General features: G+C 40.4%; 3 protein-coding genes and 1 long non-coding RNA gene across 15 annotated transcripts in view; all 4 read left to right on the top strand.

The window, feature by feature from the left end:
* The window catches only part of gapvd1 (GTPase activating protein and VPS9 domains 1), a 27,461-nt gene extending 2,393 nt beyond the window's left edge, over positions 1 to 25,068 (top strand). Inside the window, exons 2-29 of one of the 6 annotated variants that reach the window (XM_068703129.1) lie at positions 3,719 to 3,922; positions 4,619 to 4,886; positions 4,995 to 5,567; positions 5,662 to 5,745; positions 5,839 to 5,973; positions 6,850 to 7,042; positions 7,627 to 7,707; positions 9,166 to 9,320; positions 9,665 to 9,794; positions 9,894 to 10,019; positions 10,134 to 10,307; positions 12,897 to 13,034; positions 14,257 to 14,391; positions 15,005 to 15,124; positions 15,480 to 15,557; positions 16,342 to 16,532; positions 16,856 to 16,943; positions 17,755 to 17,787; positions 18,490 to 18,561; positions 18,669 to 18,797; positions 18,901 to 19,027; positions 19,139 to 19,251; positions 19,968 to 20,127; positions 20,280 to 20,467; positions 20,777 to 20,990; positions 21,304 to 21,376; positions 21,486 to 21,683; positions 21,990 to 25,068. In XM_068703129.1, coding sequence (XP_068559230.1) covers positions 3,738 to 3,922; positions 4,619 to 4,886; positions 4,995 to 5,567; positions 5,662 to 5,745; positions 5,839 to 5,973; positions 6,850 to 7,042; positions 7,627 to 7,707; positions 9,166 to 9,320; positions 9,665 to 9,794; positions 9,894 to 10,019; positions 10,134 to 10,307; positions 12,897 to 13,034; positions 14,257 to 14,391; positions 15,005 to 15,124; positions 15,480 to 15,557; positions 16,342 to 16,532; positions 16,856 to 16,943; positions 17,755 to 17,787; positions 18,490 to 18,561; positions 18,669 to 18,797; positions 18,901 to 19,027; positions 19,139 to 19,251; positions 19,968 to 20,127; positions 20,280 to 20,467; positions 20,777 to 20,990; positions 21,304 to 21,376; positions 21,486 to 21,683; positions 21,990 to 22,130 — 4,302 coding nt within the window. In that variant the 5' untranslated portion in view covers positions 3,719 to 3,737 and the 3' untranslated portion in view covers positions 22,131 to 25,068. Of the gene's footprint in view, positions 1 to 3,718; positions 3,923 to 4,618; positions 4,887 to 4,994; positions 5,568 to 5,661; positions 5,746 to 5,838; positions 5,974 to 6,849; positions 7,043 to 7,626; positions 7,708 to 9,162; positions 9,321 to 9,664; positions 9,795 to 9,893; positions 10,020 to 10,133; positions 10,308 to 12,896; positions 13,035 to 14,256; positions 14,392 to 15,004; positions 15,125 to 15,479; positions 15,558 to 16,341; positions 16,689 to 16,855; positions 16,944 to 17,754; positions 17,788 to 18,489; positions 18,562 to 18,668; positions 18,798 to 18,900; positions 19,028 to 19,138; positions 19,252 to 19,967; positions 20,128 to 20,279; positions 20,468 to 20,776; positions 20,991 to 21,303; positions 21,377 to 21,485; positions 21,684 to 21,989 lie in introns of all 6 variants that reach the window. The other 5 variants (XM_068703124.1, XM_068703127.1, XM_068703126.1 and 2 more) reach the window with 5 other exon arrangements.
* Positions 25,069 to 102,201: 77,133 nt separating this feature from the next.
* Positions 102,202 to 158,984, top strand: pbx3b (pre-B-cell leukemia homeobox 3b). Of its 6 annotated transcripts, XM_068703909.1 has the most exons (11): positions 102,202 to 103,612; positions 104,214 to 104,287; positions 146,585 to 146,826; positions 147,795 to 147,985; positions 149,092 to 149,227; positions 150,029 to 150,058; positions 153,862 to 154,027; positions 154,625 to 154,702; positions 155,169 to 155,281; positions 156,099 to 156,188; positions 157,772 to 158,984. In XM_068703909.1, exons 1-11 carry the CDS (start codon positions 103,365 to 103,367, stop codon positions 157,862 to 157,864), a joined length of 1,461 nt encoding a protein of 486 aa, XP_068560010.1. In that variant the 5' UTR covers positions 102,202 to 103,364; the 3' UTR covers positions 157,865 to 158,984. The 6 variants fall into 6 exon arrangements, with proteins under 6 accessions (XP_068560010.1, XP_068560012.1, XP_068560013.1 ...); XM_068703911.1 differs by lacking the exon at positions 150,029 to 150,058; XM_068703912.1 differs by lacking the exon at positions 155,169 to 155,281 and having other exon boundaries at positions 157,772 to 157,861.
* Positions 158,985 to 171,470: 12,486 nt separating this feature from the next.
* Positions 171,471 to 238,651, top strand: LOC137867339 (uncharacterized). 2 transcript variants are annotated; one of them, XR_011102167.1, is made up of 4 exons: positions 171,471 to 171,818; positions 172,526 to 172,652; positions 234,833 to 234,924; positions 236,762 to 238,651. It is a non-coding gene; the product is annotated as an uncharacterized lncRNA (long non-coding RNA). The 2 variants fall into 2 exon arrangements; XR_011102168.1 differs by lacking the exons at positions 234,833 to 234,924; positions 236,762 to 238,651 and adding an exon at positions 195,451 to 195,745.
* Positions 238,652 to 254,021: 15,370 nt separating this feature from the next.
* Positions 254,022 to 285,730, top strand: mvb12bb (multivesicular body subunit 12Bb). Its single transcript, XM_068703610.1, has 10 exons — positions 254,022 to 254,072; positions 255,826 to 255,925; positions 260,627 to 260,722; positions 262,520 to 262,610; positions 263,616 to 263,745; positions 263,876 to 263,986; positions 270,132 to 270,193; positions 281,031 to 281,086; positions 281,532 to 281,591; positions 285,356 to 285,730. Exons 2-10 carry the CDS (start codon positions 255,833 to 255,835, stop codon positions 285,395 to 285,397), a joined length of 741 nt encoding a protein of 246 aa, XP_068559711.1. The 5' UTR covers positions 254,022 to 254,072; positions 255,826 to 255,832; the 3' UTR covers positions 285,398 to 285,730.
* The last annotated feature ends 2,628 nt before the right edge of the window (positions 285,731 to 288,358 follow it).

The raw sequence follows: 288,358 nt of genomic DNA, 5'->3' as shown, positions 1-288,358 counted from the left end.
CAGTGATAGAATAGTGCTTGCTTGCCCAGTACCCAAACTAGTGGTGCAACAGATCATAAAACTCTCGTTTCGGATCGTATCAGTATTCGCAGCTACAGATCCCTTTTAGTTATTTGATCATAGCAGCTGGTCTACAAGGCTTTTTTTTTTTTGTGCCACTATCCCAAAAGTAATTTCAACCTTTTTGAAGTCAATGTAAACCATCAAAAATTCTAAATCCTATCCTTTGACTTTGTTATAGCAATTTATAGGTTTTTTTTCATAAAAACACACAATTCCAATGATGAGGAAATAAAAGTTTGTATTTTTATTGACATTAGTAGTTTTAATGATGTACTACAAGCTGCTTAGAGCTAGTGTAAACGGGTCATATTTGCTGTTTTAATGTTTGTTTATTTATGTTGTGAAAACATCTTCAAACAACTGGATTTATTCAAGTTTCTCACCAATATTACATTTTACGAGATTACATTTGAACACATAACGTTATAATTTACTTTGGCCCAACACTAATTTTCACTAAACGGAGCCTGAACGCATCATAATGTACGTTAGCGATGCTGCCACAGTCCTGTCAACTTAAACACTAATTGGTTGTTTACAATTAAACATTTTTAGAGATCGCTGACTAGAAAAGCATGAATGCCGATTTCCTGATTGCATATCTTACTAAATATTGGCGGATAACGATCGGCAGTAATAGTGGTTAGCGTTAAACTGTGTAATTAATCCGTGGTTCACATGTGTGCCGAACTGTGAGGGGGGGGGATCCGTATGGATCACGGATCGACAACGGTCCGTTACACCACTAACTCGAACCGAATGATGGGAAAGGTCACTCCTAAATCTCATGTACTTGGTGTTCAGTATCTGCTTGCTGAGCGGTGTAAGACATTATCTCAAAGGGAAGTGTGAAGAGGATGTTTGCTCAGAAACATGAACACCTTTTGTAGAATATGAAACCTTTTGAATATCTATAAAAAGCACTTTGTGTGTGTGTGTGTGTGTGTGTGTGTGTGTGTGTGTGTGTGTGTGGGATGAGTGGGCTGTTTTCCAAACACCTTTGCTCAGGTGCTGTGATATTAAGTGATTTTCACTTCAAAAAGTAGTGTTGTTATCTTGCTTTCACAATTTTAGAATTATTTAGAATTTTGAAACTTTGTCATCAGATAACTCAAGCGGTTGGCCTTGCCTTGGTATTTTAAATCATCTATTTTTTTCTCTTATGACTTGTTTTAATTTGAGTGCTGGTGTAATGGATGACGACTGGTCCTCTTGTCACAATGTTAACAGTATTCAGTGACTGTACTGCCACGACTACACTCAGCTTTCCCTCACAGTCTGTTGTTGGGTTTCTCTTCTGCTTTAGAGTTCCTCAGTGAGCTCCATGACTGACTCACCAGGTGGCTTTATGCAATGTATTGTATTGGAGCGGACTGGCACAGGAGGCCATGACAAATGGCAGTTAACCGCACTGCTAGCCACTCAATAGCGTAGTTGTTTTTTCACTTCCTTCCAAGTATGTGAGGAATGTGCTTATTTAAGAACATGACTGAATACGTGGAAGTGCACCCTGAGTGTACTCATCAACCAGTTACCTGTCAATGGAAACAAAATAAAACATAGGAAGATGTACCTTTGTTATTTGCCCTCCAGATCTATTAATCTAGAAAGGCCCTCAATTTAGATTACTTTACAATAACTTATAGCCCCCACTAAGTAGTTGGTTTTAACTATAGAAACTGTTGATTAATCGTTTCAGTCATTTTTTAAGCAAAAATGCCAAAATGTTACTGTTAAGTGCCTCTCAAATTTGCTGGTTCTCTTTCTGTGGTTATTCATCTTTTTGGGTTTCGGACTGTTGGTCGGAACACAAAGCACTTTGAAGACTTTGATCTTGGGAGAAATGTGATGGGCATTTCTTTTTTTACAAATTTCTGACATTTAGACAACAATTAGTCGATTAATGATGAAAATGATCTATTCGATAATGAAATTAATTATTAGTTGCAGCCCAAATTAAAACCTAACTCATGTTGCCAGCACTCACTACATAACCTCATGACCTTAAAAGAAGCTGTTCTACAAATGTCCAGATTGGGAAACATCTAATAGTTATTATGAAAGCTTTACTTTCACCCTGTTAAATAAACAATACAAAAACAATAATTGGCAAAGTGGAATGGCGGCAACCTCCAGTTTTGTCCAGTTCTGCTAATCTGAATTCAAATCACATTAGTTATTGATTTCTTTTCAACTATTTGTTTGTTCTTAAAATCTTGTAAAATAATACAAGTCACAGGTGCCTTCAAAAGCAAACTAAAATAATTCAATTTATAATTATGTGAAATGATGTTTGATGAAAAACTGTTATTAGCAAATATTTCATATTATTTCCTGATAAATGACTTAGTGACTAATTGCTTGTGAGGTTATTATTTTGTTGATTTATTGCAGCACCCAGGAGGCTATATTGTTTCTCATGTGATAACGATCAGTTGTGTTTTGTGTTCTTTACAGAAATATTAAAATCTATCACAGTAATCAGAGATAAGTAATAACTGTGTATTCTTGGTTTACCCAGGAGTTCAATGTGGAGGCTATCATTATGTATTTAAATCTGTATAACCAATTTGATTGGTCAGACACATCAACTCTAGCGCTGTGGTTGTCTGTTAGCTTGTGAACAATGACACTGCCTTGCAGTCATTCCCACTCTTGAGGCACTTTTCTCCAGTCTCGTCTCATTCTCCTCCCAGAACCATAACTCCACTGTTAAATCTGTCTTTGCTGTGTTTGCAACCAGCCACAAAGAGGCTTTTGTGAGTATGATTCACCAAGAAATCATTCAAATTTCATGCCCTGAGCTTGGTTTGTATGTCTTGGCGGTGTATATCTGGAAAAAGGGAGAGGGATTTGCATATTCTGCTGTTTGGCGTCTCCTGAAGCTTGTGAAAAGCGTGCTTTTGTTGTTGTCGTTGGGCCGGTTTGTGAAGCACATGGAATGCAAATGATCACTTCACTTGCGTGACGTGAGCATCATGTGTGAGCTGGCGTTCAGTCAGCCTTTACAGAAAAGGGAACCACTTCCTGCTTCTCCTCTAAATACATTTACTTTTAAATGCAGCATAGTTCAAATAGAGAATACTGGTACTGTTTGAGAGGTTAGGCAAGTTAAAGTACTAAAGTAGCCTAAATGTCAACAAGTGCAGAACGCTAAGTTTCTAGGGTTCATTGGAGTGCTTGGTAACAGACAAATACACATGCTGGACAGTCCCACAACATCGTTACAAGTCAATGCCAGAAAGTGGGAGACGGATAAAAAAAGGATGGTCAAGTTTGAAGAAGAGGCTGTGATAGCCTTTCAAGACTTCTTCAAATGTCTTGTTTTGTCTGACCAACCATCCAAAACCCAAATATATTTAATCTACAATGATAATAACAGGAAAGGAAATAATCCACTCATTGAAGAAGCTGGAACTAGAGCTTGTTTGGTGTGGACAACGGTGTTCACACACTTTATAATACTGCTATAATAATACTTTATAATACTGCTATAATACTGCTATCATCACATGTAAACTTCCGAAGCGGACATGTCTTTTCTTGCTAATGTGATTTTTGTCCAACATTTGAGAAAAGGTTATTTGAGCTTTTGATCAGTTTCAGTACCACATATTCACCTATTTGACCTTTTTTTTTCTTTTCTTTTTTTCAGGTCATTTACCTCTCTGAAGATGGTGAAGCCAGACATCCACACTCTGGCCCACCACCTGAAGCAGGAGCGGCTGTACGTGGCATCGGAGAAGCAGCTGATCCAGAGGCTCAACAGTGATGTACTGAAGACAGCTGAGAGACTGTACCGGGCCGCATGGATCGCCAAGCAGCAGAGGATCAACCTCGATCGGCTCATTCTCACCAGGTCAGACCTGCCATCATGATTCAGATTGCAGCCAATCACCCTCTCGAATGATGCGCTGCAGTCTGCCCTTGTCCTTGGCTGTGGCTGCAGCGTACCATACGGTGATGGAGGAGCAGAGGATGGACTCAATGATGGCTGTGTAGAAGTGCACCATCATTGACTTTGGCAGGTTGAATTTCCTCAGCTGCCTCAGGAAGTACATCCTCTGCTGAGCACTTCTTTGTGATGGAGCTGATGTTAAGCTCCCACGTGAGGTCCTCAGTTATGGTTGAGCACAGGAAGCGGATGGAATCCACTGCATCGACGGGGGAGTCACACAGGGTGATAGGGGCTGGTGTAAGAACGATGTTGATACTGTATGCTGTTCTTGTGTGTGCTTGGCCCCGTCACAACAGTTTAGATCAGCTGTGAGTTGGAGCCTGCAGACGCAGATCAAGTGAGACCTTGATCTTTGAGCATACAATCTAATGCTTCTACTTGATCGTCTAAAGGTTGATATGTGTCAGTCAGAACAAAGTTGGATGATATGTCGTCTACCACGTGGAAAAGCTGGGATAAACTCTTTTTTTACTCGCCATGGCTGTAAATTGAGAGAGATCTAGTTGTCTTAGTGAGAGGGAACTCTGATCATGTTTGTTGGTACACAGGGTTTTATATGTTGGACATTAGTAATAATGAAACAACTATGTTCTACAGTGCGGAGGCCTCTCCGGCTGAATGCTGCCAACATGCCAAAATGCTGGAAGACACACAGTTTATTGATGGCTACAAGACTCTGGGCTTCCAGGAGACGATCTATGGCGAGTTCGTGGCCAGGTTAAGGGAGAACCCGAGACTGGTGGCTTCCTGTCTGGTGGCAGGAGAGAGGCTGAACCAGGAGCACACCCAGGGGGTCACCTATACAGTCTTCACCTCACTTTATGGCAACTGTATTATGCAGGAGGATGAGAGCTACCTGCTACAGGTACCCATACCTGTCTTTAGTGTTACACATTTGTGAAACAATTTTAAAGCTTCAAAGTAATATGACATGTTTTTCTCTGGTGCACCGGTCTTTCCTGCCAACTCCCAGGTGTTGAGGTATCTGGTTGAGTTTGAGCTGAAGGAGAGTGACAACCCTCGCCGTCTTCTGCGACGGGGAACCTGTGCCTTCAGCATCCTTTTCAAGCTCTTCTCCGAGGGCCTGTACTCGGCCAAGCTCTTCCTCACCGCCACCCTCCACGAACCCATTATGCAGCTGCTGGTGGAAGATGAAGACCACCTGGAGATTGACCCAGCCAAGGTGACGGAGCGCCTCACTCCGGCCCAGCAGGAGCGCTTCGGAGAGAAGGGCTCCGAGGACTACAAACAGAGGGTGCAGGCAGCTGTGGAGGCCAATGAAGCCAAGCTGGTAGCTCTGGTCAACAAGTTTATCGGCTACCTGAAGCAGAACACCTACTGCTTTCCCCACAGCCTGCGCTGGATTGTGTCGCAGATGTACAAGACTTTGTCATGCGTGGAGCGTCTCGAGGTGGGCGAGGTGCGCACCATGTGTACAGACCTGCTGCTGACCTGCTTCATCTGCCCGGCTATAGTTAACCCAGAGCAGTACGGTATCATCTCAGACGCCCCCATCAATGAAGTGGCCCGCTTCAACCTAATGCAGGTTAGTGGCGCAGCAAATAATCCTGTTAACACATCAAACACGTGGGAGGCATTCTACAGTAAAAAGTGAAGTTGGATATTTTGTCATTACACAGGTGGGACAGCTTTTGCAGCAGTTGGCCATGACCGATGATGATGCAGACCCGAGGCGGAAAAGCAGTTTGTCCAAATTTGATAAGGTTTGTGAACCATAGTAATGGTTCGTTAATTCCAGCCCAAACGCAACACATTTCTCCTTGTACTAATTTATGCCTCTTCGTCTCTGTCTGCAGAGTTGTGTAGCTGCCTTTCTGGATGTGGTGATCGGAGGACGAGCAGTCGAGACCCCACCCATGTCCTCGATGAACCTTCTTGAAGGCCTCAGTAGGACTGCGGTCTATATTTCACATAATCAGCTGCTCGTGCTGGTAAGCGCTTTTGCAATTGATATCCAAATGTATCCTTAGCTAGCATTTTAAAGTTTGAGTCATTATGTACTGCCACCCTGTTGCAGGGTTGAACTTTAGATCTAGGCATTCTAAGGTTTTTAGGTACTCTCCACAGACGGGCTAATTTGACTTTCTGCATACATTTAAAATTACTTAAAAATGTTCCAATGCAGAGTTCATTTACAGGTGCCAGACAAAATGACAAAAATGCCTCACAATACAAATATGTGCAGTAAACATCCTTCTGGAGATGCTAAGCATGTTTGTCTTTTTGTGAGATGTTGATTCAAGGATTAATTATTCAGGCAAGTTGTTGCGCACGTATATTGTTAGTGCACATGTCTTCCAGTTGGTTTAGTTTATGGTTTCTGTATAACAAATTGCAGCTCTTCTGCATTTGGCATACGCGTCATCGTTATTGACCTATTGTCACAGTACATCATTTAGCACTGTTTACAAGTGAATTACTAGCAGTTCAATCCTAACTATGTAGATCACATTGTAAAAGGGGAGCTACACAAGTGAGTCACTTTCATGTGAATGCCAATAGCGGTAAATCTTTAAAGCTTTAATAGATATGTGAGTGACGCTGATCTTCTAGGTAACGTGTGAAGGCATCCTACATATAGTTAAAACTAGGCTGAATAGTATGTGAATTGCAGATGAGTCGGTAGCAAACAAAGTAGAAATTTGGCTTTGTTATTGAACTCTAATAAAGCTATGGGTATTCCCACGTTTTGTACCAGACACAGTTTGGGTTCACTCAGACTTTTTACACCCTTCTTCAGAATAACTGTTGATTTCTAATGATTTATCGTCATGGTCTCAATAATTAGTTTCTCACTTCCTGGATAGGTGGACTTTGTGCGTAATGTGATGGCAGGGGACCACCTTCGGGAGGAGGAGCACATGGCCCTGGAGACCCTGATTGCCAACGTGCCCCAGTCTCAAACTGTGAAGAGCAACAGTCTGGAGCTCACTCCCTCCAACACCCCCCAGCTCTCCCCAGCTACCACTCCCGCCAACAAGAAGAACAGACTCCCCATAGGTACCTCCACCTCTGTGTCACTGCCACTTGTTAGAATAGATGTATTGATGTGCTCAAAGTGACGCAACCTCTTGTAATTTCCTGATATGAGGATCTAAATTGTATTTTGCTTTATAGGAATATCCCAATTTGAAACTAGAACTAGAAGATGAAAGCATAATATTTTGCCTAATGAGAAGCATAATAAACAAGTAGATTTGAGTGGTGATGACTAGTGAAAGGCCTGTGTTTTATAGGAAGCTAATGAGCTTCTTCTCAGCTTGTTATGAAGATAATTAGCATGGCCTGGATTGAGGCTCAATTACAGAAATGACAACCAATTAAATTACCAAATATAAATGAACTAATTTTAATTGGAATGGATGGAAAAGATGCATAGACTACCTTCATTAGCATTCTCAAGACAAATGATGCTGTAGCAACTCCCCCTTAATTAGAACTGAACCACTAGTGCTTGCTACTCTGAAATATGACGTTTATACACACAATCTTGACTTGTTACTTGTGAGATGTACTCTGTATTCTTTCTTCAACCCCCTACTTTGTCCTCTTCCTTTCCTCCTGTGCTGCCACTGAATGACCAGGACAACACTTAGCCGCTATAACATCCTGGGACCCCACAACCACCGCTCTGTCTGCTCACATTCCATTAGTAACCCCTTTTGGTGGGTAGCCCGTCAGTCGTGTTAGAGTTGGAGAGGACTTAACCCATGTTTTCTCCTTAACTTGAGTGTTAGATAACACTCATGTAGGTCATACTCTTAACAACACAGTAACCTTCCCGTCTCACCACTGTTGCATAGCACTGCTGTCGTCCATGTTCTCTCACCATGCTTGCTTTGCCTCCCACAGTGCTTTTGCTCATTATTAGAGCTACAATGTTTTTCAACTCATTTTGTTTTCTAAGTTTTCCCCTTTTTGCTTCCTCATTCAGCGGATTATGGCTTTTCATTACAAGGTAGAGTGGGAGAAAAAAAATCTATCTTCCACCTTTCCTCCTTTTGGTCTCTGCCTAAGTTGTGGTCAAAATAAAATAGACACTAGTGCAATTACTTCCCACAATAATTGTAGCTCTATGGTGGTGTTCTTAATGGAACATATGGCATCCACTCAGATAAAGTAAGGGTAAAACAAAGTACAGTGATAATATCAAGGATTATATTGGCTCTTTGTGTTTGTAAATTAATTGGAGGACGTATAGTGTTTTCATTTTCAGATCTCTTAAAACTTCTCAACTGAGAAAATGTTATTAAAGAACGTGTGATATAACCAGCATACTTTTCATGTTCCTCAAATAGTCTTTCAGGATGAGTCTAATGTTGTAAACTATCTTGATTGATTTTATGTAATTCTCCTGGGATGATTGGAGGTTTGAGTACCAGAACCCCAGTGAACTTGTGTGGGAACTGGTCCTGTACTTCCGTTCTTTTAAAACTTTTTCAATATATCCGGTGGGTGAAGCTACATAATCAATGCCGTACGGGTACAAAAGCTCCAGAAACACAGGGCTGAAATATGTCAGACTCGTCTTAAGAGTGGTATGAATGTCATGTGCTGCTTAAGTATTTCATTATGTTAGGCCTGTCATTTCAATCCTAAAAAACATTGTGAAAGCAACATTATGTACAGTGTTTTAGAATGTCTATATTCTAGCATTGCGAAAATCATTTTGTTAAAAGTGGCAGATGTAGCATCTTTTGTTTTTTTGATCATGAGCAAAGCTTTCTATGCACTTTTGTTTTGTATCTTAGTATCAGCTTAACCAATGAGCCCTTTAATTAGCCTTTATTATTAACTAACTACTATCTAACATCTAAATACAATACATCAATTTGTCTTTAATGTCACACTAATGTATAGCTACATAGAGAAATAATTGGAAATCAATCAAAAGTTTTTTTTTACATTTTCTTTGTGAAACTGATAAAGTCATTATGACTTATTTGCAAGTCATTCTCATTACTTATGAATTTAGCATTAGTGTGACATACCAGATGAGAGTCTTGGTTCTCTAGTTTCAAGCTTTAGGCTCGAGCTGTTCATTTTCACAAATAATGTTTGGTTGTTTATGGAAATATTACAGTGGTTTCCCTACTAATTCCCCCCAACCCACCAACCAGCAGCTGCCCGTAGCCGCAGCCGTACCAACATCGCCCAAGAGGGGGAGGCAGAGGCCAGCTCCCAGGAGTCCCTACAGGAGCTGATGCCAGAGGAGGTGCTCGTGATTTCACTAGGAACTGGTCCTCAGTCTGTCCCTGGGATGATGTCAGAGAATGAGGTAATGTGACTTGAATTAATGTACTCATTTGCAGGAGAGATGATGATGTGATAAATTCAATACAATATCTTGTCCTGTCACTGAAGGGGAACAAGATTTCTCGGAGTCGTCAACATGCATTTTTGCAGTGCTTTGTGTGTGCTTGCAATGTTATGCAGTTGTCAAGTAACCTTGTATCTCTTGTATAACTAACTCCCTTATCCAACTTTAACTGTCTCCTGCTGTCTTTGAATGAGATAATGTCGCTAGCAAGAATGACTCAAAGCAAGTTAGTAACAAACACAATATATATTTTTATATATATATATATATATATATATAAGTGATTTCTTTTTTTCCTCTAGGTTTTGAACCTGCAGATGGCTGATGGGGCCCAGGGGGAGGGCCATGCTGATGATACTAAGCTGCACGGTAAACCAGACAAAACCCTTCGCTTCTCCCTCTGCAGTGACAACTTGGAAGGCATCTCAGAGGGTCAGTCTGCAGTCTGAAGACACATACAGCTAACAAACAATTATCAGACAAACTATTACCTTGTGTATGTTTTTATTCATGATTTTTTTTTTACCACAGGTCCGTCCAATCGTTCCAACTCTGTGTCCTCTCTGGACCTGGAGGGAGAGTCTGTTTCTGAGCTGGGAGCCGGACCATCAGGGAGCAACGGGGTGGAGGCTCTACAGCTTTTGGAGCATGAACAGGGTCTGTGTATATTTCTTTATGCTGCTAAAAGGCAATGTTGGAAGCAGCACAAGATTACAGAGGGAAGTTCTTCATGAGCAAGCCCTGTCTAACATACGTGCGTGTTCCCTTCAGCCACCACTCAGGACAACCTGGATGACAAACTGCGCAAGTTTGAGATCAGGGACATGATGGGTCTGACAGATGATCGGGACATCTCTGAGACGGTCAGCGAAACCTGGAGCACCGATGTGCTCGGCAGTGACTTTGACCCCAACATGGATGAAGATCGGCTGCAGGAAATAGCAGGTTGGGCTCGGCTTATTTAAGTTACTTTACTTCCTGCATTAGTAAGCACATTGATTGATCTACACAGCCTATGTGATCATTGCCATTTTATGAGATGAATTTGCCACATGTAGGGATCTTCCCTGACTGTTGATTAAGTAGCTTTAGGGAAATGTCATCACCTTGTGGTATGCAGGTGAAATAGCATCGCAAGGCAGGTCATCAATTCACCTCAAGTTCTATGAAGAAATGCACCACATTTTCACACTGCTTTTACATTTTCTCATGATAGTTTTCTTTGATCTAAAAATGCTTTGAATTGTATTTCAGTAGTTGAGGCACATCATAAGTAAATTTGTTACCTACTTGATCTGAAAGAGATGATATAGGCCAGTGTTTCTAGTTGTTTTTCATCCACATGGTTTAATACAATGTTATGTATTTTGTGTTTAGGTAGATGTATGACATTTTTCTTTTTGTTTTCCAAATGCAGTGGAATTTCCTGTCACACTGACAAATCATAACTTTAAACAATGCTTGGAATGAGTAATACAGTTACAGTATATTTCAGTTTTTCATACCTTTTTTAATTAAAGAAAAAAACAACTGAATGGTATATTGATTGAATTATGATAATAACTGAGGATGAAGCAAAAGTTACTAATTTCTACTGCTACTGACTTTTTTTTCTTTTCTTTTTTTTCTCTTCCAATCTTCCAATTGATAAAATAGACTAATGAAGCGGACGCGTAAAGATAGAAAATGGAAAACAAGTTATAGTCTAAGTGTCTCTGAAGTTAGCTTGCATAATCACAGTAGCTAATAAGTACATGCGTAATCATGACATGCTGATCTACTGTATAAGATAAAGATCTTCAGTAGAGAGTTATTCAGATCCTCCTGTCTCCTCTGCCTCAGTCTTGTTCTTCACAGCCTTCCCCCTGCCCATCTCTCTCTCTCCGTCTGTCTCTCTGACATTCACTCAGTCCCTGCAGTCTTATTGACCTTGGTTCCTTCTCATTTGCATCCACCATTTTTCATTCTTGGAATATGGCGTTGGGGGACTTTTCCATCATTAAGTGAATTTACAGCGATTTCCTTATGTGTTTTCTCCAAGGGATTGGGTTATGAGATGCACATTAAATATCCATTAATACCTCATTATCCCACTGATAAGATTACCATGATAATGAGGCAGAAATTCTAATTGTTTCACTTCTTGTTGTGCCACTCATTTAATCATCCACCTGAAAGACAAGTACTCTGCGCCCCTACCTTGAAGACTGTAAACACGGACAGCGGGATAGTGCTCTCCCACCGCCAATGAGAGCCCTGCCCCCGCCAACATCAGAACGTGTGTGTGTGTGTGCGCGTGTGCGTGTGTGTGTGTCTGTGTGTGTGCGCGCCATGAAGTGGAAGCGTGACATACCAGGGGGGTAGCAGCTACCACAGGTCGACTTTTTGGTCTTGAGCCTTGGCCACTGACTCCCACTCACACCTGCTAGCTCCTCCGCATTCTTCCGCCTTGTTAAGCCACGGCTTCCCAAATGGAGATGGAGGGACACTGTGCTGAGGACATTGTGGGAGGGTGGGCTAAGCGGTAATTTGGTTGTGAGTAATGCTAGGCTTAATCAACAGCCCAAAGTCATGGCCCTGGAGGCCGTGGCAGGGTGAGATATTACCATTAACCTCTGACCTTTTGGCACAGTGGTGTATGTGCCTGTGGGTCCCAGCATGAAATGCACGTGACCTCCAACTCTCTCTGTGTCTCTGTATGCAAAGCTCACTGTCTTTGAAGCCCCATCCACACAACATTCAGAGAGGGTTTTCTAGTGTTTTTGCTTATCTCAGGACATTTTACAGTGTTGTTTAAAAGTCAGAGCTGAAGGCAAAACAGTAAAAGTGATGGGACAGGTTTTATTTAAGATGTTACATGTGAAACCAATACATTCGGTACCATACAGTGCTGAAACAAATTACTCGTTAAATACTTGTTAAATTGATAAGTGGATTAAAAGAAACTCCAAAGAAATGTATGGATTAGTCATTTCACTTTCTCTTCTGGTCCATATGTGCGGATTTGCTACATTCCTCTGTTTTTATATAATTGGATATCTTTGAGTTTTGAACAGTTTCAGTCCAAAAAACAATTTGAAGATTTCACTTTGAGTGCTCAGAAGTTGAAAGATTTTTTTTGTACTATTTTTTTAATCATAATTTTATGGACATAATGATTCATTTGTAAATTGAAAAAATGACTGATAAATCAGTTTATGAAAATAATAATTAGTTGCAGCCTTAGTACTATATCAAATATTTAACAATAAGTGTGAACATGCACGCAACTAACAAATGTCTACCTTGTGCCAAAGGCATATTTTCTGTAGTGGTATTCTCAATACGATATATCTGAATAATTTATCAGAACTAATTGCATAATATGAATCAACACCAGTGCCAACACAACCAGTAGAGGCTTAGTGAAGTACAAAAAGGTGCCTTCAAGATGACTTTGTGACTATAGAGGTGACTTCTTACTTTTCTTACTTAAAGCTGGTTCCTGCTGTGGACGAAGATTAACTCTTCGTCTCTTTCTCTCCGTGCTCTCAGGGGCAGCTGCGGAGAACATGCTCGGCAGCCTGCTGTGTCTTCCTGGCTCGGGTTCAGTGCTGCTGGACCCCTACGGCTCCACCATCTCGGAGACCACAAGCGAGGCTTGGAGCGTGGAAGTCCTTCCCAGTGACTCAGGTAGGGAGCCAGGTTTGTTCTGTTCGACTGTTTGCTTTGGTTGTAGTCTGGATTCTTACACTTCATCTCTGTGATGGTCTCAGATGTGTGCTCGCATGCGCGTGTGTTCATGCATGCGTGTTTATGTTTGTTTGATATAGTGGGGGTTGGGACACCAGGTGTGGTTGCACGGCATTCCATACCAAAAATGTGTGAGTGCATCTGTCATCATATTTGTGTGCACTAGCCTGTCTTTCAGGGCAGATCTGCGTGTGCCAGTAAAAGGCAGCTTAGGGTTTCCTTAGAGGGACCACCAGGTGTGTGTGTGCACCTGTGGTGGAGCAGTGGGGAGGAAAGCACAAGGACAGCAGCTGTCCTCAGTCAGTTTACATGGTGTCAGTTTTTCATCTGGCTAGACTTAACATTGAATTTCTCTGTAGCTGGTGTTTATATATTGTTATGACAATAGTCACACAGGTTATCAGTTTACGTCAGTCAGTGCAAATCCAAATGCATATACAATGTTATAAATCATAGATTGTCTGTTCTTTCAATTTGAACCTTTTATTAATGAGAAATTATGTGCTTAAGTCCCCCTTTTAAAAACCTGTGTTTTGTGAAAATCAGTAGAGTGCTTTTATTAACAGCGGTAAGTGTTTCTTTCAAAACCCTGGGCCTTATGTTAATTGAGGTAGTACAGCATTCCAATATGTGCAGAAATGACATGCATGAGTGTCTTGATTGCTTTTTGTTCCGTTTGCTACCCCTGTTCTGCTCGGTAATCGCGCGATCGGAGGCTTGCTTGGAGTAGAACGCTTGTTTCATGGCTAGGCAGCAGAAAACTACACTCTGAAGAGCACTTCACCAGCACATTATTACTAACGAGCATGCAAATGAGTACTGCTGTTAGTATGGAGCCTCTGGGTTCCACCCAACAGCTCCATTGGGTAGCCAAAGAATTGGCCGTACTAGGTTTATGGTTTGGTTTGGCTGTTATAAGACACAGTAATGTATGCTTTGTTTGATTTCATGCATATGTGCACACTTGGTTTCCCAATGATCGTAACAGAGGGGGGGTTTGGAGAGAGAGACAATGACCATCGTCTGTTGCAAACTGCCAAGAGTTTCTTTTAAATTCATCCACACTTCAAGTTAGCAAAGTACGCACTCTTTTCTTAGTCTTTTGTTTTTTAAATAAATATATATAAATGCTTTTTTTCTTTCCTTTTGGGTCCACTTCCAGAAGCCCCAGACCTGAAACAGGAGGAGCGTCTGCAGGAGCTGGAGAGCTGTTCAGGGGTTGGCAGTACCTCCGATGACACAGAGGTCAGAGAAGTCAGCTCGAGACCCAGCACACCAGGCCTCAGTGTTGTCTCAGGTATAAATCTAATGTCCACTCGCCCCCATTTTTACTCCCCCTACAATCAGTTCTTGTTTTGCTTTTGATTTTTAGTCCCTTGTGTTTTTCTTATATTGACTACTGGTTAAATAAACTTTCTCACCCTCCTTGAGTCTGTGGAGAGCAATCATGTTGCTTGGAGGGTTGTTAACCAGTGTAATGGGACTGTGTTTTTTTTCTGGATGGCACTGGTTATTGCTGGTTTGTCTTTTCCGTGGGCTCAGGTGGACGTGCTATGTTGACACGCATGAAGTAGTATCCTAGATTAAGAAGCCAGCGGTGATGTTCGTGGCTCAGCTCACAGGAAAACGTCCCGTGGGATCTGGCCAATGGATAGTCTGCATCTCATGATCACTCTTATCTGTATCTTTCCCCTTACCCATGGGAGCTTACGCTACCAATTTGGAGTTCCCAGTGGATTCCCATCTGAGAGCGAATATCCTGTATAGTAAAGAGAAAAAATGTCCTCTTTTGTTTGAGAAACATTGAACATGCAGGTTCTGTTTTGTTTTTTGACAAGTCAAAGTATTTTACTGTACACAAAACTAACAAAAAAACAACGCTGTTTTTGTGTTGTTTTTTCCTGATGCAGGCATCAGTGCAACCTCGGAAGACATCCCCAATAAGATCGAGGACCTGCGGTCAGAGTGCAGCTCAGACTTTGGAGGGAAGGACTCTGTGACCAGTCCAGATGGGGAGGAGTCAGGCCACGGTAGGAGACTGCCACATCCCCGCTAGGCTAGCTAAGCCATCAGTTCAGTGTCTATCTGATCCAAGCAGCATCAGTCAGAGCTATCAATCCCTGTCACTTGCACAGCTGCCACCAAGCTAAATCACTGGTTCAGTTCTCAGCCACTGTAATTTCTATAAAAGTTAAAGTTAGATCATCTTTGTTAGCCTGACAAAGCATATCTAACTAGATAATAGCCTGGGGAATCACCAGGCTATTATCTTTTTAACTAAATGTTCCAAGAGATTTTTAAAAATAACAGTAATGTGCATTTGTATATCAGTGGTGAATTTAGTAAACGCTCTTAATTGTCTCATATCCTCTTGTGTTTTTACAGGAGCACACCATCCGACATCTCCACCATCACAGACAGATTCCTTACTGGCCATGTTCGATCCACTCTCCTCCGGTGAAGGTAATTTGCACTCCCAGAATGCTCTACAGCCAATCAGAGCTAGAAATGAGTATCATTAAATCCCTGCCCTAATGTCGCGGGCTCACAGAACAGCTTGAGCTCTATGGAATTAACCAAAAGAATGTGACTATGACTAATTGCTGGTCATATTATAAGTGCAAATTAAATGTCATGTAATTTGGCCCATTTAGCATCCCAAATGATTCTCCACAGTCTCTGTTACTGTGCATTTTGTTTGTAGTGCAGGTGGAATTTGTGTGGGAGAGGAATGGTCGTGGCTTTGTGTCTGTGGCAAGGTGAAGGCATGACAGGTTGAGAGACCTCACCCCAGGCTCTTTGGCACTGTCCCCTTGTCCCACTGTGCTCATGGCACGAGGCTGCCATTGGAAGCTTTTCAGGAGAGAGAGTCTACCCTTGGAACAGGTGGCCCACCTATACCTAGGGCTCATCTCCCTCTAACTCTCTTTAGCACTCTCCCCCACTTTTGAGGTGTTTTTTTTCTACTGGTTTTTGAATGTTTAGCCACTATTCTGAAACAAGTGAGTTTCTGTGGTACAGAACAACAATCCTCTCAGTGAACCTACTTGTAGAATTTAATTGGTATATTTAAGGATGTAAAAACAGTTTAACATAAATATCTACTGAGGGAAGTCTTTGTGGAGTTTGTTCTGTGAGCTGGTAAGTAACTTAAAGATTAAAGAGAATACAAATATACAATGTGCACTGGGATATTTCAATATTATCCATTCTCAACCTTTTTTTTCTCTCTATTACCTCACCGCAGGCTCCTCCACTGGAACAATAGTGAGACCCAAAGTGCACTACGCCAGGCCCCCTCACCCTCCCCCTGATCCTCCCATCCCTGAAGCCAGCGCCCTGGGGCAAGAGACACGCCACTCTCTCTTCACGCCTCACTGCCTGGCCCAGGCTGAGCTGGAGCACACCAAACAGCGACACTCCTTCCCGGACAGGCTGGTACGTAGCCGCAGCTCTGACATTGTGTGCCCAGGCCGCCGGCCCACAAGTGACCCTGGCCTTAACCGGCGGGTAGTGGTTGAAGAGCGCGACCCTGCCGGGGCCTTCGCCTTAGGACCGTCCTCGTCCCCCAGCAAGGACTCCCTGAAAGGAGAGGTAACCAGTTACAGAGGCACTCTTAGCTATTGACAGGGACAGTCATGTTTTCACTAATGCTGCTGAGGAACATTCACAGTTTCGTGAAATAGGTTTTGTAAGTGATTGATGTGTGTAATAATGTCCCTGCTATTGTCTAAGTGTATCTTGGTCATTTCTATCCAAAGGTCGAGGACAGGAAAGACAGTGACGACGAGAAGTCTGATCGCAACAGGCCATGGTGGAAGAAGCGTTTTGTGTCAGCCATTCCCAAAGGTAAGGTAACGAAACACTTGTTCATTTTAAGCATGCCCTCTTTTCTACACTTTAAAAGGAACTTTTATACATTTAAAAGCAATCTGTCTGACTGCAGCGCTCCTTTTGTTTTTTTGTTGCGGGGGAAAAAAAGTTCTCTTAATCACAACGGACAGGAAATATCACACTTTAAAGAGCAGCGCAAAAAGCTATTTATAATGTGAGAAAGAGAATGATGATCCATATTGTCCACTCCATTTCTGAGGCTCCAGTTGGAAAATCATGTTTATTGTTGTTTGAAGTTACCTCAGAGACGTGTCCAGTTCTTTTTCTCTCACGTCTCACTGGCTGTAGATTTATATAGACTTTTCAAAGCTAATCAGTCATCTGAGGAGCGTTAGCTGTGTAGATTGTATGGCTATAGCCCTCCCAGCAGTGCTGTCAGCCAGCGGCTAATGGTCATTAGATAGACCTTTCTGTCATCAGCACTGATAGATGACACATCTCTTGTTGCAGTTCTACTCTATAACCGTCCCTCATACATCTGTCTGGGAAATAATGAGCTGTGCCCACACAGAATGGCTGCTTATTACTCTTTGAGATAATGACGTTTCTTAAGTAAACATTAAAATTGATATTCATAAAATGGAGGACCGTGTTCACATGGAAAAGTAAAGAGCCATGGACTCCTAAACCACAAATCTCCAGCCAAACCTCTGTAGAGTCCATTGTGTTGTCCTCTGTTGCTCTGCATGGTGACGCACAGTCAGTTGTCCAGCAGAGCGGCAGCCCGTGTGTGAAAGGCCAACCCTGTCTGTTGTGTTCCTCACAGTGCTGTATTGGACGGCTGAGAGTGATGTCCCAGGTAACGCTTCCACGCTGTCATCATTGAGCTAGCTTTACTGCTGGAGCCAGCGGCTGCGTACCCATGCTGCTTTGTAGATGTCGCCTTAGAGCTGTGATGTGACATGGTTGTAGCCTGAGTTCACACTCCCACACTCCCTCATTCCTGCATTCGTTTTATCACCCCTTTTTCTTTTTTCTCTTTTTGTTTTTGCTAGTATTTTACCATTTTACTGTATGGAGAATACAGAATATCAATACAGATACTCCACCCTGTGCGTGCGTGCGTGCGTGCGTGCGTGCGTGTGTGCGTGTGTGAGTGCGTGTGTGTGATCAAATTGTAGAACCTGTGTCTCTTGTTTGTCCTGTTTGCACCTTAGTGTTAATAGGATAAGCATCAGTGGGTCTATTTACATGTATATCGACTGGACTTTTTATGATGACTTGCATTAGACTTTTGTGATATTCTGCTATGAAACGGTGGTTTAATTTACCATTTCAATATTATTTTGCTTTGATGTTAGTTAAGTTCTCCTCTATACTTTTTCTGGTAATGTATGATACCATACATCCTACATTGAGATTTGTTTTGTCTTAATACAAACCATGAAAAAACGCCAAAGATTGACCAAAGTGGCTGTCAGCAGGCAACTCATGACCAGCTTGTCCTCCGGCGATAGTGAAAGTGGTGTCAACTCACTAATCACATGTCTCTCCTCTACAGCTCCGATAGCTGCATTTCGGAAAAGAGACAAGCATGACAAAGAAGACGTTGTCCCAGAGCGTGTCTCACAAGGTCTGTGCTGGTTTGGTTAATTTACATTCCCTAATTGGGGACAAAATAAAGATATCTATTATGGTGATTTCATTTTAATTCATCTTTTATGTTGGTGGGTTCATCAGATGACCCGTTGCCCAGACAGAGCTCTCAAGCTCAGGCAGCTGAAGACATTCTGGACAAGTACAGGAACATCAAGAGGACCAGCCCGAGTGATGGAGCCACAGGTGGAGCTTCTTATGACGGAACAGGAGGTCAGGAAAGACACTTGTTTTTTTTCCTATATATGTATATTACACACTGTACACTTGCAGAAGATACAGTGAATAAATGGCCTATTTTTGTTCATGTTTACAGATCTTTGTATTGAGGACAGCGTGCATGACTCCCCTAGAGAAGACACTCTTCAGAACATTTCCGCTGATGACCTCCCAGACTCAGCCAGCCAGACAGCACAGCAGCACGACTCCAAGTTCTCTTTCAGGTCAGAAACCCACAAAACCCTATTCATAATCCATTACTCAACAATTACTTTACTTAACAGATATTCTTAGCCATTGCGGTTCAATTTTTTTTTTGTTTTTGTGTCTTTCAGTGATGCAAAGAAGAAGTTGAGGTTGGCATTGTGTTCTGCAGACTCAGTGGCTCTGCCTATCATGGCTCCTGCAACCACACGAAATGGGCTGCCTGACCACATGGACTCTGAAGGTAACCATTCCTCCTGCATCTATGCTAGAGCTATACTGTATGAGTGCTGCTGTAGGGACCACTAACTGGTGATAGCATACAAACTGATCATGAAGCACAATCCATTAAATACATGCTAAGAGTCAGAGTGTATTCATTTAGAGCTGTTAAAGTTAGACTTTAGGTGTCAAACCCCTCCACAGGGAGAAGGGTACAAGCTTTTAATGTTGGCGAGCATCCAACCTGCTGAAAGTGTCCTAAAGCAAGACATCGTGTCTGTACCACTTTCACCTTCTGACCTGCCTTCCAAGATTTGGGGCAAGGTTGAAAAAGAGGGGGATGTTAAAAGAGAAACTCCATATGGTGTCAATAAAATATCACATCATTAAACCATCCTACTTATTAAAATACTTTGCGTAACCACCTACATTAATATTGGTTCAACATGTTATCAGAAAGACACAAGTATGCTGATGCTGCACAAAACAAATGTAGACCTCCTTAAGCTTTCCAGCTTCTGCAGGGCACCACTTTCACATCAGGAGCAGGCACAATCAAGTGACATCCTAGGAAATACTTAACAGTAAAACCATAAGACTCCATCTTTGTGGCCATCAGTCACATTGTCATGTAGAGGCAGCAGGTTGATCAGATTACAGCAGCCAGCCATTCCTTTGTGAGCGGCGAGCAGTGTCGTCTAATGCTGTCTCCCTGTCGTCGTCCTCTCTCTTTCTCAGACAATGAGATCGTCTGCTTCCTGAAGATCCAGCTCGCAGAGGCCATCAACCTTCAGGATAAGAACCAGATGGCCCAGATCCAGGAGACAACGCGCTGTGTTACCCGCTTCGATGCACGTACCTGCAGGAAGCTGCTGGCTGCCATTGCAGAGGATTACAGGTAACTGTGGAGGACTGGAGAGTCACTCGTGGCACCCCATGGGTTTTTCATTTAATGTGTAATTTGCTCAATTCATAATATGATGTTTTACTAAGAAAGAGCTGGCAGTGCAGTGGTAATAATAGTATACAAATGTCTGTGTTTCCTTTTAGAAAGCGGGCACCATACATAGCTTATCTCACCAGGTGTCGTCAGGGCCTGCAGACCTCTCAGGCCCACCTGGAGAGGCTCCTCCAGAGGGTGCTGAGAGACAAGGAGGTGGCTAACCGCTACTTCACCACCGTGTGTGTCCGGCTCCTTCTTGAACACATGGAGTCCAAGATGCTTGACTTCATTAAAGGTATCGCCACATTTTTTAAATTCAGTGTAACTAAGCATGAGCAGATGGGCTTGTTATGAACTTCAGCTGGCAGAGAGTACAGAAAATCCTGACCTTCCTGCCGTCCTATTTTCTGCCATTTCTGGCCTATTGCACATGATTTACAATGCTTTTTTCCAATTCCACTCTTTAAACACAACAATCAAAAACAGGCGGTGGTGACCCTTACAGGATATTTTAATATATAGGCAGTCCGTCCCCAAACTATGAAGTGGTAGATGTGATGTCCTGTGCTGGTGTTACATCTGTTGTTTCTCTGCTCACCTCCAGGGTTCCAGGGGTGCACAGCATCGGATGACAAGACGGCAGCAGTGGAGGATTTTCTGCGCTACTTGTACGGTGCCATGGCCCGTGATGCCATTTGGCAGTATGCTAGCGAGGACCAGCTGCAGGATGCCCAGATGGCTATTGAGCGCAGCGTTATGAACCGCATCTTCAAACTGGCCTTCTACCCCAACCAGGATGGAGATATTCTCAGAGACCAGTGAGTAGCTGCAATGACACCAGTGCCACACTAGGCAGTACTCCAAAAATACTTTTTGTGTTTCAGGTTTTAATTATAATGATAATAATCTGGTCAGGCCTATTTTATTGAGCAACAACATATATTAAGTATGATGCTACAAACCTTGAAAAACCTTAAAAGCTCATTTTAGCTGCTAACATTTACTATCAACTTAGAAAGCTTTGTCTGTGCATTTTTTGCTTAATATTTCGATTGATATGTTGCACTGTTGGATTGGCCAGAATGTGCACTCTCTCTGTTGTCATATACTCACTTGTTTTCTCTCACACAGGCTTTTCCATGAACATATCCAGCGGCTCACAAAAGTTGTGACGGCCAATCATAAAGCTCTTCAAATCCCAGAGGTATTTTCTTGGTGAACACTTCTATTCATGTGTGGAGAAAGAAAAGAAAAAACCTATTAGTCATTGTTTTGGTGTTTTCTTTGTTTTTTTTTTACTTTTGTGATTCCAGGTTTATCTGAAAGAGGCTCCCTGGCCCTCTGCACAGTCTGAGATAAGGACCATCAATGCATACAAGACGCCACGAGACAAAGTCCAGTGTATACTGCGCATGTGTTCCACCATCATGAACCTCCTCAGTCTGGCCAATGAGGACTCCGTCCCTGGAGCGGATGACTTTGTCCCTGTACTTGTCTTTGTCCTCATTAGGGTAAGTCTGCTGTTACTGCTACACACTTTGTTAACAGCACAGTCAGCACTAAGCTGCATCTTTAAACAAACTCTTTCTTTGACCTTCCGTATTGATCACTTATTGAATCAAGACTAAGAATAATCATCAGAAAATGATTTCCCAAATGACTGCATTGTAACTCCAGGCATCATAAAGACTGCTCTCCGCTAACCTGTGTGGATATATTTTACATATTAACATATTTATGATTGCAATCCGTACGGCGTTGCATGAGGTTCTTTCAGCGGCTAATGTGGGCCCATCCCTACATCTCCTCCCCTCCAGGCAAACCCGCCCTGCCTGCTGTCCACTGTTCAGTACATCAATAATTTCTATGCCAGCCGGCTGAGTGGGGAGGAGTGCTATTGGTGGATGCAGTTCACCGCGGCGGTGGAATTCATTAAGACCATCGACGATCGCAAGTGAAGCAGAACAGCCACCTGTATGGGCAGACTGCGGGGGAAGGAGCCGGGAGATTTGGAGACTTCCCAACCAACTGCTCCCTCTGCACAGCTTATAAAACCTGGCCCTCAGCCTGCTCTTTATTTGTATAGCTTGTACATAGCCAGAGACGTTGAAAGAGTACAAAATATATATTACTGTATGTATGTGGACAAATCCAGGTTTTAGCCGTGCTGAAAAAACGGCCTTGGGGAAAAATTGCCAAGATGTTAACTCTGAACCTGATTTGGATTTTTTTTTTCTTTTTGTCTCTTCAATCATGTTTCACGTTTGGGGTCTGTATTAGGAATTTTATAAATATACAATTACCAATATGACATTAAATCAATCTAAAAGATAATCCTATATAAAGGGACCAGACTTCCTTGATGTGATCACTGATCTTTTTATTCCCCCCTGAGTGAGAGGGAAGGGCTTCCAATTAAATTACAATATAATGTTCATTAAAGGCATTGTAACGTGGGGATTTACAGTGCGTGGTAGTTACTGATGGGATTTAGCAACTCATAAAAACTGAAATCAATTCACAATAATCATACTACTCACAAGGTAAGTGTATCAAACAAGTAGGGCAGCTTTTTCAATGAATTGTTTACTTCATCTTACTCCCAAAAAACAAGTGTGTCAGTGACAATTTGGACATAAGGGCCCACATATTTATATGAAATAAAATGTATTTATTTCTCTAATTCTATTTAATGCTTTTGTTTATCTAATTTAAAGAGGAAAAAAAGAAAGAAAATGCATATCATGCCCATTCAAGATGTCTGAGGCAAGTGGTGTAATTATAATAAACTTGCCAGAAAAGCTTGAGTTAGGCAGGCACCTTAGCAATGAGTAGGCTGGGGATTATGATACAGGGTCAACTTATTCAGAGTAGTGGTGGCATTTATGGAAATATTGAAAATTGTGCCTTTTTTGATGTTGGGCGCTCTGTCAGGTAGTTTTATTTTTGACTATTATTTTTTAACCCGGTATAGGCATCACTCTCTCACACACACACACACACACACACACACACACACACACACACACACACACACACACACACACACACACACACACACACACACACACACACACACACACACACACACACAGGCCAACCACGTCTCACTGAGAAACCTTTGTCCAGAGGGCATCTCCACACCACTGATTGTCATGGCTTAGTCCCTTTAATGCAGCTGAATCTGAACAAATATCCCCTTTTGGTATTCTAGAGCCTACCTCAGAGTTGAATCCAATGAGCCTGATTATGACTGTCCTGTATTGGTTGTCAACAGAGTACTGGATCATTTTTGCACTGCTAAGAAATAGTCAAACGGTGAGGGAAAGGGAGGAAAAGTTGGATACTGACCTGCTGTGATGCTTGTTGTGTTCACATCACCCTTAATCAACACAAGCCTTTGTTAGCGAACAAAGACATTTTAGTTTCTCATATAGTATCTGAGATGCCACATGTGATATGGGCATACTAGTAAACTATTGAATATTAGCTCTCTACCTCCTCACAAGTTCAAGAAAGGGACTTGTGCTTATGTGCATTTCTATTTCTTTTCTTTTTTTCGCCCCAATTTGGCGTGCTGTGATATCCCAGTGTCATTGTATATTTTCAAGTATAGTACAAGCATGTCTTTAATTATCCAGAAATTACTAAAACTCCTCTTGAAATCCTCTGCTTCATTTTTGTGGCACAGATGTGCCACATGTATTATAGATTTTGATGATCCTTTACTTTTCACAATAATTGACCTGACAACACAATACATAGTAGGATAGAAGAGCAAATAATCAACACTATTGACTTGTTACTGATTTTCTTTTCTTTTTTTTTCAGTTTATGCTAAAAGTGGTTGGTGTAGTGCGTGAGCGTGGTTTTTATGTAGTGAGTGCGTGTGAGATGATCGTCTGATTGGTTGACCCTCTGCCTCCTCTTGCATGAAGTCATTGAATGGTCTGTACATTCTCAATCATGATGAACAGTAGAATAGAGTTAGCATCTGCCGCAGGCCAGTAATTGAACCTGCAAGAGGATGCAAAGCTTTTCTTTGTGTCTGTGATACTTGCATATCAAAACTCAATTAATTTTGCACAAAACAGATGTTTGCCTGAAAAAAAATTGACAGGGAGCAGTGCATTTTGAAATGTCATTACTTCTGGCCTTTACAGTCATTTAACATTAAGATATTATGATTAGAATAAAGTTTGAGTAGCCGAGTTAAGCACCTGACTGTGAATATTTCAAGCTTCCACATGTATAGGCAACATCACAAATGCATTTTTTTTTTTTTTTTTATATATCTGTCTACAGTACACCAGATTTGTATGTGCAGTATGCTTCCTAGCAGAGTCTCTGTAATCAATTTGATGAGAAAACCATGCACTGGAAAATCAAGTTGCAGGTTGCATCTATACTAATTAGGTTTATGTGATGTCACTTTAATTGGAAATACATACTGCACAAATGTGATGAAATTATTTGGACCTGGCTTACCTTTCAGCGTTTCCTCAGATAGCCGGTCGCAGCATGCTACAGTTGACCCCGGTAAAGAAAATGATCAAAACACCAGATTATAATACACAAATATGCACATGGCTGTGATAGCAACTGTAATTTTTATCTCTGATTGTATGCAAACCACTGGGCAGTAGTGTCAAGTGTACAGACTAAAGGGTTGGTCTGTTCTTCAAAGCTTTTTCTGCTCTGCTCCCTGTGCAATTGAGTTGAAAAGCTGAGCAGAGAGAGAAAAAACAGTTTTACATCTTACATTTAATTTTACATTTAATTGTAAGCTTGCACAATTACGACATGCGGGGAAAGCCGGTTTGTCTTTACTGTGATTAATGCATTATGTAATTCTTTAAAAACAATAAAAGAAGCAGAAGTTTTTTTTTTTCATTTTTTTTTTCGTTTTTTTTTTATGACTCTTGCGATACATTTCCACTGCAGGGGGAGAATGTCGTACCTATTGTACACAACTGTGTTTCATTATTCTGAAGCTTCTTGGGACAGTTGTAGGTATATCTGGCTGACAGTTCACACAATAGAAGAGATGGTAGGGAAATTTATGCGTGGAATATAATTGTAAGTGGGGGCAGTGGAGCAGCATCATCCAATCTAGCAGCCACAAATAGCAACCTCTCAGCAAACATTTCATTACTGCTGACAAGTGTACGGTGGATTGTAATTGGAGATATCCCCTCATCTAAAAGCCCTCTTTACTTCACCGATTGCCTTCTTTAATACTCATCTTTTTTCCATCATAAACTTCTTCGTAGGGTGCTTTGTGTCCCCTGATGATATCTCACAATTGTTAATTTAAATTCAAATTTTGGTGTGTGAAGTTAATTAGTTGCATAAGCCAATGGGCTAGATAGGCCAGATTTGGAGATAGGATCTTTTGACTAGGTGGCACTTAGCTGATTTGAGGAGCCTTGGTTTTGTTTTGTCTTGCGCTGCTCCACATACTACGTTATTAATGGCCGATGCTTTCCTCAGCAGTGAACTAGAGGCAACATGAGGCTGTGCAGACATCACATCGGGTGTAACACTACTTCCAAATTAGACAAGGTATCAGTAAAGTGGATTTTTTTTTTTTTTTTTTTTTTTTTACAGGTGGCAGATGGATCAAGTGGGAAAGACTCATTTTAGTTTTATATTGATGTCATCCTGTTGCTTGAAGACATCAACAGGCCTGAGGTCTCACACAGATGGCTGTGGAATGACGGATGATCAGTCCAGCAGGGCTCGTGCATGACTTCGCACGTCGAAAGGTGCTTTCTGGCTGTAGACTAGAGGAACAGTGGAAGAAGCTCCCACCCCCTACTGTTCAATTACAATGGGAAGTTATTGAACAGTAGATTTTACAGTAGAAGACTAAAATTGGCATTCATACCATTTAATGCATTATGCTATAGTCGTAATCAATTGTAAAATTAGGATGGTAACATATCTCTAAAGATGGGCCTACATTTTAGTGATTTAAAAGTAGAGAGAATAAAATAATGCTCATAAGCATGACTAAAAATACACCATGATATACCACAGACAAGATTATTCTACATGTGACATTGACTGAAATATTATCTAAAGCAGGAATTATATAAATACCATAAGAGCATGCAGCTGCGGGAAGAACGACAAACAACATCAGCACTGTTGTCCTCATTGACTGTACATGCTGCTTATTCACTGTACAAGTGTGTGTTTCTCCCTCGGTGTCCTGCAGATGGCAGACACACCATTCCCGACGACGGTCTACAGATCTGATATGAGAGCGGCTCAGACAAAGAACACCGCGGGGCACGACGGCTTGAAATTTAAAACCAATGGGACTCGCTGTCTGGAACTGGATCTGTATTGTTCATTGTGGATATTTGTCAAATTAAAAATATAGATATTATTATCATTAAGCCTTTTATTTTTTCAGTGGGCCTAGTAGTAGGAGGGACATATAACACACTTAAAGTCAAATACACAGGCATATAAGGCTAATACTTTTTATTACTAAGCTCACAAGAATGGTCTGTTGTTGACTGCGTGGCATTTCACATGATGTGAAAAGTGTCATCACACAAGTGCGAGCCCTCCTCCCAAGCCCTCACGTGCAAATACCGCATGGTACAGTTCCATATGTACATATCTCTTTGGGACTAATCTGTTGTTGGTGGTGGGAAATCTTCACAAAGGACAGAAAAAAACAACACAAGGCAGCAGCACGTCAATTAAATTAATTGTGGGGAGGAGGAGGGGGGTCTAAATGAACAAAAATGTCAACTACACATATGAAAACTTAAATGAAAAAGCCGCAAGGATGCAGGCAGAGAAGGAGATTAAAACTCAAAGGGATACCAAGTATCTGTGCCCTGAGGTGGTGATAATGTAAGAGATGCAAATAGTAAAAGTAAGCGTCATTCTCTGTAATAATTGCAACTTAAACTACAAAGACAAAGGACATTTGTTGTCTTGTAACAAATAACAGAATAGCTCTGGTTCATTAGAAGGTTGCTATAGAGAGCCAATATTAAAACATGGAAATAAGCTACAGTAGGCTAAATGCTAACCCAAACAGTCATGTTATAGCATCATTCCAAAGGACAGATACATAGATTATGGCATCCCTTTGCACTTTTATTGTGGCATCAAGCCTACTGGGTTTAGTCTAAAATAGTAGACATAGTAATAAATGACATTCCCCATCATGTTTTCCTTTACTGCTGACCACAAAGGATATCAATTAAGCAAAGGTGTCAGTTACAATGGTGCTTCTGAGGCTACCACTCCTTCCTTATATTGTGCTTATATCATTAGAAAAAGAACAATTTTCACAGGCACAGCTAATCACCTGTGAGAGAAAGAGTGGGTGGTGACATCAAATTGAACCGTGGAAATAGAACAGGAATTAGATGCACTTAGCCATCACATGTTAATGGCAGCAATCAACGGCCAATTACCCGGCGTTCTTGAGTACCTTGACAAGTGCAGGTGTACCCTACAACTAACACAGGCCTCTTTCACGCATTTCCATAAATTCGACAGCAAACTCCCTCCGTGATTGAGCGTGCATGTTTCATTGAGGTTGCAATTAAGCAATATTGTTAGGGCTGTGTCAGGCGAGGATCGTAAGAAAACAAAATCCCTTAAGGGCAACAATAACATATTTTACCTGGATGCATGTAAATCAATAAAGTTATTTGTTTATATTAAAATGACCTTTGTTATTGCCTTGAGAAATGTTCATATTGCTTACACACATTTGCTGATTTTAACATTTCTAAATCAATGGTTAGACATGTGTTGGCAGGGAGAATTTGGTTGTCCAACAGGACAGTGTAGTTGTGTCACTGCCTGGCACAGCTCTCATTGTGAACATGATCTAGGCTGAAGATCTGCTGCTGATGCTGACGACCTCTGTCACTGGGGTGAATTTTAGGGCTCAGCTCTGACTGATGCCCTGACAAGTCAAGGAAACTCACACACAACACACACACACATTCACTAGATGAACATATCAGCCCTTGCACACACACTGAGGCCAGCGTCCCGATATGACCCTCTTCGATTATTCTGTCCTTAAGCAACAAGTGATGGGCTTCCCCGGATGTCATCTGTGTCGTTGGCCTCTGTTCAGAGGCAGCATTCAGGACCCAGGGAGAGCTGGCTGGCAACATGCCCGATCTACAAGTGAGCTGTCCTATCATTGACATCAAGTAAGACGAAGATGTCATGTCTTCATCTTGTGAGGGTTCAATCCCCTTTTCAGGATGGATCAAGCTCTCTGTCGCTGGAGAGAGAATCATACTTCCCCTTCTGGGAATGTCTTAGAAAATAACCACAGGGATACAGGCATGCTTAATAAAGGCTGCTTTATTGGCAATCATGAAGCAATAAAATGCATCAATATGTGTGTGCACTCTGTGTCCTAAAACACTTGATTTTAAATGTACAAATACATATACCCTTTTCAAAAGTTGAAGTGTATATTGTTTAACAAGCTTTTTCTGTGTCCAGGCATTCAAATGTGTTTTGTATGAGCACTGAACAACCTGGTATTCAGGCTACAGTCCATCTGGTGGACAGTACTGTATGCTGCAGCGGTGGCGAGATCTGGTCTCAGCAGCTGGTAGACAGACTCCACACTGGAGAGGTTAGCAAGACGTAGGACAAAGACAGGTGTGGGGGATTGTCTAATTTAAAAAAATATAAAAACTGAAACCGTTATTTTAAATTGTAATTGGAAACGCTCTGTTGCAGTTGTACAAATTCTCACTATTTTAACATTAATATGTACATTTAATTCATTCCTGTTGTTGTTGGTCAATGGTTTTGGTTAAATAATAGACAGACAATGACTAAAAGCACAGTCTTCTCATGAAGCAAACATATTTTATAATATTTGATATAATACAATATGGCCATTGACAGTCCATTAGCTTTTAAGAATGACCCGTTCTTTTCTTCCTCTTTCTCTCTCCTTTGTTTGCCCTCCAGCTGCTTGACTTGTTCTACTTGACTCCTGAACCATTTTAATATCAGGCTGCCATGGGTTTCCTTCCTGTAAGTCAGCTTCTTTGTATTTCTGTTTCTGCCCTCCCAAAACAAGAGATAAAACTGTTGTTGGTATACTCCGGTGTATATTAATAGAGTTAGTGACCTTGTTAATGGTCCTTTTAAACACCCTGGAGAGTGTGCAAGGAGCACAAATGTTGAGAAAATATTTTTGATTCATATGAATAGGATATTTGAGTAAATATTGAAAAACAACAACAGCTGTGTCCTCCTGCTGCTTATGACAAAATGCAAAAAAATATAAATTTTCTTAAAAAAAGGCATTAATCCATTGATCTTCAAGTCCAAAACACTGTGCTTAAGATGTATTTTTTTATTTCAGCACACTGACTCCCAATTGCAAAGACATACAGTTTAATTTCATTTTACGTTGACATTGAACCATAACAACATTTCTTTATCTATTTCATCTCTGCACAATGTTAGAAAAATCTAAGAATTCAATATATTCAACATGCCAGTTTAGTTTTGTTTAGTGCTAAATGCAACAGCTAATTAACAGTTCATATTAATCACTTTTGAAGCGACATCAATAAAGCAGCCCAACGGAAAAATGGCAATTAAGCATTTATTGGCCAAACGTGATCAGTGTTGTCAGAGGTCATGTGCAGACGTCAATGGCAGCGAGTGTGTGTGCAGGTTTGTTTCAATGCACGTGCCGTCTGTGTGCTTGTACATGTTAAATCTGACCCAACTTTTTCTTTATGACAAATGGACTCTATAAAAGATGCAGCCTGTCTCGCTCCAGCAAACCTCTTAAGCTCTGTCTTTCTGTCACTGGCACTTCATTGCTTACTCACAGAGGAGTCCACATTGCTATATATTAATTAAGGGTTTCAGAAACAATAATGGTTACAATAAAGACAGTCCTCCCTCTTTGTCCTCCGCGTTCTGCCGTCAGACGACATTAGGAGGCATTTGAGAGGAGATAGGGGAGGAGGAGGGGATGGAGGAGAGATAGAGCTCCTTCTCTCCGGAATGTAATCTCCCTGATGTAACATGGTGCAGCCTAAACTGATAAATTGCAGATTAAATGGCGGCCACACTCCACTTCACCCTACAGCCTACACCGCACCCCCTTAGTTCCACACATTTTTGCTATTCACTGCCTTCTTGGCCTGTCAATTCTGCCTAATCGTGAGAGGCACTAAAACACCAGGTCTTGACAGAGCCAGATCAAGAATGATGAACATCTCTCAATGGCAAAAGACTCGTGCTCCTAACTCTACTAGAAGGCTCGCATCACTTATGCAGAAATCAGCGGCGTGCCAGCATCCAGGAATTATGCCTTCTGACAGGAGATGCATGAGGTGCGCATTGTGCGGCTGGAGCAGCCTTGACAAGTTATAGTTAACTGCAGCAATGGCGACCCCGAACACAAAAGGATACGGCAGCTTATTAATGGTGGAGCATCCATGTCAATAATCCCTGCTTTTGGGTTGTGTCCAGAGTCATGCATCTTGCCACTACAAGTGGCACACACACTTGGTTTTACAGCACATATGTAACACACACACACACACACACACACACTTGCATACAGAGCACCCATTTCCACAGTGTGTATTCTCTCGCTCTTATGGGCCAGAAAGCTTTCGTTTCCTATAGAATAAATAGCACAGAAGCTGGAAAAAAATTAAAGTTGAATATAAATATCAATATATTCACCTGTGTATGATTATTTATCTTTAAAAAAAAAAAAAAAAAAAAAAAACTGCCTGGGGAGGGTGTGCCCTACCGACCTAATCTATAAGCATGAATACAAAGAAATAAGTCATTAAATTCTAAACCGCATGTTGCCGATGTCTTCTATGGAAATATTTGTAATGTATATTCTAATTTTTCGGAATAAATTAGGCAGAGATGCATTTCCATGTAAATTTATTCAAGGCAAAAGGAAGAGTAGTGTGGGGGGTGCGGTAAGATCTGCCAGATTATGCATAATTGTAGTATTGTAGCCCTCATTTCTACATCTAGCTCCGTATTGCGTGGTCATTAAATTCAAAAATAATGGCAACCTCACAGCTTCTCTGTCCTAATTGCCCCTTCCATACAATTGCCTTCTCAAGACAATGTGATGAAGTGTGCTGTAGGATGTGTTAATAAGATGGCATTTCTAACTGAGGACATTGCTTTGGAGTTGTACTCTCAGTGTATACCAAGTGGAGTGACTTCACTCACTCACTCACTGTCTTTCTTATTTGCTCACCTTGATGCCTTTGAGGTGGCAAACAACTGAGCTCATAGTAGCCCTGACATATCAGGAGGAAACTGGGATTTCAGCTTGTCTCCACTCATTTCAATATGTGGAGAAATCAAAGAGGGAAACAGGCTCATTAATAAAAAAGACGTGTCTCTAATCCACTCAGTGGTTGGGAGGACATTTTTTTAATGAAATGCAACATGTTATCTAATTGCACGGCTGCATGAGGAGCACAGTATACATTTCAAAGGAAAATATGCATGAATTTCAAATGTAGTATCTCTCAATTGAGACCGGATGCGAGTGAGGGGAAGGGAAGGAGAGATCAATCTCTGTGATGATATGTGAAAAGGGCAAGCTCCTCGCCCAGCATGTACTTTTCCTCATTACCTTTCATTTGGCAACCGAGAATCTTCCACTTGATGCAAAATAAACAACTTGAATGCAGTGTGATGATATCCGACCGTCTTTGGCCGCAGTGGAACCTGCATGTCCTCATCTGTGCATATTTGTAAACACACATTTCAGACTGAAAGCCTTAGTTGCACTTTCATGATAGAAAGTTATTATAACGTGCTTAAAGTGTCCCCCAGTGGACATTTTGTCCATGCTGCCTCTTGGTGGACTCATCACCAGCAGTTCTGTCTATGCCGCACCCCCGCCACCCCCACCCACCCCCCACACACACTACACGCACACGCACACACACACACACACACACACACACACACACACACACACACACACACACACACGCACACACAACACCCCAGAGTGCGCTCCTCGCAGCCTAACCCACCTAAACATCCTCCCTGCTCCCTCTGACGTTTAGCCATGCTTCATCTCCACATCCTTAAAAGCAGAAATTAATGACAAGCACAAAGCTGCTCATTTATAATTGCTTCATTATACTGTTGTGTTCTCCTGACAATAATGGTGTTGCTGGTGTTTTTCTAATTATATGGCATTTTTTTTGCTCGTTATCAAGGACTTCAGGTAATTGTGGAGAAAATAATGACTGCCTGCCTGCCTGCTTCCTCTGTCTCTCATGGATTGCACATCACAAACAGTCTCAGTGCAACCAAGAGCCTTATCAAGGAGGCTGTTGGGTTGCCTTTTAAAGGCGACTCCATTTACACTGTTAGTCATCAGTGGCCCAGTGGCTCAAGCGTCTCTAATGAGCAACTTGTATTCAAGTGTTTAACTCAAGGATTATGACAGATTAAAATTAGCTTCTATTTTTTTAAATTTTATTTAAATCACAGACTTTCTTACTCCACCTCTCTTAAAGTAACAATTGAGAAGATTTTAATGTAAATGTGCAGAATGTAGGATATGGCGTCATCTAACTTCTCTTGTGTACCAAGCGTGTAACAGAACTACAGCGGCTGACTCAAAAATACAAATGCTTGTGCCTGTGTTTAGTTTGTCGGTTCTGGGCTACTGTAGGAACATGGCGGTCGACTCATTAGGTTGATATAAAAGGCTCATTTTAATTATTTATTTGTAATTTATTTATTTACTTTGAGGGGATTATACACTGCAGAAAATATACTTATTAATATAATATTCCATATCTACCAATGGATCCCCCTAAATGCTACACATTATACCATTAAATAAGTCTGTTAGGCCAAATAAGGTTACACAATAGAGATTGAGCCTCGTTTGCTGAGCTCTTGCATTTGCAGTATTACGAACTCTGTGTCATTTCCCAAGAAAAATTACAAGCAGCGAAATTGTCTCTGTGATCCCAAATCACACCTATACAATTACCACTTATTGCCATAGGAGCCACCAAAGAACACAATAGAGATGTTTTGGATTGTAACTTTAAGATTTGAGGTGATTGGAACAACTCAAAAACAAAAAAATATATTATTAAGCCTATAAGGGTAAACCACAAATGAATAATATGGAGGTAAAATATCAAACCCATTGTATAAGTCTCACACAAGATTCTCCAATAAGATTTGCAACAGTGACGATAACATCACTAATAATGCCGTCTGTGTAGTGTGATTTAATTCAACTGTGGGGAGATTAGTGATTTGCATTTAATACTTGTGTGCTCTGCTGTTTCCTTTTCATGCAACATTGCCGGATATGGATGATGACATTATAATAATTAAAGAACATTATGGACAGAGGGCGCTTTGCTATTTGCTACCGTGCGTAATGGTGGCCAACACTGTTATTTCTATTTGAAGAATGCATCCATGTGTGAAATAATAATACTCCCTCAAGGAATACCATTGTCATATTTTATTTGTCAGTATAAAAAGATGAAACAGAAAAACATAATAAAAAATGAACCCTCACTCTTCATTTCCATCCTTCTTCCTTTTGTTTTTTAATTCTGCTGTTGCAGCATCCAGCACATTGCTGAAAACCTCAGAGGCGGACTTAATTAGTTGCTAAGAGAAAGCTGCCAGTGGTGGGGAGCTAAGAGAGTGGGGCAGATTTTAGTTTGCTCTGAACTTTGCTAATTATCAGGTAGGATGTAATTTCCTCTGTTCCCATGAGGCGCCCAGCAGAGAGCTACACCAACTAAAAGGAGAGAAACAAGGCTGAGCACCAGAAAAAATATGAAATATCAACTGTATAAATCCTTTTGTTACCATTTCTTCTTCCACATCGCTAAGTCTTATTTTTTTCCTGACGTTTCTGGAGGTGTGATTATAGTCTAATGCCGTGACACGTCGCGAACAGTACCTGAGAAGGTGTGGGAGAGAATATTTGCACAAAGTAGTGATCATGGGCAGGTGGAAACAGGATGTAGTATGGCTCAGAATAGGGAAGGCAGGCGCGGGGCGTATATCATTTATATCCAGCAATGTCTGAGCAGTGACAGGGACTGTGTTTAGCAGGTTCCTATCCCACATGCATCACATTATGATTCTGAAGTGCCTCAGACGAAAGAGGAGGTTGAATTGCCGTTGACCTGAGTGAGCTAAAATGACATAGATTCAGACAAATAGAGCACTGAGCTAAGCGGGAAAACAAGATGGATGTCTAGTGGCAGCACATCTGCACAGACTCCCTCCCTCTTGCTGTGTGTGTGTGTGTGTGTGTGTGTGTGTGTGTGTGTGTTTGTGTGTGTGTGTGTGTGTGTGTGTGTGTGTGTGTGTGTGTGTGTGTGTGTGTGTGTGTGTGTGTTTGGTGAGCCCAAACTTTTGACATTTTCCCCAGACACACCACATCTAAAGCCGTCTGGATGCACTCTTAATAAGGCTTGCATACATGCATCTTAAAACTCGAGAAATTACGCAATTCCTTGATTTACAAACACACATTTCTTTTAATGTTGCCATGACTCAGAGAAGATCTTTTAACTGCACAGCTTGACATTAAATCTAAGGACTATACAGAGAGATCTCTCTGTGTTCTAAAATGTCAACGTGAAGTTTTCAGAGCGGCTTTTACAAGCTTCCCAGTTTAAATCTTGGCAGACTCTTCTGTGTGTGAGTGTATCACCATGGTTGCGGCGTCTAATATGCACGCCCCAGTGCATTGAGAAAAGAGAGTACTTCTTCCTCACTTGGTTTAATTGTCCCTCAGAGACCTGTGGAATTGGAATCTAAGTGGAATACCAGTCTCTTTCTCTAGCCTCACCCCGCCGACACCACCACCCTCGTTCTCCCCCTCTTGATTTGGCCCTGCCTTTATTTCATCACAGACATCTTCTCAGCTTGGTCCACGTCGTGGTGCTTGAGCGCCACAGCGTTAGGCTTTATTAACCCCCCTAAGCAAGAAGTACCTAAGGGAGGTCAGACACTGGTCGTTAAAAATCTATTGTGACTTGCTGAAAAATGAATAAATGAGCACATTATTTCTCCCCATTCTGCAGCCCCGGTGCGCTGTTTGTCTAATCAAGTGCCGGAGCAGGCAAAGTCAACCAGGGTTGACATGCACATTTTATTTAAGTTTTTGTCTGTCAGAGGAGTTTAAATGTGTAATGAACAAAGGAGTGGTGATTTGAAATATAATCCCATTACACTGATGAAATTACAAAGACGGCGAGAGTTCACAAATCATGCTCATTGTTTTCTATCATGAGCGATGCCCCTGTTGAAGTTGTGGCGCGAGGAGGAAGGGCAGACCGTGAATGAATAGTGACAGCACTGTAAGCGGATTGGGAGTGCAGCACGGCCCAGCCTCGGTGCACCTTCCCGTACTGGGAGATGCTGAATGGCTTTGTTGTTGCCTCTGCTATGGCTCAGGATGAACCCATTAGCACTGGTCCAACACAAAATTAGAGCATCAAAAGAGTTTTGCCTTGGTCAGCGTAGTGTTGGACATATTTAGGAAAGGATTCTTAGGGTCTTTTTCCAAAAAGTTGTGCAAAAATTATTGAAATAGCTTTGACCCAGATCAAGCAAAAAGGGATTTTCAGACAAGAAATTATAGTGTACATTTTTGTTTTAAGCTTATTCGCTTTTTTAGTCACATTTACGAAGCTTCAGCTGCTGTACCACATGTTTTGCAATGAAATCTATCTTTGTTTTTGTGAATAGAAGATAGTGTACTGTATAACTAATTGCTTCCATCTCAACTTACACTTCACGCTACCTTCAAGCAACTTTCACAATGGACAACATCAACAAATCATGACTTAACTGTTCTCTTTTCGAGTCCAGCCTGTTAGATTTTGTCTTAAGGATTAATATATCTAAGTTTGCACAAGCTGCAGACGTCCTTTGATGTCTGCCTTTGATAAGAAGGGTGCTAACAGTTAGGCCCATGGCTTAGAAAAGTAAACTCTAGGAAAAAAAAAATATTAGAGAAACTTTAGTTTTATACAGCTTTAATTGGAAGCCTCATATGCCCCTTAAACAACATCATCTGAAGCTAAAAAAGTACATCTGGCACTAAAATGCTTACCATTTTTAACACTAATGAACTGAGGCGTGCAGTAGAGATCGCCAAACTGCGGGGAGATGTACAGTATATTCTGGAGAATTCCCCTGCTGCACAGGAGCTCATAAAACACATCTGAAGACAGGAACTTGTATCTGGTTATTCGTGTTTAATTGGAGGCGCTGAGTGATGCAAACTAGGTTTTAATGCCCTCCCCTGCTGCCTGACTACAAGTAGCATCAGTGTAGCCACCCCTCCTTTTCCATCTATTCTCGCAGAAATGACCAAACATTCTGCTAACAACGTCTGAAACATACTCTTACAAACTCCTTCCTAAATGTGGCGACACAACATGCAGATATTAGATGCTAAATGCATCTAAATGCCACAGTTTTGTTTTATTTCCTGGCATTAGAAGAAGTGCAGAAGTATTTGTGACAATCCTGCCAAAGATACAGTGTTATGACTCATGTGGGAACTTTATTGAATCACATTTGTTTCAGATTAATTTGGGTGTTTAATTACTGGCCATATTAAAGTGCTTGTTTATAATGTGATACGTATGTCATCAGTCCCCAGGAAGTAGAGTCTTGGCTGCCATCTAAACCTTGTGACGGGTGAAAAAGCAACATGTAAAGTGAGAGAGCTGGGTGTTATGCATGAGATGTATTAAATCTACACCCAATCGAGTTGACAATCACATCATTCAAAACAGAATGACAGGGAGTCTCCGCTAAACCTTCTGACTGTAGGGGCCATTTGATATTAATTTTCTTCAACTGTCGCATGTGTTCTCCAGGGGGCTTTGTTGAATGTCCGTTTTTTGTTAAACGCTTGACACAACGTTCTGTCTCGCGCTGTTACGTTCTTTTCCAGGCTGTGATCTTCTCCATGTACAATATAATAGCTCATCCTGTAAACATGAGAACAGATTGAATAAAGAATACTTTGCTTTCCCTTGGCCCTGGAAAACAGTTCTGTCATGTGCTGTCCACGCTCATCTCAGCTCTGGGCTGGCTTTGGCGCCTTTATTCATTGTGACAGAGGAGAGCTGGGGACTCTTTCTCCTGGCACCCCGGTACGCGCCACACTGACACTCTCCTCTGAAGTGCCACATTAATTCTAATAAAGCGCCGCCTTACCAGGGCCCATGAAGACCAGGGCTGTTGGGGGGGGCAGACGCTTGTATAAATACCAGGCTTAATGAAGGGAGGCAGTGGTGGCGCAGGTGGTGTGGCAGTGCAGGTGGCACCTCTCGCCCCCAGGCTCCTGGGTGAGTCCGCTGCCACTGCCGCTCCAGGGGGCACAGCAGCAGAGATTGCATTTTAATTACCAGGTACACCTTGCCCTCCTGATGGGTCACCGCCTTGGTGGGAGTGAGTGTGCAGATGCTCCTGTTTTCAGACCTGTTTTATCTCTACCTGCGTGTTTACAATCAGATACTCTCCCGAATGTTGTAACGCAATGCTCGAGCGTAAATTGGTATCTTATTGTTCACGCTTGGCCTGTCACCACTCGACATAACTAATTCTGTGTATGGGAGAGACCGGCATCCTCCCTGAATTATGTGCACCTCTCTCCCTGTGGGGAGGTATCCATCCAGGCCCAGTCATTGCTAACCCTCCCCTTGAGAAGCTCTATCCACAGGGAGGTCCACACCTGTTTCCTCCCTCCCCTCCTTCCTCGCTCTGGAAAAAATCATCTCTCCCTTCCTTCCAGTGGTAACTCAAAACTGTTGACATTTCAAATACTTCTTTTGTTGGGGATCGAGTTTTGTGCAAGTGGCGCACCTGGGTGAGAAATGGATCATAGTTTCCCGGCACCCATCCCTTCTGTGCGTTGAGACCCTGTACAGATGGGTGATGTGAGGGCTTGGATTGGGGGAAGGGAGGGTTGTATGTCCAGGACATGTGAAGACACCACCCCACCACCACCACCCCTCCTCTCTCTCTGGGGATGCTTCTGTCAGCACACACCAGCACTCAGCAGCACAGATGTTGTTGCATTGTCTGGAGCACCAAAGCCTGGATCAGCCCAACTGGGAGCTTCTACTCATTAGCTATTGTCTCTATGTGTCTGACTAGGCCTTTGATGAATGCAGCAGTTAGCCGAAGATCAGACACCAGACAGAGAACAAAAAACAAACCATCTATCCCTCTGAAAGATGCAGTTAAAAAAATAATACCCCACTATGTTCAACATCTTCAAATGACCGATTTCACATTTATTTAACATTCACATTTTTTCAATAAATTCAAACTATAGATGAGGTGGATATCCTTGTTCATATAGTTTGTCTTTTAGCTTTTTTTGCACTCAGCAAACATACTGTATCATCTTAAGCTTTGTGTTTACCATGAAGAACATGGCTCTAAGCTCTGGAAAATAAAAGGGCATCGTGTCTGCCACGTGGAAACTCTGCTTTCCTCTTTGCTTACTCACCCAGAGAAAGGCCATGCTATTATTTATTTAATTCCCTCTCCTACCCTTCTTCTTTCTTCCCGTGCATACACCCAGCCACCCAGCCAGCCGGGCTATGAACACATTGCGGGGCCTGAGGGCAGTACTGTGGACAACCTGCGCTGTGTTCACATGGCTGAGCAGAGAGCGAGTGAAGAAGACTGGCACGCTGAAACCAAACAGGTGTATGATTCAGAGGCGTGAGCTGTGAAGGGTACATTTTTTATACAAGTCGATGTTGCTTTTGGAGCAAACAGCGGCTTGGAGCTGTCCCAGGAAACATTTACACGCATTGTGACTTTTTCCTCTCGTAAGCCAGAATGCGCTTCTATTGTTTCATGGCAAACTGTGAGCCTGTGAGCAATTCTGCATCCATCATCTTACTTTAGGATTAAAAGTAAATATTGGCTGAAATCGCATTCATCAATGTGACAGGTACATGTATAAGTAATGATATGCCACCTAGAATCTGCATGATGCTAGTAAGTGGTCAGTGCTGTGCTGTGTTGTGTTGTCTGTGGATTTTCTCTAGATGAGTTCTCACTTTGTGTAGGTGGGACTCTTTAATTAGCCACAAAAGACATCACTGCTTTTGTCACTGTTCTATTTATTTATTTCATGCTGACAAAAAGTCATCACTTCCTGTGTACTATTATGAGGAGAGCTATAGCCAACACTGGATAATGGAGATTTTCAGAGTTTGCACAATGTTTGCACAATGTCACAGATTGTCATAGATTATAAGCATACAAGTTGCTTATTAGCTCTTTGATTTTCAGAACAGCTCTCTCTGTGAACTGGGGCAACATAACTGGAGTTCACATCACATTGAACAGCAATAAAGTAATTATATTTAAATGCAGCCTTTTTACTACCTAACTTATAATCAGTGACAATCAAAGAAAGTTTAAGGATCAGCCGTTTCATACCTCAACCACCTTTTCACTATACTTCTTCAAAAAGATTTGACCGGAAAGCGCAGTGTCTAATAATGTGGTTTAACAAGAAATCAACAGACCTCTCCACACTTCGGAATACAGAAATGACACAATGCCCCGGAGGAGTCACTAAGGCAGCGGACATAAATCTCTGCACAGTCAGTCCTTGAAGGCTAGACCTTGAGGTTAAGATAAGAGACCATGTTAGTGGTTATTAAGTGAAAGTTTCCAATCGATAGCCAGAGAGACGTAATCAGGGAGGGTTTAATTGCAGAGGGGAAGGCATCTATTCACGTTATTGCAGCAGCTGTCCAGAAAAGCTTCATTTTTTGCCCCAGAGTCTCCCTCCCACCATCTGACTCCAACTGACCTCCTGAAAGGCTACCGCTCGCACCGCAAAGAGGTGTCAGATATTCAGTGATTTCACTCTGGTTTTGGTCACATTTGTATGACTCATCTCTCAACAGTAACAATGTATTAATGGCGTCAATGCTTTGCTTAAAAAAGGGTAAAAGCACTTTTTTTTCCCTTTTTCTAAATCATTATCATTAAATACATACTTAATTCTTAATTTTACATTTGATGCATGATATTGAATATACTGCATGTAATTCCATTTTCTTTCATACCAAATAACACAAGAACACTTTTTTATTTCTTTTCTTTTTCGCGAAAGTAAGAATAAGGAAGCATTGGGGGAAAGTTTATATTCGCTCCAGAAGGAAAAGGAAAACTTATGAATGCAACTCCTTTTTTTATGACTCTGAATTCTCTAAAGCATTAACCTTTAAAAATTAGATTTACATCTGCATTTGTCAACCTCCACCGAGTAAACCTGGCAATAAACACCTTAGAGATTCCAAACATCTCCCATGACCTCAGAAAATATTTGAGTGTAGTTATATATCAACCATCAATTACCACTCATGCAAAATGAATGACTGAAAACAACGGTTATTCCTTTGCTACACACTGTCCAGTACATCAGCACAGGAAATAAAGTACTAAGTACAAACAGAAGGATTTTTTAAAACAATTTTTCAACATCAATCACTGGAAAAGTCATTGTATTTCTTGCTAATAGGGCTCCACTCAATAAGGTGCTTAAATATAAGGATTCAGCATTACAGATAAATTGGATCCTGGCAAAGAAAATTGGGTGCATTATTCAGTGCAGTGGTTGTCTCCTTTCTTATTTAAAGAGATTCTGCTACATTATGTTGCATGATCATAATACGCATAAAAATCCATCCATTTCCACACCAGCCTTGTTCCTGGTTCTGCAGCAGCCTGTTCATTTCTGGCTCCATGTGCTGCTTGATCACCAAAATCCAAAGGCGACTTATTGCAGGGAATTTCATGCCATGAAATGATGATGATGATGATGTGAATGGATGGCTGATGCCGCGTCAAATCCAGTAGATGTCAGTAAATTGGAACATATGTTACTTAAACTATAACATCATGATAATTCTCCTCCAAGATGGCTCATAAAACTGGAATTTATTAGGCTAAATCTAGGATGATGATAACATAGATAATTTTTAATGGAAGGTTAATGCGAGAATCAAAAGATAAAAATGGACCCTTTGGCCTTGTATCAGCTGGATCCGACAGAGCCGTGGTAAAATCGGAACAATTTTTATGCACCGTGGGGTGTTCCCCTTTCATTACATTTTATAGCTTAAAGCATAAAAATATACGGAACGTTTTCATGGGTAATAAAATCCCAGATCTTTACATGATAAGCACAATGGAGACACAGTGAAAATGAAATCTAGCTTGTGCAAAATATTCCCTCTGCTATGTGTCCCAGTGCTGTCCCACCAGAATGAGGAGTGTGTTCAGCTGCTCGCGAGCCATACCTCCTCCCAGCGGGGACCTGGAGAGCCTGCTCTGATACAAGCACAGAGCGCTTCTTCTATTCCCTCAGACACACTTTTAAAATAGGCCACATTGGAGAAAACATGACTTTTCACTATTCTAATAAATGAGAGCCTGCCTGTTTAATATTAATGACATCCCAGCACACTTTTCAGATTTGGTTGGTGTTACGCTATGCGAGTAATTTATATTCATGCCAGCGTGAGAGCCTGGGTGTGTATGCTTACTGTCTTTTTACTGTCAGCTATGTGTAGTAGGTCCATGAAATTGTAATGTTTACCAGGTCAGTCCTGACCTTCTTAATCCTCTTGGTTATTAATATGGTAAAGCCAACACAGAGGAACAATTAATCAAAAGCACCTCTTTTCTTCCCTTTTTCAGCTTTCATACATATTAATTATATACAGCTGCCTTGGGCTGAGGAGTGCATTAACATGTATGCACCAGCGCAGAGAAATAAGTCAAAAAGCAGAGCAACTCTGCCCCTACAGCGCGAGGTACTTCCCCAGGATTAGCCTTATGAGGCTGAGTGGCAGGAACTTGAACATGACAGAGCACTGATACACTTTCTTGTCCAGACAATTATCTGTGCCCTACTTTTAAAGCTAATTCTACACGGGCCCCCCAGGTTGTGTATGAAGCATCCTGGTGGGGGGGCAGCAGTGGAGGGTGTCAGTCACAGGAGGACCAGACTGCCCCGGAGCAAAGCTGCGGGTCCCTTCTCGGGGGGGGGGGGGGGATGATTGAAATAGAAGTTGAGATGTAGGACACATAAATAAAGCGATTTTTTTTTCCTGGAATACACTTCCCTCTCCTCACATTTACATAATACTCTACCATGCACACCATCACTTTTATCAGCCCCAAGGTTTATGGAGTCACGTGACGATGCATGTAGCTGCAGGATTGGCCAGTAATTCACATCAGCTTCCTAAATATTAGCAGAACAACTCAAAACATCATGTTTTTTGTCGCAGTACCTGTTCCTAATTATTCTCTTTTTGTGCACATCATATTGAAAGGATGAAGGCCTGGATACGCTCTTGCTGCTCAAGCTATTGTACTTGCACACTGCATGACCTCCAAGGAGAGGTGGAAGACAATGCGAGCGTGCTGGATGAAAGGGCATCGGAGAGCGGCTGCGTCCATGGGTGGGGGAACAGGGAGGATGGGAAGCAGATGGCAGTGGCTCCGTCCCATCAGCACAACAGAAGGGGGACTCAAGATGGCCACAGGCCCCCCTCACATTAACAGCATTCAGGGAGACGCCTTATCATCCCGGCAGCGTGATACGTTTTTAACAACATACAACCCCCCCAAACCTTCACCACACTATACTGGAGATGCTGAATCAATCATCTGGTTACTTATAGTATTACATTAAAGTCAAGGGTAGAGCCTATCGCATATAGCCTAAAAATGGGATCTAGGTGAGGAAATATATTCCTCAAAATGAGACAGAATAAAATCAGCTTTAAGATGACGGGGCATGACCTGGCTGACGTGCCTCGTGGTCGACTATGAATGAGGCTGCAGCGTCTATGAGCAGCTTGTCTGGGAGATAACCTTCAGCAGCCTCCCATCCCTCGCCTCTGCTCGCAGTGTGAAGAGCATGTACTGAATAGGTGCTAATTAAGCTTTTTGAATATAGAGAAGATGCCATACTGTTGCGGCCAGTAAAAAAACACACACATGCATACTTACAGTAATGCACACTACCTTCTCTCCACTTAAGACATCACAGTTCACCCAGAACATCTAGTAATACTGCACACATTTATTTTAGAGCATTTCCCTAAGTTGAAAGATATTTTTCTTCTTGTGAAATATATATGTATAGACACAGTAAATCAAAGGTTGAATCTAAATTGTTCATCTGATGACTTTTCCCCACGCAGCATAGTTCATCATACAGGCCAGCGACAGAGCAGCAAAAAACCAAAGATTCATGCATCTTTGCGAGTAGAAATTAATAAAAACACTATGTCAAGGAGCCAGAAAAAATGGTTTCCCCTAATGGATTTTCCACAGAAAACAGCTTTTAGACAATCAATCTTTTCTTTGAAAGCCCAATTATTTAAGTAATTGTTCCTTACAATTGCCACAGGAATTTGTCCTCTGGATGCTGTAAAAGTAAGCATCTTTTGTCACTTGTAAAATGGCTCATACCATTTTTATTGTACTCATTTAATTTCTTTGGCATGGTTCTACTTAACACCCTTTGTCTACATTTATAAAACTGTTCATTCTCTATTTGTCAAAGAAACCACACACACACGCACACACACACACACACACACACACACACACACACACACACACACACACACACACACACAGACACTCAGGGTTTGTGTTGTTATGGCATAATCAAAAGTCATACAGAGTGCAGTGTCAATCAGAAGTGGAGCTTTGTTTACAGTCTGCTATAAACACCTGTTGACTGACATGTTGTTATTTCTACAGTATATGGTAATGACTTTGTGGCATGATATCTTATTGATAAACTGGCAATGTATGATTTAACTGTGCCATCATTCATTCAGCTTTGATATAGACACAAACAATGGTTACAAATTGAAATGGAATGACTATACATCGAACGATAGAAATAATTAATCAGATATTTTATCCAATACAGTTTTTTGGGGGGTTTATTATTTTCAATAATAATTACATTATGTTACATTACAATCATTTAGCAGACGCTTTTATCCAAAGCGACTTACAATTCAGTATCTATCTACACCGTAGACACAGCTACGGGAGCAATTTTGGGGTTAAGTGTCTTGCTCAAGGACACATTGACATGAGACTAGTAAAGCAGTAGCCGGGAATCGAACCACCGACCCTCTGATTGAAAGGCAGCCCTGCTCTCCACTTAGCCACAGTAATTGAATTATTTTTTAATCTCTTCAAACTGTTTTTTATCAATTTACAGTTTACAGCAGTTAATGTCTTTGTATCAGAACTATGTTATTAATCCCTGTGTATAAAATGTATTGTAAGACCTTGTTTTAATTTAAATTGTCTATCTCTCTCTCTTTCTCTCCCTCTCTCTCTCTCTCTCTCTCTCTCTCTCTATCTCTCTCTCTCTCTCTCTCTCTTTCTCTGTGTCTATATATATATATATATCTCTTTGAGTCTATAACAATAATGCAAAATAGCAATAACAAGCAAAAGACATTTTTACCCCTCCCAGAAATATGTAGTATAGGTCTTTTTAATTTTAAAGGCTTTACTTGCATCATTATTATAATTTTGTTTTGCTTGTTAGTGTCCAGGTTACTGACAGCCTGCAAAATACTGTTACAATTAGGCCTGGCAGCAGTGCCAGATGTTTCTCTGAGAGGAGAGAGGGAGATGTCAAAACACCTGTCTGATCACCATGGTGCACATGCTGGTGCAACCAGCAACAGCGCAACCAGTCCTTGTTAGTTTAGTCTCCTCTTCAAGGCCCAGTCTGGAACTACACAATGGACACCTCTGCTGACAAAGACACTGCAGATTTATTCTCAACATTTCCCAGAGGCAGAATTTCATTTGATAGTGAAGCACTTATGTTGCATTTATTGGATTTAATTATTTATTTATTTACCCACTTAGACATGTACATGCAACACAGTAATTGACAATATATATAAAATAACTGTGTGACAGCATATATAGAATAACTCATTGTGTGACTTTGTCGTTGTCAATCTTCCACAATAAATAGATGACAGCCTGGTGTGCCACAGAAGTTGCACATTAAACCTTAAATCATTAGTTGATTATTAATTACTGAACTTTACCAAAAAATATGAAAAGCTAGTAACAAAATTCTTATGTCGTGTTTATTGGATTTAATTATTTTTTTAATTATTTTCTCACTTAGGCATGACATGCGATACAGTAATTGACAATATATAATAATAACAATAATAATAATAATAACTTTATTTATACAGCACCTTTAAAAACAGAGTTCACAAAGTGCTTTGACAGTCAAAGCAGCAAAAACAAGACAATAATAACAACAGAAAGCTCAGTGAGACCGTTGGATATGATAAAAATAAACTAAGAAATTAATTAAATAATAATCGATACAAATAATAATAATAATAAAAAAAAGAAAAAGAAAAAAATTAATATATATATATATATATATATATATATATATATACACATACATACATACATACACACATACACAGACACATATACATGTATATATATACACACATATATATATATATGTGTTAAAAAATTGCAGATTCTTACTATTTATGACATCAATACTTCTCAAACTTGTGTTTTCATTTATAAGATACTTTCAGGTGAAGGGAATATCCCTGATCATTTCAAGACCTACAAAGTCAATTCACAGGTTCACTCTTACTCAACTCATCAATCTTCACATCTTCATCCTCCTAAATTACTGACTAGCAGAGGTCAATTTTCAATAAGATTTAGGGGAACCAAATTATGGAATGACTTTTCCCACCTAACAAAAAAATGTCCCTCAATAAAATGTTTCAAAAGGTGCCTAAAATAAAATGTAATTGCTGTTTTGTAACAGTTTTTTTGTGTGTGTATGTATTAGTGTTCATGTCTTTCTTGTTTTAGCTGTTATATTACATTTATAGCTGTTTTCACTCATGGGGACTTGTAGCATTACCATTGCGCAGGAGTTACTGTAGGTGTATAAACCAACATCCCTGAACAAACACAAGCCCATGCTTACTTTCACACGCACACACATGCATGCACACACTCGTCACAATCACATTATTTTTTCTTTTTCTTTTCTTTCTTTTGTTGTTTATAACGTAATGTCTTATGCATATTGTACTTTATGTTGTTTGTAATTTTGTAAACACTTTATATTATATAGGCGGAGGCTTTAAATAAGCCCAGTTGGCTTTCTGCCTCTTCCTGATATTCATTTATCTTTGTTATGTTTGTTTATTGTTTATTTTAAATTGTATTGTTTGAATTGTGCAAAATAAATTAAAGTGTAAAAAACAAATATATATATATATATATATATATATATATATATATATAGATAGATAGATACACACATACATATATGTATGTTTGTCGTTTTGCACATTAAACCTTAAATCATTGATTATTAATAACTGATCTTTACCAAAAATATGGAAAGCTAGTAACAAGTTTTTCTACCTGTCACCACCATGTGGTCACACTGAGAGTAGATGGCTGCAGTGACTCTATTGCTCCGAGTTTTCGATATTCTGGCAGAGGAAAAAAAAAACTGTGTAATTGTAAAAACAGTAATACTAAGCAATGAACATTATAACCGCATTAACCCAACATTATGTCGGGCTTTTATTGGTCTATGTGTACAATAAATACTTCCAGTAGCTTGTGGGCCAATATATTCTGTAGTGTTACTCATCCTTTCAAGTGTTCAGGTCAGTTACTATGGCAACCTCCACAAACTGGGGATGAGATAAGGGCCGAAGCCGTGGCCTTGAGGGAGTCGTTAAGCATCTGTCTCCTGACTCCCCCCTTCAGTCTGTGTATGGAGGAGGCTGCCAGGGAGGCAGCACATAAACAACAAAGGTGGCTCACCCTTGCTCCCTCTCCAAGGGCTGACCATCATCACGCTGAGTTAACAGTGCCACCCATCACCGCCGAGTCTGACTGGGATGAAGGAGACAGTGTTGAGAAATCAGAGAGTTTCTGCGTTGGGCATTTTTCTGCACTTGTTGTTTGGACATTTAAGGTGCTTTTTTTACATAAAAAGATCATGTTCACTCACAGGTTCACCTTTGAAATCCTTCAAATGCGCTCGCATTAATTAATTCGCCAGCTCTCAAAAAAGATCACATTCAAACCAAAAAAGCAGAAGGCAGAATAAAAGATGATCTTGTTTTCTCAGTTGCACAATGCCATTTTGTATGAGTAAAAAGAGTAACTTTTCAAAGTGAGAGCAAGTGAGAGATATCACTGTGGATACTTCGGGCAGCCAGGATTGGTGGTTAACTGATCCTGAACTCGTGACTGAGGTATGCGTGCTGGAAAATGAAATATTGCTTTAAATTATTCTGACTCCATCGCTGTACAAGTGTGAAGACAAGAGAGATGTCAGAGGCTAAGTTCATCAGTGGATTCTGATGAGGTTGGTGCTGCTGCAGCGAGCGAACACGCCTCACTGAGTTTCAATGCAGCTGCGCTTTTCAAGATGTTCCAATCAAGATGTTACCGTCTTCTTTAGAAAAGTGAGTTCAGTAACAAAATACAAGCGCAAAAAAGTCTTAATAGTGTTGTTTGGGCCAAAATATTTCAGGTTTAGTTTCATAATTGAAATGTGGAATTGAAGTCTTTACAAATTGACTCTAACATCATGGTTAACTGTCCTCTTTGGTATTATGCTGAATAAATCCAATGACTCACAAAAGACATTTCAACATCAGGGTGGAAATAATGTGTTTTATTTTAATATTATATCAAAGACTTTTGACATAAAGGCAATATATACTTGTGCTCACAGCCTCTTTTTTCCACTCGTCAGCATGTGTTTGTGGACTGAATCCAGCTTTTCTCCCTACTGAATGAATTAATCATTCTCTAAACACACAAAACAGCAAGAGTCAGCTAACAAGAGGCCCCTGCTGGTTGACCACAGCATGTCAATGTCAATAACAGCAACATTTACTGGACTCAACACCACCGCACAATGAATACAACAATTTGGAGGCCTGCTACTCTTTAAGATACTGCCACTCAGGATCTTACAGGGGTACCTCTCATGTTAAAGTGTCATGTTGCGGCCTCGCTGCTGTTTAAGCTCGGAGCGTGAAGCATCAAGGCTACAGTCCACCTACAGCCTCACCTAGAATTAGGTGGACCTGGAGCAGCCAGCCTTGCTTTAGAAACAGATGATAAATAAATCAAAGTGCACTAAGCACTGCTTCCACATGGCAATCGCCTCCTTCATAGCGTCTGCACCTCATCAATCACGCCATTGTCTGCTTGAAAGGCGAGCCTTGTAAATGTCATATCCACTCAAACCCAAGGAGAGGCGGATCAGAATGCGGCTCAGTTTTTTTTTTTTTTTTTTAATTGGATAGTGTAATTAAACTAAAAAACCTTGCTAGGCTGCCTTTTGACAGGACAGATGAAGACCCCTTTTAAAAGGGCTATGAAACATATTTGTTAAAAGGATGAGGCAATATGTACCTGATGATTGGGTGCCCTTATGCGTCATATACTTTTCATTTATGATTAAAACAGCAAAAAGGTGTCTTTATGAAAAAAGAGAGATTCTTAAAAGGTTTCAATATATAAGAATAATTAATGAAATTTGCCATCCAAATTGAAAAAGACAGTCATTGTATATTATATACACCAATCAGATGCATATATCACAGCATATGTTCCGCAGCATTTGTGAAACATTCATCTTGGGACCAAGCGATTAAGAGAGGTAGAGCTTGTTCTTGATTAAAGTAACAACCGAGAGAGGCCAAGCTATAATATTGATTACATGCACAAACGGGATACGGGTCACTTTGCTACCCACACATGCTTTCTATTTAATTTCATTAGCTGCGTTCTTTCCTGATGTACTAATGTTACACAAACACCAGAGGAATACATGCACGCATACACAAAAAAAAAAAGGAGAGCAAAGAAAGCAGCCACTCGCTGTCACTTGTCCGGGGTCATAAAAGCAGTAACACACACATGCACACATGCACACACATGCACATTCAATATGCCGATGCTTTAGAGTTGATTTTGATGGTAGCCGGTGAGAACCTGGCTTGAGAGGGCTCTCTTGAGAGGCAGAGTAAGGCCTCCGTAGGAAAGATCGATAGGACAGGGGTGCACAAATAAATCAGCATGCTCTAGTGACGTCTGTCATAAAGCTCCCGCCACAGTTGCAGCTCTTAGGTTTATGGCGGCGTTGAGTGTTATTGCAATCTTTTGATAGCCTTGGTTAATTTATCTGATTACAAGAGCACCCAAAGAACAAGCTGCAGGCAACCTCAAGTGTTGCATCAAAGCAGTTCTGGGGTTTTAGTGTATCCAAAGCCATCAATGGTAGCAATGAGGTGACCGTTTTTTCATTTTCTCTTACGAAAGGACATCATATGCTGGCTAAATGCATCAATGTTGTAGAATTTTTTTGCTTTTATAATTAATATTCTTACATTAACAATGGATCTAGTGAATATATGTAATTTAAAAGATTTAGGTTTTACAAAAAACACTTAAGTTAAGTCTAGGAAAAGAGCGTGATTGACATTAACTTACTAGGCTAGACTGAGTAGCAACTCATGTAAATCACGTGACTAGCCTGAATGCCACCTAGCACCAAACACTGCACATAGTGAGTTACCGGCTAGTTAGTGAACATAGTGCAGCATTTAACGGCTAATATATCCATCAGGAGTTGGTAAAGACCAAAACAGAGCTAAAAGAAGAGTATACTCTGCTGTTCCCAAGTGGCCAAACTAAATATTAATGCAGGTTTTAGATGCTTATTTAACTATGCACATCTAATTGTATGTTAGGGTATATATAATCCAGAAATTAGTGTTGTGTTTTTTTTACAGTGATTGTCACTTTACAGCAAAATATGATGGTCAGAACATTTTAACACAGGTCCACCGGTCATGCCCTCTGTATTAAAGTGAGTTTAGAGTTCTGTTGTTTTTTACTCCTGCTTTCACATTGAAGACACATTTTCTGCTTTATCATTTCACATGGTGCTCAATATCAGCAATGAAACCTCTCAGACAATATGAAAGTGAAGACTGTAGACCTTATCCAAAGGGAGCTTTTTCCAAAAGTGAATGAGCATGTCAGCTACTACTTGGTTTTAAATGAAACTGCATAAAGGGCTGCCCTGCCATTCTATCTACTGGCAGCCAGTGTGAATTGTGCTGGAAAATCTATTCTGGAGAGCTGGGCCTTTCAATTCAAAGGGAAAAGACTGACTGCTGTAGCGACATCAATCAAACTGGGACCTGCGCTGGCTTTGCTACACAAGTGGAAGGTCCAGAGTTCACGGGTTAAAACAGGCAATATAAAAAAAAGGTGTAGCGAGACGGCTGAGCTGAGGGCAGACTGTTGTTGGTCTCTGCTATCTCCTCAGTGGAAGTGTTGGAGAGGTACCCCCCTCCTGTATTAGCTGGACTTCATTAATCTTCATGCCATCTTCTTTAACTAGTCATGTAGAACGGCTCAATAGAAAGCCGTATAATGGGGAAGGCCCAGTGCCAATTACTAGGTTAACATAGTGTTCAGCCCCAGTGCAACAAAGGAATGAGATGGAGGAGGAGAGCTGGCTCACAGGGAAAGATGCACAGCATTTGAATTGACAAGAGATGCAAAATGGAAGTTCTTGCAGTCTTATTTGACCTAAAAAAACCTCAAAGGTGCCAATAAAAATATCTTGCATGTATATATTTCAATGTCATTCCTTTCCAAGAAATCACACTAACAGAAGGTGAAACATTCATGTTTGACATCACATTGATAAACCGTGATGCAACGACAGCCTAATGTGCAAATAACTGACACATTTTTGTAAAAATACAACGTAGTCTCTCCTGCTCTTGCATTTGTGACAAGGTGGATTGTTTACATTGCAAAGCAGAAGAGGTAACAGACAGCATCTTCGACATCTCAGAATAACATACCGTACAGCAATTAAATGGAATCAACGTTTGTCATCAAATGAAAGTATATATTTAAGTTTAATTAATTTAGCTATTTCAACGTAAAAACACTATTTTTTATTTAGTTTTTATTGTCAGACCATGTTGGAACTTAAAAACATTGTTTTGGCTTGATGTCTTTTGACTATAAGTTATTTGATGTTGAATAAATGTACCGCTGAGTGTTCACTCAGCTCTTTAATCGATACTTTTATCATACTGTAACAATGCATCAAATTATATTGTGAAAGCAATGTGACTGTGAAAGGGGTCACTCATAGAAATTAACCTTCAGAGAATTATCACCCGGCTCTGCAGCGGTGGAGCTTTGTAGTGAGTTTCAGCTTGTTGTTTAGCTGTCTAGCTGTTTAGCTGCCCCCTGCTCAGCACCAAACAGCAGACAGACACACAGTTAGTGACTAGCAACTATTATAGCAGAGAAAAATATTGAGCAGCTAAAGAGGCAGTTGACAGAAACCAAAACAGAGCTAAAAGAGTGTCAATTTTGTATAAATGAACTGTTTGCTAAAAAAGTTTGCCATATTGTTAGTTTATGGGTGATCTCTAGCTCACCCGGTAGAGTCTGCAGCCCATAGGCTGAGTCCTTGACGGGGTTCAATTTGGACTCAGGTTCTGTTTCCTCGCATTTTAAGGCAGCAGGGAAACGTACATATTTAAGATGAACTGGCTGAAAATATTTAACACCGCATGTTTGCAGAATTGTTTTGGCTATGATGTAGTTTGTTAACTGCAGTAGAAAAAACGAACACATTGCAACTGTATTTATAGAAAAAATACATCACAATAAAGTCGCATGACTTCAATCATAGAAATAATAATAATGATATTTCTTTTCTTTCACTATAGTTCTCAGATAAAGTAAGTATCACTCATGTCATCCTCAGCCTCCATTTACTTTGTTTTTATTTTTTATTTGACTAGAGGGGAAGTTTGCTGTGCAAACGACTTGTCATGACTGCTGTCAGAACAAGTACAGTGTTAAACTATAGTTATTTAATTCCATGTGATTAAAATGGGACTGGGTCAGTTTGGAAAGGGCCTGTAGGCTACGGTTTTATTTAGAGGACCAAGATTAAACTCGAGTAAAATGGAAATGTCACACCGTCATGGAAGATGCTGCGGGAGTTGTGAGAAGGATAATATTATTGTGATGTGAAGTGATAATTCCGTCCTGTCCACCCTCATTATCCAGCAGCCTGGTGTATTTCTGGCTTGCAGCTGTATGTGTAAGTGTGTGTGTGCCGATGCCCTTTCCTTTCTCCACACACTCACTGCAAATTCACAAAACAGGAAACATCAGGAGAAACATTTGGCATCTTTGCGTTTTATTGTTGTCAAGGCGCCCAAATTGGGGCACAGGGAGGACATGTTTATATGAGTGTGTGTGGTAGAATGAAGGGTGTGTCCTTGCATGAGTGCGTCTTGTGTGTGTTTGGATTGGTGATTATGTTGTGTTTGCATAAACTCAAGTACACTCAGTATCAAAAGTAGTTCCCTTCACTCCCCTCACCTCCACAGCAACAATGGCACAAAACAAAGCAAAAGATCCCATTCTGAATTACATGCCGAGGAGCAACACAACAGCAAAAAATAACAACAGCCTCGACAAACAGCAAGAAACCATCCACATGCAACACAAAGAAATTGAACAAGAGGATGATCCGGAGAGGCTCCACATTCATGCAGACCCCAGCAGTCCGAGATAAGGTATATTTTTGTCGGGCAAGATAAGGGTGAGAAAGCAAACATATTACAGGACTCAAAATTCTATATCTATAGCTCCTTTTCGTGAGTCCAATAATTCATTCATTCATGGCCTCTGTTTCCTCTGCCTCTTGGAACATCTGCCTCATACATACATCACTGCACTGATAAAGATCGCAGACAGAATTGGTAATACACTGTGAATGGGAGACTGCAGCACTGATTAAATAACTTCGGTGGCACACTAAAATTGAAGCGGCCATGGGATGAAAGGGGACTTATCGGGGGCTTTATTAAAGGCAGCGGAGGATGATTTTAGGTTTAGGGTGATGTACACAATTTAAGACACAATGTCCGGCAACACTGCCAAGGGATTTAAACGAGAAAACAAAAATGGCCCTTTTAACCTCTGTCAATGTATTTTCCCCTGACACACACATAAAGGGGGAGAGAGTATTATCCTATATGTGCCGGGAATGAAAATAAATCTAAGGTTAGGACATGTGAGGGAGAAGTTTTTGCTGAGAACTTTAGACCATCAGAAAGTGTTGCTCTTGAGAGTCTTGTGGATTTGTGTTACATCATTATTGTGTTTCTTCTCAAAATTAATCTTGAAATCATATTTTTCCTGATAAAAGTGTAAACATCTTGCATGGTTTACTTTCTGATGTATTCCTGTTTGGGAGCTATTTCCTATGTCTTATGGTGTTACTTTATTCAAAAGTAAGAGTGCAACTTCATCTAAATCAAGTCATATTATCTCTCCTGAGTATAAGATTCCTTCTCAGTCTTCCAGACATATTATAGTTGAACATAATGAGGACAGGGTTGACCAGTATCTAATCTAGTCTGGTAAGGACTCTTTTAATCGATCACAATGTTTTCTCTGCAACACTACCTAGCCATCAGGGGATTTGTTTTCTTGCTGATATCTAGCTTCAATTTAAAACAACAAACACACAGAATAAAGTGTTAAAGATGGCATAGCTAGTCTTGCACATTTGATGAGGGTGACAATACACAGAAATGATACAAAACATTGTCATTAGAATATTTATATGGGAATATGGGAATATTTAATGTTTTATGTTATATGGGCTATGCATGGACAAATGTGTATTTGTTTGTTTTACAAAAAGTCAGTCACAAACAAAGAAATGTACATTATATTATCCTTTAAGTTAGGTAATTTGACTTGTGTTTCCAGTCAGTTAGCCCCCTGTCAGACCTCTTATGAACAAACTGTACTAAATGTCCAATAACAAGAAATCTAATCACAGATGTGAGAGCAAATCAATTCATTATACTGAGACTCCAAACTGAAGTAATGTCTAATTTTCTGTTTTCTTAAACATGATATCTGTTCAAAATCATGTTTTAAGAAATGTTCACAAAAATAGGGAAAGTCTTGAAGTATTAAGGTGATACAACCATGTAAAATATGTTTTTTAGCTTTTATAGATGGCCTGGTGTTATTATTAACATAAATTCCCCTCAAGGGCTTCACAATCTGTGCAGCATATGACTCTCTCTATCCTTAGACACTTGGTTTGTGCAAGGATAAACAGAAACCCCAAGTAACATTTAATAGGAGGGGGAAAGAGGCTGCATGTTTAGTCGATATGCATATGCATATATAAACTACTAGACATCGGGACTAGACTTTCAATTACTGTAAAGTTAAATGGTTAAAACGTTTAATTTACAGCTTTCAGTAAAACAGTTCGACTCTGAATAAAATAGAATTTGTTTGAATCCACAACACTCAAAGCACTTTAACTAACAGGAGGTTTCTTACAGTTTTTTTTTGTGTGTTTTTTATACAGCAACACTTCCTTGCAAAGTTTCTGACAAACCATAAAAGTTAAAATTTTATGTTTCTATTTTTTGCCTGCACGAGTAAAGATTACACTTGATTTAGATTCTATTTGCATGTGACTCAGAGAAAGCCTCAGTGGAATTTACTCGGTGCAGTTAATCCACACTGATGGTCTAACAGGGATTGTCTACACAGTATCTCCACAGCCAAATCATACAGTATGAAACTGCATCAAATGAACAGATGGCAGTGACACGAATTAAAAGCACAGAACAATAGTAGAATATAAACCAGAAATGACACCCAAAGTGGCTGTTGATTTATAGCCGTAGCGAGTTTGGTACTGGGCTTCCATGTATATTAGTGCTACAAATCTGGGTCCATTTAGCAGGGAGATGCTCATACATACATCACCGACTCCTGCTCCAAGCCAAGGTCAGTCCTTATTGCATCAATCTTTTCAACAGAGGCTACTCCACACAGCAGCAGTTTTGTAACTGTCGCAGCTGTAATGGAATCTTTTTTCTCGCGCTTCATCTTTCTCTTATCACATGAAATATATATTCAACTTCTCTTCTTTCCCTCATTCTCCTGATTCTTTTTATTTTATCTGTAAAACATTCCCCAAGACCTCATCCCTTTTCTGGGGGGACACACTCCAAGTGGCACAGATTTTAACCCCCTCAGGTCTCGATCGCAGCAGGTCACTTCGGAATAGCCTACATAGATATAACAAAATGAAAATTTAAAATACATTACGTAAAAATAGATTTGTCTCATTTATAGGATGCTTTAAGTAAGTGACATGACATATATTAAAATCTCTCCACTTCCCTCTGCAGTATATATTATTCACAAAGTCATTTCCCAAAGGTTTGGCAGACATAAAAGCACTTCTGTGCTCCACTTAAAGTAGAGATAGGATGTTTCTTTAAATAGGTATTTTTTTAAACATGAAATGTCACTTTTCCTGAATTTTTATCCTAAATGTCAATGAAAACCTCCTCAGTGTGTTATGCCTAATGGATGAGGTCAAACCACTCTAAGAAGAGAAGAGTCTGAATTGCTGAATTGTGAGGTGCCAGTTTTCGACATTCATGCTGAGTCAGTTTCTGTTGTCCTGATTACTCATGCTACAGCCTCACATAGTACTTTAATAAATGAAGAAATAATAAAATCAATCATTTTAAATAGCACTGGACCATTTACAGCGAAGGGAGAAAAAAAGAGTAGACTTTTAATTGATGAACTTGACCCGCTTTTCCCTGATAACAAATTTCATTTGTTCTATAAAAATTATGCTCAAGTGACATTATTTGACGGGATCTTTATCACCTGCAGAGTAAATAAGAGTAATTTATGCTGTTTAATTTTGAGCATGGATTATAAATCACAGCTCTATCATACATTACGGAGCTTGCATTGATGAGGGACGTGAGAGCGGGGGCCAGCTGATTGGGTTGTTAAGGCAGCAGTAGAAAGCAACAGTAACAGCAGAGACTCATTCTCCCAGCATGGTTCTTTACAGCCAGGCGGATTGATGCAGATGATAAATGATGATAAACATCCTGCACAGCCAAGTGGTGAAAGATAGACTTTTAAATAAATTATAAAGTATGCATCATTAAAAATCAGACAACAGCTTGATGCAGAAACAGATTACAGGTATGTGTATTGTCTTCCTTGTAGTTCAAGTTAATAATCATCACCGTAAATCCAGTTGTGTGTTCATGCTACAGTGCTTTTGCAGTAATAACAACATGATTAGATGATACAATAAAGTGCAATGCTTGGTAAAAATTATGCTTTGATATGAAAAAATGTAATGTATATTAATACGGACATAATTTCATCTGCAAAGGCTGATTACAGGCATCGCTCTCCTGTAGGTGAAGCCTCACAGCGCGATGCAGCAGTCAAGCTTATTAGTTGTCTCTTGGAAAGGAAATGTATTATATTGTCATATACATTTTTTACACATATATGAAATTTGCCTCTGCTTTTAACCCATCATTGGGAGCAGTGGGCTGCTGAGAAATGCCTGGGGAGCAATTAGGGGTTCACTGTATTGCTCAGGGACACTTCTACACAGGACATGCCTGATGCAAGGATTGAACCGTTGATCTTGCAGTTACCAGACGACCCTCTTAACCCAGTGTGCCACGGTTGCCCCAAAGACTGACTGAGAAGACCCTCAGATCCTCTGTTAAAGAGATGGCTTCTGACAAACATCAGTGTGCAGTGATGAAGACATGACAGCTGTCAATCATCTCCTAATAACAGGGAAGCGGAGCAGCTTGCTCGCCGTGAGTTTGACCTGCAAGTTCACATAGACACACACACATTTGATTTATCCATCTATCGGATTTTATTAGCAAATATAAAATAGCAGGGGGTGAAGATAGTAATATTTAAAACAGCAACGGGGTAGTTAACATCATCAGAAAATATAGGCCTAATGTAACTCGCTGAGTATAAAAACATCCTGCAGAGGTCGAATTAAATAGTTTGATATATTGGAAGGTAAGCTTAGTTACAAATAAATAACACGAAAGTGCGAAATACCTGACTGCGAATATGTCCAGGGCTTTTATTGTGAAAGGTAAGAATGGAAAAAGTTGATCTGGTATTCGCTGCCTTTGTCAGGGTTGATCGGAGGATAGATTTTGCCCATTTTGCACATTTTGTGCGAATGAAACATAATATATATTGACATGTGTATTAATTGCATGAAAAAAAGTGATTAAAATAACATAACCAGAGATGCATTTCTAAAAATATATTTTAAATTCTGGAGTTTTCATTTTTAATGTGATTAAATAACTTGCTGTAAATTATTATATAACTGGGGGATTTTAGTTATGCTGTAAATTCAATCCACTTCTCTGAAAACTTTAAAAGTGTACTATTTAAGTCTTTTGCCATCTGACTTCTGAAGTGTCCACCATAAAGAACGACATCTGCAATCAGTTAACAAGATGCAGCACAATACCGGTCTCAAGCCTGGATGCTGTGCAGCACAGAGCGTCGTGTATTCAGATGAAAAAGGATTAATAATGCTCTTCCTCCTCTTGTCTCATGCTGCAGAGCTTTATGAGTTCCTTCGATCCCTGCTTTCAGAAGCCATTAGTGCTCTTCCTCTTGAGAGATAGAAGGCGAAGCCCGGAGCAATAGTGAGAGTCCTCTTCCTGCTCTAACTAGAAATGACACAATGTCAATAAGTATACTGATTATTCTGCCCATTTGTTTTGCGCAATGCAGTTAACGAGCTTTATTATACAAAAGACATTGTGAAAACCCAATAACCATTCTTTATCATTTGTTTTGATGAGAGTAATAGAGTGGCTCATGCGAATGGTCTGCTCAGTAGAAACTTCTGTTAGTGGAGCACAATGGATGATTTTGCCCATCTGTAGCGGTTGTAGCAGGTACGAGGAGGAACCCGCCACTGTGCGTAGTGGGATAGGGAGACCGGCCTCAGGCCACTCTATCGTCTTGAAGTGTTTGTGTTCCTGCATCAGCTGTCCTCCCAATTCACCATTTATCTTCCCTGAACTGTCCTAACCTTTTCAAGCTTTCACTTATGACAGATTTTAGATACAGTGGGCCAAGCCTCACTGGGAGCCAGCTACAGTATCATACACACAACTGTCAGTATAAAGGGAAGCCTACACATGGCCTGGCACACTGGATTGGCCTCCTCCTATACAGCCACATAAATCTCAGCAGCATCAGACAGGTGGGAGGAGGCTCTGGCAGATGTAGCCATGAGGAATGGAGGTAGTGATGCCTCAGACAGTTCCTCTTCCAACCTCTGGCCCTGTTACTCCGCAGAAAGCCAAAGGGTTGTGGGAATCTGAAACAAAGGTGAGATTTCTTGCGAGCACAAAACTTTGGCAGCAGGAATCTGAAGCACCACCTGTCAAGAGTTTGGTCACACAAATAAAATTTTAATTAATTATATAAAAAAAGAAAGAAAGTACATCAAGATAAGTAACTTTCTTTTTAGTGTGACCTAGACCAGCTTTAATATTATCATTATTATTATTTATTATTATATCAATGCAACAATTAAATCAACAAAGAATCCTGGTACTTGTCATTTATTAATTTATATACATATACTGTATATGCATTGCATTCAATAAACACAAAGACAAGTTTGTGGTTGCTGTCTTCAGCTGATTTTGACAGGTGGGAGGAAATTCCTTGGTCTCATCTTCGTGTTATAACAAGCCCAAGGAAAAGATAGAAACATGAGATCTCTTCTTGGATTTGTTCTCTCCTATGGGGATAACTGAAAACGTCATTTCTAACCAAAAGCCTTAAATGAGCAGCTCTGAAGCGTACTTGATTGACCGAACCTTACAGCCTGTCATCTAATCAGCGAGCTAACCAAGTCTGTGCTGTACTTACCTTGCCATTCACTCTCTGTTGTTGTTGGAAAGTTGATAGACCAATTCACTTCTCATCCTTCACAGCTACAGTAACAAAGCCAAGGCACACATCCAGTCTAAGAGGTCTGGATGATTCAGTGTGCTGAATGTGTGCTGACATTTTTTATTTTTTTGTGAATACCATATAATCCCAAGTAAAAAAATGCCTTTATCTCTCACTGGTCACAATGTATGAGAGTTAATGTTGTCATTTCTAAAAGGCTTCACTTATCCATTGGTGTGTTTTGTAGCGGATTTTGTGTTTTGGGTCTTCTGTTTGTTTTTTTCTTGATTCATGTGATTCATTCAGGCTTAGTGTTTCCCCTTTAATTTTGTAAGTTCACTCTCCCCTTGTGTCCTGTCTAGTTTTACTTCCTTGTCTTTTGTGTTTTTTCCGCCTTTGTTGATTGTCTGCTCCGCCCTTATTTGTTTTTAAACTAAATGGTCATGGTCTAAAGAGTCTTTTCTTATGTTGAACGTGTCAAAAACCACAGCCATTATTGATTTTAGGACGTCTGCACTCAACCCAAAACTAATATAGAGGGGAATGAAAGCGACCTGGTGGAAAATCATAATATTTGGGTCAACAAGTTGAGCTTCAACTAAACCTAGATGCAATTTAAAAAAGGTCCAATAACTTCTGTACTTCTTGAGAAAAATTGGTTATTTTACTGATTGCACTTAAATGATGAATTCTGTATTGTGGCTTGGTAGGGAACCTGAATCTGGCCAATAAGAATATGCTTGGCAAGCTTGTCAAAGTGGCCAGCAAAGTTTTTGGGGTTAGTTAGCTGCAGCTTCCTAACCACTACTAAAGGCAGGTCCCAGGGAAAGCCCAGGCCATATTGGACTGTCCTGCAGAGGGACTTAGAGCTACTATCTTTAGGCTGTAGATAAAGAGTTCCTGCTTAGAGGACAAAACAATACAAGGTATTGTTTGTTTGCACAGCAATTAGTAGATTCCATGTGTACTGTAACCTCAGCACCTAAACACTTTATGCATTCAGCATTAGGCATTCAGCTGTGTTTGGCACTTCACTTCAAGGGAATTTTGTGATTATGTTTTTAAGATGAATGTGTTTGTTTACTGGCTGCAACCAAATTTCCCTGGTGGTATAATAATTTTGGCTTGAAAATAATATGAATAAAAGTAATAGGGGAAGAGCTTAATGTGTGTGGTCATGAAGTGTGGTGCAGCTCTGTGTCACTTACATTTGGATTTCACAACATGGCAACTTGTCATGCCACACAGCTCGAGTCACATGCGTGGTCTCCTCCTGTGGGCAAAACAGTGAGTGTAATGTGGGTTAGTTACAAGAGACTCAGGCCTGTTTACTTATCTCTAAATGAGCGATATGACAGGCTGACTGACGACGAGCTCTTGAATTTTGTTGGCCCCCCTTTACCATCCGGCAATTATCTGACAACCTTGATTAACATTAAAACACCCAGTTATAACCCAGTTATAGGCTTTATGTAAAGCACTAGTGTGTTTTTTTTAATTAAATCTGGCTTCCTTGACAACAATTTGATTCAGACTTTGTTCACTGCATCACATTTTCATTATGTATTGTTTGGTCTTGACTGAGCTAAGGGACAATACAAAATGTATTGGGCTAGGGAGGAGGGCAAAATGTTATATTTAATTTTATAAAAAAAAAATCGAAAATAATCTTTGTCAGTATTAGATTATTATAATTGTTTTCAAAATAATAAAAACCCCACTGGATGGTCTTTATACCAAGTTATCAGTCAATTACATAATACCTTAAATGTATCATGAGTTCATCAAAATCAGCCAATTACCAAAGAGTGTGATACACTTGTGAATCGACTTTTTGATTTATGAAATAATATCTATGCAAAAAGCTGCATTAACTCCAGAAAGCACCAAAGGTAGCAGATTGGCAGTAAGGATGTTTGCTCTGCGGCACGGGGGGGGGGGGGGGGGTTGTTCTCAGCCATCTCCTTGATGGGTTTGCATTTCAAAAGACCTTGGTCCAATCCATTAGGGGTGTAGGAAAACAAGATGATCCTCTCCAGTTGGACTAATTAGGTTTTTTTGAGGGGACCTTCCATATCCTTAAATTGCTGTGGGGATCCAGATGTGTAACTAGGCTAATGACTGACTGGCTAACAAAGAAAAATGGGCTGTAATCCTTGAGCAGCATAATAAGTCACCTTCCGTGAGGCAGTAGTGAATAGTCATTGTCCATGTAGCTCTGCTCACTGTGCCCACCTACAGTAAGTAGCCAACCTTGATCTACTCTGGGGTCAAAGCATATGCAAGTTCCCCATTAGATACACTCTAAATAGAGTAATTACAAGTCCATTTACATGTGGCAACATCCTCTGCGCAGAGACAGAGGAGATGAAAAGTGACCATGAGAGGATGGGAGTGGCCCAGAGGGTGAAGGGTGAGAAGGCGCAGCAGTGTTGTGCTGAAGCCGTGTGTCTGCTTTGAGGAGAAGCAGAGCTGACAGAGGCCACCTCAAGAGACTCTTCACTCTCCATCAAAGAGCTGAGAAGAAGAGGCAGGGTCTGTCAGGGGTTCCCAATTCCTACAGAGCACCCACATGCTGCACCTCCCACCCTAAACACCTTTAGTCAGTCTCACAAAGCTCCTCACGCTGCCACAAGCCTCCAGACTCATTGGTAATGCATGACCAATCCCCAGCTCAACCACCCAAACATCACCAGAGTTTAGCACTTAGGACATGACAGACACGTCCAGGGGCTTCATTTCCACACAGTCTGCAAACACTGGGATCATGTAGCATGCAGTGTGATAAAATCTTATTATAGGGGGTATCAGATTAAATGTACAGTACTGTTTCACAACACAATTATCAAACAATATTATATTATATCTGATAGAAATCCTAAACTATTGAGACGACAACGAAGATAAGACATCTCCCAGTGGACACAGCCCGACCATATCTGGACAACCAATTTGACTTGTTCCCCCTGCAAATTGAGATTCCTTCACCTGCTCCCCCCTTTTGAACAAGGGCTATCAGTTTTAATTTTCCAAACTTTCTCTTTTCCGTCAAAATTGGGTAAGAGGAAAAAGGGGAATATAGAGCAGAGACCACCATTCCAAGTTTTATCTGCTCTACGAAATGCCGTTATCTTAGTGCGGTGTCAAGAACTCTATCTCTTTTTTTCCAGGTGACAGGCACAGACGAGAGATAAGATTGGAAAAGAATCCCACTCCACTGAGTAAATAAATAATCAATACTCATCTAAATGTAAATGAGAAAGTAGCCCCCTTTGATAGGAGGGTTTTTATCAACCAACCAATTTTCTACAGGCACTCACTGGGCCTCAACCAAATCACCATCATTCAGCTCCCATGTAATGGATAAGAAAGGGGAGGGGAGAAGGCTATGGGGGGGGGGGGTTGGTCTCTGCAGGAGAAAAGAGGAAGGGTCATCTGAGATCAGCCATGTTCAGAGGGCTGCATCAATAGCACAGTCCCAGTGACTACTGTATGCACAAGCTCTTTGTGAAGAGATTGTTAAATACACAGATTTTCCTTATTATCGCATAACAAATAATGCTACACAAGCTTTCGAGATAATAATGATGAATGGTTAAAAAAAAAAATTAGCAGATTACAGATACAAACAGCATGCGCTTGACTTATTGTACTTCTATTTTGTCAAAAGTGGAAGAAGCTAAACTAAAAGAAGTTTATTTTGACATAGATTAAGCGATAACCTGCTTATTTGACCATTCATCACATCAACTTTCTGTACTTGAATAATATGTGAAAAAATATTTTCTCACATCAAACCCATAGCTCTATGTTTGGTGAAGCTAACTAATCACATTCGCTGCTGTCAGGTTAAATTCCATCAGAATGTCCCTCCAAAAATCAAGAAAGACAAGTCCGTAGACGCGACGATAATTTCTCACTCTTTCTTGTGTTTACAGTTTTGATACCTCTGCACTTTTCTAACCTTTTTTTTCATGTCGTATACGCTGGACGAGATTAGCATTTTATTGTCATCAGAATGCACTGCTCTGACTTTAAATTGATCCAATAAAAACCCTCAAATACCATTTTCCTCATCCTCATTGCGTTAGGTTTTATTTCATAACTCATAGATGTCAATAATGGAAACCATTATATAGCAGTATACTCAATAACAGAATTTTCCTGCTTGAAATGCATGCAGTATTGATTTCATGTTTTTCTGGGTCCATAAGGGCAAGTAGCGTGGCGGAGGTTGTTTTACTGTACTCAGTCAGCAATGCAGAAACAACGTGGAGAGCTTCACTGCTAAAAAGTACAGCTTCAAGAATGTAATAAAGATAAATATGTATGAAATAAAGGACAATTCTTACAATTTCAGATTTTTGCCATCAGTTCACCGTCACACATCTGCACACATTATGCACATGAAATTTCAATGCCCAGTAACATCAAAAAAATCCAAGGAATAATGTGTTATTTCAGATCTATTTAAACTGACTATGTTTGTGATTGCTGTTGATGCAGCATGTGAGTTATGAGCTATCGCTGTGCAGGAAAATGCTTATTTTTCAATTACAGTCCATTGTTTTATAAAGTATAAAATGAATGTGGACAGCAGTATTTTTAAAGCAGCTGTATTGAGTCTGAGGCTGGTACTGTATGTGGAAGGCTCCAGGTGAAGCTGTGGTCTGTGGCCAAGCTGCATTTGATTTTTATTGTGCTGAATTGGAATGACAGAGCAAAGCATTTCACAGTGTGTCTTCCATTTCTTCCTTGGGATCCCTCCAAGCTAGCCTCTCGTGTCCCATGGGAAACAGACCCATCCAGCTAATATGCCATAAGCTGACAGCACTCCTCTGAAATGTGTGTTAAAGAGCCTGGTTTGGAAACATAAAGGCATTCTTCAGAAGCTGACGCAATTCTTTTAGAAAATCACACCTCCCAGTAGAACGCTCACAGCTCTGTTAATACAGGACCACACGTACATAATACAACATTATCCATATGAAATGCATTGTCTATTAATAACAAATGACATAAACAGACAAAATGTTTTAGATGAACTTCTAAATTCAGCACAGGGAGGCAACAAAGTCACAGTGATGCTTTTAGCAGAAATACAAATTGTCAAGAAAATGGACTATACAGTATTAAAAGTCTCTGACTCACTCATATCTATGCAATTTAGCAAGTACATGAAATTGCCCCAAGTTTTCCAACCTCAGCTGTAATCCGCTCAAGGAGGATTTGCAGACTGTTCCTCCAAACCATTTTAAATCAGACAGAACTGCGAGGGTGAAAAATAACACTTTAAACGAATATCTTGACAGGATAGTGCAATGTTGATGTTACACCACAGCTGCTTTTGTTTAAATCCGGTGCATTCACACCTCTTAAAAATGTTGCATCACTGCTGCTTTATAATCTCTATGCAATTTCACTCTTTGATGGTTTTAAAGAATAAAAATGCTGCTTCCTGACTTAATTTCATAAGAATTACTGAATACCTAATATGAGCATTTATCACGCCACACAGGCCAAGCTGAGCTGCAACATTTAGACTATGTCCACACCTACTGAGACTCCCCGTTGTGCCGTTATTCAATTTACACAAAAACATTAAAGCCAGAACTTTTAAGCACAAAAGGCAATATTGCTGTTTCATAGAGCAATCTCTCACAAGCACATTGTTCAACAACAGAATCACCAGCCATTTAAAGACCAATACCAGAGACCATAACGCCTTTATAGTTGGTGTTGTCAACTCAATTTTCAAATTCCACCCCACACTCCGGCTCTTCTATTGAAGTGTCATCTGATCTGCTGAATTACTGACAAGGCCACAGTCATCACTGTACTGCTCTGCCTCTCTCTCCAACAACACCCATCAGCAGCTGCATTACCTTCACCTAAACCAGGGAAATAACAGCTCTGTGGAGAAAAAAAGATGCTTGGATCCAGTGTGTCTATTATCTGAAGGACTGCATTTCAGCTTATTGTTGTACTACTAGCTGCAGCCCACAATATCATTGAGAGAAGATTTTTTTTACATTTATTTAGATATAGCACATATGACACTACTGTACTGAAACAGCCAGCAAGCTTCATTCAGTCAGCGTTAAGTTCTTTAAAATATTTCAAATTAAACAATGATTAACTTTTGTATTATTTTGTCTTTCTGTTAACATTTACATCTAAACTTCTTTTTTTTTCAAACTTCCTTTCACTAGACTGTGCCTTACCAGCTGCCTGCCAGACTGTAACTCAACTCTAGTTCTGCCTTAGTTTGTGCTGCAGCTTTATCGGACTGCATCATATTGAGAGGTGTTTCTAACAGGCTGTGGTATTGTGCTGCGTTTTATTGTATTGGTCTACCTAGCCTAAGCAGAGGTGGTAAATCACTACAGATAAATCAGTTATTTTTTGGGTCAACAGGAGTGAGCTCACTTTTACAGTAGTAAGACCAAGATGACCCACAACTCATCACCTCACACTGAAAGATTCGGCAACCTCACCTGAGACTCTGGTCCCAGGGGCAGCAGAACGGCTGAGGGAGGTCCCCTGGGAAAATATGCAGCTGTCTACCCAACAAAACTCAAGGACACCGAGTACGGCAGGGAAAGGTTGCCGATATGACCACTGGGTAAGAGCGACAGACTGTCAAAGAGAAGAGGTGCCCTGAGTTGGCTGCACTCTCGCTGCTCATTGGTAAGGTTGTCAAGCGCTTGCTCAGATTCAGTTTTGTGACAGAATCAAGCAAGGACACTGGCACTTGTGTCTGTGCTGGTCAGTGGTAGTGAATGTTATTCCTTATTCCTGGTTTGTTGTAATTCAGCCTCTTATCATGCAAGGACAAGAGGATGGAGCACTTCCTTGTTTCTGTCAAGGAGACAAATTGCATTTTATTTTATTTCCACTTGCCACTTCCATTGAGTGTAGAAGCACCCTAAGCAATGACCACAGGTTCCATTTTGGTGGAAAAAGGGTTGAATTAATAGAGTCTCAATTAGGGTGAATGGAACCTTGTAACAAATCATTCAGACCAACATTCTTCCTCACATCAGCACCACTTATAAAGAAAACAAACATTTCACATAGGAATCCTTTCAAATTTAGAACCACTTCTCTTTGTGTGATATCTGAATAAAACTTCTTTCTCCTGCATATTACAGTAGGAAGCCCTTCTGCGCTTCTTGTTTTGTTTTTACATAAATGCACTTTCTGCCTTCACATGACAGGTTTTGAGAGACCTACTGTATGTAACTGTTTTACAAACTTGAGTCCCTCGAAGACTTTTGCTCCTCTATTATTCATTATCAAAAAGACGAGCTGATTTTGGATGCTGAGAAAGGGTAAAGAAGACCTTTTGACCTGCGATATGGAGGATCAAAATAAATGTCACACATTGCATGAAGTGAATAAAGTAGAGCATCTTAAGGTTTCACAATATATATAATTTTTTAGTCTGGGACTGTTTACATGAAATCTCAGTTACTAATGTCAGAGATATGTATATGTGATTTTTATAAGAAATCATTAAAGGTTTCATTTAAATAAATCAAAAGTTTAATTTAAAATAACAGATACTGCATTAATCATTTCTGACAATATCACGGTTACAGCCCTCATTGTTAGAACATCATTGAAGGTTCCCTGTGGACTTTTGACTGTTACTTGTGCTATAGAGCAATGTTTTTATGAGTGGGCCTCTACTTTGTTTGTATCAGATGCAATGCCATCCCACTCCTGCACACAGTTTCACACACCAACAGTTGGCGGGTGTAATGCACCAAGAAACATTGCATCGTTCCAGCAAGCACAAGAAGACTGCAAACTAGCAAACGTGACGCAATCAATGCATGAGTTAGAAGTAGTTAGAAGTATGTTTTATGAGGAAGGAAATGCCTTCAATGCTTATGTTAGGCCTCAATGCTGGTTGGCGTAAGGCACTGACTGTAAACGCTAGTTGTCTTAAAAGAAAAGTCCACTATTTTCTTTAATTTAAAGGGCCAGTTTACCCTTCTAACCATTTTAGTAGATGGTTTTAGTAGCTGGTGATTTATCCTACACTGAGACTTCAAATGTTCCCAACACATCCACTGTTTGAACCAACAACTGTCATTTCATTTTATTAGAAAGTATTTATGTCAATACAGTTCACAGTGAGGTTTCTGGATAGAGACATTGCTGTTGAGTTTCAGTTTGAGCCCCACAAATGACATTTAATTCACTTCCACTGTATAAATTTGTTGGAGTCTGCATGGAGGTTATCTCAAAGTCTCAGCTAATGCAATTGACACTATCTACATTACTGGATACCACTAAGGATAACTGAGAAAATGTGTGTGTGTGTGTGTGGGTGTGTGTGTGTGTGTGTTGTGAGTGAACTGACCCTTTAAGTTGTGTGCCTGTACATACAAGGCTTGTTTTTCAAGCCGGTCCTCCTCCACACATCTGCTCCTGGTAATGCCGTCTCCTAACAGCATTCCTGATGCTCAGGTGAGTGTTCTCCTGGTGTGAATTGCAGACCTTGTGCTGAACATTGATGCACTGCCTCCATTACCGCCCTGCCTCCTTCCGAGGAGTCGACGCTATTGTTTATGACACTGACACATGCAGTAATGGGTATTTCACTTCTGCACCTATACTGAGCGTGTGTTGAAACTGGAAACACAGATAAATATGGTGCGTATCCACAACATCAGTAAATTTCTATTTCATCAAGTGAAGCATTAGACTGATCACCAGGAAACCACAGTGTAATGGTAGCATTGCTCATTGGGCGCACCGCTATTAGAAACTGAAATTATAACATTGTCTTCTAAGATCAGGAATACTCCCATGGGTAAAACAGTTGCTTTTACAAACTCACTATCACTCTGTGTTTGGTCCCTCTGTTATTTCTAGGACTTAAATGTTCAGGGATTTCAAGGCTCAAAACTTCTGAAAAGATTTAACTGGAACCTCTCTTCAGAAAAATCATCAAACATGTAAAGATGTGTCTCAGGGGATTTGAGGAACTTCAGACATACTGTACAAGTCAGATGAATCCTCCAGTACAGTACGTCCCTGCAGACTGGGAAACATGGCAGCTGTCACTAACAAGGAAAGTCACATGCCACTCTTCTCCTTTATGTTCAAATACAAACACAGACTCTGGTGTATTAGTGCCAGATATTTTCAATTATCTGGTGTCAACCTTTATCTCTTCACATTTACTGCCGTACAGCTGGATTGATGCCTTGCTTTTTTCACATTTAGAGCCCTGTTTCACTTCAGAGGAGAAGGAGGAGGAGAAGATCACAGAAGTTTCATCCAACTTTTATGTAGGCGTTTTAGATTCGGGTAGCCTCGGGGTATATGATGCACACTGTTAAATTCTTTAACAATGCTCTTAGCGGCACAATGACTATGAATAAAAACGAAGGCTCCCAGGAAATGTTTGTCTTGAAGAAATCTTGTTCGCCAAACAGCTCATTCATTTCAAACACAGAATTATTATCAGTTCAGATAAAAGACTGATAGAGTTTGGAGATACAGAAAAAAATCCTGTGTAGTCACACTGTTAATGGTACACATTTGTATTACAGAGTAGCTGTAGAGCACAGCATGGCTTTTACATCTCCTCACTAGTTTTCTATTACTGTACAACAAAAAGCCTTTTTCTGTTTACATAGCAAGCTTGCATCAAGTGGAAGATTGTGCACATATAATTACCATAATAGGTTGGCCACCGAGTTTGCTAATGTGCTTCTCTGGATGATAGCGCATGCAGAGACTTGCTGAGGGACAGACAATGTGGCAAAAACAGACAAACCCTCAGAATATCCTCATTTTTCCAGGCCCTCTTTAGTACATGAGTGTGCAGCCACCCCAGGAGCAGCGAGGTTACCCCACATCTGGAGAAATGAGTTTGACCCTCTCAAAGGGCACAGGAAGTTGCCCCTGAAAGCTGCAAACAAAAGCAGCAGTGGCGAGCAGGAGCCCAGAGCGCCATTCATCGCGGCTAATGACTTGTTCATTAAGAGTGATGATGGATAAAGACTTCTCACGCTGAGATGAAATCAAGATTTATATGCGTTGTTTCCTCACCCAACTTGTGGGAAGATCATCATCATTTAATTCTATCTCTGCGGCCGGTGATGGGCATCCAGAGAGCGGGCTATCAAACGGTGCAGTCAGCTGGCAAAATCCAAAACGTGCCGTTGGCACATCTGGAGCTTGCCGTCGCAGCTGAGGGTGAGCAATGGCTGCTGGCGGGTGGCCAAATTACAGGCAGAGACGCTTCAGGACTCCACAGCCTCCACCCTGGCTTCTCCTCGTTTAGATCATCATCATTATTTATTTGCTTATTTATTATTTTTTCCATTATGTGTGCTGTGTTGCATTTCAACAGCACTTTTTGTTTTTTCCTCAGCATCAGCGTATTATCACACTGCGCTAGACCCTCGACCCACCTCTCTCTGTAGGTTCTTATCTCTAGCTGGAAATAGGCCCCAAGACACTTCATCAGTGTCCTTCACCCTGCTATCTGCTGCTCCCAACTTTTATTAAAACTTCAGCCTTTATCAGCTCCTGGGTAATTCAGGCATGACAAATTGGGCACCAGATGCCACCTCCATTTGAGGCCGCTGTACATCTCTTGCTCCCCTATCAAGACAATGGGAGGTGGCGGGCTGCGGCATTGTGGGATATCCACCTTCAACCCACCACATCAGGTTACTTCAACAAACTTCCTACATCCATCTGAATGCTGAAAACAATGTGTGCCATGGAAAAAGTTCTTCCCTGTGCATCTCTTCATCAGTGCAGGGCCACTTACTGCAGCCTGTTTTAATCTGTAATCTCATCCAGGATTATTCTATGTCCTTTCAACAACCAGGTCCCAGACTATGATTTTTTACTGATTTAGTTCTGATTTGAAAAATCAGATATCACAATTTCTGGGTCAAGTATTCTATACAGTAGACAATTTATCCTATGAATATCATAATGTTTAATCTGTAGGAAAATACATCTACCTTTATGTTTTCTTCTATCGTGTAGTAGAGAAAAAGTCAACAGCAGGTTTTTTTCATGGTGAAGGGTGACAAGTGACTTATTTAGCCATGTCAAAATCATTATTTTGTGGTTAACTGCCTGTGCAGGAACTGCTAAGCATTAATATATCTTCGTCTTGAGAACATGAACTGTACGATCATTAAAAACAATAAATAAATAAAAAATATTTATAGAGGCTTGTCTTTCTGGGCCAGAAATCCACAATTAGCCTTCCACAGTGCCTTTGAATGCACTCATCTTGATGACATGGACAAGAGGAGCACTGGACAGCTCATATTTACTGTCTCCTCCTCCTGCACATTTCATTTTGGGCATGTATAAAGATAGGACATAATTTATGATGCATTTAAAAAGAGGGAATGTGGAGCAGAGTTGTACGCTCTGTTGAATAAAACCACAGCAGCTCCAGGATATAGAAATAGAATCAGTCAATGCCATTTGTTCATTTATATCACAGAGATTAATAATCTGCAAGGTTTTAGCTGGCTATGGCTCCTCAAACTGACAATAGACATCTACTCACATGTGAAATAACCTAATTCTGAAGTAAAAAGGTTTTCAAGTTGACAGCATTCATTGCCCTGCACATAGTGAAGCTAGTTGGATCAGTTACTGGAACTCTTGAATCGTATTCATAGTGATAGGGACAGTATTCATGGGATATGGCCTCAACCTAGACCTGCACATCATCTGCTCCTCGGGGGATTCAGCGAGGGTCCTGCCTGTAAATAAGAATCCATGATAGAGGGGCAGCAGGCGTGAAGCATGAGATTGGAAACCAAAGGCATCACACTGGGCTGTTGGATCTTAGTGATGTTTAGCAACACATAACTCTACACATAGACCCTGAATTTGGCATGAGCTAGTACACACAGGGGCAGCCATGCATGTGAGCACTCTGTCATGCACTGCATTAAAGTGAACGCCCCTTTTCACAAATGTATAATGCCTTTAAAATTAGTTTACAATAATCAAAGCCTGCTCTCTCAAAGAGTTGTTAGGTTAGCACAGGGGATGTGTTGGGAATGAAATGCACACAAGATGCACTCTCATCATTCCAACTGGGTTCCATTTTAATTTCGCTCTAACATCTACTTTTGGTCCTTCCGTGCCCAACACAGCGGTGCTGGCCAAGATGCCAGCTGTGTTTCAGGGCTAAAATGTGTTTTAAGAGCTGCTGCAGGATGGTAATGTGTTGTGCAACCTGCCAGCCCACGAGCATCCTGAGGCAAATGGGCGAAGCAGTGGTTAAAAAGCAGGCTTTTTTGGGCTACAGCCAGGGAGTAATCTACCACATGAAGCCCTGGCATAACCGGGGGCTATCATAAGGGATATGCTTCCCAAAAGACGTTATTTTTTTTAAGAGACCTCCCATTATTTGGTGTCAATAGAATTTGGCACTGAAAACCTCTTTTAGTCAATTAACATTTTAATTTCAAAAGCACTTTACATAGCCATGTTAAGTAAATTAGCAAACAATAGATTAATTTGTCAGTGATGTTGCCACCATGGTATAACTACAGCAGAGAAAACGCTCACACTGAACAGGAAGTGGATGTTCACCTCAAAGACAGGACTGGAATGTGCTTTTTGTTCACACATTTACCTTTTGGTTTGAAAAATATACCAAGTCCCCAGTTGAAAAGACTTTCATTTTGGCAATTTGTTATGTCAAATAAGTTTGCTGGGTAAACTGGACTTGGGTACAGAAGCCTGTGATGAATAGTATCCATTAAGCAGGAATCTTACAAACCTTAAAGTGAAAACATACCTAAAACAAGAGCATCATTAGGAAAATGAGCAAACCTGGAGTGTTTCTGAGCAGAGATGAATGATGGCATCACACCTCGGTCCATTATAGACTCTATTTATACACAGGGACACAGAGGAGCAACACTGGTTAGAGGCTTCTCTCCAATTAGGTTATTACTGGTCTGGGAGCCTCTCTACTCAAGGAAAATTCAGAATAAAAATAATGTCTTTAATCAACCATAAGGAAATCTGTCATGGAATAGTTGACTTTTAATGTTGTTTCTTTTATATGGAATTGAAGCCCATCCTTATGCTTCCTTATAATAATTTACCATTTGCATCCAGTATAGAATCAAATATAAAAGTAAATATTCTACTGATTAATATTTCTTCCATGTATCAATTGTCTGCTTTAAAATTAGTCACAAAATACATGGCTGGAATGTCACTTGTTGGAGGATATTGTACAAAAATATAGAAAGAGAGAGATTATTTTGGTGACATTGCAAGGGCATGTTTGCTGTGATGTCTATGGTTCAACTCTTTCCTCGAAGGTTCTGCTTTATTCCCGTACTTTTCTTATTGTAAACGAATCCAACAATACGTCAGTCCGTTTCTTAATATTTTGTCTCTGTAGCTCTAAGTCCCAAGTGTTTTGTTTCATACTGAAGATGCAAATCTTAATAGAATTTAAGAACGTCCTAAATATATGCTTTCATTTTAAAAAAAGAGCTTTTTAGCAAATGTAACTCAAACATAATAGATATCGACTAGGACTATTTTCAGCTTTGGATTAATATCCACTAAATGGTATTCATAGGATTCATATGGGATTGACTCAAAACAAACTACAATGTGTGTTCATAGTAACATAGGAACCAAGGGCAACTCATTAATATGTGTTTGGACAACAATGGAGGTCTACAGCACAGAGGAATGATATATCACATTGTTTTTTGTCTTTTTTCATGAGATTTGTTGACAGTAAGAACAGTAAAGATATAACCAGTCATATCTTTTAATGCTGTTGCCTGCCCTTGTTCTGAAGGGTTAGTCTAAGGGATATGAGCACCAATGTGTTGCCAATAAAACATGGGGCCAATGTGAGGAATAGTGTGGCCCCTTGCTCACAGCCTATGCACTGAGTGACAGGTCAGCAGCCCTGGAATTCCCCCGCGCTCCTCCTCATCGCAGGACATGGTGGCCTCACTTGAAGTCGAGCGAGGAATAAAGGATTGCCTTCTGTATTTTTTCATTAGACTTTTCTTTTGTTACTGAATACATAAATCCATTGTGGCAAGATGCAATATGTATCATGGCGCTCCACCTGCGGACGTCTCATAATGGCTGCCATGTCCCTCCAGTCAGGGATGATAAGTGAACCCTCCGTGAATGTTAATGATAGTGATCATTCTGAACCAGACCGCCTCTTCGTCTTCGCTCACTGCCCGGGTGTCACACACAGGGTGGCAAGGTTCAAGGGACTAAAATGAAAACAAACACTCAGGGAGATATATAAATAAATAAAGATGGAAATGAATGAATGAAGCACTAAATGAATGCATGCTGCACCTGGGGGAAAAAATAGGTTTGACCATATAGATGCATCGATTTTTTTGGTACACTTTTACTTCAAGCAATGTTTTGTTTCATGTAGCTGATTAATTATCGTGTCATTTAATGCAAAGTCCATGCTGCTGTAATATTTGTTATGCAGTAATACGCTAGACTTATTTCATTATTTACAGGGCCAGTAAACACTGGGGAGCAGGTGGGTTCAAACAGATGTGGCTGTTTACATGACCGCCATAGTCTGGGCTTCATATCTGGTCATTGCTCGTAAACAGCTTTGACAACATGCACACTTGCAGGGCCAGACAAAGGCTTGACTCAGCTAATCAAAACTGACAATACTGAAATCACAATGAGCCTTTTTCTATCAAGCACTATGAGTCAAATGGGAGATGAGCTTAAGTATCCCAATAATCTTGAACAGCGCCCGCACAACAGAGATAACCTGGAAAGTGGAAGGACTCTGCTGCTTGTTACCAAAATTATAGGAACAGTTCCACAGTCTAACATATAATGGGAACCTCATTTAATCACATTTTCACCCCTGTCTCTGCAACTTGCTCCGTCTCTGTCTCCTTCAGCGTTCGGTGGATTGTTTTGACCAAAACAGCAGCCTCTCCAAGCAACACACCCAGCCCAAGTAACAGGCAGGGGAGAAAGCAAACACAGAGTCCATGCCAGCTCATCCCCCTCTCTACATCTCACTGCTTCCTCCTTGTCTAACTTTGCCAAAGTCCTTGGAACTTGCCAAATCCGGTCATGCCTGCTTAGCTTGCTGGACTGATTGTGCCAGAAAAGAAAATAAGACACAGATGTATACAAACTCTTGGTAGTGCCAGTGGAGAGACAACTAATGGCTTCATCTCGACCCTCCCATTGTAGGCGGGCACAGGTGGGGATAATTAGAGATCTCTCTCTCCGCTCAAAGTCGATTCTTTTCCAGTTGTGACAACTCAAAGGAGGCTAAGATTCTCGACCCCTCCCCTTATGAACCTCCTTACCCCCATCACAGCCTTGGTAACAACATCAACACCTCCCCCATACAGCCTCTCTTTTATAGTTAGTGACACCACTGGACCAATCCCAACATTGGTTTGTGTTGGCAACAATGGAGGAAATTCAGAGTTTTCCAAATAGACATCAAGAAACATCCCATTGGGAAAACAAAGCTCCTTAGCAGACCTTCTCCTGTCAGGCCAGGCTGTGTCATAGCAGTGGAAGAAGCACAGCAAAACCACAAGCAGAGGGACTCATAGCCAAGACTAATCTACTGCTCAAAACAGCCCATGCTTGGTAGACATACTTCTTTTTTTAAAATATAAATAAATGTGATTTTTGAAATAGAATACCTCCAAGTGCACTATGAAAAACAGTTAGGTGTCTTAGTCCAGATTGCTGCCTCATTTAATAATTTATGTTCCTGAACTCCAGATGTTTGAATGAGCTCCAGAGTGTGACCTCTGTCCTCTCTCTGGGAGACTTCGTAATGAAATAATCCTGCATGAGCAGTTCCTGATGCAAAGCGGAGTGCTATCATATAGCCCATGTGCTTCAAAAGCCTCGAAAAAGCCCTTTTTCCTGCGTTAGCCTGAGTGACAGCAGAGAGACATGTGTCTTCAGATGAGAGGAGGCGAGTCTCATTACGCCGTATTTGGTTGACACTGAGTGATTCAAGTGTTCCTGGACAATTCAGACACACTGATATAAAACACATTAAATGTCTTTCACAGCACTTTACCTGACACTGTTCATCTACGCTCATCTGTTATCCCTGACGAGCCGGCTTCAAGTCTGGGATCAGGACTGTGGTGAGCAGTGAGTAAAAAGGAGCTGTAATGAAATCCGAAAAAAAAAAAAATATTAGAACATAAGCTGTTAAGATGTGAACTATCAAATATTTCTATTAATTTGGTTTTCAAAGACAATTTGCAACTTTTATGTTGCTCATAGGTAGAATTTATTTCAGCTCATACGCACAATATCTGGGTTGCTGGAAATACACGGCAGGTACCAGCGTAGTTACACTTTTGTCAAATTTGATAGATCACATGCAGATAAAAGTAAACACATCCTGTTATATAAGCTGATAGTGTCTGACAAGGTAAACCTTCCAAAAAAAAATACTATTTCATGTTGTACAGTAATCATACATGACACATCTTAATATAAATTTGACAAACTGCATTGAAAAAAAAGAGAGAGCAGTAACCAAGGCAGAGATGTACGTGTATGATGTACAGTTCCTCTCAGAGTGACAGGCACAGAGACAAGATGACACATGTGAACCTGAAAGACAATCACTGTGACAATGAGGACTTGCAGCTCAGTGAGGATGAAGAAGAAGCTCCATCTTCTTCATACAAAACTCAATGAATGAAAGTTGTCTGGATAGTTTGCAACTATTATATATTATATACTATAAGGCTATGCAATGCATGAAATCATAAAAAAAGGAAAAGTTTTTCACCAAAACTATTACTTCTAGAAAAAAACGGCATTCTCTGTTAACTAAAGGAAATATACGTGATAAGTCACTTACGTTTAAAGTGAAGGTTTGTCACTTTGTCAGACTGGGAGTATAATTAAAATACCAACAAACAGAAGTCAGCACGCGGAACCGATACTTGTAAGTCCGCAGTCAGAAATTGTTAGCCTACATCCCTCCTCTTTGACACCAAGGCGTTGATCCTCATTCTTGCTACAAAGGATTTGAGGTGAGAATGAGGCGAGGGATGGAGGTATGGCGGAGGCGGTGATAGGGCAGGTGAGTGGAGAGGATGCCAAGCCCAGTGGTCAGTGGGTAACAGAGAGAGAGGGCGGCTGTCACATCCTGCTGACTTAGCCAAGACAGATGAGACAATCAGCAACCCGAGGCCCGGACAGTTCTTCAACGCTGTCCGCATCCTGTGTTTGAGGGCAGCTATCCACAACATCTCAAACCTGAACTAACCTTTCCCTCTGCTGCAATGTGAAGGTGAGGCTGCTGCTCGGAATGTTCTCCATGTCTTGTTGAAAGAAATGACACCTCGGTAAGACTAATGCTAACTATCAAAGTTGCATCCGTTTTTAAAAATAGTAACAATGGATGAATTGGGGTTCTCCTGAAGTGATGAACGCACAGAAAATGTTGTGTTTAGTGTTTAAATTTCACTGATTTGGTAGAAACTCCAAGCGGCTGCAAGGAAAGTTAGCTTCTAACGTGATCAACGTATGAAGCATTTAGCAGTTAAGAGCCAGACTTTTTTTCAGTTGATGAGACCAAAACAGAGCTAAAAACAGTGATGAATGGACTGAGTGAACATCGATAAGTCAATACTGGCCAAACACAACTCCAAATAAATGCTAATGTTACTCCGTGTCTGCTGGAAGTGTAAATAATACTTTAGCCATATCAATTTCATAAGTTAATAATATGTTAATGTTGAGTTTTTGGCTATTTTTGCTGCTCCCAAGTTGCCAGGAAATGAATAATTACTGTTTAAAAAGTGTATGTCAGTTTTTCTTCTTTTGTCCTTATATTTGTATCCCCATCTGTCACTTTAGCCTCACAAGTCTCTGTGAACTAAATAAATGGCATCAGTCTCTTCACTGCACAAAATGAAATATATAAAATATCTTGAGTTCTTGAGTTTCTTGCCCAGTGCTCTTTTTAGCACTAAACACGATAAAGTTCTGTGTTCCTTCACTGATAGAGGTAGAGCTTCCTCTTGATAACAGACACTGGACAGAGTGAAAAGCTGATAGCAACATGTGAACTTGGACCAGAGCAGAGGTATTGAAAGCAAAGGGGTTTATGGGAAATGTGGTCTTAATTTTGATCAGCGCTAACATCAATAAAGATGGTGTGAGACAGGGGCAACCAATCATCTGGACCGTTGTCTCATTTGTTTGTGGTAATTACACCATGGTGCCACAATTAATTTGACAATGACATATTGATGTTTAGAAATGCAACACACTGCACCTTTAAGCAGTGCTTCAGATATTTTGCTGAGTACTTAGTGGACATTCAGTATTACTGCTGCTAAGTCTGACCTTGTATGTCCCAAATACGAAATAAATAATAAGTTTTGAAGTGTGTGTGGGTTGTGTGTGTCAAAAATTGTCCTAAAGACCATACTGGACCCCAGGCCAGCTTCCAGCCTCTCTCCTAATTGCATTGATTTTTAGCACAGTAAATCTAGCTGTGTCACAATCTGCACTCCCCAGGCATGATGTACAGCTCCGACGCCAGGCTGCACGTCTGCTCCCAAATTTGCTGGCTTAAAATCTGAACAGTAATGACGTGATTAATGGTTAAATTAATTAATTGCTAAATGTATGCTAATTGTTTAATTGGTTGCCTGATCTATATAAGATCATTTATAAATGAAATTAGTTGATTTACAAAGTTTATTGATTAAATGTGACAATGAGTTATATGACTGACTACCTGATTTGCAATTTTCCCAATTAAATTCACAAAGTGTGGTTTTGCAAAGTGTGCCCTATCCAAGTGATCTATACCAGACCTGACACTGCTGTAGTTATTTATGAAATCAGACAGCTGATAATGATGCATTAATATTAATGCCAACTGTAAATTTTCATATTGCTCTGCAGAAACCAGTCCAAGAACATTTGTCATTGCAAGTCCATCTATATTTCACATTTTTAATGCAAATTAAAGTGGAAGTCCTCGGTAAGGTCAAGTATCTGGGAGGAGTCGGATTTTTTGGTTCAATGAGCTACAGGTGGATTATCTTGTGAAGACATGTGAAGGACACTTTTAAGGAAAAGTTCATGAATAAGCTGCATCTCTATCTATTCTCTTTAAGACCTCAAAGGAATTATTTGCGCACATGGAGAGCATATAAGCGTGCTTCCCAAAATGTCTCACCATCCCTTGAAACAAAAACACTGATGAAATACATTAAACATCTCATCTTTAGCAATATTTGTTTATAAATTTACAATAATGGATGTACATTTTTGCCGGCTCTCTCCTCAGCTGTGATTTATAAGAATTGTATTAAGATACAATACAGAGAAGCTCTCACTGTGTTCTGATCCTCTCAATGAAATAAAACCTACACAGAAACAATCACCTAGGCACTACGCTACACTCCACTTCCTGTCTGTGAATTACCACCTTTGTTGTTTCTCCCTCGGGGGCTGGATGACATGAAGGAATGTTGGGAAATATGGCATTATGGCGACCAATACGACTGCCTTCCCCTTTAGGCGTTTAGATATGTTCCAAGCTCATTAATGACCCAATAACCTCTGATCCCAGGTACTACAGAGCATATATATTATTTTTATTAGAATAACATTGACTCTGGTTTGAATATATAGTGCAAATTGTTGGTTAGAACAAATATAATGTAGGTGCAAGCAGATATAATTAATGTATGTTTCAACAACTAACTATAACTCTTCATGTAAAGCAGAAATAATGTTTACTTTATGAATGAATGAATTGTTTCTATTTATTATAATACAAAATTATATTATGATTTATTAAATAAAGAGTTACAAACGCATCACTCTCACGACAACTGAGTAAACTGAAGCAGCTGCGGCTGAAAGCTCCGGAAAAAATCTAGTAAGTGCACATCAAAAATGTCTCCATGTGTGTTATCATATATGAATACACATGAGCAAAATTGTACAGCCATCAATTATTAAGTTAAGTTATGGATGCATCACATATGAAGATGTGACTGTTGACAAATACATTAACAAACACTACCTAATGTCCCTATATATCTGCTTACAATTGTGTTATAGTGTGTTATTAACCATGTACTGAGTGTTTATATAAAATATATGAAGCTACTGGGGAGCCTCCAGTAAGTTTGATAGAAACTAAGAGTCTGAATTCATTGATCAAAATCTCAAAAAAAATTAAAAACTATCTGTTGATATCTCTTACTGAGAGCTATTGAATGCACGCAGAAGCATGCTCTTAAGTAATATATTTAAAAACCTAAGGTGTGATAAGATGAAGAGTAGCTGTCACTCTTTTGGTAATGGGCTTCCCTGCTTGAAGTTGGGTTTCAATACATGACAGATCATACTTTTTGCTAATGTGCACTGATGTAAATAAATGTGATTTAGATAAATACTGTAGGTAATAAATATAGTGGTGGTCCAATCTAACTTGCTAAGCTCAGCACTAGATTGATAGTACGGGTAATTTACAGTATTGAGCTACAGGAAAATGCTTTCAAATAAATACATGGTGCACAAGGCAGGCGCTGTCTGCTGCTGAGTACCTGGATGGGGTGGCAGAGTGTGGCAATGCAATACAGAGATGGAGGCCAAAGTGGAAAGCAGTGAGGATATCTAAGTCAACTTCAGCATCTTTTTTTTATCTCTAAGTGATTTGTAAATTGTATATGTTGAGCTGTTCTAATGTGGAATCATCCATTAATAGGGCAATACAGGCACACTTTTTCATCCAAGACAGTTGTTCCAACTTTACAACCATTAGCATACTTGGACAAATGGATGCCTTTTTTTTTCCTTCACCCTCCATCTCCATAGTGATTAAAGCTATGTCATACTGAAGCTGGCAGGGAACCAAAGATGATAAACAAAATCACATGCTGACAGAGAGAGAGAGAGAGAGAGAGAGAGAGAGAGGAAGACTTGGTCTGTTCATGACTAGTTTGGCTAATTTGTTGTGGTCCACGGCCAACATGTCTATGTATGAAGCATGTAAAAGTGCACGTTGGTCTGGACAAAGCGGATGAATTCCAAAAATGAAATCCAGGTTTCCGCTGAATTCAGAACTGCCAAGAATCCTACCTTTCAGACACATTCATCTTCGTCTTTGTCTTGTCTCCCACCGTCTGTTTATTCTGGCATTCATCAGCGCCATTACTGCCATGCCCGTCAGATCCCTACGAGGGAAATGAAAAACCAGTCTTTTTACGGCGCAGGCTAAAGGTTAGTTCATGTAGAGGGAGCCTGGATCATCATTTCTTGCATGCATCTCTCCCATGCTGGTAAATGCTGTATTGCACTGAGCATATGAGAGCAAAAGTACAATAAAAGTTCATAAAATGCTTCTGAATTTTGTATCTGGGTTTTAGAAAAGGTTACGGGAGAAAATACAGAAAACAGTTCTGACACTATACAGACGCTTTGGGATTTGATTTTATAGGCTGTCAGGATTAGTTCATGATGTTAAAATGACCAAAAGAAACATATATTCTACCACAGAAAAAGTGTCCTCAATTTAGCACTCAACACTGAAGAGATTTACTCTTTGAAAAGTCTTTCCTTGTGAGAAAGTCATATTTTCCGTCTCAAATGCCTCATTAGATTATATCCATCCCTGCGAGTAAATGAAGAGTAATTAGCTCCGTTAAATTCTCCAAAAGGCCACACTGGCAATAAAAAGGAATGATTGTGCAGGTGGCAAACATTGCATTGTCTTCAGGAGAGGAATGCACTTTTGCTAATGTTGGTGGTGTTGGTCCAGAGGTTACATGGGTAGCTTGTGGTGAATTTTTTTTTTAGCTTTTCCGTAGTTCCTCGGAGGTGATGAATGGCAATGGGTGTAGTGCCAGTAGCGATGTCTCTAGAAGTAGCTTATTCTGTGCTGCCAAGCATGATTTATGACAAGAAAGGGAGGGGGGAATCTCTGACTTCACCATTTGCCCTCCTGCACTTTTCCATATCGTCCAAGAGGAGTTTGGGGGTAGTGGATTGACACAGAAACTGCACACATCTGGTTTGGAGATATGGGCCATTTTCAAGCCAACAAGCATTTGAAGGAAATAGGTGGAAATGGGTAAATGGAAATATGATGTGGCAAAAGAGGTATCCACAAAAAAGATTATTATTGCTTTTTTAAATATTTAAACATTGTTGGATTTCAATTGAGTTGTATTCTGTGTGGGCTTTTTCAACAAATGTGGATAACGGAGAGGATACATCTTTTAAGCTGTGTGCTCACATGCAGACATATTGACTGGCTGGTGGTTCAACTAACACTGCTGAGTGCAGGTTTTCTGAAGGGTGTGTCAATTGAAATATTGCTCCAACCAGCTGACTGACTGGAAGATTTAAGTCTGCTTTTGTATTTCTTTGATGGATATCACGGCATAATGTGATGCTTTTGGGAGCTGGAACTAATCTAAATCAACAGTATTTTCCTTTTTATTTAAAGAAAAGAGGGGACTTCTCAATACTTTCTGAAGTCTTTTAGACCACATTACTTGTTAATTAACCAAGTAAGTAATCAGCAGATCAATCAAAAATGTATCTCTTTTGATAGTATAGCAGTATATATGCACATTCTAGCAAAAAGGTAGCATTTGTAAATGGCAGTGGTAGAAAAATAACATTTGCATTTAGGTCTATTTTGAGATACTTGAGTATTTCAATTTTCTGCTATGTCATACTCTACTATTTACTCTACTACTTTTATTTGATAGATTTGATCTTTAGTTATGTTGCAGATTAAGTTTTAACAAACAAAACCCAGGATCAGTAAATTCCATTTCAAGCACTAACAACATTTAAAGCATTTTAAGTCAGTTTGACCAGCTACAACATTAACGCATCAATAATAATATAATAATATAACACTGACTGGGGCCATACTGCTGCATTGTTACTTTTTGATACTTTAGGTAAAGGTTTGAATGCAGGACTTCTATTTATATTGGAGTATTTTTACATTGTGGTATTGCTATTTTTCTGGTAAATAAGTTCTAAACTGTTACCATTTTTCAAAGATAAAACATAACAAACAACAAACTTCCTCTAATGACCCATTATTATCTATTTATTCAATCTAAATCAGATTTTTGCATTACTTTAAGGAGGGACAAGGGTATGAGACAGAGATGATAGAGATGTCTACATTGGGTCAAGTGCTGTATTTAAACTCTTAAAGATATGATAAATACTACAACCTGTGATGCCAAAGAGCTCCTTGACTGCTCCATAAACTTTGCACTTAAACAGATTTGTGGCATTAAAGAAGAATAGTGTCCCTGTGACCTCAGGCCATTAGTCGATTCAAACAGGAGTTAAACAATTACTTTGGTTTATTTTTCCCCTCAACCATAAAGTTTAGGCATCAACTGACAAGGTTCCAAACAATCCCACTCTAATATGTGTGATAAATGTAATGCTAATGATGCAACTTCAGTCTCAAGTAATTCTGTTTGAGCATTTTTATCCTTCAGACATGCTTTTAAGGACCTCTGTCTTCCTAAATAATATTCATATAAAATCAATGCGGTTAAAATGTTCAAAGAGGGTTTTAGCACCATAAGGATGAATTAGACATTCAGAAACTCTATTAATTTCAGCAGTACGAGGCGTCATATTTAGATTTAATAGAAAGTTTTTAATGAAGCAGATTGGAAAAGGGATCCTTGCCTCCATTACCAGATGATGGATAACTGAGAAAGGTTAGCACCAACTCATTAACACTCTCTTAAATTACGAAAGTACTTGCCGCTTTTTTCTTTCTCCACCTTTCATTTTTTCCCTTAAATGAGATAAAATAATATTGAGAGGATGAGCGTTGAATCAAGTCCAACCATAATTAAATACACTGATGGGGTTAAAGTGTTCTCTAGTGCTGCTGGTGTTTGAAAATGTTGCTGTGAGTTAAGATCATGTTTCAATCCATTGGCTGTCTGTGGGAGTGTGATGGATAAGTAGCAGAGATCCATGTGTTGAAAGAAATATGGTAAAAAAGTACAAACTTGTATGTGTTGCTTAAAAAGAAAATATGAGTTGTGTTTTCAGTCAGCAAATTAAGTCATCTGCTCCAAATTAATATAACAACCTTAAAAGAGGGTTGAATATTGTCTATTTGTAAACATTCTGAATATATACAGTATATTGCATATGTTCTAACCTGTCAGATTTGTTCTCATGGCAGGTTAAGAACTACAGTAGATACAGAAAAGGGAGCGAGGGGTAACAGAGCATCTGATAAAAATAGAGGTCATAAGGTATTCTTCATTTCGCTGAGTGCTACAGAATTGGAACCACTTGGGATGTTGGTATATAGGACACCCGCTGCTAAAACACCGGCATGCAGCACCATGATTACGACTTGATCCTTCCTCCACTGAAAGCTCATGCTGGCGGAAATCAAGTACCCCGAGGCTTACAGCTCGCAGCCCAAGGCCTAAAAGGTAATAGCATGAAATATAGATACGGAGGTGACAGATGTTTACAGTGCGTTGCGAGATGGCATTGAGACACAACACAGTGGCTCCCTCCATTGGAGAGGAACCTGATGAGTGGTGTATAGTAAAGAGATGGAGTGATATAGGAGTCGCTCCGGCAGTGTTTGCAGGCAGATCATTAGGGCCCCTCTTTAACTCAACCCCCAGTGACAATCTATTGCTCTCCTCCCCTGTCAGCGAATCATTATGGTCTGATCATTAGTGACATCGCCACATGCCCATCACTCAGGCTGGTGCCATATTGGCAGATGAACAGCCTCTGCCCCAGGCCCACTAATCTAGAGACTTCAGACAGGGAGGATGAAGGAATGTTCCCCGAGCATCAAAAAGACTGGACTCACTCAGATCAAATGTGGACCTCTAAGCATCAGTGTACACAGAGGGGAGCAATGATACGTGTAATAGTTACACTTAAAATGAAGGGCACATAATTATTGTCTTAATTTCTTTGTTGTTTTTCCTTCAAATGTTTTATTTCTTACAGTGATTTGGAAAATATTTGTTGAAATGACATGCAGGTATATGCTGAATTACACATGACTGCTTCCATGTTGGTGATACTTTTATTAGGTCACTATCTCTCAGGTCAGCTCGTTCTGTTCCTACAGCAGATGAGGAATGCAACTCACAAACATTATTTGAGAAAAACAGACTGTGAATTTGTTGAAACCTCTTAAACTTCATAAACAACCAGAACGTTTATGTTAAATTCTAGTGGAGATGTCCAAAGACACCAGATACATCAATTACAAATACAATTGTTTTTTCAAATCGTGCAAAAGACCTCAGAGAATATTTCCATTAGATGAGTTGGTGCAGCCTATTATATTTTACTCAGTGTAAACATTGTATAGCTTCAGTTGGTACAGAACATATATATATATATATATATATATATATATATATATATATATAAAAGTTGTTACACAGATGATTATTGGTGAGTTTAATCATTCTACATCTGTCAACTGTTTTGACTTACATCTTCTAATGGAATCACTTCATTTCAACATCCATATGGCAGTAACTATTAATAGAAGGAAAATAAGCGGTTTGTGACATAAACTGGCTTCTTCACTGGCTTGTGGAATTAAAGACATCAAGGTGGTTTGAAGTCAGATTTCAAGCCAAGTCATAGGTCTGGTTTATGACTCACACCCCTCTCACCAGTGTAAACACATTAGTGTTCATCATGATACTCTTCCTCTATAATTAATGTCATTGAATCAAAAAATTATTTAAGATCAAATCAGTTGATTTATACTTTTACCACCTTTGTTTTAAAATGTATTACATATACACCCGGTCCACATTGCATACTGTTCACTCTGTATTGCACAGGCATATATTTTTAGTTGCTTCTTTCTCTCATCATTTCACATTCATCACAGTTACATGAGCAAAAAGGAAACATGCATCGCACTTCCACATGTATACTAATACCAGCACAACAAAGTCATTAGTTTTGAACATAATATTCATGTTTTGATTGATTTCATGTAGAGGAACTCCAGCGATGCTGTATGTTTTGAGGTGACGATGCAATGAGAACAGAAATGCATGGCCTCTGCTCTGTGACCTGTAAATAATTGATTAATCAATTTTCTTGACTAAAACACCAAATAATGAAGCAACGCAATTCTTATCAATTACATTTTCGTCTTAATTGTTGACTTCACTTAGCACAAAGCAGCACAGCGAAACACCATGCCATTTTTCAATTAAAAGGTCCAGATGTTTTTGGAGGCTTCAGTAGACACAGGCAGTTGTGAGAAATGCTTTATCTGCATTGTAATAATCACTAGAACATCAGCTCCAGGCTGCATTTACATACTCATGTTTTATTCCAGCCCTCTTTTTAATGCACCGCTTAATTATACTGAGCGCAGACAATGTCAGACCCCCATAGCCCCAAATTTATTATTGCACTGTGTGAAGCCCCCACATCACAACAAACCACACTCATCACTGCTTTCACTGTATGAAATACATACATAGCTCTCAGCGTTGAACACATATCTAAATGTCTGATTTTCTGATCACATTTCAAACTAATTTTCCTTCCCTGAGATGAGAGTGGAATGTTGACAATTCTTATGTAATATTGGAAAAAACAGTAACAGTAATTTACAGTGTAATAAATCTAACAATGTCAGAAATGTTTTTGTAAAGTCTCTCTGGATAATGCATCTTAATAGACCTACAAAATGACACAATTTATTCATATTTATCAGTCAGTAGTGACTATAACATGTAAAAAAGGAGAGGTGTTTCATGATGCATGATGCAACAGCAAGATCTCTGTCTAATGGCTAACTGCATGCTCATTAATGTCTATAGGGTGTCTAAATAATTGCTATTGAGAGTTTGTATTGTTAACGGCACACGTTGTTTTTCATGAGAAAGATTACATTGTAATGAGAATCATAATATAAATTGGATTCAAGATGAATAATCATGAGATCTAATTACTTTCTAAGGCCTAACAGCAGTCTATCATTGGGAGTGTCTGCCTCAAAACTATTGTCTTTTTTGTTTCAATCATTTCGTTGTAGCCTTCATTCATAAAGCTGCTAAGTGCAGTGGAAGGAGTAAGTATTCAGATCCTTTATTGTTGTAAAAATACTCCATTACATAATTCAAATTGTTGAGTAAAAGGTAGTATTATTAGAAAAGTTTATTAAAAAGTACTCATAATACTGATTAATGGCCCCTTTGATTGTTACATTATTTTCTGGGGTTATTTTTAGTGATGCATTTGCATTTTTAAGTTGTAGTTGTTCAGGGTGGAGCAAATGTTTACTCTTAATATACTGTTGGGTAGTTTAATCTATAACAATGGATCGCAATTTATACATGTTTCATATCTTAATCTGCAAAGTAACTTGACTAAAGCTCCTAAATAAATGCAGTGGTGTAAAATAGTGCAATATTTCCACGGATGTGTAGTAGAAGTACAAGGTAGCAATGGAAATAATCAAATACCTCAAAATTTTACTTATTTATAGTACTTAAATAAATGTAGTTTGTTGCATTCTAGCCCTTATCATTTATACCATACACACATTTGACGTTATTTTACTTGGTAAATATTTACTTCAGGGGTTATGATTTTACCTGAATTTACCTTCAGAGAAACAAATCAAATAGAAAACTTAAAATAAACCTCTCATCCAAGTATATGTTCAGTCAATTCATATAAAAAGTTGATTCATGGTTTGGTTCTTATGCGGGGTGTCTTCTCATATCTTGGAATAAAACAGACATCCTAAGTGCACAGTACATAAAAAAACACTTCTTCTAGCAATACAAGCCGACATCTCCAGTTTGGTGAGATCACATGTTCCGTTACAGTGAGCAGAGAGTGGATCTCCCCCACAAACAACACAGCCCTGCTCCACACCAATCCCTCTGAGAACAGCCAAGCATGGAAGAAATATTCTTATTTAGATGAGGGCTCTGCAAGGGACATAGTATGGCATAACAGAAGAAGAATACAAGGTACTGTAGCATGCATTGAGAGTGACTCCAATACGGCCCCCTTTACAGAACGCAATCAAATCTGGCAGTCATGTGTAAAGATACTTATCTACCTGGAGAGGATTTCAACACCATATTTCTTGGAGAAATGGAAATCAATGCTGACAGCAGCTTGTCAGTGTTATATATTCAGAACATCTGATCTCAATAGAGGAATTTCCTTGAGAAACAGGGAATAATGAAGAGATATTTCGTAGTGAAAGGTCAATCCTACATTGTGAATAAAGTTAAAACACAGGGCAGGAAAGATTTGTTCATGCTGTAAGTTCGGTATCCTGTTGAGTTTTGATATTTCAAGAAAACACGCTGATCTTGCAGCATGCTTTTTACAAACTTTACATTCCATATTGATTCTTGCTTTTGTTTGGATTTGTTGTGCATTACACTGCTTCACAAATCTAGCATATTTCTGATTTCACAAACAAATATCTCTCCTCTGGTGTGTTTTTTCAGATACGTTGCTGTTCAGAAGTCCCTTGACATAATCTATAAATTAAATGTCAAAACTAACCACAGTGGAGACTTATGAAATATGACAATACTCCAGTAAAGAGAGACTTTGGCATGGACAAAGGCACTTTATGAGCTGGTATTCCAGCAAATGTGGAATTATCGCCCAACCAGCGAAACGACTTCACAATTTCAGCAAGCGGCGTTAATCAGATTTTCCCACCAGAGCTGTAGTTCATTGTCATTGCTAATGGAGCCTCCTCTGCAGGTTGTTGCTCTTCACTAAATTAGTGTGAAGTCTTATCCCAAAAACATTGACTAATACTGCACTTAATCTTAGAAACTCTCAACTCCTGTGAAAAATCTCATCTGGAATGACACTGACGCATCGGAGCGTCGCCCTGCATTGCATTCATCATGTTCCTGACAAAATTAATCTTGATAGACTGAAACCAAATTACACCTGAGTTCACACCCATTGCTCACCACAACCGCTGAATAAATATGTATTGATGATACGTGTAATTTCTTTCTGCATGTGGTGAAGTAGTTTTAGAAAATAAAGATGACATAAGAAACTTTCAAAAACAAAATGCAGAATATTTTCGCTGGTTGAAGTCTAATAAAGAAGATGCTCTCAGGCAAAATGTAGAAAAGAGCCGAGGGCATTTCCTTAAGGTGGAAAACTTGAAAGACGAAGAAGGCTAGTTGAAACTGAAGTAATTTAAAACGTAAACACTGCAGTCTGCCAGATCAAACTGAATGTTGGATTTATGAATCATTTCAATATAAACTGACCTCTTAAGACAGTATTTAAAGTCATTTATCTCTAACTTCTACCTTGATGCTGCTTTGTGGTATTAGAAAACTTAAATACTTAAAAAATGTATGCTACTTTCAAAATGTGCTTGTACTGACATCTCATAGATTAACTCAATGACAGAAACAAGTTAGCAAAAGGATTACTGTTTGTCACTGCATAGAGCCATTAACTGACATTTACTTACATTAATCAAGTGGCATTTGGTGTGATCACAGTGCACATGGCAATATTTGGAGAATGCAAATCCCTCCTAAAAAAACTACTATTTTATTTACAAGCTACTCGATAATTTTATATGATTCTAAACCTGCACGAAACCATCAGCATCCTCTTTAAGTACCTTTGTAAGCTATGCAAATTGTGTCTCTCCTCTCTGAGGTGAAAAACACCCATCTTTAGCCCTGCCAACCAAAAACAGACATGCACAGCTCACGTTATTTATCTTCCAAATGAACTCATTTTTCACTACTAATTAAAACATGTTGAGATGAGGAGGAACATGGAAGAAGGGAAGCATTTGTTTGAGAACTGCACAGTCACTCATTTAGACATGTGTGTTTGGCTTCTTAAAGAAAGCAAAGTGATGTAGGAACACGGAGCAAGTTGTTGTCACTAATAGCGAGAAGGAGTTGTTTGTATTGTTGCAGTGACGCTGACACACCAAACGGATTGACAGACCTTAAAAATATTGGGATGTTTGCCAGCCTTTTCGGACACCATGTTATAAAATAGATCATACCCGTCACTTCTTTAATGTATCTTAATCTATTAGGTACACAGTAAACCAACCAGAATATTTTTAGATGATGGGTTTTATGGCTTTGTGTTGGTGATTAATTGAATAAAAAGGAGGCCTTTCACAAATCATCCCTTTAATTAGTCTGCAAGCGTCAGAGTGACGATGTTGCCTCTGTCTGAAAACACGGAGACGGGGCTGGAGGTACCAGCCAGAGCTCCAGCAGGGGCCGGGGGCTGTTAGGGGGCTTTGGAGGGGGGGCATTGGGAAGTGCTGGTAGGGGGGCCGGCCTGCCCCCGGCAGCCTGCGCTGCACACCCAGGTGCTATTGTCAGCTGGAGTCCTGCTCCAGCTGCTCGCCAAAGATTGATTTAATTATTTCTATTCCCTCTGTCCCTGTATTTCTTTAATTCTTTGTCTTATACCTTGTTGCCTTTTGGCTTCTCTCTCAGTCTTGACTCCATGATGATATGAAAACCTAAAGGTCTATTGTTACCGAAAACAAAGAATGATATATATTCAAATATATAATCAGATACACAATCAAATGACGCTCTCTCACTTTGTTCCTCACATTTTCAAGCAGCACATTTTAAATTCAAACACACTTGATAACTCACATCTTCTAAGCCAAATTCTGACTCTCGTATCACTTAATCTACTTCCTTTCATTCGGGTCATTTTCACACATAATGAGACAGATTCATTTTATAATTACGGATGTACTGTATTGTTACAGTCCATAAGTGCTGAAGGAGATTTCGGCTCCGCTCGCTGAGTTTGAGGTCGTAGGACTTGTGTTATCCATTCTCAATGATTTAAATTACTAAAGTTCTTTTTCTCTTATCTGATCTTTTAAAGGGCAATGAAAAGGCCCATCTTTTCACTGAAACCCGTCCTCAATCACTGTTAATGTTAACTCCATGTACACATAAGAGGGCTGATAAAGAATCATTAGTCTCGTTAATGGAATCACAAGTCCAATCCCTCTATCCTTTTCTATTGAAAAGCGCTCTTCATTTCAAAGTTGTTCTGCTTTATTAAAGCTCATTACCATTTCTCTTTTAATAAGCACTCTTTAAAGTCATTACCTGCAGTGGAGTTAAAGGCTCAGCTATTAAAAGGTTACTTTAATGTGAATAATGGCCTCCCGATATACTCAAGTTAATTACTATTGGATACTGGATCTAGTTTAATCTAATGCTTAAACCTTAATGAAAGATATGTCACGGTACAATGAAATGGTAAAAAAAAAAATTGTTCCTGATCAACAAAACTATTTGTGCTATCTCCCCTCACACAGGCAACATTCCTCCATCTTCACCTCCAATGCAACCTCCCAATGCATTGAATGGTAATGGTTACTATTTTCTCAGAATATCAATAGACACATGTTTAGCAAGGTTAAGTGCAATTGAAGTCAATCTTATCTTATCTTCTTCTAACATTATGTTGCAGTCAGTTACAGCTCTTTCCTTTTATTCCTCCCCTATTATGATAGTATATTTTTGAGGGTGTATTACCACAAACAGCACTTTGTTTATATAATATTGTTGTACAAACACTGAATCACATGACTACTTGAATGTGAAAGTCCTCCAACCCACAAAACCAAATGGGTCGTTTGTTCTTACCCTCCAAAAACTACGAACCGCAGCAGTGCTTCCTAAATTAGCGCCCCAACCGGTGGCAGGAGATTGACACCTTTTACCTAAACGTAATAACGTAATGGTTGCAGTTTTAGACCCGGAGTCAACGTTGTGTACTCTGGAAAGAACTCTGTACTCTGGTAAGCTCCTCCCCACCTCCTTCTCCTTTCAAACGGATCATGAGTTTCGCTGCGCCATTTTGCACTTCTCGAAAGACTGTGGTAAGTTTCTCTAAATCACTTATGAAACCAAATTTTGGCATTTCAGCAGAAAAGAATAATTTAAATAACTTAATATTGTTGTTCAACATACACACAGTTTTTGTGTCTTGAAATACCGAATAGCAGAGGGCTAACCTGACTGAGTTGAAAGCTAACGTTAGCTCAAATGTGCTCGCACGTTAAGATAGCTAGGCTAACTAGCTAACATCAAACTCGACAATGTGGGCAAGAGACGTCAATGTGGAGGATTGACTGTGTTGTATTGTTTTCATTGTCCATAGATGACAGTAAAATAGCAAATGCTGCGTGTGGGGAGTTGTGATATTATCAGGGGCAAACTTTCCCTTTGAGTGCATGGGCACTCCTACAAAAATGTTTTGATTTATTGTTTGAAATGTTAGCTGGATATGGTAAAGTAGAAAATGCAAAACTCTTAAAAGTGTTCTGTTGAAGAGACAAAGGAGTAAATTGAAAATACGGTGTTGGGTAAGAATTACACTAAAGGAGTAAATATAAGAGGAAATATTTTTGAACACTGGCAGGAGTCAGTTAAAAATCAACACTGTATTTGGAGTAATTCCTTAATCAACACTCATTGTCAAGTAGGTCTAACACTCATGAAGAGTAACTTAATTAGAGTTCATGTAGTGTAGTGTAAAATATTAACTCTAACCAGTGTTAAAGTGACTCTTAAATGTTAACACTATGTCCAGTGTAACTTTAACACTCTGTAGAGTGGGACCATATGTTCACTGACTTAGTGTTAAAATTGACTCTTTAAGTTTTACATTGACACTGTTGATTTTACTGTGTAGGTGTAGGAAAAGATCAAGCAACAGTGTGTAGCATTAAGTGGCTCTTCTGGCAGAAATTACTTATAATGTTAAAAGTATGTTTTCTTTAGTGTATTATCACATGAAAATATAAATTGTTGTGTTTTCATTGCCTTAGAATAAACCTTTTACATCTAAATACAGAGCGGGTCCTCTTCACAGAGCCAGCCATCCTGATTCTACTGTAGCCCAGAAAGGACAAACCAAACACTGTCTCTAGATAGGGTCATTCACGTTTTCACATCAGACACCGTAGTTCTCCGACACGATTGGCACACAAGAGACATTTCAGTTGGTTATAATCTGACACCTCCCTGCTAGATGCCGCTAAATCCTACACAATAGTTTAAATTGGGTACGTAAGTTAACCTTTGCTAAACATGAGATGTAAGTTCAGCGTATTAAGCATGTGACGTAAGTTAACTTGTAGACGTAAGCTAAAATGAGTCAACGTTGACATTTGGTTTCACACGGTACACAAACAGTGGCTTCTCTTTCATCCACCCTGATTTTCCTCTCTGTGGGGACTTTGTCACTTTTGTCTGTTAAATATTTTAAGCGTCAGCAGTGAGTTGAAGCTCAAGGCACAACAGGTTACTAACAACCTTCTTTTCCTAACGTTAATCAAAGTGCTTTTGTTGCCACATGCAGGACTCAGATTGCGAACCCCTGGTAATTTTGTTCACTGGAAAAAAAACATCCCCAAACATCCTGACTTCAATTAAGCTTCACTCAAAATTTTACTGGGAACAAATTTGGTAGTATATACGTAATTTCTAGGGGTCAGGGTTGCATTCAAGGCAACAAATTAGTGCAGAATGAAAGGCCGGTAGAGCACACCAAATATGTGCACATACTTACAAGAAAAACAGTCAAAACCCAGAGGGTGCACATCAAATCATTCACCGCCCAGAATTCACTATAATCCTAGCCCTGTAATATGAAACCTTTGAACTCTGTGTTATCTTCCTCTGTGAGTGCACACGGTCAGATGATGAAAGCTGACCTCTTCATTTCAAACAGATTTAATTCACAAGTGAAAAGCCTAATTGCAGTGATCTGCACAGAAGGCCAGAGGTAAAGGCTCCTGAGAAGCATTAACCTTGAGATCCTAGTGAGGTATATTTTCCAGAGAAATCAGCGCTGTGACTTGGACAGAAAATTGAGATAAAATGTGGAACAAATTTTACCAAACACATTAGGTTAGGTGCTGCTGATGTAAAACGACAACACATCTAACAGTGCTGTTAAAACAAATCCTGAAACACATTTCTTCTAACAAATTCAAACTTCCCACCTTCCATCCAGGAGACTGACATACATAATTAATGAATTTCAAGATGCTCTCGCTGACACACTGAAAAACTCTCAAATCAGCAATTTTCTCTAATTCGCATATTCTCACAAGAAAAATAATCATAGCCTCGATGATATCACCATTTAACAAATTACATGTAGTCCTAATGGCTAAAGAGCAGATTCCATTAATGTTTAAGATAGAGAAAGAAACACATCACTCTTAAGCTCCATTTTTATTTTTTGAAGTGAAATATGAGTCGTATTCATGCACAGAATTAATGTGCACCAAATGCACCACATTAGCATTTTCCAGTGATATGTTTTCCTCTCTCTTAAGGTCATGTGGCTTTAACTGGAGGCTTAAGCAAGACTCGTGTGCATGTGTATGACCCATTTCATAAATCCCTTCGCCTCTTCAGCAAGATAGTGGATACTAAATGTCATAAACCAGTGGGTCATCAAATCCCTTTTCCTCAACAAACTGCATTAAAACAATGATAAGGAATAAGCAGCGGTTGTGTTGGAGGGCTTCACCGTGCTAAAATACTCTGATGACAACAAGCATTTTCCATCATGTCAACAACAAACGGCGCATTCATGAATAGGTTTGCTGAGATGTGGTGGACAGATGTTGTTATAGTCATTGGTCTCCATGCTTGACAGATTATTTGCAGAACTTCAATGTATCTTTGAAGCCCAGGGGTCGCCCACTGCCAGCCAAACAGAAATGGCACTGTCAGAGAAAGGATGGACAAGCGACTTCCAGCAAAGAACGGCATGATGAAAAGACTCAACATTGTTTCTTGATCAAGAGCATAAGGCTTCTATTGAGCATTGGCTTTTAAGATAAAATATTTCAACGGAAAATTGGCTGTAGCACAGGCTGTATGATGGTGTGCTTCATAAATATTGTACCGTATGTTTCACATGAATGCCTTGCTAACAAGACGAACGGGACACAGACAGACATATTCACCTGGAGATGTTTGAAGAAATCTGACAATAAAAAGTGTAATCTTGAGACTTCATAGATGCTAAAAATAAGATATATTGCTTTTAGCATTTATTAAAATGCTCCTGATTACACAAACCCGGGTGACTGCTGAGATGTACCTGATCTTTATCTTGCTTTCTTTTTGTTTTCATTTTTCATTTCTTTGAGCTCTCTATCCAGGACACATAAGAGAAAAAAAAGACAGCTATTAGTGAGTACGGTCACATTCGCTCCACTGCTTGTCAACGCTCCAACATTAATGAACTCACCGTTGAGTTGTTAGGTACAATAGGATTATTTTCTATCTGCCGTGTCTTCCTGAGAAATAAAGGATGACAAATGCTTGGAAAGAGGAAAACTAACTTTCTTGACTTCTGCCTGGCATGTGTGTCAGCATGTCAAAAACAAACGTTAAGAAGTAAACTGTATTAATACTGTAAAAATAAATTTCAACCTTATTAAAGAAGTTTCCACTTAAAAATCTGGAATGAGTTGTAAAAAGGCGTTTTTGTTTATGGATGGCTCACAGTCACTGGGTACTATTTTTATGCTGCGTGAAAAATCTGTTAAATTTAAAGAAATAGTTCAGCACTTTGTAAATACACTTATTCACCTTCTTGCTGAGAGTTGAATGGGACAAATAAACCACTCAATCCATATAGTCAAAATGAAGCTGCAGCCGCTTCGCTTAGCTTAGTTAGTACAAAGGCTGTAAACACTGAGAAAAGCTTGCCCACCTCTTCTCCAGAGGTAACAAAATGCCACTGGCAGCAACTTTAAAGTTTATATCATATCTTGTTTTTTTAATCTGTACAAAAACGGGTAAAAACGACCCTGTTTTCAATCTTAGTGGTGAGCTACTGTAAGCTAACCGGCTGCTGGCAGTAGCTTTTTGTTTACTGTACTAAACTTGAGGTGGTATCAATCTTCTCATCTAAGACAAGAAGGCGTCCTTCTTCACTGATGGAATTAAAAAATTAAACAAGCTGTTAGTACCTCCGTCTAAGGTATCAGCACGTAAAACCAAATCAATTAGCATAGCACAATTTTATTCTATTCTGCAGCATGTAAAATCCTAGCTTGATGTTCAATACTGGCATTTTAAAAGTGTTTTTATCTGCATGACATTAGATCTACAAATAGTCAACAAACATTGCGTGGCGTTCCTCTTCTGTTACATGGTTCCACTTGCCCAGATATGGAAAATAAAAAAAATACCTTAACATAACTATGCAAAGGACTGTGAACAAAATGTTTATATCATCAAAAAGACAATTACAAAATCAGCCCACCATCAGCGTAACAATATATCAACAATTCAAAGGTATTAGTGGAATTAAAAAAAATAGCTTGAGTCCTCAGGAGACCAGGAGAGTAGATTGCGTCCTTCTCAAAACTTAACTTCCCGTGTTTCATATAATTGGTTTTTAATTGTCTTTTTGTATTGCATTTTTACATTGTCACATGAAAGAAATATTAATAATAATATTTCTTTTCTTAATCCCTTTTATGTCTTATTTAAATCACATTCAATTGCCTTGTTGTTGAAAGGTGTGAAATAAACTTGCCTAATCTCTGCAAGGAAGCAAATAATTCAAAGTCTCAAACTTTAACTTTGGTGAAAGCATTTATGCAAAATATGCCTTATGTGTCCTTTTGCCATGGTTTCATTACATTTTTATCCAGAATGTTTGCACCCCACTATTTTTATTCACAGAGGACCTTCAATAAAATGGCAGTTTTAGATAAGACAAGTTATTTCTGAACAATGCACAATATACTGCTCGCACTACACTCTTTCCCTGAATGGAGAGAGAAAGATAGTAATACTGCACCTCCATAAGAGCCTCTTAAAAATAATGAAACTCTGATGCTAGCTGCTCTCCCTGCTTCCAGCAACACTACATTTGAACTGTATGTCAACAAAGCAACAAAGTCATCACTATCTACAGCGAGCGCTTGCATTTTGCTGATGAATGGAGAGCCCTGCCAGATTACTTGATTTGATAAGCAGTACAACCCATCGGTAACATAATACATCACAAATTGTTTTGTCAACAATTTATGATACCATTTATCAAATGACCATCGCAGTGGGCTGAGTTATGGTGTCATAGCTGGCATAATGTCAATACTCATGCTGAGTTGAGGGCAGTCTGGCCACAGTGATTTAGACACGCTACACTCTGACCTCTTCCGAGATTTTCTCTTCATTACCGGACAAATTGATGTTGAAGGGAAAAGAAAAGTTGTAAAATGTAATGTTTAAATCCTTACAATTAAATATATGAAGGAGTTAAAGTAAGTGAGATAAAGCCCAAAGTCAATGTTGTGTAGACCTGCTGCAGTTGATGAAGACTTCAGATTCACACTGTTTATCTTAAGATTTAATTTTGACTTTGAAAATGAAAAAAATATATTTAATTTAACACTAGTCAATATTTATGGTTTAAATGAAAACCTTTATTTTTTCAGAATTTTTTTAAATACGTATATTCTTACTTTCCCTTTCCCCAGCAACTTCCTCCAGCTTTTTGTTACATACAAAGTCTTTGAAATCTGCCAAATGAATGTGAATTTTGCACCAAAAGCACTGCAATCAAGGTCGGATTTTATTCCACGCTTGTAGAATCAATTTGGGCTGCAGCCTGGTTGACAATTAAAATGTAAGGCCTTAAAATGCCTCCCCAAGTCAATCCGGGTCTCTGGTATTGACCACAATATATGGTCCGTGTCCAAGCCACCACCACTCACTGGCCAATCTTAAAGGTTACTGCAACCACTACATGTACCCACATTAGCAGGACACTCACCTCTCTGGGTTTATGGCCTGTGTAATAATTTTAAGCAAAGAGAGAAGTGCATTCAGTGGAGACAGTAACAGCGAGCGAGTCGAGGGAGGACAAGTAGAGTATGATTGATCGTGGTGAGCAGTGTGGCTGTGTACCTCTCACCTTCCCCCCCTGATTACTGCCTGCTCCTGATCTCTCACATCTGTCTTGACTTCCTAAAGAAAGCGATTCCTAAGATGTGATACTTTTCACTCTTGGGAATAAAACTTTGTCTTAAGATTGATTTTTGAAGGAACATCCTGCTTTACATTTGTGCAGTAATACACATGGATGGAGTGTACACTGAAGTTACAGTTGATGAAAGGTATTGATTAAGAACATTTACATGTTAGTGATTAAAGAAAAGGAAGCTTCTCATTTTGGACGTTTATCACCTCGTATTTTTCCAGCTCGTCCACAACAACACACTACAAAGTCACCGGCTAAATTCACTTCTGTCCCACAAACACATTGGAGATGTATCAACTCTCTAATTGTGCATTTAACATTCTTAACCGTTATTAGTTTACCTCCCACACTAACACTTGAAATGATTTAATAACCACAGGGGGAGTTAACTACACTCATTAGCAGATGCAATATTTCCTACATAGTTATCTACCTTTCAAGCGCACAACTGTATGTGTAGTTTGTGGTGGGATGTAGCAATGTACATTTACTCAAGTACTGTACAATTTAAGAGTACTGTACTTTTCTCCTGGTGTATTCTTTTACTCCACTATAAGTCAGGGGATAATATACAGTACTTTTTACTTCATTAAATGAATTTGATAGCTGCATGCTTTGCATATCAATTAAGATTTTTCATACAAAAAAATATGATCATCTCATTAAATATAACATTGTTGTAGAATTAACTTATCAGCATTTTGTAATGGAGGGTTTTTAATTTTTTTTACAGTGCTTTGCTACTTTTTCTTACGTTAAGGATTTTAATGCTTCTTCCTTCATTGTCTACAAGACACAACATCTGATATTTTGAATTTTGAAACATACATCATACGAATTTTTAAAGGCACCATTCCTGGATGTGAGTTTACGACACAAAACCAGAGAGCAGATTCAACAAATGTTCATGCTCCCTCTCTCTGCTCTCACGTGTGCAACCGTAATGAAGACAAAGTGCATGCACACCAGCGACAAATACCAGGAAATAAATAAGAATAAAATATCCAAACCCAATGAAAGACTGTTCATAATTGGGTTAGTAATGTCTCTGGCACCGTCTGCTCGGCCATTTCCTCCAATCTCCCCGAGCAACAGGGGATTATACAGGCGACACTCAAACCAGGAGGTATCTCGCTGCGGTGTGACAGGCTGCCATCACCAGGCTCCAACATTCTTTCACCGTCTCCAGCTCCAATTTTGATACGAGGAAGCTTAGAGAAAAGACGAACATCATCGGCAGATGTAAAACACGCAGCAATTCCACAAATCTTTGAATGATTTGTGACCCCTTTGTGGACAACGAAATTGTGAAATCATGCACCCATAACTTCTCACTTAATCTGTATTACTCTCATCACAACAGAGCAAGCTACTCTATCAGTAAATGCTAATCTCCTAATTAACAAGCTAATTAGGCAATTACAGCTTTGCAGAAGGATGCCTAAATGAAATATGACAACACAGTCACTTTCTACAGCACCTGTGGGTCTTTTCAAATGTCACAATGAGAGCCATGATGACAAAGTGTTGTCTCTACACTCATAGGTGCTAATTCCTATGCCTTGCTTAGCTCATTTGTAAAAATATTGTCATTTTATTTAACCCATATGTACAGTGTGTGTGGAGGCAACTTGTCAAATTACAATTTCAAAGAACTGACCTGCAGCGTTTTCAGGGCTTTTTGTATTTACAGCAATATGATTTTAGAAATGGAGTGTACAGAATGCAGGGGAAAACACCACCTCTTGGTTATGTAAACAAGGTTATGTGAACTAGTAGCGCCACAGTGTCTTACTGTCGGGAGCTGTCACATACGGAAATGAATTATGTTGACATATGGCTGAAAACAATGGTGAATAGACCTGCTATGCAATGCAATGAAGAATCATGCACTGCAACAGAGGAGAGGAGCCGAAGCTGTACCTTTGAGCCCCTCTTGACAGGTATGTAGTGTGACTTGACAGCTCAGTATTTCAATGATAAATGCAGTAGTCCTGGGACTCCCATTCACTAAACTCAAGAGTGTGTTGCTCCAATACTTCAAGGTCAAAAGAATGAGCAGAACCACACAGACTGCTAAAGACAATCTGTATTTATTTTTTTCAAATGTTAAAATCTTGTTATATTACGATTACCAACTTAAGAGTTAAACACATATAGTCATATAAACTGTGTCTGTGTGCATCAAGTTGCTTTATAATGACAAATACATGATGCAGAGCTTTCAATCTATACAACTATTTGTATTCATTTATTTTGATTCTATTAATCAAATTAAATGTCCTCTATAGTTCCTGGACTGTAAATTGAAAAAAGACAGGTAGCAGCAGGGTAACGTTCTCCTCCTTCTCTAGTGAGGGATTTGAAGAGTTATTCTAAGAAATGAATCTTAAGTTTTACCAAAAGGTGCTTCCTTTTCTGAAGATTAATCCAATCACACAATTCTGACTCAAAAAGATGAAACCTTTCCTGAGACCTGGTGGCCCACGATCTATTCTTTGTACTGACCAAGAAGAACATACAGTATTTCAGAGGATCACTGACTAATACCAGGTCCATATTATAATGGGTACACTTAATAATATGTTTGTAATAATGAGAAAATTAAATAGAATTTGATAATTGTATTCGATTTTCAATCGCAATTGGAGATTGTGTTCATCTTTTCTTTACAGAGAATGGTGAATTAAACTCTACCATGGTTACTGCGTGTAACATCACTGTGAGAACACTGAATACCTTGGAATAATTACCATAAAGGAATTAGAGCTTCCATGTTAGAGATGGTTTATTTTTTTATTTTTCATAAAACCAGTAGCTTTCTGTCAAAAAGATGACGCTGTTCTTGCACTTAATCTCAGTGTCATCCTGCAGGTGTGTTTTCTTTTTACTTAATTTCAGTGAAGAGGATAAACACATTTTTTGACTAATTTCACAATCCTGTGAATATAATTTGCTCCGTTTGTGTTTTTCTCTATTTTGTACCAATCAAAAGGTGTTCTTTCTTTTGCTGTAAAGCAGTCAAGCAGATTCCAGCCAAATCTGAGCCAAATGCTGCCATAACACAGCACAGAGACAGTTACAGACTGCCTGTGATGCCCAATGATGCTTTGTCGGTTTGCTGACGGTGTTGAAAACATTTATTATGCACAACATAATCAACAGGCTGAATAAAACTACTACAAATAACAAGACCTCTGAAATATTAGGATTTTGGGCTGGGGGGATTTCCACAGAAAGTGCTCACTGCCATCATGACTGCAAAAATAATAAAGTTATTTCTTCCCCAGCAGATCCGGTTCCTCAGAATAAACTGCAGTCCATGAGGATGACGTTTGACAGGACTTCTGTTTATCTTGTCAGTGTGCGGCATTATAAGAGAGGAATGAGACTGAAATAAAAAACCAAAGATGGAAAAATGTTGCAGACAGCTACCAGCTAGATTTTCCAGGGATAATGCTGATCATTGCACATTTCTTCAAGTGGAATTTTAGTTCAACACATTTATTAATTCCCTGATGCCTTGTTTTGGGAGAAATGACATCCACAAAGGCTACTTTGGCTGCTGGAGGATAAAATGTATTATGTGAGTAAACAGTAGGCAACATGAAGCATGTAGAAATGTCCTTAAAGGTTATTTACTGTATTCAAAGCATTAAGGTGGCAGCAAACAAGTATTTGCTATGCTAAGATATAGAAGAGTTCATAAGACAGCTGTAATATGAGCTAGTCTGTTCTTTGTTTGTATAAGCGGGCCGCAAAACTAGGCATGACCCGCTTTACTCTGCCTCTGATTGGCTAGTTCTCACTGCCATCGTTGGTTGGTTGCTCATACTGCGGGTACCGCTGCGAACAACATAAAGTTACTGACCCACGGCGTCATTGCGGAAGTTTAGTCCTAATTTACAAAATGAACATCATGTTGTATTAAAGAAGGCCTGAAACTAGCGATAGAGGCCATAAACTCATGTTAACAGTGTTTACTGAGTTAGTAAATGGAGGGAGAAGTACGCTCATTTTCTCATAGACTTCCATACAATCTGACTTATTTTTTGCAACCAGAGGAGTCACCCCCTGCTGGCCAGTAGAGATAAAGCAAGTTTACAACACTTCCATATTGGCCTCACTTTTCTCAACAGGAGGTGTCCGCCTGGGTTTAGGCAACAAACCAACTTGATGAGGTTTGGGAAAAGATCATGTTTGGGTTAAACTAAACCCTTTCTGGCAAAAAGCCCTGATGGCAAACTTCTCCTGCATTCAGTATTGAGCACCTTTATATACTGTTTATGTTGACTTTGTGACTTTATGGTCATCATAAAAACAAATACCAAGTTCAGCCTCCAGGTCTGTAAAACTCCGGTGTTGGAAAATCAAACCTGTCTCTTTATTCCTGTGTGGTTATAAAGAAATGCCTCCAAAATGAAAGCAACCCCCTTATATTCTCTGTTTCTTTACAAACGCACATCTAGATGTTTATTGTGGAGGTGCGCAGTGTGTTTGCTGCCTTGCATCCAGCTCAACAACTCGTCTGCTGCCATAGCAACTGCGGAGGAACACGGAGCAGCGCCGCCTGCTTGTGCAATGGATGTCACTCGTAGCAACGACCAATCAGAAGTTCCCATCCTTTTGTGCGAGCGGGTGTGAAGATGGAGGGATGGAGTGGGTGGGCTTTCAGCATCATGTATCTGCCAGTTATAGGACACACTGATCGTCAGTCTTCGTCATTCTAGCCTGTGATTGGTCGAGGAGCTTTACTTCCAATAATATAAACATGTCTGCTGCTTGCCTGGCTTGAACCAAGGCTTACAAGGGACTATGCAGTTCTACATCAAACTGTATAAAACTCTCATTATGCATTTGCCTTGTGTTGTTGCAGGGCTAAATCTTTATTATTGGTAGAGAATATGCACATAGCTGCACGTGCACGCGTGAGGAAACGAGGATACCCTACTGTCGCTGCTGCAAGAAAGAGAGAGGGGATTCTGCCGTGCTTTCATCAATATAATCACCATCCTAAGTACTAGCTCTTAACATTTTGTTTTTCGGTGTTCAGGCGAGAAGTGACAAGAATATAGACCCCTCCTCTGCAGGGCGGAGCGTGCATTTTCATTTCGTATTTTGTATTTTGTATTTTTTTTTTCTACCCCTGTTCCCTGCTCTGACACGTCTGCACTGAGTGAGTGGCATTGGCACACTGTCAATCGCTCACTACCGCTGCCATCAAACAACATAAAACACACACAGGCAGAAGCAGGAGCTCATAAATTTCAGCAGGGCAAGATATTTTTTTTGCGCATCGCCTTTATACAGCGTTGTGTCCTAATTAATTTCTTCTCGTTGTTGCTTTTTTTTTTTAAACCGTAATCTCCCAACTTTTTTTTGTACATTTCATATTTTTATAGACACATTTGGACACCTTATGCCGCAGATTGTGTATTTTTTTTAATGCTGTCAGTTGTCGCGGGAATCATTTCTGCACATTTATAGTTGGCAACACCTGCAAGATTTTTTTATTTGTTTACACGTTTCCACATTGGATATTTTTGTTGCCGGTGCTTCGCTAGGAGGATTTGGACATTTTGGAGAAGGAATGCGCCGGGAATCCCACGAAGAGCGCTAATAAATGAGAGATCACCAAGGAGCGTTTCTGTCTACACTACCCGTTAAATCCCAGAGAAAAGACAGATTGGCATGAGGATCCGCGCGGATACGATGGACCGTCAATTTTGACAAAGAAGTGTTAAGAAGAAGAAACAAGATTTATGCATTTTTCTACAAACATAGTTACGCGTTTTGGCACTTTGGACCGCGCGTAAAAAAGCGAGAGGACAGCAACTTGGACACAAGATTTACGCTTAAACATCACTGCTATCGGCTTTTTTTTTTTTTAAACAAACGTGTGTCGCCTTTTTCGCTGAAGAATCTCAGCCGTGCATCCTTCTTATCTGCAGCACGTGTTATAACCGATTTCGTATATGAGTTTTTCAATTTGTGTGGCTCAGTGCACAGACTCTTTAGCGGCTAGTATGGACGATCAAGCCCGGATCATGCAGTCGATCGGCGGTGTCAGTCTGGCTGGCCACTCGGTACAAGGAGGCATGGCATTGCCGCCTCCACATGGACACGACGGGACAGACGGAGACGGAAGAAAACAAGACATTGGTGACATTCTCCATCAAATAATGACCATAACTGATCAAAGTCTGGACGAGGCGCAAGCAAAGTTGGTTGATTTATATGTTTTATTAACTTCGCCCCCCCCCCCTTAAAAAAAGCACAAACGCTGAACGCATCATTATTGAGATGTGGCCCGCTTAACTTAACTCCCTCATGCATAACAATAGGCTAAAGTGGCTTTAATGATAATCATACACTGAGGTGTATTTACTGCCTTGCAAATAAGAAACACATGAGAAAGTTGTCACTGAGGGTACAACAGCATTTTATTTAAAGTGCTTATGTGCTAACTGAACCTGAGTGAGCTTGTCTTCTTCCAAAAGTTTGTGTGCACACATGTCCTATAGTAAATGTTCATATATCTTCAAAGTATAACTTGTGCTGGAAAATTTAAACTCTTGTCAGTAGGCTCATTATATAAATTAGATGCCATTGGACGTTATATATTAGTGTAACCCGATTAACCAATACTTTTTTTTTTATGTATAGTAGGAAATGATAACTTTTAAGAGACGTTTGGGTTGGAACATTGCAAGGCATGACATAGTGACAACTAAACCTAATATCTAATCCATTTACTTTTTATGTCTAACGTGATTTATCAGTGAATTTATTTCAGTATTTTATCTTGTCTTATACTGAAACAGGAAACATGGACTGAACTGTCACAGAATGAAACCAGCACTCTTCAGCGTTCTCTGTGAAATCAAAGAAAAGACAGGTAAGATCTTTCTGTAAAACATGTTTGAATATGAACTCAAGGAAAAATAATATTGGTGCCTCAATACAACTGCACACAGACATTCTCACCTCCCAGTGATCCGATGGCAGCCTGCACCCAGGTTACAGGAGACCTCTGGCCATGTTAATCAATCACTTTTTTTTCTTTCTAAATATGTCATTGTGCCACACAGAAACACTCCTGTTGTCATAGCAGAGGTTGATTTTTTTTCCCCCACGGTTTCGGCAGGAGCATCTTTCTCCAGCACTCGTTGCTTGGATTAAACAGAAAGTGAGCTGCAGCTTTCACCCTCACTACCCTGGCACCGAGCAGGATGGGGAAATCCCGTAGCATATGCTCTACATAGCTGAGATCCCAATGAATTCATGCTTTATAACCTGACACAAATTGCCAGGTTTTCAACATATGAAGGGAAAAAACACTCTCAGTCAATAATTGGCAATTGCATGCCGACTCCTGTCCTACAAATGTAATACATGTAAATAGAAATAATAGAATCAACTTGTAGAAAATGATTGAAAAATAATTTAGAAAAAAATAATTGCATATTAGGCATTTGGTTTCAATAAGTATCAAGTCTGCAGATTTCTATAACCAGTGTTGAAAACCTTCATTGCGTGTGCACGCATTAAACACATATATGAGAGACTGCTGAAATTAAATATTTTTATGAGTTATAACTTTTTGTAAAGCCTGAACTTTGCTATATTGTATTTTTAAAAGGTCACCTTTGTACAGACAGATTTCTGTACACTTTCCCGTAATGTTTATGAGATAATATAATCTGGTTCTCTTAAAATTCTTAAATGAAACATAATTGATTTTATTGTGATAAAAGATTTTTACAGACCATGTATATTATGTCTTATATTTATGTGATTGTCCTGTTCATGAAAAATAGAAACACAGTACTGTTGAACAGATGCTTCAAATGTTCAAACTACTGTACATCACTATTTACTAAATATAATGGTTGACTGTTTCTCAGTCAAAGGAAATATATGAAGACTACAGTGCTGTGGGTTTGGTGTAATTTAGCAAACCTGATGCCTTGTCATATTTGTGACCTTTGTGCAGTTTATGAGGAAATTGGCTTGGGAGAGATCATAAAAGTTTATGAACTTCCCCAACACAGGTGGCGTCCACAGGGGCAGGCAGAGTGTCCACAGTCTAGCCGAGGTTATCTGCTCTGTGTGTGTGTGTGTGTGTGTGTGTGTGTGTGTGTGTGTGCGCCTGTTGAGTTTACATAATGAAAGAGACAGAGCGAGAAAAAACAGAGGCTGCAGATCGCACATCACACAAGATGCCAGCTTTTATTTTGTATGCGACCATTGATTTGATGTGAAAGTGTTTTCCAGCACAGAGGCTTTGCTGCCTCTCTAGAATGTAGTCCTCACAGAAAAAACATATTAAAGAAGTGACTTTATTTTTAAACCTACGTCACATTAAAATCCTGTTCCAATTACTCTGCAAGTTACTTTAATTAGGTGATCTAGCAGTTTGTTGGTTGAAACTTGTACGACGGCTCCAGTTTAAATGCTTCTGCTGTGAACTAAGCTCTCAAGTTTAAATAAGCCACTAAATGTGCACGAAAAAGTAAATGAAAAACACAAAATTGTCAAATAATTACATTCACATGTACGTTTTTATATGCCCGGGAATGAGTGTGTGTGACAAAGAGATGAGATGGTGGAGGAGAGAGTGAACAAGTGTGTGTGTGTGTGTGTGTGTGTGTGTGTGTGTGTGTGTGTGTGTGTGTGTGTGTGTGTGCATGGTTAACCTGTGGTTTAGAGTCACAGCCTCCCCCTCTTAGCCATTGACAGAGCTCAGCTGGTCTGGTGGCCTTGTTGACCGGCCTGTTTCTCCAGCACACAGTGAGTCTTTCACTGGCTCCTGTAGCATCGTTCACAGGGCTTCCTTGGCCCTTTCATGTCCGTTCACATGGCACAGGGGCCGCCGTCTTTTAGCCATGGGATCCACCGTTGGCTGATCTTGACTTTTTAATAATACATTTGAAAGCAGTCCAAGATCCATCGGCGTAATTGCTGTGCGCATGTATCATGTTATCAAGACTTATTGTCCAGTGTGCAGATAAAGAGTGAGTTCAGGGTTCCGCTTCAAAGCTTTTAGTGTTCATGTTTACAATAAGTATTATTTTGTGATCAGTGGTGAGAACAGTCTTACTCTGGAGTTTCTCGTAGAGATAAAGAAGACAATTTTCTAGAACTAGCAAGAGATCTTGAAGCCATTTCAGGGTGTTCGGAAGTTTCTGGCACTCTTCTAACTTGTTATTGTAGAGCTACAACATATTTCTGCATTGCTAATGCCCTAGAAGTATTAATTCACTTTGATATGCTAATTAGAGAGCATTATGCAAGAAATGAGATTAAGTGGCAGCATGAAGTCATTTGCCTGTCACTAAATTGAGTGTTTTTAGCAGGAGGTTTTTTTCCACAAAATTTCCTTGGTTTTGCATTTAGATAAACTAAATGTGAGATTCGGTTTGCAAGTGGACTTCTTTGTCCTTCAGTGTGTCATGATTTTCTTTTGGAACATATATATATAAAAATGGCAATTAAAATGTTTTATTCTAATGTTTCATACTGTTTCAGGACAAAGGATACATTCATGTACCTTTTCCCCTGTAGGCTGCCTGAGAAGACAATGAATGCATTGAGTGAAAATTGCCTGCGATTCAGATGAGCTTTGCAGTTATTCCTCTGTGCTGGGGTTTGTTTTATTCTGCTGGCTACTCCCTTGTCTTGCTCTCGTGCTTGGAGGAGAGGCTCACAGCAGCAGCAGTGGGAGCGGCAAGAATAACAAAGGTGAAAGATTACCTCCATATGGTATTTCTGACCAGGAAAAGAGAGGTTCTGTAGCAAGACTCCTTTTTGATGTGAGGTTTAATCAATAGAAAGAGATTACAGAAAACTATTACAGGCTAAATCACGGAGTGCCACAGAGAGGCTTAGCCCTCTCTACAGCTCTCTCAGCTGCATGGCGCTTCTTTTGGCTGCGTATTGACTTGTTGTTTTCCTGACCTTTGACTCATCAGGTTCAGAAACAGGGGGTCTGGAGAGGTAGGGGAGGGAGAGAGAGAGTGTGTGGCAGATTCAGGCTGATAAATGCTCCGATCCAGTGTTTAAAGCAGTGGATTAGGGAGGGACTACACTCACACTCACAAGCCAATGTCGGCGTTTTGTTGCACATGTTTGATTTGGCTCCTGAAAAACGCTAAACATGTGCTCGTGTATGTTGATCAGTTGGTCTGTGTTATATATAATGTTCAGCAAGGAGAGACTGTGTTAATTAAATACAGTTCAGGATGAGCCTGTAATTAACCACATGCAAGGCCGACTAAAAGCATTACCTGGAGTAAATAGAGTTAGGACTGAGGAGGTAAGCATTTCTGAAATCTACAGGAAACATTAATTTCAATGTTCCCTGACAAAGTTAATGACTTCTCTCATTCCAATTGGGATATTAATAATATAAATGTATTATAATAATGCTATTATTAATAATATCATTATTACAATAATAATAATAATTATTATTATAGCAGCTGCAGCTAGAATAAAATAATCCCATTTACAAGCCAGGGAACATAGAAAACATATTGTGTTTGACTTGATTTTTCTACCTTGAGGGTTTTTTCGGTCCTAAAGAAAAAGCTCCAGTAAATGCATGGCAGAGAACAGAAAGCTATTCAGCAGGAGAGACAATTGACTTTGGCTGCTTTTTGTCTCAGAGAGCCCCAGTGATACGGCTGCAGTGACTAGATAGTGTTGTGCCGAATGGCTCGCACACAGCTGGGTTCCTGACTGGCTCAATGGCAGGGCCACTAGTGCTTCCTCCTCTAAAGCACGAGGGGGACCGGGGAAGATGTGGCTATTATCTAAGTAGCTCCCAAATACCCTCCATTTCCCCATCAGCAAAAGATGAAAAGAAGAAAAGCCAGACAAAGAGGAAAGGGGGAGAAAAAAAAAAGTATATACATCAGTTTCATTTGGAAGGCTAAATGCTTTTGTGTTGAGGAGATAGATGCCTCTGCACCGGTGCTGCACGCACGGCTCCTCAAATCTTTTTTTTTTTGTACGATGATTCAGTGCTGTCCCTCCATCTGCACACACACGAGCACCCATCTCGCAAACGTCTCCCTCGCTCCCCCTCCATCGCTCGGAGCGTTTTCTGCTGGCTCCTGCGCGATCAACAGCTCATAATTGTTTTTTGCACATACGTTATGCAAATGAGTCTTTATGGCAACTGGCACAACAATTAGCATCCTCCAACAATATTTTAGTAGGTTAATTGCAAAATTTCTGAATTGTACGTCTGAGTTGTTAATTAGGCATGACAGAGGTGGTGAAATAGTTATCTTCAGGCGGTGGCAGCCAGCAGAGGCTGCTTGGGATGCAAAGAGGAAGGATTGATTGAAATGAGTTTACAGCAGTAGCAGCGTGTCTGTTTGAGACTCTTTGCATGCCCCCTTTATGCTTTTTGAGGCGTTTGCCTGTCGCTGAATGTAGAAATATAAACCCGAAGCAGGCAGGGAGAAGCTGGATCAAACTATGACCCCCTGTAGAAATAGATTAAACGTGAACGATACAACTTGTTGTCTTGTCGGCATGAGTTACCAAGGATTTTTTTTCATGCATCACTGGGGCTGCACTCTTGTCAAAACAATAAAAGACCTTTGACCAGCCAGACATAGTTAAACCAAATGTTTCTTCTCTAGAAGTTACAGTATGGAATTGTTTAAATAGAGTTAATGCCAACAACACACACTTAATATTTCACACTTTTTCATTTTATGAGGCAGAATTACAAAAAAAAGAAAGTGTTTCCTTGTTCATTTTTGGCACCAGAAAGAAAATTAAAAACCCATCAACCCGTGTTAATGAATCACACAGATGCAAAAGATGAAATTAACTTTTGATGCTTTTATGATTATGAGAAACAAATGTGTTATTATGTAATTTTATACGATAGGGTTATGGTTAGGGTGAATACTTTCAGTTACCTGTATTTATTTACAGCTAAAAAAAGAAAAAAGAAACTGGTCTCCTGTGTCATGATGTTCATTACTGTGTCACCCGATGGCCGAGTCTATGCAATGCCATAGAGCCGGTTATTAGTGTAAAAAGGGTTAGAGTGAAAGACTGGTGCAAAGCAAGTCCTCTCTCAGTAATGACTCTGCTATTTATAGGTCCCTATTTCATTAGCTCTAGTGTTTCAGGGAAGAGTTTTCCTCATGGGACAGTAGACACCATGATGTTCATTTACTCTGTACACATTACATGTGGACAACTAAATGACCTATCATTCGTAAGTGCAAGAACACTGAAAACAATCCCGCTTTTGTCGCTATTTTTTGCTTTTGCTCGAGTAACCTCTCCTGTATTAATCATTTATTTTGAAGGATCTCCCATTACTTCTATGTTTTTGTAGATAGTTAAATGCCTGTATTTTAGACTGTTCTGTCATGCGTGTGTGGAGCTTTTACTCCTACAGGTGATGGATTTCTGTAAATTAAGTAATGAAAGAATTAGAGGCAGAAGTCAGTAAATGTACGCATTTTTAATTTCATTTGTAATATTTTGACATGGCAGCAGTCTGCAGTTTGTTACTTGACAAAAACAGAACGATACGTTGTCGTCACCTTTCTTTTATTGCACACGATTGTTTTCCAAAAGCAGGAAAAAAGGAATCCTTTCTTCATTTGCAAGCTTGAAAATGAAGCCCGTCTTCCCATTGTTCCATATGCCATTGTTCCACATGTTTCATACATTACAATGATAAATTGAAGGCAGAAATGGGAAAAAGACTGCAATGCAATGAAATTTTAATCAGCGTCTTCTGCTGCTTTAATAAGGCAAATAATTCTTATTGGCCGCTGTGTTAAGATTTCTAATATTTAATTCATAACAAACCTTGCATTATTCTGCTTTAGCCCTAAGACAAGCTTCACTCTGCTGCCTGCCAAGAGGCAACTATGGGAAAAATAAAGGGAGCAGGGGGATATAAAGAGAACTGCACACTGAACATTTTTCTCGTCAGTCGTGGCAAAATACTATCACATTGTTTTGAAATTGTTTGTGAGTTTAAACATTTATCTAGAATCTTTTTAAATAATATGGTTGCTGGAGCCGATGATAAAGAAGCTGTACTGCTGTTGCTGCTGGGGATCTGTGCACAACACCTGAAAATGCCTCCCTTTTTTAACTTTGTCAGCGGTCAGTAAAGTATGACCAATCCACAAACATCATTTTATTTTCTTAAGTCCTTGAAGCATATTCTTGTGTCTGAAGTAATGGAAAGATGGCGAGGGGCCAGCAGCTAGGTGCTGGCTCATGTTACAGTAAAACGGCGGGCCCTGTTTTCGTCTCTCGGTGAAATGGCTTAATTGGTGTCAGAGCCCCAGGGATAAAGGCCTCTTGCTCTGAAACACAGCCACACAGGCCCTGTCTTCCCTCAAACCAGGAGGAACGGCCGGCGTCTGCTGGTGAATGAGGACTAAGCCGTGGCATAACAATACCAAATGATGTTTGGGATGACAGAAATTAATATGCGCTTGCTCCCAGAAAGCTATGATTAATGACGGCGAGCAGGGGAATGCTGTCCCTCCTTTTTGCTCCTCTTTGATGGGGATTGAAAAGCAAAAAAAATAAAAAAAGATTTCTCCTCTCTTTAGAAAGTGGAGGTCATCCAGAGTACATTACTGCTATTCTTCTCTTGCTTTTTTCCTAAAGCAGGAGGCAGGAAAGGACGGAGAGCTTGTAATGAATGTTGGAATGATTCACTAACATTGGGAGCCTGTGTGTATTGTCCCATGAGCATGTGGCTCACAGAGACACTACCTGTATATCTTTACCACGCTGCTCATAATTTCAACCGTAATAATTGATAGCTGATAGTTACATGTATATTTTACATAACTCATTCAGGATCATTTGAAGTGAAATGAAGCCATTCTAATTTTAATATTAGAGTTGAGAACTGATGTGTCTTCTTTTCATGTGGAATTTTGAACACACACATTGATTTGGAGCCAAAACGTGTGAACAAAATGGTGGTGTGCTGTTGTCATGATAATGATCTGTATCTGTTGTGTCCTAGGAGGAGACACATGAATATTTAATTGTGTCTGCTAGAGAGATCCCCAGACCCTTCTGTTCATTTCTTACTTTCTCTAATGTGTTTCCACCCTCCCAGGTACTTCCTCTCTTAGTAATGGAGAATTAAAGCGTGCATTAAAATGATATAAATTGCAATGTGAGGGATTTCTAAGGACATTTGTCTCCCCACAATGCGGTTGAAAATTCAAATGGCAAGTTTTGACAGGGGACATACTGCTGACGTGGCGTATTTGCCTCACATTGGCTCCTCAAATAAGCATTTTCTCTGTCAGAGTGATTGATATGTATTAAGCATGCACTTTTTTTACATCTGGAAGATGATGTGGGTGCAAGGATATGAGTTTGAAACAGTGAATGAGTTCCCCTCATATTGATCTATTTGTGTTGCTGGAGTGGCAGGTGCTATACGAAGACTGTGTCAGCTTTGATTGTTTGTGTCAGTGATCCGAGCCGACATTGAGCTCTCTTACTGTTCGTCACTGCACTTCCTTTTGATGAATGGCAGCACACTGCACAGATTCTTAAAAAAAAAAACATGTCTACGCTGTCTCGCCAACCCTGTGAATCAGCGTTGGTCTGCAGAGATTATTTATCACTCGTGTGCGCCTAGTTTTCTTCATGCAAATATGTGGGACATACCTGCATTCTTTGCAGGAAATGTCCCGAAGGTTGTCTTTTAATGCAATTATGTAAAAGCTTTCCATGTGAATATAAACATCAGTTGTTGAGAGACAGGAGGTGTGGTTTCTCTCCTTTTCTAAATATTCAAGATTAGTTCTTAACCTGTGTGTGTGTGTGTGTGTGTGTGTGTGTGTGTGTGTGTGTGTGTGTAATGGCAGGCCTGCTAGGTTGTGGCGTGAAGGTGAGGTGCGTGGAGCCTCTGTAAGTATGCAGAGCACGGCAGGCGTCTCGCGGGTGCTGAAGGAGAGCATGGAGTGGCAGAGTTAATTTATTTAATGACTGAGCGTCTTATATCTCCCCAGCCCTGATTAGAATCCATGCTTGATGAGGGAAACGATAGAGGGGTGTGCACTGCCCCTAGGCCCTAGCACGTACGTCCATGGTTTTCTTTCTCCAGTGCCTTTTTTTCCCTGCCCCCTTTCCACTGGGTCTTACAGAACGAAAAAAAAATGCACCACCGAGTAGGATAATTTCCACTTCTGTCTGTTGCAATATTTTGCGATTATGTCGGTACGTGTGATCGTTGTGTCGCACATTGAGAGGGAATGCAGCTCTGAGGCTGATTAAATGTGTGTGTGTGTGTGTGTGTGTGTGTGTGTGTGTGTGTGTGTGTGTGTGGCGTGCCCCGTGATAAAGACGAAGTGCTGTGGAGCTCTATGAACGTGGGAAAGCCAAACAGAGTGTGTCACTTTGGCAGCACGGGCTGTCAGCATTGGGGAGCTGCAGTTGTAAAAACCATGACCTTCCTCTTTGCCAGCATGTCTCCTGCAGAGCCAAAGCGCTGCCCTGTAGTTCTGGGCTGGCTGTGGGAGGGAATGCAAACACAGAGAAAGGACAGGCCGTGGAAAAAAACAGTAAGAGCCATAATTGTGAAGGGGGGGGGTTGGTTGAAGTAATGAAATACTTCTCGAAACTATCATGACTGAGAAGGTGAGGGAGAGAAAGCGAGAGGACTGGCGAAGAGGGAAAAAAATACTCCGCGGCTTCTAACATTTCCATGAGCCATCATCAGTAATGCCGCAGCAGCCTCACAAACCAGAAATTATTTCTTCAGGCGTTGCTGTCAAGTGTTATTCAAATAACACCAGCCTCACATTTGAATAACAGCCGACATTTTGAATTAATTAATCAGACAAGATAGTCTGGGTCTTTTCTCATTAGTCTACGGGTCAGGCTGTGGAAGATATATGCGCTGGTGATGATATACTTGTCTTTAATAGTGATTTATGGAGATTTTGGATTGTACGCGATTTGTCAAAGGGCCTGGTAGCAGAAAAATAGGACAGTGCATATTTCATTACCTAATCTTTGATACGTTCCATGATGCTAAAAGATACAACCCCCGTTGTTTAGATGCACAGGAAGCTCTTTTACGTTCACTCTTCTTGAGTGAAGAGGGGCACTAGCACACACTCGTTTTTACACACACACACACACACACACACACACACACACACACACACACACACACACACACATTTAATCTCCTCTCATAGACCTCTCCCATTTTACTTTTCCTATGCAATTAAGCGAGGGCTGTAAATTATAACTGTGTCGTACTTTAATTATCATGGTGTAAAAATAGAGTTCCTGTCTTTGAGAGGAATTCATTAACTTACTCAATATTCCATGTCAGCTCAGAGAATCACAAGATTGCAGCAAGGTTTGTGTTTAACATGCTTTGAATCAAGTGTGTTATTTATTTTCATGTAGTTTAAACTAGGTAGAAAAGTAGAAAAAAATAAGTAGGTTTACATATAAATGTAGACTATGCATTTTTTATGATTCACCTTAGTATATCGACTGTTTACTGGATGGTGTGACATTTTATTTTGGATTCATTGTGTGTGTGTGTGGTCACAAAGGTGTAAATGAAAACGTGTATTTCTAAAAGTGTCACCAGATATTTTGGGTGTTAAATAATAATGAACACATTCAGTTTACCAACACATTTTTACATACACAGGTTTTAATTATCAAAAGTAGACATGCAGCACATGCAGTGTGCATCTGGGATTTTGTGCTAGTCCAGGTGTGTGTGTGTGTGTGTGTGTGTGTGTGTGTGTGTGTGTGTGTGTGTGTGTGTGTGTGTTTGTGCACAAGTGTCAGGAAGCTACGAGCTCTTGCCATTCCGGTGAGCAGCCCACACAAAATGCACCAACACCAGTGTGACAAAACATTCAAATAAATTGCTGTCAGGCTGCCGAAACACCAAGTGCAGCGATTTTTATCTGACATGTGGAAGACCCAGACATGTAGTCCTGACAAGTAACGCCGGAGCACCTGTGAGAGACAGGCGATAAAAATCAGGATATGCCTGATCCTCAGCATAACAATACCTATCATTACTTGATATTATTACTCTTCTTTAAGAGAGAGCTCAAGATGGGAAGATAGTACGCACGTGTTGGCTTCCTTAAAGTCTCGATAATAAATGATCTTAGGCCATTGTCTGCATAGGTGCACTTAAAATGTACACTGAAATTGAATTATGCAGTCATGACATATCAACAAGTACTGAACTGGCTTTTATATTCATGTATTGTTTATTACTCAAACTACCATGTTTTTTTCTGTAGGCTCATTGTAAACAAAGTCCAAGGTTAGGACATTTATTTATTCTGGTCCAGCATCATTGTTCACAGGTGTATTATATAGAGAACACAATCAAATTCATATGGACAATAATTATTATTTTTTTAATGACAAAATTTATATTTTTTCCCTTTACATTGCACTGCTAAAAACATAAAACATGTAATGATGGAAGCACAAACAAATACTAAGGGAGCCTGTGTTGCTTCACGTATTTTCATTGTGTCTACAAAATTGACTCAGTAATTCTTAAATCCAATTGAGAAGCGTAAAAATAATGCTTTTCAGAAACACTGAGACAAAGGACTCACTGTGGAATGCGCCATCCATTCTCTACTGTATTGTTATTTTCTCCCTTATAGGTTACTAATGAGGAATCGGCCCTCATTATGATTTTAAGGATGAGAGAGGAAAGCTTTTAATTAATGATATGTAAATGGTTCTGAATTGATTATGTTAGAATATCAAGAGAGATGGGTAGAAGCTGTGGTGTAATATATTTTAATTAAGAATTAATTAAAAATGATGGCAATTTTATAGAGGCTCACAGAAAATAGAAGAATTTATTCTCTGTCACAAGTAAATCAACCCTTGATTAAATAAACAGACACATGCTGTATTCATTGAAGATTTGTATTTATACTTTGCCAGGAAGAATTATCCCGATTATTTAAAAGAAAAAAAGATCAGTGGGGTATGTCAGTGGTCGACCACAAGCTGGGTTCTCTGGGGTTAAGGTGATTTATCTCATTCCTAATTCATGAGATCCTCCTGGTCTGTGTTGGGTGGATCAATAAAGCTGTGTTTCCTTTTTGAATTCAGTGTCTACAATTAGATTTGAAACGTGGAACACAATTATAAGTAAGACATGAATGCCGGTTTTTATCACTTGTGGCAAGTGAATGTGCACCCGAAAAGATATCAATCTGTTTATGAGGTAAAAAGATTTGTGTGAAAAAGATGAGTTGTGACTCGACATGCACCCTCGTTAACCTTTTTAATTGCTATCTGCTTTCTTTCATTCATTCTTCAGGGCAGAGGAAAACAGACGACATTAGCTGCATTAACCGCGTGCGCCACTATTAAAGGGAGAGAGGTCTTTGTTTTTCCGCTAATGGTGGCATGCATGCTCTGTGCTAAACTCCGCGATCAATGGCAGAGAGGCTGCTATCACAGCACTCGGAGCAGGCGTAGCTCAGGGGGGAGGGAAGGGGGGGTCCCTGGTGGTTCATTTTGATTGGAGCGCAGAGTTTTGTGTTGAAAGGCAAGGGAGAGACAGGCTGTTGGAAGCAAATCCCCCTGGATCAGTTAGAGCTTTGCAACAAAAACACCTTGATATTCCTGGGAACATTTGCTTAGGAAAGAGAATGAATTTAAATAAACGGGCAACAAGAGAACGAATGATCTAAAGCATTTCTGAAGGTTTGTACGTTCAGAGAAAGCGTGTGTATCTCAGCCTTAGAATTAATTAACAATCCACGTTTAAAATCACAGTCAATTGCTGCAGCGTAAAAAAGGGAATATCAATGTAACTGTATTTTGTCGATATGTTGTTCCACATTTCTAAAGAGCTTCTTTTTTTTTTTTTAGATCTATAGAAATATATGTGTGGATTGTGTGATTAGGGTGACGGGCAGACAGAGACAGTGTGTGAGTCTGTGGCAGCGGAGAGCCGTTATGAGCTAACCAATCTGTTATGGGCGGCAGGGAGGATGTGCTGCTTGAGATGGAGGGAGTGTTGAATGGATTATTAGTCCGAGTCCCCCCCAGGTCACATGTAAAGGCTTAAAGGCATCATAAACACTCACATGTGCACACACCCATGTACACAAACACAATGTGCAGAGGGACATGCGTTCAGAAAAAAAAACATGCAGGGACACAGACTGTCTGTATGCATGCATGCATCTATACAGTGCAATGCACGACAGTGGCTGGCAGAGCATCTTCTTTTTGACACCTGCAACTAGTTGTAATACATCACTGTCAGGATCACTTCCTCCACCTATCCGCATTTGGGCGTTAGTTATCCACGGAGGCCTTCGTCAAAAAGTTGAGCAGTCTTGACATCCACTCCCTAGTGGGAACAGAAAAGGTGCAGTTGTGCTGGGGGACGCTATGGTGGGTGTCATCGCTGGCTGTACCCTTTGCACCCAACAGCATCCTAATGACAACTGAACATAGATGTTTAACATACAAACATCATGACGCAATTAATTCTGAAAAGGCAAAAGCTAATATTTTTTTTTGGTTTTTGTTTCTAGTATTCATCTTCAGTCACACAGATTTATGCACTGTGCAAGTGCTGTGTTTATGAAACGAAGGTAGAGGAATGACATAATAAAAAGCCAGGTTGAGGTTTATTTTGTAGTGAGTGTATGTGCTTGTGCAATTGACAGTGAGTGTAGCTTGTGAGGAGGAAGTGAGGCCACCGTGCCTCCTGTGTGAGCTCACTGTGAAGACGAGGAGAGTCTGCCAGTGGCACTGCTAGTGGTGAACACCAACAGCTCCGGCCACGACAGAGAGGGAGGTGGGGGAGTAAAGGGGGGGTGCAGGGGAGGGTCAGCGTCTGAACTGGCTGATGGGAGCCAGAACATGAAACAATGCCGGGGGAACGTCTGGTGGGTTCGCTGCACAGAATTACAAGCGAGGGAGCAGGCCTGCTGAGGCAATTACAGCTTAATGGGGTCATTTGGAAGGCAATTGCCAGGGGTTAATGTAGTATGGAGAGATGAGGTGAGATTGAAGTGAAATTTTTGGCTAGAAAATGTGTTCAAATGAAAAGGGAGCAGGCAGACAAGTTGTGCACTGATGGGGTGGGAGGTTGATTGGGGGAACTGGAATGCAGGCTTTTCACTGCCGCACAGATAGACGCGAAGCCTGGACGCTAACCCGTAAGGAGGCTGCACCAGACCACACTGTACACACAGGTGCTTTCTACTTCTTAAGCCAAGTCTGTGCTCACTTTTCTGGCCTGTCCTTTCCGTCTATCCCAAGAACAAGAGCTCCACTGTTTACTCCCGATCGCTGTCTGTTTTACTCACAGCCATAATTCTTTCGTCTTGAATTACCTGCAATATCACTTCCTGTATCGGGAACACCAAACCAGCAGGACACAAAACGGAATGCAAAGCTGTTTCTGAGCAATACAGAGAAAGATGTGTCAGAGAGACTACAAGAGGCACCTTAGAGAACGAGGATAAAAAGGATCATTATGCGCTGTTACGTTAGCCAGTTCATTACCTTAATTGCCCAACATAATCCGGTGTTGGAAGGGTGCACTGGAGCTTTGGGAAGGAGTCTTTGCCAGGACCTCCTAGCCCAGGTCTCATCTCCCTGATCCCCTGATCTGTAGCAAGCAGGACCGATCGTGCTAAACTTTGATCAAAGCCAGACGTATTTAAGGTCAGCCTTGTGAAATCCCCTGGGAGCCTCCGTGTTCGTCGAAGCGGACTGCAGTATAGGAAGTAGTACAGCACTGTGCCTTGCTGCTGCTGCCTGTGACCGTGTTGGATCACTGGACAGCAATAGCATTATCATCAGCCCTTTCAAGTCTTTGGCATTTTTTTTTTTTTTTTGCGATTATGCTCAACAGTGGAACTTAACATCATCCATGGGTGGAGATTCCTTGAGAGTTTGCTCTCTCACTCTCACCCTTCTCTGTCTGTCTCCCTCTCTTGCTTTCTGTCATCTCTGTGAAGTCTCCCCCTCCCCTCCCTCCCCTTCCCCTCTACACAGGGTTTTGGCCAAGAGCCGGCCACTTCACTGAGGCAGATTTTCCCAGGCTCCCCAAAGGCTATTTTACCAAGATTCCCATTAGGTCTTTACCCATTACCAATGTTCCAAATCATTTACAGAAGAATCTATTTACTTTATGTGGTAATAGATTCATTTGACATGGCTTGCTCTCAAGAAACTCAGCATTTAACACACACTTTCCCCCAATTCAATCCCTTACTGTATTTTCTACGTTTGGTTTACTTTTATCTGTTACAGCAGCGATTTTCTGGTACATGCCTTCAAATCGTCCCCCACACTATGCTTTCCATCACAGTGCAATATTGCACAATGTAGAGGTGGTGGAGCATTGTGTCAGTGCTGCAGGAAAAACAAGTATGATGCAACTCTGTTGTCATTTAAGAGTGACAAATAGACAGTGGCAGACCATCAGAAAGGGGGAGAGAGTGGAATGGTGTCGCTGACAAACTGCTGTGACCTTTGGGTCCTTTTGGCCTCCAGAGTGCACGGCACATACAGTGTTTACCTCAGGTCAGCAGCAGTGTGAATATGCCGGTCCCCTGTGGAGAAAAACCCAGCCTATTGCACTCATCACATTTGAATCGGAAAAATCAATAATCAGTCAGATAACCTTCAGTCAAATTGGATGCATGTGTCTGGAATGCAACGTCTGTATGTCTTAGTACATTTTAAAATACTATTAGTTGGCCATGCTAAATCACACTTAATTCACAAACGGTCCATAAAGCAAAGCAACATCAAAGGAGAAGCATAGCGCCTACAGCTACTGTGCACTTCCCCTGCCTCTATTCCATGTCACCAAAGCATCCCATCAAAGCATGCCTCCTTCCTGTTGTAAGGTAGGGAGAAAAAAAAATCAATGCCGCAATCTTTTCTTTTTGCCTCCTCCAATCCGTAATTGAAATGGAAAATCAAATGAACGGCAAGCAGATAATTGTTTTATCAATATTCCCTGCCTGCCCTACAAGGGTCAGTGCAGAATGATCATGAGTCGGGGATATGACGAGGACAAAATGTGAAATTGAACAGCTAGGAGGCAATAAATCAGCTCTGACAACTAAGAGTGACCAGCATGTTGCTGCAGCAGGCAGCGCTCCCTTCAGAATTTGTCCTAAAGCTGTCTACACTAAATGGGGAATATTCATCTCATTATTGTTGCACTTAATATTGCTATCAAATATTATTCTTGGAGTCCAGACGGGAAGTCAAGGTCACTAGTGCTATTATTGTTGTCATTGTTAGTGTGTGATATTGGGAGAATAATAGAGGGCAAAGCCATATGGTCTGCAAGCCTTATGAAGACGCAAAGAATAAATTTAGTCATTTGTTAGAGTTTTGACATTACTATTACTGCTGCTTATAAATAGGAATACAATTTTGAAAACCACCAAAGAGTGTTTTTACAAAAACACCAAGACAGATAATCTGCCTGTCCCTTAAGTTCACAAATAAGGTTTCACTGTCAAACTGTCGATGTTTGCGGAATTGTGTGTAAACTTAAGTCGGATTCAGATATAAAAAAATAAATTGTTAATTGATAATACCCATGGTAACTGTTAACAAATAACTGACATTAAAACTTTGATGATCAACAAATGTTCCTCTGAGCTTTGATGATTGCAGACTTAAATTCCACAGATTTTTGTCTTGGAGCAGAGACAATAATGTAGTGCTATAGCTAATAATTTATTTCACTATCCATACATTTTGGAAAATAGTGTTACTGTCCAAACGCCAAAGATATTCAGTTTACTAAGACAAAGAAAAGCAGCAAACTATCATAGTTTACAAGTTGGAGTGAGGTGATGTTTGGCATTTATGCATAAAAAATGACTGAAAATATTCATTGGCTAATACAATATTTGCCATTTTTATTTTCTGTCAATCAACTTATATATCAACGACTAATTGTTTCAGCTCTACAACAACGTATGCCACCTTATTTGTCTTATATGTCTTTAAATAAACCCATCGTGCCAGCTTTCTAAGTCTTGTAAAAACTGCAGATAAAACTGTTGCCAGAAAAATCGACATCCTAAATCATGTGACGTCCCTTCCCATCTGGCTCATCCAGTTGCAAGGCATTGACAAAAATATGAAATTGATTTGGTTGAAGGGTGTTAAAGAGCCGACAGGAGAATGTCACAAACAATGAATGGTCACAGCTTGGAGGAAAATCAATGACAGAGGTTGAAGCCAGTCTGGAGTGCTACTTGGCAGTGTTGCACTCTAGCTGGAAAAGAGCTGTCTTCTGGCCTTGGTTGTCTGATCAAAAGGAAGACTTGATAGGTTTAATGAAGGAGGATAGAAATGACAATTGAAATAAAGACATTGCAGCAAAGATTGTTTGACTTCAATGTAGGTGGCAGCTATATGCACTGTTTGAAATTAATTTTTATTTTGCAGTGGGATGACTTTCTATAGCCGTACTTCATACGTATATGCACGATTGTAATGCAGAATTACAGTGCTCATCACCTTGTAAAGCCTATATGTACTATAATGTGTACATATCATTACAGTGTTTGCAGTACAATTTTACATCGTGGAGATTCATAAATCATACTGGTCTAGAGTCAACGGATGAGACAAATGTCTGTATTTTACGCAAGTTATGTTAATTTTACAGGGTATATTATGATCCTTGGAAGGAGGGGAAAAAATGAATTGGCAGAGTGTCTTTCAAGTGGACAAAGTGATGAAAATCCCCCCTACTTTGTTGGGGTTGCAGTTGTAAGCTTTGCACCATATGCTACTTTCCTCTTTAGCTGGGATTATGCCATCATTATTGCTGATAAAAGCTGTTTACTGCCTTGGCTCCAAATCGATGCTCGGGGCGCTCTGAAACTGGCATTCCCTCTCCAGAAGAGTTCATTCCATGCCAGCTGCTCAGGATTCAACCCCCTTTGTTTAAGATTTCACAGTTTTTGTAATGTTTATTTTCTATTTAGTTTCTACCCCCCTTTGCCTCACACATGAGGTTTGTCCTGCATTAGCATATGTTTGCAGCAATTTGACATTTACATTTGATTTGCTTACAGCGGATTGAAGGTGTCTGAGACATGGTTATACAATGCTCTTGGAGCTACAGTGCTAGTTGACACAGTAGCCAGAGACTGTAAAATACAAATAATAAGGTCTGTTTTAAGGGGTTGTTTTCTGCACCCAAATGCAATCACAGCATTGAAAAGGCTCTAAATTCAGAGTAATATCCTAAAGGCTCCCGTCTCACTGTGTTACCAATCAATGGCATAATCAGTCAATGCAGATTCAGCCCGACAGCTGTGTTAAGATAACAACTGGTTCTCATGACTATAGCGGCCCCAATGACCTTGTGTGCCTCAAATTAATAATGTAAAATCAACACAAGACAACCACCCCCTGGTTCCCATGCAGACAATGATGAACTACCTTCGCCTTACCATCAAAGGCCACTCAGACTAAGTCATGTTTCAAGGCATAGACCATAATGTCACGGGGGTTTTTTTCTTCCTTTTCCTTTTTTTTCAACTTAGGCTCCATGTCCCTTAAATAATGTCTCTCACTCTTCCTCTACAGCTACAGAGTACCCAGGGAAATCATACTGATCAATATTTCCCATTTGAGAGGAACTGCAGCAAACATTCACACAGGATTTACTGTAGCCCTCTGTTAGACTTTAATCAAGCTATAATTTAGATCCAACAAACAAAAGGTTGTGTTGAAAATAAAGTCTTATTTGCAATTTTACGGATTTAGTCCTTTATATATTTTATTACCTATTTATCTATCTATCTTTTTACGTTTACTTATTTTTAGCGACTGTGTGTGTGTCGGTGTTCATGCATGTGCTTGCATGCATTCATAATGTCTTCACAGGGCATAAATCAGAACATGCTATCTCAGTACTTCTTTATATTGGTCAAGGGCCATTGAGCAAAACAGCTTAATGCGCCCTTAACCATTTCAGTCATGGCAGGAAGTGAAAAGACTGCTGACTGGCTGACACTGGGACCGCCACCCTCTACAGTCTGTTTATTGTTGAATAAAGTGTGGAGGATTTTCTAAAAAATGCTCCAAAATAACATTTGTTAAGTTTAAAACAGTGGATGGATTTTAGTAAGCTAGATGTTTTTGTAACCAAACTGTTTTAGTAAGCTAGCTGTTTTAGTAAGCTAGCTGTTTAAGCCTTGCTTTGCTACGCAGACCAAATTTGCACAGAATTCAGGTACATCTCAGGCATAATACAACTAGCGAATGTTATGGTAATACTGATAGCAAAATGTTTGCTAACAATACCAAACTTCACCTGTAGTCTTTTATCATATCAAGGTCTATTGCTTGCGTCAAAACTGTCAACAGTAATGACCATCAAATCTGTGTGAAATGTTGATACATTGTGTTTTGAACTGCAAAAAAAAATGACCTAAACAAAAGGCAGAACACAATGATAGATGAAGTGTTTATCTGGTCTTCTAATGGCAAGGTTTTGGCAGTTGATACCCCTTTCATACCTCTTGGGTATTGTGTAGCAGCTCCTCGTTCATGCATGACTGTCGGCACACAAACTCAAGCTTAACCCTATCGAGCGAGCGCTCCCAGAGCTCCCAAAGGTTTGGCAAGCTCAGACAGGATGTAGAGACTGTGTGGAGCCGACGCAAATGAACAAGCACAATTGCACGGGACACATACAGTAGCCTACATATGCATATAAAAGGAGAAATTGGAGATATGTAGCCTACATCTTGCAGCTTTTCCTATAGCTAGGAGTTGTAGCTGTGTGCACTTACATCTCTACAACCAAGTATGACCACTCTGCTTGTTTTATTACTGGAACAGAATACAAGACATGTGACTCTCCTATGATATCTACTTCAACGTGATGATAACTGAATGACCAGACTGTTGTTGACTCTTCTCCATGGCAGGTGGTGACAGAGCATGTGTGGTCCCCATCACAGGTGTGTGCAATTAGCCTGACAGCTAGTTCTGGATTGCCATGAAATAAGACCCTCAACTGTTTATGTGACCGTGTGTGTGTGTGTGTGTGTGTGTGTGTGTGTGTGTGTGTGTGTGTGTGTGTGTGAGGAGTCTGCCTTTTGTACACGAGTTACTAGCAAATATAAACTGCTGTACTTTCACGAGAGCATTTAACAAAGCAATGTGGCGCAGCAGTGTTGTATGATGCTATACAGCGCACGGTGTGGATGCAGACTGCCTGGTTCTTGTTGTGAGGTAGGAGAATCTGTGTGTCATTTATTCAGCCTGCTGTAATGGGGAATGGACTTGGAAGAGAAGAGAGGGTAATGTATTGGAAAATATCCCTTTCAGCACCTCAGCATTACTTGTCATAGGTCAGGCTTAAAACGTAGCTTGATACAGTTATTAACTCTAATCCGGGCATAAACACAAATCCTCAAGCACCAGCCCAATTAATAATTTGCATAATTAACATGCATTTTAATAGAGGCTGGTCTTGTCGTTGCCAAAGCAGGGATGGGGGTAATTAGGGCTAACGGAGCAGTGCCTAGGGCCCTTACCCGCGGACGTGCTGCAGTCGTTTCCAGCAAAGGGATTGACAACTGCAAGACAAGCTCTCTCGGCTTAGAGCAAAACCCCCTTTGACAGAATTAATAGTTGACAAACTGCTCCTAAAGCCCTGGCATTGTTTCTGTCAGTTGTTTGGTTTGATGTCACTGTTAGACATTATAAATCAATAGTGTCAGGATTTAGTAATGTTTATCGCCATCCATGGTTTATTATTTCATGTGACTGTCATGGACAAATAGTATTTATCATAGCTGTCTATAAATTACTTCAGACAGAGTGTTGGTTTACCCAAACCCACTCTGCTCTTACAGGGCCCATTCCAACGTCCACTTACATATTTAGAGTAATTTATTTTCTCAGCCGTAGGCCCACATTAACCCTATGCTTTCTCACACTCCTCTGAGACTTATTGTGGCTTGATTGCTGCGCCTCAGCTGACACATTAACACATCAAAAAAGCTGATCAAAGCTGGTTCAAAACTGCATGTTGCATCTATTTCGAGCCTGAACATATTTTATCTGTGAATTTGTTTTCAGAAGGTCTTAAATTCAGATAAACAAAACTGACAGCGAGTTCTTTTCATCTTTTTACAGAACATACTATCATTGGCTCCCCTGTCTAGGCAGAAAAAGGCCATTATATAGTTAGTTTATTCATAAATAAGTAATTCCTAAGTGAGAAAGTCCATTCCTGCTTCATCAGTGTCACACGTTTATGTGATAAATTTATAACGCATTCATTCAACGAGCAGGCTTTCAAATGGTCCTAACCTTTGCATCAGTGCCACACTCATCAAAAACAATTAGAATCATCAGTTTTAATGAGATGATTGATTAGTCAGCTCTCGCAAACACTTTGTCAACACAGAGCAAGAACACAATCACTGTATTCAGTGATTGATGCTATCAGGTAACATTACTTACATTAACACTTGGACTTGAGTTGTTTACATTCTCCATCACAATGAATACGTCACAATGAATACGTCACAATGAGGCGATATTGAACGATACTCTTTGTGTTCAACAGTCACCGTTCAGGTGTATTGATGAGCTTCAAGATCGTTTTCATTTTGATAAGCATCAATGCATGCGATAATATAATAAAGATAATTTGGTTTATTTTTTAATTTCTTTAATATATTTTCTAAGACTGGGAAAGGATTTCAGTGAAGACTAAAAGGAGCAAAGAGAGGTAAGCTGAGCTGAAGCGGTGGTATTGATCAGCTGTGCCGTGGACTATAAGGTCCACTTGCAGCAGGGAGGTCATTAGTTACTCCTCTGTGCTAATTCATCCCTGGGTTGAGGCGTATCCGTTAGAATGCTAATTCACTACTATGATCTGACAGCTGGGGTAAAGAAAGGGGCAAGCAGGCTGCATCACAGAGAAAGAGGAGAGGAGGGGGCTACAGCGGCCTAGTGGTCTGGTCCGGTGTTTTTGTACAGAGGAGGACCTCAGTACATGGGATGTGGCAGAGTGTGCACGAGCAAAGGGGTGCAGAACTGACCCCTGCTGTCTCTGCCCCCCCAGCCGTAATGATGTAAAAGAAAGATGACATTTGGTGTCCACATTTAACTTGCATTTGCAGTCCACTTGAGAGGTCCAGTATGCGTGACCTACCTTGATTAAGCCTGGGGCTGACTAGGACTGTACCCTTTAGACTGAAACAAAAAGTGGAAGCTCACAGGAGAAAGCTGAGCCTGTATAATTGGGCCAAGTAGAGCTGCGGGAGGCAGCCAGTCTCCGCTTTGCCTTTTGTATATTCATGACCCCCTCGACTTGATTGATGGAAGGATAGCATTTGGTGACACTGTCATTTGCAAGTTGAAAAGGTAGTGCAGTGGCTGTAGCAACGCTGCGGCTGTGCCTTGGAAGCAGCGTCGTAAGGAGGCTCATTTCTATGCTGATGATATCCAGCCCCCTCTCATTTTCTTTGTCTCCGTCAGAAGGACATCTGCTGACAACACGGAGTTTAAAAGGAGCCGAGCTGAAATGAAAAGGGAGAGAAAGAAACATACATCTGCGTGTTGCATGTGAAAAGCACATGGTTGGACTGTGATTTTAATCAGTGCAAAAGTTTGCTGTTTGATATCTGCATAATTGTGTCTTATATTTCTGTGAAATGGAGCATTTTGAAGCAGATGGCTTAAGAAACATATTATATAGTAATGGGAAGACTCACACAGACTCTTTTTTGGTATTTCAACTCGGAGCTCATGCAACATCTGTCAAAGGATACAATCACAACATAAATTTCACTGGTATTGTTGTTTCTAAGCAGCTACTGTACTTCCTCTAAAGTTCTTTCATTTGTACGGTTTTCAAGGCTGTAATATTTTTAAGATAACTACTGTCTGTTGACTTAATCTTCTGTTGTTTACTGTTACAGATTGCATTTCGTAAGAACTTAACAGAAATACCTAAAAGCAAACATTGAATCTGGTATTGTAATCACCATTATTGACTTGGCCCACTACATAAACAACATTTTTGTCTTTGACCTTTTTATCCAGAGTGACTAAGTCCATTCATGAGTATACCATTTTTATGGTCATGCAACATCACATGTGTTACATTAAACCATACTGTGCTAAGAACCAGAACTTTGTTGATGCAGTGATTACTCATTGTTGGTTTTCCAGTAAAACTAGTTACATGTGGCTTACATTTTCATGCCATAAATATAAAATAAATTATGATTGTTATTGCTATTATTATTATTATTATTGTAATGATATGATTCATTTTTAGTTGTTAGTCATCATCATGCCATAGTCTGAAGATATTTTCAAAACAAAAGCATCACCCAGTTGCTGTTGTTCTTATTGTTAGGTTCTCCTCTCTATTTAAGGCTCATTTGGAAAGGGGTAAATTCTGTGCTTAATGTATGCGTATTGCCGAATTTAAATACGTGCAAATAGTGCAGGAGAAGCGTGAACCTATTTGCTTGGCAGCACAGTTAGGGGCTTTGAGAATTACAAGGTTTCCTTTTGTCTTATTTGTACAGGTTTAGTAGTCGTGCAATCCTTTTGTAAATGTGCCCTTTGGTGTCTGTTGACAACTTGGTCTTAAAATAACCTAACTATGACATTTGACATTCAAAATTGAATGAGACTTTCAAAGCTGGCAAAGATGTCTTTAAGCTGTCCCATTTTTTTTTTCAAGCTGTGCTGCGCTTTGAATGTGTAAAGAAGGACAAGGGCTGGTGACAGAAATATCACTTTCCTAGAGACACTTCTATCCCCTCAGCACTACAACCCACACTTATCAGAGCCACAATTTATAGCTGCGGTGTGAAGTGTTCGCCTGCAACTCCCATCTTTGTATTTACACCAATTAGCACATAAACTCTAATTACCGAGATCAAGGCAGCCGGGAGTCCATAAATGCAAAGCGACACGGAGAACCGAGTCAGCTGACAGAGAGGGAAGGTGACGATAAATAGGGAAGTATCAATTAGGCATCAATGACGCGATGATGCATATGCGTACTGGGAGGTGTCACACAGAGGGAGATGGGAGTGTGAAATGTGTGGGGGCAGCAGGGTCCACAGAAAGTTGCACAGGCTGTGGGGTCTTGTAACTCACACAGGGCGTTGACACGTCAACTGTACAACACGTTTCCACATTAACACCGCAATCAGGCACTTCTCTTGTGTCTCAGTGAAAAGTAGTATTTATCACAGCACTGCACTCCTTTTAAGGTAACAATTAACACATACCTATTAATAAAAGGGACCCGCTGCAAAGTCGAAAAGCATAAAAGTTGGTTCGGAATAAGAACAGATTATTATGTTGCAGCAAAGGGTCATTACAGAGCCGTCATGATTGGAGGGAAAATTTGACAGTTTAAACTTGTGTTTTAATTATAAAGATGAGAAAATTCATCACAGCTGGAGAAAATAGAGGCTTCGAATAAATGACTTGAAATGGATCATAGACCCTCGCTTAAACCTCAGGTTAATCCAAATAAATTGAACCTGATCAAATACTATAGCAGTAAAAAAGTATGGCTCCGCACATTAATCTCACAAACGCATAAAACAGGACTGGCTCAGCTCTATAAATTAAACTCTGGTTGCAATAATGCTGATCAAGGGAAATTCTGCCAGCATTGGCTCAAGACTCTGCATGTCTGAAGTCTTGTTATCCTCTTGTCTTGATGTGGAATGGTGTTATCTGTTCCCCTCTCCTTGTGCAGCTTGGGATCATTTTTTGCAGGATGGTCCAATGATGGATTTGCAAAGAGGATGTTTACAAGAGAGTGTAGAACATTAAAGACTGCCAGAAGGGCCATTAACATAAATGTTTAAATCAGACAGACAAAGTTATGCACCCAAAAATGAAGATGTTTTCCTGTATTAATGTGCCACATCTGCCTTTGGTCCGACAATTAGTCCCCTATCATACCATCTACTTTTCACTCAGTGACCAGTGTTTGTAGACAAAAGACATGGAGTAGCAGATATGTGGGGTGCAATGTCGCTGCTGAGGCAGCAGCTTCCAGAGACCCCACCAGGATTCAGAAAATAATTGTCAGTCTTGTATATTATGATGGAGTCTGTGGCGTTACTGTGAGGTCTTGCAGACCTGGGGTGAAGCACCAGACAGTTTACTTCTTCTTTTTTCCTCCTCTATCAACACATGGCTCCTCTGCTGATTTAAAGGCTTGTAAAAATGTCTCATTTTTAAATACTGTTTGCATGCGGGCCCCTGGAAGACATTTCATACTCAGCAGATTTACATTATGGCCATTATTATGATTTTATGAGGCTGAAGCCTTAAAAGCTATTTCCCTAAAAATGCTTGGGAATCGTCAGAGTGTTTGCAAGCGTAAATATTTGCCTCCGCTATGTCTGAGTTTTTCTTCCATCAAAAGCCAAAAGGTCCCAGACTCAGACATCACCGGTCACTTTTTCAAAGAGATAAAAGCTTCTCCTAGTGGAGGTTAATGACATGTTTGTCCTTGACCCAAAATCAATCTCGCAGGCTTTAGTGGACTTCCCGGAATTTAGAGAAACAATGAAAAATAAAGTGCCACGTGAACAAAGAACGGCCTTAATCTTGGGAAATTTGAACAGAGTTTCGTGTTTCTTACCTCTTTGCTGTGATAGCAGATGGAATGGATTCTTATGGCGCTAACAGCAAGGATTAGATGACAGTGGTAAATTAAAGCAGAACTAGCCTTTACTTATCCCTTTTATTATTTTATGTTTCAGGACATCACACCCTGTTGTATCAACACTGAACAGCATATTCCATAAACAGTTTTCTCAATCTGCTCCACGTCTTGGAGATCTTGGAAGCAACCAAATGTCACTGAGACGAATAAAGCACATGAATTGATTCCTCCATCACCTGGATAGGCTGTTGATTTTGGGGCAGAGTTATTGCTGTTTTTCTAAGTGTGGCGCGGAGATTTGCTGGAGGGCTGAGTGATCGATTCAGCAGCCTGGAGCATCCTAGTGTGTTTATACATGGCTTGTATGGCAGCTTTCATAAGACATTTACCCCATGATTTGCGATGAGCTTATGTGTGAATAATTAATGGCAATTAATCCTTAATTACAGTAATTAGGCAAGTCACAGGAAATTAGGCTGCAGCTGGAGAAGCCTGTGCCTAGGAAAGGGAGGACTGGGGCTGAGAGAACGTGCCATTTAGTGACAGTGGAGCCGTGGTGATTGTGTGGCAGGCCTGCACCAGTGTGCTCGCTTGCCAGCCGATATAAGAGCATAGGAAGACACAGATGCTGCTGGCCAGTGAACCTTTCAGCAGTTAGCTAGGCCTTGAAAGCAATCACAGGCACAGAGCACCAACACACCCAATAAAACCCAACTATAAATGTCCCAGCAAGGTGACCTCTGACCTGAACACTGCTTAAATTTCCCAGTTTGCTCAAAATTACATGCTAAGAGTGTATCGTGAACCACTCCAACAGCTTGTGACTGATGAGCTAACAGTAATTGCTTAATGCTACACATCAAGCGCCTTTTTTCTCACTTTTATAAAGCCAGATTTACCACTTATTGGGGCCCCCGAGGCGGCAGACTTTAGCACCCAATATGTTGTTAACACCAAGTTTATGAATCTGCCGTGGCTGGAAGGAGAGACACTCCAAGAAATATCTATTTGTGCCTCTAATAAAACAATTAGCCTGCTTGGAATTATTAAAGGAAACTACAGCCGGCAGAGTTGTTTGGTTGCTGATTTCATTGTTTGGTAACGGCGGGAGAGATTAGGTGGATATGTTCTGGGCAAACATGGGGCAGAAGAATGGGGACGAGGCTCTCCACATCTCGCTCGGAACTCATTTGTGCTTTTCCATGCTTGCCTTGATGAATTTCCGCTTCTTTCTGCTCCTGTTGCTTTCAATTACACTCTTATTCACAATCCTAATTGATATGCCAGTCTCAGTAGATGAACCATGGACTTTTTACAGTCCATTTTTCTATTCTTAGACTAACGTTTCCCCATGACAAAATGGGACTATGGACATCACAGATGTGAATTTTGTAGCCTTTTGCTTCTTCCGACGTTATTTTACAACAATATAGTAATGTATTACTCGATGAAAAACATTTCAATATGGTATAATTTTAATCTACCACATTTATTCTCTCTTGGGAATAATTCACATGGATTTTTGTGGGTCCTCCGCTGGCATGGGCTCCCACAATCGTCACCTCCTTTCAGGCATTGCATACTTTTTCTTTCTTTTTTTTTTCACGGAAGGACTTTTAAGCTAACAGGGAATGTAAGTGAGTTGAGGAGGCATCCAACTGTGATATTACATTAACCCATAGTGCTTGGCCATGTCTGTCAGTGACTGCAGAATAAAGAGAACATGCTCTGCTTTACTCTTTAGCCTTCAGAAGTGCTATTAGAAATAATGAGGATTTATAGTAAGATAAAAGACGCTCTCCTTGCTCCTGAGTTCTGAATAGCCGGTCATATTCCACCACCAAAAGCTAAATGAGGCTTCATACTAATATGATTAGTGTTTGTATTATATTGTGTATTGCATTGCCTCTTAGTTCTCTTGTATTTATACACAACTAAATATTTCCTTTTTTCTAGGATATGCACTCATACTGTAATATAATCTTATAATCAGAGCTCAATAGGTTATGTTCCTCAGCCATTCAATAAGCAACTGCTTTGCTGTCACACTCAGAGGCCCTTAGCTTCTCCTTTATGTATAACATGAGCAGGAAGCCACTGAGTGGCTGGGTAACAGTACCTGAACACCAGCAAGGCTCCTCACTAGCACGGGGGGAGATGCTGCTAACGGTGACAAGGTCAGCATGTTCTACAGGCCCCGCACATACATTCCTCACTATAAGTAATATAAATGAGGTTGTGTTAGCTGTAAACTCACAGCATGTTGCCTGTAACCTAAAGGGTAACTGCGCAACAGCAACACCTCCAAATCTCCTCCTGAGCAGGTCTGACGACACGGGAGTCTGCAGAATGAAAGATGGAGCCACCTGCTCGAATCGCATGTCTTGTATGACGGTTTTTACAGATTTCAGCAAATCATTCCAACTACATGTTTAGTTAAATTGCAAGCTGAATATATGCACATGAGCTGCATTTTTTTTATTCCATGATAAATGTGACAGAATGTGGTTTATGTGCAACATTAGCATGCATCTGGAGACTCGTCCAAATTTGTTGAGCGTACAGCTTTAAGTGGGAGCAACAGAGTTTGTGTTGTTAGGGGCATTCTTGTATCTACAGTGGTGTTTACTCACATTGGCAATTAATTATTAATGCAGAAGCACTGAGAGGTTACAGTGATATGGCGCTCAGGCTTTTCAAGCACTGTCTATATATGAACAGTCAACATAGTGAGAGCTTCAAAGCAGCCCTCTGAAATGTTTCAGACTCTCATGGAGAAAGCTTATTACAGTTGAAATGTTTTTCTAGGAGCCCCATATTCTTTGTGAATGCTGGAAAATATGGAGTATTTTTTTTGTTTTGTTTGTCTATATCAAGAGACATGTGAACAAAGAGACAGTCAGCATTTGCGGCTTCACTTGGCGTGAGTATTCCAGTTCACAAGCGAGAACTTGTTTGTGCAAAAAAAAAAATTGTTTTGCCAAAAAACTGTGAAGATTCGACGTAGAGCAAAGATGCAGGATTCCATTTATCAGTCCAAGAATATACTGTATATACATATTTATTTTTCAATGCATCTCGTCACACGTGTCATATGCACGGCTAATCAATTGTTTCCCATTAATTCTGGAGACGTAATGTCCACGGAGACGCAGGCTGCAAGTGTTTTTAAAATGAGTCCAGAGATAAACTTCAGTTGGCAATCTGCTCTTTTTGAGGCGTCTTTGTTGCCTGCAGAGCCTTCCTGATGACACCTCTGCGGATCTGCTAATGGAGGAGGACCTGTAAGGCTATCCCCTGGCCTTTGTCTGACCTCTTTGTGGAGCTGAATTCTTCAGATGTTTGCAGGATCAAGTCACTTAATCTGTAGCACAGACAGAGGAGAAAAAAAGAGGACAGGGAGAGCATGGGAGAGGGAGGAGTGGGGAGGGAGGGTAGCAGACAAGCGCCTCACTCTGTCTGAGGGCAGAGCATTCAGCGCACAGGGTAAAGAACTGCAAATGTCTGCCTGTTCTGTTATGCACCATTGTTTCACACGGAGCTCGAAATAGACAGGAACAGTGTAGCAGGCGAGCTCTGGCAGGCGGTGCGTTTTATTACTGCGAGACCATAGACTTAGACATTAGTGAATACGGCTCATTAAATGGCATGGAATGTTACCATTCTACATAATTCCTCCTGTATCGTTATTGTAAATGAAATCCTGTTTCTGTCTCTCACTGCACTCCAGTCACTCTACAGCCATTACAGCTTTCCCATCAGACCCTAGCACTTCTTGAAAGCAGCCATCTATAATTTCAGGTCCGTGTCACACACAAAAAAAGCGCGCTCTACAAGCCTAATGGTACGGCGTGGTTGATGTGGAAAGGATGCAGCGCAAATAGGAGGAAATCTGAAGAAATATTTGAGAATTAGGCAATGATGTATTCAGATGGCTGGGGAGACCAGGGTGGGCAACAAATATAAATAATGTAAGTGGCATTGGCTCCTGAACATAAGCGGGAATTTGCCGCCGCACTTTTTTTGTTCTCAATCACCTTGATGAAACAATCCTGAAGCGATGGCTGTGTGAATGAGACCACTGACAAGCTGATTTTCCACCCCTGGCATGAGGCTGCTTTCTCCACTTAATGTTCTCCGATAAAGTGTAGCACAGAAGTAAACTAGAAGAGCCTCCGCTCCTGACACATGTGACAGTATTTGCATCAATTATGCAGTCTACAGCTGCGGCAGGAGGGAGCGGGGAGAGAGCGAGAGAGAGAGAGGAGGAGATAGGAGAGAAAAGGGTTTGTGACAAGATGCAGAGGCAGAAATGAGAATTTCTCCTTAAAATGCATTCTTTAGAAAATAACATTCAAGATCATTTACATGAAAGCGGCTGCAGCGGTGAACTCGACAAAGCAGCAACAAAGTCTGTGGAGTGTTTTTGACACTAAAGACTTTGGCAAACAGAGTACAGTATAACGGAGAGTTCTTTGTCTCCTCTGTATTCACTGTACGCTGAATATCTACCCTGAAGAGTAGTGGAAGAGACAGTGAAATGAGGAGAAAGACTGGGATAGAGCTGAGAGGGAGGCTTGAGTCCCATATTGCTGAATTCAACCAAAGGAGTTGGGTGTGCGAGGCCAAATAAACTGCTCTGCAGGAGCTGGACTAACAGAAGGAACACATTCCTCTAATGAGCTTCTCTAAATTACGAATCCAAATTCAAGATGTTTTTTATACGACAGAATCCAATATTTTTGTTGAAATAATGTGCTACATTTGAAGATTTTATATATCAGGCTGGCTAACAACAACATTTTAGGGAACGTGCGTGACAAACAACACTAGCAAATCCATGAGATTGCGATTCCCTTAAAACCACAGTAGTAGAGGGAGAAGCCTGCTTATTGGCAGAGGAAATAACTTTTAAACAGTGTCCCAGTTTCCAACAGACTCCAGCACACATTTTATTTCACTGTGTCCAACCCTATTTCACATCCTAGTTAAGTACACTTACAAATCTGCTGTGCCATGGTTTCTAACCTCTCATACGCATGTGAATCCACACTAGCAAACACACACACACACACACACACAGACACACACAGACACACACACACACACACACAGACACATCACCAGGCCTGTCACTGCCTTTTATCCATCGTCAACCTTCAGCTGTATGGTTTATCCGTAGTGACACTATAGCAAAGTGCTTGACTGCTTTTTGCCAACAGACTGCAACACTTTAACTGTACTTAGTCATGCATCATTATGGCAGACTCAGAGCGGTGTGTCTGGGAACGCCTGCAGATGGTGGAGGCTGAACCATTTGGAAAGGAAGCCTCTGTGACAATGATGCTTATTGCATGAGTAAGTGTGTATGGACACAAGGGGTGTATCTGTGCTGAATGGAAAAAAACGTGTTCATAAAAAGGGTCACCGCTGCTAATTCAACAGGCTTGAGTAAACATTCCCAGTGCAGTGTCTGTTTGGGAGATATGATATATGAAATCAACATGTGAGTCTTTGTTAGAAGGATCCTTTTATGTGTGTATTGATCAGTCATTGTTTACTCCAATCGATGCCGACTTTGTGAAATGCACCTTCCTCTGTGTTCTTCATAGAGATTTAACCCTCTCCGCGTTGCATTTCATCACTTTGTTCTCCTCTTCAAACCTTCCTTCAGCTGAAAATGTGATAGCATTACTGTCACTTGTCACTTTCTCTTTATTTCAACAGATGACAAAGCTTTTACATTCAGTATTCTGCTCCACACTTGGGTATTTTCAACAGATCTCTTCTGCTATTGAAAGATAAATGTTAACTTCATTCAATAGAAACCTCATTCAAGGTTCATTCAGAGCCTGACTTCTTTATTCTTTAAGGAAATGAAGAAACCATTAACGAAATATTCACTCACGGAGAAAGAGAATCTTATCTTTATTCCGCATGACCATGCAGAGCCATATTCCTTTTGACATCATTATGTAAAACCAATTTCTCTTTCATATCATTTCCGCCGTGCTGCATTACCACATCTATACACTCGCTATTCTTTATTACAAAGTAGGTGGCCTAGAGGAAAATATATGCATTCGTTCCCCATGGCATAAAATATGCATATAGGTGCCTCATTTCATCTCCAATCTGTGTTATTCCTTTTAAAATTCACCGTTGCCTGCAGTCCCTCTTTAATATTTAATTTGACAACTTTTTAATCTGTCTTTATGCGATGATGAAGTAATAGTCAGCTGTCACAAAAGTGATTGAATTATACAATGGAATTGAAGTGACTCATAGTTTGTAGGCTTCATTATTTGTTTTGCTTGAGCTCTAACGTGAGCTTGAGGGAAAGAATATCCTTTCACACGCTAATTTGTCTTCCATCTTTATTCATCTTATTCACCCCCCCCCCCCCCCCCCCCCCCCCCCCACATGAGGCATAGCTATGTGTAACGTTCATTCATCATTCATACTTTGTTTACTAGCTTTTAGTTTGAAGCAGTTCAAAATACAACAGCCTGTTGGAAGAGTATTTAAAAGACAGCATTTACTGGTGTATCCATACTAGTTGCTGCTTTTTCAAAGCCCTTCACTTATTAGTGGGAACCACGGAGCAATGATAATTACTCCCAATCTTTTCTTAGCTCCTCTGATCTTTAATGATCACATATTATCCATCACGCTAGTTAAATAATTAGCAGGAATGTCTGGTGAACAAGCCGCCGACAGATGCTCCCAACAACCAACAAGGTGAACGCGGGTGACCTTTCTCCTCAGCGAGGTGACCAAAAAAAGAATCATTGTAGAAAACAAAACAAAAAGATAATGGAGCAACTTAAATGAATGTTGCGGCAGATAAATGATCGGCTCCTGCTAACTCCGTAGCAGCACCTCTGCCGGCCTCTCTGGCAATCTGGCCATGTTGGGCCCCCACTGTGGAACAGCATGGCACTGGGAGCTCTGGTAGCCAGTCCCCCCCATAGCCCCAGGCTGCCTCTACCTTTGGTATGCTACTCAAGGTTAAAGGCTTCCCAGTTGGGTGTTTAACAGTGTTGTGCTCAGTATCAAATGGCTTCTTTTTTTTAATTCCTTTTTTTGACTCTGTCTGAACTGTAGAGAGCTATATATGCACAACTGTTCATCTTTAGAGCATTTTCACATCTACAATGCAGATCCTAGTTCACTCTTCCAGCTGTGATATTTCTATAGCAGACCTTTGAATCCTTACACCGATGTAACGCTCTTATAGAGTAGCAGGGATAAGTGATTTGAACTGTTTTACTGCGAGGAGCTGCTGTTTGCCATACACGTGCAGCTTTTGCTGACATTCATTTTGAAACCACTCGGAGCACTTGCGACTCAGAGTAACAATGCTGGGGGAAAAGTGCCTGCTGAGCTCTACAGTGAATATACCTCTGACCCAGACCCGACGAAAGGGAGATTTATGAAATCCACATGTTTAATACATTTCATTTTGTCCAAGGGATTTGTATTGCTTACCACAGTATTTTAGGGCTGAAACACTCTGTATAGTCACAGCTTGTAATGTCTGAGGAGAATAAACCCCGTCTGGTTCTGGCTGCTGAAGATTTGTTTTATAGCACCTCTTTTTACCTTACACACATCAGCCATGCGCTTGTCTGGGATATTGCATTTTATTGTGCTGAGGTGTTAGGTATACACACCCTTAATCTTTAATGCATAATCCCTTGAAAATCCGCTACATAAATGAAAAAGATAACCCTCGTATCAGCGTGGTGACGGAAAATAAGATAGCTAGGTAATTTAATAAAGGATTGACGCTGGCCCCGGTGTGATACGGCATGTGACCTCTGTGTATTTCATTGTGTAGCAGGTGAGCCACCGCTTGTATAAGAGTAGTTCTTCCTACTCTGAAAAAAAACATCCCAGGAGTGTAACATTTGTGGTGACAAACAGAATGCACCATATGGATTAAAGCGCGGGGAGGGTCGTCACTGAAATATTTGCTTTCCCAAAGTGTTGACACAGTGTGGGTGAAAAAAAGGAGAACCACAGCTGCACTTTCCCGCTGTAATCAGGTAGCAGTAATCGCAGCAAAGTGTTTGCTTACCTAATGGCGTTTCCATTTTGTGTGAGTCTGTGTCATCGGCTTTCCCATTCAGAGCGCAGGCAGGAAAAAGGAGCTGCCTTCTCTTGCCGGCCTACCGAGGCTTAGTGTTTGTTCTGTCTGTCTGTGAGGAAACAAAAAAAAAAGACAAACTGATGAATCGTGTGAGCAACATAAGTCTTTTAAAAAAACGTCACGATGCGGTCAGTCGCTGCTGCAGGAAGCATCGAAGTTCATTTAGCGGCTGACCACATGGAGTCGTAAATACTCCTCCCAGGGAACGCTTGTTTTACATCAAAAATGCACTTGGGTGTAATGTTGACAGATATAGCTTGTGACGAGTGATAGTCAGAATGTATGAGCGCCCATTATGCCGCTGTCAACCTCTGGTGCCAGACTGAAAATAAGCAGTTCACCTCTGTTTTCATTCAGGAGAGTGCAGCAGACAGCACCGGCTTCTCCGCTGTATTTATTGACTTGTTTTACTAGCCTGAAACAGGGTGCTTTTATACAGGCCTGCTCAGTCTTAAGACTCTCCAGACATTTACATTATTCCTGACTGAGTTACACACACGGATAAAGGAGCACGTCCGCAGGCCTGGTTAGATATATGCTCCCATTCCGCCTCTCTTTCTCTCTCGCATTCATACACACTCATGCACCATTTTATTACCCCACCATTTTAGATATTGTTACACAGTACTTTTCTTCTATTACTGCTTCATATTCCCAACATTGAATCATCTTTGGTAGTGCAAGTGTTTGCATTCATGCTTATTAAATGGCTTTCTATATTTTAGAAGTGTATAAAAAATACAACTAGTATGCATGTTTGAATACTGCATTTAAAAAAAAAAATTTAAAAAAATCTGTTTATGCAGAAGCTGATCCAGTTGTGAAAAAGCATATATTTCAGGAGGCTCTAAAAATCCTCTTTCGCTGACTAATCTTCACGACTGCAGAGGAAGATAATGAATGCCAGCACCAGAGTCACAGCCAACACCATGATCCCCCCACCCAGCCTAAACCTCCAGCAGTATTTAGATGATATTTCATTTTAGAATAAACCTCTTTTCTCTCCCACTGTGAAGATATTGAACTCTTTCACACAGATGTCATCTTAACCAAAGCTTATTAAAAAGATGGACATCAAAGTTGCTGGTGCCCATTTATCTTATAGCACTCTAATTGGCCACCACAGGCAAGAGCACAACTAACTCCAAAATAGGAGGCGTCGAGTGGTTGGACCAGAGAAGAGGATGTCTAAAGACCTCTCAGTGGATTCATTGCCAATAAATCCTCAAGAATGAAAGCAGGGCCTTTTCTTGGGAGTATGGAATTTCGTAAATACATTATGAAATGTGATACGCTGAATTAACTGAACACTTATGGCCACAGGGTTCGGTTTCTTTGTTCTGGTGAGTTTTTGTGGCTACATTGTCCTGCGCCTGACCTGCAACTTCAATGTTTGTTTGACATGAGGCGATACACTTTGAAAAGGTCATACAGCACCGTAGCCATGACTGAAATGGGATTTAATTTGGCCAACTCCATACAGTACAGTGCATTGTTTGGAACAAACGGTGCGCCACGATGAATGGAACAGATTCTTTAGCCAAAGTCACTACTCCATCAAACACCACTCGCACAAGCCTGAGGTGAATAATGTATTATGTTTTCCACTCAAGTGGGCAATAAAAAACACAAACACAAAGTCATTAATTGCCCACATACAGTAACCAAATGCCATCAAGAGCCTGTGCTCTCATTAACCTGGCACCTAATTATCTGCCTCCAGTCTGAGTCCTGACAAGCCCCACCGTCTGAACCCTCAGCTCGGTTGTGTTGTGTCGTGTCAGCACTCGCCGTCCGCAGCCAAGGCACCATTAGGTAGAGAGAAGACAAAAGCTTCTCGCAGCAAAGGTTCCCTCTGCACACGCCGCCACAATGTTCCTCCTGTTAATGCCTTCCCTTCCAATTAAATCTGCAACTGTTAATTATTGTAATTATGAGAGTGAGCTCCCAGCCCCCCCCCCTTCCCTCTCCTCCCTTGCCGGTGTGCAGAGACGCTACGGGAGCTGTTGTGTTGCTTCAGTGGCGCCTCGTCTCTGCTCCAGTGAAGCCCTAGCAGGGAATTGGATGCAGAGGGGGACTTGGTACACATGACAGGGGTGACGTGAGGGAGATTGCACGGTTCATCTTGGATAACTGGGCGAGCAAGTCACAGCCGATGGCCACGCCTCCAGTCTAACTCATTAAATGGTGTGTAAAGTACATGCTGGGAATAATTAGCACCAAATAACCTTTTTTTTTTTGCTACATTGTTCGCGGGGTATCGCACCTAACAACAACAAAAAAAAGGTGGAGTATCATCTGTAGGTGTACAATAAAATGATTCAGCTGGTCAAATGAAACAAGGATGACTTTTCTTCCAGCAATCATTCATTTTCTATGAAACCTCCAGTTATTTCGCTCCTTTCTTATGGTAATAAGAGAGTCTATTTTTTGCCGTGTTTCTTTGAGAAAACACTTGCGATGGATCCAAAGTGATGTGTTGAGTATAAGGAGAGCTGAAAAAGAGTGGATGGCAAGCCGGCTGCCTGTTAAGTCTCTGCGTGTCTCAACATCCTCTTTGGCCTGCTTCTGTCACAAGCTGTTGTTTGGCCCGGACCTGATCTGCACAGCCACTCCTTGCACTGCACTCTGCAGTCCTGGCAGTAACCTGCAACATCAGGCTGGGGATGCGTGCAGAAACAGCACCGAGACACTGGAGGTGGATGTGTTTTTGTGAGCTTTCGCGGCCCTCACCAAGATACGCTCAGAGAATCGGCACGTCAAGAGCAGTCTTATTCCAGTGTAACCTCAGTTGCCTCTTAGCAGAATCCTTACACGCTAGCACAGCTAGCAAAGAATTCTGGCTTTACAATTCAGAGCTGAATTCTCTTCTATAAAAGACACTGAAGTAAAGAGCAGCTCCTTCTGCTTCAGGCAATGCAGCCTTTTCGTGGATACACTGGAAAATCTAAATGATGGACTGTCAACTCTCTTGCAGAAATGCCACTGCAAAGAATAATCTCTCTGGCAGTAGATCATGGTTGGCTGTATGCTACCAATGCCTTTTCTTTGTTTATATGAGCATGTAGCCTTCACACACACACATGCAGACATGAGTGTATGCACACGAACACATATAAACACACACACATTTGCAGGCACACACAAAGGCATACACAAATACAGAACGCATACACAAAATGCTTCGAGCCTAAATCCTTTCTTTGGGAACATACAGTGGAATATATGGGATTAATAACGTGAATAGCATTATTTTTTTCACCTCTAGCCTTTAAAAAAATGCATGCTTGGCTTGGTGTCTGGATGAAGTTTTGCCCGCGTATTTGCCTGGTTATCGGTGTGTACAAGACCTGCTGTGTGACCTGGTTTCATGCAATCTCCATCTTCTAATTAGGAGGCTGCAGAAAGGCTGGAACGAGAGGAGGAGTGATTAGTTGCCTTTGGGTATTTCATAAGTGGCTTTCAGTGCCACATTTGCATTATTTGCTTGGGGTCTGAATAACAAATCAGCCTACCTTTGCAGCAAATTGAGGCTAGCAGCTAAAGACCATCAGTACATGAAATATAAAATGAAACTGAGGAAAAGAAATAAGCGAAACATGCTAACACAATATAGGAGGATACAATGAAATATTGAAACACAAGACACAATAACTGTCTCAGACGGGGCAAGTCTGACAGCAGCAGAGGTATTAAAATATTCTTCGACTCTCCTATCGAGTGTATTTTCCTTTTATGTCCGTCCGAGATGTCTGCCTGAATAACACAGGAGTGTCTCAGTGATTGCGGCTCATTCTGTGACTAGCGGACCATGTGAACCATGCGAGCCCTATGTTGGAGCCCCATGCTGTATGTGTGCTGTAGGGTCAGTCAGTGTGCTGATCTGTAGCGGAGGTCCTGTCCACTCATTTGGCCGGTCTCCCCTACCGCTGCGTGCGGCCGCCACCGCCAGGCCTGGTCAGCCATCACTACACCACTTGGCCGTTTGCCCACATCGAGTCTTAGAGGGCAGGAAACAAAGCAGGCGCTCGCACGTCCACGTATAAAACACACATCACACACACACACACACACACACACACACGTGCACGCATGATCACAGCGAGTGACAGTGGCTCTTGTTTACCCAGCCCTCCCCAGCCCTCCTCCCTCTCTCACTCTCCTTTCATCCTCTCCCTCTAGTCTGTCATGTTGTGTGTCACTTCCCACAAATGTCAGTGCCACCATGGGACAGTGATTAATTTTGGTGTGCTTGGCAAAATGTCTTCAAGATGTTTGTTTGGGATGTCTTTTCCCACCCCCACTCCCCCACCCCCTTTCGCCCAATCCCTCTCCCTGCGTGTCTTTTAGTTGCGGGTCGAGAGTGGCAAGCCCCCGTCCTCCTTCCCCCCACTGTCACAGCCTCTTCTTATGAAGGGGAGTTGGGGGGGGCTCATCAACATTGTGGGACAAAGGCTACCTGAACTGAAAGAGATCTTCTTTTCTGGCCAGAGCCACTCCCCACCACCACCACCTACACGTGCTGTCTGTTTAGTGTGTGCTGGTGGTGTATGATGGGAGAAGTCTTGACCTAGCACTGAGGGGCTGTAACACTTCACTGTCAGCGCGGCTGATTAGCTTATCACTCACCACACTGGGAGGAAATACATCATCATTCTAGACAGGGATTCCCCAGTTTAGGGCCCATTCCCTGCCTCCTTTTACTCTGCATTTAATCACCGGACGCTCTGTACCCTCCAGTATTTCGGCCACACCTCTACAGCCAATTCTTAATTATTTTTAATGAGGACTTTCTTCTTTTCAGGTATGTTTTAAAAAAAAAATCAGAACAGTTTATGTGTGTAAAAGCACTTTCGGGACTCAACAGGCCACTCTTCAATGCAGACACATGCATGGCCACTGATATTTTCAGATGAAAATCAGAATGAGCCATCCTCCCAAATACTTCTTTTCAGCTCACTCAACAAAGAAAGTGAAGCACAAAGTGGCAAATGCGCCTCGGCTTCCCCACAGTGCGGTATCAGGTATGGTAATTACTCTGCCATTAACATTGGGAATAGTTAATGTGTATTAATGTGTTAATGGCATGTTAATTACTGTACATGCTAGAGAGAGCCCGCAGGCATTCTCTCAGATTCTTTGTGCCATGTGGATGTAGGCCAAGCTTAAAAAAGGCTTTAAGAACATCAATGAAAGCGGATCCTTATGTTTCATTTGTCAGAACAAAAGATTTTCAATGGTAATTTGATCCAGCTCCCCGCTTCTGGAGCTGAAAGTCACTGATCCAGGCGCCACGACAAAGGAGATGATATGAAGTCAAAGGAGATGTGGAACGCGGCTGTAGTGACACTGGCCTCTTTGTGAAATGGATACTCTAAGCCCTCTGTAGTCTCCAGTGTGTTGCTTTGGCAGCGGGTTTTAATAACACGCTGGATTAGAAGCCTTGGATCCTGAGTGCCAAACCGGAGTTAAAGCTCACCTTGGACGAGCCTCAGTAACAGGCTAGATGCCACGGTCCTCCTCCTCCTTCCTCCGAGCCGCCTCTCTGCTCACAGCGTCTACTCCGCGGCTTTAAGAGAGATGACCTTTGCAAATATTGACAGAAAATAAATTCTGTTTCGATTAGTTTGCTTTGGGAGACCTTTGCGGATCAATGCAATTAGATGAACAGAGTGTCGATACGTGGCCGTAGCTGTTCACCGGAGGCACTGGGTAGGAGAGGAGCTGCAGGAGGTCAGGGTTACTTGTAATGAACATGATGTTTTAGAAACAGTGGTGGAAGTAACAGAGGCTCTGTTAAACATACAGGCTGGGCCACTTCACTGCAATGCATATTTCTGCAACCAGCAACATTGAGAAACTGCAACAACAACAAAAAAAAAAAAAAACGACAAAAGACAAATCTCTGGCTTTATCTAGAAGAAGCGTTGCTCTTGTAGGGTATTGTCTGGCATCTGACAGTGCATTCAGTGCAGCAGAATGAGGTGGAGGAGCCCAGAGCCACCCCTTCTCTCTTCAGCAGGCCACATTAACCCAGCAGGGCTCTGCCTTTATGGCTCTCCTGCTCACACTTCAGTGATGAGAGTAAACAAGCAGCGGGCCAAAGGTCAGCTAAGCCCACAGAATAAAAGAGGGCACAGGGGGGGAAAAGAGGTGGGAGGAAAGGAGAGCGGCCCGAGGCAGTGCTCAGATCACTGTCAGGGCTTCAAGCAGGGAATGATGTACGAGACAACAGCCCAGAACCGGAAATGATTATAAACAGAGAACAGGGGAGAGTGTATGAGAGAAAGGGGCTGCATTGTCTTTATCTGTCAAATTTGTTACTTCCTGGGATCTGATACGGATGGTGAAACCTGTAAAAAATGAAAAGAAGAACCACCCCTGACTGATAGGGATGGATTAATCACAGTGTCTCTTTTTGTCTCAGCCACAGAGGAGAAATGAGGAACAATCATATAGGCAAGTGCTTTTTCCCCAGCTACTCCACCTGTATTGTTGAATGACAAATGAGGCAGATTAAGGACATGTTACATTATTATAACAATTTCAGATTTTTTTTTTGTCTTTTCTTTTACATCATTAAATTCGTTCTGGTAATTAAGTGAGCCAGCATCATCAGAGTTGTGTGAAATAACCAGACCACATATAGATTTTTCATTCTTAAATTCCAATTGCTCGTGGGCTTTACCAAGGTGACACGACTCCAGCACTTTCTCTTTGCACCGAGATTAATCCCACTTTGACTGTGGAGGTGGATTAGAGCTAAACTCTGGTGCCCAAACTTGTTTTAATACCCATATCATCAGACAAAAACAGGATAAAGATTTGAGCAGGCGAGCAGCATTGCGGTGCTAGAATGTGACTGTGGCTTTGCAAGTTACTATACAGATTTGTCAACCACACAGCAAATTAAAGATATTATCTCGCTTGAGCCTATTTTGTGGAAGTCGTGTGATGGTGCTGAGCTTAGACAGTTGAATCCACAATCTTTAGCCCATTCAACAAAAGGTGCACAGCGAGACAGAGATACATTGCGCCTGTTTTTAAAATAGTTTTTCTGTAGGCTATGTTTTCTTATTTTTCAAAAAATGTTTGTATTTAAGACAGACGCATCATCCCTCCCAACATGTGAGTTATGAATGGCCAGCTGCAGCTGCTGTGGCACAAACACACCCTGGTGGACTCCTGCAGGGCCGTCTGCTTCTCAGGGCTGCACAGTAATCATTTCTATCCCGTTGATTTCCCAAATAGAAATGGACATGTATGATAAAAATGTCACGGCCACTCCGCATGTCAGTGGACTAACAGGATTACATGTCACTTTCTAATGTCTCGCTCTGTTTTCCTTCGCCGTGAATGGCCACATTATTGCACACTGGAACTTTGAGGTAATATATGGTAAGAGACTAGTAGCTCTTTATGGCCTGTGATTATTTAGTTTGAATGAAACCAGTGATTTATGCCCATTTAGCTGAAAAGCCCTGTAAATTCCCTCAGCTGCATTTCCCCTGGATACAGAGTGAGTGGAGTGAAAGTGACAACTGGGTTTGGTGGGGAAATGTACGCTGTGTCCCAGAGTTATATTTAATATACCTGACATGAAAAACATGCCTACCTACTTACCACCACCCGCAGCACAAAGGAAAGTGCAGCCTGCTGAACTTCAGTTGAATCCGAGAGTGGGAGGAAATACTGAATTAGAGAAATATGGACTGTAGTGGCAGACAAACCACCAGCTATTAGAGCATGTTGAGATATGTAGCCCGGCACCTGGTCGGTCAACATTTGAGTCATGTGCCATTTTGTTTTCATGCTGCACAAACTGGAAAAGAAACAGTCGAGCCTGTCCAGAACGAGAGCTTTGGGTGGAGTTGCGCAGATGCACCATGATGTGGATGAGGGTTAGTGGAGCAGCGGCATATTGTCCACATGGATGGCTTGGCTCTGCAAGCCTGATGGAGCCTTGTCCAGCATCTCAATGTCTCCAACACAAATAGCCACATTCATCCACTCCTCTCACACCATTACACCTAAAAGACTCAAAGCCAGCCGATCCATAAATAGAGGCAAATTTGTTTTTCAGTGGCACTGCAGTCGAAACAAAACACCAGCAGAGATGAAAACACCAGGAGTCGCTAAAATATGATATGTTTCCTAATTTGTTTTTTTTTATTCAGGAATGTGTTTATAAGAGAGAAGAAAGGATTTTTCTTTCTAGTATTTCCTCCTGTGGTCGGCGTGCAGGGTCAGTCGGTCATAGCGTGGTAAAAGGGCTCCTCTGATTGCATGCCTACTGGCTGACACAATAGAGCCACTAATCTCCTTATTTAGAATCCAGTGGCTGGCCATATCTTAATGAAGCTGTAATGAGCTGTTGAAAATCCTTGAATCGCGGGAGGGATTATTGAATTGAAACAACTCTGGTAATCATAACGTTCGAGTAGCCACTCAGTATTTACTGCCCATTGAGCCACATTTGTATCCACTTATTAGAGTGGATTGCCCGAGCTTGTTTTTGTTGTAATTCTGACCCGCAGTGTTCTTTTGTTTGTTTATTCTCTGTGAAGCCTGGCATTGTGGGTACATTGCCAATGCATCAAGGTGAGCATGTATGCTATCTGCTGGGTGATTACGACTTGCTGACAGACCGGCGAGACAGAAAACCAGAGGAAATAAGCAGCAGGGTCTGAGAGCGAAGACAGAATTCATGAATGAGCACTTTACATAAAATTGGCTCCGCGCTCATTTTTGCCGTATGTAGATTTTTACTTCACCAGCACATTTTTATTACTTCTTAGAATATTGCAAAATCAGGATAGTAAAATTATACAAGATTCAAACTATATAAGCAAATAGAAATGAGGTTACTTTCTGGAGTTCCCAGCATTCACTGTGTCAAAGACAGAGACACTCACTAGAGGTATAGTTTTCTGTTTAGCATCCTTTCGCAGTGTAGAAGTGCCACTTCACCATTGAGCATTTGTCAGTTTATGGATGTTGCTGTCATGTCAGCCTTCCCGTACACACAGTGTGCAGCGCAGTGTGTAAATAAAAGAGAACAGGCGTAGACATGGGCGACAGGAACACAGCACACACACACAACAGGCACCCAGTTCATACCTGCAAGGGAAACATCACACTGTACTAAAGCAGACTACGCAGACATAATGCTTTTAATTGCTCTTAACAATTCAGTTTGGGCCTATTTTACCAGTTGTATTTCTCATTGTTCTTGTGTTACTGTCGCTGGATGATGTTAGTTGACCCTGCGTTCCTGTTTGTGTGTTTTGCTACAGGTCTCAGCATCCGTGGTGCCCAGGAGGAGGACCCCCCAGACCCCCAGCTCATGCGTTTGGACAACATGCTGCTGGCAGAGGGCGTGGCAGGACCAGAGAAAGGTGGCGGATCCGCTGCCGCCGCAGCTGCTGCCGCAGCCTCCGGAGGGGCGGCCGACAACTCCATTGAACATTCCGACTACAGAGCCAAACTCACCCAGATCAGACAGATCTACCACACGGAGCTGGAGAAATACGAACAGGTTAGGAGGCTTCAGGATTCTTAGGATAAATACCACACAACTCCATGTACTACCTCCAAGAGAATGAGAATAACTTCAATGTTGTTCTTTTTTTTTTTAACCATTAAAAAGGTATAAATAACCATGTGACTCCCATCAGCTATTTAACATTTCAGTTGGCATTCAAATAGACCTATTGAGTTCACACTTCACATTCATCCAGAACAGCTTATTCCTTGCATTACCAAGAAAAAAAGCAGGGAATATGCTCGATGGGGAGAATGTGTTATCAGTTAGGGGAAAAAAATAGCAATTTCATTCACTGTGTTCTAGCTGATTATAGAGATCCAAAGGAGCGCCTTAGTCATCTGTGTTAAATGAAAGTATGATCAGCTCCTTCACCTAGCACTTTGAGCCCGCCATTAAACACAGGCATTATGGGCGAAAATAGAAGGTGTAATAGTGATGCCTCAGCAAGCCAGTGAGGTAAATTAGACTAATTTACTCCGTGCTCCCTGAGAGAGGAGGTGGGTACGCGGGGGCATACAACACTTCGCCTGGAGTAAATGCATCTTTCTTAAGGGTGTTTCCAGGTTTTAATTATCTAAATGTAAATACTTAACGAATTTTGCTCAGAGTAATGAGCTAAAGTGTGCACTACGTAAATGAGTTATTCTAATTAATCATGTATGAACTACTGGTTTAACGAAAAGCTGTTTGAATTCGCTCTGCATTAGGGCCAAGCCAAATTGCAAATCTGCATTTATATTCAAAGATGACTTCACCTATTATGTCATCAAAGTAATATACAAACGTGGCACTTTGTTGGAAGCTTTTAACAAAAAGAGCTTGCATGTAAAAAAAAACAAAAAAAAACTTCAGATGTGAAAAATGTACACAACTTTAGAACTTTAGAATATGATAGAATATCACTGCTGAACATTTACAGAACTCTTGGCTGCACTTTGTGTCTCTCTGTCACTTGGCAGGCATGCAACGAATTCACTACCCATGTGATGAACCTGCTGAGGGAACAGTCTCGCACGCGGCCCATCTCCCCCAAAGAGATTGAGCGCATGGTGGGAATCATCCACCGTAAATTCAGCTCCATCCAGATGCAACTGAAACAGAGCACCTGTGAGGCTGTCATGATCCTGCGCTCCAGATTCCTTGATGCCAGGTCAGTGGATTGTGTAGTGTTGTTGTACATATTTTTAGATGTGTGTGTGTGTGTGTGTGTGTGTGTGTGTGTGTGTGTGTGTGTGTGTGTGTGTGTGTGTGTGTGTGTGTGTGTGTGTGTGTATTTTGTATCTAGAAACTTTTATTGCTTCCGTGTGACCCATATAAGGTCAGTTTTAGACTCTGTGCAGGTCGGAAGTTTGTTTCTTTTCTCACTTTTCTGGCACAGCACACAGTGTGAGCACTGCAGAGATGCATGATTTTAATTATGTCCATGTTCCATGCATTATCCATTTTCAAGACAATCACGGCCCCACACCTGAGAACAGTTAGGACGAAATGAAATGGGGGGGCCGAGTCATGTGTAATGGATGGAGGGGAGGTCATCAGCAGGTGTTGTGGATTTGTTCTAATCACTCACAGTGTGGTGCAGCGTGGGCACTCTGCAGAGAGCGGCACAAGTTTGGGCCAAACAAGCCAAGTGGAAGCACATTTGCTTGCCCACTGCCTTGGTGAAGCGCTAGTAAACAAGGCAAAATAAGCAAATGCTCAACAACATGATAAGTAGTGCCCTTGGGAGGGAAGGGGACCCAGATCTAGTTAGAGTTTGCTTGTTTCTGCTGGAGATCCCTGGGGCTGTGGCACTTCAGGAGCAATGCTCAACTGTGCATGCCATGATTTCTATAATGTACCGAGATGCACTCCGACTGGGCTTTGCGCTCCATCACAAAGCCCACCCATCCGCTGCACTAAACTCTACACATTACACGCTTGGACTGGAGATTTCAGACCAACAGACCAAATTAAACATTGTATGTGTTTTGTGACTGTGCGTGTGTTTGTTTGTGTGTGTGTGTGTGTGTGTGTGTGTGTGTGTGTGTGGGCTTGTCAGTCTATTGGTCGGAGTCTGTTCTTCTGCGTGTTGACGAGCCTCTTGGAGCGGGACACGATATCCTGCTCCTGAGGGCCCTTAGAGCCCATTCCTCATTATTTTCACCGTTTATGTGTGAGATTGATTGTGCAATTTGTGCAGTCCAAGTGGATGAGTTAATGCTGGTCCTGCTAATAGGCGCGCTCGGCCTTTCTCTCGTTCTGTTCCCCACTCAGGCGGAAAAGGAGAAACTTCAGCAAGCAGGCGACGGAAATTTTGAACGAATACTTCTACTCGCACCTCAGCAACCCATATCCGAGTGAGGAGGCTAAGGAGGAGCTGGCGAAGAAGTGCAGCATCACAGTTTCCCAGGTGGGTAATGCTCCTCTAACAGTAGCTGGTTGGCAATCGGGGGGGGACAGGCTAAAGCCTTGAGGGATAGTTACCGTAGGTCACACCACCAAGACACAATGTCCTCAGCTAACCTTGACATTGTGGCTGCCTAATGATGCTTCAGTCAAGGCTGGTCCCAGTCAGTCAGAGCAGGGCCACAGGGAGGGAAGGCCTATATCATCTTGGCCTCAATCAAAGCATTATGCTGTCCTTCCTTAGCCGCCCCAACGCTGAGTCCCCTGCCATTTCCCCCCTCTCATTCCCATCCACCATGTGTGCTCTCTCTGTTGCCTGGTCAGTCGCTCAGGTCATAAGCTGGGAAGAAAAATGGCATCATCCATTACGTTAAGAAAAGCAGTTAAAGTCTGGTGCTTCAAAACACTAGACGATACTGGCTATTTATTTGTATGTTTTGCTGTTCAAGTGACCTTGCAGGACTCTGCTAATTCACAGTTATATTTTAGACTTCCCCACTTTATATTTAGTAGAGCCTCCTTGTTGGGTAAACCTGAAGGCAATATCTCTCACACCTAACCCCCACATCCAGAGTATTATTATCCTGTGCTCTCGTTTTTTCTGCTATGATTGTGACTACTATCTAGATTTTTTTGATACTCTATTGTTCTATGGCTGTCCTCATGAGACACTATATCACAGCAACATGAATCTATACAATAATCTGCGGTGTTTTTTTCTGTGTGGGAGGGGGTGTTGAGGGGTATATTGAGTGTAGTCATGAAGAGTCAGATACTGTAAAAGCCCATTCTTTTTTGCCTTCAGGGGGTGGGAAGCACCATCACAGTATCACAGGTATGTCATAACTTCTCCTGATCCACTGTTTTCATTTTTTGTAACTCTTTTGTTTATGTATGTGATAGCCTCACAGTTTCCACTGCACAGAACCTCCCTCCCTCACACTACTGGATCAATGCTAATGTTATCATGAATAACAGTATTTGAAGTTTGAATTGACATTTTTAAAAAGAGTGGATAAGTAGCATTTACATCCCACCTTCAAGTCACACAAGAACACAAAGTCTTTTTGATTGATTCATATTTTTTAAGCTACACCCATGTTCTCACCATATTATGTGTGTACAAATGTGTCACATAAAACTTTACTTTTTGGCTATTGTTTACCACATTATTTCTTTTCTTTTTTTTTGTTTGTTGTAGAGCGTCGACTAATTGTGTGGTCTTTTGGATCTTTTTCAAACTGCACTCTGAGATTATTCAACCCCCCGCCCGCCCCATGTTCGCTGTGTGCTTTATAGCGGTTAAAGAAATGGCCACCGACCCTCACAAATGGAGCTCCACTCTGTTTTTTCAAGTGCCTCGCAAAAACAGGCCACCGTTCCAGTTCCCATGAGAACAAATCAGTGTATGCAGAAATTAGAGGGCTTTTAAAAATTCACTTGAACTCATCTCAGGCCCCATTAGTGGCGTACTCCTCGACTGGCGGAGGCCACAGCAGACATTCTTATTGACTTATTCTTAGTGCTTTGGCTCATTTTAAGTGAGTAACAAAGTCGGAGGCTCGACATGAAGCCGAGTGCGCCGTAAGTGTGTTATCCCTCACCGTGCCCTGGCCTTTCAGAGTCGCAAACCGCTCGCTGGGGCCACTCTGAGGGCTTGGATAAGTCATTTTTCAAACACCCACAAAATACTTTTTTTTGCGGGCTTTGTTGATTGCACAAGCAGCTCATTAAGTAAAAACCATCCGTCGTGAATGGTATGCCAATATCAGTCCGCAGCTTTGCTTGATACATCATTGCTGACGAAACACCCTGCATCATTTCAGCAGGGATCATTTCAAATGCGTCTTCCCTGAGAGCAAAGCCTCTTTACCTCAGGAGATCTATGCAGCTCACATCCAGTGATTTAGTTCTACCGAAATGGTGCGATGATAACCTTGAACAAAAAAAAGTGTGTCTGATTTGTTTAATATTGAACCCTGAAAGAACAATGAGCATTGCTACATTTACCCAAGTGGCTCTGTAAGGACAGGATGCCGTCTTATTCCCTCTGTCACTCTGCATGAGCGGAGCTGGGCTCCCTGAATGAAGGCGTGGGATTGGATGCCTGTGGTTTGTGTCAGGGTTTACGGAGGTCCTATGTGAGATAATGTGTGCGAATGATTCAACATTTAAGGCAGATTTCTGTGCAGAGACTCCTTTACATTGCTTCCATTTTTCTTCTGAGTGACGCGTTTCAATATTTCAGATCGTAGTGAATTCAGAGAAGCTAAGACTTGAGCTCTTATTCATTATTAATGTGGCTTGTATAATTGATGGTATCACAGCAAGTGAGACCACCTTTTGTATTTGTATTTAAAGCTTCAGGCATTGTAATCTCAGATATATTGAGATCATAGACAGATTGTGCATTGCATTACATTGACTTATGAGGAGCATTGACCTGAAATAGGGTGAAATAGTTTGAATTATTAACCACAGCTCCACGGCCTCTCTAGTGGGCAGCAATGAAGGCAGCGGTATCGTGTTCTTGCAAGGAGCCTGCATGGTCATTATACAATCGCTGCCTTTGAGGCTGCTGATGTCAGGTAATTCAATCTCACAACCTGGCTCTCACCACACATAGGAGTCAATTGAATGCATGGCCTGCCACAAGATAAAAGGGAATTAGTTCTGTAGATTGGGTTGTGCTCCACACCTTACAGTGCCGTGCATTTGTTCAATATTTAGCTGAACCCGAGAATCACTGAAGCCAGAGTTCAGTGGGCAGGAGAGAAATGTGCTAGAGCTGAGGAGGCTGGTGTAACGTCCAGAGGATTTCAAGTCTCAGGCTTGTAACACCATATAGTGGCAGAATACAGTCATAACACACTTCATAAAAAAGGACAAGAGCAGATTACATTTTATTTTTCAACTGTATTTAACTTTTGCAATTATCACATTTTAATATAAAACTGTAGTATTAGCATGTATCACTGCCATATTTGGTAAAAAAAAAAAGTATACTGGTGTCTATCTACCACTGTCAACTTTCAGACTTGATGATACAAATATGTCTTCATGTAAAAACACCCCATCTGACATTGTAATATATGTAGTTCTGTTTAATACACTGTTTGCATGAACATTTTGTTAAATTAAACATTGAAAACATTTCTTTATGATTTCCAGGGGTTTGTAGGCACTTTGTGAGCTGTCTAAAAGAGCGAGAATATTGCATTGTCTTTGGCTCTACAATCCACTATAAGCAGGTTAAGTAAAAAGGATGATGGCCAGGGCTTTCATTGCTTCCAATTAAACCTTGCTTGTTAGTTTAACCTCTAGGTAAACCCATCAAACAATTGATGTCAAGGAAACCCTGCCAACAGTGGGCCTCGCCTGAATGGTCATTAATTTTAATTGCCTAGATATTAAAGATTTAGAGCACAGAGACATGCAGGATAGAAATGATCTGATGTCCTGCAAATCCAGTCAGTTTTTTACACCACAGCATTGGCGGGCTGCTGGGGATATTAAAATTTAAGCACATGGGTGGAAATTAAATAAAGCGTCATTAGGGGCAGCTGCTCTTTGGCTGGTCCAGCCGTGGGCTGCAGGGCCTGAAAGGGGGGCAGCAGCCCAGCGACAAGACACTCTAATTTATAGAACCATTAAAAACAAGCATCATGTCATTATTATTCCACTGTTACTGCAGAGCCAGCATTCACACATACGGTTCACCCCTCATACAACTTCTCAGCGTCTGACTGATTCAACAAAATTAGCATTTCAGACATTCATTTGAAGTCAGTACTTCCTCCTGCCTTCAGAGTCACATTTTACTTCAGTTAAATATTTCTCTCTTCTTTAACACATCAATTAGCACTGACTGACTTGCTAGTCTGTGTTTACTGCTTCACATGTCTGCAGGTCTTCACCTTCTAACTCTTGTTTTTGATGATTACAAGCAGAAGTTGCTTTCAGGATCACTGAGCATCCATGTACACACAAACAAACACACGCACACACACACAAGTGTTTCATTGCTGTTTTAATGTTTTGTTATTTAAAAAAAAAAATGAAAGCACTTACGTACAGCTACCCAGGCCAGCCATTAATTAAAGCAGATTGTTTATTAGATTATAAAGTGGTATGCATGCTTTAATCCTAATTTTACAATAATTGGACATAAGGTGTCAATCACCTACTCACTGATCTGGAATCAGTGAGCATTCTTTAGAGGGTAAAATATGAACATTTATATATTTTATGGAGAGAAATGTGTGTACCACGTCATCCCTGATATGAGAAATATGTATGTATATATATATATATATATATATATATATATATATATATATATATATATATATAACATTTACTTAAGCGTCTGTGCAATAGGAGCCCCTTGTGTTTTAGTTTTGTCAGGAGACAGAACTGAGAGCATGTCATGCTCCCATCCATGAGAAGACACAAGTGGCTCCTGATTATGGCTTAATTAGCTTGTGTACCCGGCGGACATTACTGCAGGGGCTGGGAATTGGGTACTTGATGGACCCAAACATGACATCTTGAAACAATCACACTGCTCAGTGCACGGTGTCGTGGCTGCTTGACGTCTGACTCCTCTGCTCCTCCTCCTTCTGCTCTACCACACAGGTATCCAACTGGTTTGGCAACAAAAGGATCCGGTACAAGAAAAATATCGGCAAGTTTCAGGAAGAAGCCAACCTGTATGCCGCCAAGACTGCTGTAAATGCAGCACACGCTGCAGCCGCTGCAGTGCAGAACAGCCAGGCCAACTCCCCTACCACACCTAACTCTGGTAGGCACTCCTGCATATAGACAAAAAACAAAATATCTGCCCTCTATCTCAGCCCTTAACCTGCTGCCTACCTGCCTCACTCTCTCATGCACGATTCTCACAGGCAAGAGTGACAGGCTCTGCTCCCAGCTTGGGGATCACAGTGTCTCCTGTCTATAAGACAGTTGATGCCAAGCAAACTCATGCATAAAGAGAGCGTTCCTGACTTGTGAACCGAGAACACATGTATTTTTGGCAAAAAAAATAAAAAATAAAAAACAAGATTCAGAAGGATGCCAGTGGGATTTGTTTTCCCTTGACTTTCTGTCAACTATCTGTCATTTGTAATGCATGTAGTGCCACTGAATGGTTGTGCTTTTTTGTGCTAAATAAAATGACACATAATTGCTGGGAGCATTGTTCCCTACAGTAATAGTATTATATCAAAATGGCATTATATGCAGTTCATATTGAATAAGAGTCATATAAAAAGAGGAAGCCTAAACAGAGGGTATGTTTAGTCCAGTTTAATGAGTAATGTCATGCTGAGTTTGGACTAGGTTGACCTGCATCGGGATGTGGTAAGCTTATGAAGTGGTCCCTTTTTCTTGCACCCAGGATTCCAGATGAAAGATGAAGAGTTTCAGCTGGATTCTGCAGAGAGCAAAAACACTCTTTTAACCAACATGTTTACTGGTACTGGTCTTTTCATAAGCTTCTTATTGTCCTTGTCATTTACCATGTGATACCTCCCTGCCAACGTTAGATTGGAAGTAGGTGATGTGGAACAATTGGGAGCTTAAGCGACCAACCACATATAGAAGTGCCCCCCCCCCCCCCCCCTTTCCCCTTGTGTCGTGTGATTTTCATTTCATTTGTGTCTACTGCATTTGTAAAAAAAAAAAAAAAAAAGATCCTCTACAGTCCTTCTGCATATCGTCCTCTTCTGTTTGTTTCTTTGCTTCCCTTCCTTTCTCTCCTTCACCTCGTAGTTGCCTGCTTTATGGGAGTCTTTCTTCAGTGTATCTGTCTGCTTGAGTCGGGTCTGTGTATGCAGACATGTGCGTGGTGTGTGCGTCTGCGTTGTTTGTGCGTGTGCGTGTCTCTGTTTTCCCTTTATAGCCTTCTCGTGTATTCAGCTACTTACATCCTCCCTTTCCAGGTTCTTCAGGTTCTTTTAACCTCCCAAACTCTGGGGACATGTTCTTGAGCATGCAGAGTCTGAATGGGGATTCTTACCAAGGGGCACAAGTCGGAGCCAATGTACAGTCACAGGTAGGATCAACAATCGGGGACAGTTGCTGACTACCAGTGCAGAGAGCTGTCCTTGTCTTGCCTGTGTACTGAGCCATCCACAGTGCAGTCTGAAGCACATTAAGCCAAAAATAGAAAATAAGAAAAAAACACTCTGCTCATACAGCAGTTCAAATTACCACGGCGAGGCCTTCTATAACCTGAGATTGACTAAAGTGTTTACTGACTATTTCGCTTTGGATGGAATATTTTGGCAGCCAAAATATAATCCCACCCCACTGCTATCATGCCGCAAAGCAATTTCCTGGTTACTATTCCAAACACCTTAAGTAAAACATTTTGTGAATGCATTTGGCTTTGACTTGAACTCTTGGGTTGGTATTGGGTTTTTGGTACTGTGTTTTCCCCCTTTTTTCCTGTATTCTATATTGCTATCTTCCTGTCTCATCTTGTTATTGTTTGTTGTGGATGTCTTCCATTCTGTAAGTTTAACGCAGCTGCACAACTGACACACATGTACAAAAAAAACACCTATGCTTATTCATGATTAAAAACATACATAGTGTATTTGTTATATGATTGTCATGAACGCTTTTGTTTATTATTCCGTAGCCAGTATAGAAAATGTAATAGATTTGAGCATGCTAGTAATGTCAGTATGCCTTTGTTGTTTCATTAGAAAATCTATTAGCTGCGTTACAAATGTGCTGTCTCAGGATTCCCTTTGTGATTTCACACTAGTCAGTATCTTTTGCTTCACTGAGCATGTTTACAGTTAGTGTTGACCTGCTTTGAGACACTGAGTTGACCAGCTTGTCCACCTTGTCTGTCCCCTCAGGTGGATACCCTGCGCCATGTTATCAGTCAGACGGCAGGATACAATGATGCTCTTGGGGGGAACACAATGTATAGTCCACATGGGTTAACTGTAAGTAAAGCTTTTAACGGTTACATATCTGCTGCACGGTTATATTTAAATTATAGCTAATGAATGTATATTATATTCTACTATACACATGGCAGATACAGAGAAACATAACCTTGCATGTGTTTTCCCATAGCAGACATAGCATCTTGTCACTTTGCTACCTGATATGAATACAAGTTGCCTTTAAAAAAATCACATTACAGAGCAATCTTCAGCTTTACTTTAATAAACATCTTTTAATACTTTGTGTGACTCAAACCAAAAATGAGATGAAAAAAGGTGCTTTTTTTTCCCCCACACGGTATCTGTTGCATTTAGCTGTTTTGAAATGCTTCACAGTATTTTCCATAGCCTTATCTTCATGATAAAATATGATCATGTGATCCCCCGCAGCATTTTCCAGACATGAATTCCATCTACCTTGATGAGGTTTGATATGGCTCCTTTTTGTAAAGCAGCTCACAATCTGAGCCAAAGATTAATTTCGTTGATGAGGGAGGATGATGAGAAAGGAAAAGAGAGAGCAATAGTATCAGACAGCTCTCTCTCTCTCTCTCTCTCTCTCTCTCTCTCTCTCTCTCTGCACTATAACAGAACCTCAGTATTTGCTCTCTTTACACTGTTATGCCTGTTGGGTAAAAGGCATGCATATTTACAGTCTAATATTATTTGAAACTCAATCATCAAAAATAGGGTATTAGATTTACAGCAGTGTTACTCGAAAAAAAAGAAAAAAAAAAGAATTCATGCAAAAAATAATTAACACATTTTATGTAAACAAATGGTGGGGGCTGTTGCCAGCATTCAGTGCTTTTGGTGTCATGTTGGCTTTGCTGAAGCCTTATTGCTATAAGCTCTTCAGACATGTCAGCTCCTACCAGGATCAAGCGTTTTTCACTTTCTCACAAGGTTTCTCACTTCCATGCGCCGTGGAGACCTGTGCCTACTGGCTCACCAGAGCTCAGCATGATCCCTGCTAACACAATCGAAAGAATCGGAAGAAAACATATCGCAATAAATACAATATTTTGAATAAGTCAAATTGTGGCAAAGCTCCTATGTTGTAGCAACAAAGCTTAAAGTTCCACACAGATATATTAGCATAGACTAACCTTTAGCTTTGTTGGTGGTGACGTAGAAGGATCCAGTAAAGGCTAGGTCATGCCTGGAGCAAAGCAAAGTCAGGTTGGCTAAGACTGGCTCTCTTGGAGAGGCCCTGCCCTGTCACTTTCACTCAGCTCCCCCCACCTCACCCAGCCGGAGCCCTCCCTCTCCTTGACTGACAGGAGAATATGTAGCGACAAGCTGTCGGCCTCCTGCCGAAATCTGCTTAGACACTGATTCCCCGGACTGCTCCTATTGGTCGGGACACGAGACAAATTTGTTTCCAAGATGCTGATGCTACTGTAATGCAAAGACTTATCACACAGTGTCGGCGTATGTAAAACATGTTGATATCAGCTGACACATTAGAGCAACCAGAATCTAGTTTGTGTTGTGTTACATTTTGGGGATAAAAATGTACCAAGCTCATATTGCAGAGAATGTGATTGTAATCTCAACCTTTTCCATTTGTGTCCCAGGCTAATGGGGGATGGCAAGATGCAACGGCTCCGTCTTCTGTAATATCTCCGACAGAAGGACCCGGAAGTGTGCACTCCGATACCTCGAATTGATCTGCTATTAATGCATCTTCGCCTCAAGCTGGGCATGGACTCTTTTCACTGACTGCAGAGGATACAAAAAAAAACTACTTTTCACAACAGATTGGTTTGTCCTGTACCTTAAAACTTGCCACACACAAATGACATTATCATTAACACCCAGTGTTTCCTGATCGTTCAGTGTTTTCTTTCTGTCTACATAAATCAGATGTAATCACCATGCTCTTATTTGTTTGTCGTAGGGGTAAGCACACACATGTACAAACAGAAAACAGCTCTGAGATGGCACTCAGTAAACTTTCAGATAATTAGCTCCTCTGAACTTAAAGTACTTGATGACACTCACATCATTTAATTTGACATTTTAAATGCAGCGATTTGTTTGATTCTTGCTTTAATTACTACTCCCATTTTGATAATTGGGTTCTCTTTCAGTTCTTACAATACATAGATTAAAGCAGCTGTTTCTTTGACTGTAATGTGCATGCAATCTTGTCCAGCAACTCAACAATGCTACTGTTGACAGCTCAATGGCAGCTTTGTAGTTACTTTCAAGATTTATTTTTGCCTTACAGCCGTGTACATTAGTAGAAGGAAATGGCTATTCAAACTCTGGAACATAAAGAAGTGTAATTGATTGCTTGACTATAACATGACACCATTCCATATTTTATCATTTGATGTTTAGTATGTACATATGTAAACATTTCTTTTGTACTGCTTATCAACAAATCCCCCACAGTATATCATTCCTTCATGGCGCACATGAGCAGGCCCCGTTACACAGGAAAAGTTGTACATAATATAGCTCAAGAGTAATTATACATCCCACAAATCAAAACACAGCTTTATTACCTCATTCAAATTCACAAAAAAACAATAATTTCCAACATTTCTGTAGCTTAGAGTGCTCACTTACTACCTCTAAACAATATCACCACCATAGTTTCCTTTGCCCTTATTTAATGTTTTTATAGTTATTTTGATTACATCCTGTAACACTGTAAACTCTACATCCTCTATGTAATCTAATGTATATTTTAATCTTTTAATAAAATGCTGTTGCTGTACTGCAACTTAAAATGACAAAAATAAAAAATGAAAATGATAACAATATTAATACCATGAGACGGGGAGGGGGGGGGGGGGGGGGGGGGGGGGGGGTTGAAGAAGAAGTTGTCGGTCTGTGGCTTTTACGAGGGGGTGCGATTAACATTGTTGATAAATTAACACCAAACAGTGAAACTGTTGTAAATATTAAAGAAGAAAAAAAAACATTTTGAATGTTGCTCATCTTGTTACTAAATCATGCGGAAAAAAGAGGAAAAAAAATCACTATAAAAACTGTAATGCATAGAGGTTTCAGTATTCAGAACTGTACATTTCCAGCTCTGTTCAACAGGGTTCAAAACTTGTTTTCTCTCTTTTCTATTGTATGTGATTCTGAAACTGAAAAAGTCATGACAAATGATTTGTGGCAGTGATTCTAATGTATTAAAGATGTTTAGTGTTACTTTCTAACCAGACTACACCCTGGACTGAAAAGTCTTCCTTGTGGTAGTTGTGTAATTTCAAACATGAATAAACCTTTTGCTTTCATGACAGCAAGTTGTGCTTCCTTTTGTTGGGTCAGTGGGAGAGGCTTGACACTTTTCTCCTTCACAGACTGCCAATTCATTTAAGCCGGTACATCTGCTGTCTCCTATTGGTTTCTGTCCCATTTTCAATGATACAACTTCATGTATTTTCACGTTTTGAAGCAATTTTATTGTGCTTATTTACACTTGCTTTATTTAATCATTCATCAAATATAAATTCACTCCAATATTATAAGTAATGTATGCATCATTTGCATGCAGTGATCCCTGCATTCATAAGCCCTGCACAAGGCCTTTGCTCCTGTTTTATATGGTGAATAGAAGGTTAAGACCTGGTTTGCAGCTACTGTGGAGCTGACATGGTTAGCGCAATTAACTGAAATGTCAGGCACTTCTAATTCAGGCTTTTTTGTCTGTCTGTTGTGGAAAGGCTGCCTTAATGGATCATTGGTTACCAATTCCACATGGAGATTGACATCCATTTATTCTCATTTTCTCAGCAGAGTTCTTCATTCCTGTCTTCCTTCTCGGGCTCGAGTCCAGTGTTTGTGTATCTCAGTCATGGATTTCTGAGTTTAAGTACCACTGAACGACAGTGTGTTTGTACACTGCTGCAAATAGAGAATACCACCACTCACAATGTGCAGCTAATTTAAAACTTCTCTCTGTGTGTGTGTGTGTGTGTGTGTGTGTGTGTGTGCGTGCGTGCGTGCGTGTGTGTGTGTGTGGGGGGGGGGGGGGGGGGGGGGGGGGAAGAAAAGAGATGTAACAGCAGAGCATGAGTTTAATTCAAGCGCAAAGCACAGACGGTTTCCCAGGAGAGCATATTTGTCCACTCAACCAGTGCAGAACCTCATCGAACACCTTTCTCTGGAAATCATATCTTTATCCTGAAATCACACACTTCATGCCACACATGTCCAAATGCATGGAGATACTTTTTTTCATAGCAATTTAAATCAAAAGTGTAGTGCATTTGATCAAAACAGAAACTTTAAACTACTTTGCATAGCACTATTTTTGTTATGATTAATAATAATTATTGAGTTCTGCTTGAGGGAGATTTTGGCAACATTTCAGCATTGTTTTATTTAACATTTAGTGCATCTGCCCAAGCTAGTTTGCTCCATTTTAAGGCTGTTTAAGGCCATTCTATTCTAATAAAATGAAATGTGCATGTGCATGCACACTCCCTCTAACAGGAATTATGAAAGCATTTGCAGTTTGAAGTCCAGTACTGCTGTACCCTGCCATTTGAATTACAATCTATTTGCTCATTCTTCCTTTACAAATAGATACATTTGCTTCCCCAAGACTTCAGCTATTGGATTTTAAGTACTGCACTCAGCAAAATTGGCCCCAGAACCTTTTGAATAAAGAAGTTACATTTTCTGAGATTATGCCTATTAGAGATTTTTCTAAGGTTCATTAAAGACGACATTTTCTAAGTAAAATTCACCATGAAAAGCATGCATCATTAAATATGGAAATCCAGAATTATATTAGCAATATGCACATAGCTAGTGCCAATTAAATTAGAGAAAGATATCATTTATATTATTAAGGTAGAGTTCATATTAGATTAAATATAAAATGTAATTCTTTCACAGTTTGATTTATAGCTTATAGTGCATTGTTCACATACCCGTGTTATACTGTATTTCAATAGAGAGCTTGTTTATATTTCAATGTAAAAAACTATAATTGCATCACACTATCACTAAATTAAATTGGAAGGAGGTTCAAACAGGAATTCTCAAACTGGCACATATATTCTTAAATGTGACTCTATATACACACAAAGCCCTTAAAACATCATTAGTGTCTGCAACTACTTTGTTTTTCACTTACTTAATAATTAATACTTTCTAAAAGTCTTAGTGATATCAGAATAAATTAAGTTAATCTGAGTGTCCAAGACAATATTCAACATGTTGTAGCTTCAATCCTTGATCAAAGACTGGGATATGTAAAATATGAGGAATACATATATATATAGTAACAGAATGAAAGCGCAAAAGCCTTGTGACAAGCGTGACTATTTAGGGTTCATTTAATTGTATACTGTAGATCGGCAGTTTTGACAAAATGCAGCAGAACTCAGACATGGGGTAATGTGTTGCTATATAAGTGTGTTGGTGCACTTATCTAAAGATCTTGCTTTTATTACTGGCGTGGATCGTCTGTGTGAAGTCAGTATTGGAAGTGACACGATTTAGCTTACATGTTTTAAAAAAATTGGTAGCATTTTACCTTAATTCCCCCTATTTACACAATTTAACATGTAATACGTGTGTTATACACATACTATTATGCAGGAGTATGCAGATATAAGACCATTTTAAGAGGTTATTAACAATTATATCTTCTCCTGAGACATATTGCATATCATTACTATTTTATTATATTATCCTTCATTATCTGTTTGTACACCAGCCTCCATATGCTGTATGGATGCCCACAGGAGGAGGAATTATACCTTAGACAAATGTATTAATAAACACTGATATCTGCTTACAGCTATATCGTGAGTAATAAACCATTTATTAAATGTTACCAAAAAATGTTTTTACATAACAGTGCTTTATGATTTATGCAGTGAACTCCTTCAAATTGGTTGTCCTTCCCTTAAAGTTATATTTTTGTTCTTCAGTCCATATTACATCTAATTCATGGTGAGAATGCTTCTATCAAATTACAATTCTGATCTAAAAGAAATATGCTTTATTCCTATTGTGAATTTTAAAAAAAGCACTTTAGTTGACTCGATATATAAATAGATTTTATATAGAATAGATATATATTTGAAAATCTATGATTCCCCTGAACAGATCTGGTTAACATGCTATTTCATTTTTTGTAGAATAATCCCTCTGTATAATTTTAGCTTTGCAAGAGCTTGCTTCATGAGACGCTCATAAAGCCATGAGCATGAGAGAAGTGTACAGTAGTTTGATTTACTCAGCAGGAGTATAATGGACCACAGACTGCCTGCACTGATCTCTTCAGCAGCACTGACTTCTATTACAAGATGAGTCCTGAGTGGCCTTTGAGCTTAAAACAGTGGAGTTAATTAACATTTGATCCTACCTCTCCTTACATCTTTAGAAGTTCATTTGCAATTTCATTTCAGCCCTTTCGTCCATTTTGGTGCTCAAAGATTGCTTTACAATCACACGAAGCCTCATCTCTGAACTGATGGTGGCTTATCATAGCTTGTTGGGCAAAAGCAAGCATGTGAAGGCTTGTGACAGGAGACAGATGTTTGCCTTACCTCTTAGCAGACGCGTGTCAGCAAGCAAGGGCTGCCTTTGTGCTGCTCAAATAAACTGACACCGAGTCACGAGAAATAGAAAACAGCAAAAAAAAAAAAAAAACAGGACCTGTATCTGTCTTTCTCTGTGTCTGTCTGCCTTTTACACACATACACACATTGCGCAACACAAATTCAATATATACATCATGTAACTTTATTAAATCAATGGCTACATTCATTTAATGTTTGGACCTTTGTAATTTGGTTTCATAAAGACTTCATTACCGAGCCAAATGTATCATCATTGGCTGAACTGCACAACTTACAAAGCAGGTGCAAATCACAGAGGCAGATGATAGATGAAACCTATGGAGCACCATTTCATATAAAGCCACTAAAGACTCAAGTACCATAATATAAAACTGATTGTGGTGACAGCTCTTAAATTCATTTGATCTATAGGGGTGCAGCATCTGCTTTTGATTAAAAAGTGGTCCTTCATTCATACTTAACCCTTACTATTATTTAAAAAAATATGTTAATATGTGTAATTTATATAAATGATCAAATAATGTGCGTTAAAGGCAGGGACATTGACATAATGCAAACATGGCAACCCTGAAAACATTCTTGAAAGTGGTTCATGTGCCAGTTACAATTAACACTCGTATCAATGTTTCCATTGGGATGTGACTGGAACAACTGCAGCTTTCCACATAAAGATGCACTCTACCACAGCTGAATTCAATGCATTGGTTACAGTATTTTTTTTATTAAAGATCAATAACATTAATTACAATATTTGTTTTTAAATTGCAAATTTTTCACGAGAAACTAAATGCATTCAGTGTTTTTGTTCGAGCTCAAGCATGTGCACAATACATTCTGGTGAGAAACATTCAATGTAAATATATGTTTTGATGCTTTGCAAGAAACTTGTAAGGCAGCTTTTAATGAACACATCATGGCATGCAAGCATCTAAATTCCATTTCCACACCCATTATTAGATTACTGGTATATTGGCATAAGTGAAACACATTTTTTAATAGTTTATTGTAATTTAAATCACAACTAACTGTATATATCAGTTCATCTAGAACACTATGCACTCACTGGGCTCCGTTTGTGTATTCTAAAGAAAACTCAAGAACAACATTTCTGCAAATCCGTGGGTATTAACTGTGAATTTTTGGTATTGGTGCACGGTATGTCAGCTAAGAGTTGGCAGGGCATGCCCATGGACAACTGTATAACTGTTAGGGCTGATGGAAAATTTGATTAGGTTGGCAGGGCACGGTAAAACGAGTGCTGAGTCAAGGGTACACCCTAAACCTGTGATTGGGCAGGAGCCGTGGCATGAAAAATGATCCTGTTGCTTAGAGAATGATCCGGTGTTGACGTAAGGAGACAAATACATCTGTGGGTTGAAGGTGCTAAAACTGGAAAACAATAATTTAAATTTTTTTCCCTCCTTCATAACTCACACAGGATATGTCAGGTCAAATATTTAAATTAATTAAATTAACCATTAATTATGTGATATAAATGTTGATTACAATTGGCATATAGTGATGAAATGTCCACTCTCCAAGTGGTTTAAAGATCAAAGTATTAAATGTAAATTCAAAGTCCTGTGTCACCATCCAGGCTACTGTCTCATGTTTATTTCCTCTCTCTCCCAGTCCGACTCTTTGTCTCCCCGTCTTTGCTTGGATATGCGTCCTGACATCCAAAAGCAAATGATCGTGTTGTCAACTTCGAGGGAAAAAAGCGGTTGAACCGATTTGTTATCCAAGATTTGGCAAGTGGATCATTGAATAAGTATACCAGACAACAGACTAAATTCATGTACAAGCTTTAAATAAAGGTATAAAGTGACAGGTCTACCTAAAGTGACAACAAGTTTGTGACTAGATGCCTATGATGTGTTTCTTTTTTCTTTTTTTTCAAAAACATAAAATGGCTTGTTAAATATCTTTTGCTACATGTTTTTGTGCTGGAGGTGGGGTGATTCAAAGAAGGACGGCCACATGCTGAGAAATATCAAAAGCCTCCGCAAGCATTCAGAGTAGTTTTGAGCTGCTAAAGAAACAGTACAGTCAGAGTTATATTTGAGGTTTATAACCTGGATGAACCTTATTGTTCACCCTCATCATTGTTTGCTGCTGCAACACAGGACTTGTTTCAGCAATAGGTTTACATCCAAGAGTCTGCAGAGAGCAGTCATTTGTTTCTAGATTCTGAGATGAGCACACTATGGAGGTGTACCGAAATCGTTTTAGTGCTTGTTTTCAGCAGCACCGATCATTGCTTACAGTGTTCTCATGTGGCTTTTTGTTTGTGTGAGCCATGTACTGGTTGTGTTTTGTTTCTTTGTGCTGTAGTGTCTCAACTGTGGAGGCATCATGAGATCCTAACCACCATCAATTCAGTTTAAGTTTAGCAAAGATTGACAGTAAGTAATTTGTCTTTTTGAAGCTGATCTATATGAACATTTCTGTCTCACTTCATAATAGACCTGACAATTGGCAAAGGGTGTGTCTTACTCTGTGTTCAGACTGTGTTTATAGTGTTCAAATTCACTAATAGATGCCAAAAGACATTTATTTTTCCAGAACGAAATAAAACGAAAAAAAATGCAAGAATCACACAAATGTTCAGAAAGAAGGACATAGTTTTCGGGAAAAAAAACGGTGTGAGTTCTGAAGTAAAAGGGATAAGAAGGGGGAGCTGAACACAAATGCACAAAGACAACCACCCAAACATACCTTTGGAGCATCTTTTGTTATCTAGCTTACAGCTGGAAGTTTGGGGCGAAGATACAAGAGATGTACAAACACCCAGCGGTCACATTCAGGTGAATAACACAAAGCACAATATTAGCCTATCTTTCTGTGGGAACATATTTTAAAAGGTTTTATTCAACATTGTGGAAAATACATAATTTTTTTGATTGTTAGATGAGATGATCGACACTATTCTCATACCTATCTGCTAAATATGAGGCTACAACCAGCAGCTAGTTAGCTTAGCTTAACATAAAGACTGTAAACAGGGGGAAACAGCTAGCTTCCAAATGAGTTGTGGTTTTATGGTGCATTATATCCTCGACTAACCAGCAGAGATTCCAGGAAGTTGCTGCTCCCACACTAACTTCCAATAAAATGCTCTTCTGGTCACTTTTACACTTTTTCTACATTTCAAACTAACTTTAATGTGTCAATATGTGAGCTTCAGAGATGCTGGTAGGGTGAGGCTGTTTCTGCTATTCACGCTGAGCCAAGCTAACCTGCTGCTAGCTGGAGTTTTTATATTTAAAAGGGCAGAAATGAGAGTGGTTTCAATATTCTCATTCATCTCTCAGCAAGAAAGCAAAGTCAATTTGTTAATTTTACTGAAATCTATCCAAACCTGAAATCCACCTCCCAGCTTCTTTGATTTTGGTAATTACTTGAAATGACAACACATTTTTGCAACACATTTCACCTCCTCCATGCACTATCTAGTGCAGTGTGGCTATAGGCTACATTGTGTAATGGGAAGTCATTAGCTTTTGGTCTGATGCAGTTTGTTTTCAGTCCCTCGCTGCTACATTTATATTTCATATCTTTTGTTTCACACTGTATTAACAGCTGTGGCTTGTTTTTGCCATCTGCAGACAATTACTTAGTTTACTTGGCTTTGTAATAATAACATGTTTTCTTCTTGCAACTCTCTCAATAGACAACATACTGCAAATTCTTGACAGGTGCTGAGGCATTTGCTCGGGAGACATGGTGAGGAGGATTATTACTGCATTATTTAGATCTCCTGAAATAAACAAACACATTTCCCTTCCTAGCATCATGTGTGACTACCAAGTCAGCATTGTGTTTTGCATCGCTCCAGCTCGGAGCAGCCAATTATGATTTACGTCAACTACCAAGAACCTCAGTGGCCCTTTTCGCTACCAACAAGACCCACTTAGTGTCGAATATTTCCCCCTCGATACCCTCTCATTTGCTCAGTATCTCCTCCTTTTATGACCTTTTTACATTCACCTTGCCTTGTTTCACCTTCTTGCTATCACCACAGTGGCTCAGGTTCCGCTCCACAGTCTAGTTTCAGTATAATAACTTGACACTTCACATTGCATTAGTCTTAGTCCCGACAACAAGGTTATGTGACCTATAGTGTCAGAGAGCATACACCATACTTGCCTGGAGTAGCTATTTATCAAGACAGCTTTGGGCCACCTATGATTCAGAGCAGAACAAATACAGATGTGAGGCGGTTTTACTGAGGACATATTTGTCCAGCAACCAGAGTTTTGGCTAGCAAACACCATCACACAGTTACCTCTCACAGGACCTGAATGGGACATTTAATCCTATATAAGTCGCAGGGTTGTATATCGTCACATAGTTCAAAAGCATAGGTGTCATTTTCTTTTAAATGCAGTGTTAAATACGGAAAATGCTACGTTTCTGTCATAAATGTATGAGTCTTTTTTTTTGTTGTATTGATTAAGCACAACAAGCGGAAGTGTGGAGGGCCGTGCACTGGATGGACGCGGTGAGGAGGGAAGGAGGCTGAGTCTGAACCCTGAGGAAGTCATTAGGAGACCAGTGACCTCACTGGTGCAGCGCTCAAAGAAGCTGCCCACGGGCATGATGTCATATTTTACATGCCATCAGTCATTCTACCACCCCTGGTCATCAAACCTGACGAGCATATAGATATTGACCATTTGAGATCATGAAGAGGAAACATGTTTAAGTGAGCTGAGCATTTATGTGGACGTTTTGTGTCTGTATTACAAAAGACACCAACCATGTTGCTGTAGTGTGCTCAGTATACACATTGTGGTATCAGAAGATACACATTTAAGGCAAGCATATATATTCTTCACATGACCAAAACTGGTAATTACAAGTGCCGTTCATGCTTGAATTGCCTTGTGGGTGATATTTTGTTTTTTAAAAAAAACAACTAAATACAATTCAACCATCTAGATCTGAACCACTGTAACTGATGCTCTAACACAGAACTTCCTGTTTTCCAGAGCAATTCTTCTGGGACATTACATGACACTACATGTACATGTTTGGAATAAAACATGTTGTAGCATCATAAATATTATCTTTATATACAATTTTTTTTTACCAAATGTACTTTTTATCCAATTTTTTTTTCAATAGGCATTTCTTGGTGCATTAGCTCTTAGAGTACATCATCAGACAAGGGTCATAAAGCAAGCTCAGATTGAATTTATATTACAGCCACAGACAACAACTGTACAGCACAACACATAGCAGCACTTTGACTAACTGACATTATCATGATGATTAAACCAGAGAAGAAAATAACTGTAAGCTTACTGGTATGCCAGGAAGAGGCATTCGAACAACACTGTGTACATTTGCATTCATCAAAAACCCCATGAGACTTTTCACATGTCTGCATTAAGCTTCAACGTGCTTCAAGAATCACCTCAGAAAGCAGTGTAACCAGTGTGGCTACTATGTTGATACAATCTGCACCACTGTGCTGCATAATTTATTTTATTGCACAAGAAGTAAACCTCTATCACTCTTCCACACAAACGCAGCCTTAGTAAATGTGTTTATCTTGTTTATTTCTCTCTCTCTCTCTCTCTGGGTCTCTGGGGTCCGAGCCGCCCCTGTCTGCTTCCTGGTGGTGTCTGGGAACTCAGGTCTATGAGGCACCAGGATCATTTTCCCTCTGTAGCTGTTGTCAAGAGCATGGACCCAACTAATTCATCTTGCTAATGGCAGGTGGGTCAGTTGAGCGCTATAATTGTGATTTCCGTTTTCTCATTCTCTCTTTTTTTGTGGCTGTAGTTCTTTGATCTAATAAAAATAGCAGAACCTGCTTTAAAAGAAGACAGCTCTACCTGCCATCAACATGTTTTACCATATTATTAGGAAGATATGCAAATTCTCTTTAGTTTTTAGATGAAAGAAAAGAATGACAAATTGTAAAGATTCAGAGTTCAGTGTTTTTAAATGGCATACATATTTGGTGGAACTGGTTGTGTGATTCAAGACTGACATACATTTTATTTTGTATTTTAAGTGAATTAAAAATTAGGGTAAGATTTTAGGTAATTCAAGCCCTTGAGTGGCACTTAGATTGTATCTGTGTTGCACAGAACCAACTGCTGGTCATGAGATAAATAATAAATGACCTTTTTTCCCCAGAATGGTCTGGATATAATGAACTCTATGCTTTTTAAAGAGTGAACAGATTTTTTTTACCAGAATGAAGTCAGCAGCCAGTTGGAGTCACTGGGGCATGAATCTCCAGAGAGCAGTGGACATGGAATGAGCCCGGGCTGATTTCAGTCAGCAGGAAGGTCGTCACCACACAAATGAAAAACATGAGAAGTGGTTGAAGGTCTAATCAAGTCCTCAGACTGCACTCACTGGGAGCAATTAAGTTCCTCCCTCTCCCTCAACATAGGTAACCAGATCTTTCTATTGACATTCTCAATAAAAGGTAATTTACTGTATGGATGAAATAATCAGCCTCCATAAGCCGGAGAACCTTATAGAATAAAATGAATTTGAAAATTGTGGTCAGAGCTATGACCAACAGTTGCACGATGTTTACAATATTGACACGGACATAAAATCGAAAAAAATGATTCACATAAAAGAACAAGAGGAATACATTTAATACAATAAATGCTTGCGCTGTGTGTTTAGAATCTACATGCATCGTCACTGCATGAATTTCAAGACCTTGGCACCGAGTCCAACCCAACCGCAGGAATTCATTACCATCATTGCTAGCCTGACACAAATTAAGTCCTGGTACTCTCAGACCACAATACTTCACCATAAGTCATCCTTAATTTGTATGGTTGTCGCAGGCACTTGTTGTCAAGTCTGTTAGCTTGCAGCTCCCTTTGTCAAAGCCTGTCAGGAACGTGCAGACTGGCAGGAAGAGAGAGAGACGATTTTCACACTGTAATTCCACCTAGAATGCCCAAAAAACTCCTGTTTGCCTCTGAGCCAAAATGTAAAATATAGTCCTTGTGAATGTGTGTTGTACTGTCTCCCTTTATGTACATTTTGCAGGAAGCATGACGTAATAGGGTAAATACTATACATGATACCACTATAGCAGAATTCTACACCCTCCAGAATGTAAGATGATGCCGTTTAGGCTTTAAAACCCTATTTCAAAACAGGATTTTATTGATGGTGAGAACATGTTTCCTGTCTCTGTTTTTCAACCCCCAAGGAGGAGTAAACCTGTCTCTGTTTCTTCACTGAGCATCTGGCTTTTACAACACAAATTAAAATTAAATGCAATTTTGATGCTTACCAAGTAAAATTGAATAAGGGATGAAGATTCTTAATGATACTATAAGAGTTGTCATTTGCAAAGGTTTAGACGCAGAAAATGCGTAGATTTAGGTGTCACTTGTGAGTCAGACTGTTTATCTTTTGCCAGGGTCATAAGGAGCAGATATAAATTATCTGAAGTGTGTAGATCATCTTACGTTTTAACAGTGAAATAGAGTAACACAGTCATATGTTCCCAGTCGGTTAGTAAAATCACCACCGCTGCATTCTAACCAAAAAACTGACACTGTCACAAATTAATATGTGATTATACACAAAAGAATCAGATGGCATCTAATAGCTTTGCACGTAGGTAAAAAATACTCTGCACTCCAGGACAGCATCAAGGGGAAACAGAAAAAGGACTCTGATGGTGGTGAAGAGTCAGCCATCATTTCACTTGAAATTCTTTTGATGCCACCCCTCTATTAATTACGTCCACAGCAAAACATAGATTCCCCTGGGCTCGTTACCAAAAAACAATAAACATTGTTTCACACTGACTCACCAATTGGCAAACAACTGAAACACAAATAGGCTAACCAATTAACCAGAAAACCCATTTGCCCTGATTGGCAACACTTTAACTTTTCCGATAGAAATGCTGTTCTTGTTTTCATTATCATTTTACAAAAATAGTGTAGGCTTATGAAAATAGCTTATAAATCTGATATGACTAAATAACTGTTTACTTATGGTGTGCTATATAATATCTATGAACCTATTGCATGTTTGTAATGTGCTTTGGGTGAAGGAAAGCACTTGACAAATAAAATGTATTATTGCTTATTATTATTAATAATCATAATAATAATAATCTAATTTTTATTATATGCTTCTTCAATCTTGTCATTTAACCATGGGCATGAAAACTGCTGCATAAGGTGTACAGCAGCTGTATTTTGTACATTATGACGTGGCAGTGTAACTTTCACAAACAGAAGCCTATTGACCCTGAATAAGAGCTCTGCAGTCTATTCTCAGTATAAAGGCTGTTTCTTCTCTCTTTCAGCAACACATTAGCAATCTGAAGCTAACGTATTACGCGTATAACCAAATCTAAACTCTGTAGGGGACAATTATCATGTTTTCCATAAAGAGTTTCCTCAAAGTCCAGTTTTAGATTATTCACTTTCTTCACATTTCATGGCTGCTGTTTTGTCTAAGATTTAGGCAATTTAATACAGAGGCAATTGAGAAAACATGAGATTCATTTATTACAGAGCGCTACACATTTTGGCACTCGGACTTGCAATGTGCAAGACATTTATTACATTTTGGGAAAAATGATTTCCAAAGCAATAAAACACATTCAGTACTGCATGTATCTGCCTTCATTTGTTGAATTATTGTGTAACGTTATTTGGAAAAAGTTCACAATTTTTTACAACAAATTCACCTGCTTGAATGCTTTATTTTGCAGAGTTGCAGTCAAGTGAAATGAGAGCACAAAGACGCAAAGTAGCATCTAACCTTAACTTCTAAATATAGAGCAAGGGATCTCTGTCTGTCTGTCTTCATTATTAAGAAACTTTGAATTCAGGACCATGCAGACTGAATGAATGCATTTGTGCGTGCTCGAAGCTCGCGCTCCATCTTGGAAGGCTCGCGCCACGGTGCCACCAGTGTGTCCCACCTGCTAGCTAGCTAATGGCCACAACTCTGCACGGCGCTCTTTCTGACTGCGCGGTTGATGCTGATAACGCAGTCCCGACCCACGGAATCCTCGTGGAAGCGTATCGGCCACCCTCTGCAGGTTAACTCCTTAAACTCTGTCAGCACTGTTATGGTTGTTTGCATTGTTCGCGCTGTTAGCACCATTAGCTGTTAGCCACCGGTGCTCTGTCGATATGCTAACTATGCTAACTATTAGCATGTACCCTGAGACTGAATCACAGATACGCTCTGAATACCGTTCATAACTTATTTAATAGTATGATTATTAACAGTATCACTATTTATACTGCACAGTAAACGTTCTGCATTCAAATGTTTACTTCAAGTGAAGAGTGAAAGCACACTCAGCACAATGTGCTTGAATTTACGCAATGTCTGTTCAAGGTGGAGCTTTCAAGATGATTCTGCATGGTTAAATGAATAATAATGCATCATATTTTAATTGTTATGTTTTGTGAGTAAAATATGACTCTGCAACATAACCAGACAAATGTCTCTGTTAGGGAAATGTATTAGTAGAATGTTTTGTCTGAAGTAGAAGTACACAGTATGTAGTATACAGTTTATTTCAGGTTACAATGAGTTAGAATAGTAACATAGTTCAATCATTTTCATAACCAGCATTAGAAATCTTGAACTCCTCTTTGGGGCCCTTTCAGCTGAGGGCCACAGGCCTATCAGTAAAATCTGCCCCAGGTGTTGTTTTCTGATGACCAGACTGTACTCCACCTTTGTGTCTGAGTAGCTGCGACTGGGTGTGTGACGCAACTATCTTTGTCATGGCAGGTGTATTGCTGAGGACCAAAGGAAGCACAGTGTCCAGAGGGAAGTTTTTTGTATGAGTGAGCAGCACAGGCTAATCATCCAAACCCATTCTGAACAGGCATGTTTTGAACGGCTCTGCGCTCGCCAAGTAAGATTTTCTTCATTGTTTTCTATCATTCTGAAACACAACCAGCAGCCCAGCAGGCAGTGTTGGGTTACAGAGAATATTGTTTACTTTGGGTCTGTGAGTGAATTTTTGGTCCAACTTCAACACGCAATGCTCTGGCTGGGCTTTCTGTGGTAGCACTGTAGCGGAGAAACAAATGCCAAGTTGTCTGTTTACTAGATAGCACTCTTGAGTTCCTCACATTTGCAGTCATTCCAGTTTAATGGTCGTTTAAAAGCATTACGATTGTGTGTGTGTGTGTGTGTGTGTCTGTGTGTGTGTGTGTGTGTGTGTGTGTGTGTGTGTGTGTGTGTGTGTGTGTGTGTGGGGGGGGGGGGGGGGGGGGGGGGGGGGGGTGCAGAGGAAAGCAGGTCCTAATGGAGTCATAAGAGCCATAATACAACAGTTTGGGTTAATGTAAAATTGTATAAGTATGTTCTGATGTCTTTTTACAAAGCTACTTCCTTAAAGGAGTATTTCGGAAATAGGCACGTTCGCTTTCTTGCTGAGAGTTAGATAAGAAGATTGATACCGATCTCATTTGTACACTAAATCTGTAACTGGAGCTAGCGGCCCGTTAGCTTAGCTTAGCGCAAATCTTAACAGGGGACAAACAGCTAGCATGGCCACATCCAAAGGTAACAAAATTCACCTAACAATTTAAAGCTAAAGCTCACAGAATAACCGTACAACAACTAAAATGTAGAATTGTAGTAGTTTAAAGGGGGATTAGCCTATTTTTGGCCAGGGAGCCGTGTTTCTCTGGAGTTTTTGCTTTTTCCCCTGCAACTTTCACTGTTATGATACCTTTGGACAGAGCCAGGCTAGATGTTTCCCCCAGCTTCCAGTCTTTATGTGAAGCTAAGCTAAGCTAAACTGGCTGTAGCCTTAGCGGACAGATGTGAGAGTGGTACCATTGTCCTCTAACACGAGAGTTAACACGTTTCCCACAGACATTTTTTAAGCTATTACTTTATTTTACATATTTAATAAGTATTAATATTGCCACAGTGTCTGGTATTCAGTGGAGGAAACAATGCAGCGGAGTCTTTTGAATAAGTAAAGAGACACTATTACTAACACATTCATGTTTGGCACTATCAGCAATGAATCATAGATGTGGTGAAGGGCTGTATTTATCTGCGAACAGGACAGGGACTGAAGAGGGCTATCAACAGTTTCACACATCCCTTTGAAGTGAGATGCACTATAAAGACGTAAGAACAAGAGCAACGACCAACAAGAAATGCAAAATTTGTCATGTTGTAATTATTTATGGAGTAGTGCATTTAAAGTAATTACTGAGGTTCCCACAAAACAAGCCAGGCTGCGCTGCCTTTTTACTTTTTATTTTTTATTGTCCACGTCAACTGGATTGTTCTGAATGGTGTCAATGCAAAAAGCACATTTCAGCAAAAGGTGTCACAGCCATACATTTTGTCATGTGGTCATAGTGCTTACTTGCAAAGTGCCAGTCTTATTCATGTCCGAGTGGGCATATGCCACACAAAGGGCACCTCACACTGAACGGATTCCAGTCATTGTGTAAGTAGAAGTACAGCTGTTGCCCTGATGCATTGACATGACATCACAGCAAACGTCAACATCAACACATAGCCGGCTATCTTTGGAAAGTGATGATGATCTTGGCTGTGCTTCTCATCAACAGTGAGAAAGATTGCAATGTACAGCTGTCTGCGCGCCACATCCATTTGACATGTTGACACAGTGGGTCCTTAAAAGTGCATGTGTCAGGAACTAGGAACTAATAGCGCAATGTCTAACTTCAGAAGATTAGCCAAGCAGCAGCATAAGCTGTGGCTGCTCTGGTGTTTAGAAGCCGTTTTTTGAAAAATGTGTGTGGCACTCGTACGTGAGGAGAGAGAAATGAAGACGACGGGAAAAGGCTCTGCAGGAGTGGAAAATAAGTGAAATGTAAGTCATAGGTAGCAATATTTTGATAAAGTAATCATGCTTCAGGAGCGAAGCTCGGACTCTGATATCAGCCTTTGGTGATTCCACGGAGCTCCACCGAACATGGCAGCATCAGATTTACAAATTGAAAATCATTAATAATTCTAACCAGGATGTGATAAATCTGGAATCACTCCCGATGAACCTGGACACACTTTCATAAATCAAAAAGATTACTTGGAAATTTTTTAAAATCTGATGTCAAAGTGTCAGGCTTACTAATGGTTTTTGTAGATCCCTTGCCATGATATATCATTAATCTGAGATACATTTGAAGTGTGTCACCGGGGCAATATGTGATCCCTCTAATATTAGGAATATGCTGGTCTATGTCAATACAGGAGATAGGAGGAATAAAAGCGGGGGGGTGGGGGGGCTAGAGAAAGTTGCCGTGGGTTACATTTTGATAAGGTGTTCAATGAATAGCCTATTTCAAATCCGCGTACACGGCATGAACTGAAAATCCGCACGTGTGAATGTGACAACAGTTCCGGTGGTGGTGCATCACGATGAAGGTGATAATGACGATCATACATTGCAATCAAAACAGATAATCTACTGTAGAAATGACACTTGTGTTTTAATGCAGCTCAATGTTTCCCTCCTAAATCCTGACAATATCCACACGGTGAACTCTGTATCCCCAAAATCCACACCGCTGCTGAAACACCTTCTTTATTCTGAGAGCAGCGTTGCTGAGACTTAGGAGTGGTATTGTGATGAAGGAGGTATTGACTGTGATGGTTGAACAGGGCACCTCTGTAATCTAAATGTCATTCACTGAAAAGCATCTCCCACACCGCCAATGGCTTTCATCTGAATGCTCCTCCAAAAAGATTCAATTACTTTCTCTCTCCTTCTATTCCTTTCACCCTCTGATCTCCACCCTCCTTCCCATGCACTAGTTGCTTATCTGCCGTGATTATAGTCATTATGAAGCAGCCGTGTTCTGTAGTGAGATTTCATCAGGAGCAGACACAGCCAGCTGCCTCTGCAACCAGGTCCAGTTTAGTAAAAGAGCCGTACAAAGACGATGAAATACTGTATATTTCAACCACACTTAAGGCATGACGTGTGAGCGTATCGCTAATAAGTATGTATTCTGTGCCACGTATTCTGTAAACATCGTTCACATTGAACATGAATGGCTCCATGTATAAAACTCCATAAAGGTTATGCACTGTAATGCACAGCCCTGACTGTATTTCACTCTTCTGGTGAGGCGAGGGGAGAAGCATGGCAGCCCGAGGATAGAAGGCTGTATCAGACAACACATCTGCTCTTTTCATGTTCAGAATCTGTTTCTCGCACGTCTCCGTCTAGGTTTCGGTGGAGGGGGGGGGGGTTTAAATGCAATGGAACAAAACTCATTTCTTGACAATGACATCAAAGGAGACGGCTGCTTTTGTGTTTGAAGTGGAGCGTGTTTGAAGTGTTCTGAAGACAGTAGAGTGGTAGGGCAAGTTCATTGTTGCTTCGCTCTGGAGATGATTATCAGCTGCTATCGGCGTGGATCTCTGAAACAACTGTCAGTATGACGTGTGAATAATGATCTCCCTTTTTCACCTGCCGACGCCAAACCCACTCTGACACCTAAATACCTACAGTACTACCGGAGTTCAGACATTCCTCCCTTCGTTCTGTCTTTGGCTGCAGTTTTAAACAATTGTTGGAAATTATTGAAATGATGGGAACATTCTATTTTAACATTGCATTTATGAGTTGATTAGTTAACTAATGTATTGTTTTGGTCATGGTCGACTAAGATCTCTTTCGTCGATTAGTCGCTCTTTATGTTTTTTTCCTGCTGAACAATTTATTACCAAGAAATGTACAGATCTGTCAATTAAATCAACCAATCGATTAATCAAGAAAATTCTGTTAGTTGACTTAGAATTTCTTTAGTCGAGGACCACCTCAAATATTAACAATGAAAAAATGGTTTTATGACACGCTTTAACACAAATATAAGGATTTTATAACAACATTTGAGTTGTTTATTTATAATCTTATATTATAATCATAATTTAACTTCTCCTATGAAGTGTACATTTTTCAATATATAGATATGTGTATACATACTATCTTAAGTATACAATTAGTAAATAATAATTATTATTAATTCTAAACAATTTCAAGATATTAGTAAACCCTTAAAAATGTCCTTATATCTTTTTACAACTTTGTAGTGTGGTTATAAACCATGTATTAATTGTTTTTCTAGTGCTTATAGATCAAATGCTACAATCATTATGTACTGATCACAGATATGTTATACTGTTTTTATCAAGTTACATTGAGTTAATAAACGTTATATACCATTTATTAAGTGCTTATAAATGCATTTTTTAATTAAAATGATTATTATTCAAAAACATCTGTTATGGATGAACATCCGCCACGTTACCTTGCTAACATAGTTGCTACCAATAATAAATAGCATGTTTTCCTCTTCTCTCTGATGATGCTGCGAGTCAGAGAGCAATGGCCGACACTGCCCTGAAATATAAACCAGTCTTTGATATTAGCTACCATCATATAACTGTGTACCCTTAATGGTTACATTAGCCTAGTAAAATAGACACGTTAACAGTCTTCCCAATACGCGTAGTGAGCTGTAGATTTAGTTGGGCCTCTAAAATCCTCCTCTGCTAACTATTATTGTACATGGGTTGGCAGTCTATAGTCCAGCCTGTAAAATCTTTCAGGAAGGGTCATTAAGGATATTTCATTATCTCCATATTGCCAAGGTCAGGTTGTCCATATATCCACTTTACGGCTGCTAGGGGAATATGCTGCGACTGTAGTATAATAGACCAGAAAATGTCCACACCAGGAATGATGGGAAATCAATATTGGGCCCAGCTCATCAATACAAACCCCATTTTCACAAGCAGGAAGAAGGTACTCGGGGAAAAAACGTTGAGGAAAACAGATTGAATCAGAGCGAGAAAATAAAATAAAACAATGTTTTATTGTTAATAAAATGTTTGTTTTTTGGTGCACAATTTGCTGGGAGACTCGTCACAGACGAGGTTTAAACTGGTTTGGCTTGATTTTGTTTTAATCTGCCAGCAGTGGATCAGGCAGTCCATAAATGTCCCGGCACAGTCGTGTAACCACGTTAAAGCAGAAAGAAACATGGGTTGTGACAATGATTTGCTCCATTTGTTACAGCAGCGGCAGGGGCCTCAATCTGCCTTTGGTTTGTTAGAAGAATGTTGATGCCTTCAGTTTATTGCAGGGTAATGACAAAGAAGAAAAGTAGGATGCCAACAAACAAAGAGAAGCCTGTATCATCACAACTTAGGGAGGATGTGTCGTGTAAACCATCCGATCATTACTAAAGCAACGGCACTGTCATGCTCAGAATACATTTTGTATTAATCAATTAAAGCCAGAACATAACGCATACACTACTCTCTTCTAAGGTGTAAATATTATAATGTGGAATTGTCAGTACATGTAGGCTATTTGTTAAATAAACATAGCAAAGCATGTTGTGGTCCAACAAGGAATTCACAATGTTCTATGGTTGAGAAAAGAGAAAACAGCCTGTGGTTGTTTAACCAGCCAGTGGTAGCCCTGGGCGTTGTTTGTTTATGCAGCACAGCTTCCAACAAATGAATATAACACTGGCAAACTGATGTTGGAGAAAAAAGAAGAGTGCATACAAAAGCATCTCCCTTCCTTTTCCAAATGACTGCTAGCATCAAAACAATCCTAAATACTCCAAGTGATGCTTCTCAGTTCTCTTTCTCCATATTGTACATCTTTATATTATGGCACAAACACTGACTCACTACAGTTGCTGTACAGTAGACACACTGTCTTTGTGTGGACGTTACACATTGTCTGCTGCATGTTAATGGCTTATTGACCATGTATGGTGTAATGAGACCTTGGGTGCAGGGGCAGCCATGATGTATGAGGGTGAAAATTGGCCTCTGCTGCACTGATGACCTAATTTCAATATTCAGGGACTTGGGGATGGAAATGACACTTTTCACATTTAAGTGCTTTGTATTAGCCCCTGGCTTACTGTACCTCATGCCTAATCCCAGTCCACAGACGGAACCACACGCCGCACACACACAGAGAGAGAGAGTGTGCACTGGCTGGTATGGACCCCGCCAAATTACCACCATTCATTGCGGACACAGCAAGGTGTACACCCTACAACCGCCAAGGCAGCGTGCACACACACAGAGAGAGAGAGAGAGAGAGAGAGAGAGAGAGAGAGAGAGAGAGAGAGAGCATTTAACTCGTTCTAGGAGTCACCTTCATCTTTTAACCGTTCTGCTGGCTTGATGCATGCATTCAAGAAACTAAAGCAGGGGCAGATTCCAAAAGGGCTCTGTCTTCAGAGATAACCTTGAGGATCTATGGCATTTAGCATTCCGCTCAACCCCGGCCATGGCTTCCGGAAAACGGTCATGGCTTCCCTAAAGCACGTATTTTGATCCCTAGCCTTGTGTAGGGGAACATTAATACCCTTTCATGCTTTCCTATATTATTTTTTTTCTGAGGGGAGAGGCTTCAAACTGGAATTTAAAGACTGTCGTTGCATGTTAGGGCAAAAGGGGGATGAAGCTCAATGACCTATTTGCATTTCTGTCTAGGAGAGGAGGAAGAACAGGAGGATGAGGTGTGTAGCGGAGAGGTTGTGGAGATGCAGATTTATTTATCATTCATCCCTTATTTCTCTTGTATTAGTGAGTGGAGGTGTCATGTTTGGCACATCGAAACTCTGTTCTGCCAAAGAGATGTGACGCCAAGAGAAATAGGTGTTGTTTTAACCTTGAGCCTGATTTAAGCAAACATGAATATATTACGCGCAGTATCCCTCATCCCCCAGCTGACATGCTCGCACTGTATTTTTTTTGCTATGCTACTGTATATTAAGTGCAGGTTTTTTTACTGCAGACAGGAATATGAAGTGTCAGGTTCTGCACAAAGGACAAGTGAACCACAGCATGGCAGCTCAGACTTTTTTTCCTTGACAAGGGGAAAGAAATCCTGAAAGATGCTCCAGAAGCTATAACAAAACGTACACTTAGATAGATAGATAATTTAGTTTTTGACTCACCTGAGAGGCCATACAAGAGCAGATGGAACAGTCTGCTGGCCACAACTACTCCTACGTAAAGTGTGTGTGTGTGTGTGTGTGTGTGTGTGTGTGTGTGTGTGTGTGTGTGTTTCTGTGTGCCATGGGGACAGCGCAGTAGCTCACGGTGCTCCGACAGGTCCACCGTGTGTGGTGTTCTGCAGCATCAGCAGCCGGACAGGGGCCAGACGGTGGATTTATGATGCCAGAGAGCGGAAATGACCTGCTTCTGTCATTGGGTGTGTGCCCCATCACGAGAGGCCCTAAACTATATTGGCACAGCGCTGACAGACATGTTTGTCATCCAGTCAGTTTTGAAGATACCATGCAAGGGGTATTAGTCCTTTGACAAGTCCCTCCACTCAATCTGTGTTATTGTGTGTGTGTGTGTGTGTGTGTGTGTGTGTGTGTGTGTGTGTGTGTGTTTGCTGCGTCTGTCTTTTCTGCTCCGTCTACTCTTTCTCTACCTTTTTACTTTTTAGAGCTGTTCTTTTGCATAGCTCTTTTGTTTGCGCCTCATAATTACACCAGATTTCTTAAAAATGATGTACAAATAGTCTTTACAGACTGTATAAGGAAGGTGCTTTCAACTTCCCAGGATAAAGTGTGCAAGTGTTGCATGAACAGTGACACCTTCTGGCTTTCTGAAAAGTAAAGATTTAATCATTAGCCAGTTAAACTAAAGGAAGGGGAAGCTAATCTGTGTTTTTCTGGTGATTCATCTTTCTTAGTTATATGAATAGTCATCTTAATTGTTTTTAAATCGATAAGTTATGGTGTCATGTCAGCAACACTTTTCTAATGCATAGCACTATTATGCTAACGTATAGCTGTCCTTATTTATCAGAGATATACTGTACCTCTGTTCCATGCTAAACAAAAATACTAACAATATGCACTCCTGAGAGGACACTTGCTAATTGTCTTTTTGTGTTTGAAGATCTTATTTGTACACATGGTACAGGTTGAACAGAAGCTCACAGATAGTCATGTAAGAGGTAGTTGTTGTAACTGGAAATGTGTGATCAAGTCAGGGATGTCGCCACATGGTTATATAGACTCGGATAATATAAAGAAGGCTCCTGCCAACATTAGCAACAAGGACCATAGACTGCTGAGTGGGTAATTAAAGATCCAGCTGTAATTTAACCACGATCATATCTTAAATCAATCTTTTGTCAGCGTAAAATGGATGAAAGATGCTGTAACAAAAGCAATCTCACAACAGTAAATCACTCGATCAGCTCATTTACTAGATGCACAGTATTTATTTAAGGACTAAAAAAAAGCATGCACCTTATTAAATTCTTTGCACCACATCTTTTAAAAGGAGTAAAAAATCCCAACCTGTTTTTTGTGCCTTTTTGGCATTAAATTGTCTGACCTACTTATGTGCTTTACACAGCAGACACCAAATTCTGTTTATATCCACTTGAACTTCCAAAGATTTTCCTCCATCACCAAGCAACCATCTACTGAGCCTTGCCTCACCCATCCACTCCAATGAATATTTTATAAAGATGCAAAGATTTCCTCCATCTCAGTGTGTAATCAAATGCACACAGTGCTGCAGGGATTTAAAGAAGAGATATAAAGTCACATCTTAAGGAAGAAATCCATTTTTCTCTAGCCTTGCATTCATTTAGGAATCAATGCGCCTCTCAGGAGACTGGCTATGTGAATCACACACACACACACACACACACACACGCACACAATTGGAAACCTTTTTGTTATTATTCTGATCTTCTGAGCTTTAAATGCTTCCAGACAGCAAGCATTAATCGACTGCAGATACTTAGAGGGCTACCGTGTAATGGTGCTTAACTCAACACTTATGAAACATGTTAATTATCAGAGAAAATAAGGTCAAAGCGGTGAACAAAACATAGCACTCAAACATAATATATATATAGTTGGTATTCATAGTCTGTAGGTAATAACTGCTATATTATAGTTATAAAAAACTGCTGTTTAAGTGAATAATGTAATACCTTTATTCATTCATGCTCAGAGCTTATGTTTGGTATTGAATCTTACATGTTTCCTATATTTTACAGAGAAACAGATATAAGGAGAATACTAAGAAAGTGATGAAAACACAAATATATTTTGTTTAATTATCTATATTTTTAGCACAAGAGTGAATTCAATGCTCTTTTAATATCTGATCCAGGGTTTTCCTTTGAACTATTGGCACAGTGTGCAATCCATTTGGGTCCTCTTGTTATTTTTATTGTCATGTTTGAGAAGCTGTAAAGCTGAACAGTTTTAATTAGTACTCTGCACTTTATGGAGATCATTGTTCACGCTTGCCTAATTATGTTGAGATGGCCCAAATCTCCATCAAAGGAAACCATTATCCTACATCGACGGCAAAGCGACGGGATTCCATCTTCACCCCCCTAGACAAGGCTATTACTGCTCTGCCTCGGCTTGGACACGCTAAATAAACACATCAATTTCATAGGTCTGGAAAGTTAGAGATTGTAGTTATCAGCTGCTTATGGTTGATGATACAGATACTGTTCTGTGCATCACAAGTGTTTCTGCACCAGATGGATCGACCAGCAGATTTTCTGCAACCTCTGTTTAACCACAAAGCTACTTCCTGACAGGAAAGCAGTAGAAAGAAATGAAATGCTATATACTTCCATTACTTACATATTCCTTTGTGATGTCTTCTTAATGGTGGTATTTAAGAGCAGTGGGGGAGGGGAGGGATTGGTGATGTAGTCTTTTTTTTTTTTTTTTTTTGCATGCATCCTTGCCTGAGAGCCTAGTGAATGTGATGGTTTCAGATTTGATTAGGCAGCCCAGGGGCCTCAGCAGTCCAGCCCTGCAATAGGCCAGCAGGGGCCTTGTACAGGCGTCTCATTGCTCACCATGCCTCAGTGGTGATGTACACATCGAGTGTGACCGCCCGCCTGATTTAAACAGCAGTCCAGTCCTCGATGTGGGAGCGCGCTCACTCAGTGCAATATTGTGGCCCATTCATCCAGTAACCACTGGACATTGGTCTCTGCCAAATATGTCGAGCTTGCCACCGCATTTGTGTTTGGAGTGAGAGAATCGATGGTGTACGAGCGCCGTGAGACTTCACGCTTGTGTGTCGCGTTCCCTTTACACTGCACTAAACACACTGAGCACATATACTGACAAGAGCAGATTCAGTGCAGTGTCACAGCATTAAATATATGAATTCAAATGTTTCTCTTCCTACCGGCTCCCTGGCTAGTATATATAAGTACACAGAGCTATTAAGAAGCCATGGCTTGTAAAAACATTCAACTCTGAGAGAAGTAATAACACATTTCTCCTCTTCCTTAGAGATATAAGTTTAATTTGTAAGCAATGAAACACACTCACTTCAATGCAGTCAGGGGTTTTGTTGCTATGTTCTTACTTTGTCTGGTTTGACCAGTCGTAGAGTACGGTGGCTAATGTTAGCTAGCTTTAAATAGATATTTTTAGCATGTATCATCTTTGTACACTTGTCCCTACGGTTGTAAGCTTGCTTCAATGCTTGCAACTGAATAGTATAGCGTTTTAATTAGTCTTAAATGAAAAACAGGTGTGTGGATGTGATACGAGCGCACAGAACGGTATCAGCGAGCAGAAAACATCCTCGCATGTCAGACAGATGCTTCTGCATCGAGGATTATGGGAGCTGTTCATACTTACAATAATACAAGTTAAAGCTGCTCAGTGAATTCACACCTTTTTTTTGTAGAAAGTGACTATGGGACCAGTGATGATGTTTGACTGACTGACTTACTGCTTTGCTCTACAGATGAAGTCGAATTGGTAGTTACACTTTTTTACATGCAGTGAGCTAAAAGCAACTGAAGCCAATTTGGGGTACTCAGGATATCCCTCTTGCATTGTCACACACAGGTTTTTTTCTATGTTTTGATTTAAATCTCTTGTTCATTGCTCCGCACCGGGCAAAGACTCTATTTGCAATGTAGTGGCCTTGTAAACTAGCCCATCACACCATTTCTGCAGCCAGTGAGCACTGAAGTTATGCTTAGAAATCCAATTCTTTACTCAGACCCTCAGCCTACAGGCCTTTGCTTTGCACAAAATGAGCAAAGTTATTTTCATTTCCTAATGGTCACCACAGCCAAGCAGTAATGAGCAGGGCCAAGGAGGATTGTTATTTTCTTAAGGACCAAATTAAAAAAAAGAAAGGGAGAAAGAAAAAGGAAATCCTGAGTAGTTCCATCATTACAAAGGGAAGCCTAGAGGACAGTTTGCAGTTCATTAGTCTACATGCTCGGTCCTCCTAGTCCTACAGGGTGAGGGAATATGGGTGATAAATTGTGCATCCATTTACTTCCACAGTGCAAGTTGTCATTAAAGGCCCAGTCTGGAATTGGAACATAGTGCCACCTTTGAGCTCCACCTGCTGCCGTGGCTGTGTTTGTATTTATTTTGTAGGGCTGGGGACTTTTATAACTCCCACAGAGAACGACTGAGTTCCACAATAAAGACTACCAAGTAATGGCCTTTAAATGTATTTTGAAGTGAGAATGATTTCGCTTTTGTTAAGTTTATAAAAGCTAGAAAGAATATGGACCTGGATGTTTTTGTAATGCTGTCTAGAGAAGAGCGGCAGATTTCTTTATATCACCCACATGACTCATTAATAAACCCTGTGCATTGCCGTGCTACACAACAACATATGTGCTGTATGTATACATCCTTAGGAGTTTAATTTACTGAACATTCTACTGATTCTGGTTCAGCGCAGCTCGTTGTTTGTAGATGCCACAGGTGATGCTCGTCTGCTTGATTAGGCGAGGCCGCTGCTGTATATCAAATGGAGGTGAAGCCGCCAGGTGCATGATGTAGTTCTTACAGTTTTGAACTCGTCACTGTGTCGCAGTGATGAAGGTTGACATGTGAAGTATGACATCATGCCAGTGGGCAGTTTTTTTTTTGAGCTCCGCACCAGTGAGGTCACTGGTCTCCTAATGACTTCCTCAGGGTTCATAGCCAGCCACCGTCTCTGCAGCCCATAGGGTCTCCCGCCTCCATCCAGCGCGTGGCTCACACGACAAGAGCAGCTCAACGCTTGGCTGGCCTCCCTGCTCATTGTTCCTAATCAAGAAACGTGAGGCATAAAGACGCAGCAAGTCAGTCCATGCATGCCCAGTGGGGTCCTTTTTGTCAAGACAGTCGGATGAAGCCGAGTGGAAAAACCTCCTATTCCGCACAAGCATACAGAGGGATTGCGTGGAGAAAACGATAGCTACCGCTGGCTGGTTCGTACACGAGATGATCACATATTAAGTTTACATGAATATAATCTTTTGCACATGATATAGTGTTTGATACAGTACAGTGGGCATTGTAATTTTACAACATCACGCTCTCAGATCTTCAAAGCAATGCATTTTCTTCTCAATATATATTTATTCTTGATTCTAGTAATGGACCACAGGCCTAGAGTGATCTTTTTGCTTCCTGCTTCTGCATCTAAAGGCGGGATGAGAGGCATGTAAATCAGGCAGCCCATGTACTTCTTTAATATTTAACATAGGTTATTAGACAGGGCAAAGATTTGACCCCCCGAGCGCTTCTGCACATCACATGAATAACTAATGTTGGCTGATTATGTTAATCAGCAGTACTAGGCAGTGATGACCAGGAACGCAGCACCACTGCTGCAGGAGAGAGCTATAATCTCAGACACATCACAAAAACACAGCCCGAGCCCATCATTAGCTCTGAAACAAAACCACCGCACACTGTGTGCAGCACCGGGTGATTTACACTTCACATGCTCAGCTTGAGTTTTTCCTTTTAATATGTATACTGGAGATAAACATGCTGCATTTGTGAAGCAACTAGCTGTGATCCCCTTAACAGATAATCAAATATTTGCATAATGATAAGAACACTGGAGCAACTCTGTATATCTGTAGCTCCAAATGGCAGCTAGAGGAAACAGAAAATGTTAAACTTGTATATCTAGAGATCATGTAATGTGACTGAAACTCAAACAACAACAAGATTATCGGCGGGTCCAAAACTTGGAAAATGTTAGTGTCAGTTTTAAATTAATATTTTCGTCCATTTATGTAGGTAGGCACACAAACTGCACCTTACCAGGATTTTCTCAGCTGTATAACATCTTGATTATAGTTTGGATGAGACACCTTTCTTACAGCCTCTTAACCAGTCCGCCCCGAGTGCCCCCACCGGCGGGGGCGGAGCATGCATCCAAAAATGTATCCACTCATAACGTGCACTCATCAGTAACGAATATAATGATGTCACATACCTGCTCAAACTGCAGCTCCTGCGCTACAAAGTCATCTCAGCTGTTTGTACACACTCCAAACACAACTTATGACAAAGCTATGTATAATACCAAGTAACACAATCAATATAGCGCCCCCTAGGCAGTCCCACTCGCCACATTTATGCCAATAACGTTTTGAAAAATTAATTCAATGCTAACACCCGTTAGCTCCGGAGATCGCTAGCGACCAGACGGTCGCAGCCATTTTGTCACATTCCGCTACGACACAGCCTCGCAGTTTTACTTACAAAACAAAGCCATCATCATAATCCGCATAATCGATCACATCATACCAGCTCCTTACTTTGAGATGTTCTGCAGCAAAAAAAAATATTAATCCGTTCATGTTTACTGTCTATCTGCGCAGCTCATCATCCTCTATGTGAATTCAAAGCTGGCGCTACCGTCGTGTGCCTCGTGTGCCTGCTAGCGGAAGGGGGAGGGTTATACGTCTCAGCAAATCGGATTTGAGAAATTTGACACTCGGGTAGTTTTTATTTTCTCATTGGCTAATGGATTCTGTCAATCAAAGTCACGTTGGGTTGTTTCAACAGAGCAGGCTGTGACGCGTCTATGGAATGTTCATTGGGTCAAATTGGCCCTTCACACAGGCTGAAAGGCTTTGGAGGATAAAAAAACTGGAATTCAGACGATAAAATCCCATGGATAACAAACATTAACAGTCTCAGAGAGGATCCAGGCTCTCAAAATGATGCCAAACTGCTGCATATGGATTTATTAGTGATAAAAAGAAGTGAACTATATAATTATATAGTATATAAAATTACAATGAAACAGCTGGAACAAGATTACATTTTGTTTGACCTCTCCGTACTAGATCAAGATGTACTAGATAAAGCTTCACTTTATCAAAGTAAACATTTGTTTAGAGACCCTCAACATATAGTTCTATTATCTGGGAGAGCTGGAAAGCTTGTATCTACATGATTTCTAATAAAGAAATATCCTGAAATTGCTTTTTTTTCATTTGAAAATTAGAATTTTCAATTTGTGCTGCGTGCCATCTTAATCTACTCTTAACCAGTAACATATATACTGATATTTACACATATCAACACATCTCACAATTGTTAGGGTTATATTAATACCAAAAGTATTAAAATAGCCCTTACAGTTGCAACGCTACACTCATTATCGTATGGGTATGCTGTTTTCGAGCTGAGGGCCTAAAAATCGGTCTAGGGGCCAAAAGGTTTTAAGGAAGGTCTTTTAATAAGAACTATTGATTTCAACTATGTGTAGGAAAACTCTTCAATGGATGTCTGTATGTATTCAACAGCTATGCCAGTTCCGACATTTTTATCTTCAGAGTGAGTGAACTTTGGGTGAGCCCAACGAAAGCGCCTACAAGGTGACAGTGCTGATTTTAAAAGCTTATTGCTGCGTCATAAAGCAAGTGCCTGTCTTCTCTCCTGTTTGTTTTGAGCCAAAAGATAAAAACATACTCTCGGAAAGCCATTTAGAGGTAGAAGCGGGCCGATCGTGGCTATATTCCATCCCCATCACCAGAGTTCTTTGGCCTCCACCATAAAGAATTCCAACGAGACAATTTTGCGCAGTGTGGGGTGAGCTGACAGGGAGTGTTATTAAAGCGCAGGGTGCTGACCGCTCTCAAAGTTATTAAAGTGCTGTGAGATTGTGTCTGTGATAGCCCTGCCGGTCGGGATGTCCTTCACACACACAGGTACATTACAGTGGGGATGCGGTCATCGCAGGGGGAGGGGGGGGGGGGGGGGGGGGGGTATAGATAGACTCACCAGGACCCACTACGGAGAACTGTCATTGTCTTTATTCCACCATTAGCGATAACCACAGTTAACCCCTGGCTGAAGATTCCCCCTATTACTGTATCGGTGTAAATAATTCTCTATTACAGCCTCTTAACATTTTCAAAGTTGGGTGCTCAAAAGGTTGTAATGGTCATACAGTTAACTACATGAAACCTATTCTGGAATGTAGCATGCTTACACCATTTAAATTGAAAGATTTCAAATGTTATGATGTTGTAAACATCACAGGAAATGTGGAATGGTAGGACTTTGACAGTTGTCTTGTTGACAACATCAAAGTGACAGTGAAATGTTCAATTAGGGATGTCTTTGGGATTGTTTTGTGTTTTTGCTCTTCAAGGAATATTGACTTATTGGGAAATGCGTTTTTTTTCCTTCTTGCCACGAGTTTGATACCATTCCGTACCGTTTGTATGGTAAATATGACGCTATCAACCGGTTAGCTTGGCTTAGCTTAATGCCTTGAAACTAGGGTTTAACCCCTGAAATCCTGTTTCACATATCCAAATGATTTACCGTTTCCAGAGAAATATAAAAACGGGACACAATTATGATCTAGGTGTGAACAAAGAAAGCTGATACATGTCAAATAAAGGTAGTCTACATAAATACATACGAGGAACAGCAGCATTATTTTATTAATTATTTCAGAAGCTAAAAGTTTAGGTCTGTTTGCATTTAGTGTTGCTTCAAATAAGCCCAATACTTTTTGAATGTAGCTGAAATTATACCTTAAAAATAAGTCTTCTTCTCCTGGGACAGAAAATGTCAAATATTTGGGAAAAATATGAATCCCTGCTGGAGACGGGGGAACTTCAATGGCTGACAAGGGCAAACGCGCTACAAAACATTTCCATTAGCAGCTTCAGAAACGGTGCCAACAGACGGAGTGGTATCAACACGCTTGTCTAAATCACAAGAGGTGACTAAGAAGACCAAGCTAACAAAAGACAGCAAAAATCAATAATACGTCAAAAACATGATTTTACATTTTACATTGTAAAATTGACATACAAAATGTTAAAAACAAACGACAACAAAACCCCCCCGATGTATAGCTAACTAGGGAAGCTAAAGACCTCAGTGGTCTGCTGTATGTCTTTGGTTCAGCCCCTAGGTGAGTCTCACATTTGAATGTGGGGGCAGCTGCCTGTGTAAAATGATAGGCAAATAGGAGGAGGGCTAATGGACTGATTCCGTGTGTTTTAGAGGAGAGGGAAGAAGCCTGCAACATCAATCTGTACTGTCGGCTCCCTTTCAATCTGTTTCTGCTCCACTCTGACATGACAGCATGGGGGACTACGGCCCTCGATTCATCACCGGGTCTGGAAATAACAGGACACCTCCAGTTTGTCATACTAGATTAGTCTGTGGCCCGTAACCACTGTCCTTAATAGAGTCTCCAGCGTTTCATCTGAGGTGTCCACTAGACCACCACTGTAGACCTCAGGGGGAACACAGAGGGTGTATCGACATCTCTTGTACCAGCTTACATGTAGAGACCGCTGCGGTGGATTTCCCCCCTCTGCCGTATAACGGACGACAAGGAACCGAAACCATAGAAAAATATTTTCTTCTTTTTCTTTAATATGAGGATTTACATGGATAATCAAAACTGACCGGTAGATGTCTAGCCCGCAGGCACAATTCTCTGAGGCCCGTAAGTCTATATCCTGCACATAAAAAATCAATCGATTGTGATCCATAATATTTCTTAATTGGTGATTAGCTGCTCCTTTGTGGATCACAGGTCCTGGCAGTGGAATTAGCCTCGGTCTTTAATAAGTGCTTGACCATCCAGTGGGGAAGTGTAATGGACAGTGCCGGGTTAGGTCAGGACCGTGATACAGCAGCTCCTCACTGCCTCCCCTCCTGACCTTGACTGGCAGTACGGCTCTTTGAAAATCTAAGTGCCCATCTTACAGTATGCCTGAAGCAATTTAGGAGTCCATACACATTCATATAAGTCCACTTTATTGATTCTTTTGCTGCTGTTCACACACAGTCTGGCAACGTAGAGTTTCAATTATCACTATGTGACCTGCCATTGTCTGGGGAAAAAAAAGTGATCTATAGCCAGGGAACCTGAAAGTTTGCAGAAAAAAAATAACAAAGAAAATATGTGAAACATCTACACCAGCATGTGTTCAATAAATAGACATTTTTTTTTATAAAAAAAATAAAAATAGCTTGTATCTTTTTTTGGATATACGAGTCCAGGCTCCCAACACCAAAGATGAAGTTCAAATAAAGTGGACCACAAGACCAGTTCATGCATCAACTGAAACCAAATGATTTCTCCATGTAATTATTGTCAATGTATGTCAGCATTATCTGCAGACATATATACATATATATATATATATATATATATATATATATATATACATATATATATGTATATATGTATATATGTATGTATATATCAGGGCCTCTGATGGACACAGGGCTGCTGGCGGGTTGCTTTTTTAGCCTGGGATGATGTGTGCTGTCTCTGGCTCCAGAGGCTGCCCCTCTTCCTGTTTACCTGGGAGTCCTCTGGGGGTGAGGTAGAGCCGAAAAGCCCAGTCAGAGCCAGTCAAAGGGAGCGTGGCGCAGTCTTGACCCTGGCGCTCCACTCATTGTGTAGTGCAGCGGTGTAATGAGGCCCTGTGTGGATATTGATATGACAGAACAAAAGGCCAAGGTGCAGTAAGGACAGCAATCCACACGTTTCACACCATTTGTTTTTCACACCGTATCCATCACATTAATGGGTCACCTTTCTGTGACAGCTCATGATTACCTGCTTACCCATGGAGAGAAAAGGGGGAGAGAGAGAGAGAGAGAGAGAGAGAGAGAGAGAGACAGGAAGATGGGGAGAGAAGGTGCTCCAGTACTGAGGGTAAAGGGTGAGTTGGGGTTGGAAGGGGGTTCAGGGAGTGGGGGGGATGGGGAACCTAGTGCCATTTTTTTTTTCTTTCATGAAGATTGGCTCCAGCCCTGTCATCATCCCCACAGAGTGAATTTATGACAGGTCAGCTCTCCATGTAGTCACCTGATGGATGGAGAACATCCAAGTTTATTTGGGGCACTGTGGAAATGGCCCAACAATTCCCGAAAGCACCGCTTTTGTGAAGCGAGGGGAAGACTTAGATTAATCAATAGATATCCCAAACAAAAATCATTGTCACTTGTAAATTTGCAAATTTTTCCTTCCTAAAGTACCTTTTTTTAATTGTTGAGTTTATAAGGAATTGTAAGAGTGTAATGGATATATAATGCTTGGTAAGTGAATAATTATTGGCAGTAAAATACTAGAGAGCAAAGGGGTTTCTCCCATTGATCACATATCTTGATATGAATTTCATGAAGTATGTATATTTGCTCTGTTTTTCTTCCGTCTCTCTGTTGATTATTGCCCATGCATGGCTCATTTGCTGTAATGTCCAGCAATTTCAAATGCTGAAACTCTCGACTTGGATATATTTTATTGCCGCAACAATGAGTCTGCAGCTGCTACTTTGAAGGAAGGTTTAGACAAAGTATATTTTTTTCTTTTCTTAGAAGGCTGTTCTGACACTCGCTCTGGCCTCCCTTTCAAATTACAAACTATTGCAGAGGAATACTTTGCAAAACTTAGAGCACAGTTTCGCTTCAAAGAGTCAGCCGTGTACAATGAATACAAAAGAGCTTTTCTTCTCCGCTCCTCACATTATTTTATCGGGGGTTTCAGTTGCTGTTTTGCTTGGATTTTGCAAATATGTTATGTTCTGCTTAGCTCAACAGCTATGGATGCCTTCCATTCCCAAAGCACCAGCACCGGTGTCATCTATGAAATCTTAAGTCACTTTAAAACGAGCATTTCAACTTCCAGTCATTGCGAGGAAATGGCAAGATCCCATTTTATGATAAAATGAGACTACAGCTATGTATCTTTTGGAAAAGGCCTTAGCTCAGCATATCAGGTGAGAGGCAGGGGGGGATGAAAGAGGAGCGAGAGAGAGATCACTTTGTCCCAAATTAAAAGTCAGAGTGTCATCTTTCGGTCTAATTGCCTGGAACCATTATTGGACACTGCAAAAAAAATTGTGTCTGCATCTGCATTTATTTTGTAATCCATTGATGTACTTCACTCCGAGCGTCGTCTAAGGGGACCAAACCCAACGCATGCGAACATGCAGTTTTTTGTATGAATGGGGGAAGGATTGCCGCCTATACTGCACAGAGACAGCTTGCCATATGTCATAGCACCCAGCAGATATGAGGTGGTGGTGCCAATACATCTTGCATCTGCCCAGTGGAGGCTCACTCCGCATTACACTAAAACATGAATAATATGAGTGGAACAAACGCTGTGTTGGGCCGTGGACGTAAATCAGAACGCAGAGAAACTGCTGACAAGTTTTGCTATTAAAAGATAATTGTAATCAAGGTGCAAGACGAGCAATGAAGTGGTGATAGCAGATAGATAGACAGCTGCAAAAGATGGATTGTTTTAATTTGCACCAATTAAATTGAAGTTCACTGGATCATCTTCTTCAATCTTCATGAATACTTGATTTTCTGGCCGCTACAAAGCTATTAAAAGGAGTGATTGGACTCTAACACTTGGTATACCATATTTTATGCTATACTTTCATTAACCCTTTGTAATAATAGAGGAGCTAATAGACATACCACTAAGCACAATATCACATGCATATTATGTGCAGATTATGCATATTGCATTGTCTGTAACTTATCTCATGATAACAACTAAGGATTGTGTCCCAATATTGAAATCAGCCTTTTGTTTGTGTGTTGAGGATAAGTTTTGCTTTTATATAAAAATTGTTCCCCATTTCAATCATTAGTAAAGCTGTCTGAAGATAGCACCACATGACCTGTAGGCTACTTCTTGTTGAGTATACGGGTGACTTTATTTTATGTTGTTATTGTCATCTAATTCCATTAGAAGACCAAAACCAATAATGCATTATTGTAAATCCATCTCTCAATACTTTTTGACTTCCCTATACCCTGTCCGCACCAAGCCCATTGATTCATGCTAAATATGTCAATCTTTATAATGCGGCTCACAAATATATAGTGTCATTATAAAAGATTATCTAATTTCCTAAAACAGCTGGGCACTGCATTTTTCAGCAAACAGTACTCAAACAGGAGTAAATAGTGCATTTTTTGGGGAACTATTTTCAACCACAGATTAATACACATCGGGCAACATATGTTTGCATTTACACCAGGATTGAGTCAACGTAAGCTATAGTTCCCTCATTGGCTCATTGATTTGGTTTTGCTCTGTTCATGGGATTTGTTGATCTAGAATACTAGCCTTATTCTTCTAACAACGAGCAGGTTAGGTGAGTCAAGGTTTGCCTTTTTGTTGTTACTTAACAGCATATTGAGCAGATTACAAAGCTCATCAGTCGTTAAGAACATCGCTAGAGGCTGAACATAAGTGGTCATTATAACCTTCCTTATGGTTATCCCACGGATGAGAAGAGAACAACTTAATGTTGCACGCACAAACACATGCACATACGTCCACACACGGACATACATGTGTGTTTAATATGCACATTACAAAACTCAGAATACATGGTCGGTAGTAAAGAAAGCTGTGTATTAGTCTGAATACTTTTTCTTTCCCCAAATGTCAATCCTTTCAATCTGGATGAGCACATTTAAAAAATAGTTTTCATGCTCAATTTAAAAAGAATATTAACAAAGTAACAGATATATGCAAATGTCTGGAATCGTTCAGTCTTAATTGAGGCTGATCCTCACTTCTTGGTCATGTCGTAGTTTCTAAAGGTCACTGATCTTCATGTTTGTTTAAGTCTGATATATTGTACACACTGAAGATATGTTTTAAACAACCTCAGAGGGAGAACACCGGCCTTTTGGAGCAGAAACTTCATGTATTTAAGGAAAAGTTGTTTGGTATTGGCAGATGTAAATTGATGTTGTAAATCACAATTTCACACACAGGAAAGGCTGTGTGGCTGTGAGTGTGGTGAGGCATTTCAGCGGGGGCTGGGAGCAATGTTCCACAGTGTTTGCTTCTGAGCCAGACTCGCTCCAAGGCAGGGGTGATTAGTGCTCGTTGGTAATTTGGCAACCTTGACCATGTAACCTTGCTAAAGCTGGATTAACATTTTACCCTGGAAAAGCCAGAGATGCCTTAAAACATGTTCCATTTCTCTGCTGCTTATTATGAGACAACAGCCTACAGAGGCTATTCAAATAAGTGCCCGTAGTATGCTGCATGAGCACTCAAGGAGAAACTCTTATTAGACTTAAGCATGCTAAGTGTCAAAAAAATGTTGACATATCCAACTGATCACTCAGTGAAAACATCACACTTAACATATTGTGAGCACATGAATCCCAGGGGTTAACAGCCATGGTTTACACACAACTTAAACATTTACTCAATAAACAACAGGAATCTTATGTGCCTAAATAAACTGGAATGAGCTTTCAATTGCATCAGTTACCGTGAAAGAAAATGCACTTTCTGTTTCAATTCCGTAAGACAGCAGCAAGGTTTTCAAGAGGGTAAACGTTATGTTTCTCTCTTTTAAAAAGCAATACCCTCCCCAGCATTTTTAAAAAATATATTAAACTTTCCCTTTGACTTAGAAAAATATCTTCATAATCTGTAAGATTGGCAGTAAGAATTTACATTTGAACTCCAAATTAAAGTATCAATGTTTTTGGGAAAATAAATTAAAAGAATCCCAGATAGAAGTAGAACTAGCAATTTTTCAACTATGGCGACACAGCAACAAAATGCTGCTTCCTGCTGAACAAATTTCACATTTACACCTTTTGACTCAATGTACTCTACTGTAGTTCTGCCTTCTGTTCAGATGCAGAATAAAGGAAAGGTGGACGCTGCTAAAAGATAGTGACAAAAGGCGGGCTTTCTGGAGAGATAACATTCCATCAATAATGACCCCCCCCCCCCCCCCCCCCCCACACACACACACACACACACAAATGTAGACTCTCCTCCCTTAATAATTGTCATACGGCCCCTAAAGTGACCAGTTCCACATGAGCCTTTAATGGTAATTGCGCTACACTTTTGCTCAAAGGCCTCTTTCTCATTACAATACAAGGTTGTTTGCTGATTTCCAAGTGCACCTCCAATATTTGTGACATTGGTGTATCTGAGGTAGGTGGTACATTGGTCCTCCTACAAAAAAGCTTGAGCTTATTATTGAGCCTCTTTATCTTTACTGTAGCTAAGTTGTTAATTAGCTAGACCTTGAATTAGATTATTTGCATGTCTGAACAAGGGCTAAGGTATTAATGCTCCCCCAGGACAAACCGTAATAACCTCTTCGGTGGCTCCACGATCCCCGTGGAGGGGGCTGCGTGGACGCTAGCCCCTGGTAGGAGAGAGGAGAAAGCACAGCCATTTCATCCAATTAGCTGTGGATTATACTGCTCCTCTCCCTTTGAATCCTATTTGCTGTGATAAGGTGTTCTCCTACAGGGACGGACCTGAGCTTTGCTATCAGGGAAAAAAATGATTAATTCACAACCAAATATTAAAATGCAGTGCCTTCCATTTCACAGTGTCTGACATAGGAGGAAGAAACGGCTCAGAAATCAATACAGGCACTAAACAACCACAGCGCAGAAGGAAAGGTTGGGCAAGTGAGAACATGCCCCTACGAAGCTCAGAGGCAAGCTGCATTTCATTCTACACATCACACTTATACGGCTCTCCATGGTATGGTATGTCCTTGAATTATTCAGAGCCCGCTAAACCGTGGGAATGGTTTTAAGACTAATGTGGCACAATATCATGGTCGCTATTGTTATTCCATTGTGCCGTGCCATTTTCTAAAATATTTACATATTTCTCTCGATCTTCCCAGGGTCATGTATTTTAATTTTACAATCCCATGCACCTCTTTGAATGAAGGACATGGTCACATGTAGGATGGAGTCAACGGGACATTTATTCATGTATTTTTCTGTTCTGTATCGGAGATAAGCGCGGAGAATCCAGAATCCAGATTTATATTTTCCAATCCCTCCGATGCCGCACAAATGATGTTTAAACACCCAGCACCTAGGGTTTAATTAAGTCCCTCTAATCGTGTTCCAATCAGAAGCTTGGACTGATGGGCTGGAATTCCTGATGTGCATTTCTGTCAGTCTTAATTGGATAATTGATTGCCAATTTGAACCTGGCCACACACTGCATACACAATAAAGCGCCTGGCCATGTTCCTTGAGGATTTATTTTCCATCCGAATAAAGATGCTGCTTCGATAGACAGAACTCCAACTACTGGTCCTGCTGAAAAATAAGCCCCGGCTGATGATGTAGATTGGACGTCCACTTATGAATGCCTTTTGAATTTTTAGTGCATGAACACAGTTTTTGTTTGTGTAAATGCGTTTGTATCGTCCTCTGGTTCTTTGTTTTTTACACTCGCACCGCATATAAAGAAGTGGGAGGCTGAATCTAGCAGTTTCTGTTGTGTTTTGTTGTGCTACAGGTAACGGTGACCTTTCATAACATTAATTGTACTTGTTAGTTTGTTTACATACTCATTTCGGACACAATCTAAAATGCATAGATTTTAATTCAAAGCAACACTTTTTGCACTTCAGACCAAACGGAGAGCAAGGTGTGAGGCCTTATTAACACCTCCTTTTGTGTTTCACACCAAACTCAGGTGGGATGCAGTTGTCACAATCTTTGTATTTGCAAGTCAGCATTTTTCACATTGAGCTCAACATTGATGAAGTTTGGCCTCTGACCGCCCAGCTGTACTAGATCCTATTATTCCTCCATATGTGTGAATTCAATACAAAATAAAAAAGTATGACAAACACTTTTGATATGAAGTAAAACTATCTACTCGGATATTACCGTAGAGTTCAGTGAACACACAAACAAATAAAGCAGGGAAGTATTCATTGCAGGTCTTCTGTATTGCACTCCATTGCATCATGATCAGTGTTTCTATTTTTCAGGTCGCTCAGTGTGTTTTGCTGCTTGTGTTGGTGTATTTTGTTAACGCAGCAGTAGCTTGGAGACAATCAAAAGGTGACGCTGAAGGGGAGAAAAGGTGATAACAAAAGACAAGGAGAATATTAATATTTAGCAGGCAAAATATATACGAGATGGCTGTGAAGGGCTTCATACAGACACACAGCGTCTGTTTACCGATGCCTGTTCCTGAATCTACAGTATACTTAGAGGAAGCATACTCTCGCACTTGAAGATGCCTATAGCTGAACCTACGTGTGATCACTAGATAAGTCACATAACATTAAGGTGTGATGTAAGTCTTAAAAATGTCCATGCGATTGTGATAAAACTGCTTAAAAAAACATTACAGGTTGACACGGCAATATTGAGATAAAACATTTTTAATTCTGCAATTTGCGAGGTATCGATAATTGTGGTTTTATGCAAAGGTCTGTGAGCGAAAGCAGCAGTAAATAACCCATTTTGATTCTTGTCACAGAACGATAACACGCCATGATAATGGTGACCAGATTTTCTAAATATCTTCATGCAGTTATACACATTTTACTTGTCAGAGAAAACATCTCTGGAGAATCCGAACCCTAGATTGTTTGATGGGAAACAGATTTAAGGAGTCAACGCAGCACCGAGCTGATCTCCTCTGATCCTCCTCATCACTGACCACATTGCTCTCTTCTGTGCATTTGGTTCCATTTAACCTTCCCCGCTGAAAGGCCTGTTTGATGGTGTCCTTCACTTTCATACTGTCACCTAACGCTCCGCAATTTAATCATTTGTAAGAATAACATTTCTCAGCTTTTTTCTTTTTTTTTTTACTGGGAGTGAATTTCTTTAAGTTGAAGGTGCCAAAATGTTTTGACACGCCAAGGCGAAAGACTGGGGGCTGATATTTGTGTGGACAGTCACGACTGCCTGTGAGTCCCACTCTGGGTGGGCTTGAGTTATTCTAGTCCCTCTCATCTACTCTACATTTCCTTGCACTGTTTTCTCACAAGGAATTGATTTTCCTCTGTAAATAAGAACTCTTCCAAGGAGCCAAATGGTAAAGAGAGAATTCTCCTATTATAAATGGCCTTTCTCAGCCCTGTAACCTCGCTTCGAGTTTTCGTACTAAAGCGCAACCCGTTGTGGGATTAGATATTTTGGCCACCATTTGTACAGAGTGAAGTTTCTTTGGAGTCTCCTTGAGACAAGTGACCAGTGCAGTGCAAAGTGAAGGCCTTATCAGTCACCCCACAATGGTGCCACCCCATGAATTATATTAGGGACGGATGTGGCTCACCAAGCCGCTGCATTGTGGACCATCTGGGTGACAATAAACATGTCGCCACATGGTTTCCTCCATCATTCAAGCCCAGATAGCAGATCTGGACCTTAACTATAGCTCACTATCTCCTGGATCTCGGCGTGACCTGTTAGAGAGATGGAGGTGAGGCTCAAGGATATCTCTCAGAGAGTCTGCTCCAGCACCAGGAGGTTATTATAGCCATGCTGGGGGGAGGCAGCCCGTCTGTCTCTCTCTCTCTCTCTCTCTCTCTCTCTCTCTCTCTCTCTCTCTCTCTCTCTCTCTCTCTCTCTCTCTCTCTCTGTCTCCCTCTCTTACACAGGGGAAGATTGTGAGTGAAAAATGTTTAAGACATGTAAACACTGCTACCCTTCTGTTGGTACAAACTGATGGAGTTCTATAAATATCTATCAGATGTGTGGCTGTTAAGTACATGAAAGTCATTAAGAACCCTTTAGACCTGGAATAACGAAAAGCTGTGAACACAACACAACTTTTAAGGTGGTTCCTTAATTTTTTTAGTAAATGAAGGAACCACCACTTCATGATAAAATGATCCCACCAGGCCCGGGTTCTTCCTGGCGCTCCATGTCAGGTAACGCCCCTAGGCACTGGATTTGTTGCAAAGCACTCTGAAATATAAAATGAATTATAAATTCACCTAACCCTAAACCGCTGGTATAGTTGATGCTGATGTTGTTGGTTTTCTTCCGGAAAAGGATCACGTGACAGGAGGCGGGACAAATCGGGGAAGGACACGTTGTGACTGATAAGACCCAATCAAGAAGCTAATGTGAGTGCCTGCGTCATCGTTTTCTAAAGGTTTTCGTTTCTGGCCAGCCAGACTAAAACGCAACCTCAGAGATTTCAAAGTAAAACGGCTTCGTCAGCGTTTTCAAGCGACTCCGTTTCAGGGGTTCTAAAACGCCGGAGTTGTGTGGACTCTAGGTATAAACACAAGTTATGCACTTAAAAACAAAAATGTAGTGGTGTGGATGTAGCACAAGTCCAACGTTTTGTTCTCCACCAACTCCTGTGGGAACTATTGGACTTTTTATCCGCCCGCTGTAATTCTTCACTATGTTCACCAGCTGTTTGCCTACTTAAGTTGTCTGTCGTTTGCTACTGGCCCGGTAGTATTGAATATTAAAAATATAATTGTCCATAGAGCTGAGGAAATCCTGTTTGAGGAAACCGCAGTAGTTTGGTGATAATTCGCTGTTGGTTCATAGCTATAATCAACAAGAAATTACTGAGTATACTATTCCCGCCTTTAATTGTTGGATCAGATCACAGTCATATGTTTTCATCATCAGGATACATTTTAAAGATGGATGTCAAGTGTGTAAATGGTGGTTGATTTTTTTAAAGCATTTTCTGATGTTATATTAAACAGTAATTGGTCAGACCTGTGACAGAATGCAGTTATGAATGTTTGTTTGATTCTAATATGCATTCAACTTTATCAGCCCACCACTGTGGCTGTCTTGGGTCACTCATTGAGAAATATATAAGTCCTCATTCTCTCTCTGCTCTAAGGCTCGTCACCAGCGATCCAACAGTTGGATTGTTCTGCAGGCTTAAATGAACAGAAACATTATTAGTGCAGGTTTTGTTGTTGTAAATCCACCTGCTTCAGCTAATGGGTTACTGAAGCTAGTTTTTCTCTGCTGTTGTCGCTGATAGAGAACCCTACAAATTAATCATTCACAAGCAAGAGGATTCAGTGGGCTAAAAAAAATGCGAGGTTCCACAAATCTGGCGTGAGGAAAAATTGGTTAATTTGACTTAACATGCTAATGCCTGGATGATGAAACCTGAAGTGAGACTCAAATGAAGCGTGCTAAGGGCAGGCAACAAAATAACAGCACAAGACCAATGAGGAAGTGAAAAGTGAGGCATAAACAATGGCATTTAATACAATTTCATACAACCACTTATAGCACATGACAGGGGCTCACATGTAATCACTGTAAGTGGAGACGGGGATGGGGGCTGCGGTGTCGTCGTCATGATGCCAGAACACTTCTCCATGACACGTCCCCTGCTTCTTCTCATTAATCCCCTAAGCTACATTCATTAACGGTCACTCCCTCCGTTCAGTGAGCCTGCACACCCGAGTGAAGTCACACTAGCCATCACAAAAAATAACCTGCTGCAGAAATGCAATAGGATAATTTGTTATAGCTCTCCAATCTTAATACTCCCCATTTTAATTAATTAGCACACCCTGTTACTTTATTCATCATGGCGAGATTTAAATGGAAAAGGGTATTATGCATGGCTTGGATCCAGGTCAGATCAGAACAAGTACATTTTCGACAAGTCGGAAAAGTGCTGGGAAAGAAACGCATGTCTCTGTATTTCACCGGAGCAACAGTGAAATCCAGCTGACACTGAAGGACAGTTGTGTAAGGATGGCAGTCAAAGGGGGGGGGTGTACAAGAGGCGATGATAAATACGAGAGATTTACAGGTCTTGGGAGTGTCAGATGCACTGTAGAAATAGTGCTGGGTGTGCTGTTATCTAGATGGGCCAGTTAGTGGCTTTTGGAGGATCCCCTGTTCTGAATAGGGCTGTAGTTTCAGAGGGCAGCCTTTATGGCCCACCAGTGCACTGACCACAGCCCATTAACTCAAAGAGCCTCCACAGGAGCACTGGAGCAGGGAAAGGGGCCGTGACCTGCCCGAGACCATCTTATTACTTTAACACATTATGTCTCCCACTGCGATCTTTTTATTTAAGTGACTTCAGCAGAACGCATCATCTCGGGCCAAGTCGGGGACAGACAGGGGCTCCGAGACAAGAAGAGAGAGGAGGGGTCAAATGATTTATTGGAAACGTCTGCTATTGGGTGCTACGGGAAAGGGAGTGCAAGGATGGACAGTGAGCAAAAGTGCGGGGGGAAAACAGTTAGTGATGAACCTGACTGAGATGGGAGCTGTTTATGGCGTGGAGAGGCTGAGCTGACCCCAGAACAGCTCCTGGGAGGGTTCTCAAGTTCCCACTGATGAGCTTTTGCAGCCCCCTGATGGCCACATGGCCCAAGCAGGGGGGGGGGGTGAGGAGTGTGTGTGTGTGTGTGTGTGTGTGTGTGTGTGTGTGGGGGGGGGGGGGGGGGGGGGGGGGGGGTCGGGGGTCGGGGGAGTGATTTATTTTACCACCATGTCACTCTTTATGGGCCACACCACTAGAGATGGCCTCAAATGTTACTGTCCTCAAGAGGAAGATCAGCACGCTTTGCCTAAGTGTTACAGCAGCTCAGGCAGACTTACTCACCTCATGTGTGCTCCTCCTGGCTTTGTGTGTTTGCATCAGAGTTCATCACAGTTCATGCTGCAACGGCAACTGACACGATGTGTATTTTTTTGTTGTTGTTAACAGTAATTCTGATAGAAATTGATATTTATCGGTATCGTTTGGAGTTGTGTCGATATTTGACAATTCCTCAGTCCATGACTTTCAGCATACGTTCGAGGCTAACGTTCGAGGCTAACGTTCGAGGCTAAAGCAGGAGGTACTATCGTGCTTTGACTTTCATGCACTATACCAGAGTTTGCATTCTACCACAGTCGTATTATTGACGTCCCCCCTTTCAGTTACCGTAGCGTCATTTCTTCCTTAATCTTAACCAAGTGTTTTAGTTGCCTAACCCTATACCTTCACCATATAGTGTATCTACCATACCCACGACTTTAAAGTCCCTTGAGATTTCAGTCCTAGTTGATTTGGCAGTTTAATAACTAGAGGCAACACTCCCTGTGCAGCAGAAACAGCCGAAGAGAAACTATGTGATGTATGTGTTTACAGTGCAGTTAAACAAACTCTTGTTGCTTCGTCTGTAATATTCTAAAGTCATTTGCTTATGACTTATGACTTGTTCTGTAAATGCATTTTTTGATGAGCAACCAAGGTCTCACTGTGGTGATGAAATAAAACTAAAAACAGTTCTGCATGGATTACATGAATGCAATCCTTGGTAGGTATTTTGGATTTTGTCAAACATTTTAAACGTTAGCCAATTGAAGGGTCAGTTGTAATTATCATTATCAGTTGTAATCACTCCCATTTTAATGCATCAGACGGGCCGAACTTCATAACTGCTAAAAGCGCCCTGTCAATCGGCTGCTATCACTCCATGTGGGTGATCAGGTGTGGGAATGGCGGACTTTGCCTCCATCAATGAAAACTACTATATCGATACTGAGAATAAATACACTGAGTGGATATTGGTGATACAATGTTGACCATGAATAGTATCCAAAATTGGGTTAGCTTTCATGAAAATCTTGGGGATTTATTCTGGCAATAAGGTTGAAATTCATATCGCAGATGCATGAGAAAAAAACCAGGCACGTACTAAGATGAGTTGTCTACAATATCAAAATGAATATTTACACCAGTTGCCTTCTCATTTTATTGCAGCCTACAGTCCTAGAGTGCGTATACTCGCCCCGAGAAGTGCAGGAAATATTTTCTTTTCTCTGCTCAGAATCTTACAAGGCCCCTTAGGTTCGTGACATGGGTCATGGACATTCCACCATGGCTGATTTATTTCAACCCATTAGGATTACAGAGACAAATCCGCAATCCTCCCATTTTCAGAGGCTGTCCCCTCTTTTTCACCCAGCCTTTCCCCGACAACCCACACATCAAAACTACCATTACATTCTTGTTAGTTCACACTGTCGATTAGAGAAGGGCGACATAGATTCATGCCAAGGGCCAAATGTGTTTATTCTAATTCCTCCCCCGTCTCTGCTTTGTCAGAGACAGACACCCACAAACATAGAACATCTGAACAGCTCCAACAGCTCACATGAGAAGGACTCAATCCTTCAGGAAGTGGAAGTAACCGATTAGATTATGTCATTGCCACAATCTGTTACGAAAAATAAACACTGGGCCTTTTCATTAACCTAATGAAGACGAAGCACGTTGATGAGCTCTTAAGTCAATTAACGATATTTAAAAACAGGCGGTGCAGCCCCAAGGTAAATTAGCATGCAGAGAGTGAGGAGGACCCAGGTTCAAACAAATTGTGCGTGGAACCCTCTGGTTCAAGCCGCTTGACTCTCTTCCCCCCCTAATGTACACCCCTCCTCTCCTGCTCAAACAAGCTTTCATTAGCCATAATTAACTGCATGCTTTCTGTCTTTGCAATGCCAAGAGAGTTCAAGTTGAGATTGAGGGTAAGGACATAGAGGAGACGTGTGAAAGTGCCTCCTTTGACCGATTGTTCTCTTCAGTCTTTGCATGGTTCGGTGGGAGAACGATGCAGGTTAAGAATTGTCTATAGGATCACAAAGAGAGCACAGCATTGGCGCTTGCTTTCTTTTCATGGCTTTCTTCTCTTTTTTTCCCAGTAAACTTATTTGAAATCCCCCTGGGTTTTTAAACCTCTCGCTCTCTCTTTCCTCCCCCCCTTCTCTCTCTCACACACACTCACTTGGTCTCTTGGCTGCAACAAGGTCTGAAAAAGATTGCAGTTCATTTCGACCCACGGTGGATGGAGGCCTCATTTAGTGGCTGCTGGCAACTCAATCAGCCTGCCTCACACTGATGAGTGAGTGACTACTTTCAGAGCGCCAGTCAATATGTGTCTGCTGTGATAGAATGTCAGCACCCATGCCCTGTGTTCTCCTGACCCAATGTTATGGCTTTTTTATTTTGTCTAATCAATGATATATGAAACAACACAGACACATTTCAACAATAGATCTTTTTGTTCTCCACACATACCGACGCTCGCTCTACGATTTCTGTTCATGCAACCGCTGCAATCTCCAGGATTAAATAAGGAGTTTACATTTATTATAGCTTTTTTTACTGGCTGTTGGGGATTCTGGCAGAAGTCAATACAGATGGAAAACAAGCAATAAACAGTGTACCAAGAGTGATCCAAATAAATAAAAACACTTGCATTCTTTCAGTACACTTGACTAGCAGTGATGGCTCTGGTGCCTTCTGTTGCACAGAGACGGCTAATTCGGGGGAAAAAAAGGAAAGTATTGCGCATTCTTAATGCTTCAAAGCCCTAACCAAGAACAGCATGCCATGTTGTACTCAGTGAAATACAGCGCGTGGGTATTTTCACCTCAGGTTTGTTTGTATTGTTTTCTGTGGTGTGAGTAAAGAACAGCCAATATTGTGAGGCTGGTCAGATGAGCCGAGCCTGATGTCCCCTGTGTCCTTTATTTCACACAGCCCACTGCACATGCTCTGCAGTCGGCCGACCTCTTGACCCCGTCTGTCACTGTGATGGCCTCAGTTATCTGGAGGTAGTTATTTCATATAGATGGTCTCCCTCACTGCTGGTCTTTCATTGAAAACAATAATTAGAACGATCACCCCAGGAGGAGTTTGAGCAATGGACTTAAAAGCAATATTTGACTTAATAGACAGAATTTTTATTGTCTGTACACTCTTATAAATCCTTTAACAGTCAACTATGACTGCAGATGGGGATTCAAGATCACATCCAAAGACGGACTTCTTCTTCTTCTTCTTATTCACAATTTACCCCAGTTCACAATTACATGAATGCATTTACGTGATAATATAAATCAGGAGCTCTCAGTGTAGTGATCTTGATTTATGTTGTCGGTGTTTTCTTTACCTAACCACGTGGATGACAATGTATGCGTCTTTTCAAGGTGTTTCATTCGCCAATCAACCTATTTTTTGTGGTCTTGTGATTGGACAATTTACCCCACATCTATGTATAAATATTTCTGGTACTGCATGTGCTGATGAATATCATATAAACCCTTTGTTGGGCATCCATAGACAATGGCTGCTACTTGTACTGCCCAACACTGTATAGACCAAAACATTGTAAACGAGTACACCAGTAGAAAAGAAGACAGAGTGCAGGAGTTACATTTCATTTATGTTCAGCTGTAAAAGACAATATGACAATAAACTATCACAGTGCAACTGCATCATATCCCTGTTTACTTTGGAGAAAATTGTAACTTTTGAAAAAAAATGCATTCATGTTTGAATATTACATCATACATGAGCTATTTTAAAGGTTGTTTTCGTTAATAATTTAGCAAATGATTCATTTTCATAACTGACATGTTTACTTGTGGTGTGACTTTGGGTTTAATTAAAGTAGCCGTTGACCCTCGCCATCTGGGGTGTCGAAGCTTCTCAGCAGATCGTGAAAGTTCTGTAATTTAATGCAGTGGTTCTAAATCCCGCCACAATTTCAGCTGCATTACTACACAACAAAGTAATGTGGACAACAGTAAAACTACTTCTTTGAATGAAGTGAAATCAGTAGCTACCAGAAAGGCCAGCAAAACATATCATCATCATGATTTGTAGGTTTGAAACATTGAAAAACACTGCTATGGTCTTATTGAAAGAAAAGCTATTTAAATGTCACGGTCACATTTATTGCCTCATAACATTCCAAACTTAATATTAGTTACAAACTAACCTACCAAGTGTATTATCTAGTGAAATGTCACAATATTTGTAAGGTAGCTAAATCAAATAGCTCGACCAAATAGTCATACGATTATGTTGACTTCTTATTTTCCCCAGTGGAGTCGATAGTGAGAAATGTGGTGTGACTCACTGCTTTTATCAGAGGTTAAATTAATATGTAAGGTATTGATGTATTGATATTGGCCATTAGACTCATGAGAGCCAGAGGTGGAAATCACATAACTGGAGTTCAAATAATTTCCCCCCTCTGTCTGATTCATCCTGTAGACCTTTAGGTTTAATTGAGTATCACCAGTGCCCAGGAAGCACTGATGACTGCAGACATGCAGGATAAATCAGAAAGAGAAGTCAAAGGTCGGAAACCTGCACGGGAGAGACATATGTACATGAAGAGAGCAGCAGACCAGTGGAGCTGTCGTCAATGTCCACCAAAATCATCAGGTTACAGCAGCGTTACGCTCAATTTATAGTAATGCGGAAAAGCTTGACCAGAGCCGCAGAGATGATTCATGGAGCTTGCAGAGACGCGCTGCACAAACATTTAACTAGGCGCCAGGCACCGATGATGCTGATTGGACATCAGAGCTAAGGGGTGGGTTTTCTGGGTAAGTTCCACACACAGTAACAACAGCAACCTCACTCAATCGAGGCACAGAAGCTCCTACTCATCCAACTTCTAATTTGTTACAGCGATGGAGTTGTGTTTGGCCAAAGTTATATGGAACTATTGAATCACACCTATCAAAGGCCGCTTGAGAAGGATTTTAAAAACCATGGGTGCAATTCAGAACAAAATTACATGCCACTACTTATGCCTGCCGTAACAATAATGGACCGGCAACAACCCGCACATACAAGCGCATAGGCGCACAGCTGCAGCAGTATAAATCAGGCATCAGATGTTTAGACACCTTGGACTAAAGTGCACTACTGTGTGCACATAAATTGGCTTCGGATCTGTGTGCATGAAAAAGATACCTGATATTAGGGAGCAATCACTTTAGACCACATACTGTACTGCAGTTGTGGTGTGCTTGTGTGAATGCTGGTTATGAAGATATTAAGAAAAAAAAACCACTAATAGATCGTAAATCAATCAACTTCTAAGGTCTTCAAAGGCTTTTTTTATGGATGTCCTGCCTTGCCTGTCTCCTTTAGTGTGTCTATCAGTAGATGTATTCAGCAGAGATTTTCAATTTATTCCTAATCAAGCTTTATCTAATATTCTCCCGACAGGCAATTAAAAATTCAAACTACCCTGAAAAGCCATTGCTCACTTTTCACTCTCTCCCAGTGTTCATATAAGGATGTTATTTCATTAAAAGCTCTTGTTGATGAGTTTGAGGTAATTTGCAAGCACATTTGATTACCATATCCTGCATTCTCCATTAGCATGTTCCACGGGTATTGTCAAGATTTTTATTTGCGAGAGAGTTTCTATCATCTTCCTAAATATTTGAAAATGTAAAAGAGCTGTAAAAACGTGCGCGCACCACTTCAAAAGGTCTGCAGTTTGAGTTAGAGAGTGGTTTCTACAGCCGAGACAAGGACAGCACCGATGTCCCATGCACACCAGTTCATTTGTCAGCAATGTTGCCAATAGAAAGTATATCACTGTCCCGCCTGGTGCACTACCTCACCGGGTTTATGGCCAACCGAGCACAGACTGAACCCTCTCCCCACAAGATAGAGCTTTGAAATGGCAGCAAATAATTGCAAAGGGTGAATTTGTCATTACGAGTCATAATGAGATTCTCCTGGAGAGGCTTTGTTTGGTGGTGTGAGAAGCTGCTCCGTTTTAAAACCTCATAAACAAAATGCCACAATGTGCTTTTCTCTTCCTAAGGGATCAGCGCTATACTCTTTTATTCTATACATCATTTCAACTTGTTTATTTGGAGAATAATTGTGTCCTTGTTTATCCTCTCAGGAGTAAAATAATGCTGCTTCAATTAAATTAACAATAAGTCTAGAGTTGGTTTGGATTTGTATGGAGAAATCATTGGATGTTAGACCTTGTTAAACTCCTGGTTTTACTCGTGACGACAGTTTTAATCTATGTTTTGTTGTTGTTTTTCATCCCCTGATTTAATCAGATATCAGTAGAGTGGTACAAATTGGGAAATGTTGCTAAAAACAGACAAAAGCATAGAAAGATAGAAAGAAAGAAAGAAAGAAAGAAAGAAAGAAAGAAAGAAAGAAAGAAAGATAGAATCGAGCAGCCTCCCCATTCAAGGTCTAAGTTGCTTAATCACTTGGCTTCTTTGATTTTCATGCACTGCTCTATTCAGCTGTAATGCTGATGAGTACACCACCAGGGGCGTTTGAAATGAATGCCTGGAAGGGCCTTGATCAGAATGTGCTGGAGGTGCTTGATAGAAGAAGAAGAAGAAGAAGAAAAAACACATGGGAAACAATCCACCCTTGAGTGCTGCACGCTCTTCGCCTATTTAGGGCAGCCATGTCCAGCAGTGGATTTGAATATGCATGACTATCCCAGCTACCCTTGCAGCACAGCTCTGAGAGCAGGCACCAGCCTTTTCAAAGAAGAATACACATGCATCACATTTGAATATGTAACAGGCCCTGTCATACACAATAAATACAATGTTCATGACATGTTTTAATGGGTAAATGATGATGAAGTACCCCAAAACAACTTGGAGTGACACTGAGTTCTTTGAGCATGAAAGCGGCCTTTGACTATAATTTGAAAAATATTAGTTTTTCACCTACATATCTGAAAATGTTGACAATTTTTTTTTTTTGGAGGGAAATAGATTTATTCACGCTCTAGCCAAGAAAAGATTTGAAAAAAAGATTTGAAGCTACCGCTAGCAGCAGGTTAGCTTAGCTTATTTATCCTCCATAAAACTGCAACATAGTGTTTTCACACTTCAACAGACGAGGTATACCATGTCAAACTTAAGAGGTGCAGGTTAACTGAATGTGTTACTTTCGGACAGAGTCAAACTAGCTATTTCCCCCCTGTTTCCAGTCTTAATGCTAAGCTAAGCTAACTAGCTGCTTGCAGTAGCTTTATATTAACCTCACAGACATATTGTTGTATATGTCATATCAATCTTCTCATCTAACTCCTGGCAACAATGTGAATAAGTGCACTTTCTAAAAATGTGACTCAATTCCTTAAAGACAATTGTCATCAATGTCTTTAACCATATGAGAGAAATAAGATTCATAAAATCATATAGTAGACAAAATAACTGTCAGAGACGCAGACAAAATAATTCACTATTTACCCAAAGATTTTTGTCATCAAAGTCAATTTTGCGGTATGATGGTTTCTAGTTTATTGAGGCGCTGCCATGATAAGTTGAGCAGCTATTGCCTCAAATCCCACTTGAACACGAGGCAAAGATGAAACCACATGTTAGCGATGAGCTTATTTTGAGGGAAGCCAAGTCTGCACATTGTGCCTCAGAGCCACTGGGTTTCTGCAGAGAATCAGACTCCATTCCAAGCAACAAGTACTCGTATGATACACTACTTGTAAACCAGGGAGCGGGAGACCTCCAGTTTACATCTCGGAGAGTTGGAAGGTGGCAACATAGTGGATGTGAAGCTATCCTCCTTGGTCCCTGTGCTAGACTAGCTAATTAAATACTAAGGAAGGAATAAAATCTTAATGAGAAACACAAGCTTGTTGTGGTGTTTGGCACTGACCAGCTCCCTCTTATTAGGTGTACTTGCCCATATGTGCTTGGGTGAAGTGCCCATTAGAGCCTTCCCTAATGGATCTTCATCCATGGCACTGAGATGCTAGTGGAATGTACATTTCGTCAATTTCCACAACTTGGCGGGCCCTGCTATGAAAATTCTTAGCCACAATAAATATTTTATGCAAATTCTAATTAAATTCTTTGCTTAGTTTGAACAATTTCTCCTGTAAGTAGTGTATCTGTGAAGGAGATTACAACATTTGCCGGGTTTGTTTATAATTTAATTTTTTATGTTGTGGCTGGCGGTGGGGAAAGACAGAACACCTGTGAGTGTTTATAATGTCCCATCTCCCTCACAGCTGCTCCTTTTCAAAACACCTCACTGGTGCAATAATTTCATAAAATTTCATGATTTACCATCTGGTAGACTGAGCTATAAGCACATGCAATAAGCATTTGTATGGCGCCGGTCCCAGAAAGGTACAATAACTGTATATTTTAACTTAATGGCTTTTCGGGGCATGCAAATTTCCACAGAGCATATTGCAGAGATGCTACAATGTAAGTCTGGGCCCGTCTGTCTGCCTCTGTCTCTCCCTCCCTCCCTCCCTCTCTCCCTCACATCCCCTCCTATACAGTACATGCCTCCCCTATCATGCGCTGTAAAACATCCACACGCAGCAGCCCTCGATTGCCTCCGTCTTTGACTGTGAAGCGGCCCATGTCAAAAATGTAGATATCAAACTCTGGAGATGAGAGACGCAGTAGGAGGTTACAAGCAGATTATTTTCCTTTTAGCATCTAATGTCTCTGCATTTGGGTAATTAAAATGATTACTACAACAATTACACCAAGTAATTAGAAACTAATTACACTGGCATTTTTTTGTGATTACAGGAGCAGATGAAAATAGTGTTCAAAATTAAATTCATTGCATATTCATGGAAATGAAATTAAATAGTGCTGGGTGGATGAGATAATAGAAGCCACAGAATGGTGTTCTGAGGGGTTTGGGGAACCGTCTGTGTCTAATGCTCTGAACAGGCATTTTGTTAAATCAGTGATAATCTTTTAATGGCCTTAAAAAAGAAGTTCATATATAGAATGCTGTCAGATGCACTAAAGGGTGTGATGTTTTTCTTTTTCTCCTCTCTATGGCTCTCGGAATGATTAAACCTCTCAGCTGTACAGCACAATAGAAAACATTTAATCATTATCTTCTCAAATGAAGGAAGAAGCAAGACTCTTTATGCCTCCTTTATATTGCTTCATGCACAATGATTAAATTAAATATCCATTCCTGAATTCATTTTTTTTCTCTCTGCGCGTCATCTTCTTTCTCTGCAAGCCCCTCTTCTCTTTCTCTCCTCCCCCCCTCCCACCTCCCATCTATCGACAATAGTCGGGGCCTTAGCTGCTGCCATGATCGTGTAATGAGATTCTTCAGATTAAATAGATTTCCTGTTAAACTTGGGGCTTGGTAGATAGGGTGTCAGGAATGAATGGTTATTAACATTTAAATATATCACAGAATAAGAGAGAGCAGGGGTGTGTGTGAGAGGGGAGAGAGAGAGAGAGAGAGAGAGAGAGAGAGAGAGAGAGAGCGAGAGAGAGAGAGAGAGAGAGAGGGAGAGAGGGAGGGATGGAGGGGGAAAAACAACAATATGAATTTTTCATTGTTATCGAGTATGGATTTTCCTCTTCACCATATTTCTGTAGGACCTGATGAAACCAAAGTAATTAGAGAGACACAAGTGGGGCACCTTAGAACCATTACAGCAAGGAGAGCTCATTGTTTATGGAGTAAAGCCGATACAGCTTCACTGGCTAGAAAAGTAAAAAGTCCATTATTGTTTCTTGTTTTAGTCCTGCTTTGCTGCAGGTTATTACACAATATTAACAACGTTAATTTCTCTGGCTAACTTGCTTCTGAAGGGACTCGTCATGAAATTGATGGTGTTGTGATCTATCACCATCTTGTCAAGCTTTTTTTCATATTTCACTGCTCCTCAAACAGAGGATGGCCCTGGAGGAGGAAGTGAGAGCGATTGTACTTCAGTATCAAAACTTGACTGTGATGGAGAATGACAGCATTTGTCTTTGTTAATGCCATATTGGAATGCTAATAGACGTTATTACAGCTATACTGAGCAGGGATGAAAATCGAGCAGTGCCACTAGACGTATAGGTCATTATGTGTCAATCACGAGTGCTATCATAGGTACTATGAGGGCTGACTAACTGATGGAATGTTACAGAGCAAATACTGTCAACTGCGAGATAATGAATCAAGAAATAAATATATTTTTTTACGACAGTTAATGGTGAAAAACCCATTAATGCAAACTCCTTTATATCACTTGATTTAGAGACTGTAGGGTGATGATTGAGGGGGCAGAACTGAGGCAGTGGTATGCAATTTTTTTCTTATGTTTTTCTTTTGTCTAAGGTAGGTTAGTCCAACTTATTCGGGCGAGCCTGGGTGTGTCTTTTTTCCACTGATTTGATTTTAATATTTGTATTATTTGTAATGGTTGTGGGGCTCAGCTCCATCAGAAACTACACAGCATGTCCATTCATTCAGTGACAGTAAGATATAGTGTTGTGTTGTTTGTTAAAAATGAAATGATGAATTCCACTACTAATGTGTGTATTAGTGGATATAGTGAAAATGATTATTCTGTTCACATGTTTAGGTTTAAAATAGGTTATATAGTTTTACAAGTCTGCTTTGCCTTCTTTTAATGATTGTCAAATGAATTGTGCTCATTCTGTTTTGCAGTTTTTTCTGCAGGGTGAAAAGAAAATATCAGCGTTGGGGAGGGAACATAAAATGAAGCCACCATCTTGCCCCAATCATTTTCATACTTTCCTTTACAAAATATCCTCACAGATGGTACAAAATGGCGTGCTTATACAATATTTCGACCCTAAAAGACAGATTTTTCCATAAGCCGGGCACGTCAACCAGCAGACAGGTGTGCTATTTACATAACACTGCGACTTGCTGCTGAGTATTCTCTGTAAGTAAATGTCACATATCCGCTGTCACTTGAAGTCTAGCAGTCCCAACTGACATCCATCAGAATTGAGTCCAGTCCAGTCTGTGATGTGTCTGCGTCCGCTGACTTTGTTCACTGAGTAAATAGCACGTTTGGTATTTGATCCAAACTGGTCAAAAGTAAATATTGCCTCTCATATTCTCATCTGCCAATACATTTATTTTTGTTACAGGCAGGGAAGTCTGTAAGTTAAATTGAAGACCTCAAATATTGTATACCATGATGTCATTAAGAAAAATACAACATAGAGTCGCTGCATATGAATTCCTAAAGTTACAGTAATGTACGTAATGTAAGTAAATCCCAACAAGCAAATAACTGAAGTAGCCGTCTACCTATGTGCATAAAGGAGTGTCCACCTGAGAAAGACTTTGGCTGTTGTTACGTTGCTATATATAGTTTTCATGTTACATGTGTAGCGGAACATGTATTTTCTGAAGGTAGACATTAGCTGTATGTTGTCATTATGTGCATGTGAGAATACCTACAGTGAATGTATGATTCTGTCACGCATGCTTACGGTTTGTATTGTTTACAGCCTTTAGATATGTAGGGTTAAAATTGTTTCCTAAAGTGTATTTGTGCATAATTTGTAGATAGGCAGTCTGTCAGAATGCCCAAAACTGAGTTAGCCGTATCAGAACTGTGTCTTTATTGTTCACCAGTAATATAAGCTACAGTACTAAACTCTAACTAAACAGTAATTGCATCGTTGCATAAAAGCTTTCTAGAAAATGTCCTGTTTGCTTCACTGACGGGACTGATGATGACAAAGCGGCAGAATTCATCTCTTTGTGGTCCTGAGCTGTAGACTGTTGTCAGAAACTCTTGAATTATCAAACAAACAAGACAGGAGAGGCGGCTGGCTTTCCCTGGAGTTCAGTGCACTACAAGTCATCCTTCATGCTGGGCCAGTGTGGCTCTGTGGATGTGGAAGCAGGTGTGGTGGCAGGACAGTGGAAGCCCCCTCTCCGGCTTTGCCTCCGCTGCTGCCCACTTGCTAATGACCGGGCTGTTGGATGCTAGTCCTTAGTGTACGCTGTAATAAAGCACTCAAAGCCTCCAGGATGGCAGCAAGCTCACTCCTTGGCCCCAGGGCACTCTGTGGAGAATAAGACACACCTCATGCTTTGTTTTCCTGCTCCATAGGATCCCCATGCCAGAGGAGAGCCAGAGTGTAAAAGGAGCAGTCTCAGTTCTTTCTATTAAAAGTATGCGTCTGCTTACACATTCTCTCAGTAAAGAAACTTTTTTGCTTTTGATGTAATGTTTCTGATGTGGGAAAAAGTCTATATATATATAAAAAGAGTTATTTTACCAGAACTGTTGAGAGTATTAACACAGTAAAGATAATTCTTGGTGACTACTCTTCCTAAGTTTAGATTGGGCCTGACAGCCAACAATTTGTTTAATAAATGAGTGCATAATTAAGGCTCATCCCAGAGTCAGGCAGTTCAGACTGCAGTGTGTATCAGTTATTATCTTAATTTTAAAGGAATACTTTTAGAGAGTCAGATGAGAGGATCAATACAATGTTAGATACTATATGGCTACCACTAGTAGCAGATTGATTAGCGTAGCATCAAGAATAGAAACAGGGTAAACAGCCAGCTTGGTTCTCTCCAAAGTTCACAAAATCAGCCTATCAACACCTCTCAAGCTCACTAACACCATGTTATATCTTGTTTAATTAATACATAAAACTAACCTACACCCAGGAGGCCAATGATCGTGGCCTGTGTGTAACGTTATTTTTGATATGTAACTTATATACTTATGTAACAAACTTACTCATTTTCCACCACAAACGTAGGCATATTTATTTTGAACCAAATCACAATCTTTTCCTAAAGCTTACCAAACTGTTTTGCTGCGCACATAAACCTACGTTGGAAGTATTTTTTAAAAAGAGACTTTATTCATGTTTCATGCAGCAGAAACTGTAGGTTTCCTGTGGACAAGGAAGTTTATTTTGAAAACACAATATGCTTGTAATCAATTCAAACTCACACGCCATCCCTGACACATCCAAAACTGGCCCTAGAGGAGTACTTAGATCATCATCATTTTAAGTAAAGCGTCGGTATTTGACGAGATGGGAGTGAGAATGTGTTATCGGAACCTGAAACAAGATGGCAAAATAAATACAACTGCTGGATGTGTACATAAGCCACTCTTTGCTAACAATATCATGTTAGCAGGTCATGATATGTTAGTGTTGTGGTCACAACTTGTTTCTGCGGCCCCCAAGTGACTAAAAAAGTTTAGCATTATTTCTTCACCCTGGGACGTGAACAAGTTATTATATTTAGAAAGTTTCTCCCGGGTTTTGATATCCTACGCTCATAGAAACAAACTACTGACTCAAGTTAGAGCCAAGCTGGGGAATCAATAACATCAAATTTTACAATATGATGTCCAGGTGCTCACAGTTCGTTCAAAGCATGATCTCATCTGATTTCCAAACTGAACGTCCCTCTCAAATTTTCTCATTTTCTTTGGATCGATACGAGTTTTCTGTACAAGTTCATCAAGTTCAGCTCTGGTTTGGTTTGTTAACCTCCTGTTTTTCCATCACAGACCATCTTTCCAGAGTTTATTCAATTTATATTTAGGCTCTCAGAATTACACCCATACATTCATTTGACATTGTTATCAATATTTATCGCATTTATCACGCAAACGTACAGGATTTCACTGGTCAGTTACAGAGACAATAAGACTGCAGACCAAGAACTCATAATATTTTAGTTCCAATTACTATTGATTTTACAATTGGTTTGCAGCAGGATGTTGTTTTATTACTAATATATTTAATGTGCAAATCAATAAGAACACTTGCTTGGCTCATTCATAGGAAGGCCGTAAAAATCAAAGATGTGGACTTCCAACAGCTGCTTTCTGATCTTTCCAGTAAGTGACTGCAGCAGACGCTTTAATGCAGAGGAATCATTTAACCATCACGTCACCAAACTATCACCTTCACAATATTCACACAGCAGGTAAAAGATGTGGCTTCAGCTTGGTATGTTGACACATGTTGAAGTACATTGTGACTCTATTGGCTTGTAGCCGGGGCTAACAGAGAGCCAGCTGTGGGGTTTTTATCTCAACAAAAGACCGTCAAATGTAAGTGCAATTACTGCCACAAGCAATAAAACAGCCACTGCATTCCATAGCAACGGTGAGAGGGAGCGTAGGAACCCGAGAGCTCCGCCGGCCTTCCCGTGTGGGCCTCACTTTGAGTGATGACGGCACAACATGATGGAGTAAGGCACAGAGAACCAGACCATGTGGAGTACATTTATAATCAGTAATTGATAATGTAATAAAGGCTGTGAATAGGCTCAGAGTGACTTCTCTCCGTTTGCAGTCAGTGTCACGGCATTCTTGTGTTTTTCATGCCTGGATGGGGGGTTGCTCGGCAATGGGAGTTCGTTGTACCAAAATTACCAGCGTTCCTCGCTGTCTATCGCTCTGCTTTCTGTCAGCCGCCTCTTTATCACGGACCACCTCTACCTCTTTTTTCGCTCCGCGGACTGTGTGACATGGAATTGACATGTAGGTTCGCGGGCAACATGATGCTATTGAGCTGTGATGTAATGGTAGCCACCAGGCTTCCTAAATACATCCATGCAAGAGCGGGCATGGAGCATGGCAGGCAGGCCTCACCGCTGGGTTTAGCCCAGCTGTAGGCCTGTTAGATCAAATGAACCGCTCCATGCTTCTACACCAGCAAGGTCAGGCTGGGGATCTGTGGTGGAGGAGGTCACGTGACCGTGTGGGGATTTGAGGCTGCTGAGATGGAAGTCAACATTTATGAAAGCTGACAGTGATTAACCACGTATAGGGCCGTTGTCACATGAAAACTGAAAATATAGACTTTGAAAGGGTCCATTGGAGTGACACAATACATGGCGCTGTTATGTAATTGGAGACATTTGGATAAGATGCCTGGGACATATAAATGATCATTAAAAAAGGAGCGGCGCACAGCTGTGTGAGTGAGTGGCGCACATTGCCAATGGATTCTTCGGAGGCCGCTTGCTACTTGACAGTGTGTCTCGCTAAAGTGTCGAGGTTGGGGGGGTGTTGGTTGTAGGGCTCTAAAGTGAGATGGAGGTGCACACTGGTCAAATCGAAGGGTAAAGTGGGAGCTTTGGCTGCACTCCTTCCTAATGCCCTACGGCACCTCCACCATTAGCATTCCCCACTGCGACTTGAGTTCATAAGACTAATGGAGTTGCTACCTGGGGACATTAATTGTGCGTGACACCACTCGGGGGCTTTTGTGCACTCACACTAATATCACTGCGCCCGCCTGACAAAGCGCCCAAAAAGATTACAAACAAACCCCAAATAACTGCCAGTGTTGTGTTGCTGTTTGACAGCAGAGTATGTGCGAGTTTTGAATGTGTGTGTGTGTGTGTGTGTGTGTGTGTGTGTGTGTGTGTGTGTGTGTGTGTGTGGAGGGTTTTGGGGTGGCTCAGGTTTGAGAAGCCAAGTGATATGTAAAAAAATAAATAAAAAATAACCGTCTCACCTAAGTGTAAGGATGACTTCATCATCGCAGGACAACTCCCTGACAGTGTTACGGCTCACATCAAACTTCTGCTTTCGCTGTGACACATACATGACATCATCCAATAAAAATGCAGGCATGGCCGTAAGCAAAGGCTGCTTGTGAAGCCCCCCAGAGTGTCTTCAATCCACAGGGCCCTGCAGGCAGGGGTGTAATGGAGGGGATGTGCAGAGGTGTGCTCCTGTGTCTGTTAACGTTAAAGCATATTAATGTACACTGAGCCATCAGTTTATTAGGACCACCTGTACACTCTAATGCAACCCATGCAATAGATCTTACTGTAGCCTTTTGTCTAGACTGGGTCAGGGATTTAGTTTTTTATTTGACCTCCTTACACTGACTTGTGTTGTTCACTCCCATCTACATAAGTAGGTAGAAATTAGTATTGCTTTAGATTTGACATGCATACCTGTTAATAAAGTTTACATTGAACTCTCCACCATCACGAAATACGATAAATAGATAAATGCATGAGAAAATTAGATGTTTTTTTTTAATTCACATTGTGCTGCATAGATGTTTTGTGCTTTGACAACTTTGGTTTCAGTATATGTGCGCTGAAGTGTAGTTCAGTAGAATTTTGTTCATTTTCAGTATTAGTACTGTTCAATTTACATTTTTGCATGAGTATATACTACTTTATACCATAAATACCACTTAAATGTGTGGACATGTATATTTAGCTTCAGTTAATTTCCAACTTTTGTCCCTTGACAGCATTAAAATTAAATATTGATATGATTTATGATAAAGTCAAGCATTCTATTCATAAAGAAGATGCTTCCCAGCAGAGTATTTCATATTGCTGCACCTTTTATCTGAAAATGCAGTTTAAACAGATTAACTTCCAGTATTGGATTCAGGAGACATACCTTCTGAATGGTAGTTAACTATAGTTCAATATGACTGCAATAGAATCCAGTGTTTGGACAACATTTAGTCTTCAACAGCAAAGTGGTTATTCTTCTGAATATAGTGAAAAGTAGAAATATCTGTGTTTTGTTGGCTAGACTTTGGAAGTTGTATTTATCTGCAATGTTAAAGGTTTGATGATGGATACTGATGCCTTGGACTAGAAGGAGCCAAAGGCATGAAGAAACATTAGAGGTGAACAAAATGGTGAACGGAGTTCAATCAGCCGATTTTAGTATTTACTTTACGGCAATGAATTTGCACTATCTTTGGCTTTTTATTTAGAAATAAAACCAGCTTTCCTGTGATCTGCAGGAAGAGGATTGTTGAATCCATCCTAACTATTCTAGCAATTTTGGATTATGGGGGTGTAATTTACAGACACGCTGCTGCCTCCACACACTTAGGCCCCTAGATTGTGTTTACCACTCAGCCCAGAGGTTTATTACCGGTGATAGCTGCAATACTCACCACTGCATCCTCTATGATAAGGTCGGTTGGTCTTCTCCGAGACAGAGACATAATATTCACTGGTATCTGTGTATCTTTAAAGCCCTGATTGGAAAATTACCATCGTACTGCTTTTAGTATTAGTGCAGCGGATTCTCTTGCAACCCGACCTAAAACTGAATAGTCTGAGCCGTGGCGCTTTAGAATTGTACTTGATGACCGTCCGCTATCGGCCCGTAACTATTTTAACTATATTTTTGTTGTTTTGCACGATTGTAGTCCTATTTTAACTGCTTTGCTCTCTGATTGTTTGTTTGAGGTATTTTCTGATGCTCTGAATCATTGAAAATAAGGGTCTCCCTCAGTAGAGTCCCCGCGTTGTAAATACAGGTTTGAATGAATGAACGAATAAAAAAGTTTGAAGAGACAGTGGCCAAAGAATGCCATCCATCGTGTTTAACTATCTGTGCATCTTTAAAACCAAACTTTAAGTAACAACACACTTAAAGAAGAAAACATCACATGTTGTGTGAATTCCTTCTGAAGAAAGGGCCATAGGGCAGTGGCCTCTCTCCAGAGAGTCAAACCAATTTTCACTTCCATAATTACATTTGTATTTACATTAGGACGCTGAAAGTTGATTTGTCATTTCTGATCCATTTTTTTTCCACGTCCATTTTCTTCATCGCCGGCACGAAAATCATTATCCCCTTTTGTCACAGCATGTACTAGCAAGCCACAATAAAGCAAGAGTCATGTAATGAATGTCAAAAGTATTTCCATCAGATATTGTGAAATATGGGTTCAGAAGACCCATTCAAAGAGATAATATGATAATTTGATTTCTCAGATAGGCTGAACGGAAATGCCTTGTCTGGACATTTTGAAAAGCAGAATCCATTACTTATTCTTAATTCACCCTGGCATAAATTAAAGGATTTCTGCAGGCCATTAACTCATCCATTAATACCCAGGGTCAAGATTATTGAAGCCCAGGGTAAGGCAGTATGAAGGGCTATTTCTTCAAGATGTGTCATCTAATGATTGCAGTAGGGTTCTGAATCCCCTGCCATTAATTGTAAAATTATCTCCTCCTTTTGCTCCAGATAAACAGCAGGGAAAGATAATAGTCACACGGGTAGATAATCCTGTTGCAAAAAATTAATTTCCATTTCATTTGTTTTGTTATGTTTCAGGCAATTTCAGGGCTGCGGTTGATTGTTTCAGAGGATATGAAGTGTAAGAACAGGGGAAACTACTGAAAGGAGGTGTAAAATTAGCTTTGTGTCAGCACAAAATTGAAACCCGCTGAGCTATTTTTAATTTGGAGTGTTGGAGTGTATGATGAAGGTGGCTCCAAATGCAGAGGGCTATGAAGAGATGCAAAAATAAATAAACAGGGTGCACTGGCGCCACGTGTGCACAAATTGCTGTCCCGCTTGCCACCACATAATATATACTCATCCTAATTTGTTTCATGTGTCCCCGCAGTGAAACGCAATTGTCACACAATGTGCTTCTCACTCCAGTTTACTGAGAGCTGAAGATTCGTGCCAGAACAAATCCACACGGAGACTAAAGCTTCTGTAAAAAAACCCACATTTCTGTAAACTGTAGAATGTGCTCAGGTGCTCAGCAGCTCGCCACCGATTTGGGACCTGTGTAAAAGAAGATGAAATTAAGGCAAATAAAAATCATATTAAAGAATATTACAGCCTAACAGCCATTAGTCTCCAGCTTCCTGTCAGCTTTTGATGGATTCCTCACTTAGTTCAATGAATGGTCTAATGACATTGATAAAATCACTTGCAACCAAACAGAAAGCCAGCGTAATCCACTGATGCACGCATGATACAGGGACCAAATTCACTTAAAAATGTTTCCAATTATTCATGCTTTCCAAATTTTCTTTATACAATATTTACATCTCGAGAGGGAATATAATGCAACCTCCAGAGAACCAGAAATCCTGTGCATTAAAGCAGCTTATATCTCCCCACTAACTCCCCGGATCTGCAACCACACTCTGACATACTAAGGGGAATTAATTTTACAAGCAGGGAGTTCCTCCTTATTGCTTCCTGGTAGTGCCGAGGCGTCTGGCTTCAAAAATGATCCTGACACACACATGCACAATAGATGAGCTGTACGGATGCTCACAGCCCATGAATACAAAGCCGGACCTGCAGCCAGTTGCGTTGAGAGGAGTGGAAATCCTTCAGTATTCACTGACCTCTTTGCTATTTCATCCTCTCTCAACTATTTTTCTAGTTTGGGGAAAACACTTTCTATCACTGTCAGGTTGGGCGAGGAAAAAAACAACTCTCTACTAGAGGATTAGATGTCTGCCCGCTCACGCTGCTGTACCGCAGCAATACAACACAGGCTTGCACAACTCCCTTACCTTTGGTTTGAAAGCTGAATTCAGGAATTGGGTTTATTTTGTTTCATAATTTTTAGCAGACGATGCCTCCCAGTGTGATGGAGTATCAAATTGTGATCAAGCAGGTTAGACACAGAGAGAATTTACAATAGTAGTAATTATTGGCCAAAAGTTTTCTTTGTAAGGAGAAGCTTTAAAGACAGAAAGCTTCTAACCTTCCCTTTTATTACACACATTATCTGTGAATGAGTTCTCTCCGCTTGTTTGTCTAAAAAAAAGTTGTACTGAAATGGGCAAATAAGATGGCATATTTCTCTGCACCCTGCAACGTGACAGTGCAAAAAGATATGAAACCGTTCAATCTATTTAATTAAGACAGCTTAGTAGTGGCACCCGGTTGCAGGGTGTTTAAGCTAATTACAGTATTAATTACAACATTAATTAAATGACATAATTGCCTTTCAAAACAATGACTCCTGTATCCCTGGTAAGGTAAAGGGTTAATTTACTGTGGAAGCAGGCATGCATTATTTACATGCTTGGATGAATAATACATTTAAGAAGTGGGCTTATAAATTTACTGGCACAAAGAAAAGAAAAGCTTAGTAGCTAAGAAAGGCTGATTTAAATATCATGTCTTAAATGAATATTTCTTTGAGTTATGGTCACACCACAGTGGGGTAAATCTGTTTGGTTGCTATCTGTAGGGGCTCAGGGGAATAAACTTCACTGTGTTAAGAAATCAAATGTATTATTTCATTATTCCCAACGCTGTATATACATTCAGTGCTGTATGATAAATTAAAATATTATTTACAAATGCACTCTTAGATATAACTTCTGTAATTCTGTAGAAATGAACAGTATTTGACTAAGGTCTGGTGAGGCATCAACTCTACCTTGGCTATAGTATACTGTATGTGTTGATGTATATTTGAAGAATTACATATAAAATCCAGCCAGTTAGTGTTTCATAAACTTTTACATCTGGCATTATTGTGTCTGGTGTATTTGAGATTTACAGTATAATAACGGCAAATATGTATGTATATAAAAAGCAAAAACAGCCTTTCCAAGGACTCAAGAGGTAAACACCCCCCCCCCCCCCCCCCCACACACACACACACACACACACACACACACACACACACACACACACACAAATACAAGAAAAATGAGTAGAAGATGTGAGCTGAGAAGGTACCACGCTGAGCCACAAACACTTTCAATTTCCACGGACGAGACATATGAAGAAAAAAAATTACATCTCAGTCTGACGAGTGACTAATCAAGGCGAGCGAAATGGTGCTGCAATAAATTACTCCACTGTGAAATAAACCACACAAACAGACTGATGATAATAAATGTAAATTATTTCTGGGGAGAAATTTCCCTGGTACATGAGTAATATGAACCATCAGGAAGGAGTCTTCCTTAACATTAATTACAGAAAATGACAAGTGAGCTGACAAGTAGGAAGGCTCATTATCTGAAAACATATTCACAACTTCGCAATTTGCGCAAGATGGACTCCAGCTAAATTAATCTCCTTTCTTTGCATGAGCCCCTTCTAATTTTCATGTTATTAACAGGTTTGCAGTATCACTCAGTGCTTGTCACCCTAATCAGGTTTTTCGGCGTGTTCGGGAAACCGTGGTGTCATTTGAAAAGGATCAGGCCTCATAATGTGCTCTCCATCACGCGTCTGAATCTACAAGGTTGCTTTTAATAAGGTCCCTTAATCATTTCTCCTTTTTGCTCAACTTTTGGCCCGGTTGGCTTCTATTATCACTCTTCTCATGGAGAGGCACCATTAAAAGAAGAGCTGGCTTATCTGAGGACAGGAAGCATGGAAAAGAAATTCATTGGGTCATTATGTGATAGAAGACCCCCCATAACCTACATGCAAATGTGATACCGTATTGTTTTCTTATTTTAAGCGGCACAAATACGTGTCAGTGACTCCTACAAAATGTTGTCTCTAAATCCTCAGCCAGACATTTTATAACGGAAACGATGATTTGGGCTTTTACCTCTAAATGAGCAGCTGCAAAATGTAAAAGAAATGTGTATTTGTGTCTGCATATATGGTCTCCCAACAAAATAGACAAAGATAAATATGATTTATTTTGAATTTGCAGCATTTGTTAGCTCACAAAATAACTGTCAAGCAGTACTTTGATATTTGGGCTTTTAAACGAGGATGAGGAAACTAATGACTAAAAACAGTCATATGTGTCTTAATAGCAGGTGCATTGATTAAGGAAACATCACTGTGCCCTAGAAATGACATTTGTATACTATACCAATTAACAGAGATGAAGGAAGTACTCAGACCCTTTAGTAGTAGAAGTAGAAATACTGTAGTCTAAAAATACTTCATTATAAGTGAAATTGCTGAATGTGAAATGTTCTGTAAGTGAAAGTACAGAAGTATAATCAGCTAGAATGTATTAAAAGTGTAATGTCTAACCACGTGATCGAAATAAATGGAGGCCAGAATTGTAGTGTTCTGTAGTTTAGTCGTCCGTGTGTTTACTCTACTACTAACCGGGGGCTTTTAGGTCCATGTATGTTTTGATAGTTTGTTTCTCGGATTAACCGGGGAGGACGAAACAAAAACACAAGTTGTTTTCTCGTTTCTGCAACCTTGACTTTAATCCAATAAACAATCTCTATCATGGCTATTATTGAGACGCTCTAGTTCTTGGTCCTCTCATGTTGGACTGAGGACAGACTGGACGCTACAGTGACTCACTGTCGCCTCTCGAGGTACGAGTGGTAAGACAGGATGGGGCGGGGCTAGCTGCTAAGCCCGCTCATTTGCGTAGATATCTCTGAAACATGATACATTGACGTGTTGTGTGACCTCTTTACATTCCGTTGATGATGTTTGATTATGAACTTTACTGCAAAACTTTTGCTGACAACATATTTCATTCTTATTTCTACTCTTGAAATACAATATCAGCTTGTAGCAATTAAAGCATGGTACAGCTCATTTATGATGATGCTTAGGCATAAAACATTTGGTTAATGTTAGAGATAGAGATAGATTGTGGCTTCTGTTGAATATTGGAAAAGTGACAACTGACTTGAAGCACAAGAAATGATATGTTTACGTGATTAACATCGAACTAAAATCACAGTCTTTCTTTCACCTGAAGTGCTTTGTCGCCTCAGCCTCACCACATGCAGGACTCGAGATGTGAAGCTCTGACTCTGGTGTCAGAGCTTTGTTTTTTTTCGCCCACCACCTTCAAACAACTTCCATCATCACGGAACAAAACGCAGGCAGCAGTCACGTTTCCCGGCAAAAAGCAACTGGCAAAACAAATTAGTGGTATATGCACAAGTTAATACTAATTAACAAGAAAATGTACTGCCTATACATCTACTGCTAACTGACATGTAACCTAATGACTCGTGTTCAGTGCTTGCAGTTCTTTTCCATCAAGTGTAGCATTGTATTATCTCCTGTTTGTATTGGAGTGGATTTTAAAAATAGGTAGATAGAGTTGAATAAGACATTACATTGATCTACGCAGCTGTTACTAAGATGAAATCCATTAAAGATGTTCCTCCACTTTGACACCAACACAAGCAGTTCAATTCTACAGACCTGCCATTCCAACACCAATTTAAGCTTTCAGTAAAAATATTTAGTTTTTGATACGTTTACATTTATTTCCATTGTTTCCATATTCCCTTATGAAGCAATCCATGTTCCCATCATCCCAACACTTCTTCCACTTCTCTATCCTTCTCATATCGTGCGAATCAACATGCAGAGAGCATAGAAACGCAATAACAGTTGGAAGTAATGTTGTGAGTTTTGTCGGGCTTGAATTAATTAAATCATAGCAAATATGAGATATCTGCATGTCCAGACTGTGATCTGGAAATTTGCTGTATTGCAAACCCAGTTTAATTCACAGGTAGCCTCATGATAGCTGAAGCAGAAATGCAATATGTCATGCAGAATTAGTTCAGAGAGAATAAGTTTCAGGGGGAGGCAAAATGTTATGAGGGAGTCCATAATGGCAGAGGCAGCTTTATCTGTGCTGCTCTCTCACACACACTCTAATTACATTTCACAGATTGTACTACAATAGCTGCTGGTAACCTTTAGTGGATGGGCTTTTCAATAATGCAAAGTACACATTTTCATATCTATTTTTCCCACTGTGCTTCCCATTTATTAATTTGCTGAACACAATAAAACAAAGACTCGACGTAATGCGCTCCTTTGCTCAAACGGCACCCAACAAGATAAAAACACAAAGCCGTCTCTCTGTTTTGAAGAATGGCCTTGCATGCAAACCGGCAGCATAATGTCTGACGTTTCCAATTTGAAAGGCCATTTGGTTAGCAAGTGTAAAACGGATGCAACGTTCTTTTGTTCCTGAAACTTCTAGTTTGTATTTGTCTCTCAGTTCCAAATAATTAATGTTCTTTCCCACAATTTAGCTCGTTACCCCATACAATATACTGCATCATATTACAGATAATTCTCCAGCAAACTGCACATCATATAGACATTTTTAAATATATATATATATATATATATATATATAGCCTCCAGCTTCCAGCTGTCTGGAGGCAACTGGACACATATTAAGCTGGAGATGAGGCAGGGTGAGGAGGTAGTGGTTATTCACAGTTTGTCCACTGATAACCACTGATAGCTGGCAGCAGCCTTCAACATACAGTAATACAACATTAATGTCCCTGTTACACTTAACCAATGGAAATACAAAACATTTTATACACCAACGTTCGGGTAATCCATTCTGGATTTGGTCTTCCCATCGCACGAGTAACAAACAAAAGATGGCCAAACAAAGCCTCAGTGTGTTTGGTTCTGATTTATAGTAGATGAAGAATGTTGCCTGTCCTTAACTAACTTTTTTAATAACCTTCCATTAATATCTTGACTTCCAGAATTAAATGTATTCACACCAATGTGACGTCACACAGGTCGGACATTTAAGGTGCGATTTGGCAAAATGTAAAGTTTAAGTTGGTGAATGTTCTGCTTTTATTGTCTGTTCATTTTCAAAGCATAAACAGTTTTATAGTCATGGGCTGAAACATTTTCATTATTTGAATCAGGGAGACAACACTTAACCCTATTGGTTGTTAATGTGGTACCAAAACAAATCCGCTGTACTTTGTCAGCCTCAGCTCTCTCTTTATGCGTCCTCTGAACTAAGGCTCAGCTTTTATGATGAGACTTTTCATTTTCCGTCTATTCAAGGATTCTTTTGTCAATGTAAATTGTGAGCTGGCAAATCAGACAAATGTTGAATATGAACCACTAGCCACGTCCAGCAGCAGCGTTTTGATGTCCTCATATGATAAAGGAGACTGAGTGACGTTTAAAGAACAAATATATATACAAATACACACAAACACAGTTAAAAATAGTTATATCTCAACAACTGAGAGACTTTCTGCTTTCCAATATTTTATAACTGAACTCCATTCTAGCTAAGAATCAAAGCAAAGAGTCATTTTGAGCGTGTTTTAAAATGATGCAGTCTGCAGGTGAAATTCTCTCTGCAGAAAGACCAGATTGTGGCCCTGGGTTAAACAGTTTGCTTCATACCACAAATAACATGTTCCTTTGATCCAAATCAACTATGGCAGCAGCTACAAGGGATTTTTAATTGAATGATTATTGTATTAAATAGTTGCTTTTAATGGAGCGTGCACCTCTGCAATTATTTCCGCTTTAAGAACCTGAACCCTGGGCAGGTCTTTGCAGCCACAGGCGTTTGGTTCGCTTCCAAATGAGTGGTCACTGTTGGTGTGAAGTCTGTCTTTTTTTATTTGCAACAGAAGACCAGGCTGATAAGTAAATACATTTATGCATATATATATATATATATATATATATATATATATATATATATACACATATATACATATATACATATACACACATACTTTACACAACAATTTACACAAACAGTTTGTCCACAAGAGCTTGGCTGTGACTTGGGCCTGGCAGCAACAACACTGAACAGATTCACAGCCCAGAAGGTCCTTTCAAGTATTACGCCTTGTCTTGTCTCATCCTTTTTACAAGTATAAAAAAAGAATTCAAATAACTACTAATAGAACAGATCTGAGAAACTTCCTTAATCCTGTGATATTTTCCCAGATTGGATCAATATTTGCCAGAACTGTCTTCTTATCTACGCAGTCTGATGCATTATTGAATGTATGAAAGAAGTGATAGTGGTAGCCGTAATCTTTTCTAAATCCAAGCACGATCCCAGGTTATGGGATCATTTATGAAAGATCCTGCTGTTGTGTGGGATGATATTTTCTCTGACATCAGAAAGATGGAGAGTTCACATAATCAAACATCAGACAGAAAGCCTCCTACACTTTTTGCAAAGACTCTAAATGAAGCTACAGTGCAGAATCCCTCTTCATTCTGACTGCTACCGTTACGTTTAAAAACTAAGACACATGTCCAGAAACCTAATATATGCTACTCTGTTTCCGATTAAAATGTATCTCGTAAAAGTACCAAAATGATATACAGTAAAGTAATGGAGATGAGCCAGATTTTGCAGTTATCTGGCACATATTTGGGCCAAAGCTTCACCGTGTGTGTTTCTATGTTCCTTCACAAGTCGAAGGAAAGTCTCATTTGGCATGCTGGTAGCGATGCTTGGGGACAGCTTTCTTTTTAAATTATGTATAATATGTATATTATATGCAGTATTAAAAGTCATAAAAGGGATAGGGATGTCACATTTTAAGGGATAGAATGCTTTAATTAGAGCATAAGCTACAATCATACCATCTTCTGTGGAATTGGTTAGATTCTTGGGAATTTACAGCTGCCAATAACCAAATGATCTTACTAGCTGAAAAAAAAAGTGTTCAGTACTGAAGGCATTTGAGTCTCACACACACACACACACACACACACACACACACACACAATACAAAACACTCTAACAGCCATGGTGAACAATAAATTGGAGAGGGGTGAATGGCAAGATTTGTGTCCAGTGCTTGGCTTGAGAGGAGGCTGTCATAAGAACAATTCAACACATATCAAAATGAGCCCGTCTTTATCACAATAATTAGGGGCATTTACAGTGGTTTTGTGTACAGTTATTCTGCTTCATTAAAGACAGTCAGGAGAGATATATCTATTGTGAGAAGCCTCTGCACCTGGCTGATGACAGTGAGAGGAAACACTTGATTAAAGAAAAACACGCATTGCTGTGACTCACTTCAACATGCCCATAATGTAGTTTTTATGCTAGCTTCACTCGGGAATATCAAAGCTTTTTTGATTTTGATTTACAGTTACATGTAATGGTATTGCAACTTATTATTGTATTTAATTGTTTTGAATTCACATTGAAATATCAACACATTCTCACCCCAACTCGTTAAATACCAACGCGTGTTCTGTGGCCATAAAACTTTAAACCATGACGCACAGATACCCCTCAAGTGTCAGCGTTGGACGTTTCAGGGACGGCATGTCGTTTTCCACTCGTTTCATGCATACTGTCTTTTCAAAATAAACTCTGTCTTCACAGGAAGTTAGGTTCAATATTAAAAAAACACTTAGTAGGGTTGGTTGATGTTAACTTGACTGACTAACAACTCAGGTAAAGGGCGACTCATGTGGGTCATGTGACTAACAAGCGTCGGTATTTGATGAGTTGGGAGTGAGATTGGGTTGGAAATATATAGCAACGGTAACAAAAATAGCCCTTCCTGGCATGTTGGAGTCACTGCTCTTAACCAGTGAATAGACCGGCACATGATCCACAGTAAAACCACAACTTTGGTTTTTGAATGCATTAAACAATTGAGATTTAACATGTTTATTATTGAGCAGGTAGGTGTATTTTGGTTTTAGTTAAATTCTGGGGTTATGTATATAGTGCCTAGAGCATATATGCAGCAAGGCCCATCATAACAACAGAACCCAAACATACAAACATTTTGCAAAAGGTCCCATTGTGGGCCGCGTCAGTCATTCCAAATAGGCTCACTTTTTGGGAGCAGTATGCTTTGGTCAGGGCAGAGAAGTGAAACAAAGTACTTTAAGCCCGACATTGGAAAGCCTGCAATATCTGCAATATTACATTGTTAGCATTAAAAGTAAACTGAATAAATAGTTAGACAGACTGTTTCTGTTATTTAAAACAATATTAGAGCATCTCGAGCAATACGAGAGGAAATATGATCTGTTTACTTTAGTGGTTTACTACAGTATGTTCAAATATTACTGCTGCAAATGAACCTTCAGCAGAAACATTTAATAGCTGAGACTTAGTCATTATTTAACATCACTCCCTGTTTTAACACCAGTCATGAGTTTAAGAGTGGTTTTCTAATCTTGCTTTAAAATGTTTATATATATATATATATATATTTGGTTTGTGCTTTGAAGTTTCTTAAGTTTTATTATGTTACTCCTGTGCTGCGACAGACTAGGCTATCAGGTGTTATAAACTAACTCCCCTTAAATCTGCAAAATGCAGTATGCTTCATCCACTGAAGTCTCATTCATTTGTCTTTTATTATGAAATGCTGTGTAATCCTTTCTCAGTGTTGAAGTTAGAGCTAGATGGTTTTCCACCTTTGTCTCATGCCCCAGGTACAATGAAGCCCCTCAAAAACCCGCACTGATTTCCTTTATAACCAGATGCATGTGTTTACTAGGGCGAGCTAGATTTGTGTGCTATGCCACTGACTTTGGTTGTACAGACTTGGACCAGACTCTGACTGTTTATTTGGCCCACTTCCCTGGTTAAAGAAATTCACTGAATAGTTTTTCATAAACACACAATGGCTGTCTCATGGACTATAATGCATTTCGCAGGTATTGCCAGGAGACAGCCTGTACAATCTGAATTGGCAAACAGTTTTTTTTACACTGCCAAAGAGGTCATATTGCACTTTTTTTCAACAATACATCAAAGTGTTCACACTAGACAATCACCGATTGTTCCCAGGCTCAAACAAAGAAGAAACACGGGACGATGAAGGGGAATGAATGGGCTTCACATTCCACTGATCTGCCTGGCAAAAAACTGTGTTCTCTACAAAGATACTACCGATACTTTCATGACTGACTTCATGCATGCTGCATAGCAAAAAGTATTCACGCATACATGTGTAGCACACTTCTTAAATACAATGTCACTACTCTTGTACAACAGTAGAATCTGAAGGTGCTGGGCAGAGGTTAGGGTTTGTTCCCGCTTTTTCACCATTCATGCTTTATAATCAACACAGGATCATGTGACCACAAAAGACAGTGCAAGATTACTACCTTTATTTAACTTGAAGGCATTGGGGGAAATGATCCATGAGTTTTTTAAATACATATCAAAAATTTGAAATGTAGAGATGAATCCCTTTGAATAAAAAATGTTTTCATATGTTCTGAGGTACGCCGTTGGGTCATAATGTTTAAATTTACTGGCCAAGTGGCCATGTTAGGTAGAGTGGCGGTTGGTGGAGCAGGGGTAACATTAAGCACAGACAATATTATTCCCCTCCTACATATCTTAGGGTCAGACAGGACCCATTCCTCATTTCACTGTCTTTGATTTAATAATGCACCCATACTCTGGAAAATGAGGAGCACGACTGATCGCTTTTTTACTTTTCTCTGAAGTTAGCTTGTCATCGCTCTCTCCCCTCTTTAACAGCCCTACCCAAACTTAAGTCCACCCTCTACCCCCAGCCACTCTAAAATCCATCACCACACATCTCTGTCAGTGCCGGAGAGACTCGGGAGTCGGGTGCACTGAGTTGTCCACGCTCGCCCAAGCACCAGTGGACCTCCGATGGGGAAATGCTTGGCTGCAGAGAAACCTGCACGAAATTAAATTCTCCACTTGGCTGAGTAGGGTGACTCGTCCTGGTCTGCCGGCCTGTTCCTTCATTATTCCTGGGCTGATAACTGACTGAACGGGATGTCTTGTCTGTTTAATGCCAGCTCAGCTGCTTCATGGAAGGAACGGGCTTGTCACTCTCCGCTATAACACACTGTATTACCATCTCCACTTCATTTATTTGGCTCAGATTTCCTGCGCCCGTCAAGCCACCCCGTCTCCCCCCCAAAGACACTTGCAATTCACCACTGCTCAACCTTCTGCATCTTTTCGGAAACTATTCAAAATAACCTGTCTAAAATTTTCATTAAAATGTCATTTAGATGTCACACCGGCGATTCAGATTGTAAACAATAAAGGTGATCTTAATTGTAGTTTTTCATACCCCTCCTAGTGTTCTGTGGATGGCATCAGTTAGAATTTTTTTCAATGTGCACCTTTTTATCGGCAGATGTAAAAAAGAAAACAAAAATAATAACACTATCGTCTTCCCTTAAGTACGAAAACAAAACAATGACAAATACCCACTGACCACAAAAAAATGCTAGCACAGAGGTTGCCGGTGCTGGAGCAGACAGTAGGCTTTGCTTCCCTGCATTTATGGGCATTGAGTTAAAGGTTTCTGCATGAGGGCACTGCATGATTGAACGTTGTGATATGGAAACACAGGCAGGCAGCCACTGTCAAAGACACGGCTTGCACTTGACCCCGCAAGCACTCAGCCCCTGGCCCCCCCCAACCCACTTTAGCGGCTCGAGAAATGGCTTTTTCTTCTCAGCTTGCTTGCTTTGTGGCATTTGCCGAATTAGAATGAATATATCCGTTCCTAATGCACTGGCATATAGTATGCTTATCATAATTCATAGCCTTAATGCAGGCTTTTAAGTGCACGTAGTGGTGTTGAGCCTTCGGTGCTCATTAAGGCTAATCAATGGCAAATGCTATTGTCTTATTGGCACACGGTCGCTTAACATTGAGCATCAAACATAATCGAAGGCTGGCTTTAGAGCAAAACCTTCTCAGAGAGAATAGTAATACGTGTTTGAAAAAAGAGAGAGAGGGGGAACAATATTTGGAAGTCATTAAACATCCAACGCCCACTCCTTCTTTGTAACCACAAAGCCAATAGCATTGTTGAACAAAATGCTTTCCAATGTGACAATTGATTGCTGTTTGAGGTAGTTGTTGGTTGATTTCATAATTGGTATAATTTTTCACAAGTACATGAGTGTCATGCCATGATGGGCTTTAGAATCCTGGTAATGCAGTGGCCCGTAGTTCAACCTTAAGATCAATAATGTATTAAAACCAAGAGCTTATTGAAATAATAGAAGGGTTTTTCTTCGCCAGGGAAGAAAGGCAAAGAAAAGAAAAATGCACCAAAGAGAAGCACTTGATTCTACGCCAGGCCTTCACTGTGAAGTGCATTGTTTTCATGCCAGTGCTTTTACTCCAAGAAATAAAAGGACAGAGAAAGTCTCGGTGATGTGAAAACTCTGGACTCCGTGTTATTGACATACAGTACAATGTGCAAGCAGCATAAAGCAGCACTTGATAACTCAGAGTCCAAATGATCTGTGAACACAAACTGTTCATTTTTCTTCTTATTTGCAAAGCAGTCAGCGAGTTGATGAAGTAAATGATCCCAGACCGGTTTTGCCTACACAGGTCATTATCGCAGAAGCCTGATCATTGTATAACATTTGGCAATTTGTGGCTCCCTGCTGCTATATCTTCCTGTTGGATCTCCCTGTTTTGACAGTGTTTGAGAGAGGAACACTCTGTGAGGTGTCAGGTGAAGACTATATGTGACAGATTTGGAGGGGAAATCAAGAGAAGACAAACAGGCAGCTAAATGCCTGGGAAATGTCTCAGCACTCAGACAAAAGGCGATAAGTGCTGTTGACGTGGACATGACAAGCTAGCAACAGTAAACCTCAGGACACGCAGTCCCACCGGGGGCCCAGGAGTGGACACAATTCTCGATGACTGCTGAAAGAGCTTAACAGCTCTTATGAAGTGAATTAACAAGAAGCTGGAAGCCCCCCCCTCACCACCACCACCACCACCACACACACAACTTCAACCACCGCTGCCTTTCTACTGTAAGCTCTTTGATGTTTCCTTGTTTCTCCCCGACAGTCAGCTTTGGTTTTGATCAAGGTTTGATTTCCTGTGACATATTTGATACATATTATGAAAGCAATACATGCCCTCATAGAGAGGCAGGAGTGTCTCTAAACTTTAACTGTTGCAGAGCGGTATGCCGAACAGGGCAATGACAGAAGTACATCTCCTATCCACATTGACTGCAAAAAAAAAAAAGAAAGAATAAATCCGTACCTAAGAAGTCATACAAGTAAAATGAATGTGTAAAGTTTCCTCACACTGGTGTTGATTTCTTTTCAAAGTGCTTATGGCTGTACACTGTCATGAGAGGCTGACAGAAAAAAGGGAATATTGTGCTTTTATTTCAAGAACATCAGAGGACCTGGCTTTTCTATTCCAAACACTGAGGAGTACAATGCCATCAGTGTCACATACAAGACATACAGATAAGACTTTATTAAGTTGCCCACATCAATGTAATATCAATAAAAGGCAAAATACGTCATCGAAGTTGAAGTAAATATATTTTATTTAATATGCCTACAGTATTTTACAGTGGTTGAAATTGAGCCACTGCGTTTACTCAAGTACTGTGCTTAAGTATACTTTTGAGGTACTTGTAGCATACTGAACTTTATGCTTTTTTTTATGTTCTAGTATTTATTATTCTACTTTGCTACATTTACTTGTTCATTTTTACTCAAATTTATTTGACAGTTGTCATCACAAATTACTTTACCAGCTACAACATTCAATTCCAGACGAGTTAATTGCTTCAGTGATGATGATCTAAATAGTATAATGTACAATTTAATATTAACTATGGCACAATAATTTCTGCTGTATAATAAGTACTTTAACTTTTGATTATTCAAGTACATTTTCTGAATCTACGTAAGTACATTTAAAATGTAGAATAGAACATTTTAACACTGGTATTTCCATATTGATATTGCAGCGGGCACAAACTGCAAACACAACGCTGACATATTATCACATTTTAAGTTGTTATGAATAATTTGTTAGCAGAAAATTTCCTCCATCAGTTACAGGGCAGAATTAGCTTTCATTTGTGGCAACCTGAGGTCAAATATTCACTCTCTTTAAGCTCTGTTTTGGTCTCCACCAACTCCTGAAGGAAATACTTGGCTCTTTAGCTGTTGAATGCTCTACCATGTTTACTAGCTAGTAGTTGATCAACGTGCCTCCTGTTTTCTGCAAGCGTAAGTCAGATTTTAGTGCTTTTGTGCGGCCAAAAACGTTGAAATGAAAACAGTGAGAGTGAACAAAAATGAAAACAAAATATGCGGCCCAGAAAACCCAAACAATGAGCTCCAATACGCTGTAATGCTCCATGTGGCTAAAGGTACCTGACTCATGTGATAATCCTCATTCATTTCATAATGGCAAGTGACTTCTGTCACATTCAAGTGATCATCTGAGCCATTGCTAATATAAAATAATGATTATAGCATCGTTAAGTAAAGAATGAGAATACCTCCTCCACCACTACTAGTTTATGAGATAACACAAGTGCTATATGGCTAATGGTAGATACATTTTGCCCAATCTGTGAGCATCCCAGTGTCTTTTCAATAACACCCACATCATACAACATTCGCCTCAGACGCCACCGCTCCATCCAGTTGTATGATACCTAAAAAAAATGAATGCACACCCAGGTTTGAAATGTCTGCCCAGAAATGTTTGGCGAATCAAAATTTGGATAAAAACATTTGAATTACAGAACACAACTGTGATGTCTGCCCTCCTGGACTGCCAGATCATGAATATATATTGCATTATGAAGATGTGATGACATTTAGAGCAATCACATTTAACCCTCTCCTCTTGTGCCTCTGTTTCTCCTCCTCTCTCCGCTAATGCATTTTGCAGCAAGGGATGCATCTTAAAAGATTCAGGGAGAAATGTCAGCCAAGGCAGACACTGCTTGAGAGCTGGGGTCATTTCAGACTGGTTTCTGAATTCTGGAGAGCACACACACACACAAAGGTGCTCTGTCTTTCACTCCCCCCCATCCCCCCTTTTTTTCCTTTTCCATTCTGCCTCAGCCCCTTTCCACTCTAAATATTTCTGTTGGTTTACCCTTGTCCATGTGATTGTGTTGCAGGTAGCAAAGACTCACCACCGCGCGCGAGAGAGGGAGAGGCTTGACCAGTTGGGCGCTGTCTCCCACCTCATTACCAGATGCAAATGAAACGGGTACACATGTTTAATATTTAGTGGCAGCAGAAATGTCAGTCTGGCACAAGATGGAATTAAACAGCACTGTCAGCGCAAGTGAACTCAAGGCTTTCTCAGCTATTTCACTTCATATTGAGTTACTGTCACAATTTATTTCACAGCGGTGGGACGACTAGTGTGAAAATGTTCTGTGATGCCTTTAAGGATGGAAGGGGAATCAAGGAAGAAGTGTGAAGGGTATTGTTCAGATGAGGCTTTGTATTTATGTCTGAGCTCTGTAACAAAGCTTTATTGTCTTAACAAAGCCCTACTATTCATTAGGACTTTTTTTTTAGATTATGGTTCTATTTTATTGGCTAGTATACTGATGAAACACAAAAGTGAGAGCTGGCAAACTCACAATATTGTTAATATGCACATTGAACTACTGAGCCACAGACCTCCCAAGAGAAGGCTTTGGTTTAACTAATCCTGATGATCCTTACCCATATCAAATGTGTCATCCAGGCCACACCAAGAAGGCATGAAGGATTTAAAGCAATGTGAGTTTCCTGCTGCTAGCAGGAAAGTAATATTTCTAATAGCTCACAGAAACATCACATGCTTAAAAACAGTGGAATATGTTGTCTCCAAAAAAAACCGTCCAATTGGATTTTGCACTCTTGTCAGCACACACCGATGCATATTATCAGATTCTGTGCTAAAGCAAGTTAATGTTCATTCTAATCAGCATGGCAGATAACACCGGGACCCACAGGGACCTAATTAAAGATACTGTACATGAGAGGTTTATCTTCGCAGCTCTGGTGAAAGTCCCCACGTTGGTTTATCATGGCAAGATGGAAGGAAGTAGAATTAAGTGTATGTTCAGTTGTTATTTCATGTAAGAGCAATGTTTTTGACTGATGCATTTGGAAGTGATTCTTCTTTCGTCATGTCATATTTAAAGGGCTTAGTGAGAGGTGGGATGAGGGTAGGCATGGTCAGATCAAAGAGAAAGGGGACCTTGGAAAAAGTTGTATTTTTAATTAATTGAAAGCATTATCAGGCAATATTGTATGAGTGAATGGCAAATGAAAAAAGTTTTGCCGTGGACAGGCAGTCAATGAACTCCCACTGCCTTCTAAAAAAACCAGAAGCGTTTCATTATTCCAAGGTGAGGGCTTTAAAACAGCATTTTAAATGTTACCCCGCTGTTCAAGATCATGAAAACCTTTAATTTCATGCAAATGAACCGCAAGGAGCATGGAGCTTAATGTAAACGAATGCTTCTTTTGTACTGCTGTAGGAGTGAGCTGGAGAGAGAGGCCTGGATGAAAATTCCCAAGGATTCTTTAATTGCTATCTGAAATTATGTAAATCCCTCTGCTAGGCTGAGTGCAATTATCCAGCGCCTCTCGCTGCCAGCTTTACTAATGTCTAACAAAATATCGGTGGCTGACATTTAGACGTGGTAATGCAAATGAGAATTAATTTTTCTTCCAAGACAAAGGGCAGTGGAAAGATCACACCATTTTATACAATAAAGGCTGGAAAAAGTAGGGTTTGCAAGATGAAAAAAAAAAAATGTTGATCAAGAAATGAGCCAAGCATTGAAGCCCATTTAATATCAGTGCAGCATGGTACCGAATAAGATTATTTTCCCCATTCTGCACTATTAATCTATTTCTATTGCCACAGAGAGGCATACTGCAAGCAGTAGATATTCATTTAGGGATAGAATTAATTGCAGAGTGTGCCTCATTTCTTAGTAATGATATGGGGAACCCTCCCTGCTCCCCATTGTTAGAACACGTTCCTGCCATGGCTGTGATGTTGGACTGTTTGGGTCACATTTTTCCATTTATCTCCCCAGGTACAGAGATGGATGTGGGCCAGGCACTGCAGCCTGGTGAGACTCCCCCGTGTGCAGCTCAGAACACCTGTCCCGCTGTGCGTCGGCACCCCCAATCTTTACCAGGCCAAGGAGGAGCACCATCTTTCTCCATAACACTTTCCCTAACCCGTTGTCTCCCGGGACACCCAAAGGAGCAAATTGAGGAGGAACCAAGGGGCCGATGTTAACGGGGAGATCTGCCGCCCCAAAACTGCATTTCTTAAAACCAGAAATCAAATTACAACCTGCTGACGTGGAGAAAAAAAAATGGCTATTAATATTTCAGTATGGATACTGTGTGCAAAACCCCTCCAGCTGTGCGAGAATTCTCAGATTCAGGGGAAAAAACAGTATGATACACCAACAAGTGCCTGTCTACAGCGCCTCTATCACACCAGCATGTTCTAACAAAGCCACTAATGTGCTAGCAAAAACAAAAGCAGACAAATGATGCACACTTGGAGTCAGTGGTAACCAGGTTACGTCTTGTGAGGCTGCTGTGGGATGAACAGCTTTTACTATTGTATTCTCTAATGTCGCTGTTCAAAGAAAACCATGTACCAGGCAGAATCTACTAATTTGATGATATTGAATTTTACGTACAATAATATAGTATAGATTAGCTGAATAATGATGTGTCACAAAGCTAACATATAAGGCTGTTTTCTGAGCTCATGAAGAGTTGACATTTCAGTTACATAGTAGCCACTACCAGCTAACTTTGGGTGATGAACCACATGTTAACAGCAAAAACACCTGCAAGTCTGCTGTTGTGTTTTTAGAAAAAAACAATCATTAAACCCTTGACTTTCATAATTCACTTCATTCCCCAAATTCATATCAGCTAACACACATCATTATTTTTTGTTTCATATGATGTCAATGGCATTGCATAATGTGTCAAACTTTTGATGTACACATATTTAGATTTCTTAAATTATTTTCAAATTGACTGTAATCAGTCTGTCTCATATAGAGGAGAAATCATCACAGGTCGCTTTGAAAATTCACCACACAAGGCCTTTATTTTGTTTCAGAGATGGCCTGTCGAATGGAAAGCTTTATCGTGCATGCTTATGTTATCTCGCGTTCTCCACCCACTGCTAATGCGCTGCATTTGTAGGTATTTACTATTGTATATAACCCCCACAGCACCTCACGTCACCCTCCTTCTTCTCCTCATCTCCAGCTCTCTAACCTCCATCTTCCCCTGCCCCTCCACCACCTGTACATCCATCAGAGGGCTGTCATGGTAGAGGGGCTTCAATGCTCCTTCCTGATGCGGCCATCAAGGGCCCTCCATCTAACACAAGCCGACACATCATAATAACAGTAAGAGGCCTTTCCTGTCCAGTGTCATGCTTGGAGAGATTAGTTCCCCTCCACAAAACCCAGGTAATTTGCTTTTGCTGAAACACATTTGTAGATCGTATTCTTTCAGGTTAACTAGTTCATGAGAGGAGATGAGACACTTGCTGCACAGTGTTTGCTTCTTTATGCCATTATTCCCCTCAGCTGTTTTAAGTACAAACCAAGCAGCTTTTCGTGCATCTACATGGAGCGTGTCTGTGCTCAGGTGAATGCATATGTGTATTGCTTTAGCAGTTTGAAATTCAAGAATTCTATTATAGATTTTGACTTCACATACATGCATATTATATTAGGGTGCATCAGCATTGATCAGTCAATACATGTGCTCTTACTTTTCCAAACATCCCCAGGATAAAAAATTTAATTATGATACCCAAATATTGTTAATGTGTTTACTTGGTGAACTTAACAATACCTGATACCTGTTTTACTTTTTCTAGTAGATGTGATGACTACTTAGAGTTAAGTCAATAAAACATATTTGTCATTATTTTCATACTGAATTACTGCATAGGTAAGGGTTTGAATATGTCACTCACTTAATGGGACATCCATCTATAACGCTGATTTAAAGACTGTCAATTATCAAATTTGGCCTGGGGCTTTTAAAAAATATTTATTTATACTGATAATAATACATAATTTTCTAAAAAACAAATACAAAAACAAAAAGTCTTTGAGCAGGAGTTAATTTACTTCTTTATTAATCACAGAGGGCTGCTCTAAATCCCCTCTGTGGGATGTGCTCTATGTCTTTTCACATTTGCTGCATGATCATATTTCATAAACACTGCATTTGAATTTTTATGTACAGAGTATGCAATATTCATGATAAACTGAATATGTAAATAGGTAACCTTTATTTATGAGTCCCTGCCAGACTCGTACTCTTAAGTATTACTTTGGATGATAAGATGGATGGACATAAATTGTTAGTTAGGGGAATACTTGTGTGGCCATGGAATGATTGATAATTAACAGCTTAATCTATAGAGGTTGGAGGTCATAATTCTCCTGCTTTCCTCTGACTTTTTATTTAAGGCTGAAAGAATAAATGATCGTATTTGTAAGTCTAAACAATGGCCAAAAAATCTACTTCCCCTGAAAGAGAGACAGAAAGATGTGCTCTTATGCTGCTGGCTGACTTCTATTAGGATGCATAGCACTGCTGTTCAGAGCTGAGAATATCTGCAAATTTATTTGAATGAATCACCCATGAAAGGGCCCAAAACTAGTCAAGTCTGTATCTTTTAGTCACACATTTAATCCTAATGCTACATTCCATTACATTTCCAGCCTGTAAGTGCCTTGGAATTACCCATCCCATCCTGAAGGAGTCCTTTTTCTTATTGTTTAGAGAGTGGTTAGCATGCCGGGGATGCTCCAAATACGATTTTACATCCACTTATGGAAATCCATTGTTCCTTGAACATTTCCACATACAAACCAATATATGCTTTTCTAAGAGGTCTAAGACCTCAATTACATCAAAGGCAGTTTGTCCTGCTGCTGGGCTGCCGGCTAAAGGGCTTAAACAACTGTGTCAATGCTACCCCCTTGTGACCGCACTGCAGCAGAAGCATTTCCTAACAGCCATCTCTCATTGTAAGAAATATTGGAGAAATGGTTCACTTCAAAAACAAAAAAAACATACAACATTTTAAACATTGTGAAATATCAAAAAAGGAATTATATAAAGCAAACATTTTCAACATTACAATGTTACACTAATGGCCATTGTTCTGCATGTGTTTCTGTGTAACACACCTTCATCACAATAGAGTCTGTGTGGTACGACTTGTTTTGAAGGGCAATTGTCTTACGTCCTCGCTGTAGTTTGAACTATGAAGCAGTGAATAATAAAGATTAAAAGAAAGTCTGAGGGATTCTATTTGCACAATGGAATTGAAATGTGTCATCACAGCACCGATTGCATTTGTAGCTCCCAGATCCCTTTCATTTAAACCAAAGATGTCTAAGAAAGTTGCTATGCTGACGTGCAGACAGATGTGCATGTCAGAAGCATGAGAGAGAATATTTTGGAGGGCACTCCTCCTGCTGTCCTAGCCCAGGCAAGAGAAAAGCATGCAGTCTTTTATTGTATGGACTTGAAAAGAAATAATTAGACACACAGATATATAATTCTGCAAAGCTGCATGGCTCACTTGTCACATGTGGCAGGAAGAAAAAAGGGGGCTGAATTCTCTGAAGTGCAGTTTGCCATAGGCCGCCACTTTTATTTCCCCAAGTTTGCTCTACCTTCAAAGACACAGGGAAGTTGGAGTGCTCCGGTTTTTAGTCTTTGTGGAAGAAGTCTTGGGAAGCAGGAAAAGGGAAATATTAGACAAATATTCATATTTTATTTGAAAATTAGGTACATTCAAAAATTGTTAAATTAAAACCTGAGACTTGTTTAGCAGCTAGCTATAAAGTGTATGTACAGTATGTATGTACAATAATAGCCTAAATCTGTTCCTTCTAATATATATAGGGTGTTTAACAATGCTGCACCAGCATTGTTTGAAAATACAACTATCATGTTAAGCATAATCATGGCTATTTTCTATTACAAATAACATCCGAGTTGAGCATTTCTGAGAAGCAACCAAGATGACATTTTCCATCAACTTCACCAAAAAGTGGGAGGAAGTAGATCATCAATCAAAAGAATGGATATGCCAATACTAATAAACATCAACACTAGACTGCTGAGACATTAGTGATCTAAAACCAGGACTGGAAAACTCTTCCCCTTTAACTCCCAATTAAGGAATTATTATACTTAATATGTTTTTTTACAATTTCACAAAATTGAGTAAAACAGCATGCACAAAACAAATCAACACAATTTAAATGAAAGCCTCTATGACTGCCCTGTTAAACTACATAGTCCAAGAGTTGCAGGTTGGGTCACACCACCTACAGTCTCTGCCCATAACTCACTGTGCTCCTTTGAGGCCATATTAGGGGGGCTGCACTATATGTCGACATCTCACACAGCCCCCCAGTTTAGGCCGTGTCAGTCACAGGACATGTGATTGCAGGAGTCCCCGCCTGCCCTCTCATTGACACCTCCCATTGACTTTCCTCCGTGCAGATCAGTGAGCCTAAACCATTTCATTCAGGGTGACCCCCCCCCCCCCTCCCCACACACACACACACACACACACACACACACACATGCTGGACAGGTTGATTTGTGCCTCGCTGGCAGGCTTCAACACAGCTATGACTTTTATCCACTTAAGTATGTATATTTTACCTGACTGCATGGTTCCATCTCTCATTAATAGTCTGTGCACACTGGAAAGCATGGCTCCTAGCACCATGAATGAACAGTGTGCTATCAAAACAATGTTCACTTCAAAAGAAGAGAAATAGTGTTTGAATTATTTTCTTCCCTGACCTTAGGTCCATGTATGTAAACATGTGACCTAATATCACGCTACAGCGTTGTTATTTATGTCATATAATCATTTCAACTCCCTCAGGGTGCAGTCGGCACACAAACATGACCAAAATACATATTTAGATTTATTTGTCTGCAACTGTCCAATAAAACATATCCTTTGCATTTCCATCTCTGGGCTTTAGTCCCAGTGGGAGTTGCTGGCTGAGAAATGTTGTGCTTTCAAGCTTCAGGGAACAGCGATGTGAGCAATGTTCAGGGTGGAGAAAAAAAAGTGGTACGCTGCCTAAGTGTTGTACTATAAAGAGAGAAGAAGTAGGTTTTCACATTCCCAAAGCCTCCAAGGGTTTTAACTCTGCAGTGGAATGTGGGCGCAATCATCATACTCATCTCAGGAGAGACTAGAGCAGGCTCTCGACCACTCACTCAATCTTTTTGTCTCATTTTTCTTTTATTTCTCTGTCTGTCGCATCGTTTTCTGGCTTCTATTAGTTCGTCCGTCCTCTAATGCGCTCCTTCACTGAAACGACACATGTGAACGGCATGTTTTCTGTCAAGGGGAAGCATTATGAAATACCCAAATGAGCCTTAGCTGTGTCATTCCTGTTTGAGGGAATAAAATGTACAACTTTGTTATGAAACAAGTCGATAGTAAAAGAGGAATGAAACATTTTATGATGTGCTTATGAAGAAAAGACAGAACGTCTTGATGAAAGCTGTGCCCTTCAGTGCATTGTGGATTTCATCCTCATGCCATCCACACATGTTTTAGGGTGTCTGTGGCAGGAGAGGCATCCCCTCTGTAACCAGAGTCATAAATGAATCACTATAAAAAGGGTTACTCAAGGGCTACATGGCTTTTACGTAATTGTGCGGTGGTGAAATGGGGTAGGGGTCTTTCCATAAAATTTCAATAAATTGTGCATTTTCTCAATGACTTGTTGCCCCAGTGAACAGTACAGTGAGAATACCAGACAGGAAGAAATGGAGTGCAAAAGCTGGCAGAGGCCATGTCATTTTAAAATGGGAACTGTTAAAAAGGTAGCAATGTGCTTTTATAGTATGTGCATATTTAGGCTTATTTAAAATGTCATTAGAGGTTGTCTACATACAGGACATCTGTGTAAAAATTGACCACTAAGTGCGCCTCACATTCACAGAGCGTTCCAGAGCTAAATGAAAATCATGACCAGACGGCCGTTCTCCCCTGAGTAAATCAAAAGCCTTTCTTATTTAACACGCATTAAAGTAAAACACCAAGTTAAATGTGTTACAATATCATACATGTGTAGCTTAACTTCCTTCATTTACCACAGAAAACTCCAGCAAATTCAATCAATTTCCAGCACACTGGTGCTGACACAGGTGAGCGAACAATATAATACCCCTAAAAGCCCCTTGACTTGAAGTATTTGTCCATGATATTTAATAATTCTGACTAAATAAGCAACAATCAAAGTTACCATTACCATTAATTAACAGTTTTAAGAGTCAAAAAGTCAGTTAATCTCCGGACGGAAGTGACATCACCTTTTTCTAACTGAGCCCCGCCCACTTCAAACCGCAGAGAAGAAGAACAGACATCTCTCATGTTAAATAACAAAAACTGTTCCAACTTTGGCTGACAATTTTAAGTTTATTTAGGACCAGAACAAATGCATTACAAAGCTAATTGAGAAAGTAAGTGTTCGGGGCCTTTAAAGTTGTAAAGTATCTGGAATCAAGTCATTTTTCAAACTAACTGATATTAAAACGTCTCGTCCTGCCTCTCTGAAATGGTTGGCAGCTGCTCTCTGGGTATCTGGAATATTGGTTTCTCCCACTTTCTGTAATTAGCAATGATCAAGAGGGATTATAAGCGGCGGTTAACAACATTGGACTCCTCAATGACCCTGATAGATGGTCAATTATAGTGATCAGGTCGTGGCGTTTATTGGATTTAAAGTGGCAGTGATGGGCCCTTTTGGCCTAGTGTGGGTAATTATCACATTTATGCATGATTTAAGGAGACAGTGTAGCACGAGAAAGACTTGACTTAAATTTAATCATTTTCTTATCTATGTATTTATGCAAGAGTCACCAATGGATGGTCATGAGTGGAATAATTCGATGAGTCTGGGATTAGTGTGATATCCACGTACTGTACAGCCGTTGTGCTGGACACGTCATTTCTGAGGCTGGAGCAAAATGTACCGTTTCAGAACTCAGCTCTTTACTGAAAATGTATTTTTTTGTTCATTTTATGGACTTGACATGTGTGTGTGTGTGTGTGTGTGTGTGTGTGTGTGTGTGTGTGTTTATAATTCACATCAGTGTATCAAAGACATGTTTTTAATAATACACTTCAACTTGTCTTCAATTCTGTTTTTTTATTTTTTATTTTAATGTGACCTTTACGAAGAGCTACATTTTTAAAGAATGCTGAGACTAAAACATTTCATGGTCAACAGCCTCTACTTTTGCTAGCAGGGGGATTATGCCGATAGAGAGCAAATGCTATACACCAATCACAGTTGTCAATAAATCCTTCTCTTCCTCCCCATCATCCATTATTCTCCTCCTGTTCCACAGAAACAGGCATCTCGCCACTCTTGCTTAGGCAGCCACAGACAGCTTTCTGAATCCAGACACCTGAATATGATCAACTGAAAAGCTGCTGCTCAGCTCCTCTGGTAACCGAGGAAATACATCAGTGCCTTGTTTATTTACTTTTCCCACATGGCAGAAAAGGTCAGAGTCAGAGGTTTATACTGCACGGACCAAATGGAACTCAATAAAATCCCAGCAATGAAAACAATATCATCCATATTTTAAACAGCTGGCACCAAACAGAGGGAGCCCTACACTAGGGTGCCAATTATTCTACTTCTCAGGGTTTCTGCAGCAAACCACAGCAGCTCAGGTGTACTTCGCAAATAAAACCATTATTTCATAAAGTTTTTGAAAGATCTACCATATATGTTTGCTGTCATTTACAGTACATTTAGGCATATTTCGATCATGAGCCACTAATAGTTAACGCTGAGGGGGAAAACGCAGATTTATTGGTGTTTAAATGCAAATGATTTTCAGCAAGTGTGGTTGTTTTCAGAGTCTGGGTTTGTTCTCCCTCCATGGACTTATTAAAGTCAGTGCAGCACAGTCTGTGCTCTATAATCCTGATGTATTATTAATCATGTCTTCCTGTGAAACTCAAAAAAACTTCCCTTTTTGATTTTTTTTTTTTTTTTTAAACAGAAAAGTGCAGTGAATTTGAAACGGAGCCAGGTTCAAAGTGACAGGATGCTTTATATTCTTCCTGTTGCAGAATCCAAAAGCAAAGTAAATACAATGGCGGCATTGTTTGCTGTTGGAAATGTTTTCTGGCAGAGTGTATGCCTTGTCCATGTAACATGTGCACGGAGCATGGTGTTCTAGCATATACTATTGTAAGTGCACAAGCGCTGTCATGCTATAGAGATAGCTGTTGACAGCTCGAAAATATGGTGCATAAACAAGAGATTTCATAGCTGATCCCTCTGTTTCTGTCAAGACTTTCTAGTATTGTATTAAATTGTCATGTAAACAAAAGTTTGCTTCTAATAAGGCTTTTACCCCTCATCGATTCAGACGACTAATGACTTGTTTCATTCATATTTTGTCACATTTTTCTCATAGGAATTTTTCTAAATGCCAACTGTTAAAAGCTCTAAAGCAATTGTATTTTAATTTAAACACTCAAAAATAGATTTTTTTAAAGACAGTCTCTGTGACATTTGAGAAAGGAAAATGTGCTTTCAATACTACTTCACACATAGATGTCAAATACGCAGAATATTTTTCTTCTATCTGAGTCATAGCTTGTCTTCCTTTGTCATAGTTTGGTTAACATTTTAAGAGAAAGTGTTAATGTTCCTTCATGTTAGTGCTTAACTTTGTGATTATGAATGTACAGGAGATATAACAGCATGCAAAGTGATCAACAGTCCCAATATACAACTCTGCAACAATGCAGGAGTCATGCTCACATATACCACCCTGTCATCATGGCAGGTGCTCATGGCATTTTTTCTCCTTTTTTTTTTGCCTCGCTTGGTTAAGATGATAATCCAGGCCTAGTCCACTGACAGACTGCAACATGATTCACTTGGACAGTGACTGACTGCACATCCAATTTGTTTCAACTCCAGAGCAGCAGCTTATTATCTGAAATGCATGAGATGTCTGTGCATGAGAGGCGTGATCAGCTGGGGCATGCGCCGGGGCTGCTGGGAAAGTAATCAATAAGGGATTGTCTCTTGTAGTTTAGGCCGACACATTATGACTGAGCTGAAAATTAAACAGGCAGATATTAATAATAATGGAAATCAGAGGCTCATGGGTGCGATCGGGGGGGGAGGGATGAAACTCAAAATATGTATCACGTTCGGCAGTGGGTGTATGCGTTCGTGATGGGTGGAGGGGGGAGGAGTTTACTTGGTATTTTAGTTTGTTTTTGTCTTCTCTGGAAACGTGAAATATGAGACATGCGTGTAACAGTGATGATAAGTGTGCATGTCTTTGAATATCAGTAATGGCAAATATCACAGTGCTGCTCTTTTTCTTATTAGAAACATTCACTAAACGCAATCATCACAGGAGGTTTGCATATGTACTAGTTTCATGGCATTTCAGGTCACAACATTAAACTTTTTGGCAGATGTTTTAAGCCCCTTGTGGGTTTGGTGTATATAATTGATCAATAAAAGTGAATCTAAGATTGATGCTCATAATAAGCAACAGCTGAAATCACACAATGGAAATCAGATGAACTCAGTCTGACTGTAGTGCATGCATAAGTTATTATTTAATATGGACTAATTACCTTTTCCAATCGTCCGCTCTGTATATGCACATAGCGCTTATATCTTATGCACTCACAGCGTAAGTTTTTTAACAAAAAAACAAGAAGGTACCTTTCTTCATGACATAACAGGAGTCACGGGCAGTAAGACTAACGCGGAGAGACAGACAGACGGCTAAAGAGAGATTCCCCTGCCTTGTCAATTAGCAGTGGCAATCCGTTCCTATTGTTTGAGCAACAAATGCGCCACTCTGGGTGGGGGGTGGCGGGTGAAGTGGGGGGGTTAACAAACTGCATTACAGGCCATTACGGATGCAGTGTCATCGATTATTTATACCCTTATAAAATGCCTGGCTCCCTGGCGGACTTGGCTAGCTCTGATAAAATGTTCCCTCTAAATCACCACACCAGGGCAAACAACACATTCAAATACATAAGAGATTTGAGTGACAAAGTCCTGCGTGTATAATAGATGTGAAAATCGCTGTATCAAGAACAAGAAATAAACTTTGGTGAATGCTAAAGCCTATCACAACATCTTATTAAACTAATAACTCTTTGCGTTCCCTGTTTTTTTTTTTACGTCTGATACTGTATGTGTGATATGATTCATTTTGGATGGAGGAAGCTCCTTCTTGGAAGAAACATTGTACGGTAGATCACATCCCTCCATTTGTCCATGGTGGATATTTTGCATTAGTTAGCAGGGGAGCAGATGGCGGCTACTAGTGGAGCTCACGCTCAGCACTTTTTTTGAACTTTGGTGTTGTAGGTGTCTGCTCTGAAGCAGGACCTTCTCCAACCAGTCACCTCGCCATGGGAATATTCCCTCTAAGATATTAATGGTCGCCCTTGCCGAGTCCACCACCTCAGCATAAAGCCCACCGGGACGAAGAATAGCAAATGCCACACCTTGCTCCTTAATGACACTGCACTGACATTGTTCAAAACTCCCTGAATAACATATATCAGCCGCTTAGTCAACTAAAATGCCTGTGTAGTAATTTGACACGCTGCCCTCTAAGTATTTGTTATTAGTAAGATCTATTGCTGCTGGTGAAATGCATCCTTTATCATATAGGTTAAAGGTCCAAATGCCAGATGTCCCACAACACAGCAAGTAGAAAAACATGCAGGAAATACACGGTGTGCTGAGATAGTGACAAACGCATGCCAACTGAATTGCAAAGAGGTAAAGTAAGTCCATATTGGACACACTTCCCAGAGCACGGAAAGTATGAAAGAGAGGACAACATCTTGTATCATCTATCTTCCTTAAATGCTGAAGCCGTGACAAAGTGGATGGAGAAATTATGATAAATGATAAGACGTATTTAGTCAATATCTGTAATTCTCTTTCTTCACTGTGCTGTGTTTTTTTTCCCCCTCACATTGTTTAGTTGAAAAGACACCCGTTCATTTAAATAACACTTTGAAGGCCAGATTGTGATCAAATTGAAATGGGCATTGTACATGTTTATATCAATATCTCCACCCAGGAGATAGATTGTCAAGGTGGCTTTTTCTGAATGTATATCTTATTTACACGGTGAGAGAAGTGTATCTGGGTGCAGCATACAGTAGCTGTTGTTTTAACTCGGCTTTCCAGAAAACACAAATGTGGACCACAGGTGTAGAGGACACTTTTTAGATTAAAGGCTTTATTAAAGGCTTTATATTTAACCACATCGTGAACACAGTTTGAGAATGAGAACATCTCCACCATTTACTTCATTTAGAAAAAAAACTACATTGCACACATTCGCCAATTGAAAATATCAGCATACTGATAAAAACAAAGGATACATTTCAGTATTGATTTTGGATTAAAGTCATTATATAATGTTATAATGGATTATGAGAAGAGGGTCATGGATCAGATTCTGCATCTGCATCTATGTTTGTCTATTTGTGATCTGTAACTCATGACGATGTTAGACACATTTTAAAGAAACGTAAAGACGTTATTTTTACCTGCATTTTTCCAACTGAATGCTGTGATTTGTTATTTCTGGCATCAAGAGCTCCAGAAGTAAAAGGCACATTTGTATTCTTTGGAGCACTTCCAAAACTTGGAAGAGAATACAACTTTCTGAGTTAAATCATGTAAGCAAATGCTGAGAACTACATTGAAATACATTGTGTTCTTTGAAAAAAGACAAAGGGAGAAGCAAACAATTAACCACATCTACGAGACTGAAGATAAAGAGTATGCTTTTTCACAAGTCTGTTAATTCAATCATAAGATTAAATCTATTCCCTTTATCATTCTAGGTACATTTTTTGACCTTTTTAATCGGAATAATTTCTTTGAGAGCAAACATCAGCTTTTAATGTGCACCTTCACGACAAATATGTGAATACTGAATTGCAAGTTAAACCCTCTTGTTCACAGATATATCAATGGGAATAATGTTATCGTGAAGGGGAGCCGTAGCCAGTGAAGTTTGTAAAGGACACGGTTGACAAGGTGATGTTTCCATACGCTCAAGAGGATCCAGCACTGTTCTGAGCAGAGTAAAGTTGATGAGGGGTCTTTGCAGGGATCGCAAAAATGTGTGCATTGCAGTAACAAATTAGTGTTTTTTTTTTCCTCATAATTCTGCAGCGTAAACTACAATAGACTTTCTCACTGCAGATATTTTGACATGTCATAACAGGAATAGCACAGGTGTATTTATTAACATTAACAATTGCTCCATACAATTTAGTTATGCCAGTTCCAGTACTGTGCTATTGTGCATGCCGGCCCACTCATTAGTGTCATTAGTTGCACCTGCGCTTCTCCTGCTTTAACGAGTCAAGATGTTTTACATGAAAAATGTCTATTAGTGCCTCCTACTTGAATTTGAATTGGAGTTACTGTTTAAATCTTAGGTGACCACTGGTGTTTTGACTCAGGATAGTGGCCCCATGTAGCCAGTGGGTAAGAGGAAGTGCTCTAAGCTGGTAATGAACTGAGTGAGATGTGTGTCGGTGTGAGCTGCCGTGGGAAGCGGGAACATGACAGGAAGATGAGTGAAAAGTACCATGCAACACAACGCAACATCCCCTCCGAGGAGAAAGACATGATGGTGGCTCATCAGGTGTAATGTCTTTTTACCCTGCACTCACACACCTAACCCAACTATTCAGAATCCATAAACAATTTAAATTTCCAGCACAAGATACCTGAGAAGAAACATCTAATTACACGACTGAGCAATGATTGAAGGGTGCAGTAATGGCCTGTATGGTGACGCTGTGAAACACCTTGTTACAAACTGTTTCCTGGATGCCATCAGTCACACTGTGGCGGGGAAACAGTACAGCAACAGGTAGTTGACTATACAGTCAATGGACTCCAACCTCTCTGTGTGCTTTAACCCACAAAGTCAGAGTGTCCAAAGGGAAAAGGACGAGGACGGGTACAGAAGCAAAAGACAAGGGGATCATACCGCCCAAAATTTTTTTGCAGAGTCGATATTGAACACCGTTGTTGAGGTTACTATTTATCTCATGCCGGCCAAGTTGGCACGCACATCTGGCGCTGGGTACTTAGTGCAATTATTTATGATTTCCTCCAAGATTTAAAAGCTCTTCGCCCGGCCTTGTAATGCAGTAACTGATTGCACTGCTAATGTAATTAAGGGGAGATTATGATGTCCACGTGGCACACCAGATGGTGGCATTCACAGCGATGGGGGAAGGCACAACTGGCACACCACTGCACAAGGGCAGTGAGGCGCAGTCAGTCGGAGCAGTCCAGACTCCCCACCAGACGGAGGAAAGTATATGTGTGTATGCATGCATATGTGTGTGGTGTGCATGCGCAGATGCATGTGAGTGTAAGGGTGTGTGTATGATGATAAGTTGAGTAATAAAGTGTAAGCTGGTAAGAGATGAGTATGTAAAACACTACCAAAGAAATTACTTCCGCTAGACCGAACATCTCTAGGTGCACAATATTGGCTTACGCTCTCAAAAATGCACCATAGAGGTCAGATACAGGCAGTTTTATACTACCAATATAATCTATGTTTTCTATACAAATGTCAAGGATTACAAACTGAATCTGACAGTTCCTACATTTTCAATGTGTGCAATTCAGTGCTTTAGCCAAGAAAACAGATGGCATAAATGGAAAATTAAATCTCATTTGGCAAAGCCATCATGTTTCAGGAGATTTTTTTTAGCCAAGGCAACAATGAGAATGGACCAAACTGACCTTTAATTAGAAAAAAAAGCATGATATCATAGAGCCTTGCAGGGCCATATCCTATGGGGGCACTAAGGGAAGGCTTCTTAAAGCTCGTTATTATAAGCTATTCAGGAGACACAGGGATTTTTTTTATGTGTAGACAGAAAGGGGAGGAGGAGGGGGGTGAGGGTCATATATGAAATGAGACCTGCAGATTTCTACGCAGCCCATAATGGGTTCGTACGGGTGACGGGGACATTGGGGCGCAGTAGATTTCCCAAGTTGAGATAGGGATATTATTACTCTCGGGGTGGCAACACAGAAATCTCCATCTTCAGTCCCCAGACTAGTGTCAGCAAATTACAAAACACAGTGAATGACCTTTACACACAAAAAGAAAACCTTTGCTGTTTTTTTTTTTTCTTTCATCATTTGGGTGCAAAGTTGTTCACTGAGGTATAATTTCGGTCCAGGGGCTCTTCTGTCATCCACTGATTACCGCTCACAACTTCAACATTGTTAAGACTCACCAAAATATGTGAATGATATTTTGTACATGATAGAATGATCCAGTGTTTATGGGGTCGACTTTAACTGAGATGGGCCATAAAGCATATTTGAAACAAAGCGTGAACAAAGAAATCACAGTTTTAATGAACCTTTTCAAAATGCCAGCTGTAATGCCATGCATCCTACACTGGCTGCTCCCCCACAGAAATCTGCCACAGCCATCATTCATCTTACCCCACAATCCTCAGCATGCGATGTGCCGCACATTAAAACACTGTAATAGCTGATGGCTTTCACAGTTAGCATGTGTTGCTGATATCTCCAGACTCTCGTCAAGTGTTTCATCACCTATTCCATAATTAGACCATTACTTTAGCAGGTGTACCTCTTCTCAGCCGGAGCATGTGTTGTTTTTTTTTCCTTTTTTTCCCTCTGACACCTGAAATTCTATCTTATCAACTTCAGCACTGCCTCAATTTCTACATAAAATGAGCATTCCTGTTTCAGTAGGTTGTCAACACCTTGATCTGGAAGCATGTGTTTGTGGGATTGTGTGTGTGTGTGTGTGTGTGTGTGTGTGTGTGAGGTGGGTGGTTGTGATCATGGGGGGTGTTACATCTCACAAATGAAGTCTATTGTAGAACAAAATTCTCTTCCACCATGTAAGTTTCTCTGCTACAATAATAATTATATATAGCCTAACAATTATCATCTCTCATCTTTCGATGGCCATCTCCATTGCTTTCTTATTGTCATACAGGAGCATATATGGTAGTATCAATATGTCATGCACATAGTATCATTATGTTACATATCATTACATAACATATCATATACATAACATATATGTTATAGCCGCATGTCTCACTCACACTTACAAACAACACACATCTCTCGGGATCTCAAGGCTCTACCGTCATGTTGGATAACATTTAGTTGACCCAATATCTTACCATATTAGGTAATATTTAGTTGAGCCAAAAGGTGCATGCTTACGCGCACATAGACACACACATTCACAAAGAAGGATATAAGAGTATTGATGGGCACCATAGCAGGCTAAAGAAACTCTTAGCCCCAATGGGCTACCACTTATTGCAGAAATAAGAGAGCCCTATATCCCAAAAATATTCTCACTTAGCTTTATTAACTCAAATACTGAAAGGTTTAATGGGTACACTATGACATATACTTTCACAATGTTGATTACAACATTGTTCTTTTAAAGCATCATAAGATTATTCACTGTCTTGCTGAGAATTAGATGAGAGGAACCTTTCCCTTAGGTGAGAGGACTGATACCACTCTCATGTCTGTACAGTAAACGTGAAGCTGCCGCCAGCAGGCGGTTAGCTTAGCTTAGCATAAAGACTGGAAACAGAGGGAAACAGCTAGCCTGGCTCTGTCCAGGATAACAAAATTCATCTACAAGCAGGCTGGTAGGATGGTTTTGTTATAATTGGACAGAGCCAGGCTAGCTGTTTCCCCCTGTTCCCTGTGTTTGTGCTAAGCTAAGCTAACCGACGATGGCTTTTAGTGGTGTTGATCTTCTCTTATCAAGAAAGTATTTGCTATTATGTCTATTCTGTTAAAGTTACTAAGGAGTGGAAGAAAGTGCAAGGAGGTTTTAAAAAAGATAATCATAATAATGTTGTTTATAAATTGCATCTAAATATAGTGAACTGTATTGGTGAGAGATCTATAAGCAGAATATAAAATAGAATTGATAAAAAGGCTGTAAAAGAAGGCCGTCTCATGTTTGCCTGTTGGGAATTCTTAAATTAAATTTAGAAACACAAATTTTGCCTCTTTAATTAACATTAGCAGTAAGTGGGGAGGTGGGGAAGGTTGCTGGTCATATGAGTTGGCAATTTCCCTCTGAACGTCTCCTCTGTAATTAATAGAAGCGTTATAAAAATGGAAAAATGGAAAACTGATCACGCCATGTGCAGCCATGTAAGCCCCTAAATACATTTCACAGTGTGTGGCCCCAATGAAGACACCATACTGGCATATGGCACCATGTCACCAAACAGAGCAACAAGTCTTTGATTTGAATAAATTAGGATAATAGTTGCACAATGACATAATTTATTTGATTGGTATGATGGGGGTAGAAATAATAAACTTGGTGATGTGAAAGCATTTGTCGCCCCTCTGTGTTTTGGACAGTCTACAAAGAGGCTTTCAAATGTTGTACTCTGGGAGATGTGCATCCTAATGTTACAGCTAAGCTAATACATTGCTCTTTATCTTACTTTTATTCGATTACAGTAATGACATGTGATGATTAGAGAGACAACCAACTATCAGAAAGCGTGACCTGCAGATACATCCACGTAATGATAGTCATTTAGTAAAGCACAACCTTAATTTAGTTACCAGAGGCAAATTGGATCTCAAAAGTTATTGCAAAGAAATACAGCCACGAGTCAATGTGGCATTGTTGGTCCAGGGCTTTATTCTCCGTGTACAGACAATTCAGTCTTACAATGTAAATTGGCACATTTATCATCCACATAGCTTTTTGGTGATGTTTTCATATGATGGTCTCTGTTGAGTTGAATATCAAGAATCCAGTGCTTCTGTGCTGAGCAGTTTGTTGTCACTCATTATGAGCTCTAAGCATAAATAATGACTTCTTTTTTTTTTTAAAGCAACGACTTTGAATACGTTTTACTGCAGGCTGGTCCCTCTGTTAAAGATAAATTAAAACGACTATCCAAAACGTTAAACTAACATACAAAAACTAGGGTGAAGTAAGGGGATCACAATAAAGATGCATGTAAACAGAAGTAAAAATGGCTATATTCTCTAAATTTGTTTAATTATGTACCATTTTTTTCACAGAAAAAAAAGTCACAAGGAGTTTTACCTAGCAACGGGTTGTGGTTAATTATTTGGTATCAGCGGTATCCGGAAGTGGTTCGCGCTGGTTAAAGTCCGAAGTTGAAAAGGTGACAGCAGTCAGGAAGAGACGGACCAACGTTTCCACCAGGTAAACACAAACCTAACGACAAACTTGTGGATTTTAGTTCCATTCCCGAACGGCTCAGACACTTTCAGGATGGCTTACAACACTTACTATTCACATATGTGCTCAAACATTTGTTTTTGCTGATTCTGATTCTGATTCTGATTCTGATTTTGTAAAAGTAAAATACACGGTTTTAGCTGCCATTAGTCCTTACGTGGATCTCGGTGAAATGTAACGTTTTCCGAGTCATTCAAAGTCCCGAGTAACGTTAGTTACAGCAACGAGTACGGAACAAACGAGGAACTTGCTGCGTATTAATCAACATCTGTATATGTGCAGACAACAGTGATTTCTGTTTAGCCATGAATCAGATGTTAAACAGCACATTATTATATACACTCTTCTTATCCGAGTAAATAGCGACGGAGACGGCATCATTAATTAGTTTATGTTTGACAAAATAAATCTAATTAATTTAATTATTGTAATGACAGCAAACGTTCAATGTGATTCATGTCAAAATGTGTCTTAAATAGTAAATGTTAGCTACTTACTACATATTGTGACAATGTGAAGTTAACCCCCACACTTTCACCAACTTATTCCGTCCTTTCAACACTGTGGCGATGTGCTGCTGCTCACAATTAGACCACTTCGACATTATGCAAAATATTATCATCTACTTATTTTTACAATAGTTAATTAACTATTTAATTAGCGAAACTACACAAACCTCACAGTTACCATCATAGCAAAGGCCAAAAAATACATTCTGTTCTCTATAGTAGGCGTTTATGCCTGTTTACTAAAGTCATCATGAACCCACTGTTGAATGCTACATGTAACACACAGTTTTACTTTGGAGCAGGAAATAAGTTTGGATGGATTTGTTTTCTGTAGCTTGGATGAGTCTCTAAGCCTTTGATGTCGTGCTGGAAAACAAAGCTCATTTTGAACAAATTAATGTTACAAAGAGATCCTTCATTCTATTAGCTAATTTGCTATCCTGTTTCATTTGAATAAGTACGGCTATCTAACATTTGTTAAAGAGACAGCTGTTTTTTGGAGTAAATCCCCTAATTGGATCAGCTTTAATTGCAATAGATTTCGTAAACATCAAGATTGAATGCAGCAACTTTGTCAGTTAGTACAAGAATGCTTTAAAGTTAATCTAATAAAATTGCGTAAGGGAACCATTGCAAAGCCACTTACCCCGTAAAAAGGCTTGCATACCCATTAGGGAAAAATTCCCTTGGACAGGAATAGATAGCAATTGATTGGGACTTCCTTGAAAATATGTGATCACTCCCCCTAATTTGTGATTTGGTGAAGTCATTGGGTGGTGTCCAAATGCTGTTTTTGTCGTTGGTCTCACTTGTCATTTGGTCCTGGATTAGAGAGGCACTTTTTCTTCTAGACCCTAATAAGCCTCATCAAGAAGTCAATAATGTGGTCATTTCAGCCAAGAAAAACCTTGTCCACTCTCCATTTAATGACCCTGAAGGGTGAAGTCCTTATTTTGGTTTCACTAGCTGCATCTTGCATATTTATTCAAAATTCTAACATTTAAATTGCTCCCTTTTTTTAACCCGGACCATATGTGCCAAAGTACAAGTTTGTATCTATTAACACAATTCTTTTAATATTTATATGCATTGATTTTCATGATGTATCTAAAGTTTTTTCGAGAGGAAAAAGCTGCGGATCATTGTAGTACGGTTTCTCTGGTGAAATGCCAAAAATGTGATGAGGCTCTTCTGTTTTTCTAACGCAGCTCTGACATGTCTGAAGTGAGCAACCAGCTGCCAGCAGACCCCATCTCTGCAGTCGGAGTAATCGCCTCAGTCAACAAGGCCCCTGATGGCTACTATGTTGTGAGTATTCATCTCGTCTTAGAACACATAGTTTGATTTAATACGCATGAAAAGCCTGTAAAGTTGTTTCCTTTACTGTAAAAGCCACAGTTAATACATGTATAATAGTATTTAATATTATTATTATAATAAATGTTTTGCCAGCCTTATCACAGGTCCAAAATGTCACTGATCAGAAGTCTGATCTGAAATAAAATCTTTTTTTTTTTTTTTGCTCACTGCTGTTGGTTGAACATGTAATTGTTGTAGCTGATGGTATAGCATAACTTACAGAAAGGATATTGGCAGCCTTCCAATGTATTTTTTTTTTTTTTAGAGCTGTTAGATGACTTATTCATCAAGTTTACTTTGATGATTAGGAAGATTCCCTTCCTGACATTGTTGCTGGTTGCCACTAGTAAAACAGACACACCAGAGGCAAAGATTTAATGATGTTTGGTTGATGCCCACAGAGAGTCATTTAAATTGAGCCCATGTTTTCCCTAAACTCAAGTACCACAACAACTTTAACAATGATAGGAATGTTTAAGGGTGTAGTGAAGGATTGGTTGGTTTATATGAACCTTTCTTGGTTGTGAAAGAGTTGGAGAGTGTTTTAAAGGAGAAGCTAGTGAGTAAGTTAAACAAAGCACAAAAACAAGCTTGAGGGCGCATCTTTCTTCCTCTCTCTCTCGCTTCCTATTCAGATTTCTTGCTTTCTCCCTACACCCCCAAACCCTCCCTCTTCCCCCCTGTTTCTATCTCTTCCTGCTCCACCCTACACACCCAGCTTGTTCTAATCTCTGGCAGATGATGGCGGGTTGGCATCAGAACGAAGCCACTGGCAGGGAAACTGCGTTCACGCCACACGGTAGTGACAAACACAGAAACCCCGTCAGACTTCCTCCTCTGCTGCTCCAGTGCGCCAATACATTTCAGCTGATGTGCAAATACTGTGCATATTCTGTAGGGCTTAAAGCTCGTCACCGACGCTGGTTCACTCAGTAAATTGTCAATACTTTTTTTGTTAAGCCCCAGGCAGTACAGCAGCGGTTCAACATTTGGATATAGTTTGGACTTAAGATAATGTATTGTAGACGAAGATATTACAAGTTATCTTTGTGTCACCTTGTTTCACTACATTTGTGTTAAATACGTTTTTTGAAACATGATTTGGATTATGAATTCAAGCTGCCACAAAAACAAAAGACGACTAGTGCGGAGTTATAACAAGTGTATGTTTGATAATCACCGAAGCTCTTTGAGTGATCGTAAGACTAGAAAAGTGCAATACAAGTACAGTCCATTTACCATTTAAAATATAACACATCCTTCAAGGTAATAAAATACGGAAAAAAGTAAAGTGCAAATTAGCCTCCATAGTGAAATTCAAGGCCTTTCAGACTCTGAAGCACTATCTCAAATGCATTTGTCCCATCTTCTAGAACATATGTGGTCTTTAATCTGCAGACAAAAATCTCATCACTTGGCATCAGTGTGCTAATGCAGCACTGAGAAGGGGAAGTCTCAGGATATTACGCTGTATTGATTTTTCTTCTCTTTTTTTTTTACCCATTCACACCAGACTTCTTTTAGAAATCCTCCTTAATACTGACTGCTTACCATACTTACCATACTTTTTATACAGCAGATCAAAGGGCTGATTAACTCTTTTGCTCTCCGAGACGATGCGCTCACATCTCTGAACTTGAGCAGGTTGTTCCAACACAAGCGAGCACAGGCCCACATCAAACACTGCTCCGCTGGGATTGGGAGCTTTTGCTGAAGCACCAGCAGCCACCCAACATCAAACGCCACGAGTAGACTCACGCACACTGACGCTCTGTGCATGGGTTGCAAAGTGGAAAATTGTGTATTTCAGATTCACCTGAGCATTTGACATGTTTCGCTCTTAAACTCATCACTGTGAAGTTTGTTTGAAGAAGCCCAGTATTTTGATGAGCGAGGATGCCCATTCTAACCCAATGGCCGCTTGTCCGTTTTTGAGTGAGCATCTGTACTTCAAATAAGTAGTTTGAAAGTTAAGGAAAGTAAACTAATTTGCCAAGAGTTAGAAGAGTAGTTGGATATCCACTCTCATGCCTGTGTGCAGTCCAAAGATAGTTCCAGAAGGTTCTGAGCTGAAGAGTGGACGGAGAGGGAAACAGCTAGCCTAGCTCTGTTTCAAACTCTAACCACTCACTAACTACAATGTTGTATCTTGTTTGTTTACGAAGAGGTGATATGTAAAAAGTTAAATATTGATATCGTATTAATGATACACAGAAGATGATGTTGTGTAAATAATCCAGCAATTCTTAAATCCTTTAATATATACAGTTATGGTTACAGAATCTCTCTCCACACTCGTGTTTGGAGTGTAGTTCACAAAACCACAATAAACAAAGTTAAAGATGAATGTGTCTGATAGCATTTTTTTTTTTTTTCAAAATTTCTATAGATATCACGATAATATTGTCATCATGAATTATTTTGGCCACAACAATCTTGTAGTGAAAATCTGATATTGTGACAGGCCTAATTTGCACACAAACAGGAATTTAAACATGTCTTGTCGTCATTGTGTGGTTGGGTTTATTTTTGTTAGGATTAAAAGTAGTTTACAATGTGTTCATAGGTGAGCTTTAGAGTTGCTGGTAGCCATATTGTTTTTACTTTGGAGAGAATCACGTTAGCTGTCTCCCTTTGCTTCCAGTCTTTAGCTAAGCTAAGCTAATCACCCAATATTAGCTCCATACTCAATGCACAGACTTGAGAGTTTTATCAGTCAAAGCTCTGCTGAAAGTCAAATTACTTTTCAAAGCAACTGCAGCTGTAGTTCTTTTAATATACAAACAGTTTCCAGTTGAGAGAAAAGATCCAAAACATTTGTCTCTTTTCGGTTTTTCTGTTCTTTGAAAGGACTGGTTTGTACCCTGTACCTCTCGTATGTCTTTCCCACCTGGTTCCACTCCCCAGAGGTTTTTGATTGTATGCCTTTTATATCTTTTTTATTCACAGCTGTGCCTCTCAGTGCTTCGTCGTAACTTGCTGGTGGTGTCTGTCTCCAGAGATCCTTCATAGGACTTATTCAGCACCCCCAAAAGACTTTTTTTTTCATAGGTGGGCTGTTAGATCACTGTAAGCTTTAGATTTGAAAAAGTGGCAGTTGAATCTGTCATTGCATTTTAAATCAAATGATACAACCATATTTCAATATCAGAGGCACGATGTTTTCTTATCAGACGTGTGGCATTCTTCTCATTGAAGTCTTGTGTCGTGATGGAGCCATGCAGCGCCAGGCTTGAAAGTATCAGAGAGGAGCCACCGCAACTTTACACACGCCTTTTTCCCGCCGTGGCTCGGCAAGTGGCGTTTTCACATTCAAGCTGCGTCGCGTCCTCGCTGCCGGCAGCTGTGGCAGGATGATGCCTGAGGTGCCTCCGAGGAGGATCGTGCCCTCGTTACTCCTCAACTTGACTTTGGGTTTCACAAAGCGAGCCCTTTGTTTACGCTGACAGGATGTGCTGGCTACTGACCTGGAAAAAGTGGCCAAGACGGGTTGTCTTGTAAGGAAAGAGGGAGGCTGGTGATGTATCGGCTCCTTCTGGGACCTTTCATGGTGCTGCTGTTGGAGACGATCCCTCTCTCCCCTCATCTTCCACTCTTTCTCTCATCCCACTATCTATCTCTGTTCCCCCACTCTAGTCTCCGCTCTCGTCCCAGCTATAGTCACTGGTGGTTTTTCATGAATCCCCCCCATGCCATGTTTTTCCCCCACCCAGTCACCGAGGTCATTCATCATTATTGTCAAGGGGGGTAATGTGTGTGGGTGGGTGCAGAGATCTATGACTTCTTCATTTGAATGAACCTTATTAGATTGACTCTTCTTTGTAAAGGATCTCTTTAGAAAATAACTCTGGCAGTTCTTTAGGTGATTCTCACATGATGGCCAATGGAACATGACGCTTCAGCCGAGCATATTTACTGGAACGGTGGAAGAGTCTCCGTGATGCACTCTTGTTTTGCTCTATCATTCTGCCCTGCATACCTACATTTACATAGCAATGTGGTGTTGGACCTTGAGCTTGACTTGTGGTGCTTTTGCTATCAATATGATGCAATCAAATTTTTTTCTTTTTCTTACCCCACTGATCATTTACAGCTTTGAATGAGCCTATTGTACAAGGACGAGCTGCTTAGGTCTTATTTAGGCATACACTTGAAATAGCTTTAAATCCTCAGTAATGTATTCTTAGAAGTCTCATTAAATCATAGAGAAAATCCACATCGGGAGTAGAGCTAAAACTATTTAAGGTGCATGTGAAGTTTACCTGTGTGTTGCTCAAGGGGTACCACAGTAGTTTAAAAAAAAGATGCATTCCACATTTACCACAAATATAATCCCAGCTCTTTCACCAAAGCACATTGAAGTTTTCTTTCCTTGTTAGAGCAGATCCTTGTCAAGGCATCTTTAATCAGCCTGGTCCCAAGGGATGATATTTTTAGCCATCTTTTTTTTTTGGAGGCTAAGACTCCTTTACCCACGCGGAGCACTAATGAGATGGAGCGCTAGTGTAGGCAAGCGTTAATTAAGGCTAGTATGCAAGGGAAGAGGCAAAAGCAACACGCTCATGGCATACATACATTAACTTTATCCCACCTCCTGCGTGTTTTTTTCTCTCCTTGTTTTTTTTTTTCCTTTCTCTTTTTTTCCCGTAGGTTGTACAAACAACAGATGGCTCTGACGCCGACCTGTGGAAGGACGGCTTATTCAAATCCAAGGTCACACGCTACCTCTGTTTCACCAGAAAAACTGTAAGTGTGAATATAAACTTCCCCCTCTCTCCTATGCATTCTGCACCAACGCCTCGTCTGCACCACCTTTTTGTTTGCCAGCAGTTATTAGCTCTGTTGGTTCTGCCAGAATATCTTAATGCCCTTTGATCAGTGGAAAGACCCATTTAAAAAGCGTTGGCTGTGTAGTTTTGAACTTTTACATATAATGGATTTGCCTGCATATTCCAGATGAATAATACCTCGGTGAGATATTTTTCATGTTGTACGTCCTCCTGAGGATATTATTTGTTATTTATTCATGAAATAACAATGAGCTGTATATCAACTATTCCAATGTATTCAATCAACAACGTCCCTGTAGAGAATATGGGTTTGCAATCAGTGATTCTTGAAAGCTGATGCACATCTAATTGTTAATATAAAAATAGTCCTTTTTTATGTCAGAAATTACTCCACAAAAAGCACTTTCAGTGTGGTTGTGCTATAAATAGATCTCCGTAATTGGGCAGCATTGACTCTTCAGTGGCTGAAATGATCTTTTTAATGTTCCTCATAATGCTGTTGAGTCGTTTTTTGGAATCTTCTCCTGCCTGCAGCCTACAGCTGATGTGTTGATGTGTGGCTGTCAGTGGCTCCGTGGCCATAAATACACCTACCTGTCTAACTTCAGCTTACACAGCTTACTATTGGCTGCCTTCTCATTTGTTTCCATGGCTTGCTGGTAGATAACGCAGACCGTGGAAACAAAACCTGCAATTTTTGTTATCGTTTTCTATCAGCTCAATCTTAGGACTTAATCAATTTTTTTTTCAGGGTGTCCTCTAAAAGCCAGGCAACTTGGCAGCGGCTGCCTCATGCCTGAGCTCAATCTGCTCCTCAGTTTAGAATATAGCGTACAAATAGCCCTCCCCTAGCTCCTGTATTTTATCTTAAAATGTGTGTCCACACTGTTTTAAAGACTTTGACACAAATAAAACATGACAGAGCCATCAACAAAGGCTATTTTGTCTGCCACTCAAAGGAGCTCCCACTGTAATTGTCTATGACAAAAACAGATTCTGTAAAATTAGCCCCTGAATTATGTGGGGGGAAGTAAATAGTTTGTGATTTATCATACTCTAGGTTGGAGGTAGAAAGCCTCTTTTTGTCAGGGCGTGATGGAAGAAATCTCTCCAGAAAAAGGGGAAAAACACAAAAAACAAGGTTCCATGCATAGTAATAACATTCATCCATATTCCTCCTTAAGTCAGTATAAAAACTATGAATAAAAAATGTCTCTAATGGTAATGACTGTCAGGCAGCAGTAGCAGTGAAATCCAGCCTTTTTCGGACGCATCAAGTCACGCCTGGCTCGCCCCACTCTCTACTGCCGCTGTGTATTATTGCAATTTATTATGGCAAAAAATGAAAATGTAATGGGAGGCAGGGAAGAGTCATGCTTGAAAATGTCAACTACACAGTCCCTGATTGTTTTTAACCAGTCCCATTCTGTTGATTAGACTGCCTGCTCTGTCTCCCATCATCCCACAGCTTCTCGCCAAAAGGTTGAGAATGATTACAAGTTCACAGATGCATTCTCTCTTTGCAAAAAAAAAAAGCTATTAGAGAGTAATTACTTCAGCTATTTTGTCAACCCTTCTCTTTAGAGACTTCCCGAGCTTTTAGTAAATCATTGACTCTATTATCTCTACATTTTCTTTACTGAGCCCTGCAAAAAAAATGACTAACCTTTTCTTTTTCATGCTCTCTGTCCTTCTTAAAAAGTTGAATTTGCATACATGGCTTTAAATGTCCTGCCTGCACTCTATCTGTTAGGGGGCTGACGTTGTTGTGGACATGAAGCTGATTGACATTAAGGATGCGTTGCCAGAGGGCTTCACACCTGTGGAAGAAACATTGGACACAAGTAAGTAAACAGTCAGTAGCGACCACTCGTCCCTCCCACCCTCTTGTTGTTGTTTCTTTCACTCTCCGACCAGCTTATGCAGAGGTCCTCGGGGGCAGCTTTGCTTGAGATAGTGAATGTTTTATGGGTGCAGGTTAGCTTAATTTATGGCAGACTGTGGGAATAAAATAAACATTTTGCCCAGGAGGTACAAGAGAAGAGAATCATGAGTCATTGTTTATCTCAGCTGGAGCTGTGCTTTTCTTTATGAGGAGCTTATTTATTTATGTATTTATTTGGGGAGAGGACGAGTGGATGGGGGTTATCTAATATTAATGAAATGCATTCCCCAATGCTTTAGTGCTTTTTGAGTGCTATGTATTTCCCCCTCACTATCCATGCCTTGGAAATGTAATAATATTTTGGTGTGGGGAGTGAGGACAGCTTGTTTATTATTTTTATTATCATTGCATTTACACTGCACTTTCCAGTGTTGCAGGGGAAATAAATGAGCGAGGCACAGATGCAATATAGAGAAGCATGGCAATGATTTTTTTGCCAGAATGAAGAAAAGAGATTACGTTTTGTTTGGCTATGGTGTAATTTAATGTTTTATTACTTTATGTGAATCCATGTTTAATGTATACATGGGACATAATGTATGAGTTTCTGAATATCCAGTTTAAATCTCTGTTGCGCACTAAAGCTGATGGAGGATTCTCTTGCTTCTGTCATTTTACCCACTAAAATGATACAAAATTATAATAATGCATGTGGATATTGTGGCTTTCTAATGTCCAGTTATTTCCTTTTCAGCACAGCAAATTATTCAGACGCTATTAGCTCCTCTCTGATTCTGAGACTGGTAATGACTAAATAGCAAAGTACAAGATAGATTAGGATATATATGTATATAGATATGTAAAATGTCTATAGATGTTTTTTTTTAAGCTTGAAACTCATAGATGACAGAAATGGATACCGCCAACTCCTGTCTAACTCCCTCATGTGTACCTGACTCATCAGAGGAAACGGCCATGAGGAAGAGGAGGCTCTGTGTGAAAATCATCCCTTGTGCTGCTGCTGTGACGGCTGTATACGACATCCAGATTATTGCCAAGTCAAAGTACCATCTCGATAACTACACCTGTATAGGGTGAGCTGCTTGGCACTGGAAATAAATGTGTTCATGATATTTTGTATCTTCCATCAATCGCCACATTTGATACATTTACTAATTTTGCATGAAGGATTAGTAGCTGTTCATCCTCTTCATCTTTACACAGCGAGATAAACAGTATGGGGATATGGTACCGAATGGGAGATGTTTCCCAGCATCAGTCCTCCCAGGAAACGTCCGGTACAGCTCACAGGGACGCTCCAGCCAACACTGCAAGGTAACATCACGCCACTTTATTCGGCAGTGCCTCTCGAAGTTTAACTTTCCTCCTTGCTTCCTTTTTTTATTTCACGCTCTGTGTACTCCTGAGCTGTTGTTACGCTCCGTACGGCAATGAAGACCCAAACAATTGATCACTCTCGGGCAATCTGCAGTAAAGGTTGTGGCCGGACAACAAGGTAGCGAGGGTGAACCGGAGAGACAGGCTAACTAGACAGGATCCCCTGAACAAGAAGATGAGTTCAATGAGGGCTAAACTCCTGCTATTTGTGGGTTGGTCCCGCGAGGCGGAGGCAGGTCGCTCCTCTTGACTGCGGTGACAGGAGTGTTGTACTGTGCAGACAAAAGAGGAGGAGACGTAGCCCGGAGAGCGAGCGACAGCTGCAGAGGAAGGGAGGAGAGCTTCAAGATCTCCGCCATGCTGGAGAGCGTGCGTGTACCCTTCCTCTGCTCAGGCTGCTCAGGCTTCCTCTGCCTCAGGCCTCCGAGTGAACGGAGCAACCCTTTGTACTGTGTCCAGATCAAACAGCTCAATTATTTATCGCAAAGAAGGACTGGGGGATTTCCACGGCAAATTGTAAATAAACAAGCGAGACTCCTTCGGTGTGTGTGCGCCGCTGTGGAGAAATGTGAAGCTTGGCACGGGGGGGCGCTGATCGGTTTGCCAGCTTGAAGTGCTTTGCTCTGCCATCCTGTGCTGAGCTGAGTAAAAGCCACTTAAAAGCCACAACATGCCAGAGCGCTGGATGCCAGCAGGCGTGTTCAAAACAGAGCTTCTGTTCACAAGATCCACTCAGCGGGACAAGAACAATCAAAATGGACGGCCATGAATTCAAACCCCAAGTTCAAACTGGGTGGAGTTTTGTGAATTGTCCGTATTTTTGGAAATTGATGGTCAATAATCTTTGATGTGTTGAAGCTCTGGTGGGCTCTCGGGCCCATGTGTACGCCTTAGTGCCTCTTACCGGTAATCCTCCGCTCTTTTGAAGCCCACTTTCAAGTCGGTGAGGCTCAAAGGTTGGAATAAATTGCACCTCGAAGCGACTCGCACCCCCTCCTGATGCCTGCTGAGATCACAGGCTGCTGTTTTTGTATTAACATTCAAACTCATTTCACAGTCAGAGAGTCTTCTTTTGAGAGTATTTCCATCCATAATGCGCTGACACATAAGGACGGCACTATGGGCAATTTAGACGGCGGCAGTTCTTTGACTATTTATTTGTCATCCTCTCTGTGTAGTTACATGCACTTTAGACAACCATACATACAGCCATAAATATGTCTGTAGTTACTTTAAAGTCACAGATTAGATAGTTTGACACAGTGATTTATAAACGGCTCTTCAACCCTCACTGATAGCTTAAGTAGGTACAGTGCAACTGTCTGTGTAGTATCACCCCACTATACTTTATTCATATTCAGTATGAGTATGAAATTCTCTCTTCCATGCCTCCTTCAGGCTATCTATAACAACTTTATGGCCTTTGGAGAATAGCACCTCTTAAATTTAAGTGCTCTTTACAGTCAGTGGAAAAGATGTTTTAAATACAGTCAATAATGTGTAAATTTTTAATGACCCTTATAATTTTGAAAGCTGCAGTGATCCCTCTCAAATGTTAAGTTGCCTCAGGCAGCGGGAGCTTGTTAGAGTTGTGTACAATCGTACACTGCAAATCAGGAGCAGTGCAGAGCTGCGCACAGTAACTGCAGGGTGTTGCATCATTATGGGATGCACGGAGTGATTGCATCAAGGGTAAGGTGCTGTATTTGAATTGTTTTTGTATCTTTTTGTCAGCTGAAAACAGGGTGTCTGCAGCTCTTGAACAGTTTTCAAAAACTATTGTTTGTTGTTGAATTTGTTTTCTAGAAATGGCTTTTAAAAGAGCCTTGGATAGAGAGTCTAAGAGTTAATTTACAAAAGTTTGAAATATTTTCTCTTTCTGTATCCAGGCTGTTGAGAGACATCTATAAACTAAGAGTGGGATTGCTGCAACAGTACATTGTGCATGTACAAGGCTCTTCAATTCTTAATTGTGAGTTAGAGTTTCAGTCAGCACTACTGTCACTACTGCTAGCTGCTGTACCACTGAAGCTCAATGCCTCATCATGGGCAAATGTTGATTTTAGTGAAAACTTTAATGAATTATGGTTGCAACTTATAAGTCTTTTTCTTGTAAATTCTTTCATCACTTGTTAAGTGTATGAAATGTTAAAAATAGTGAAAAATTCCCACGGAAACTTTCCACAGCCTAAGGTTACATCATGTTTTGTCCGTTTAACAGTCCAAAACTCAGGAGATATTTAATTTCCGATCATATATGGCAAATAAAGGTTTGAGATCCTACAGATTTGAGAAGCTAAAACCAGAAAATGTTTGGCTTATTTGTTTGAAAAATGTATTAATTAATTAAAATTTACTTTATTTTGTTTCAATCAACTAATTGATTTGCAGCTCTAAAAATAAATGATCATTTTAAATTGGTTAATCCATCCATTCATTGTCTGCAGTTGGTTTAGGTCACATTCATTAGTTCTATCATGAAATAGTTATTATCATATACTCCCGGGAAGTACTGGAAATAAATGTGATATAATAATAAAGAATTCAAGGCAGTATCATCCCAACTGGTTTTCCATCATACTTTAATGCTTTGGCCGGTATCTTTGTGAAACAGGTATTGAACTGAATTCTATGTGGTGTTAAAAAAAGTCTCAGGAAGTCTTTAACTTGGCGGACTCTTCAGAAACCCGGTGAGAGGGAATCTCAGCAACTAATAAAGGAATGGTTATTTCCACAGCTCAAGCAAGTTTTATCAGTTCAAGGATAAACACTGAACTTAAAATACTTATTTGTTATTGGCTCAGGCTGTCGCACCATATTGAGCCACTAAAGCTGTTGCATTTGAACCTTGTGTGTGTTTAACGTTTCTTTATCGAGTTTGTCTGAAGCGTCTCAACCGGCGAACTGTGTTCTGTTTTGATTCATAGCTGCAGCTTGATGTCAACCACTTTGGCTTGTTCTCTGTCAAGACCGACCGTATCAGCCGCTCCCTGACTTCATAATGTGGAAAACCTGAGCCATCCGGTCAGCCTTTTAATGTGTCCAGTAAAGTATCCCCCTCCTTCATTCTCCTGGCCAACGCTGCCATTTGTTCTCCTGATAAAACTGTCATTGCTGAGGCTGATATCTGACCTCTACACTGACTGCTAGCATAAATTAGCCTTGTCCTAATATTGCAATTTCTTTCACTTCACTCAGAATCAAGGTTTTTGACATTTCTCTTAGAATAGTAGGCCATTGTACACACAGACGCTTTTTAAATCAAACCGTACGGCGATAAAAATGTCAAGGCCGAGTATCTTTTTTTTTTTTTTTTTCCTCTTTCATTGCATACTGTAGTCTGCTTTTTCTTCAACACGTGAAGTAGAGAGTCATCAGTGTCAGATTTGGCATGCATATCAATATGTTTTGGAGAGCACTGTCTTCTACCTGTGACACTCCACACATTGCTGCAGCTCTGCAGGAGTATTGTATCAGCTTTCATTGCTCGCTGGTTAACCAAGTCTTCCCACTAGCACACGACTCTGGAGGAGAAAGACACACCGTGACTGTCAGTGTGTCGCCTGACAGATCTCCCATCTGAAGCGCTGAAGAACAATCATTCCCGGCTCAATCTTTACTCATTACTTTCTTGTGTTCAGAAAAAAGTTGCAAAAAAAAGTAGGGGAGATCAAGCGGAAGGAACGCAGAGCAGTGTCAGGAATGATCGAGTGATCAGCTGAGATCTGATGAGCTCAGACTGTTCAGTGATTTGCCACCAAAATTCAGAGAGATCCTCTTTTCAACACCTGACACCGAGCTTAAAGGAGGATAATGATGGGTGAGAAAGCAGCTCCCACAAAGCAGCACTGTCGGCACATAGAGGAAGGTGTGGAGATGTTGTCACGGGAAAGGCTGGATGTGTGTCAAAACAAGGGCTTCCAGCTCTCTGTATCGCAGCTCTGGCTCTTCAGCGATATTACTCTCATCCTCGTCTTACCTCTCCACTGACTACCACTTGTCTGTCCCCACTGTCTCTCCCACTTTCTTTTCTCCTTCTCCTTCTTAAACACAAGACAACTCTTTTCCTTATTCCATGTGGAACAACTTAAAGGACACCATACAAAAAAAAATAAAAGTCTGTTGAACTGTAATTCAAGTTGTCAAGTAATCCTTAGTGTCGTGGTTTGCTTTGCTGCACTAATGTGATTTTAACTCCGGCAGATTTCATGGGAACATAAGACTCTTGATCTGCGTTTAATTGCGTAAATCTTTCAGGCCGTGTTCCCAGTTTTACTATAATTTGATGAGGAACTACACTGTAATTGAATATTCAAATTAGGAATATATGTCAATATGGCTCTCCTTGCCTGGAATGAGGATTAATTGTTGTCAAAACTCCAGTGGCCGACATAATATGAGCCCCAACACTGCTGTTGATTAGCAAATGCATTTGCCATGTTTTTGTTTTAAGAATTAGTTGTCTAATTGATTTGCCATATGTTACCCTCTCCAATGTACCTAAAATTGTATTTAGAAATCACCAATTTGGATTGAGACAGTTTTGTGTTTCAAACAGATGGGAAAAGCAACCCTGGAGGTTGTCCTGGAGGAAAGCACTTCATGAGCAGCACATTTCCCTGGTTTCACATTGAGTCTCCGGGGTTTTAAGTACCACATTACTTTTTCAGATACATAGATAAATAGCCAGACTTAATACTTTCTCTGCTCTCTTTGTTTGTTCTGAGTACTATTTCAACAACAATAACACAGATGCCCTAAAAGGGCGTTTAAACCATTCCCCCCCACCCACCCACGTCCATGGGATGTCTCTGTGCTTTTGAAAGATGTGTACCTTTCTTCCTCAGCAGTGGAATCAACCTTTTGAAAGGTAAAAGAAGTCTGCATCGAATATGGCAATCGTTCCCGCAAGATTGATGCCAACCTTTTAAAAATTCACCATTGGCCTGGATTTAACATGGCCAAATGCTGATGTAAATGAGGAGAAGAAAAGTCGACCCTTTCATTGCAAATAAATCTGAGTTGCAGGCTTCAGCTCATAAATACCACAGCCTGTCAGAAGTCTTGTTTTATTGCTCTTGATGGAAATTATTGCATTTATTTATCTCATCCGGAGAGATAAGGCTTTGAAAGCCACAACTCATGCGCAGCTCTCACGTAATATGCAGATCTGCCTTTAGTCTTAAATTTCAAGGTTTTTGATTTTACACCCCCACATAAGAATTATTATGTTTTCCATAAACAGGCCAAATACAGAACATGATACACAGAACACACTTCATTATTTGCAACTTCACACCTGCTCGCTCTGTTGTCTTTTCATAAATTATTTTTATTCTTCTGATCTACCTTGTTCTTTGTCTTCAACAACAAGCTCTTACGCCGGCGTGTCCTCCAATCAAAGCGATTCTCTTTTTTAATGATATCGGCCAACTACATTGCATTATCATTATAAGATCATTTGTTTTATAATGCAATCCCGGAGCTCATTTTACCTTCAGAGCATGTCATGTTATGCAGCTCTCTCGAAGCTGTGAATTATTATTTTTTTTCCCCCCTGCTTGCTGTGGATTTATCGATCCGTAGGGGTGAGTCACAGGGTGTAATTCATGATAGCTTGATTGATGAGGATTTCAATCTTATATGGTTTGTTAACTTCAACTGCCCACAAAGTGCATTCTGTGCTGTTTTCTGTAATACAAGGCCATGAAACGGTAAAAAAACAAGACTTCCCTTGAATAATGGAATCTTTCAGTTCCTCCAGAATTTACAAGATGCTGCCCCAATCCCCCGGTAAAGGTCTGTTCAAGCCCCCGGGCAGCTGAGGCACAGTGTAACTTTTACCATATTTCACCCCTTAGATCCATCCTGGTGTTTCAGTGCTTGGTTTTGTTTTTAGATAAAAAAAAGCCTTTGTGTAAGGAGGGAGTTTCCATGCTAAATATATTCTCTTGTGTTGTACTTTAATGTCTGAGCAATGTGTCTTGGAACATAATTGTCCCTGTCAAATACAAAGTTTACATTCATTTTGTATGTTTTTATCATGATGATCAATACAATATTGTTTCTTTCTTTCTCCCAGCAAGAGGACCACGAGCAGGCCGGACTATGAGCACCAGAGCAGTGGGAACTACACCATGACGGGTAAATGATCTCACATTTTACATGTATGCAATTCAGTATCATTCATGACTTCACTGTAGACAATTAAAGGGATTTAATAGTTTGCCCAAGATGCATTAGGTTGTAAAACTGCTTACTTTTATCATCTCTCACTGGAAGGAAAAGCTCCAAATATTTGGAGAAGAGGTTCAATACTTACTTATGCTCTCTATGTACACTGAACATAGTCTCCACGTGTACATAAAGGTATCACTTCTGGTACTTGATCTACAAACGCTCTAGATCTCCTCAGTGATGGATACTGCATAGAGGTTTGCTTATCTGAGCGAACGTGACTTCCCAGAGGAGCTTGGCATTACACTCAAGAGAACATTTAAAAGCTGTCAAAGATGATCCGTCACATGCCATACTTACATACGCGTATACCATGCATTGCACCGGACGGATTCCCTTCTCTTAGTCAAGGAGAGAAACTCTGCAATAGTACAATGCTCCGGGACTAAAACAGAAGACAGGCTAATTCGTTAGGAAGCAGAGCTTAGCTATGACAGCCTCAGAGCCATGGAGTCAGAGCCGGCTGAGGCGCTCTAGCCTTAAAGAGCGTGTGATCCACACGAGGTGAGCGAGGCAGGCAGGTTTTTATCCAGCTGGAGAGAGACACCATGTGGTGAGGATTCCTCCTGCTGCTCATGCAGAGGCACAGCCAGGCTATGGCCATGGTACACCCTGCCTTTTTAATACAAGCCTAGGTATTAAACAATTGCTGAAGTGCACATGATAGAACTGCATAAGGAAATGTTTAAATATGAAAACAAATTCAAATTTTAAAGTCTCTAAATTCTAAGCCTTTTTTTCTTTTTTCTTTATATTTTTTATGCCGACATAAAAAAAGCATGTAATTGACAAGAAATTAATACATAATTTTGTTGCTATGACTGTCACATTATAAGTTAGTGAAGACAAGTGTGGCCCTGAAGGAGCAGACATTAACACACAGCTGAGTGGTTTGTGGCATTGGGTGTGCGACTCCTCCGCTGGGACAGGGTTTGAGTGACAGTGAAGAACATGCACATACTGTACAGTGTGTTGCCAGCAGTCATCCTTTATCTCCAGAAAACTGTCCTTTGCAGCTGTGCAGCCTCTACCTTCATGTGTCCCTGCATGATTTTTAAAGAAGAGAGGATAATGGCTTTATTTCTTGAGACTGTGTACTCGTCAGGCTTTACAGCATCCCACGGTGAATGTGAGAGAACGCAACTCGCCTTCATTAACAATGTGATAGCCCACGGACCAAGTGTGAGGTCGTTGCCGACAGCCTATTTGTGTTAATTGTTAGGGGTGGTAGCTCTGGCGTATGCGTGTGTGTGTGTGTGTGTGCGCGTGTATGTGTGTGTGGCTGCGTGGGTGTCTGCTTGTGCACGCGTGTGTGTGGGCTGACAGCTGGCCAGGTTCGAGTTGGTCTAAAACCATGTGCGCTCTGTCAGGGTTGTACAGGCGCCTTCTTTAGGATTGATGAATTGCCTGCTTTCTTGATTAAACCCTCCGTCACTTCCCAACAAAACAAAAACCCGAGCTGAAAAAAAAAAAGAGTGAGTTGAGGGGAGGAGAGGTAACATGTCTGGGAAATCTGTCATCCGCAGTCACATCATGTACAGATGTGATGCGCAGGAGCTTTGACATTTATTACCAGAATATTAAAAACTAATTCACATTTATTTTGCAGCCCTTTTTTTCCACTTGACAGTTCAAGCTCATTTGAAAAGTTATCAAGTTTTCATAGCAGCGCCAACCTTTTGCTTTTCTTCACCACGTTGCTTTGATCCACGCCAAGTCCCTTTGCCAATTAGGTCTGTTCTTCATACGTTGACAGGAAAGCAGGAAGTTTAAAGGTAATTAAACGTGCCTTCATGAAATGTGTCTTCATGTGTCTAAAAAGCATATGTTTGATAGAAAATAAATGTGATAGTGTTGAAGAAAGTCTGAAGCCCTAAAATAGACTCTCTCATCATTACCTACAGAACAACATATAGTATTCAGCAGACATCCAGCTGATAAGAAGGTAAACGTAATAAAAAGTAATACATTTGCATATCTATTGCATTAATCAAAAATAAATCCTGACATTGGCCCTGATCTAACATAATATGGAGAGCAATTATTTCCCTATCCATTAGAGGAACTTCAATTAACAGACACGAGACAGTTCATCCTTCAGAGGAGGAGGAGGAAAAAAGAGGAGGCTCAAAATTAACTTGGGTTTGCAAAATATCTTGGCAGAATGACAGTGATTTTTGATTTTCAGGAAACAATATTGGAATTCTTATTAAACTATGTGCATCTGCTTTTAATTTGCTGCAAATAATTGGAAAATGCAATGGAGCTTTCCAATTAAAGCTCCACTTTATGCTGTTTAATAATACCCTCATAATATTATAGCTTATGAAATGACAGGTGAGTTGGTGTATGAATAAAACATAAAGCCCTGTAATAAGAGACAGAAAAAAAACGGGACAGTTGTTGGGGGGCTTTTAAATGCTCGACATAATTTGCATATATTAATCTCCTCTTTTCAGCCTTATCAAGTATTCCACTGTATTTGAAGTTAAAATAGTCGTGACAGGCAGGGGTGCGCTTCGTTTTTCCAAGGATTTATTACTTGTATAATTCTGGATCTTTAATAAGCCAATATGACTGATCCTCTGAGTTCTGTGGAATTTGGTTAATTGTTCCAGATGGTGCTCACTGATTATGCAAAATTACTTTATTTCTCCTCTTTTTTCCCCCAGCTACACCATTTCTTGATTGACTAACATGGAGAAAAAAGATTATTTTTGGCGCCGCACTTTCATTAAGAGGGTTCTCATCAGGTTTCAAACAAAAGTTCCATCTTATCTCCCTGTGTAGTTCTAGGCGAGGCTGTGCAGAGGGAGGCGATCAGCCGGCTCTTATCTCAAACCGTGATAGATCTCAACTGCTTCTGCACCGCTGGGGTTATATTTTAGAATAACACAATTCTTTAGGCTGAGGGATTAAAAAACACGACCTCTGGATAGTGACACAAAAGTTATTATAGTGTACGCCGTTCTCTTCTTTCTCTTTTCTCCTCTCTTTCTCTCCCACAGATTGATGAAATTACTAAGCAGCGAGGTTAGTCCTCCACTCGCAGCTCTGGCTCCATCCACAACTCACTAACATTCTGTTTTGCATCAGCTAAACCGAGCTGAATGAATCATTTATGGAAGTGTTATGGGGGAGTATCGGCAGATTTACTGCCGAGCTTTTACTTTAGATGGAATGGGATTTCTATGAAACCGATCTTGATGTCTGAAGTAATGCCAAAGCTTACATCAAGACATGAAAGGAACGCTCTTAAAACCCTCGTTTTGCTTCTTAATTCCCCTGGTCAGCAAAAGGCGGAACAGAGAGGGAGGGGGGTTCAGCAGGAACATAGTATTTACACCTAATGTAGACTCACACACACGTCCTCAAACTGTTTACTACTCTCAGCAACTCATGATATGAAGGACTGCCATATTTCTTCTTACAATTTGATGGCTTATAAATTATAATTATGATTAAATTTAATATTAGGTTTGAGCTGTTCATGCATTTTCCGTATTCAAATAGGAACATAGTTTCAACATTTGGACAAAAATCAGCATGCTAAGAACAAAAATCAATGCTCAAAAGATTTTATAAAAGAAGGGAAGAGATTTTACGAGTTATTGTCGGTATCATTGAGTGCAAGTTAGTCAGAACTAAAAAAGAAGTAAAAACTAAACTAAAAAGACTCATAAAAGCTTTGTTTCCTTGTGAAGAAAAGCTTGGATCATGGAATAACTTAAATTGGACACGTGTTCAGACAAACAGTTTTTTGTGATTTTGGAGTTTGTGTGTGTATTTTTAAGAATACAAAATTTAAAAGTTGTCTTAATTCTTAAGAATTTCTGATCTGAAAACGTTTGAAAAAGCACTGTAGTCTAATTTGTTAGGAAATTACATTCAAGAGACCAGAGCCAAACACAATATAGAAATCAAAGTTTTTTTTTTTTTATGTGGATTCTGTCTCCTGGGTCAAAAAGCAGTTTGGGATTTTAACAGGTTAATGACTCTTTTAAGAAAATCCTGTTGGCGGAGTAAAAAATCAGATTGGACTATCCAGGTTATTTTGGAAACATGATCGATCCCAGTGTGAGGGTGCCATTAAGTATTTGGGGATCAATCCTGAAGGAATCGTAATGGAATTTTTGACTAGAGCCTTGAAGCCCTCAGGATTTCTGGACCTTTATTGCAGTCAAATACGAGACTTTAAATGGCCTGTGCATTTGCAGGCCAGACTGGACTCTGGAGTCTCATCCCTCATTGCTTTCTATCCATCCCTGAGATAGTAGCAGTGCTCCATTAGTTTCAGTGTCCAGACGTGGACAGTCTCAATGGATGGGCCTGTCACAGCTCCCTCGTTTGCCCCATGTACAGCAGGGTTTGTTATCACACATCTAATTAGAACTTGATAAAAAATATTTCACAAAAATCCAGTCATTAAATATAGTTTAAGGAGATTTATGGTCAAATATGCCTTAAAGATCTTTTAATGGCTCTGCTGACTTGTTAAGTTTGTAATTAATGATCTTCTAATACATACTGTGGTGTGATTTAGAAAGCACAATGAGATTCTGGGAATGAAGTCGTTTTGGAAAAGGGCATCTGGGGCTCCCAGAAGCTCTATTAAATAGTTCTGCTCAGACTGGTTTGCTTAAAGCCATGCTGTGAAAAAGTTCATACACATCAGCATCTTCACATATAGACGGAGCCATTTTTATGTGAGGGTGCGAGGAATCGTGCATTATTATAATATAGTTCCTTTGTCATTTCATAATAGTCAATTAGTGTGTACAGAAAAGTCTTGGGCTCCTCTGTAGTGCTACTTTCACTTATTTTATTTAAGGGATGGAAAACGTCTTTCATCAAAGTCCACCAATCTACGCACAGTAAAACCAATAAGCAAATGCATATGTATCAAACTGTAAATGCATTATACTAATAACAGTCGCCTGTTTCGTCCGGAGAGTAATGGTGTCCTTATTAGCATAATTAATGACAAATGGCAGCGCAGCATTGGTGGATTGGTTGTAGGGGATGATAAATTGGTGGATGCCCAGGTTAGTGGCTGCCAAGGAGGCCTCTTTGGCTGTCATCCCTCCTGCTTCCACTCTGGCACAGTTCATTACTCACCGTGTGAGATGCCACTTTACATTGCCTGGTACTGTGAGCATGGAGAACTTAATAATGCCACCACAACCACACAGGGCCTGCTGCTTTACCCACAGTCCAGAGGGCAAGCAGCTCAGCGAGGGCTAGGGGTTGTGGGGAGCAGGGCGCCGCGGGAATCGTCTCCTGCAGCTGCACTGATCAAAACGGATCACAAGTCAGTCGCTACTTGAGGGGAACCGGGGCCATATGACCCAGTCTCTAGTGCTGGTGAGTGTTTCTTGTTAGGATTTCTGGGGCTCGCCACATCCCTCGCATCATTACGGGTTAGTTTGCCCACAGAACCGCTAATTAAGAGGGGATTTGTGTAATTGTGCCTTCTGCTGTGTCCCATCCGGCACTTGCAATTTACTGTCAGCCCTCTGCCAGCTCTTACACTTGTCCAGAGAGGCGTACCCCATTTATACACACATTCTGCTGCACATTTACCAGCAGCCACAGCTGGGGATCAATGCCAGTGCCATGGCAATGTCTTAAAAGACACTGTGCTGCTGATTAAAGTCTGATTGTCCATTTAATTTCATGAGAGCTTTCAATACCTAGCCAGCGAGAAGGGCTCTCATGCTTCTCCAGCATGGACTGCTTTTAGAAACTGTTAATACAAGTTTTGTAATTATACCAGACCACTGAAGACTTTTAGTACTTAAATTAGCTCTTATATATATGTATATATATATATATATATATATATATATATATATATATATATGTATATATATATATATATATATATATATGTATATATATATATATATATATATATATATATATATATATATATATATATATATATATATATATATATATATATATATATATATATATATATACATGACATATACAGTGCTCATATTGGAGAAGTTATCACACATGCACACACCTCCTCTTAGCATTGTAGTGCATAATGTTATGCAGCGGTGTTTGTGGCCAACTCACCATAGGTGTTGCTGGCTCTGCCCACTTTCTGGAAGAGTGATGGACCAGCGCCCGACTGGGGCTGCCTTCTGGCTCCCTACCCACAACCAGATTTCAAGGACTGCTTGTCACAGATGGAAAAGTAAGTGGGTCATTCTGCATAAGCTTGCCATTTTGCATCCCTCTGGTAACGAAAACCAAAAAAAATAGCTGAGTTTTAATGTTGGGGAAATTTTACTGTAGATGGCATTTGAGTCTATTGTTCTTGTTTTTTGGATTTAAGTATTTTTATTTTCATTTTGTTATCTGTCATGTAAATTGAACTGTTCAACACAATGTAAAAATTTAAAAGGCCATTTTCTACAGTTATTGTTTTTAGCTATGTTTGATGGTGCATTTATGACATTTCATAAACCTTTCAAAATAAGTTAAAATGTAAGATTATACCCCACCGTTTCTTTTGACAAGTATTCATAAGAGTGGATAAACAGAAAGCTTGTGTAAAATGATCCACTCCCCTTGCTTCTCTTCTGTTTTCCCTCCACAGTTTCTCTCCATAAACCTGAATGTGCAGCAGCCTCAGCCACATTCATCCACTGGATGTTTTGCATTAGAAACATTCAGATTTGTTTACATTTGGATGAGATTAAATTAATATTTTAGTATAAACTAACTGACTTGCTGTCAGGAGAATTGCAACAGAAGCGTGCACAGAGTGGGGAAACAAGCTGCACACAGCCGGCAGAAACGAATACAAACAGATAATCGGAAACCCTCAACATCATTTCAGTACGTGATCTTTTTTAGTATCAATGTTGTCCATGTTTTAGAATGTTAATTGACTCCTCAGTAAACATTTAAATAATTTAAAAGTTACACTTCCACTTTTGCAAGTGAGATTTTCTAACACATTGAAATTTTTCTTCACTCGTCTGTCTAGAGGGCTTGAAAAAGATAAAAGAAAAAGAATGGGTTTCATAGAGCCATAGTCATTAAAAGAATCTGAAAATAGCAACTCGCTATCATCTGTTCTCATAGCACGGGTCAGGAGCTCTGACACCTCCAAAATTCCTCCTGTCAGGGTAGGGGGCCATTTGTATTCTCTCTCATTAGGCAATTTGACTAATGACCTGCCGTGGCTGCAGAGCTACTGAGGGACCCGGAGCCTCGCGCCCTCTCTCTTGCAGCAGCCTGAACACACTCCCTCTATTGGAATGGCACAGATGGCATGCCCGGGCGACAAAATAAACTACAATATGTCTCCGAGATGCTGTCAGGCCTGGGCACTATTTCTCATGTCAGAGAGGGGCTAAGGGCTGTGAGTGGGCATAGGGGGTCCTCCTCCAGCTCTCTGTTCATCTACTCACCATTATCTGCAGAGGTGACAGAGAGCGGGGTCTGCAACTAGAATAGCATTTCCATGGTCTGCATAAAGAATCCGCTTCAAATTGAGAGTCACCCCGACAGGGAAGGTATTGCAATGTCTAGCCTGGCTAGACAAAGAGAAAAGGCAACATCCACTGGAATATGAAATACAGCTGGATCCAAATAAAGCTCTAACGTGTTTTTGAGCGACTTTACTTATTATGTCTTATCATTTTATGGTACTAAACAATAGAAATCAGCTCAACCGTGAGTAAAAAAGTTGTAATAGATGCTCATTTGCGCTTGCAGATTATCGCCCTGACTGTGACTTTCTCACGCATGCAGGTGCGAGACAGATTCACCCCAAGTAATCGTACTAGACAGAGATCAATGCAATTCTGCTGAATTAGTGAAGTGTAAAATAAAAGTTCATCAACATTCCTAAAGTGTTACTCTTGAGTTGTGGTTCAGGTAATATGGGGTATGCTCGATCACCCGCGCATATTTTTCCATCAGTCAGTGTCGGAGCGCAACTCTGTGTGGTTTATGTGCGTGTATGTACGCCCGTGCGCACGGCCATGTCTGTTAGAATCCTGGAAATGCAATGTATGGCGCTGCTGAAGTCCTGGGTGACAGTGCATCCAACAATGGAAGAGTGAGGGATTAGTGCTCAGCCCAGCGTACGAGGGAGCCCTTCCCGCCCTGAAACAGCCATTCATCTGTGCCCAGGGGCTGCAGATGACAATGCAGCCATTGCTCATCGCACCTGACGGAGTCATTAATAAGGCAATGATCCACACGGGGCCTGTGCTGACTCCGTTCTTTACACTACAATCACTCAAGCCACAGGGTCCTCCTTACTTAACGCCACCTCTGCGCTCACCGCCACCACCATCATCATCATCATCATGATAGTCATTGTACCAAAATTCCTGCCAGATGTTTTCATATTGACTGCACTCACATACTCCAAAAGCCAAATAACTACCCAATTCCCCACACTGCAATACAATCATGAGTTAATGGACTGTAGCCTGGCCATTTGAGCAGCTAGAACATGCTTCATAGTGGGATTCCTGGTCAGAAGATTGGATTTACATTATTTTTGCCCTTTGCACCTTCGGGTTTCTCCATGGTATCCATTTCTTACCACCAAGTCATCTCCCACGCGTCTCCATTTGTCTGGATGTAAGATAGCCTCTCTAGTATAGATGGTGGTGGAATACAAAGTGAGACCTGGTTTTAAATGTAATCCTTGAGCAATAAAGAAACTCTGTGGCCTTCAGCTCTGCATTCATCTGTCCGCGCCACGCAGATCCATCAGCAGCTACAATCTCGGCTTCCCATTGCTGACTATTGATTCAAATATATTCTCCCTGCCTGCCTGCCTCTGCCTAGCAATGGTGCTCCCAGCGACACAGCAGTGCATGTTTGTTCACTTGTTTTTATGAGCTTAAACAAGTCATTGGACCTACCCAATCACCTTGGTGTGTTTGCTGCTTCAGATGGCCACATATCTAAAGACGCTACAGGGAGGTGGGTGTAAAGGCTGGGGCACTGAAGGAAGAAGGATAATCCTTTCACTCCTTGCACTTTTTGAGCCATGCTAGTGGAGAGGCTATAGGGATGGTCCACCACTTTGACCCAGATTTAAATATCTCAGCAGCTATTGGATTATCATATCATTTTGTACAGACATCAATGATTCCCAGACACAACCCTGATGCTTTTGGTGATTCCCTGACTGTACTTCAAGATATTTGTAGTTTTGAGTGAAATATTTAAACTTATGGATGGATTCCAATTGACTGTTGTACAGACACTAATGTCCCCTTCAAGATGAATGGTAATAACTTTATGAGTCCCTTCAATTTTCATCTAGCGCCATCATCAGGTCAACATTTCAATTCTTTGGTTAATGACTGAATACCGGCAAAATTTGTATTTGTAAATTGTGGTGCTAGTTATTGGGAACTAACTTGTTAAACTTAGTAAACATTTAACCTCCTTATCATTAGCATGTTAGCATTGCTATTGTTGTTATTGACTGTATCATTTAGCTTAAAGAAAGCACTGCTGTACAGCCTCACAGAGCGGCTAGCAGGGCTGCAGGCTCTACTGAGGGAGGTGATTGAAAGCCAAGAAACTAAATAATCTTCCCTGTGGTCACGGGTGTGAAGGTCATGCTTTGATTACAAAAATCACATTCTACTTCAATTGTGTGGAAAGTGCCAAACCGTGGATCTGTGTAATAACCAAGAAAGGAAAGCAAGTCACATAAGTGTCAATGTGAGGTATATTTTAGAATCTCATACTTTATAATATTGCTGTGAACAGGAAAGGCCAAAAGGAGTGTTGGTTCCAAAACGATGACTCATGAACAGCTCCGGCTCACATTTATGAGTTCCTTTTCCTGTGCCAAAGGCCTGATGGACTGTGGGTAAAAGGACACCAGTTGGAAGCTTGGCCTCTTGATATTTTGGGGGCTCCTGTCAAAGCCAACGGCAGCAAGTTTTTTGTCTCCAGATTTGGGAGTTTTATAATGAAGCCGAGCAGCTGCAGTTTTCCCTTCAGTCTGGAAACGAGAGGCTTTGTGTCCCTTGTCACCCTGTGTTAATTTGGGCCCTAATGTATTTTATAAACAAAGAGCTGCTCTCTAGCCTGACAGTCGTGACACCTTGATTCCAGTGCAGGATGCATGCAGTACGGGGTTACACCATTAATAATCAACTGGCAGCCATCACACCATTTTAACCACGATCATTATGATAAAGGGCATACACTTAATTACAGGCCTGCTTAATTATAGCTCTGTTGAAGCTCGTTTGTTTGGTCAAATGCTAATTATACCACCACGCTCTTGGCAAGTCCTCATTTCAATCCACTTTTTGCCGGCTGAACAGTGTGGCTTATTTTCATGCAAATTTGATATCTGGTGAATGTTTTGTTTCTCTTCTTTCCCGCTTTTCTGTGCCTTGTGTGAGCGTGTCTTTGTTTCCGAGGTGAACATCTCTCAGACAAGACGGAATCGGGAATAATCAAGAGTAATTAAACTGGAAGAGGGCTGAGAGAGGGCTGGGCTGGAGGAGAGAGTGGAGGTGCTCAAATACAGCGCAGAATAAAAAAGCCTTTCATCTTCTCTCCATAGAGGGAGGGAGGGGAGGTGTCGGGGTGGCTGGGGATGTTGATAGCTTTGCTGTTTTATAAACCCACGCTTAGTCTTGTGGAAATGCTCAGGATCAGGGATAGGGAGTAATATATATATTTATTTGTCAACCTTAAACTTAGTTTTTTCTTTCTTTTTTTGCAGCTCTGGACGATGTGCCCTTTGTGATCCCTGAGAAGTTTTATGAAAACCCCAAAGAGGTAAAATTCTTTGACAAACTAAGGGACCAAATGCATAACGAGTGCTTAATTACAAATAATGTGAGGGTGATCATGAAAGTTACTGTACAGCTACTTGTCCTGCAACCTGTTGTGTAGTATGGGCCGCATCATTGTCATGCCATTAGCCTCTCCTCCTCTCCTTTCTTTCCTCTCCTTTCCTTTGCTCTCCTTTCCTTTCCTTTCCTGTCCTCCAGACTGAGTGATGAATGCGTGCAGTCAGGCAGAGCTGGCTCAATGCAGTCCATTTGGCGGGCTGGCAGCGGTTGTCACTATAGCCCCGCTTGTATTGACACTGAGAGGGAGAGGATTAAAGATTTTAAGCATGCTTACTTAGCCATGAGCCTAACCGCCATGTTTCTTGTGTTTTTTTTTTCTTCTTCTTCTTCTTCCTCTCCCTCCTTCTCCTCCCTGCTTTTGATTTCAGATGCAGCAAGTCAATTTAATGGGCATTACGATCAAATCCCTGGCAGAGATCGAGGAGGAAGTGAGTAGAGGCTGCAACGCTCGGCTGCCACTGACGCCGCTGGCCCAGAATGCAAAGCAAACGGTCTTGGGGTTGTAATTAAGTGTCTGAGACAGCGAGGCCCTGTTGGCTCCACTAAGCCCCAATTGAATAAAAGCATGGCCAGGCTAGGCAGCCATTCTCTCCTAAAAGCGCCATCTTCTGTTCCAAAACACTTGACTTTTATTCCCCAATTCTTCTCTCAAACAGCTCAATCTAGCACCTTGCACAGCGCTGTAGATCTCCGGGGAGCTTTTTCTGGTCAGATTCCGCACGTTTACCTTTTCAAGTTTCCAATCAACTTCATCTTCAGAAGCCAGAAAAAGTTAGAGATCATGCATAGCAAATAAAAGCGCTACAAAGTCCTCCCCATTTCTGATGAAACACTGTAGCCTGCAGGCATTCGTAGGAGGAAAATCAACTGTGTGCAGTGTGTTTGTGTGAGCAAGAGAAAGAAAGAGTTGGTTCGTGTGTGTGTGTGTGTGTGTGTGTGTGTGTGTGTGTGTGTGTGTGTGTGTGCGTGTGCTTTAAAGAGAGTGACAACCCCCCTTCTCTCTCATTAGCACGGTATCTTGGTATCAGAACTGCCAGGAAGTGACAGACCACTGTAAAAGAACAGGTGCTGTTGGGTTTGAGATGTGTTACAGAGCAAACACTCCCTCATCAAACCGGGTGTCTGTTCTGCACTCTGCCTCTGTCTTCTGTCACATACTATCCAAATCACACAGAGTCGCCATCTTGTCATATGGTCATCTGAATGAAGCTCATTGTCAGCGAAGGTATTAATGGCATGTATGTGTATGTGTGTGTGTTTTCCAGGGTGGAGACAGGCTGGCTGCTCATCCTATATGCTCTTGTCTTTTTTTTTTTTCCCTTCCTTCTCTCCTCTCCTTTCTCGGAGAGCGTGATTAGCAGGAGGACACATGGTGAGCTGAGCTGGGGAAGGGAAGGGACATGAGAAATCATTAATTACAGCCACGCTGGAGCTGATGAAGTAAATGTGAGATAGTGTAACACACAGGATTTAGTGAAGTGGACGACAGCACAAGATTAATGGTGGGGCCAGGCTGATGAGGATGAAGTCACAGCTTAGCTTGATAATTAGTTTCCAAGTGGAAACATCCCTCACCATTGTGTTATTTTTACTTCTCTCCTGTTATTATTATCCCACACAGATATCTGCAGAACAAGGAGGGAAATATAGTCAGTGATTTTCTCTCAAACATGCTGGACAGCAGCGGTGTTTCTTTTAGAAAGTGATGCATGTCTGAATTATTGTATTTCTTTCTTTTCTTTGTCTAGTTTTGCTTGTTTTTCCTCTATCAATGTTACACTATAAATCTAATGACCACAATGGTTTCTGTACTCCAGGCCTCTGCAGAAGTAGCAGCTCATTCTCAGTATATAAAGCCAGAAAGTAACAATATAGAATGTCAGAAAAAGCTCTTTTTAGAAAGAATTGGTGCAATAGTTTTCTGAATATTGCTGAGCGTTTCCTTCTTCTGTTGTCCAAAAGAGGTCGCTGTCTGTGCTTAACTGGAGTTTTTTTTAAACTCTCTTCAGAAACTGGAGGCGCTTTCGACACAGAAACCTAATTGCCTCTTTCTAAACCCATTAAAAAATATAGATTCATGAAAGAGATGTAATATCAAGAATTATACATATGCACATGTAATTGAGGAAAACTGTTGTAATCACAGCCACAGTTGTAGATAAGACCATTTCCTAACAGGCATCACTTAAGCCATGTCTCGGATGATGTTGGTTCCAGCAATTAGGCATTCTTTTCATTTCCCAAATGACTCACAAAACTTGCGGATATTATAATTGCTTTTAGCCACGCATATCTAATTTGTGTCTTTTTAAGTGTTAATTAGTACGCGATTTAAAGTGACATCTTTATGTAGTTTGCTCTGCTGAAAAATGTTGTTGGCGGCTGGCTAATGATTTTCAGAGGGAGTATGCTAGAGTGGAAATGCACACATGACAAGATTTTCATTAGCACCTATGCATGATGGGCGTTCAGTGTTTGTGGGGAGTTATTGGTGTGCGTGTGTATTTCTGTGCCTGTGCATTGCTTGTGTGTGTTGCCATGTGAATGTATGGAAGGACAGTAGTGTACAGGGGGTACGTGAGAGGTGTGAGAGGGAGAGCTCCAAATAGAGGTGGAATTAATGAAGACAACATGTCACATATTTTTGGCAGTGGAGCAGGGACAGGAAATGAAGCTCTGCTCGTCTGGGTGACTGCCGCCCATGTTCTAGTGTGTCACTGTCCTGTCAGCCTGTGTATAAAACTGGCAGACATTGATACATGCTCTCCCTGATAACACCCCATTCCCCCATCCATCATACACACACACACACACACACACGTGCACACGGGATTATTTATTTACTGTGCCAGATGTTGAGACTGAATTTTTGTGTGGTGGGGGGCTGAATTTCTTCACAACTAACAGGCTTGTGATATGTGACAGGTTCTGGGTAACTTGCAGCTTTCCCCTCAAGTAGATGAGAATCAGGGAAGGTGGTATTTTGATCGAGAACGCGGTCTGAGCCATCGTGGCTCCGTGGCTTCTGTTGGAGATTTGGAAACTTATTTCAGTGATCATACAGCATCACCTAGTGCTGTTCTGCAGTAATACAACTGTCTAACTTGGGCACCACTGTGTGTCACAAAACTGCTCCCAACACAAAATCATTATGTGTTATTATTGTGTTACAGTTTGACCATCATCTAATCAAAAATTATGCTTTTTATTATTGTAGATTATTCATTTGTTATAGTCACTTTACTTAGGAACTTTTTTTCTTTTGATCATTTATTAAAGATATGATTTATATAATAGATTTTGGAAAATTGATTATATTAAGTTATATGTCTAAGTATTTCTGGGAACTGCTAATGTTTTTGGGGAATGCCGATCCAACTTCATCTCTGCCAATACCGGTCCCAGTACCTCTGATACCAATCCAATACCAGTGCACTCTTTTCCACACTCTTTAACATCTGTATACCTCTCGGAGTGAAATTATTGTTATGTGAAGTAACTTGAGGCCAGAGTTTGCTGTGGATCCAAAGGAAATGTAACTGATAGTAGAAGCACTGAATTTTGTAATAACATTGACAAAGAAATAATATTAATGTGGATATGTCCCGTTATGGGCTGTAGGTCTGTAGGTCTGTATCAAGGCCAAAAACGATCTGGCGTTTCCTTTGACCTAGCATGTTACTCCATTTCTTATATTTGGGTTTGTGCCAATATAGGAGAAAAGGTTCTTCTCAATATGGTACCAAATATTTTACAATAGGAGGGAGTTAAAATCATGACATAGAATCAATGTAACGGCAAAAATGACACACTTTCCTGCCTTTAAGAACGTTGTCCACATGTCATATCCATGCCATGCCAGAAGGGGGCAGTGTTTATTTGTATTTTCTCAATCTTCCTGTCGGTGTAATTTTAGGCCTGTAGTTTCAAAGTAGGGGAATAACATTTTATCAATACTTTTTTTTCATCTATAGTATATATCTTAATATCAGTTAATAACCTTCAGAGAGTTGCTTACATTACTGTGGTGGTTCTCAGTTTCATTTTATAAGCATTTTATACTTTTTTTTGTTAATTTATTTGGTATTAATCATTAAGATGATGCAGGTTGATTAGAATTTTGTCCTGCTTTGATAAAAAAAAATGTATTGATCAGCGTGTACTTTTTTTTCTCCTCGTCCTTCTCTTGCAGTTTCAGTACAACTTCACCACAGAGCTAAGCATTGCCGTGTAACTTTCCACCCAGCATTCACACCCTGCCAGAGAGAGCCACGTCGACTGAAACACTACAGATGGATTACTTGTGAAACAATGTATTATTGAAATTAAGGAAAAGTTCGGGATGCACCACAATTGTAAATTCTGTAATGTAAGACAATGAAAGTATTTTAACGATGATTCAATACTTAAAGTATTTTTGATGATGTACAACTGTGCTTTACATTTTAAAAGATTTACAACTTATTTATCCTGACTTTTCTAAATTTGTGTTCTGTCTTATCTTACTCAGATAGTCTCACAATGAATGTCATGTCCAAAATAAACCAAGCTAATTAATACCCCTAAACAGATTCATTAATAAAAGCCTGTTTGCTGTGACTCACATTTTGCTCATCAGAGTTACAGGGCCGTGCTGACAGTGAGTAGCAGTCAGGGAGGACAAAAGGGAACAGAGAAGCAGCCTCATCACACGCAAACGGGCTCCTCTGATGTTCATTTTCCAGTGGAAGCATCTATCCATCACAAAGTTCATCATGAGCAGCGTACAGCAACAACGAGCGGAGCTTTGAGACGCAGGAGCCTTTTACCACAGACGCCCGCCCACGTCAGCAGTGACTCCTCTCCTGAGTCAGGTCTTTAAGAAGAGAATAGAACAAGTTTCAGCTCTGTGAATAGATTATTATTAATTATTTAATATGTTGTACTATCTACAGCTGTATGGAGAATGGTTTTGAAAGAACAGCAGACAAAGTGACTTTTTTGCAGTCTTTTATATCCACAAACTCTTAATTTTCTAAATATCGAAAGCACAACAAAATATTTAATTCTGAAACTGAATATTATTTTTGTTCAGAAGCAGAATTTACACTTGGATACCAAAACATCACTATCTTCTTACTCCTGCTCACATGTGTCATTTGCAACTAATTAAGTTGTCAGAAGCCATTTGCACATTTTTGCAGGTGTAATTAGTATTAGAAACTCATTAATGGATTAATGTCCTTGTTGTTAATTTGACTTGGTGGATTTATTGATTCTGCTAACAATGCAGGAATTGTTTTCTCCTGGATTTTGGCGTTCACAGGTGATTGATGAAGCGTACAGCAGATGACAACAATCCACAAGCGTTTGCGTTAACTCCTCTGTTCTGCCACGGAAATCAGAGCAACGGTCTGAAGAATCCTCTGCAGAGGAAACAGCTTTCACGCTCCTTCATGAAGGTGACACTCATGTCGGTGAAGCCCTAGAGCACAGTGACAGGCTGCGACAGCCCTCCTCCCTGCTGTGCATAGAGTGCATATGTACAGTATGCCATATGTATCCAGATTCACACACAGGCTGTACGAGCAAAGCTCTCTAGTTTCCACTATTACTCTTGAGTGATACACGTGAGAAAAACTTATAATGTCACTATTATACGAACCACTAAATCCATTTCAAGTTTCTCTAGATTATATTGTTTCATCTCCCAGTGTCTGGATGTAATTCATAGCAGATTACATATAATGCCGTTTCAGGTGATGTGGAAAATTAAAACAATATTTAGAAGAGATGCACAGCCGCATCATAAAAAATAAATCAATATTCTATATTTTTTTTTATTGTTAAAAACCCAGTGAAAAGACCAAAACCGACAATGAAGAATCTTACTAAGAAGCATTATCTGCATAGCCAAAGTAGTCTGATATACAGTAGCTTATTGCTCTGGGCCATAGAGCTCTTGTTGTCCAGACACTATTAAAATCAATGAGCCGTCCCGTTGCACTGGGTGAAATGTTCATTCTAGTTTGCTTTGAGTCCATTTCCTGAACTTTGTCCTGCTGCTTTAAATGCACACTAGCCCAACAATTCCGCAGCTGAAAATAGTTCCAAAAAAATACTATAATTCCTGTTAAAGTAACGTTTGATTAAAACTGCAGTTTTCAGTTGTGCAGGAAAATCATAAAGGAAGGTATATATTCTTTTTCTATTTTTAAAATAGAACAAGTTGGTAGCTGAGATGCTACCAAGTGTGTTAAGTGCTGTTCAACGTATTAAAATAGAGGCTACCAGTCATTTCATGAGAAGTGTTGACCTTTACAAAAACCTATATATTTTTGCCAGCCTTATCCATTGTATGATCCCTTTTCTGCACAACCTACATCTTAGTATTGTGCTCAATGTGAGCAGCATTCAACTGTTATCAGCTGGTAAGAGTCTGACGTTAGCTCGGTGGGTCAGATGTGAGTGTTTAGATAAAGCTAATCACCGGTTCTGTGTTCTTGGTATGAGAAGCAGTGAAGCCAAAGTCTCCAGATGGGCACAGAGCTTTCAGAACCACAACTCCCTCATGAGCCCTGCCCTGCATCACCCATCAAAAAGCTGCCTCACATGGTTTCACTTTTCCTTTCACTCTACTTTATGATATGGAAAATAATAATGATTTTCAGAGACCACATTTTAAAATTAAAATGGAAACAACCTTTTTTCGTCCATAAGCTGTGCAGCAGTTTAAAGGCTAGAGTAGTAGTTAAAGGCTGTAGTGTGTTTCTAAGCATTTTACATATGGAAAATCTGTTTCAAGGCATCTTTTAAACTCCCTTGCTATCTCTAACCTACCAGGCCCACTTTACGCTCCTCGCTGCTGGGCTGCTCAGTTGAAGTCGTGCTGCAATGCAGAGTAACACATCAAAGCCCCACCCTCTGTGAGTCGGCCAGATGTCCCGTGGTCATTTTTAAACTCACACCCCGGCGCATGACATGGAGCAGTGTGTAAGCATGTAGACAGAGGTGGATGGGCCGCTTGGAAATTGGAAAAGGAAGCCTGTATTTATGAGGTGGTTTGAGGTGCTGTGTTAAGACAGGCTTAGCCTGCCACTCTCCCTCTGACAGCCCTGTTTCCCCCTGAGCAGGGGTGACCAGAGACGGAGAGAGGTGAAGGAGTGAAGGCAGGAAACCTGTCAAAGCAGGTCCAGACCAGACCTGGACCCATGGT

The sequence above is a fragment of the Cebidichthys violaceus genome, unplaced genomic scaffold, assembly GCF_023349555.1.
Source record: "Cebidichthys violaceus isolate CVI_PGR_0920_01 unplaced genomic scaffold, fCebVio1.0.p SCAF_9, whole genome shotgun sequence".
In the NCBI taxonomy this organism is placed as follows: domain Eukaryota; kingdom Metazoa; phylum Chordata; class Actinopteri; order Perciformes; family Stichaeidae; genus Cebidichthys; species Cebidichthys violaceus.
This window is presented reverse-complemented; position numbering and strand designations above follow the sequence as displayed.

What these genes read in the sequence shown, in the direction of transcription:
- pbx3b (XM_068703909.1), top strand. Translation starts at nt 103,365, where the DNA reads ATGAGTTTTTCAATTTGTGTGGCTCAGTGCACAGACTCTTTAGCGGCT. An exon ending in TGAAATCAAAGAAAAGACAG is followed by an intron (nt 104,288 to 146,584) that starts GTAAGATCTTTC and finishes GTTTTGCTACAG; the next exon opens with GTCTCAGCATCCGTGGTGCC. An exon ending in TCCAGATTCCTTGATGCCAG is followed by an intron (nt 147,986 to 149,091) that starts GTCAGTGGATTG and finishes TTCCCCACTCAG; the next exon opens with GCGGAAAAGGAGAAACTTCA.
- mvb12bb (XM_068703610.1), top strand. Translation starts at nt 255,833, where the DNA reads ATGTCTGAAGTGAGCAACCAGCTGCCAGCAGACCCCATCTCTGCAGTC. An exon ending in TCTGTTTCACCAGAAAAACT is followed by an intron (nt 260,723 to 262,519) that starts GTAAGTGTGAAT and finishes TCTATCTGTTAG; the next exon opens with GGGGCTGACGTTGTTGTGGA. An exon ending in TTTATGAAAACCCCAAAGAG is followed by an intron (nt 281,087 to 281,531) that starts GTAAAATTCTTT and finishes TTTTGATTTCAG; the next exon opens with ATGCAGCAAGTCAATTTAAT.